The sequence below is a fragment of the Microtus oregoni genome, unplaced genomic scaffold (genome assembly GCF_018167655.1).
Source record: "Microtus oregoni isolate MIOR12 unplaced genomic scaffold, Mior012 000028F_ref0000031, whole genome shotgun sequence".
Lineage (NCBI taxonomy): Eukaryota > Metazoa > Chordata > Mammalia > Rodentia > Cricetidae > Microtus > Microtus oregoni.
The window spans coordinates 24,743,001-25,030,400 of NW_024543087.1; the positions used below are offsets into that span (position 1 = coordinate 24,743,001).

Below are 287,400 nucleotides of genomic sequence, written 5' to 3' on the forward strand. Positions count from 1 at the left end.
CAAGCAAATGTCAAGTTTAAAAAACAATGTTTGTCCTAGGTCACTTGATCTAAAAATCACACATACACACAACCCAGTAAATATAAAAATAAATTGTTTTAGAGACCCTACAAAAAGAATTTTCGGCAAAGTCCAAAAACTTAAGGAATTCTTTTCTTGAAATTTGTAAATTTTTAGAAGGTATTTGCCACCACTCCTGGCTTTAATTCTATAACTCTTTACTGTGAAATGGCTTAAGATAACAGTTCTGTTTTAAATAAAAGGGGGCCGAAGAGACGGCTCAGCAGTAAAGAACACTTGTTGCTCTTGCAGAGGACCCAGGTTCAGTCGTCAGCACCTGCATGGTGCTTCATGACCATCCATAACTCCAGTTCCAGAAGATCTCATGCCTTCTGGCCCCCAAGCACACTAAATATGCATACGGTACATGTGTATACACACAGGTGAAACAGTTATAAATAAAACATAAATAAATCTAAAAAAAACTAGAACTGATAACTGAGCAAGGAAACATTTGGATTATAAAATTCTGCTTCTGTAAAAGCTCCTTAAATAGTGGTGGGGACAGGGAAGAAGACAAGAATGAAAGTTAACCTGGACGTTATTTTTCACACAGAGAGATAAGGATTCACATATCCACGTTTTGGCTTGAACTTCAGCTTGAGGCAGTTCTCCTGCTTCAGCTGTTCAAGTACTGCTAGAATCAATGCATCCACATGCCCAATTTATGACCAGCTTTCTTTTTCTTCTTTGAAACAGAGTCTTACTATAGAAACAAGGTTGGCCCTGTGGTGTGGGAGGTCCTTCTGTCTATGTGTTACTTTTACTGGTTAATGAATAAAGCTGTTTCCGCCTGTGGTTTAGAAGAATAGGACAAGGCTGGAGTTCCAAGGAGAGAGAGAGAGAGAGGTGAAGTCAGGGAGACGCCATGTAGCTGCCAGAGGAGAAAGATGCCAGCTGCCTGCTGGAACCTTGCCAGTAGGCCATGAGCCTCATGTTAAAATATAAAACAATAAAAATGGGTTAATTTAAGATGTAAGAGCTTGCTAGAAATACACTAGAGTCATTGGCCAAGCAGTGTTGTAATTAATGTAGGCCATACCTACACATAATTAAAGAATTGTAAGATGATGGGGCTGGAGAGATGACTCAGTGCTTAAGAACACTGGCTGCTTCTTTCAGAAGACCTGGGTTCAAGTCCCAGTACCCACATGGCAGCTCACAATTGTCTATAGCTCCAGTTCCAAGTGACCCAACACCCTCATAAGGCAAGCCAACTTATATTAAATTAAAATAAATAAATCAATTTTAAAAAGAAAAAAATTGTAAGGTGACTGAGAGGATAAAGGCGCTTGCCATCAGGGCTGACCATCTCAATTGGATTCATAGAACCTACAAAACAAAAAGAAGAAAACCTGTCCTTTGACCGCCACACAAAGTGCCACAGCGCACACACACACACACACACACACACACACACACACAAAATAAGTAAATAATTGATAAATTAGACATCAGAGGAACATCGTATGTAGATGTCATCTTCATTAAATCTGTACTTTTGTGTACAATATTGCAAACAGATCATCCTTTCTGGTTATTGAAGCAAAGAGAAGATTAAGAAACCTTACTCAGATCTTTGACTGAGCAGGCATACTACAAGAAGAGTATTAATCCTGTCCCAAGGGTCCCAGATCTCCAGACTTGGAGTCATGTCATTGGAACATTACACCCGTAAAGCTTCTTCAAAGGACCAAGTGGGTGTGGAGACACAACTTAAGATGTTTGCGAAGTGAGCTCTGTACTGTGGTGGCTTGTGTTACAGCCTCAAGGTCATTTGCTTGTGTGTGTGTGTGTGTGTGTGTGTGTGTTGTCAGGTGTGTTCTCTCTCTGTTTTCTCTTCCAAATAACAGGTAACAATATTTAGAGCTGAACATACAAAAATATTTTCCAGCTGGGGATGCAGTGGCCATGCCTGTAATCTTACCACTTGGAGGCAGAGGTAAAAGGACCAGGAGTTCAAGGCCAGCTAGCTACAGTGAGTTCAAAGTCAGATGGGGTTATGTGAGATGCTTTCTCAAATGGAAAATAACTATTTTTCAGCCATGTTCAGTTAGATGTGAATCATGTGTGTGTGTTTTGTGTATGTATATATACAAATTCTTTTAGATAGACTTGCCCAGGTCAGTCCCTAAACGATGAAATTCAGTCTAATCCTCCTGCCCCCAGAGTGCTGGGATCACATGAGTACTGGGGTCACATGAGTACGGGGTCACATGAGTGCTAGAATCACATGATTCTGGCATAGGCTATCAGACCTGGTTCGCATATTACTGGAGATAGAGCCCAGGGCCTCTTAAATGCTGAGTAAGCACTCCACCAACTGAGCTACATCCCCAGACCGTTTTTTGGTTTTTTTTTTTTGTTTGTTTGTTTGTTTTTTTGAGGGACAGGAGTTCTCTTTTGAGACGGGGTCTTATTTTGGAACTTACTATGCTGCCCAGGCCCACTTTTAATTCAAAGCAATCCTGCTGCCTCAGCATTCCTACCTCTGGAATTGCAGACATAAAGGACGTTAATTATCTATTTTATCTTTTTTGTTGTTGTTGGTTTTGTTTGTTTGTTTGTTTAGACCTGGTCTCACTGCTCTGCACAGGTCCCTGTGACCTGGAACTGTCTACTCTAGGCTGGCCCTGAACTCTTGGCGGAACTCCTACCTTTTACACCCTCCCTACTTCTGGCATAACAGGCTTAACTTACCACAACCAATTTGTTTTCTTTCTTTTTTTCTTTTCTGACACAGAAAGAAGAAAGGAAGAGAAGAGTACATGGACTCCTGTCTGTGGCCCTGGAAGCTGGGGCAAGAGAATTCCAAGTTCTGGACTATCTTAGACTATGTAAAAAGCTCTTTTTTTAAAAAAAAAGTTAGATTTTTATATCAGTCCACACAACTATGAACACTCAATTTTTGACAAAGAAGCAAAAAATTATAAAATGTAAAAAAATAAAGCATATTTAACAAATGGCACTGGTATAACTGGATATCAACATGTAGAAGAATGAAAATAGATCTATATCTATCACCATGCACAAAACTCAAGCCATATGGATCCAAGACCTCAACATAAAACCAACCACACTGATCTCGGGAATTTCAGGTACATCTCTGTGGCACTTTCTTTTGCCTGGCTAATTTGGAGGATGTTTAACACAGTGGAGCAAGCAACAAGAACATCCATCCTGCGTGTAAAGAAAGTGCCACAGTAGCCGGGCGATGGTGGCGCACGCCTTTAATCCCAGTTCTTGGGAGGCAGAGGCAGGCGGATCTCTGTGAGTTCGAGACCAGCCTGGTCTACAAGAGCTAGTTCCAGGACAGGCTCCAAAACCACAGAGAAACCCTGTCTCGAAAAACCAAAAAAAAAAAAAAAAAAAAAAAAAAAAACCTCCAAATTACCACCTAGTGTCAATACTGCCTGGTAGGCATTTCACTTCCCGTGAGTTTCCCGGTACTGTACAGGATTTAAAATGCTGTGTGTGTGTGGCATCTTCTTACTTTCGGATGCTGCGATCTCACCCCGTAGGTACCACAAAGACAGCCGTCCAAGTCCCTGACTCTTCCTTAGGCCATTCAGTATCCTCAATATATTTTTTTCCTGCTTCCTTCTGGTTGGGTCATATGTTTGGTTCTCATGGAAATACACATGCCCTTGTGCATAGATAATAACTTGGCAATCATGTGTGATTCTGCCTGCCTTAACTAGTTTCTGGGCAAATGGCTTCAAAGAAATATTTGAGGGGCACACACGAAAAGATTAGGACAGTTACCATGAGGGGCTTGTCAGGGCAGGAGCCTTACCTACTTCTTAAACCTCATCCCCTTGAGCCAGCTGAAAGGGAGTAGCTGAAGAGACAGGGATCTCATCTTCAAATGATTTTATCATGTTCAAACTTCTATTTTTGTGTTTTTTATGTGGAGACAACTGAGTACCTATCAGTTAAATAAATATTTTCCCCATTTTTCTTTTTGTAAATAAGGGAATTAAGCAATCAAGCACCTGGAGATCCTATCTTGAGAATTTTATCAACAATTTCAAACATAAATGTAAAAATAAGCCCCTCGCAGGACAACTTGCATTCTGATTTTTGTTCATTGTGGTTGGAAGTGTAAATAATACGATGATGTAAGGCCTTCCTGAGGTCTCATTAGCTGGGCTGTAGCAAGTTGCTCTGTTTTCTATTAGGTTTTGAAAGTTTTCATTTTCTTTCCTAAATGTATAGTAGAGTGCTGTCTGTGTACATGTTAACTGCAGTGGGATTTGTCCAGAAAGTCTGAAATTTGTACTCTGAAATAAGTGATTTTTTTTTAAAAAAAAACAAAACACAACCACACTGAACCTCATAAAAGAGAAAGTGGGAAGTACACTTGAACGCATTAGCACTGGAGACCACTTCCTAAATATAACCCCAGTAGCACAGACACTGAGAGAAACAAATTAAATGGGACCTTCTGAAACTGAAAAGCTTCTGTAAAGCAAAGGATATGGTCAACAGACAAAAGGACAGCCTACAGAATGGGAAAAGATCTTCACTAACCCCACATCAGACAGAGGGCTGATCTCCAAAATATACAAAGAACTCAAGAAATTGGTCATCAAAAGAACAAATAATCCAATTAAAAAAATGTAGTACAGACCTAAACAGAGAACTCTCAACAGAGGAATCTAAAATGGCTGAAAGACTCTTAAGGAAATGTTCAACATCCTTAGCCATCAGAGAAATGCAAACTAAAACAACTGAGAGTCCATCTTACATCTGTAAGAATGGCCAAGATCAAAAACACTAATGACAACCCATGCAGGAGAGGATGTGGGGGGGAAAGGAAACACTCTTCCACTGCTGGTGGGACTGCAAGCTGGTATAACCCCTTTGGATATCAGTATGGCAATTTCTCACAAAGTTAGGAAACAACTCAAGACCCAGCAATACCACTTTTGGGTATATATCCAAAGGATGCTCAATTGTGCCACAAGGACATGTGCTCAACTATGTTCATAGCAGCATTGTTTGTCATAGCCAGAACCTGGAAACAGTCTAAATGCTCCTCGACCAAAGAATGGATAAGGAAAATGTGGTATATTTACACAGTGGAGTACTACACAGCAGAAAAAAATGACATCTTGAAATTTGCGGGCAAATGGGTCTAGAAAACATCATATTGAGTGAGGTAACCCAGATCCAGAAAGACAATTATCATATGTACTCACTCATAAGTGGCTTTTATACATAAAGCAAAAGAAAAGAAAAGAGCCTACAATTCACAATCCCAGAGAACCTATACAACAACAAGGACCCTAAAAGAAGCATACATGGATCTAATCTACATGGGAAGGAGAAAAAGACAAGATCACCTGAGTAAATTGGGAGCATGGGGTCCATGGGAGAGGGTAGAAGGGGAGGGGAGAGGAAGAAAAGGGAGCAGAGAAAAATATATAGTTCAATAAAAACAATGAAAAAAAAAAGAAGCAGGCTAAGCAAGCCATGAGGAGGTTGATAAGCAGCAAACCTCCATGGCCTCTGCATCAGCTCCTGCCTCCAGGTTCCTGCTCTGTCTGAATTCCTGTCCTGACTTTCTTTGACGATGGATTGTGATATGGAAGTGTAAGCCAAATCAATCATTTCCTCTCCGGGGGGTAGGGGTTAGATTTTTAGTGGTACAGTGCTTGCCTAGTATGTTCTTCCTCCCCTTTTCCCTTCCTCCTCCTTCTCCCGCTCTTCTTTCTTCCTTTAATTTGGTTGTTGTTGGGTCAAAGTCTCTGCTCAGTAGCCCAGGGTAGCCTGGAACACATCTTCTGTTTGCCTCTTACCAAGGGCTGGACTTACAGGCATGTGCCACCACACCTGGCTTCAATATATGTTTCCCGTTCACCTTTAGAAGATGTAAAATAGCTGGACAGTGGTGGCACATGCCTTTAATCCCAGCACTCGGGAGGCAGAGAAAGGCAGACTTCTGAATTTGAAGCCAGCCTGATCAACAGAGAGAGTTCCAGGACAAGTTCTAAAAAGCTACAGAAAAACCCTGTCTCGAAATCAGCAAGCAAACAAACAAACAAAAAACACCAAAATAAGTTGGGGGTTTAGCTGGGCAGTGGTGGTACACACCTGTAATCCCAGCACTTGGGAGGCAGAGGCAGGTGAATTTCAGTGAGTTTGTCTTTGATTCTGGTGCACAGAGTGAGTTCCAAGACAACCAGAACTGTTACACACAGAGAAATCCTGTCTCAAAAAAAACAAAAAACAGAAAAGAGAAAATGTGATATAAGGGCTGGTATGTGGCTGGCATGCACAGCTCAGTGATGGGATGTTTGCCTAGCATTTGAAAGGAACTTATTTGATTCTCAGCAACCAGAGGAGAGAAAGAAAGAAAGACAATGGTAACAGAGATAGAGAAGAAAAGGAAACCAAAGCAGTAAGAAGCACACACCTAGCATCCCAACACTGTTTTACATTGTCATTGTTACCTTTCGGGATTTTTTTTTTTTTTTTGAGACAAAATTTCTCTGTCTAGCTCTGGCTGTCCTGGAACTCACTTTGTAGACCAGGTTGGCCTCAAACTCACGGAGATCTGCCCGCTTTGCCTCCCCAGTGCTGGGATTAAAGGTGTGTGTGTGTGTGTGTGTGTGTGTGTGTGTGTGTGTGTGTGAAGTTCGCCGGTGTCATGGTAGAAATCAGAGGACAGTTGGAGTGGAGTCTGTCCTACCATATGGGTTCTACGGCTAGAACTCAGGTCATAAGATGGGGCAACAGGTGCCTTTCTCCACTTGTCCTTCTTAATCTCCTTTTTATTTTAATTACATGTATATGTGTAGGGAAGGGGTAAAGGGACGTGTACATAAGTGTGCAGTAGCCTGTGAAAGTCAGAGGCATCAGATCCCCGTGGAGCCGGAGTTCTAGATGCTGTGACCTGCCCTAAGGCAGTACTGAGAATCAAATCCGGTCTTCTGCAAGAATGAGTACCTGTTCTTAACTGCCCACCTCCTCTGGCCTGCTTTTGGTGTTTTGAAAGAGGAGTGTCTTACAGAGCCTGCACTGACCTCTAACTCCTTCTGTCCTTGAGGCCACCCTTGCAGTCCTGTTGCTCCAGCCTTCGCTCCCTGGGCTGGTGCTGGATTATGGGTGTTCACCCTAACAAGCTTAGAAGAGGTTGGTTTATGGACACAGATGGTCTGAGAAAAGCAGAAACAAAGAACAAAAAATCAGAGTAGGAGGCAGAACAATAGAAAAGTTAACTGATTAGTTAACCTCAGATTTCCTCGTTTGTGCAAGGATTACACGAGAGAAAATGTCATTTTCTCCTCAGTTGATAATTTAGGAAATTTGGTGTTGTTTGTGTAATCCCGATTTACTTAAGGTCAAATAATCACCTTAGTTTCAGTGTAGAGACGTCAGCCTTTAATCAAGGATTTCTTTTTAAGGTTTTTTACACTGGGTTTCACTGTGAAACAGTCCTGGCTGCCCTGGAAATCACTTCGTAGACCAGACCAGGCTGGCCTCCTACTCACAGAGATCCGCCTGCCTCGGCCTCCCGACTGCTGGGATTAAAGGCATGTGGCACCACCGCCCACCCGGACTTAATAGGTCACCCTAGATTATTTTGTTGGGGTCTGGTGGTTCTTAATTTTATGAAACAGGGTCTCATGCAACATAGCCTCAAATTTGCTATGTAGCTGAGGCTGGTCTTGAACTCCTGACTCTCCCGCTCCTGCCTCCCTAGTGCTGGGATCACAGGCATATGCCATCAAACTTGTTTTGACTTTAGCCCGTCTATGCAGGAACTTTGTGCCAAACAGTGACCTCCTGTCATTTATAGTTAACAATGGCAAATGGTCCGCACTAGAATAGTCGCTGTGGTCCTGGCAGCTCTCCAGTTAGCTCTCCTTGGTGTTGGCGAAAGCCCAGAAGGCTCTCCTTGTGGACTTTGGTGTCGGCATTCGAGAAAGAAAGGACCTAGAGAAACATACCATGATTTGCTTCTCAACACAGCACCTCACTACATGGTCCAGGCTGACCTCCTGCCTCAATCTCCTGGGTCTTGGGGTTGCAGGTGTCTACCACATACCCGCAGACACTGCACCTGAGAAGTAAGGGCTTTTTTTTTTTTAATTTCTCCCCTGAGGGGTGTGTGCTTATTTCCCTGCTCTCTTGCTTTTTGATTTTTTGTTGTTTGATGCTTTTGTAATACTAAGAGATCAAACCCAGGACTTCCATATGTGAGTGACAGCTACATCTCTAGCCCCTCCTTTGGCTTTTCTGGATTTCTCTTTTGCCCAGCTTCCTTCCTGCTATGGGTCCACAGATCTCGTCCCTAAGTTATTTTCAGTTGTGCCTTTGTTTGTTTTGAGACAGGGTCTCAAGCTGACCATACAGCTGAGGATGACCACCTGGAACTCCTGATCCTTCTGCCTCTCCCTCTCAAGGGCAGGGAGCATCCGCTTATGCTATTGCAAGGCTGCCCAAGCTGCTGTTTGTGATTGTAGTCCTTTTAACTACCTCTCTTCCTTTTGAGTCTGTACTTCCATCAGACTTAAGCTATCTGTCCCTTCCTTAGGGAAACCCTTGCTTCCCCTCTGACTAAGCCAATTCCCCTATTATTATTTGCTTTCACAACATCAGGCGCCCCGGCTTCATGTCGCTTAGATGTAATTTGCAGTTAATCATGTGATGACTTCATTTATGACTGTTTCTTCCGCTGCAGCCCCAGCTGCAGGAGTCGTGTTGTTTTGTTCATTCTTCATATCTCCACCCCTGCCTCCCAGTGCCTCTAAATGATGCTGAGTGGAAGACTAGATAGTCTTGGGGCTCCCGGAACAAATTTTCCCCTTTAAAATGTACTGCTGAAAGCTGAAAAACAATGTCTGTATGAATTTTTTCGTTAGCCTTTTCTTTTGTTTAATATCTATGAGTGTGTGTGTGTGTGCGCGCGCGCAAGCGCGCGCGTGTGCTCTGGTGTACCTACATGTGGCGTGCATTGGGTGCATGCGCCTGCATGTGCAGAGGCCACAGAGGGTATTGAGTATCCTCCATCGCTATTCCTTTGAGGTGGAGTCTCTCCCTTCACTTGCAGCTTGTTTTTTCCTTTAGCCTGAGAGCAAGTCCCATTGACGCCCCTGTCTCTTTCTACCTTGGAGCTGGAGTTACTGCTTACACCAGATGTCTGACTTGTTATGTAGGTGTTGGAATCAAAATGCTGGTTCTCAAGCTTGCACAGCAGGTGCTCTTAGCCACTGGCCTACAGCTCCAGCCTTTGCTTTGTTTTATTTTTGAGACAGGGCTTGTATCACTGTCAATAAAAAACCCAGAGACAGAAATTGGGGTTCAACTTGAAGGTCAGAAAAGCAAAACAGGCTCTCACCTCTAAGTCAGTCCGAAATGGCAATCCTGCCTCCAAATGAGAGTCTCCAGATGAGCCTGTGAGTGAGAGTTGACTCTTCCTGTCTTACATTCCTCTCTAGTGAATTAAAGGCGTGCACCACTACCTTCCGGTTTCTAGGGCAAACTAGTGTGGCTACTGGGATTAAAGGTGTGTGCCACCACTACCTGGTCTGTAAGGCTGATCAGTGAAGCTGTTTTACTCTCTGAAGTTCAGGCAAGCTTTGTTTATAAAATACAAATGAAGTATCACTACAAGGGCTGGCTTTGAAGTTGTGATGATCCTCCTGACTCTGCCTCCTAAGTGTTGGGATTGCAAGTATATACCAACAAGATTAATTTGTGGTATGGTGGTGATGTGTGTGTGCATGCTAAGGATTAAAGATGGGAGTCCTTTAGTTGCTAGTCAAAAGCTCTACTCTTATTGGCTGATATTGGGGATCAGGTGACACCTGCTTCCAGATTCTTACGTACTAGAACATAGAATTGAGCAGACATACATCACAACAAAAACAGGGACAGTTTTTAAGGAACAGATGTACTTTGGGGGGTGAAGAGGCCCGGAGCAACAAGAGAGTACAGTAGCTTAAAGTGAGATGGAATAGGAGGACAGGGAAGTTATAGGGGCACAGGGGGAAAGAACCACTATACCCAGGAGTCTGGCTAAATCCTTTTGGCAGCTGAAAATCATGAATCCCAGCATGATTAATTTTTGCTTGTGGGCTGTGCTGGCACACCCTTTAATCCAAGCACTTGAAGGGCAAAGGCAGGTAGATCTCTGTGAGTTTGATTCCAGACTGGTCTATATAGTGAGTCCCAGAACAAATATATTAAAAGTAAAAGAACGTTTTTAGGTCTTTTTGTAATATTAAAAATGTATTTGTATTTGAGTGTGAGTCCATGTGAATAAATGTGCACCATGCGCACGCAGGAGCCTTCCGAGGCCAGAAAAGGGAATCGGATCTCCTGGAACTGGAGTTACAGTGGTGGGATCCACACTGCGGATGCTGGGATCAAAACCCAGGTCCCCTGGAAGAACAGTAAGCACTATTAGCTGACATCCCTTCAGTCCTTAAAATGTCCCTCAATAAACACTGTGGTCTGATTGGTGAGCTCCAGGCCAACAGGAAGCCCTGTCTCAGAGTAGGTGGATGACATTCCTAAGGATGGCACCAAGGTTGTCTTCTGGCCTCCACCCCCGTGTATATATACACCATGTGGGTAACTGCACACACATATTCATAAGTACATCCACAGAAACGGAAAAACTGCAAAGCTTTGAGAAGCCCACACTTAAACTCTTGAGGGTGCATTCTCCTTTCCCTATGCGTTTTTCTTTCAATTAAAAAAAACTACTTTATTTTAATTTATGTATGTGGGTGGTTTGCCTGCACAGATGTCTATGTGCCTGATGTTTGAGGAGGTCAGAGGAGGACTTCAGATTCTCTGGAATTGGAGTGACAGATGGTTGAAACCCTTCATGTGGATGCTGGGAATCGAACTGGTTCCTCCGAAGAGCAATCTGTGCTCTTAACTCTCTGTCCTCCTTTCTTTCAATTTTTGTTTGTTTGTTTATTTTTTATTTTTGAAACCGGGCTTTCAACGTAAACGAGGCTGACCTTGAACTCACAGAGATCTGCCTGCCTCTGCCTCCCAAGTGCTGAAGCTAAAGATGCGCACCACCATGCAGGCCTTTCTTTCAAGTTTTAAACCTGAGTTTTGTTTTATATTGACTTCTCCTGAAATTCTTTTCAGTGGCAAAGCTAATGATCTGACTTTAGGAAGTCCCTAAAGGACTAAAGGACCTCACATGGGTTGCTGTGTGTGTGCATCTCTCCCCCCACCACTGCTGATGAGGCAGCCCCTCTGCACAAAGATCTTCGACTTTGTATGCTATGTAGTGTGGGCTTGCTTATTTGTGTAAAGCAGGCTTTCTCATACTTGCTCTGCTACCTACAAATTCATGAATAGAAAGTTACATTGGTGGGGCTGGAGAGATGGCTCAGTGGTAGAGAGCACTGGCTGCTCTTCCAGAGGTCTTGGGTTTGATTCCCAGCAACCAGATGGTGGCTCACAACCATATGGGAAATGATAGCTTCTTCTGCCTTAAAGGCATATGTGCAGATAGAGCACTTGTGTTCATAAAATAAATAGAATCTTTATATTAGCATCTTGGTTTTTTATTTGTTTTCATTTTGTTTTGTTTGTTTTGGATTTCTCAAGTCAGGTTTTTTTCATAGCCATGGCTGTCCTTGAACTGGATCAGGCTGGCCTTAAACTCACAGAGGCACACCTTTCTCTACCTTGGGAATGCTAGGATTAATGGCATGCACCACTATACCTGGCAAAAGTTACGTTAGCATCTTAAGTCTACACTCTGCGGTGCCCTTATGCCCGAGCCAGGAGCCAGATTTAGTAGATTGGGGTGGGGGTGGCAGTGTTACTGCCTTTCTCTTTGTCAGCTTTTTTGTCTGTTTGTTTGCTTGGTTTGTTGTTGTTTTTCGAGACAGGGTTTCTCTGTGTAATAGCCCTGGCTGTCCTGGATCTCACTTTGTAGACCAGGCTAGCCTGGAGCTCAGAGATCCTGTGATATGCCTCTGACTCCCAAGTGCTGGGATTAAAGACCTACGCCACTATTAGCAAGCCATTTTTTTTCCATAAGCTAAGTTTATATGGCTTTTTGGAGGTCACTTTGTCCTGTTCTCCTGCCTTGCTCCCAATGAGCTATATCCCTAAACCATCTTTTGGTAGATTTGCAGAAACACCTTTGTCAATTTTATTCTGAAAGTTTCGTCTGGATGGCCTATCTTTCATCACCGCTAGGGATTGACTCTACCTCTGAGTCACACCATAGCTTCTGTATGTGTAAAGTTTGTTGTTGTTGAGTTAAAAAATATTTTTCTTATTACGTGTGTGTGTGTGTGTGTGTGTGTGTGTGTGTGTGTCCCAGGGGTTGAACTCGGTTGTCAGGCTTGGCAGCGAGCACCTTTACCAGCTGAGCCATGCCAATGACCCCAGAGAGTGAACCTTGATCACGTAGAAGGAACAGCAATTATCTGCCCTGCGTGCGGGCGTGCGGTGTAGGGAACTGAAGATTAGGGAAGTTACTTCAATCATTTATCTTGTCCCCACCCTCTCGATCGAGCAAGGCAGGTTTTTGTTTTCGAGAGGGTTCTTGTACCTGCAAGCTTTCTCATTCATTTGCATAAGAATTTTCAAGCCTGCTGCGTCTTTCGGATTCACTTAACTAATTATCAAAAGCTTGTACAAGAATTCAAACTGCCTGTTGGGACACGTTTGCAATCTTAGGACTCTAGAGTCTAGTGAGGGGGAAGTGTCCCTAGTTCAAGGCAAGCCTGAGCTACATAGAAAGACCCTGTTTCGAAAATAAAAATGAAATCCAAACTGTCTTATAACTACTGCTTTCAATTCTATTATTATTTTAATAATTAGTTATTATTTTTTATTGTAGTATGTGGATACAGCTCCGTAGCTTCTCCCTGCTAGGCGAGTGCACTGATCCCAAACTGTCCCACCACGTTCTGACATCACCTTCTTGTTTCTTCTGTGGAACTAGAGATTAAACCAAATGCCTCCCATGCTCGACAATTGATCCACCATTGAATCAATCCCCCAGGCCTTTTTGGTTTTCAGTTTTGTTTTTGCCTTTGCTTTGTTTCGAGAAAGAATCTCACTTTGTACTCCAGGTTGTCCTGGAACTCAATATGTAGCCCAGGCTAGCTTCAAACTCATAACAATCCACTTTGCCTATGCCTCTGGAGTGCTGGGATTACTTCGAAGCACAATGCATGGCTATTTATTCATTTATTTTAGGGGCTCACTGGCTTTGGCCTCTTTGGGATATTAAAAACCCAGAAGATTAATTACATTAATATTGAAGAGCAAATTGTCGTTTAAAATTTAGCTATTGTAGGATAATCAAGATGGCTCAAATAGTGCTGGAGAGATGGCTCAGAGGTTAAGAGTGCTGGCCTCTCTACCAGAAGACCCTAGATCAATCCCCAGCATCCACATGATAACTCAGAAGATGCCATTACACAGACACACATGCGGAAAAAAAAACCAATGTACATAAAATAAAAATAAATAAATTGTTTAAAAAAAAGTGCTGTGGGGTGTTCATCAGAGAGACTGCTTAGACATGGTTTGAGCAAATAGAAAGTCCTTATTAGCCAGCTGGTGACCACATTGGGAGTTCGGGATCCCAACTTAGCCCAATAGTTTCATACTTCACTTAACATGAACAGTCAGCCAGAAGCTGAAGTACAGAAGGCAAAAAGCAACATTAGCACATTTAGAGAAGACTTTGACGGATTAGGCCTTTGTTTTAGTTTTGGCAGATGGTGCTGTCTATGTGCTGAGTTTTACACCTTGAATGGTACTTCCATCATGGAGTCAGTTATGCTAAGATCTAGGGGCCTACTAAGGTCTGGAGCCGTGTTGGCTGCTCTTCCAGACGACCCAGTTTCAATACCCATCTCTTACGTGAGGGCTCACAAATTCTGTAATTCCAAGCCAGGCGGTGGTGGCACACACCTTTCATCCCAGCACTTGGGAGGCAGAGGCAGGTGGATCTCTGTGAGTTCAGGGCCAGCCTGGTCTACAAGAGGTAGTTCCAGGACAGGCTCCAAATACAGAGAAAGAGAAATCCTGTCTCGAAACAACAACAACAACAACGAAAAAAAAAAAGAAAGGAAGGAAGGAAGGAAGGAAGGAAGGTCCAGAGAAGGTAAAGGCACTGCTGCCAAGCCTGACAATCTGAGTTTGATCCTCAGGACCCACAGAGTAACAGAGTAGAGGGGAGAACAACCAGTTCCCGCAAATTGTAGCATGCATGTGTCCCCTTCCTACAGTAAATAAAAATAAATCACTGTGATACAAAATTAAAAACAAACACCAATTTATGTAAGTCATTTATGAATAATCAGAACTCATGTGCAAATACACCTCTGGATATCTGTCTTCCCAGCCCCTTAGGTGTGCCCTTTCCCCTTCTTAATAAATGCTCTCCACTTCTGCTTCTATTCCATGTGCCCGGTCCAATTTCTTTCTCTGGGACACAAGAACCTGGAAACCAGGGGCTTTCCACACTCAGCTCAACACCTGTGATATTCTCTGGCTATTTGGTTTGTGTATGTGTATAGTTTAATTTTTTAAATTTTCCAACAAATTTTCCAAATTGCTAAATTGCCTTGCTGGCCTGTAGTCCCCACAGACCCTGAACTTTTTTCTTTTCTTTTCTTTTCTTTTCTTTTCTCCTTTCTTTCTTTCTTTCTTTCTTTCTTTCCTTCTCCTCTTTCTTTCTTTCTTTCTTTCTCTTCCCCAAGACAGGGTTTGTCTGTGTAGCTTTGGAGCCTGTCCTGGAGCTCTGTAGACCAGGCTGGCCTGGTGCTGTGATTAAAGGTGTGCCCCACCACTGCCTGGCTAGACCCTGAACTTTCAATCCTCCTGCCTCAGTCTCTTGAGTAGCTGAGATTACAGACCCAAACCACTGGAGACGGCTCTGTTTTTTGAGATAAAGATTTGAGAAACTGATTGCCTGCAATCGGAGAACTGAGGAAATGGAGACAGAGGGTCAGAAGTTCAAGATTATCCTCAACTACCTGTTGAGTTAGGAGCTCCAGGCTACAGGACAGCATGTGTCAAGACAGAGACAGATGGGGTGGGATGGAGGCGGTTCGTTTATTTTTAAAGAAAAAGGTTGTAATGAAGTCCATTAAAGCAATTCTCTTTGAGGCTATGGCTTTGTTTGTAAAGGGCCGTGTAAGCTATCTAGGAATTTTCTTAGGAGTTACCAAGGAGGAGCTATTGGAGTATCACTGGGGTTGTATGGACATTTCTGCCTAAGTCCCCTTCTTTCTTTCTCTAAGACTAGAGAGGCAGGTCTTCAACTCCAGAACTTCAGATCTCCCCCATCCCCTCCCATGCTGGAGAATGAACCCTAATCCACCTGGATATTCACTCTTCTGGTGGAGGAGCCAGCCCATCAGTCGCTCCTTTCTTCTTAAGTAGAGTGTAGGCTGTGTAAATTGTTTATTTACTTGCATTATCTTCCTTAGATAGAAAAGAAATTTAAATTGTAGTTTAGAGAGACTTGTCCACAACAACAGGGCAGTGCCTTTGTTGATAGGTAGCTCACATTCCACAAGGCAGAGTCACACTTAGGCCTCTTGGGAATCAGGACTATACTCTTTGATCCAGCTCCTTGCATACTCTGGCACAAAGTGACCTGCAAACTACCTGATTTATTATCCTTGTATTTCTGTGCACAATGATGCCACTCTAGGGCCACAGGTTTACAGATTGAGTACTGGTTATTAAAATACAGTGTGAACCGGCCCTCTCTGCAAGGCTAGTTTCCTGCTCCCTTCCCTTGGAGCTACCCCTGAGGCCACACTGTCTTCCTCACTAACCATCTGGCTTCCTGCTTTTGCTTTTCTTTCTTCAATGACAGTCATTTTCTCAATAAATTACAGTCCTCCCATGTTTTTTTTTCTTCTCTTTTGTTTTTGTTTTTTTCCAGACAGGGTTTTTCTGTGTAACAGTTCTGGCAGTCCTAAAACTCGCTTTGTAGACCTGGCTGGCCTCGAATTCACAGAGATCTGACTGTCTTCGCCTTCTAAGTGCTGGGATTAAAGGCCTTGTGCTTGATTTGAGATGAAATCTTAACTAGCCCAGGCTAGAACTCACTAAGTAGGTAGCAGAGGCTGGCCTTGAACTTCTGACCCTCCTGTTCCACCTACAACGTTCTAGGATTACAGGCTGGTGATACCACTTAGAGAGTATTTATGTTTTCTTATGCATATATATGTAAATACAAAACAGATACATTATAGTTATACTGTATGAGAAGTGGTCATAATAAAAAATGGTCGGTGGTGGCCCACATCCTTAATCCCAGCACTCTGGACACAGAGGCAGAGGTAGAGGCAGGTGGGTCTCTGAGTTTGAGGCCAATCTCGTCTACAGAAAACAAGTTCCAGGACAGTCAGAGCTGTTACACAGAGAAACCCTGTCTTGAAAAACCAAACACCAAAACAAAACAAAAGCCTTATGACCCTACCTTAACTAAGAAGGTATTTGCAATCTATAGCCTCTGTGGGAGGGAAAACTGGTCTTCTCAATGGGCTCGAGAGTAGTTAATTCACACACAATCCACTCGGTGTTATTTTATTTCAGAGAAAGAACACAAAGTTGGGTGGGTAGGGAAATGGGAGAAATCTGGAAGAATTTGGAGGAAAATAAAGAATATTACCAAAATATACTGTATAAAAATCAAATTTTAAAAAAGTCATTCATACAACAGAAAAACTTGAGTCAAGACAAACATGGTGTTTAGTGTCTGTTAACCCCTTACTATAGAAGCCGAGACAGTTGAATTGCAGAGAGCTGAAAGTCAGCCAGGATCACTTAAAAAAACTGAGACTGTCTCAAAAATTAAAAATTAAAACCAAATAGATAATAAACAAATCAATCAAACAAACCATGGGTTAGGAAAGTAGCTCAGTGGCAGAGCACTTGATAAGATGTTTGAGGCCCAGGGATCAGCCACCAGCAGTCACCTTCTCACCCTTAAAGGGCCAAGTCAACATTTCTACACTTAGAAGCCAATAATGCCAGGTAGCAAGCATTCACGGAACTATGTTTTTCTTGCCTGAGAGAAGAGATGGGTGGGGCAGCTTTCTGCTTCACCTTCTCCCTCCATAGTTCCTCCCTCTCGTATCTGTAGGTTTCACCTCTGCTCAAGTGGCTGCTGCTTAGTCTTCCCCGTCCCCTTCTTCTACACCCTATCTTCTCTCTAGATGTCTTTCTCTTTCTACCCCTTTCCTCCCAAGGTTAATGGCACTAATATAGGAGCCTGGATCTTCTGGTGTTCAAAGGGAAGAGAGAGGGGCAGCGGGGAGCAGGCCAACTAACTGTATTGGTAGCGCAGGATGAGGTTTTCTTGGCTTTCTCTAGAATGTGAGGTCATCATTTAGGCTTTCCCCACAATTCTGTGAGAGTAACTAATTTATGCCATGTGCAATTTTCCCCACTTTTTAAAAGAATAAGTTAACATTTTAAAAATTACATTCACTTATATATTTATTTAATTTCAGGAGCTGTAGCTCAGTTGGTAAATGCTTGCACAGGCCCTGGGTTCCACTCTTGGCAGTGAGTAAAATCAGACATGGTAGCACAGGACTGTAATCCCCACATCTGGAAGATAGAGGAATGAGTTCTAAGGCAGCATGGAGAATAGAGACTCTCTCAACCCCATCCCCATCCCCCGATTTTATAATGAACATGCTGTGTGGTTTGAATTTTAAACCTCAAATGTTCAAATAAATAACCAGTGAAGCCTGGATCCATGCCTATAATCTCAGCACTGGGAAGGCTAAGACAGAAAGACTGGCTTTTTTTTTAATGCCCCAGCTACGAGTATCTTTAATTTGAGGCCAGCCAGGATATGCAGCAGTCTACAAACATGGATGCTCTTTTGCCTAGTAAATCTGGTCCTCTTTTGAGATGGGCTCACAAAGCCCAGGCTGACCTTGAACTCCTAATTCTCCTGGCTTTCTAAATGCTGAGGTCACAGCCATGAGTTATGATGCTAGGTTTAGTAACTCTCTCTCTCTCTCTCTCTCTCTCAAAGTGGGGGGGCGGGGAGAGAAGGAACATGGTGGTACTTGGGAGGCAGAGGCAGGCAGATATCTGTGCATTCAAAGCCAACCTGGTCTACACATTAAGTTCCAGGAAAACCAAGGTCATATAGTGAGACCTAGGGCTTGGATCGCAGCTCTGTGGTAGAGCACTTGTCAAGTATGCACAAGGTCCTGGGTGCAGTCCCATCATTGCATAAAGACAAAGCAAACAAATGAAAAGACGGACATCATCAAGATACATAGTACACAAGTGTGACACTGTCAACGAATAAATTAAAAATATTCTTTAAAAAACACGTTTTATCTCAGTCAGGCAGTGGTGGCACACATCCAGCACTCAGGAGGCAGAGGCAGGCAGGACTCTTGAGTTTGAAGCCAGCCTGGTTTACAGAGTGAATTCCTGAACAGTCAGGCTTCCACAAAGAAACCCTTTGTCAAAAAACTAAATATAATAATTAACAATAGTAACAACAACAATAATAATAAAAATATATTTTATGTATATTGGTGTTTGCCTGTCTGTGTATCTCTGTGCCACATGTGTGTCTGGTGCTCAGAGGCATCAGGAGAGGGTGTCCTATCTAGTTCCTACCTGAACTAGAGTTACAGTTTTCAGCTACCATCTGGGTGCTGGGATCCAGTCCAGGTCCTCTGGGTAGCAGCCAGAGTTCTTAAACACCAAGCTGTCTCATAGGTCCCAGATATTCTTAAACACATAAAACAAGACCAAATGAAAGGCTTGAGAGACAGCTTAGTCCATAAACTTATCTGCTCCCAAGCCCGAGGACAGAAGTTCAATCCCTGAGACTCATATAGGGTAAAGAGAGAACAGATTCCCCCAAAGCGGTCCTTTGACTTCTGTTGCCATACTGTGCCCCCCATTAACAAAATCCCAAACCCACAATGGAAAGATTGGTGATGGGAATGGGAGCACACACCTTCAATCCCAGCACCTCAGACATCCAAGGTTGTCAAAAATTAGTAAATAAAGTAAAAACCTCTAAACAACAACAACCCAAGGTGCTGGACTGCCAATCGTGATCCCCATTTCCAGTTCTTTCTGTTGCCATGACAAGCCCTATCACAATGATCACTTGGGCTAGTCTTTTCTCTAGTTGAGGAAACGATTGCAAAATTTGTGCTTGAAAAAATCCAGAAACTTAGTTCCTCATAGTTTTAGACTCCAAAAGTGATGTCAAGATGTCTGCAAGGCTGGTTCCTTTTAAGGAATGTGAGCCTCTGGTTTATGTCCCTCCCCTAGCTTCTGTGGCTGCTGGGGACTTTAGTGTCCTTAGGTTTTAAGATGTATTGCTCCTATATCCACATTCTTCATCCCGCCTTCCTGTTTGTCCAATCAATCTTTCTTTTTACTTTATTATCATTATTTTGCTTTTCAAGGACAGGGTTTCTTTGGTAGCCTTGGCTGTTCTGGAACTCTGCCTGCCCCTACCTCCCTCTGCCTCTCTAGTCCAGGGGTTAAAGGCAAATGTCACCACGTTGGAGCCCATCTCTCTTAAGACCAACACGTCTTAGTTCTCTTTAAAGCTGGAAATATCTTCTGTTTTCAAGATGTCTCAATTTTTCCTACCATTCTCATTGCAGGAAATATGTTCACAGTCCTTTTCTGCGGGCCTGAAAGATGGTTTCTGTCCTGGGCCTGAGGCCGACCTTGTGGTGGTGGTGGTGGTGGGGTGTGTGAAAGCTTGGGATTTGGGTTGAGGGTCAAGTTGTGATGGTCCTTTACTGACATTTCTGGCTGTGAGCTCACTGAGTCTTCAGGGTAATTTTATTCATTGGACATCCGAAAGGACCCGGGTTTCACTGTTGGGTTAACCATTTTGATGGCTTCATTGGCAATGGTCTGAAGCCTCAAAGGCCAGCTCCTCTTACAATTGTTTATAAAAGCCCCACACTCCTAGGAGAATGGTGAAATAGGTTAACTTCTGTTGTTTTTTGTTTGTTTGAGGCAAGAGTCCTGCTTTGCAGCTCTGCCTAGTCTGGAACTCACGCTGTAACCCAGTTGGCCTGTCAATGTACCGGGTCCTGAACGCTGGGATTTACAAGCTTGGGCCACCAACCTTGATTTTCTGAGCTACGTTCCCAGAATCAAACTGCTTTGCCACGTTGCCTCATTTTCGTTCTACTTGTAGATCTATCCCAGACCATTCAAGTATTTGCCTGAACTGTTAAGAGTAGCATTGGGTTACAGTAGGTTTATGATATGCAAACAAAAAGACTATCGGGATCCCACGCAGGACCTCACGCATGCTGTGTGCATGCCCTACCGCTGAGGTCTATCCCCAGCCCCCAAGGTTTGGTTGACAGCAAGTGAAATTCAAGCGTTTCACTAAAGGAAGGACTATGAAATTTCCCGACAGCAGGGAGATGTGGCAAGCAAAAAGCGCTGGGCGAAGTGTAAGGGTCGGCAGCCAAACGTCAAGTGTGGTCGTGTGGGGAGACAACACAGAAGTGTTTCAAAGGCTGGCCACTTCAAACCTAAAGGATCGTTCACATCGCAGGGAATGGAAGGCCAGCTGGGCCATGGGAACAAAGGGTGTCTGCGGAGGTGCGGCTTTTCCCCGAAGGCGGCGAGCTGGGTGCTGCAGACACCGCAGTGCTCCCCAAGCCAACCCAAGCGCGCCGACAGCGCAGTAGGAACGCGGCGCAGACAGCCGCACAGGGAGAGGCTGGCCCGGACTCTCCCGAGGGGCGGGGCCAAGTCCGAGCCTTGCGCGGTAAGTGGGCGGGGCTGCCTGGAGGCGGGCGTCTGGGGATTGGCCCTAGAGGGTGGGCGGGGCCTGCCAGCGGGGAGGAGAGCCCTGGAGGCCCGCGCGCGCGCTCGCGCAGGCGCGGGCACGGCGGTGGCGCGCGCGTGCTCCGTCGGGCGGTGCAGCGGCTGCGACGGAGCCGGCCATGGTCGTGGGCGGTGGGCGGGTGTTACTCTGAGCCCCGAAGGCAGCAGGAGGCTGAGTGCTGGGCATGCAGGTGCCGGAGCCGGGCGGGCGCGGCCGCGGGAGCTGTTGATCGTGCTGCGGGATCTGGAGCCGGTGGCGGCGCGCGGGGCAGGTGAGCGCGGGAGGCGGCGGCGCGGGCTGCGGCGCTGGCGGCTCGGGCGGCGCTTCCTGCCGGGCTCGGCCGCGGCCGCGCGGGCTCTGAGGTACGCGGCGCCCAGGCCTCGGGCAGCGGACACTGAACAGCGCAGAGCGCCTGGGGAGCGATCATAAGAGGCGCGGGTGCAGAGCGGCCCGGCTGGCGTCGGTGCGGACGCCCGGCTGTTGCCGACCCTCAGGTGCCTGAGCGCCGCGTTCGCGGCGCGATTCCGGGTTCTCCGGCTTCGGACCGGTCAGAGTCCCGCTGACGCGTCCCGCGGCCTTGACTGAAATACTCCGGGGAGACGTGGAGCGGGAATTGTGAATACTCACCTCCTGGGGTTGCGGGAGGCCAAGCTTACCCTGCTGTAGGTACTCGGTGGACGGGAGCTCTTGGGAGCAGCCCGCTGCAGCATCCTTGTGGGCGCTGACTTGTTCCTTCGTGCAGGTTGGCATTGGGGATACTTTTATTTCGGAACGGCTCTAGTATTGCAATACGCTCAACTCGAGTTGCTTAATGCAGGAGCCTGTTATCTTACAGCGGCCAGAGTGGGATTCTGTAGTCTCTTCCTAGAATTCTGTAGTTTCTCAAAGGCTGATTTGGAAACCTCTCTCAGATACGAGTGAATTAGGGCAACAGAACCCATCAAAATTGCTTTGCTGTTTAACCCATCTGAAGTGGCACTTAAATTGTCACTTGTTACAGAGTATAAACACAGGAAGAGTATGGAAACATACTCCTTTTTTTTTTTCTTCATTGCTACATCCGAAGGGAGTGACAAGTGCTTTTGTAAACATCATTGTGGGCAGTGTTACTTACTGTGTGGTGAAGTCATCATAATTAAATTAGATGAGTATTTATTCCGAAGTGTTGAATGGATGTTTGGAAATATGGTTCCTAATAACATCTCCACGGAGTCTTGAGTTTCCAGGAGTTCATTATCACTTGCTGATTTTGTGCTACTTTGTGTGTGAGGATTTTTGTTTTATTTTGTTTTGGATTTTATGAGACAGAGTTTTGCAGTGTTAGCCTTCACTGGCCTAGAATTCATTCTATAGAGTAGGCTGGCCTTGGATTTGCATCTTCCCCTTTGTCTTCACAGAACTCTGTGAAGCACATCCTCTTGTAATCCCAGTGCTCTGTAGGTCCTGGGGGTTGCTGGTGGACCTGCCAGCCTGTCAGAATCCTGGCACTCTAGGTCAATGAGAGAGCCTATCAGGAAAATGAGATGGACACCTGAGGTTAGCTTTTAGCCGGCAAACACACACACACACACACACACACACACACATTTTTAAAAAAGAAAGCAAAAGCGTGTAGGAACAGTCTCTATAATATGGCGGCGATCAAATACTTTGGATTAGGATGGTGCCCAAGTTTCAGAAGGCAAAACCCTGAAAGTGTAAAACTGAAATAGTATTCACTAAAGCCAAAAGGACTGAAGAAACGTTTCTAGTTTGCCCTTGTGATTAACACACTAACTAGAACATTCCACCTTCAGGGTGTTTTTACAAAGTGGAAAAATCAGGTGGTTTTCTTATGGTGCTAAAGACAACAAGTTGGATGTTGGATGTTATTTTTTTGAACCTAGGGCTTTGTTATATTAGGCAAGTGCTGTACTTCAGAGCTTATATGTTCCCAGCCCTCTTGTGTATTTCAAACCAACAAACAAAAATCAGAATATTGCTCTGTAGCTCAGGCCGACCTGTAGCTTATTTTGTAGCTTTGGCTTCTTGTATGTGGGCAACTCTGCCTCTACTTTCCTAATTCTGGAACCACACCACACACCTGTGAACTACACCTGTTTTTATGCCGAGCTGGGGATCAAATTCAGGGCTTCCTTGCATGGTAGCTAAGTAAGCCCTTCCAGCTGAGCTACATCTCTGTAGCCACCTTGACTTCCCTTCTTTCCCTCCTTCCCTCCCCTCCCCTTCCTTTCCTTTTTCCCTGTGTGCAGGCTGAGGATTGAACCCAGGTCTTCACACATGATAAACATGCGCTTGGCTAATATCCCTAGCCCCGCTTTTCTGCTTTTATTTCATTTTTCTGCAGGTTGATCTATAAAGTCTCCTGATCAGCTTGTTTTGTGAATGTCAGCAAATTGTACAGAAAGCAAAGGCGACTCCTGTGGCTTAAGTGTTCTTTAAGGCCTCCCTTGTCCGCTTCACGGATTGCTGCTCCTGCTACCCACCATGGAAAGGCTAAGGGTCAGAAGTGGCAGCTTGCTTCGGTTCTAGACCTTGCTCTAAGTCAAAGTCAAAATAGCTGTGGCTCCAAGGGTTGGGCCCAGTTCTAAGCTTCAGATTTTTGTTGTTGTTTGTTTTTTCTTAATTTTTGTTTTTACATCCCAACCGAAGTTTTCCCTCCCTCCCCTCTTCCCAGTTCCTTCCCTCTCTTCCCCCATCCACTCTTCTACAGATTTTTAATTTGTAGAGTCTAGATAAATATGTGGCAGATAGGAAGAGGAGGCCTTGGTGGAGGTAGGAAGAGGAGGCCTTGGTGGAGGAGCTGAATGGTCTGAGAATTGTAAAATGCCAAGGACCTTTCTAGGCCTTAGAATTTTAAGGCTTTCTTCCCTCTTTCCTTTGCCTTCTTTACTCCTTGAGTTCAAAACATCCAAAATCCCTGAGGGCCTTCTGCCTGTCCCTCTGCATTTCTTTACCTGCGCTCATTCTGAGTGACGTCATTTTCTTCCTCTTTAAATATTATCACATGTTGTTGACTCAGATTTTTATCACCAGTCCTGAGCATCAAACTTCTGCTCTATTTAGACCTATATATTTTTCTCTCTTTTTTTTTGGGGGGGGGTGTTCTGGATAGTATGGGGAATCCTGGAGCTGGAATCCAGGTCCTTGTCCTTGCTACTATTGAGCTACTCTTCAGGCTCCTTGCTCTGTTTATAGGCATCCTTTATTATTATTATTATTATTTGTTTGTTTGTTTTTGGTTTCTCGAGGTAGGATTTCTCTGTGAAACAGTCCTGGCTGTCTTGGGATTCACTCTGTCAACCAAGCTGGCCTCAAACTCACAGAGATCTGCCTGCCTCTGTATTTATTTTTTATTTTCAAAGTTTATTTTATGACTGTGAGTGTTTTGCTTGCTTGTATATATGTATGCATGTATGTGTGTGAATCATGTGCGTGTCAGGCTACCAGTGGAAGCCAAGAGAGCATTGGATCCTCTGGTTCTGGATTGCAGATGGTAGATTTTGGAAGTAAGTCTGAAAGGGTTAAAGAACTGGTTGTGTGTAGAGGAGAGGGAACGGTGATTGGAGAGGTGGTTTATGGGTGCATACCTGTAATGTTGGCACTCGAAAGGTTGAGGCAGGAGAATCACCAAGAGTTCAAGGCTAGCCTGCATTACACTACCTTTACTACAGATGGAGAGAGATAAGACAATTATCTTTAAAACAAACAAACAAACAAACAAAAAAAACCCAACAACAAACCAGGAACTGAACCTAGGTTCTCTGTAAGACCCATAGGTGCTATTAACCACCGAGCCATCCCTTCAGCCCCATTTGCAGGCATTTTAATATAATACGGTCAGGACTAGATCTGGAACATATGATCTTCCTGCCTGTTCCCCCTTTTGCTGGGATTATAGGTATGTACCACCATACCAATCGGAGCATTTTTAACCATTCTATTGTTCCAAAGGCTTCTCATTAAGAGAAAACCCAAACCTTATTTTCATATCTTCTAATTATTTTGCCTACTCTGTCTGTGTCTTTTTCTTTTGAGACAGGGTTTCACTGTATAGCTCTGGCTAGCCTGGCCTTGCTATGTATCCAGGCTATACTCAAACTCACAGATATCAACCCCCTCCTCTGCCAGTGGTGTGCTGGGATCAAAGGAGTGTGCCACTAGGCCTACCTCTGCCTGGTTTCTTTTTTTTTTTTTATATTTATTTATTATGTATACAATGTTCTTTCTGTGTGTATGCCTGAAGGCCAGAAGAGGGCACCAGACCTCATTACAGATGGTTGTGAGCCACCATGTGGTTGCTGGGAATTGAACTCAGGACCTTTGGAAGAGCAGGCAATGCTCTTAACCGCTGAGCCATCTCTCCAGCCCTCTGCCTGGTTTCTTGTTCCCTCATTTACGATCTTGTTCCTCCAATATATGAGTTTTCTGATGACAGAGACATTTTCTGTCTTCCTTGAGATATTCTCAAATCAGATCATGGCCTGGAACATTAACTGGCTTACCTATCCTGCCTGCTGTTTTTTATTATTTATTTATTTTTTTGAGATAGAACCCTTCTTTGTGGCCGGGCGATGGTGGCGCACACCTTTAATCCCAGCACTTGGGAGGCAGAGGCAGGCGGATCTCTGTGAGTTCGAGACCAGCCTGGTCTACAGAGCTAGTTCCAGGACAGGCTCCAAAGCCACAGAGAAACCCTGTCTCGAAACCCCCCCCCCCCCCGCCCGCAAAAAAAAAGAACCCTTATTTGTGTTCCAGATTGGTCTCAAATTTGTGGTCCTCATACTTCTTGAATACGAGAAATGTAGGTTTGAGCCATCATGCCTACCTATAGTTTTTGTTCAATTAGACAATTTATTTTTTTAATCTTCCATTATACATATATATATGTGTGTGTGAGAATAAATATGTGTGTGTACACATGAATATGTGTGTGTAATCTTCTCAATCATTTGTTTCAATTACCACAAATTGCTCTATTTGGAGAAAAATCCCTGTCATTTGGTTTCTACTGACTACTTACTTGACAGCCATGTCATACTGTATAAAGTGCCAAATTGTTCAGGATTTCTCCCTGTGTCTGCCTGAACTGTCAGTGCTGAAAATTGCTCAGGAAGTCTGAAAGCAAAGAAAGGTTATAGAAGAATCAGAAGTGGACCGTGTCTGTAATCCCAGTGCACAAAACTGAAGTAGAGGGATGGCCCTGAGTCAAAGGCTAGACTGCACTACTAAAGTATGTGACCCCGTCTCAGAAAACACAAAAGCAAACCCAAAGTATGCACGTCTAGTAGAAATAAATATTAGGGAACGCATTGGAATTCAAAGTCTTAGAAGAATAATTTTCAATGAAGATGAAGAACAAGAAAGCTGTGTCAGATGTTACCAGTTTGCAGCATGTGTGTGACAGTTCTCCTTAGCCCTTTCCCTTCCTCTCCCCCACCTCACGTTTTACTTATGCCCTAGATTTTGACTCTCGCATTTTCTCCTCTCCTCCCCTCCCCATGTATTTCCTGGTTGGTTTGGGCTGTTTTGTGAGTAGAATTTATGCTCGGGGGCAGTTCACAATGCCTGTACACCTGTGAGAGGCATCCTTCCAGCTGAAAGGGCTCTTCCTGCTCCAATGTAATCAAAGTCTGCCTTTCAAAGTCCTGACATTGGCTCCACTCTGGCCTTTTAGAATGGTCCTAACTAGTGGATATATTCTTGCATGTATTCCATAATTGTCTTTGTGTTATCTCCAGGTTAAATAATTGAGTCCCAAGGTTGTAGTCAGTGAGGAAAAGTCTTAAAGATTAGATGCATGACTGGGATTAGATGGTCTGACTGGGGAGCCCTGGCTATTCTGAAACTTCCTATGTAGACTAGGCTGGTCTCTGCCTATCTCTATCTCCAAAGTTCTGAGATTAAAGGTATGCACTACCACTCCTGGCTGACTAAAGAGATTTTTAAATTAAAAGACGTTTCTTGTTGCTTTGATTTGCTTTGAGAATGGATCTTAATATGTATCCAAGGCTGGCCTGGAACTTAGATCCTTGTGTTTCAGTGTGCTGATATTTTAGACTTCCTGACATCGTCGTGTCTGGTCATTTGTTTGTTTTTTTAATACATTTCTTTTGTGTGTGTGTGTGTGTGTGTGTGTGTGTGTGTGTGTAGGGGTGGGGAGAGGTTGTCACAGCGCATGTGTGGAGGACAGAGAACAACTTTTCTGGAGTAATTTCTTCTGTTGTATGGGTCTTTTTGGTTTCTCAAGATAGTGTTTCCTTTGTGTAGCTTTGGAGCCTATACTGGAACTCACACTGTAGACCAGGCTGGCCTAGAACTCACAGAGATCTGCTCATCTCTGCCTGCTGAGTGCAGGATTAAAGGCGTGCACCTCCACTGCCTGGCACATTGTGTGGGTCTTGAGGACCAAACTCAGGTTGTTAGGCTTGGCAGGCAGTGCCTTTACCTGGTGAGTCATACCCTACCCACCTGTGATAAAATGGAATTCCCATATATTTATTGTTAGCATGCCAGATAGTGTGGGGATCATGTTCTGAAGTCTCAGCCTTTCTCCTCTGTCTCCTCTTGTTTTTGTTTTCTGTTTGGAGACAGGGTCTCTTTATGTAGCTCTGGATGTCGTAAAGCTCTTTATGTAGACCAGCCTGTTGATTTCAGAGTCTCCTACCTCTGCCTCCTAAGCTGGACTTAAGAGTACCAGCTGGGTGTGGTGGTATATGCCTTTAACCCTAGCACCTGAGAGGCAAGAGGCAGGTGGGTCTCTGATTTTGAGGCTAGCCTGGTCTACAGATCCTAGGACAACCAGGGCCTGAGAAAGCCTGTCTCACTCAGAAAAATCCAAAATAAATAAGTACATAAAAAAGTAAAGACATGCATCACTGTGCCTGGCTCAGCTTTTCCTCATGACCGCTCTCTTGCCTTCTGTGTACATTCTGCTAGCCTACTCATTTTATTCCAACACTTTTGTAGATGGTTTTCTGGTGACTAAGGGATGATACACCACCTTTGCCTTAGTGCATTGCAGATGCAGTTGCTCCATTACTTACTTGATTCCATCCGAACATGGCTGATTTAAGGTTCTGTTACTCCCTCAGAAAATATATAAAGCTTTGATTTGTCTTTTGTTTTTCCTTTGTTGGGGAATAGGGTCTCTGTCTCTAGCCTAGGCTAGCCTGGAACTCACAGCTATACAATGTTAGGGTTATAAATAAGTGTGTGGACTTATAAAATAGTTCTTTTAATATTGGGCAGGTGACCTGAGGTTGAGGTCCTTCATTGGGACCTCTGGAATAATACACTGCTGGAACTGAACAGTCCTGTTTTTAGTATTGTCAAGAGTCAGGTCTCCAGTTCACAGTCCTCTAGAGAAAACCTAGGAGGGGCTAAGCTTGGCATCCTTGCTTGTTCTATGGCGTGGTTGGTCTAGTGCTGCGGTCACTGGGGAGACCACCATACAAGTGACCATTTGCCTTAGAGGGAACTGTGATCCTGATTATCCGTGCCTGCACCGGAGGATTAAGTAGATTAGAAGAAATCAGTGGTAATCCAGAAGCTTTATTTTAAACTACAGTTTAGCCACATTCCTGACTGTGGTTTGTCCTGGGCATTTGTAATAACTAGCTAGGAATATTTCCTAACTGTGTAATATTTACAGATTGTGCTTTTTCTGTCATTTGAAGTAATTAATGGCCGTTGTGAAGTTGGGAAAAGATGGAAGGCCTTTAAGGAGTTAGATGATCAACCAGCATTGTCCAAATAATTTAGTGTTGACTGTGGTCAACCACAGTGATTGCTAGACTGAAGACATGAATTCCATGAATTCTTTACCTGCTGAGCCATTGGAAGGCATTTTCAGTGGCTGTCAACAAGAGGTCGAAGCTCCGTTTGGATACATTTATAGATTACTAGTTTAAAGGATTGAATCTTTCAGATCTGAATAATTGGCATTTAAGACAACCAGAATCATAATTATAATCACAGTTGGAGTTTGCTTTGTTTAAAATAATCTATGGCAGTTTTCGTAGAATTTAAATACCCAGAAGGCCTGCCTGCTAGCTGTAGTGTAAGAGACACCCCTATCCCCACCAAGGTCTCACTCTGGAGCTCAGGGTGGCCTCAAACTTGCCATCCTCCTCCCTCAGCTTCTGAGGTGAGAGGTGTTCTCTTTGAGGCCAGGTCACTCCTACCTCGTACAAATTATATATAATAACAGGATAATTTCTATCATTAGTTGACATAGAACTTAAACTTACCTTTTTTTGCAGTTTTGGGGTTGGAATCCAGGGCTTTTTTGCATTCTGGGCAAGCCCTCTGCCACTAAACCACACTCTCACTTCCAAAATCTTGTTGTTTTCCTTTGAAGCAGGGTCTTACAGTGCAGTTAAGGTTGCCTTCAGAGTCAAAGTGTTCTTTCCCCCTGCCTGGGTACCATCACACCAGACCATCATTAACTCCTGCTGTATGACTTCACCTTTGCTCTAGTATTCTAATTGTGTGCCTCTTGTAAGCACACACTAAGTAAGTGCTCTACCACTGGGTACACCTTAGCCCTCTATTAATGTTTTTTTGGTTGTTGTTGTTTGTTTGTTTTACCCCCCGAGACAAGGTTTTTCTTTGTTGTCCTGGCTGTCCTGGAACTCACTCTGTAGACCAGGCTGGCCCCAAACTCATAGAACTCCACCAGCCTCTGACTCTGTGAACCAGAACCACGCTGTCTTTTCTTGATGAGGAACTTCTGGGTGCAAGGTTCTCATGCTGCCTTTATGATGAGCCAGCTTGTCACTTGTTCTTGTTTGGGGCAGGGTAGAGGATGTAAGGAATTTGATTGAGACAGTCTTGCTATGTAGACCTGGTATGGTAGGCCTTGCTAGTACTCACTGTGTGGCTCACGCTGGTTTGGAATGTTCAGCATTTTTCCTCTCTTGGTCTCCTAAGTGCTGGCATTGCAGAAGCTCTTGTCTAGTTTATGAGTGCTGGGGACTGAACCAGGGCCTCATGAATGCTAGGCAAGCATTCTGCCAAGCGAATGACTGGCCTGTCTTTTGTGTTACGTTTCAGTTTGTGAAACAAGGTTTCGAGTAGTTTAGGCTGGCCTCAAACTCACTCTGTAGCTCAGCCTACCCTCAAAGCCCTGATCCACCTGACTCTACCTCCATAGTATGGTATTAATGATGCTTGCTTCAGTTCCTAGAACCAGCTTCCTCTTATGGCCTTTGCCTTTTAAAGCTGTGGCTGTGCATATAGCGTATTAGAAAAACTCCCAAGCGTCTCCTACTGTGTATGGAGTTAAGCAGACCAAGAATAACAAACATTGAATGCTTGCTTACATGTTGGGATGTGCTAAGTGCTTTCTCTGTAATTTTTTAACAATTTTCTAATGAAGGTACTAAAAGACATCACCCCTGTAGGAAATTTGAATTTCAGGAAATTACATGTCAAATGGAGCAAAGTTTTTTAAGTGGTAGATTCAGATGTAAGAACAAAATGTTATTTTATGTGTAAGGATGTTGTGCCTGCATGTATGTTTATGGATCACTCGTGTGCCAGCTGACCAAGGAAGCCAGGAGAGGGCATCTGATTCCCTGGGACCAGAGTTACAGACAGCTGTGAGCTGCCATGCCTTGTGGGTGCTGGGAGTCAAGCTAGGTTCTCTGAAAGGGCAGTGTTCTTAACTGTTGAACCATCTCTCAGGTTGAGAGTCAAATTAAAAAACAACACACACACACACACACACACACACACACATATATGTTGTATGAGTTTTTTGCCTGCATGTATTTTGTATCATGTACATGCCTAATGCCCATGGAGGCCGGAAGAGGACATGAGATCTCTGTAGGTGGTTTGGAGCTGCCATGAAGGTGCTAGAAGAGGAGCCAGGGCTTTTAACCACTGAGCCATCTCTCTAGCCCCACTCTAGGTCTGTCTGGTTTTCTATTCTCCTGCCCCAAGGGGCTGGGTATGCAGTCTAGGCTGGCCTGATCTTCTTCCCATATCATCCTCACTACCATCATCATCAAGGCTGATCTTGTCTTGAACCTGGGACTTCATGCATGGTAGGGAAACATTTTCCCACTGAGTTATAGCCGCAAGTCTTAACAAAAAAAATTTTTTTTTTCCTTTTAAATGAGATTTAAAGTCTCACTGTAGCCTAGGCTAACCTGGAGCTTGGAGTAATTATTTTACCTCTGCCTCCTGAATGATGGTGTTACAGATGTAAGGCACTATACCCAGCTTTCCATTCATTGTTTCATTCATTCATTCATTCATTCATTCATGGTTTTATGGTTTTTAATACAGGGTTTCACTATGTAGCCCTGGCTGGCTGGGAACGCTACATAGACTGAGCTGGTTTCAGACTCCAGGGATCTGCCTCTTGAGTGCTGAGGCTAAAGGAGTGCACCACCACATCCTGATCATCTATTTATTTTTTGTGGTATTTTCTGGTAGCTATTGTAGCTCTTTTCTTGGTCTCTTTTCAAGTGTAATTTACTCTAGAGTACTTCTGAATAGGCCCTTCAGACCCAGGGCTTTGTGCAGGGCTCTGCCACTGAGCTATACCCCTTCACCCCCCTTTTTTAAATAGCTAGGAAGTTGAATGATCCAGGTGTAGTAGTTCACACCTGCAATTCCATCTGTACTCTACGGATTGAGTTCAGGAGTTCAGGCCAGCCGGGGCCATGTAGTAAGCGACCTTGCCGCCCCCACCCCTGCAAATAAAAACTTCCTAGTCTTAAATATATCACGTTAGCATAGTTAAATATCCTTGTAAGTGTGTACAAATCAATGAAAGGTTTTTCAGGTCCGAAGGCCGTGAGTATTTTTTTTTTTTTTAATCTTGCTGGGCTGCCTGTTATGGGTGACTGGAGATTTTCCTGAGCTTAATCTTAAAGTACTGGGCAGAAAGGAAGGAAACAGATTTGCTGTTGAATACCAATACACTGCAGTAGATAAACCGTGCTATGCAATTGATAACCATTCACTTTAAAAGATGAATAGAGCAAGCATTCACACTGTTAGACCTTTTTTTCTTCCCTCGTTCATGTTTGAGAAGGGAGAGGATGTGCTAACATTACATCTGTCATCAGTAGTACCTAGACCCTAAGGGAGTTCCTTTTTCTTTGCTTTTTTAATTTGAAGCTTTATTTTTACTGTCAAATTATGTGTGGGTGTACACGTCTGTATGTGGGTATGTGCGTGTCAGTGCAGGTGCCTGTGGAAGCCAGAGACATTGGATTCCCTGGAGTTGGAGTTACAGATGGTTGTGAGCTACCTGACAGGGGCTGAGAACCAAATTCGGGTCCTTTGCTGGGTGATCTCTAGCCCCCATAAGGGGGTTTTCTTTAATTTTTTTAAACATTCATTTAAGTGTGTGTTTGTGTATGTGTGTGTAACTAGCAAGAATTGGGTCTCAACTATGTGGGTTCAGGTAATTAAAAGGCTGCCGAGAAGAGCAAACAAGCACCTTGCCCTACTGAGCCATCTTATGTATGGGCTCTTCTTTCCTTTCCTTCCCTCCTATCCACTTTCCTCTCTTCCTTTTTTTTTTTTTTTTTTTTTTTTGGGTTTTTCAAGACAGGGTTTCTCTGCAGCTTTGGAGCCTGTCCTGGAACTAGCTCTGTAGACCAGGCTGGTCTCGAACTCACAGAGATCCACCTGCCTCTGTCTCCCGAGTGCTGGGATTAAAGGCGTGTGCCACCAACTCCTGGCTCTCTTCCTTTTTTTAAAGATTCCTGTTTTATGATTGTTTGCCTGTGTGTATATAAGTGCACCATGTGTATGATTGTTTTTTGCCTGCATGCATGGCAGTGTACCATGTATGTGCTTGGCATCCTCGGAGGTCAGAAGACAGCTGTCAGAAGATGGCATCCTAAGACAACCTCACATCCCCAGGAACTGGAGTTACAGGCAGCTGTAGGTAGCCATGTGGGTGCTGGAAACTGGATCCAGGTCATTGATAAGAAAAGTAAGTGCTTTAGCTGCTGAGCCCCCTCTCCCCCTCCCTCCCTCCCTCCCTCCGTTGTGAGATGAGTTTCTGTAGCCCAGACTGGCCTCAACTCTGCATATAGACAGAGTGCAAAGTGGGGGTTACAGGTGTAAGCAATAAATTATGAAGTGATAAGTGTAAGCTGGGCTAGTAATGGAAGATATCTAGAAGCCAGACTTGAATTTTATTTATTTATCAGAGACACCGTCTAACTGTGTAGCTCAGGCTGGCCTGGAACTCACTATCCTCCCAGGTGCTGGTACTTAGCCACAGGTCCCAGATGCAGGCGCATAGGCATCACATCCAGCTAAGATACGATTTGTATGATCTGCCTTGGAATTTCTAGTTTCTCTGGCCTGCTTTATCGGGGGAGTGGTCAAGACCCAAACTGTGTGTCACACTAGAGTGATTGCATCCCAGAAATAGCTCCCAGGGGCTTGGTTTTCTGATAGCTACCGCAGCTCTTCACTTGCTGTTGGTCTCTTCTCAGCTTTCCTGAATCTCATCATCATCCAGTCCTAGCCATAACCACACTGGGACTCCATTATCCGAGTGTGGGAGAATGAATATGACAGTGATGGTCCTGTACCTTCTCTTCACAACTGGAAAAAAAATCACTGAAGATTTGTAAAAAACCAAAACAAAACAAAAACCAAAAACGCCCCCAAACATTATATTTTTAATTGTTAACATCTCTCTCTCTCAGTCTATGTAGACATTATTGGTTCTTTCAATTTAATTGATGCAGCTCTCATAATCCTGATTTTTTTTCTTTATTGTCAACATTACTATTGACACTGGGTGTCTTGTAGGCCTGTGAGACCAGGCTGGTCTCAAATTCTCTAATAGATGGGGCTGACCTTGAACTCGATCCTCCTCCCACCGTCTAAGCTTTAGGGTTACAGGTGTGCCCCACCTTCCTTGTGCTCAGATCTTCTAAAGGCAAAGACTGCCTACAGTAGACCTTGGAACATCAGTTCTCAACCTGTGGGTCTTGACCCCATGGGGCAGGGGGATGGTGCTTACCAAGCCTTTCACAGGTGTTGCATATCAGATATCCTGTTTACCAGGATATTTACATTGCGACTCATAACAGTAGCAAAATTACAGTTATGAAGTAGCAAGAAAATAATTTTATGGTTGGGGGTGGTCACTGCAACATGAGATGTACATTAAAGGGTCACAGCATTAAGAAGGTTGAGAACCACTGCTTTGGAAGAAGAAACTACAAAAATGTTTGGTTTTGTGATTTTGAGACAAAATTTCATTCTGTGGGCTGGAGAGATGGCTCAGCGGTTAAGAGCATTGCCTGCTCTTCCAAAGGTACTGAGTTCAATTCCCAGCAACCACATGGTGGCTCACAACCATCTGTAATGAGGTCTGGTGCCCTCTTCTGGCCTGCAGGCATACACGCAGACAGAATATTGTATACGTAATAAATAAAAAAATATTTTAAAAAAGATCTCATTCTGTAGCGGGGTAGTGTTAAACTTATTCTTCTGACTCTGCATCCCAAGTGTTTTATTCTTTATTTTTCAAAGATTTATTTATGTTATGTTTATGATGCTGTATCTGCATGCACACCTTTATGACAGAAGAGGGCATCAGATCCCACTATAGATGGTTGTGAGCCACCATGTGGTTGCTGGGAATTGAATTTAGGACCTCTGAAAGAGCAACCAGTGCTCTAAACTGCTGAGCCATCTCTCCAGACCCTAAAGTGTTTATTCTTAAGTATACAACAGGAAACCCAGTAGAAACTAAGCATTTAAAAAATAAAAGAGAAAGAAAGACTATTTGGTCAACCGAGGCTACACAGAAAAACCCTGACTTGAAAAGAAAGTGTTTGTTTGCCTGTGTCTGCATATGTGGATCCACACTCTGGTCCTCCTCTCACAGCGAGCGTTGCAGCCAGTCGTCTCTCCAGCCCGGACATTAAGATTCCTTCAGAGTCATCTGTCCTTCATTTACTCGAGATACCAGGCCATGTGTATAAGCAAGCGAGAAAATGTGTGTGTACGTGCAGACATTAAATAAGTAATTAGATATCATAAAGAAAATGTGCTAGCAGTATCAGCTAGTTTGTAAATGATCTAACCATAATTGGATGAGTTTCCAACATGATGTTTACCATCAGCGAGTTGACTGATGAGGATTCAAATCGTCCGGATATCGGATTTGTTCCAAGGGCTTGAGGCTTTCTGGTACCCAAGTTAAAGAGACTCTGAAAATCACAATAGCCTCTGCATTTAGGGGTTTATTTTACAGTTTGAGAGTAGAGGCACAGAGGAAGCTGTCAGCTGAGGCGGAGGCTGCAGTGGCCGTGGGGGAGGCTGAGGATTGCCTATTCACTCACTCTCTTTGGCTAGTGTGGCATCTTGTTCCAATCTCCTGGGTCCTACTGCAAATAGCTTATTTGTGGTAAACATCTGTGGTAAAGGTGTTTCTTTAGATATTTAGTGAACACATCTCAGTGTACTGATATATCACCAAGGTAGTAGGCCAGATGTATTTGTTTATTGCATTTATTTTGGGGTGTGTGTGTGTGTTAATGAGACTGGAGCAGCATGGGCTTCTACACACTCTCTGCCACTGTGGTTAATCCCTACCCCAATTTTTTCATTTTTTTAAAAAATATTTATTTATTTATTTATTTATGCAATATTCTTTCTGTGTGTATGCCTGAAGTCCAGAAGAGGGCACCATTACAGATGGTTGTGAGCCACCATGTGGTTGCTGGGAATTGAACTCAGGACCTTTGGAAGAGCAGGCAATGCTCTTAACCGCTGAGCCATCTCTCCAGCCCCCCTACCCCAATTTTTTACACTAATATTTAACTTAGTTTTGGTGGTGGTGTTTGAGCTCAGGGCCATGCCTGCCCCCTCCACTGATCTACACCCCAGCCCTATTTTATTACTACTTTTTAACAAAATTTTCAAATACACATGAATTTCACAGACTGCAGATACTTGTATTAGTCACCATTGGCTGGTTTCTCCCTACCTCCTCAGCACTGCCCCTCCCACCCTTTCAGAACAGTGGTGTGATTGTCTCCATGCCGAGGTGGATGCTTTTTCGGTCAGAGCACTGGAGCTGTGGGTGTTTGGAGTTGAGTTGCCTTTGGGATCAGCTTTCCTTGTTGCCGTAGGGCAGAACTTTGAAGGTCTGCCCTACTGTATCCACCAGGTCTGAATGTATTCTTTATTCTTCCTCTGGCATTGCTATCAATTTATCATGAGTTTTCTTTCATACATTTCTATTGGTTGTGGGAAAGTCTACTTCATCAACATAATACACTTTTAACATTAGAACATGTGAGTATTTTCCTATACTAATTTCTTCATGGAATATTTGTTGAAAGGATGTGTTCATGCTGTGTGAGACACTGAGCATGCAAAGCTGATGAAGGTTCAAGAGAGGCGCAGTGGATTTGTTGTGGTGCCCCCCCCCCTTTTTTTTTTGGTTTTTCAAGACAGGGTTTCTCTGTGGCTTTGGAGTCTGTCCTGGAACTAGCTCTGTAGACCAGGCTGGTCTCAAACTCACAGAGATCCGCCTGCCTCTGCCTCCTGAGTGCTGGGATTAAAGGCGTGCACCACCATCGCCCAGCTGTGGTGCCCCTTTAATCCCAGTACTCAGGAGGCAGAGGTAGGTGTGTCCCTAAGTTTGAGGCTAACCTGGTCTATATAATTAGTTCCAGGGCTACATAGTGAGACCCTACCTTAAAAAATATTTTAGGGGCTGGAGGGATTGTTCAGAGGTTAAGAGCACTGGTTTCTCATCCAAAGACCTGGATTTGATTCCCAGCACCCACATGGCAGCTCACTACCGCATGTAACTCCAGGTCTGGGGCAAGTCCCACACCCTCTTCTGATCTCCTCAGCATACCAGACATGTATGTGGTGCGGATACATACATGCAGGCAAAACATTCATGCACATAAATAAAAATAAAAAGTTGTAGCCAGGTATGGTGGAGTCTACCTATAACTCCAGCACTTGGGTGGTGGAGGCTGAAGAGTCAGGAGTTACCTCATCATCAACTACATAACCCTGTTGTAAAAAACACACATTTTGTTGTTGATGTAACCCTGGTTGGCCTGTAACTCGCTGTGTGTAGTAGATAGGTTGGCCTCAGACTCAGGTCTAACTGCCTCTGCCTTCTGAGTTCTGGGATTAAAGGTATTTTTATTAATTAATAATTTTAATTAAAATTATTAAAAATATTTTAATGGGGGCAGGGCCACAACCAATAGTAGAGTTTTTGATTGCCATGTTCAAGGCCTCGGTAGGACCACACAAAAAAGAGCAAGAAAAATAATTTTAGTAACTTTTTTTTTTTTTTTGCTTATTCAAGACAGGGTTTCTCTGTGGTTTTGGAGCCTGTCCTGGAACTAGCTCTTGTAGACCAGGCTGGTCTCGAACTCACAGATATCCGCCTGCCTCTGCCTCCCAAGTGCTGGGATTAAAGGCGTGCGCCACCACCGCCCGGCCTCATTTTTTCTTTTTTAAAGTCAGGCTCTCACTGTAACCTTGGCAGACCTTCTGGCTTTAAGCTGTCAGTGATCCTCTACCTCTTGAGTGGCAGGACAGCAGGCTTTCAGCACTATGATAGCAGATAAAGTAAATCTTAAAATTAATTGTAATTAAAATTCAGTAGATATCAATTGCTAGAATCTAATAATAAGCCAGCTTCTTGGGACCTAAATTTATTTCTTTAAATTTTGAAATAGGGCTTCCTGCATCTTCCAGGCTGGCCTTTGAACACACCACATGCCTGCCTCTGCCTTCTGGCCTCCACTGGGATTGCAATTGCTGCTACCACACCTGACTTCTTGCTGTTTTGATTAATGATCTCTTTTTACTCACGGTAGAGTAGGCTTCTTGTACTTTTCCCTTTGGGACTTTTCACCCAAGACACTTTTAGTTGACCCCCTAGTACATAGGCATATGAAATAGTTATACAAACCAAAGGTCTATTGATAATGATGTTTATTTTAAAATAATTATTTTGTATGCAATTACTTTTTTATATTTTAAAGATGAAAGAAAAATTTCACAACAGGTAGATATACTTGTTTATTTTTATCTTTAGCTTTTTTGAGACAGGGTTTCTCTGTGTGGCCCGGCTGTCCTGGAACTCATTCTGTAGACCAGGCTGGCCTCGAACTCAGAGATTCACCTGCCTCTGCCTCCCAAGTTCTGGGATTAAAAGTGTGTGCTGCCACCCCACTACCTCGCATGTTTATTTATTTATTTATTGGTTTTTCAAGACAGGGTTTCTCTGTAGCCTTAGAGCCTGTCCTGGAACCAGCTCTTAAAGACCAGGCTGACCTCAAACTCACAGAGATCCTCCTGCCTCTGCCTCCCGAGTGCTGGGATTAAAGGCATGCGCCACCACCATCCAGCTAAAACAGAGGATTTTTTAAAAAAATATTTATTTATTTTGTATACAGTGTTCTGTCTGCATGAATGTCTGCAGGCCAGAAGAATGTGCCAGATCTCATTACAGGTGGTGGTGAGTAACCATGTGGTTGCTGGGAATTGAACTCCGGACCTCTGGAAGAGCAGTCAGTGCTCTTAACCACTGAGCCATCTCTCCAGCCACTTATTTATTTTTAATGGCAGAAGTATGTATAAGGTCACTTCAAAAATTGTTGAAAATCATATTCTAATCCCAAGCCAAAATATATGTAGCCATTTCTCATGAAACTCTAGTCAGCAACTCAAAAAACAATTTAAAAAAAAAAGTTTTTTTTTTTCCCTTCTGTTTTCTTCTCTTTTCTTTTCTTTGACAGCTTTATACATGTGTACAATGTATTCTGGTGATAGTGACCCATATATAACTTTTGTTTGTTTTTTTGGTTTGGTTTTTTAGAAAGGGTTTCTCTGTATAGCCTCAGTTGTCCTGCAACTCTCTATGTAGATCAGACTGGCTTCAAACTCACAGAGATCCACCAGCCTCTGCCTCTCAGTGCTGGGATAAAAGGTGTGTACCACCAATGCCTGACGACAGAATAGAAGATTTTAGCACAATCTAAAGACACACTAATTTGGTACTTCGCATCCTGAGGAGTAACAGTAGGAAATAACCAAAAGTGTTGGTTTTCATAATTAAATCATTATGTTTATAAGAGCAGAAAGCCCTGTATGTACAGTGAAAGCCTTGTAATTCATAACGTGCAGTAGTCTCAGATAGGAGTCGAGCTGTTTCAGGCAGCATGATGACAGCTGGTGCCTTGCACAGCATTCTTGCTTTGTTCAGAGGCAAGGTTGCAGCAGTCTCCTGATGCAGTGCAGTGCAAGCTGCAGAAACACCTAAGATTCATTAGGTCATTTCTAATTAATATTTGGCTGTTGCATGTTCACAGACCTTTTAATATTGCCAATTTTTCTGTGATCCCCCAGAAAAAACCTACATATAGTCATTACCCATAGTTAAAGAAACTGGGTTCTAGGGACTGGAGAGATGGTTCATCATTCAAAATCACTGGCTAGCCTTCCAGAGAACCCTGGTTCAGTTTCCAGCACCCACATTGCAGCTCACACCTGTCCTTAACTCCCGTTCGAGTGCTCCTAACATCCTCACACAGACATACATGCAGACAAAACACCAATGAACATGATAAAAATAAATTGTTTATAAAAGAGAAACTGGATTCTAGAGAATTTTGTTAAACTCTTATCCCCAGCTTCCTGTGTTTGAGAATGGGTAACTTTTAGCTCATGTAGTAATCAGGCTACACCCTACACGGTAAAGTGAACAAGAGTAAGAGGGCTCAGGGGCCATTTGTGTGTGTCTCATGGGTGTGGACCTTGGCATGTTCATTCAGGTGTATATGTGTAGGGAGTTCAAAGTCATATAGGCTACATGAGACACTGCTTTTAAAAGCTGAAAAGGGGGGGCTGGAGAGATGGCTCAGAGGTTAAGAACATTGGCTGCTCTTCCAGAGGTCCTGAGTTCAATTCCCAGCAACCACATGGTGGCTCACAACCATCTGTACTGAGATCTGGCGCCCTCCTCTGGCGTGTGGGCATACATCAAGGCAGAATGTTGTATACATAATAAATAAATAAATCTTTAGAAAAAAAAATAAAAGCTGAAAAGGGTCTGGGGACTGGCTGTTCTTCCAGAGGTCCTGAGTTCAACTCCCAGCAACCACATGGTGTCTTATAACCATCTGTACTGAGATCTGGTGCCTTCTTTTGGCTTGCAGGGATACATGCAGTCAGAATACTGTATACATAATAAAGAAATAAATCTTTAAAAAAAAAGCCAAAAAATAGGAAGAGTGTGTTTGTGTGAAGAACATGAAATTAAGACTGTTAGTGCCTGCCAGGAAGCCTAGTCACTTGGGAGGTTGAGGCAGGAAGATTGTAGGTTCAAGATCTGCTTGAGGTAGAGTGAATTCAAGTTCAGTCTTGGAAATGTCTGTTTAAGACAGACACACTTACTGTCTTAAAGAATGTAAACAGGACTGGAGAGGCAGCCTATTGGTAATGGGTAGGGATTTTCCTAGCGAGGTGCTGTGGTCAACTTCCAGTCTGAGCGGAGTAGGGATGGAAAGATAAATGTGATTTGTTTGTTTGTTTGTTTTTTGGCGTAAGCTTCTGATGTAGCTCTGACTAGCTCCAAATTTACTACGTAATTGAGGATGACTTTGAAATTGTAATTCTCCTGTCTCCACCTTCTAAGTGCTGTGACACAGATACGTTCCACCATGCTGTGCAGATAATGCTGTTCACTTAATAGAGAGTCAGCATCTTTGTTTATTAATTTATTAGACAGGGTCTCCCCATGTAGACCAGGCTAGCCTCAAACTCAGAGATATTTCTGCCTCTAAGTACTAAGATTAAAAATATGTGCCACCATGCCCTGAATTAGTGTCTTGACTATGGCTGACATCGTGTATGTAATTTTGGCTCCTTACTTAAAAGGAGGAACTGTGCTGAATTTAATACTAAGCCATCCTCTGTCTTTAAATTCTTTTTTTTTTTGAACTAGTAGCTCTGTATCATCATTCATAGATTCATTCATATTTTGCTGTGAGGGTTTTTTTTTTTTTGAGACAAGGTTTCTTTGTGTAGCTTTGGCCGTCCAAGAACCAACTCTGTAGACCAAGCTGGCATTGAACTCACAAAGATCTGCCTGCCTCTGTCTCCCAAGTGCCAGGATTACAGGCATGCATCACCACTGCCTGCATTCATTCATTTTTGAGACTGGATCTCAATTCTGTAGCTTTGACTGGTCTCAGACTCACAGAGATCCATGTTCTCCTGCCTCCTGGGTTCTGGGATTGAAGGTGTGAGCCACTGTGTCTGGCTTAATTTATTCAAAAATTTTTAAAAATGTATTTTTAATTACATTTACACCAGTGTTTAGGTGTGTGTACATGAATGCACGTGCCTGTAGAGACTAGGGTTGTTTGATTTCCCCAGAGCTGGACTTCGAGGAGCTTTGTATGCTGCCTGATCAACATCAGGTACTGGTACTCAAACTTGGGTCCTCTGAAAGATCAATACTAAAAGTTTCTTTCTCCAGCACTAAGTATTCTTACATTTAGAGTTAGCTAGCTGGGCTGTGGTGATCACGACTTTGTTGACAGTGTGCAGAGAATCCTAGTCAGCAGCCAGTCGAATGGATCCTGCCCTCCTCCATTAGACTGGACCCAGGGTGTTGACCTTGGTGATGTCAGTTAACATAGCTTTCACATCCTGTTTGAGCTGGTGCTTGTTAGCCTTGACTTCTGCTGTGAGCTAAGTGTCATTGTTGTCTTCTCTCTCAGTGGTCAGGGGACACCTCGTGGTAGCATCGGGGTTAAGTTGGTTTTTCCTGTGGGAAGATTTTCCAAAGCCTCTGAAACTACAGTAGTAATTGGCTGCCAGAATGCAGACAGACCAGGTGGACTCTGCTCAGCTTGTGTTCTTATCCTCTAAGCTTTGCTTGGATTTAGACATACTTCCTTGTAGAACTATCTTAGGGTAGGAGTTTGCAATTTGTTGTTGTTTTTTATTTTTATTTTTTTAATTTTTTTTTTTGAGACAGGGCCTGGCTGGCCTGGGGATCCTGCATTTCTGTTTTGTTCTATATCCTATGGATTACTTAGACTTATCTTAAATATATAAACCTAAATATATAAGGAAAAGGTATCAGACTTTTAAACTGGTCCAGAACTGAGAACACTGGAGCATGGATCCTCAACATAAAAGTTTCTCAACCTCATTAGATCTTCAGCCTGTGGGGCTGGAGAGATGGCTCAGTGGTTAAGAGCATTGCCTGCTTTTCCAAAGGTCCTGAGTTCAATTCCCGGCAACCACATGGTGGCTCACAACCATCTGTAAAGAGGTCTGGCGCCCTCTTCTGGCCTTCAGGCATACACACAGACAGAATATTGTATACATAATAATAAAAAAAAATAAAAAGATCTTCAGCCTGTTTATTACATGTGTATACTATACACAGTCAAGTGCCGCATACATGCAGTGAACACTTAACACTATCTGGTTTTAATACTTGGCTTTCAACCTCTTATTTTTCAGTTTATCTTCTAATCTGAAAGAGTCTTCATGAATATTTCACTTTAAACCCAAGTAATGTCACACGTTCCTAAAACACCGAAATGGGGGCTGTTATTTTGAGGTAAGTGTCCAGTTTTGTAGGTTTTATTTCTTAGTCTCTTACAAAGTTGAATATAGAAGGAAAGTTTGAATATTGTTTAGCTTCTAATTTTTTTTTCTATTTCTTGAGACAGGGTTTATATGGGGGGCAGTCCTAGGCCTCTTTTTAAGGTAAACTAGGGGCCTACTGAGGGCTGCTTAGTACAGAGGAGGTTTTTGTTTGCTTATTTGCTTTTGTTGTTTGTTTGAAACTGTAGTCCAAGATGGCCTGAAATTGACCATATAGCACAGGCTAGCCTAGAGCTTGAGCTCCTTCAGTCTGAAGTCCTGGGATCACGGTAGTTAGACACTACTACTATATAAAGGTGTTTTTAGGGCTGGAAAGATGGCTCAGTGGTTAAGAGCATTGCCTGCTCTTCCAAAGGTCCTGAGTTCAATTTCCAGCAACCACATGGTGGCTCACAACCATCTGTAAAGAGGTCTGGCACCCTCTTCTGGCCTTCAGGCATACAGACAGAATATGGTATACATAATAAATAAATAAATAGTTTTTTTAAAAAAAATAAAGGTGTTTTTTATTATTCTTTTATTATTTATTTTTGTTGTTTTAAATAAAGACTTATCAGGTGTGCTGGGCAGTAGTAATGTCTGAGTTTGAGGCCAGCCTGGTCTAAAAGAGCAAGTTCCAGGACAGCTAGGGCTATACAGAGAAACCCTGTCTTGAAAAACAAACAAAAATAAAAACAACGTTTACCAGGTGGTGGAGTTACAAGAACACACATTCGTAGCATGGATAACAAAAGCAAGCATAAAACCAGGCTGCTGCTATTAACCTATGAGTTTGAACAGTTTATTTTTTGTGTGTATGAGTACTTTGTTTTTTTTTAATTTTTTATGATTTATTTATCTTTATTTTATGTGCATTGGTGTGAAGGTGTCAGATCCCCTGGAACTGGATTTTCAGACAGTTGTGAGCTGCCATATGGGTGCTGGGAATTGAACCCCAGTCCTCTAGAAGAGCAGTCAGTGCTCTTAACCACTGAGCCATTTCTCCAGCCCTGTATGAGTACTTTGAATGTATGTGTGTGCAATGCCTACAGAAGCCAGAAGAAGGCGTCATATCCTCTGGAACTGGAGTTATTGTCTGTTGTGCGCCACCATGTGGGTGGTGGGAATCAGACTTGGGTGCTCTGGAAGAGTAACAAATGCTCTTAACTTCTGAGCCATTTCTCCAGCCCCCAAGTTTGGACATTTCAGAAGCTAGATAATTTTTACTGACTTACTGCCTTTTTTGTATGTATGACAATACTGGAGATTGAACCTTAGGTGAGCCAGTGCTCTACCAAACAGCTTTAGCTTTACCTGTTGTTTTATTTTGTGGGTGTTTTGCATGCATGTTTGCCCTGTCAACACTTGTGTTCTTGACTGGAGTGACAGACAGTGGTGAGCTGCTGTGTAGATGCTGGGAATTAAGCCTGGGTCCTCTTGTAGAGTATGTAGCCGGTGCTCTTAATCACTGAGCTATCTTTCTAGCCCCATTTATTTGGGTTGTTTGTTTGATTGATTGATTTTTTTGAGGCAGAGTCTCACTATCACTATGTAGCTCTGACAGGCCTAAAACTACTAGCTCTAGACTGGCTTCAAACTCAAAGAAATCCACCTGTCTCTGCCTCCCGAGTGCTGGGATTAAAACTATGCATTGTTTATGCCCAGCTGGCCGGTTTTTGAAGTAATCAAATTAGGGAAATTCTGAAGAATGATCAGGGTGAGTCAGGAAGAGGAATAAAACACATGATGTGTAAGTGGAGAGGGGAATACCGGGAGCGGAAGGGAATAAGCAGCTGTAGGGTGGAAACAGAGGGTAGGCAGGGTGCATGTCAGGGCACCAATCCAAACTTAATACCTATGCATGAATATCCATAGGAAACTTGTTACTTTATATGCTAATTTAAAAGAATGGTCAATTTGAAATATGGGCTCACTCTGTAGCCCAGGCTGGCCTTAATTCAGGACTGTTTTCCTGCCTCAACTTCCAGAGTGCTGCGATTAGAGGCGTGCCCCACCATGTCTGCGAACAGTGTTAATGTTCTTTTCTAGGTGCTACAGCCTTAGCCCAGCATCTCACACATGCTAAGCATGTGCTCTGTCACTAAGTACACATCCAGCTGAATATAGTATTATGCTTTTCCTTGGAAAATGATGCATTTAAAATTTGGTTTGGTTTGGTTTTTGTGTGTGTGTGATTTTGTTTTTTGTTTATCGGGACAGTGTCTTGTGTAGTATAGTGTGGTCTCTAATTCTTTTCTGTATCTAAGGCTGTCTTTAAACTCCTGATCCTTCTGCCTCTGCCTCCCCAATGTTGGGGTTGGAGGCATTCACCATCATGTTTTTGGTTTTTTGAGACAGGGTCTTTAAAGCCATTATGTTGCTGAAGATAACATTGAACTCCTGAACCTCCTATCTCCCTGTTCTAAGTGCTGTGATTATAGGCAGGTGCCACCAAGTCTGCTGTTGATCTGTTTTAATTTGAAAGTTTTTTAAGTTTATAAACACTGAGTGAACAGAGTGGTCCAGTTTTAGCCTGCCTGTCAGTGTTTGGGGGAGCTGGTGTCTTACCTCCAGTTCTGTTTCATTACTCAAGGGTCCTTTTCACTAATAGCACTGTGTGTTTATACAGTGGAAAACGATGTTCATAAAGATATTATTGAGTGTCTACAGTTCTGGTCCTTTGATAGTGCAGTGGCAATGTGCATTTTGCTTTTAATCAGAACATAACTGGTCAGATTGTCATGTAGTCTTCCTTAGAAAGGACACTATGAAAGCTGTGACTGTCTGCATAGCATGACCTTTCAAAACTGTTTTTTTTATGTTGCCAGAATCTCATTTAGCCTTTTGACAGCCACACGATAGAGGAAGTAGTAGCTAAAGGACAGTATAAATGTCTGCCTTGTTCTCAGCCCAGTTTTCCAGGGGAAGAGGGTGTTGAATTGTCCGTGCATTTCATGCCTACAGCTTTATGTGAAAGCTTAGGTTAAGGCAGACTTAAAATTTTATTATTAATATTTATTATTATTAGTGTGTGTGTGTGTGTGTGTGTGTGTGAGAGAGAGAGAGAGAGAGAGAGAGAGAGAGAGAGAGAGAGAATATGTCCCACAGCACTCATGTATTCGGAGGATATGTTTGTCTAGTTGGTCCCCTCCGTCCACCTTTCTGTGGATTTTAGATATCAGACTCTGGCTGTCTTTCCCTGCTGCTGAAAACACCTCTGCCTGTTAAGTCACCTCACTAGTCCAGGTCTGTCTGTTTTAGATTATTTTGTTTGTTTGTTTTTGTTTTTTGTTTGTTTATTTGAGACAGGATTTTGCTATAGCCTTGGCTGTTCTGGAACTCACTCTGAAGACCAGGCTAGCCTTGAACTCAGATTCACCTGCTTCTGCCTCCTTAGTGCTGGGATTAAAGGCGTGCACTATCACTATCTGACAGTTTATTTTCCATGTGTATTTTGCCCCCATGTAGGTAGGTATGTCTTTGCACCACACATGTGACTGATGTCTATAGAGGGCATAAAAGAGTGTGGAAGTCTCTGAAACTGAAGTTGTGGACAGTTGTCAGCTGCCATGTAGGTGCTGGTGATCCATCCCAGGTCCTCTGTAAGAACCATCTGTCCAACCCCAAAGGGTTTCATTTCATTTTTTATATACTGTGTGTATGTCTGACTGTGTGACTATATGAATGCACATGTATGGGTGTCTGTAAGCCTGTGTGTGTACACATTCCAGCTAGAAGACTTTGGGTCTACAGCTGTCATCCTGTTCCTTTGAAGCACAGTGTCTTCCTGAACCTGGGGCTCACATTTTCACAGCTAGGCTCGAAACCATCAAACCTGGGCAGCCCTCGTCTCCATTTTCATCAGAGCTAAGGTACTGATCTGTGGTTATGCCTGGCTCGCTCCAAGGTGCTGGAATATGAACTCCAGTCCTCATGATTATGCAGGAAGTGCTCTCATCTAAGGAGCCATCTTTGCAATCCTGGAAGTTTACTGGTTTAATATATAACATATAGGATGTATGCTTTTTTGTTTTTTGGTTTTTTTTTTTTTTTTTTTTTTTGAGACAGGGTTTCTCTGTGTAGTCCCAGCTGTCCTAGATTTTTTTTTTTTTTTTTTTTTTTTTTTGGTTTTTCGAGACAGGGTTTCTCTGTAGCTTTGGTGCCTGTCCTGGAACTAGCTCTTGTAGACCAGGCTGGCCTCGAACTCCCAGAGATTCTCTGCCTCCCGAGTGCTGGGATTAAAGGCATGCGCCACCACCGCCTAGCTGTCCTAGATCTTGAACTCACAAATATCCACCTGTCTCTGCTGGGATTGAAGGTGTATGCCACCATTGCCCAGCAGGATATATTCTAAGTGAAATTTTATAAAATGGATAGTACAAATTGAGTTTCCAGTTCTGAAATGCTCCATAATCCAGACTGTGTGAATGGGGTATTGGAAATTGAGCCCAGATCCTTATCGGGTACCATTATAATGGTGTTATAAAAATCAACTATAAAAATACAAATTCTTGCTATAGTCTATGATGTATATTCTGTCTTAAACTTTCGAGAAAAGACAAAGTTGTAACCAGCAGTTGGACAGGTGCATGATAGGAACAACTTAGAGGTGGGAACCGTGCGGGATGAGTCCAGTTGCAGGGACCAGAGCAGTCTGAAGTTTGGCTTTGTTAACACCAATACTAACACCATAGGCTGAGAGGACCAGAGAAACAGTTCCCATCACACGACTCTTCATGCCAGGCCTTGCGTTTGCTGTGAAAATCTGCTTGCATAAAAAACATTCAGTGGGGCTAGGGAAGTGGCTCACTGATTAAAGTGCTTGCTATGCAAACAGCAAATGTAAAGACCCCTCCTCCCCAAACCTAGGAACTGCTGGCTGGACCACTCAGCCTGCCTATAATTCCAGCACTGGGGCCTATGTGGGCCACCATGTCTATCTCTAATGATATTCCAAATGGTATATGTAGTTAAGTAAATTGAATCTTATGGTATGTGTTCTTTTACTACCCCTCCCTCCTTTTTAAAATTGAGACAGTGTCTCACATTAATTCCAAACTGGTGTGAAACTGAGTAGCAATTCTTCTGCCTCAGCCCCCTGAGTACTGTGGATACAACAGATGTGAGTTCATGCCTGGCCCCTTTTGTTTTTGTTAACTGTGTTTGTGAGGGTCATCAGTGGTGTGTGTAGAGTTATATTTAATTATTTTTTCATATTGTAAAACATTCAGTGCAATTTCTTGTTCTATTGATGTATGTATGTTTGAGTTGAGACTTCTTTTGGTTATTATGAAATATTTTAATGGATTTTTTTTGTTTTGTTTTGTTTTTTGAGACAGGGTTTTTCTGTAGCTTTGGAACCTGTCCTGGAACTTGCTCTGTATACCAGGCTGGCCTCAAACTCACAGAGATCGCCTGTCTTTGCCTCTGGAGTGCTGATATTAAAGGTGTGCACCACCACTGCCTGGCTGAAAAATTTTAGTTTTAATGTTTTTAGGTAAGAGTATCACAGAATAAAGATCAGTGGAGTTTTTGGTGTTCTGCTTAGAGAAGAACGAGTTTGTTCACCTGCTAACAGTGATCTGTGGATATCAGTGGGTTTTGTTTCTTTGTGTTTGGTTTTTAGTTTGACACAGTGATACCATAGCTCTGCCTCACTCAGATCCACCTGCCTCTCCTACCATGCTGGGCTTGAAGGTGTGAGTCCCCACTGTCCTAATGGTGATCTTGATCTTCATCTCTTTAGTGAAGAATTACATTAAGCACTTTTATCTGTATGCTTTTGGGTTACTTGGGCTTTGGTAAATTTCTGGTTGTTTGCTTTAAGTTGGGTTCATATTCCCTTGATAGTCCTTTTCACATTGTAGCTCATCAGCTGAATAAGTTGTGTGCTTTGACTCATGTCCTGTTAAGTTTGGGTTTTGGTTGAGCTATATCCCTACCCCTAAAACACGCTTCCTCTAATCATTTTGGTCTTGCCTCTTGAGCACTTTTCACTGGATCTCCCTCTTGTTCATCTTCATCAGGAAGAACACCTAAGGTAGTCAGCCTCTTCTTCGCTCTGTGCCTGTCCTCTGGTGTCCTGATGTCCTGGCTCTCTCTGCCTAATTTCCTGGCTGCCTTAAGTCAGATTCATATTCATTGTGCCTCTGCAGCTGTTTTGGAAACGGTGGTTCTCAGAAGGTGCTAAAGGAGGAGAACTGCTGTGTTCATTTCCACGGGGGTGGGTGCTCTGAAATACAGTGCCAAGTAATGACTGGAGGAAAGCTCTGAGTGCGGGGTAGAAGCTAAGGCTTCGCTGGAGTCATGGTGGAAGTCTCTTTACTGCTACTGATAATTCTGTTTCCTGTGTGGATGGAGAAGGGAAACGCTTGATATTGGACTACCCATGACTAATGACTCTGAGTTTTAATCCTAGACTTGCCACCAGGTGTGTGGGACTAAATTAGCGAAGGACATTGTAACAGACTGAACATTAATAATGGCCAAGCTTAGCAGACTCTGTGTTGTCGCTCAAGAAGGACATTGTAACAGACTAAACATTAATAATGGCCAAGCTTAGCAGACTCTGTGTTGTCGCTCAAGAAGGACATTGTAACAGACTAAACATTAATAATGGCCAAGCTTGTCGCTCAAGAAGCAGTTGCTTCCACTCTGGTTGTCATTTGTTATCTGTGGGTGTTGTAAGGAGAATGCGATGATGCAGGCAGTAGTCATCCTGCAGATTCCTGACCTGAGGAACCTCAGTCGTTTCCACTCTGCATGCGGTGGAGAGAACTTCATAATCAGCTGCAATCTTTGCCTTACCTGGTGTTCCATCCCAGTTCCAAGTCTGTCATGGAGACATGAATGTCATTATCTTATTCCTTAGGCCCCAGTTTTAAATGTTTAAGTGTTCATACTTTTTCAGTGCCAGCATTCAGGGAGATCGAGGCAGATGGAACTCTCTTTTTTTTTAAATTTTATTGATTTTTATTGAGCTCTACATTTTTCTCTGCTCCCCTCCCTGCTTCTCCCCTCCCCTTCAACCCTCTCCCAAGGTCCCCATGCTCCCAATTTAAACAGGAGAGTTTGGTTTTCTTCTTTCCCATGTAGATTAGATCTACGTGTGTCTCTCTTAGGGTCCTAGTGTCTAGGTTCTCTGGGATTATGATTTGTAGGCTGGCTTTCTTTGCCTTATGTTTAAAAACCACTTATGAGTGAGTACATGTGATAATTGTCTTTCTGGGTCTGGGTTACCTCACTCCTCACTCAAAGTGATGTTTTCTAGCTCCATCCATTTTTCTGCAAAATTCAAGATGTTATTTTTTTCTGCTGTGTAGTACTCCATTGTGGAAATGTACCACATTTTCCTTATCCATTCTTTTTTTTTAATATTTATTTATTTATTTATTTTGTATACAATATCCTTTGTGCGTGTATGCCTGATCGCTAGAAGAGGGCACCAGACCTCATTACAGATGGTTGTGAGCCACCATGTGGTTGCTGGGAATTGAACTCAGGACCTTTGGAAGAGCAGGCAATGCTCTTAACCACTGAGCCATCTCTCCAGCCCTCCTTATCCATTCTTTTTGGTCAAGGGGCATTTAGGTTGTTTCCAGGCTCTGGCTATGACAAACAATGCTGCTATGAACATAGGTGAGCACATGTCCTTGTGGCACGATTGAGCATCCTTTGGATAAATACCCGAAAGTAGTATTACTGGGTCTTGAGGAAGGTTGTTTCCTAATTTTCTGAGCAATCACCACACTGACATCCAAAGGGGCTGTAGCAGTTTGTACTCCCACCAGTAATGCAGAAGTGTTCTCTTTACCCTACAACCTCTCCAGCATAAATTGTCATCAGTGTTTTTGATCTTGGCCATTCTTACAAATGTAAGATGGAATCTCAGGGTTGTTTTGATTTGCATTTCTCTGATGACTAAGGATGTTGAACATTTCCTTAAGTTTCTTTCAGCCATTTTAGATTCCTTTGTTGAGAGTTCTCTGTTTAGGTCTATACTACATTTTTTTAAATTGGATTATTTGTTCTTTTGATGACCAATTTCTTGAGTTCTTTGTATATTTTGGAGATCAGCCCTCTGATGTGGGGTTAGTGAAGATCTTTTCCTATTCTGTAGGCAGTCTTTTTGTCTTGTTGACCGTGTCCTTTGCTTTACAGAAGCTTTTTATTTTCAGGATGTCTCATTTATTAATTGTTTCTCTCAGTGTCTGTGCTGCTGGGGTTATATTTAGGAAGTGGTTCCCTGTGCTAATGCGTTCAAGTATACTTCCCAGTTTCTCTTCTATGAGGTTCAGTGTGGCTGGCTTTATGTTGAGGTCTTTGATCCATTTGGACTTGAATTTTGTGCATGGTGATAGATATGGATCTATTTTCATTCTTCTACATGTTGATATCCAGTTATGCCAGCACCATTTATTAAATATGCTTTCTTTTTTCCACTTGATATTTTTGCTTCTTTGTCAAAAATCAGGTGTTCGAAGGTGTGTAGGCAGATGGATCTCTTGAGGCTAGCCTGATCTTCAAAGTGGGTTCTAGGATAGTCAGGGCTGTTACACAGAGAAACTGTCTTGTCTTAGGGGGGAAAAAAAAGAACCCATACTCTAGGGCCAGCAAGATGCCTCAGTGGGTGAATGTGCTTGTCAGCAAGCCTGAGAAGCCTGAGACCAGTATGATGGAAGGAGGAGATCAACTCTCACAATGTCTCTCTGACATTCACACATATGCTATAATGTACACACATGCCCCCCATATGCTCGCACAAAATAAATATAATTTCAAAAGTAAGAATTCATACTCTTTTTGGTTTTTCAAGACAGATCTGCCTGTCTCTGCCTCCTGAGTGCTGGGATTAAAAGCGTGCTCCATCACCACCTGGCCACCATACTCTCTTTTAAAATTTATTTGTTCATTTATTTTTAATTTTGGGAGGGGGTTGGAGAGAAAATTTTTTTGTGCAGCATTGAAACCTGTCCTGGAACTAGCTCTATAGACCACGTTGGCCTTGAATTCACAGGGATCCACCTGCTTCTGCTTCCTGAGTGCTGAGATGAAAGGTGTGTGCCAACACTCTGGTTTTAAATTTATTTTTATTTTATTTACATGTATGTCTGTGTGAGGGTGTCAGATCTTAGAGTTATTGATAGTTGTTAGCTATCATGTGGGTGCTGGGAATTGAACTCAGGTCCTCTGGAAGAGTAGTCAGAGCTCTTAACCACTGAATCATCTCTCCAGCCCAAGAATCCATACTCTTAATATTTATAGCATGTGAGCATTTCCTTAGTGACTAAAGCAAAGTGTTCCCAGGCATCTCCAGTGCACAGCCCGTGTTGTAGAAATCAGGCTGTAACAGGTGGTCCTTACCAGCTTTGTTATCACCGTCAGACTTTCAAAGTTCACTAGCTTTCCCCAGATCCTGATGCAGGCTTCATCACAGGGCCAGTCATGGTAGCATATTCTGTAATCTCAGAATGGCAAATAAAAGTTATTACATGAAATATAAGATTATGCATTTGTGCAAGTTGTTGGCAGACATATTAATAACTGGCTTTAAAGTATTAAATTAAGAACGTTTAAAATAGTCTGTATCCTTTGGAAAATATGACTGTTTTATTTGTTATTTCTATTTTATTTTTTAAGACAGGGTCTCACTGTAGAACCCTGGCTTGCCTAGAATTCACTGTGTAGACAAGGCTGGTCTCCTGTCTGCCTCTGGCTTTGGGGTGTTGGGGTGCTGGATTAAGGGTGTGCACAGCACACACACACACACACACACAGAGAGAGAGAGAGAGAGAGAGAGAGAGAGAGAGATACACTAAATAGGCCCTATGAAAACGGCATTGAGTCTCTTGAAAGGGTGGTGCCTGTACTCACCTGCCATACTTGCTCCTAATGGCCCCTCCGCTACCTCCTCCCTCCTTGGGATGGTCAGACAAATACTCTCCCTGTAGGCTTCTTTCCCAGCAGTCACCCTCATTTCCTGCAGCTGCAGCTCCTCTAGACCGAGGTGGAAATCACTGCAATGAACCATTTAAGCCTTAGCTACCTTCTCATGTGTTTCCATCACGTAAGAAGGAACACCCTCCAGGCAAAGCAGATTAGGTGTGACTCCCACTTAACATCTGTGAGTGTCTATTTGCATGTCTGTGTGCCCTATGTGTGCAGTGCCCACAGAGGCCAGAAGAGGGCATTGGAGCTCAGGGACTGGAGTTAGAGATGGTTGTGAGCCGCCATGTGGGTGCAAGAGCAGCCAATGCTCTTAACTGCTGAGCCATCTCTTCAGTCCCAGTATTTTATTTTGTAAATCTTATCTTTCCTCAAATGTGTGGTGTGCCTTTAACAGAGTGAATGTTTAGTAAATATTAATTGAACCCAGGACCTTGTCTTGCTAGATAGGAATTCCACCTCTGGCTAGCCTCTCTCCTTCTCTTTGCTCAATGCTTTGCACTGAATGACACTGTCAGCTTGCCTTCTGTGGCTCACTGTATCCTCTGGAGAGAAAAGACAGTTGAAGGAGACTCCAGTGACAGACTCCTCCATACTGTTCTTAGTTCCCTACTTCCTCTTTGCATTTTGTCATTCATAGCCAGATACATTAAGAGGGAAATTGGTCACCAAGAGGAAAAAATTAAAACAAATAAATACTGTGCGAAGCAACGTTAAACCATTGTGCAAAAGAATAGTAAGCCCTGAAATGGCTGTGGAGAAAAGCCAGCATTGGTAACACACTCTTTTTTTTTTTTTTTTTGGTTTTTCGAGACAGGGTTTCTCTGTGGTTTTGGAGCCTGTCCTGGAACGGTAACACACTCTTTTAAATTGTGTGCATTATCTCTTATTTTCAAAATGATAGTAGATAAATAGTTAAAAGGTCCAGAGCCTTAGCAGTGCTTTTTCTATAGCTGAAGCTATTTAAAATTCTTCTCATGTTGCTGTTTGCCATCCAGATGGCTTTCTGGCCCCGGTTCAATTCCTAGATGTGAGGCTGTCGGTTACTCACTCGCTCCACTACACACTTGTGCAGTTTGGCTCTTGACTCATCCTCACAGCAGTTACGTGTGGGTAGCTTTGGCTACACAGTCTTTCCTGATTGCCACGGTACTTACAAGTAAGAACCAGAAGTCCTTGGAAGATTTATTAACATTCACAAAAATATGCCCAGGAGCCTGTTAGACCCAACCAGCGGAGTAAGGAACAGAAAGATGCCAGCTCTTAAACAGTGAAACTTGTGGATCATTTCCTTCTATACGTCAAGATTTTTCTAGCCTTTGGGGGTTGTTTTGCGTTTTGGGAACATGATTTTTCTGTGTAGACCAGGCTGGCCTTGAACTCACAGAGATCCACCTGTATCTTCTTCCCCAGTGTTGGGATTAAAGGTGAGCACCACCACTGCCTGGCTCTGCTTCTTAGTTAAACCATTTGGACTCTACTCATATCCTCCTTATCTTCTTCCGTCTTCGAAGACCCATGTGACCCCTTGTGCCAGGCAGGCAAAGTAGTGTCTGGCGGTTAGCTTCAGGGACCACGATGGCTAAACATTAGTAAGATGTGTTTTGTTGTTGTTGTTTTAAAGAGCTACTTAAGTAAGACTGTCATAGATGATGTTTATGTCTGGACTTGGGTCACTGTTGATTGTCTTTTACAAGCACCCCTGACCCTGCAGTGCATGCTAGCAGCTTCGTGACCAGGGCATTGGTGCTTTTGATTCTGTGCATTGGCTTAGAGATGAACAACCTAAGTAAAAAGCCCTACTCTTATTGCACGGCTTTCATTCACAAACAGAACAAAAAGCCATTGAGCATTTGTCCCTCAAATAAATGCTAAGGAAAGACCCGTGTCACAAGGCAGAATTTCTAGGATTACACAGCAGCAGGAGTGGCCCTGTGTACATGGTCACATGATATATTGCCCTTGTCATTGGAGGAAGAATTTTTGTAGTAGCCCATTCTATTTTTTTTTCTGAGTATTTTTATCACATTATCTTGAGTTTTGAAATGTAATTATATAAATTGTTTTGGTCAGGAGGAATAAAATTTTAAAGTATGCTCCTTCTTTTGATCTCCCTTTTTATAAACATTGTATATGTGCCTGGGCGCTACATGGGGCCCATGTGTAGATTCTTCCCACTTTTATGTGGATTTAGGATCAAGCTCAGGTTGCCATGCTTGCACAGCATTGCTGAGCCGTCTTGCTAGCTTGTAATTCTGAACTGATCTTGAATTGTTAATCCACTGCACTCTGCTACAGAGTGAACCCCTAGTCCTTGATCCCAGAGGACTGATTTAGCACAGTAATGAAGAGAAAAGTCAAATCAATAAAAGAAATCTCTGTGACAAATGAAGTCGAAATGTCATCGCTAAGACTCACAGCGTCCCATTAACAGTTTGACTGTTACCCAAGAGAAATTAAATAATGACAGAGTTGAGAAACACTGCTAAATGCTTCTCCACCTGGCAATCAGGGATGATGACTGGAAGCATGATCGAGAGACACCACTGCTGCTTTCATCGCAGAATGAATGGCTGGTCTTGTTAATATTAGCCCACGGGTAAACTAATATTCTTCCCAGTGCTTTTTAAATGCCAGGGGTTATTCCAGGTACCTTTGGGGGGATATTCTTAAAAAATTTGGTCCAGCTGGGTGGTGGTGGCGCACACCTTTAATCCCAGCACTCGGGAGGCAGAGACAGGAAGATCTCTGTTTGTTTGAGGCCAGCCTGGTTCCAGAATAGAATCCAAAGCTACAAAGAAAAACCCTGTCTCAAACAACAACAACAATTTAATTCAGTTAATTTTTTGTAACAGTCTGACTGCATTGCCAAGGCTGGTCTAGAACCTTCTATATAGACCAGGCTAGCCTCAATTCAAGAACTTCTGCTTCAAGCCGGGCGATGGTGGCGCACGCCTTTAATCCCAGCACTCAGGGGAGGCAGAGGCAGGCGGATCTCTGTGAGTTCGAGCCCAGCCTGGTCTACAGAGCTAGTTCCAGGACAGGATCCAAAGCCACAGAGAAACCCTGTCTCGAAAAACCAAAAAAAAAAAAAAAAAAAAAAAAAGAACTTCTGCTTCTGCCTCCTGAGTGCCAAACACCAGAGAGATTTAACTGCTTGCTTATTCAAGAATTCAAGGTCATAACAACTTAAGTATAAAACAGCTAGTTTCCAAAAAGCATGGAGATAAAACCAGATTATCCAAAAGATCCCTTGAAGGGAGGGGCTCATGCCTTACCATCTCTGAGCAGCTATTGACAGTTAATGGTTGACACACACACACACACACACACACACACACACACACACGTGTTTTCTTCACAAGTGGCTACAAGTTAGTTGCCCATGCTTCAGTCAACACCTTTCCAACCATGCTCCTGCAAACAGCACTAATTTAACTTAGTGGGTCACCAAAAAAATGTAACAAAGCTAGACAGTGGTGGTACGTGCCTTTAATCCCAGCACTCAGGAGGCAGAGGCAGGTGGATCTCTCTGGACTACAGAGGGAGTTCCAGAACAGCCACAGCTACACAGAGAAACCCTGTCTCAAAAACAACAGCAACAAAAACAAACAAAAAGCACTCCCATAACAGAAAACTATGAAGACAGTCTTGCTGGGAAGAGGGGTTCATTAGGTGAGGGTCACCTGAAGGGAGGATAGAGTGACCAAACTGTAGTATATACATGTGTGAAATTGTCAAACACACACACACACACACACACACACACACAGAAAAAAGAGCTCTTGTGTTTCAGTAAAAATTGTCTATGGATCTGGTTCAGTATTAGTTAGGTTTTAAAAAAGATTTATTTGTGTACTTTATGTATATGGGTGTTTTGTCTATTTGTAGACACTAGAAGGTATCACATTCCTTGATTATAGATATTATAATGTGTTAGATGGTTCTAAATCTAAATCACTCTATGGGTGCTGGGAATTGAACTCAAGACCTTTGGAATTGCAGCCAGTGCATTTAACTGCTGAGCCATCCCTTCAGCTCTGTATTAATAAGTTTTATACTACATTAAAAAATGATAATCAGCCAGTCATAGTGGCATGTGCCTTTAATCTTCAGAGGCAGAGGCAGATGCAGATGGCTCTCTATGAGTAAGAGGCCAGTCTGCTTTACATAGTGAGTTCCAGAACAGCCAGGGCTCTGTAGAGACTCTGTCTCAAAACAAAAGTGATAATTATAGGATTAAAAAGTCAAATATATGTTTAATGAGTTGTGTAAAATTAGACTTTGAACTTCATAATAAATTTACCTTTTGTTTTACATTTTGCATGTGTTCACATGAAAAAATTAAAAGTTATTTTAGAGAGCTCTCTTCTATAGAATTACAGTGATTCAAGTAAAATGATTTTAAAGCGAAGCCCTTAAGTCCGGTGTGGCAGTTGTTCTATGTAATCTCTGTGGTTTTGCTACAGAGGCAGGGAGATTGCAGCAAGTCTGAGGCTAGGGCAGGTTACGAAGTGAAAATTCATTGACCAAACAACAAACCTGCTAGGTTTTTACAAGGCTGATTACTGTGGTGAGCGGGGTAGACAGTGGAATGGGGGTGAGCCCTAGTTGCATGCCGTCCCATGAATTACCTCTGAAGGAAGCTGAAAGGCTGCAGTGGCAAACGTAGCCTTTGCTGCCAGTGGGTATGGTGCCTTCCAGGGTCTGGAGAGTAGGGCCCGGAGAGAAGCATCCAGATCAACAGTACAGAATGTAGTTGGCAGAGGAAGGCAGGAAACCTTGGACCACCAGGCTATGTGTAAAAAGCAGTATGCTCAAGGGCAGAGACCCAGTCTCCAGACCTGTGGAGAGCTGTGGGACCCCCACCATTTCCTTCTTGTGCTGGCCTTCTAGTGTTTCCATTCTCAGGGCTGCCTTTCTCTGTTAGAGACTGTTTCTGTTACTGTCCGTGTGCTCCTGGGCCAGCTTTTTCCCAGGACACAGAACCTGGAAGGCTGAGTGGGTGTCCTCTGTACTCGAGTCACACATGAAACAGTAGATGCTTGCCTTTCTTCTCGCTTTATCATGGAAACAGGAAACAATATTCCTTAATTTTCTTTTCATTCTCTCTCCAAGTTTGTTCCATTAGTCTTCAGAGTGTTTGCTTGTGCTTGTTCACTCATGTCAGAAGTGTGTGCTGGTTTCCTCGTCTCCTGATTTACAGACGTTAGTGACTTTCCTGGCGTGTCACTGGGAAGTGGAGGCCTTTCAACTCTTCTCTTCCTCCAGTGGACAGATGGCAGCTTGTGTGCTGTAACTACTGTCTAAAGGCCCAGTGGGGCTAGTTGTCCCTGCTGTGTTCTGCACACTTAGAGCGTCCCTGTAAAGTTGTTTTCATACTTTAAAAATGTTTCTTGTTTTCAGCGTTTGATCATATGCTTTCATAAACTGAAGACCTCGAAGACTTGGTAGCCCTGTGAGAACATTTCCTTTAAAGGAGACAAAGGAAGCATGGGCTAATTGCTTTGAAACTAAAACAATGCCCTCCTGCTCCTGCTTCTGTCTTCCTGGATAGGGATGTCTCTTGGGCGTTCATTTCTTAACTTTAAAACGAGGAGAGTCTGTCAATCCTAAGACACCTCCCAGCCCAGAGCTCATAGACTGGACTCTGCATGTGTTGCTCTCTGTGAAATAAGGATGGCAAGGAAGGCAAAGAAGAATCAAACACTTTACTTTCAATTTAAATGCAGCAATGGGAGGTACAGGGCTCGGGCTTGAACTCAGAACTTCAGGCATGCTAGGCAAGTTCTCTACCAATATACTCACTAGTAATTTTATTTTCCTGAAAGTATTTCCTTTTCCTTTTTGGAGGGCGGCGGGGTGCTCTTTTTGAGACAAGGTCTTTATCATGCAGCTATCATCCAGGAACTTGCTCTCTAGACCAGGATGGCCTCAAACTCATGGAGATCTGCCTGCCTCTGCCTCTGTGCTGGGATTAAAGGCATGGGCTGTCATGCCCTGTTTTAAAAAATCTTTATCTCCCTTCCTTCCTTCCTTCCTTCCTCCCTCCCTCCTCTCCCTCCCTCCCTCCTTCCTTAATTCTTTCTTTCTTTCTTTCTTTCTTTCGTTTTACATGGTTTCTCTGTGTAGCCCTGAGGCATATGCCTGTTTTCTGCCTCCACAGAGGTAGGAGTAAAGGTTTGTACCACCACATCCAGTTTAAAAGTGTTTCTAATAGGAACAAGCATGGTGGTGTATGCCCGTAACTCCAGGATTTGGAAGGTGTAACAAGAGATACTGACGTTCTAGGCTATTCTGGGTCACATGAGGCTCTCTCTCTTAAATAATAAGATCAGTATTTGTATTGGGGATATAGCTCAGTATGTGTAGTGCTTGCTTAGAATATTCAAAGCTCTGGGTTTCATCACCAGTATTTGGAAAAATAAAATTCTGGGCATGGTGGTAACACACTTGGGGAAGTCAAGGTAGGAGGAGTGTTGTGAGTTCAAGGGCCAGCCGAGGCTAATATAGTGCAAGATCCTGGCCTCCCCCACTAACTCCTTAAACTAAGACAAGTCTCTACAAAGCAGGAGGCGATGGCACACATTTGTTATCTAGTTATATGGTAGGCAGAACAGTCTCCAGTTTGAGGCTAGCCTGGGCTAGGAGACCCTGCTTCAAGTAAAACCCCCAAAGCCAAAAACCAAGGAAACCTCTACGGAAGCATGTTGCTCTGTTGTCGAGAGTCTGCTGGATGTGCTCAAAAACACGTACACACAGCTGAGGTCTTTAAATCTGAATCATTGGAATATCTATATGTTTGTCTGTGTAAATTCTGAATAGTGATAACTGAAAGTGAATTTCAATAGTTGATTTCTAGTGACAAGTTATAGATTGGTGGTTTTCCATTTTCTTTCCGAAAATCTTGTGCTTCACATTCAAGCCTTCTAGCTCCTGGGCCCAAATGATGTTCTTGCCTCAACATTCCAAATAGCTTATGGCTGTAAGTGTGTTCCAACATGCCTACATTGTTGTGTCTTGAGTAACAACTAGCTAACGGCTATTTTTCCATTTCCTTGATGTCAGGGCCCCGAGGTTATGAATGTGCCTCAGCTCTATAATGCCTCCTGCTATGGCAGACATCCTTGACATCTGGGCAGTGGATTCACAGATCGCATCTGATGGCGCCATATCTGTGGATTTCCTTCTGCCCACTGGGATTTATATCCAGCTGGAAGTACCTCGGGAAGCTACCATTTCTTCTATTAAACAGGTATGTTTATAGTTAGAATTTCCCAAGACATAGCCTACTTTCTGTGTAACTTAGTGGGAATCATCTGGTAAAGTTGAGAGACATTTAAATTTCAGACCATTGCATTTAAAATTTTTTTGCTATGTCCTATTTTGTTATATATAAGCATGTTTGTTCTCCCACATTTGTTTTTGATCCATATGTGATAGCTGTGTTAAGAAAGATTAACACTTGTCATGGTGAGATGCTTTGTTGGGGTAGGCGGGTGGGAGATGAAAGCAGGATGGGGCATTCCAGGCCCAAGGAATTCAAGTCCAAGTCCAAGGTCATTCTGGGCTACCTAGTACACATTGCTGTGGAAGGGCTAGAAAGTTGAATGCCTTCTGCTGTTATTCCTGATTTTTGAGCTAGTCACCTTTTTCTTCTATGTGATGTTTTGGTTGTCCCCGCCCCCCTTGCCATGAGCCTGGAGAAGAGTTTCCAGTAAAAATCAATGGATGCATGAAATCTGTTTCCCTTCCCTTTATTTATTTATTTATTTATTTATTTAGTCAGCAGAGTCTTTCTTACTCTGACCCCTTACTGGCCTAGACCTTGTAGCCGACTTCCTGCCTCAGCCTCCCAAGTGCTCATGTCAGTGGTGAGGGCACAGACACAACTCCCCACTCTGTTGCATAAGGAGTTTCCAATATTAAAAAAAAATGTGTATGACTGTATGTATGTCTGTGCACCGTGTGTGTTCATAAAGACTTTGGGAGTTGCTTTAAGACAGGGTGTCACTCACTATTGTAGCCTTGGATGGCCTGGAGCTTGCTATATAGAGTAGACTTCGAATGCCACAGAAATCTTCCGTGCTTTGGTTTCCCAAGTGCTGGGATCAAAGGCATGTGCTTGGCAAAGATGTTTTTGGACTTCTTTTTGGTTTTTCAAGACAGGATTTCTCTTTGTATCCCTGGCTATCTTGGAACTCAGTCTGTAGATCAGGCTGGCCTTGAATTTAGAGAGATCTGCCTGTCTCTGGTGGGATTAAAGGTATACACCACCACCCAGCTGCTTGTGGGCTTCTTAAAGATGAGAATACTGTTAACTGTTATTTTTAACAGCAGTCACTCATACTGTTTAGGGCTTGGAGGGCTCCTTTTATTAATGGTTGCTAATGGATCTAAATAAGATCACCAGATGGATCCTGGGGGATGTGGCAGCACTACAGTTGATAAGGGAAAGACTAGATCCTAGGGATGCAGGAAGCTAGCAAGTCTTCACTGTTAACAGAGAGGTGTGAGGCCCTGCCCAAGGTCATGCACTCTGGATCCTAAAGCCTGGTTCTTTGCCAGTCTGCAACAAAACACTTACAGCCTTTACAGCAAGCTTTGCTAAGTTTCCTGAGTTCTTTGTCAGCAGCGTTTATTGATTTATTTTTACAAGTGTTTGTGTTGTGTGTTCACATGTGTGTGGCTGTGTGTGCATGTCCCACTGTGCACACATGGAGGTCCCAGAACAGCTTGCAGGAGTTGCCTTTCGTCATGTGGGTTCTGGTGATTGAACTCAGTCATCAGAGTTAGCATCAAGGGCCTTTATCCGTTGAGCCACCTTGCCTACTTTCTACAGTGCATTTACTACAAGACCAAGCTGGAGGGAAATTCCCCAGGAACTACATCTAAAACACAGATGTTTGGAAAATAAAGTCTCATTAAATTATATGGTTCAACTTGGACTAAATTGAAAGTTGCATAATAACATCAGAAAAGCTGTGAAATATATTTTATTATAATTGATGCATGAGCATTTTCTAATGATTTTTAATTTTTTTTTTAAATATACATTGGCGTTTTGCCTGCATGTATGTCTGCATAAGGGAATCAGATCCCCTGGAAGCAGAGTTGCAGATGATTGTGAGCTGCCACATGGGTGCTGAAAATTGAATCTGGGCTCTCTGGGAGAGCAACCAGTGCTCTTAACCACTGAGCCATCTCTCCAGCCCCCGAAACATAAGAATTCTAAAACTGTCATTTCTGAAGTAAAAAGAAAATACAGAATGTAGCTACTGCATCACTGCTGAGAGTTTCTATTTATTTGTCTTTTTGTTCTGAGTCAGTGTCTTTCTTATATAGCTCTTGTCCTCAGTCTCACAGAAATACACAGCCTCCACCCCCCCCAGTACTGGCATTAAAGGTGTGTGCTACCATGCCTGACTGTTTGTCTGTTTTAGTCCCTGTAGCCCAGGCTGGGCTCTATTTACTGTGTATCTTGCCTGCATGAATGTCTATGTATGACATGTTTGAAGTGTCTGCAAAGACTCGAAGAGAGCGTCAGATCTCCTGGGCTGGAGTTTCTGATGGTTGTGAGTTGTAGTGAGGGCGCTGGTGATTGAGCCCAGATCCTAGCTGGTTCTACCACCATTTCTAACACACACATAGACACACAACCCCCTCGGGGTTTCTCTAGCACTGACTGTCCTGGAACTCACTCTGAAGACCAGGCTGGCCTGGAACTCACAGAAATCCACCTGTCTGCCTTCTAAGTGCTGGGGTTAAAGGTGTGGACCACCACCGACCTCAGGTGGTCTTTTCAGTTGCTGAGTCATCTCTAGGCCCCTGCATTTTGAATTTTGCAAACAGGTAATGGTCATCCTTGTGTATGTATCTTTGTATATGAGTGCCAGTATTCCAGATAATGTCTTACTGTTTTTTCCTGCAGATGTTATGGAAGCAAGTTCACAATTACCCAATGTTTAATCTCCTTATGGACATTGACTCCTACATGTTTGCATGTGTGAATCAAACTGCTGTATACGAGGAACTTGAAGATGAAACTCGAAGACTTTGTGATGTCAGACCTTTTCTTCCTGTTCTAAAACTAGTGACAAGAAGTTGTGACCCAGCAGAAAAATTGGACTCAAAAATTGGAGTACTTATAGGGAAAGGTAATGTAAAAGATTTCAATATGAATTCTCAGCTTTATCTTTGTTATGCTGTGGAAGTATATTCCAAGATATTATTTTTAGCATTTTGTCCATGGACTAATACTGGTATGTTCAGGGTTTGGGACTAAGGTCTGTGAGAACTGAAGTTTGAATGTTTAGACACATCTCTAGCAATGTAATATTGCTGCAGCACCCAAAGGCTTGCATTCTGTATGTCTTTTTCTTTCCTGTTGATTTATTTTTATTTTATAAAAGTATTGATCTTCAATTACTGGGAAAGATATAATTCTTTCTTTATCTCAGATAATTTGAGAAACTCTCCCGTCCATGGTCTGCTATAATGGCTCAGATTGGTTTCTGTCTCACCACGTAGACCAGGCAAGGGCTTGAAATTGTAGTCCACTGAAGTGACGATGTGCACCTTTAGTTCCAGCACTCTTTGAGGCTGGACTGGCCTACAGAGCACTGTACAGGTCAGCTAGGGATGCATAGTGAATCTCCACCTCAGGCAGGCAGGTTGAAATCGACATCCTTCTACCTCAGCCTTGCGGATGCAGATATTGGACCTTGTGTGCACTGCTCTTCTTGGTTGAGAAACTTTCCTAATAAGTGATTTTTATTTTACTTTGTTATAAACTACCTATAATCCCCTTATAATATGAATTTATTTCAGATATAATTGCTTACTAAGACCATAAAGTTGATCAATATTTCTATAAATTTTTCATGTTCGTGGCAAATTTTTGCACTTTTATTGGTTATTTTTAATTAGAAGTTATCTTTGTATCAAATAAAGATATATCCATGGTTCCTTAAATTATTTCTAGGTGCTGGAGATGTAGCTCATTTGGTAGAAGTTTGCCTAGGATTCATGAATCACTAGACCCCATTCAAACAAACAAACAATAATGGCCAGTGTGATTGTGCTGGATGGTCAGGGGTTCAGAGTCATCCTCAGCTACATGGCAAGTTGGAAGCTAGCCAAGGGTTACACAAGACCCCGTCTTAAAAAAAGAAAAATTCTGGAGAAAGTTAAGAACAGAGAGGAATCAATCCTCTCTTGCTATAGAAATCATAGCAGAGAAGATTTAATGTCTGTCAGTACTTTAAAGAAAGTACTGATCCGATTTAGGAACTACACGGGGTTACTGAGGATAGGGCCTTGAAGATTAATCCCAAATCAGAAAGTCCCTTGGAGCTTTTTGGGTTTGACTACCTGCTTTGACAAGATGTACTATAGTAGCATAGTAAGTTAGCTTTTCCTTTGGGGGGAAATAACTCTGTAAGGTACTTACCTAGCACCCCAATTTTTTAATTACATTTATTTATTCATATGGGTGATTGCTAGATACTGTATGCATGCAGCATACATGTGATTGAACTCGGGTCTTCAGCCTGGATGGTCAACATCTTTACCCACTAAGACATCCTGTAGGCCCAAACTTAGATTGCTCTTAATGGTCATTTAAATCTTAGATCTGGATTAACTAACCACCACTAACTACCTAAGCTTACCAAATTTAGCAAATAAATAGGAAATACAAATATTACATGGAATATACTTGCTAAAGCATGTCTTCAGGATTTATCTGTGATGCGATTGAGCTGAGTGCTGTCTTCTCATCTGGCAGCCTTTATCCCCCTATAGCACAGGGATCTGATATAAAGCAATCGATGCTATATTTTATTTCATGCAGTATCTTGTGGCTTATTGTCTCTGTATTTTGTGTAATGTGCTCTGCTGGTTGACCAAGATATAAACAGTGTATGGCACAAATTAAGTAGTTTGTATGCCCTTAGCTGTTTTATAAATTTTGCATTTTAGCAGATTTGGCAGTTCTTTAGGCTCTTATGCTGAAAGGTAGTTTTTATGTAGGAAGTTTGTGCTCTAGAACAAGTCTTCACTCTTAATACCTAAGGAGTCGGTGTCTGCAGTTGCTGCTTTGTCCATACTGACTGTATCCAGGGCTGGGTGAGGTCATGCCTCCTGAGAAAACAATAAACAATTACTTCAGTTTAACTTCAGGAACAAGGTTGCTGCCTCCTCTGTCCAAAGAAAACAATAGAACTTTTAGGGCAGAACTGCCCTGAGCAGGCTAAAAATACCGTTTCCTCTAGCGTGATGTGCTTGACATTTTCTTTACGGTTTATTCTAAATAATTGTTTTCGGAGCTGCTGTTTGCACTCTGACTGCCCTCTCCCGTGGAAGTGCATGTTCTCCTGCTTTGTTTTCTACAGCACCCTGTAAAATGGAGTCACAGCCAGTGGGGTTTTATCACAGCCTGAAGAGAATGTTTGAGCTGGGTCTGGTTTCAGAGGTTTGTAATCGCAGATGCCTGAGAGACCAGGGAAGGAAGAAAACAAACTCAAGCCTTAAGGCTGCCTTGCAAGTCTCAGAATAAACTATTTCAGAAGAGAGCTGTGAATGTAGCCCAATGGACCGCTGGCTTGAGATGTGACAGGCCCTGGGTTCATCACCACACAGCAACCCTCCCCTAACCAGGTTTGGGGTTTTGTTTTGTTTGAGACTGGGTTAGGTATCTTACCCAGGCTGGTCTCCAGCTCTTGACTTGATTGAGCTCCCATCTCTGCACTTCACCAGGGCTGACTGAGGCTGCTTACTTGCCAGCTTGCCTGGCAGTATGTAGGAGTTTAATCATATTTTTAGTGTGCCCAAACTGTTTTCTCATGCTTTTTGATTGTAATATTTATCTATGCATCATACACTGTTTTCTATCAGTTTTGTAGGAGAAGGTATATTGAAAATTAAGTTTAAACTTATTATTTAGCCTAAGTTATTAATGGCATTTGCTTTTCCTGTCAGTGGTAGTCTGCCAATTAAACCCAATGCCCGATGAATGCTAGGCAGGCTCATTTCTGAGGCATTCTCCAGCCCCAAACTTTTATTTATTTTTTTTAATATTTAAAGTTTTTATACATTAATTGTATTTTACTGAAAGGAGATTTTTTTCATACAATATGTTCTAATTCTCCCCCCCACTCCCAAGTTTCTCCCCACTTCCCCTCCCATCCAGAGCCACCCCCTTTCTGTCTTGTTAGAAAACAAAAGGCATCTAAAGGATGATAAAATGTACAATAAAAAACAAAGCAAAGCAATTGGAATAAGATAAAACAAACAGAAGGAAAAGAGCCAAAGAAAAAGCACAAGCAACACATATAAATGCAGAGACACATGCTTCCACCCACAGGAATCCCATAAAATACACACAAAGGGCTTGTAAGGCTTTAGAAAGAAGAAGGGCCCCTGACACAACAAAGACCCTCCAAAGATAAAGATGCCCTTGAGTTTGTTTTGTGTTGGCCTTTTACTGCCGGCCATGGGGCCTACCTTTATTTAATAGTTTGTTTTCCCCAGTAAGACTCCCTTGTGGAAAACTAACTTTTTTTTTTTTGAGACAGGATTTCTCAGTGTAGCTTTGGAGCCTGTCCTGAAACTTGCTCTGTGGACCAGGCTGGCCTTGAATTTACAAAGATGCACCTGCCTCTGCCTCCCGCGTGCTGGAAATAAAGGTGTGTGCTACCACTACCTGGTAATTATTTTTTTTTTCATTTGCAAGTAGTTAGCAGTTGGAAATAGCTCTTGGTTAGCAAAGGGGGCATGTGTCCTCTTCTTTTAGCTGTAGGTCCCCATTTGGTGTATTCCCGAGCAAGCCCTGTGCTTGCTGCCTCAGTCTCTGTGAGTTCTTATGTGCGATGGTCCTGCTGTTCTTAGAAGGCCTTGTTTCCTTGGTGTCATCCATCCCCTTTGGCTTTTACACTCTTTCTACCTCTGCTAGCTGCAGGTTTCTCTGAGCCCTGAGAGGAGGGATTTGATGGAGGGATCCTCTGTAGGGCCGAGTGTTCTAAAGTCTCTCACTATCTGCATATTGTCTCTCTGTGGGTCTCTGTATTTGTTCCCATCTGCTGCAGGAGGAAGCTTCTCTGATGACGGCTGGACAAGTCACTGATCTATGAGTAGAACAGAATTAGGAGTCAATGCTACATTCCTTTAGTAGAACAGTAGTGGGTTCCAGGAATCAAATTCAGGCCACCAGCTTTGGCGGCGAGCATCTTTACTCACTAAGCCATCTCACTGGCTCCCACATTTTATTTTTGAAAGATGTTTGTAGTGTTCTCAAAATTCATGAGGCATTACTTTCGTGAAAAGTATACATAGGCCAGGTGTGGTGGCGCACATCTTTAATCCCAGCACTGGGAGGCAGAGGCATTGGAAGGAGGAGCTCTGAGTTTGAGGTTAGCCTGGTCTACTTAGCAAGTTCCAGAACAGTCAGGACTACATAGAGAGACCCTGTCTCAACAAACAAAATAAACAGCAGCAGCAACAAAATGCTGAGCAAATGCTTGTAATCCCAGCACTCAGAAGGCAGAGGCAAGAGGATCATGGGATTTGCTGGCTACCAAGTCTAGCCTAGTTAGTGAGCTCCAGAGCAGGACAGATTCTGTCTCAAAGGAAGGTGGAGGATGTTGCTGAGAACAACATGAAATTGTCCACTGACCCCTACATGCATGTATGAACACATATATGCTAAATACACACATATATGTGGTAAAAACGACATTATTACCAGATCAGTAGTGACTTCCATTCTTCAGTGTGTGTTGAATCTTTTATACGCGGAGCTGCAGCCATGCTGTATGGAACTCACTGTAAGAAGTAATGGATCAGTAAGCAGACAAGTAGAATGCAGTAAATACCCTGCCAAGTCACAAGGTCCTGTCTACATGTACTGGGAAGTTGAGGAAGGCTGCTTGGAGGGTGTAATTCTAAACAAGCATCCATGCTGATGAGGAGTTTTGCAGGTGAAGGGGGTTGTAGGAAAGGCCAGCAAAAGGGAATGGAACCTGAAGATGGCCTTCTCGAATAATAACAAGAACTGATAATGGTCGTGAAAGAGGCCACAAAGATATGTAGCAAAGACTATGCAGGTACACAGTAGCTCAGAGCAGGGAAAATCACCCAGAAAAGTCCTGCTGCTAAGCTCTTGGGAACCCCTCCTCCTGCTACTTCCTTTTCATGTGTCATTAGAACAAAGGACTAAGCAGATGCAGCCTCGCCTTTGTGAGCAGCCCGCTGCTTTACAGCGAACTGTTTCTGTTCCTCAGAGATGCACGCTTGTCTCATGAGTTCACTTTGTGACAGACCATCACGACTACTATGTTCACAACAACAGTCCCACCATCACCTCCTCAGATCTAGTGGAATGTTTGAACTTGAAAACATGAAAGACCGAATCTGCTATGATGCCTTAAATTCCATTTGTAGTTTTAGTGGAACAAACGAACCCAGGATATTTATTGGTGTGGAAGGATTCATTTTATCTTGGTTGAGCTGGGTTTTTTTTCCCCTGATAATTCAAGAGAATGGGCAAAAGTTAAAAATTCACACAAAACCTTTCCAAAAAGGGCAATGACATTCCAGAGGTCCATAAGTTTTATTTTTATTCTTAATATGTGTTTGTGTTTGGGTGTGTGCGTGAGAGTGTGGTGCCAGTGGAGGCTAAGAGAGGGTGTCAGGTTCACTGGAGCTAGAGTTATATGTAGTTGTGAGCCCCCTAAAGTAGATGCAGTGTGCAGGCTTGGTCCTCTGCAAAACCAGCCTTTGGTAGTTGAGCCAGCCCCATTCTGGGAAATTTTTTATTGAAAGAATTTACATGGGAAGTAACATGATCAGGTTTGCATTTTAAAAAGCTTGTTCAGACTGTAAGATTGGAGAGGTTAGGCCTTCAAGTGGAAGGCGGCGAGGCTGTTTACTGAGTAAAGGCACCAGCTACTAAGCCACACAACCTGGTACCCCATGGCAGAAGGAGAAAGTGACTCCCACAGCTGTCTTCTGATGTGCACGTGTGCATCCATGTATTTGTCCGTGTGTGCATCCATGCGTGTCTTTAACCAAACACATAAATGTACGTAAGTTTTTTAAAGGCTTCAAAGTAAGGAATCTGTGTAAAAGTTGTGATAGTCACCTGAAGGAGAGATGCTGAGGGCTAGGATTAGGCTCCTGGCTGTAGAAGCTGAGACAGGTAGGCAATTTAGACATTTAAAGGTATTTTAGAGCTGGGTATAGTGGTGCATCCAGCAGTTTGAGCAGTCGGGCCAAGCCATGAGAATTGTCTGGAATTTGAATTTGTGAGCAGCCTAGCCATTTGGTAAAATCTTGTCTCAGGCATTCTCCTATGCCCCCAAACCCCACAAAAAGAGGTGGATTAGACGTAGTTCGTAGTAAAGATTTTGTTACTGGGAATTCATTTGTTTCCTTCCTGTAGTACTTATTGTTCACCCAACAGAAGAATGTTAACAGTGAACTCTAAAATTCTCATTGTAGGAGACATGATATCACCTATAGAGTTCATGAGCAAGAACCATGCAAAGGTTACCCCCTCCAATTATTCATTAATATTTTGTGTTGTGACACATTTATAACTATCCTGAGACATATGTGGTTGGTAAAATATGACTTCTGGGAGTCCAAATGTTTCTACTATAATTGCAGGTCTTTAACAGTTAATTTATAATAATGTATTTTTTGGACAGTGTATGACTATCCAGGACAATCATTTATCATGTGGTTTTCAGTTGTGTATTATGAATTTCATTTTTCACTATACATGTATATACTTTTATGAGTGTATATGTGTTTACTTTGTGACCCTGGCTGTTCTGCAACTTGTAACAGCTCTCCTGCCTCCACCTCCAAATTCTGCCAGTATTACAGGTGTGCCTCCATGTCCAGTTTTGATAGTTGTGATACTGATAAATAATCCATTTCTACATAATATTTTAATTTGTGTGTTTTAGAGATCCAATAGCATGTGTATTTTATACATGAGGCTTATTTTTCCTGTGTTTGTCATCTTTTTGTCTGCTTGGTAAAAGACAAATATCCAAGTTAGTTTGTATTGAAGATATTTGTGTTCTTTTTTAAAAAATTGTTATTAGCTGCTTAAAAATGACATCTTTACAAAATTTCTGTAGGTCTTCATGAATTTGATGCCTTGAAGGATCCTGAAGTGAATGAGTTTAGAAGAAAAATGCGCAAATTCAGTGAGGACAAGATTCAGTCTCTGGTGGGGCTGTCTTGGATTGACTGGCTGAAGCACACGTACCCACCTGAGCACGAGCCGTCCGTCCTGGAGAACTTGGAGGATAAACTTTATGGAGGGAAGCTGATTGTGGCTGTGCATTTTGAAAATAGCCAGGTAGTGTTTGGTTATTGTTATTTTGTAATGAGTCTCTGATTTTTCCTAGCTGCTACTCCGTTCTTTTTTTCTTAAATAGCTGTTTTTTTAAATTAATTAATTAAATTTTTTTTTGAAAAAAAATTGTTTCTCATTTTACATACCAGTGCCAGTTCCCACTCCCTCCTCTCCTCCCACTCTGTTGTACCTCCCACTCCACTCCTCAGAGAAGGTAAGGCTTCCCATGGAGAGTCAACAAAGTCTAGCACATTGATTTGAGGCAGGACCAAGAGGGTCCTCCCCATTATATCTAGGCTGAGCAAGTTAACCCTCCAAAGAGAACGGGCTCCAAAGAGCCAGTTCAAACAGTAGGGATAAATCCTAGTCCACTGCCAGTGACCCTACAATCTGCCCCAGCAATACAACTGTTTTTATGAATATGAATACACCCGTATTCAGAGGGCCTTCTCTGGTCCTATACTGTTTCCCGCCACTATCAGACCAGAGTCAGTGAGTTCCCACGAGCTCAGATAACTGTTTGAAGGGCTGGCCCCATCATGGTCTTGACCCCTTTGCTCATACTCTCACTCCTCCCTCTCTTCAATTGGACTGTGGGAGCTCTGCCCAGTGCTTCCGTGTGGATCTCATCAGTTGCTGGATGAAGGTTCTGATGACATCGGGAAGACCAGTTCAGGCACCCTCTCCACTATTGCTTAGGGTCTTAGCTGGGGTCATCTTAGTGGATTCCTGGGAATTTCCCTAGTGCCAGTTTTCTTGCTCACCCCATAACGACTCCTTCAATTAAGATACCTCTTTCCTTGCTCTCCCTCTCTTTCCCATCCCCTCATGTTCTCCCCACTCCCATTCTCCTCTCCTCTTCTTCTACGCTCCTTCCCCCCCATCCCCATGCTCCCAATTTTGTTAGGTGATCTTGTCTATTTCTCCTTTCCTGGGGGAATCCATGTATGTTTCTCTTAGGGTTCTCCTTGTTACCTAGCTTCTCTGAGGTCGTGGACTATAGGTTGGTTATCCTTTGTTTTCCCTTTAATATCCACTTCTGAGTGAGTACATACCATGTTTGTCTTTTTGGGTCTGGGTTACCTCACTCAGGATGGTTTTTTCTAGTTCCACCCATTTGCATGCAAATTTCAAAATACCTATTTTTTTTTTAACCACTAAGTAGTAGTACTCCATTGTGTAAATGTACCACATTTTCTTTATTCATTCTTTGGTTAATGGGCATCTAGGTTGTTTCCAGGTTCTGACTGTTACAAATAATGCTGTATTATGAACATAATTGAACAAATGTCCTTGTAGTATAATTGAGCATCCTTTGGGTATATGCACAAGAGTGGTATTGTTGGATCCTGAGGTAGGGATTCCCAGTTTTCTGAGAAACTGCCATACAGATTTCCAAAGTGGCTATACAAGTTTACACTCATACTAGCAATGGAGAAGTGTTCCTCTTTTTCCTCATCCTGTTCATAATACACTATCATCAGTGTTTTTTATCTTAGCCATTCTGACTGGTTAGAGTCGTTTTGATTTGCATTTTTCCTGAAGACTAAGGATGTAGAGCAGTTCATTAAGTGTCTTTTGGTCATTTGAGATTCTTCTGTTGAGAAATCTGTTTGGATCTGTATCCTGTTTCTTTAAATTGAATTATTTGGTATTTTGATGTCTAGTTTCTTGAATTCTTTATATATTTTGGGGACCACTCTTCTGTCTGTGGGGTTGGTGAAGATCTTTTCCCAATCAGTAGGCTGTCTTTTTGTCTTATTGACTGTGTCTTTTGCTTTATAGAAGCTTCTGTTCAGGAGGTCCCATTTATTTATTGTTGCTCCCAGTGTCTGTGCTACTGGTGTTATATTTGGAAATGGTCTTCTGTTCCCCTGTGTTGAAGGCTAAGGCTACTACTCACTTTCTCTTTTGTGAGGTTCAGTGTGACTGGATTTATATTGAGGTCTTTGATTCCTCTGGGCTTGAGAGTTGTGCGTGGGGATAGATATGGATCTACTTGCATTCTTCCACATGTTGACATCCAGTTATGCCAACACCATTGTTGAAGATGCTTTCTATTCTTAGGAGAGCTTCTTTCTTAGAAAGCACTACCACGAACAAACAAAAAATATTTAGAGTTGATGGACTTTGTTTATAATTACATAGGACTGTTAAAAAAACAAACCTTTGAACAAACTTTTTTTCGATGACTTACAATAGTTTAGAAGTGAGTTGTCAAACTGAACTATGCAATTGCTTTTTACAGTTCTAAAAGAATGGAAAGTTTTGTTGTTGTTGTTGTTGTTGTTTTTGGTTTTTCAAGACAGGGTTTCTCTGGCTTTGGAGCCTGTCCTGGAACTAGCTCTGTAGACCAGGCTGGTCTCGAACTCACAGAGATCCGCCTGCCTCTGCCTCCCAAGTGCTGGGATTAAAGGCGTGCACTGCCCGGCCAAGAATGAAAAGTTTTTTGTTTTTTGTTTTTTTTTTTTTTTTTTTGGTTTTTCGAGACGGGGTTTCTCTGTGGCTTTGGAGCCTGTCCTGGAACAAGAATGAAAAGTTTTAAAGAGATGTTTTAATTCTTTTTTTGCTTTATGCATATGAGTGCTTTGCCTACATATATATGTATGTGCACTGCATGCAGGGCTGGTGTCTAGAGGCCAGAAGAAGACATTGGATCCCTCAGAATTGAAGTTACAAACAGCTGTAAGCCACCATGTGGTGCTGGAAATTGAACCCAGGTTCTCTGGAAGAGCATCCATTGCTCTTATTTGCTGAGTCATCTCCAGCTATTTTAAACAGGAGAGAAAAAAAAAAAGCCTAGTCAATAGCTCCCCCCTTTTGTCCTACATTTCCCTCCCTCCTTCTTTCCCTCCCTCCCTCCCTTCCTTCCTTTCTTCATTTATTTTTCAGGCAGGTATCGTGAATGGCCTTTAACTTTTGACCCCGCTGTCCCCTTGTCCCCAGTGCTGGCATTACAGGTGTATATGCTAGCCTGGTTTATTCATCTCTGAGGTTTGAATCCACCTTCATGCCTGCCATACAAACACTTAAACTATAGCTCTAACCCCTGTTATTGTTTGCTTGTATAGCTCAAAAGTAGGGCATTTACCTAGTATGCACACGGCCATAGGTTCAGTCTCTGACAACACACACCCACACACCTACACACTACACATACTACACACTACACATACTACACACACACACACACACACACACACACTGTCTCTTACCCTCCCTCCCTTCTCCTTCCCTTCCTGCATGTTATAAAATTAGACAAATCATTAATTTATGGTTTAATCAGTAATAAGGTATGGCTCTTTTCTTACCAATTACCAATAAAGAGCCCTCCACACACATACTGTGTCCTGGTCATCAGAACCAAGGCCATGCCTACTGGTGCACACCTTTAATTCCAGAGGCAGAAGCAGACATATCTCTGAGTTCAGGACCTGCCTGGTCTACAGAGCTAGTTTCAGGATAGGTAGAGCTGCACAGAGAAACTCTGTGTCCAAAACTGAAAATTAAACAAAGCAAAACAAACAACAACAATAAAAATCAACCAGGCCATCATGCTAGATCAGTGGGCTGCTGCTGAGCTGCACCCCATAGCCCCAGGCATTGCAATAAGTAATAGGACACTATTCATTGGCCTATTACCTGATTGTAAACTTCAGCTGATTGTTGGGGTGGGTCTTTTTCTTTGAAACAAAACAAATGATTATGACATTTAAATAATACCTTTGTGTAAAGGATAGTAAACAGTCATATATATCATATTATTCTATTTTCATGAAGCCAGGAGGCACTTCAAGGAATGAATATATATATAGTTAATGACTACTGTATTTCTCAAAAGCACGAACTTAGTATACAAATTGAAAGTATCCAAGCTGGCCCCTAACTCCGGATCCCCTGGCTCCATCTTCCAAGTGCTGAGATTATAGAAGAATGCCACCATACAAGCAACTTTAGCTAAATATTGAATTTACCTTGGGAGTTGTGACACTCAGAATATGGGAACATGGTTTACAAATTATCTTGAAAACAATTTATATGTGTACATGTTTAGTATGGAGAACAATTTACTGGACTGTATGCACATACATTATCATTGTGCATGCTGTTGCACTCTTTGAGTATAATTGAAATTTCTAGCCAAGCATAAGATGTATTACATTTTCTGCCTTCTCTCTTTTTAGGATGTGTTTAGTTTTCAAGTGTCTCCCAATTTAACTCCTATAAAAATAAATGAATTGGCAATCCAGAAACGCTTGACTATTCATGGAAAGGAAGATGAAGTTAGCCCCTATGACTGTGTGTTACAAGTCAGCGGGAGAGTGGAGTATGTATTTGGAGAATACCCACTAATTCAGTTCCAGGTATGTATGTTGACTGACTAGAACAGTGTACATGTGCCTCTAACTTCCTCATCTTTAAGGAAGTGTCTGCAGCAGACTGAATGTTTGGATCCTACAGAAGGCTTTGCAGAAATATATATTAAACATCTATTGCTTGGCCCTACCCCTAGGAATCATTACTAAAATTTGGGCAAGTGTTTGTGTTTTTAACCTGGTATGTTTGATATGAACACAGTGATTGTCCATGTGAATGTGTGTCTATGTGTTTGCATTCTGCTTGTGGATTATTTCTGTGCTTAACATTTTCCTGTAGCATTATGAATTCCTAACACAGTTTGTTATGTATAGCTGCTTGCTATTTCTTTATGCAAACATGTTGTAGTAGGTGGCTTGTTTGTTTCCTGGCCACCCAGACTCCTGAAATAACCACACAGAAACTGTATTAATTAAATCACTGCTTGGCCCATTAGCTCTAGCTTCTTATTGGCTAACTCTTAAATATTAATTTAACCCATTTCTATTAATCTGTGCATCACCACGAGGTCATGGCTTACCAACAAAGTTTCAGCGCATCTATCTCTAGCAGTGTCTCCATGGCTTCTCTTTGACTTCACCTCCTTTCTCCCAGCGTTCAGTTTTCCCCACCTAACTCTGTTCTACCCTATCAGGCCAAGCCAGTTTTTTTTAAATTCATAAATAGTAATCACAGTATGCAGAGGGGAATCCCACATCACAAACGTATGATTTAAGTGTTATATTCTGGAGGAAGTAAAAGAACCTACTTGTTAAATAGATACTTATTTGTAAGCAATTCATAGAAAAAGTAAAAGGTTTTTTTTTTGTTTGTTTTTGTTTTAAAAAAAAGATAGTTCAGCAGGTAGAGGTGGTTTCTGAGCTATACTGAGACCCGAGTTTGGTCCCAGGAAGTCATGTAAAGGAAGAAAGAGAACCAATTTCTCAGAGTTGTCCTCTGACTTCCATATGAGAGCCATGGTATGCAAACATGCACACAGAATAATAATACATTTTAAGAAGAAAAGATTCTTTTAGTTTTTTGTTGTTGTTGTTGAGGACTGAACCCAGGGCCCTCTGAATGTTGAACATGTGCTTTGCCATTGTCTGCATTCCAGTTCATTGTTATTTTCATATTTCTTAACCCTTTGTCCTTTTTTATAACTTCCACATGTGGAAAGAATCATGCAAGCATTAGTTTCCAATTGGCCTTCCATACATATATTTCTTTCACTAAAGTTTTTGAGTATATGTTGTCTGCAGTGGCCAGCAAGATAACGGGATGGTTCTGTGGGTAAAAGGTGTTTGCTTCCAAACCTGATAACTTGAGTTTGATCCCTGGGACACACATGGTAGAAGTGGAAATTGTTCTTTGACCTCTATGTGTGTATTATATGGTGTACATCTTCCCTCTGTTCATAAGTAAATGAATAAGCAAACAAACCTGAAGTGTGATCCTAATTAGACTTATCAATAAAAAACAGGAGTCAGATATCGGGGTAAAACCTGGAAGATCAGAGAACCAGGAGCAGCTGCCAGTTGCTTCCTTCTGTCATTCCTCAGTTCAAAAGGGTGAGATCCTGTTTACACCCCACCTTATCACTTTTTGCCTCCACCTCTGTGTGCTGGGATTAAAAGGTATTAAAGGCATGAGCTACCAGTGCCTGTCTTCTATGGTTAAATAGTAACCAGCTCCATCCTCTGATCTTCAGGCAAGCTTTATTTGTCAGAACACAAACAAAATATCCCACACTTCCTTCTTTTTGTCTAAATAAACGAAGGTTTTAACTAACTTAAAAACTATATGCAATGTGTAATAACTATATATAATTATATACAGGCAATAATCACATTAACAATGTCTAAACCATATGGATTTGAAAAATTCAGAGAAAATACTCTATTATCTATCCTATCTTGGTGAACCCAGTGTTGTACTAATTCACTTTCTATCCTAACTTGTATTACCAACCCAAAGCTATCTTTTTATGTCTCTCAGCCCTATATATTTTACACCTCTTTTGTGAGTTTCTTTTCTGAATTTGTTAATAAGGAAAACTATAACTGTCTAATCTTCAACTCCATCAGAGACGCAAGAAGAAAACATTATTATTCAAGTAAGTAGGAAGTATAAATAAGCAACTTCCAAAAAATGTAAGAAATATCAGAAACATTTGGCTGCCTAGGTAGTCATGCAAGGTTCCTCTCTAATGTTGGGGCATCCTTCTGCAGCCTACAGGCCTAGAATATCTGACAGACTTACTTGTGAAGTAGGATTTTTAAAGGACTGTTCTATTTTGTCTTGGCAAAGTTTGGCAATAACTTTCTTTTCTGTCTTGCTTATCCAATTTGGATAGCACACTGTCAGCAGTTGAGGCAAGGGCAGTTTCTTGCCCAGTGGCCAACTTTTGCCGTAAAGAAAGTAAACTCCATATGGAGGTTCTTCAGTGCCCATCATCTTTTCCAAAGTAGATTGGTGCTGCCAGGAGCAGATATGTCTCAATGTCATAAAAAAAAAAAAACCTTATATAATTTGGGGCAGGGGTGAAACAAGGTTTCTCCTTAGCTTTGAAGCCTGTCCTGATATTAGCTCTTGCAGATCAGGCTGGCCTTGAACTCACAGAGATCCACCTGCCTTTGCCTCTACAGTGCTGGGATTTAAGGTGTGCGCCACCACTTCCTGGCTAAGAACCTTATATTATTAACATATCTTAAGTGCCATAGTCTGTAGATCTCTGAAATGTTTGAAGACTGCCTTTTTACCTAAAATATATCATTTTGACTTTGAAAATATATCTAACATGACTACAAGTTTGATCATAGTAGGTGACTAACTATTAACCTGCATTTCTTTATTATCCTAAATAGTTTGTAATAATAGCTTTCAAGGTTTAGAAAAATATATTACATTAAGTAGGATCAAAACCCCCTGCCATTGTCCTTGGTGTCTCATCAGCCCTCATTGTTCGCCATGTTCAGAGAGTCCGGTTTTATCCCATGCTTTTTCGGTCACAGTCGAGCTGGCCTTGGTGAGCTCCCCGTAGATCAGCTCCACTGTCTCAGTGGGTGGATGCACGCCTCGTGGTCCCGAATTCTTTGCTCATGTTCTCCCTCCTTCTGCTCCTCCTTGGGACCTTGGGAGCTCAGTCCAGTGCTCCTGTGTGGGTCTCTGTCTCTATCTCTATCCATCACCAGATGAAGATTCTATGATGATATGCAAGATATTCGTCAGTATTGCTCTAGGATAGGGTCATTTCAGGTGCTGGCTTTGTGGGAGCCTAGCCAGTTTGGATGTTCACCTTCCTAGATATGGACGGAGGGGGGAGGACCTAGGACTTAACACAGGGCAGGGAACCCAGACTGCTCTGTGGACTGGAGAGGGAGGGGGAGAGGAGTGGGGGGAGGGGGAGAAGGGTGGGAGGAGGGGGAGAAGGGTGGGAGGAGGGGGAGAAGGGTGGGAGGAGGGGAAGGGAAATGGGAGGCTGGGAGGAGGTGGAAACTTGTTTTTTGTTTATGTTTTTTTTTTCTTCTTTTCGCAAAAAAAAAAAGAAAAATATATTACATTGTTAAATTAACTGTATAGATACAATACCTTGAACAAGAGTAGATTTGTATGTACAGTGTGTTCTAACAAAAATAACCTCAAATTTTCATCAATATAAAAAATATATTAAACAAGAGTGGAAACATATCCCAGTATAACAAAGGTAACCTCAATTTTGTATCAATGTACAAAAATCCATACCAATGTAAAATATTTAAGACTAGTAGTTGCTTTTTTGGTTAAAAATAGATTCAATAATCTACCCTTTTATCCTAACACAAACCAGCTACCTCACTCTCTCATTGCAAGAATTAAGCTGCCTTAAGTTGTTTCTGGAGTCACGTGGAGTCCACCTAAGAGATGTACAGCGCTTTTAAAATTGAGTGAGACTAGCTCTCACAGTGAATACCTGGCTGTCTTGTAACTTACTTTGTAGACTGTACCTTGTAACTACCTTGTAACTTACTTTGTAGGTGGATCTCCCAGAGATCTACCTGCCTCTGCCTTCTGAGTAGTGGGACTAAGGTCTGTGCCACCATGCCTGGATCAAGACTTTTTTGGAAAGGATCCATTCTTGGCTTTGAACTTAAAGATACTTGTACTGATTTGGAAACTAAAAAGCGTTGCTAAAGGAATAGTAATTAAGCAAGGGCCAAGTTAGAGGTCAGTAGTAGTCGTTTAAAGCTGAGGTTGTTTGTTTGACGTGTGTGTGTGTGTGTGTGTGTGTGTGTGTGTGTGTGTGTTAGTGTTGTTGCTGGTGTTTTTGAGACAAAGTCCCACTCTGTAGCCCTCAGGGAAGTAATCCTGCTTCAGGCTCCCAGTTGATGGACCACACAAGTGAGGGAGCTGACGTGCCTTGCTTGTTTTATTCTGTTCTGTTTAAAGGGGTAAGGCAGGTGCCAAATATTAAGTGATATGTGTATGAAAAGAAAGATTTGAAGCCAGGTGTGGCAGTGCTGCTCATGTGCTCCCAGCAGCCGAGCGGCAGAGGCAAGAGGTTCTGTAGTCCACAACCAGCCCAGGCTGCATGATACCTTCTCTCAAGCAGACAAAAAGAAAGCAGGGCTTGGGTTTCACTTAACAGGTAACAGAATTTTATGCCCCCATCAAGGTTCTGGTGTGGCCCCTCTTCAGGAGGGAGACTAGGACACAGGCTGTGTGCACAGCTTTGGTGTAATAAGCAATTAAACTTTGGCTGATCAGGAGGAAGAAGGAAAGTGCTTGGTGAGCAACCTGGAAACTTCTCTTCCTCCTGTTCTGCTGTCTTGCAAGGCAATCTCCATCAGGCTAGCATAAAACACATTGGATCGTACACTGTATCTATAGAAGTTTAGTCTTTTGAACAATTCATGGTATTTATATATTTTTGTTTGGAATCTTTGGCAATAAGAATAGTTGCTGTCAGCCAGGCGGTGGTGATATACACCTTTAATCCCAGCACTCAGGAGGCAGAGACAGGAGGATCTCTGTGAGTTCCAAGACAGATAGGGTTGTTACACAAAGAAACCCTGTCTCAAAAAACAGAGAAGGGGGGGAGGGAGAGGGAGAAATAGTTTAGTACTGTCTAGAATTTAAGAAGAATTCTTTGTGGTGCTTGCTGGTTTTATGAAGCTAAAACAGTGCCTTAGGCTGAAATGATCAGAGGTCTTCTGAGTAAACTGCTGGCAATGCTCACCTAGAATCCTCTGCTGGGAAAGGGCATTTCAGAGATCACATATACCATTCCTGGCTGACCGACTAAAGTGTGACCTGGGCAGCAGACAGAGTGGTTTATATTTGGGTTTATATTAGAAATGCAGGTGTATGAGTTCCCCTTCTGATTCTATACGCTGTAAAGTGGAACTTGGGCTCTTGGAGACTGTTATGAAGAATAACAATAATATAGGTTCCATGGTAATTAGGTGCTCAACTAACAATAGCTGTTTTATGTGAGGTTTGTTGTTGGTTGTTTTATGCTGGCAATTGGACTGGGTAGGTGATCTCAGGTCTCTATTGCTAATACTTGGGCTAACTTGCTGTTTTCCCAGGTTTGCCTCAAACTGTGATCCCTGTCTTTAGCTTCCCAGCAGTATACCACAAGGATGCATCACCATGCCAGTCACTGTGTTGAGATTTGACTGCATTTTCATTTATTTATTTTATGTGTATGTGTGTGCACCAGGGTGTGGCTGCGGAAATAGGGAACAACCTGTCGGAGTTGTTTCTCTCCTGCCACCATGGAGGCCGGGCATAAACACAACTTTTTACCCAATGAGCCATCGCATTGGCTCCTGTGTTGTAATATTTTTTAATTATTTTTATTTTAAGTGTATAGGTGTTTTGTCCATGTGCATGGATTGCACCATTTGTATTCAGTGTCCAGAGTCCAGAAGTGGTTGCAGGGTCCTTGTACCTGGAGTTACAGTTATGAACCACTATATGTGTGCTGGGAATCCAATTCAGGTCCTCTGGACAAGCTGCCTGTAACCTGAGCCATCTCCAGACTTCCTATGTTGTGATTTCAAATGATTATAATTTTGATACTGAATTGTGTAGCATACCTATAACGTAAATTTAGTATAGTGTTGTTCAGATGATTTTGTTGTTGTTGATTTACATGTTTGCCTGAAAGCTGTGTCTCTTTTGCTACTGTAGTATATCCGGAACTGTGTGATGAATAGGACCCTGCCCCATTTCATCCTCGTGGAATGTTGCAAAATCAAGAAAATGTATGAGCAAGAAATGATTGCCATAGAGGCTGCCATCAACCGGAACTCATCTAACCTTCCTCTGCCCTTACCACCAAAGAAAACGCGAGTTATTTCTGTAAGATTCCTGTTTCAGCCTTTGGTAACCCCAAAGCCACATGATTTTCAGTCTGTGTGTTTGCTCTGTCAGACCGTTTCCTTTGCTCACTTCTCCTTCTGTGAAATCAACATCTTTCCCATAAATTCATCGGCATTCATTCAAAAAGTAGCTTTCTTCTGCGCGCCATTTGGTGCTCCCCCACCAAAATAGCAGATTAGATTGCGCTTTATCAACATGAGCATTTTTTCAGACAGTCTTCCTTATAGCTCTGTCCCCTGACTTGTGGCAAGCTTGCCTCAGCTGCCTCAGTGCAGTATATTTCATTCTATCAGCCTAACCTGTTAAAATGTTTTGGGGTGAGTCTGGGGTTGAAACAGTCTTTGACTGTGGATTCAGGCTGGCATTGAACTTATTGTCTAGTTTAGGCCCATGGCAGTCCTCCTGCCTCAGATTCTTAGTGCTGGAGTTACAGATGAAAGTCAACACATCACCTTTTCACTCCCTCCTGCCTCTCTCCCTCACTTCATTTCTTAGAAGTAACAGACATAAAAATCAAGCGCTAGTAGTTATAATGCTTAATTTGATATTTATGGTATCTTTGTGGGGGGTGGGGGGATGGGGTTCAAGACAGGGCTTCTCAGTGTAACAGCCCTGCCTGTCCTAGAATTCATCGTAGACCAGGCTGGCCTCAAACTCAGAGCTCCACCTGCCTCTGGCTCTGGAGTGATGAGATGAAAGGTGTGACCACCTCTCCCAGCAGTGTGTGGTTTTGAACTGTTAAGTCAGAGCTCTGTTTTCTTAAATTGCCCTGTGTGAGAGCTGAAAGACTTCCATGACTAGTACTTTAGGGTACCATTGCTGTAATGAAGCGCTGTCACTAAAAGCAATGCGGGAAGAAAGGGTTTATTTGTCTTACATATCTCAAGTCACACAGTTGACTGGGAGAAGCCAAGGCAGGAACTCAAACAGGGCAGGAATCTGGAGGCAGGAGCTGCTGCAGAGGCCCATGGAGGGTTGCTGCTTACTGGCGTGCTTTCGGTGGCTTGTTCAGCCTGCATTTCTCTACACTCCAGGACCACCAGCCCCGGGGGTAGCATCACCCACAATGGCCTGGGCCCTTCTCCATCCGTCTAGAAAATGCACTGCAGGTTCATATAGCCAGGTCTATGGAAGCATTTTCTCAGCTGAGGTGTCCTCCTCTCAGATGACTGTAGCTTGGGTTGACATATGACTAGCCACCACAGCTATGGTGTCATATTCATTTCTCTGACTTAACAGCCTCTGTGTGTGTTTTGTTCCTTTATAGCATGTCTGGGACAACAACAACCCTTTCCAAATTGTCTTGGTGAAAGGAAATAAGCTTAACACAGAAGAAACTGTGAAAGTGAGTACTTGTTAAGATTGCATGGCCCTGTGCCCCACTTCTAATTGGTGAGCTCTCTGGTATCATTCATACCCATCAACTGTGAAAGACAGAGTGTGGCAGCTTGTCATAAACCTATTAATAGTCTCTCCATCTTGGTTTTTAGAGATAGTCTCATACAATACAGACTGGCCTCTAACTGTGTAGCTAAGGCTGGCTTTGAACTCCTTGATCCTCCTGCCTCTGCAGGCATGAATCTCTATGCCTAATAGCCTTTTAGTTCTAAAGAATTATTTGACTAGTAAAGTTCTGCTGGAATGCCTGATGCTGTGTTTGTAGTGTATGTCCCAGGATATTCTGGCTTCAGATCCAGAACTAGGCAGAAGAAGCTTGTATTCTACCGATGGCCTCCTTAAGTTACTCGGATGTGGTAAGAGTTTGCTGTGTTTGTATGTTAGAAGTAAAGCTAAAATGTATACAACTTACAGATACTGTTTGGGCAGCTGGTGTTAAAATAAGTGCTTCCTGTTTATCTCAGCTCAGTTTTTCTTTTTAAACCGTGTGTTTCGGGCTCATTTGCAGATTGCCTGTTTTCTGTTTTAATGGTGTCTTTTTCTTCTAATTTAAAATTTCATCATTATGCTTTCTTTATTTCTCTTTCTTCCCTTTTCCCTCCCTCCCTTTCTCTCTCCCTTCCTTCTTTCAATGGTTTCTCAATATAGCCCTGTTGCCTGGCTGTCCTGCTGGAACTAGCTCCTCAGACCAGGTTGGTCACAAACTCAAAGAGATCCTCCTGCCTCTGCCTCCCCAGTGCAGGGATTAAAGGTGTGTGCCACCACTGCCCGGCTCTTTAATTGTTTTTTTTTAATTGGTGTGTATGTGTAAAGGAATGCCACATGTGTACCCGTACTCCAAGAATCCGGAACCCACTGGAGTTAGAGGAAGTTGTGAGCCACGCTATGTGGGTTCTGGTGATGTAATTCAACTCCTTTTAAAGGGATGACAGCTAGTGCTCTCAACCACTGAGCCATCACTTAAGCCCCTTCCTTCCCGCCTTGTCTATTTTCTAAATAAGGTAATAAAGTTGCTCTTTTTTCTTACTTAAATGTTTGAAAGAATTTACTTCAAAATTTCTGATCCTTGATCTTTTTTTTTTTTTTTTTTTTTTTGTGGAAAAGCTTTGATTAAGAAAGATGGCGCACATCTTTAATCCCAGCACTCAGGAAGCAGAGACAAGAGGATGTCTGTGAGTTCCAGGCCAGCTTGATCTACAGAGCAAGTTCTGGAACTGGCTCTATAGCTAATGAGGAACCCTGTCTCTAAGAAAAGAAATTTGGAGTAGCGGGTGGTGCAGGCCTTTAATCCCAGCACTCAGTTTGAAGAGGCAGGTGGATTTGTATGAGCTGGAGGTCATCCTAGTCTACATAGCGAGTTCCAGGCCAGCCAGAGAAGGAAAAGAAAATTGGATTGGGCTCGAGAGTTCAGTTCCCAGAACCACATTGAGTGGCTGACATCACCTGTCACTGCAGTTCCTAGGGATGTGACACCTTTGTCCTCCACGGGTACCTGCACTTACATGTACACAGCGTGCGCGCGCACATACACACACACACACACACACACACACACTTAAAAATAATAAAAACAAAAGAATTTAATTTGGGGTGGGCCAGATGTCTCAGCAGGTATACTCTCTTGCTGTCACACCTGATGACCCGAGCTTGACTCCAGAAGTGTGGTGGAAGGAGAGAATTGACTCCTGCAAGTTGCCCTCTGACCTGTACATTGCAACGTGGCACACACATGTGTATGTAAATGTAAAAATTTAAACCTTTAATTACATGTTCACAGTGCATTGAACACATTCATAAATTGTCACAAGTTAATTTAAAATTTTAAAGAAAAAATTTAGTGTTTCCTCTGAGGCTATATAAGAAGTAAAATTTTCAGGTTTTTTTTTTGTGTCCATTTTGGTAATTTTTATCTTTCAGAGAAGTGTACCTACTGATCTATAGGGTACTCCCCCCACCCTTATTTCTGTTTGTTTGGTTTAGAAACATGATCTCACTGTGTAGCATTGGCCATCCTGGAATTCATTATGTAGACTACAGTGGTCTCAACTCACGGAAATCCACCAACCTCTACCCCCACCCCCGAAGTGCTGGAATTAAAGGCGTGTGCCGGCACTTATTGACAGGGAAGCAGAGAAGGGGAGGGGAGGGAAGAAGAGAGGGGAGTCTGTCTGTCTCTGTGTCTTCAGGTGCATACTTGTATGAGTGTGTGTATATGCCATGTTAATATAGGTTCCCAAGGAGGCCTGAAGAGGTGGTTATAGGCTGCCCTTTTTAGGTGCTAGGAACTGAACTCAGACCCCTGGAAGAGCAGAGCTTCTAGCCTGCTGAGTCATTCCTCTGAATCCCTTTAAAGAATTGCCAAGTGGGCCAGGCTCAAGGAAGACAACCTCCTTCTGTGAAGTTGGTTCTTTCATGTAGCACATCTAATCACGTGAGCTCAGTCTATCAGAGTTACAGGACCAGAAGTCATACAAGGTTCTGTGAGATCCGGGCAGAAAACTCGACATGCTCAGTGATGATTCACTCACTACTCGTGGCTACCCTGGATTGTGTCCTAGCCATGGCAAAGAGGGTAGGATTCTGTGTCTCGATTCCTGGTCAGTCTTTGCCCAGTGCTGTTTTTTTTCATCTTTTGTGTGTACATAGTTTTGTTTGGTTTTTGTGACAGTGTTTCATGTGGTCCAGACTGGTCGCAGACCCAATGTGTAGCTAAGGATGACAGACTCTTGATTCTCCTGTCTATTTCCAAAGTGCTGTACATTTTTTATGTAGGCATGTGCTGCCACACACATGTATGTCTTACTGTTTGGCAGATGCCTCAGCTGACTGTTGCTCACAGTGTAGAAGGTCATTTTAGGCAGTCAGAGCCAGGAGCTGCCCTAGTGGGCAAACATCTTCTGACTTCAGAGGCAGCAGAGATCTTTTTGTTTGTTTGTTTGTTTTGTTTTGTTTTGTTTTGTTTTTCGAGACAGGGTTTCTCTGTGGCTTTGGAGCCTGTCCTGGAACTAGCTCTGCTGGGATTAAAGGTGTGCGCCACCATCACCCGGCGGCAGCAGAGATCTTACCCTTGTTTCAATCTCCTTTTTTTTTTTCTTTTCTATTAAATTAATTTTTTAAAATCTGTTGTATGCATGCAAGTGCAGGCATGTACAATTTGTGTGGCGTTCAGGATAACTTTGAAAATTAGGTAGATTCTCTCCTTCCTCTGTGGGTTCTGAGGACTGACCTCAGGCTGGCAGGCTTGTATGGGAAGCACTTTTACCCACTGAGCTCTGGCCAGCTCCTGTGCTGTGGTAGCAGCAGTAGCATAGACAGCTTCAAGGATGGGTAGAATCCTAAATCTCAAGAGCTGAAGTTTCTTCTCCATTAGAGGTGCTGTAATCTGAAGAATATGGTACATCAGCAGGGGCTTTTCTCCCTATTTCTTTTGAACAGAAAATGCTTAGCATGGCTTGCAGGAAATACACATGAATAAAACTCCAACCTTCTGGTTGTATAAAGAAGATACTCAGGTTACAAAAAGGAAAGTACATGGAAGATTGCAGGGAGAGAGAAGCTTGAAAAGCATGGTTAAGTTTCATATATTGTTCAGCTTATTCCTTGGCTGTGCATATAAGTGTCTGGGTCTTCAGTCTCAGACTGGCTCGTGTGTGTGTGTGTGTGTGTGTGTGTGTGTGAAGTAGCCCTACAGAAGCACTGAAGGCCTGGTGAGCATTGGAACTGTATCTGACAGCGATGGCTCTTTGCAATGCTTCAGATAAAAAGGCAGGGCTCTGCCTTGAATGTGCACACAATCCAACATTTCATTCCTGCACCTGGAATGGAAAGACCCAAGAAAATTCCAAATTGTATGGACAGTGACAGTCATCAGATGCAATGCTAAGGTGATTCAAGTATCAAAGAGACATTAGAAAGTTGTTATAAATAAGCCCCTGCAACCAAGGGCAAACACAGATTCTAAACAGAATATGTAAAAGAAGAAACAAGCTAGAGTTGTATGATGACACACTTTTGTGATCTCATTACTCGGGAAGCAGAGGCAGGGGGATATTCCAGACCAGCCTGGCCTATATAGCCTGACCTGTCTCCAAAATAAACAAAAATCTGAATCAAGAAATAGAAGCTAAGTGAGGCATGGTGGCTCTTGTCAATAATCCTAACACTTTGCAGGTAGAGGCAGGAAAATCAGGTCATTTTCTACTACATAGTAAGTTGAACTATAGACCAGCCCGGGATATAGGAAGCTCTGTCTCAAAACCCCAAAACCAAACCTAAAAAGTGCAGTATATTAGATTTTATATGAACTAAGAAAATGCTGTTGCAAAATGGTATTAAGAAAAATGTTAACGAACTTAAAGATTAATCAATAGATTTTGTACCACAGAGTAAAACAGAATGTTGGGCAGAATAGTATGTGTTTCAAGGGTTGTGAGGCAATCCCAGAAGGTCTAGCAGCCTTGTTCTCTGGATTTCAGAAGGAGAAGAAAAGGTTACAGCTCAGAAAAAAAAACATTCAAAAAAGTAATACAGGAAGCCTTTTCATATTGGCAAAGGATATAAGCATGCGGAGTCAAGAAACTGCTTGTACCCAGACATGATACAGGCATCCTCTGCATTACATATATTAGTCATTCATCGCAGCCTCCTAGCTTTTGTGATATGATTTTCATGTGGGTTTCAGCACCCCTAATAATTTGAAATATATGTAAGTAGAAAACATCGAAGCTCTATCTTTTTATCTCCCTCCTTTAGTGTCTGGGACACTAAATACCATGCATGATGACTTTGCACATTTAATACAGCCATTGCCAACATCGCCACATGCCTGGATAGTTTTCCTCTTCTAAGTCAGAACAAAGCAGCCTCTTGACAGATTGTGATGTGACAAATTGACATTTGGTCTCTGGCACAGCTTCGAAAGTCCACGTCATTTCCTGAATAATAGGAGAATCCTAACTATTGGGCAGTGTGGAGATAGGGTCTCATGTAGCACAGGCTGGCTTTGAGCTCTCTCTCTCTCTCTTCCTGCCTCCACATCCAAGTGCATCTCAAGTTTTTATTTCTACTCTTGCTCACTTTTTAAAGTAGATTTTGTTTTGGTTTGCTTTTGGTTTATTTGAAATAGGGTTTCTCTCTTTAGCCCTGGCTGTCCTGGAACTTGCTCTGTAGATCAGGCTGGCCTCAAACTCAGATCCACCTTCCTCTGCCTCCCAAGAGCTGGAATTAAAGGTGTGTGCCACCACTGCCCAGCTACGTTGGATGTTTTATTAAAGATCTGGGCTTTAGCATGAGGGTTTGGAGGAAGAGGTGCTCAGAAGAAAGGCAGGTGCCCAAATACTGAATACAGGCTCCTCAAAGGAGAGTCCAGTCTCTCTTCTGAGGTGGATCCCTGGAGCTCACTGGCCAGCCAGCCATGCTGAATTAATAAGGTCTAGCTTCTCTGAGAGAACCTGCCTTTAAAAGTCCAACGGAAAGAGAAAGAGGAAGATAATCCAATGCAGCCCTCTTCCTCTGTTTGCACACATGTGAGCATATACACGCACACACATCTACAAGTGACTGAATGAAGTTAATTCATTCTCATTTTTTTATTTCACTTTATTTTCCGTGGCATTTCCTATATGCCTTGTCAAGGTACAACTAAATGTACAGGAATGAAGGATAATTAGAGAAGATTAATTTATGTGCAGTGCTGGGAAGAGAGGCTTTGTGCATCTAGGCAAATGCTCTGCCACCTAAGCTACATCCTAGCATAACTGCATGTCCTGCATGTGAATCTTCAGAAAGGCCAGGGATGTGTGGGGTGATTAGACTGTCTGTAACTGTCTATTGACAAATAATGACAAATTCATATAATTTTTACATTTGTTTATTTTTTTCTGAGATAGGGTCTCATGTAGTCCACGCTGGTCTCAAAACTTACTATGTAGCTAAGGCTGACCTTGAAATTCTTTTCTTCTTGCTTCTGCCTCTATATGTAAAATATCTTTCTTACTGTTTTAGTTTCTCTAGCCCCATTCCTCCGTGGACACCGCTGGTGTTTTGACCAGTATTTGGTGTTGTAGCTACTCTATTTACTAACGGAACACTGGATTAACTCACCATCGTGTCTCGAGTGCTCGCCGACATCTGTATACAGGTGTCTAATGTTGCTGCTCTGCTTTTCAGGTCTTGTTGTCCTTGAGAGGGGCTCTTTGGTTGTGCAACGCTCCTGACTGTTTTTGTCTCCCTTCACAGGTTCATGTCAGAGCTGGTCTTTTTCATGGAACTGAGCTCCTGTGTAAAACTGTTGTAAGCTCGGAGATATCAGGAAAAAACGACCATATTTGGAATGAACCACTGGAATTTGATATTAATATTTGTGACTTACCAAGAATGGCTCGATTATGTTTTGCTGTTTATGCTGTTTTGGATAAAGTAAAAACGAAGAAATCAACAAAAACTATTAATCCCTCTAAATATCAGACCATCAGGAAAGCTGGGAAAATGGTAATGATATAATTTCAGAAAATTGTTTATATAATAGGATATTTTAAGGCTCTGAAATGGTTAAAAGAAGTTAAATTATTTCATGTGACTTGAACCCTAAGAACTAATTTTAAGAAGATGATAAAGTTCTGTCTTCGTGTCTTTTCTCAAATTTGAGGCAATTTCATGATAAAGTTGTCCTATATTAGAAGCAGAAAATCTAGGGGGCCCAGCACTCACCCTGTAGCTCAGCCTGCCCTGAACTCAGTGTGACACTCCTGCCTCAGCCTCTGCATGATACAGATGGGAATATAAGCACTCCCTCTGCTTATTATGATACATTCTTCTGAAAATAAATTTTAGTATCTCAAATGTCATAGAGGGGCTAGTTCCTATGTGGACTTTCCTATCTTGATAATAGAATTCTTCTCCAAGGTTTGAAAAGAAATATATGTATACACACACACACCACTAAACTAGGCTGGCCTCATGAAAGTTCTAACCGTGTACTGCCACCTTTGTTGTTCTCCAGACAGGGTCTTGTAGGTAGCTTTGCTGGGTCTAAAGGCAAACAGCAAAAACAACAAAAAAGCAGTTTCTCATTCTGTAAACCAAACTGGTCTGTAGCTTGCTTTGTAGCCCAGGGTGGCCCCACGCTAACAGGAGTCCTCCTTCCTCAGCCTCCTGAGCTGGGATTGCAGGTGTGAGTCTGACAGCAGCCTCCCTTTTAACAGTGTGAGTAATTCCTGCACTCTCCAGAGGCACAGCTTTCTCCCATGCTAAGACCTGCTGTACACCCACACTGTATTCATCATCTAAAAACTCTTTTTCACTTTCAAAATTTGAAACAAAATTTTCTGTTTTGTGGGCATATTGTTTTGTGGTGGTATATTAATTGGCCTGTAGAATTTTTCCTAATAGTTGTAAAGATAATTGAAATTGTGCTCATCTATATCTTCTTTTCATTTTGCATGAACTGGAAATTACCTAGAGCTTCAGAAATTTCATGAGCATCGTCACACCTTGAAGTCCATTCTGGTTTATTTATGTGATGATACTTTTTTTCAACAGCATTATCCTGTAGCGTGGGTAAATACGATGGTTTTTGACTTCAAAGGACAGCTGAGATCTGGAGACGTCATACTGCACAGTTGGTCGTCCTTTCCTGGTAAGGTGTGCGTTCCCAGTGCTGGAGAGCAGCTAGCGCTTCACTGTGCATGACTTGGGGTTTCTTTGATTTACTGCTGTTGTTGTATTTCAGTAAAGAAATTGTCTTTGTTATTCTTTTTTGTTTTGTTTTGTATTTGAGACAGTGTCTCTTTGTGACTGACCTGAAACTCACTCTGTAGACCAGGCTGGGCTTGAACTCACAGAGATCCATCTGCCTTCTGAATCCTTGTTTTAAAGGCACACCCATTTCCATCTGTTATTTATTCTAATTGACGTACAATGAATATTTTGCTACAGACAAGTTCATGAGTGTGTATTTTTTTATTTCGATGCATTCTTATTTTAAACATTTTATTTTTGTCTGTGTTTATGGAAACCTCCAAGGTAACAGTGTCTTCTCTAACAGCTTAATTGCTCAGAGTTGTCCTGGTGAATGAGCACCCTGCACAGTTAGCAAACAGTGAAAGGATGTGTTTCTCAGGTAAATTTAGCTTGATGGCCAAGGTAAATGAAGTCCTTCAAATATGCCTAAAGGCCTCCTGATTCAATTTGCTCACCTTTCTTAGGTGACACAACATTTAGGACATTTTCGTGAAAGAAAATCAGTTCTAGACTTTCATTATTGTTTTTTGTTTGTTTAATAACTGTATTTTATTTTAGTTTTATTATTTTGTTTTTTTCGAGACAGGTTTTTTCTGTGTAGTCCTGACTGTTTTGGAACTCACTCAGTAGATCAGGCTGGCCTCGACCTGACAGATTCACCTACCTCTGTCTCTCGAATGTTGGGATTAAAGGTGTATGCCTCCACTACCCGACCAGACTTTTGTTTTTTAAAGTTTCAAAATTTTTTTTCTTACAAATTCAAATTATTTGCATGTTTTAGATGAGCTGGAAGAGATGCTAAATCCCATGGGCACTGTGCAGACGAACCCATATGCTGAAAATGCAACTGCCTTGCATATTAAGTTCCCAGATAATAAAAAGCAGCCTTATTATTACCCTCCCTTCGATAAGGTAAGCTAACTGAAAGTCCACCATGGATGAAGGAATTGATTATTCCTGGATATAAATGTTCGGTCCAACCTCAGTGTGTCCAGTTCTTTCAAAACTCTCCATACGTTGACACTGATCCAGTTGAAGGCTGTGCAGTACAGCAGTTGGTTCTGGCTTATCTCTGACCACCTGAAACGCGGTGTCTCTGGAGTTCAGGGGCTGTGTTTATAAAGAGGGGTTGAATTGTTCTGAGTTCTTTTCTGATTTAAAGAGCCTCTTAGGTGTATTCACATAGAACTCTATGTAACGTGTTCTGTGAAACACACCTGGCATATTGATTCAGAGAGAAAAGATACAATGAAAGAAAGATGGTTCGTGCTGGATGTTAATGTCATCAGGACTTTGAGAACAGTGTCTCACTCTAACCAGCATGAGATCGAACTCACTGTGTAGTCCACACTTGGCCCTGAATTCACCACAGTCTTCTTGTCTCCACCTTCAAAGAGCCAGGACTACAGGTATAAGGTGCCATGCCTGGGAATGACTTCAGGAGACGCTGTAGAAGGGTTTCTATTTCAAATTATGTCCTTAGTATACTGTTTCTGAAAGGAGACTGTTTATTGGTGGCTGAAAATAGAACTGAAACATAAAAAAACAAAAAACTGAGCTCTCCTGCACTTTCTCTCTCCCACCCCCTACTAGAAGTTGAACCCAGGTCTTTGAGGCAAGTCCTTAACCACTGAGTAGCACCCCCAGCCCTCCAGCCCTCTGTAATGTTCTTTTGATTTTATTTGTTTTTTATTTTATGTGTATGAGTATTTTGCTTTTACATATGAATGTACATTTTGTGTGTGTTTGATACTCAAGGAAGTCAGAAGAGGACATCAGATCCCCTGAAACTGGCATACAGACTGTTGTGAGCCACCATATGGGTGCTGGGAACTGAACTTGGGTCCTCTGGAAGAGCAACAAATGCTCCTAACCACTGAGCCACCTCTCCAACCCCCTCTAATATGTTTTGATTATCAGGTTTGAAATTACTCTTTTAAGTATGATTAGTATTGATTTTAATATAGAAATCTTTGGCAAATCTCCAAAACATACACCAGAAATTTCTTGATCCAAATGAGGAAAAGCTACATTTAAAGTACGAAATAGAATCTACAGAAATCCACTTACAAACTCCATTTTAATACAGAGCACTACCAGAAGTGTATAGGAGACCTGTATGTGTTGGAACTGTTGGGGAGGTACTGATGATACTGGACCTTAGCGCCTCACACATGCTAGGCTTAACTCAGACTATATACTTCGAGCTGTATACTCAATCCCAGAGATGGATTTTAGAGTATTATGCAAATTTAGTTATGTAATTCAATGTTGCTTTCTTCATTTGTACTTTAAGTGAATTGTATCCACCCAAGAGCCAGGTTATCATTACAAGGTCTTTGGTTTTCTGCCCAGCATGGTGCCTCATGCCTATAATCCAGCAGTGGTGACACTGAGGCAGGGGGATTGCAAATCAACCTGAGTTACATATAAAGTGACTTTTTCTCTAAAACATGAGCAAAAAAAAAGCTGTGGACACAGCTCAGTGGTAGAGTTGCTTGCAAGCATGTGCAGAGAGTCCCAGGTTCAAGGGCCAGCATTGTAAAGTAAATGAATTTAAAAATAAGATTAAAATACTGTTCTGATTGGTAATTTAAAGCGAAATTAAAAGTTGTGCTTCTTAAAACAACCGCTGAGTATGTTAAGAACTTTTCATTTTAATACATACTGAGTAGGGGAAAAACTGCATTTTGATTCATCTTACATTTCTGTGGTATCTGTAGATTTCCTTAGATAGGAAGTCGTGGTCCATAAGCCACTGCTCCGTGTGCTGTATCCCATAATCTCATCTGGTGACTGTTACCGGCTACGGTGTATGTTCATTGACCTGTTGCAGTCTATTGGGCATCAACTTAGATGCTTCTTAAGGCATTTTTCAAGTCTAGCATGCTATGCAAATATTTTTGCATTTATCTAATTTTAGAGAAGTCAAATTTCTTTAAATGAGTAGTTTCACTATTGCTACTTTCATTCTTAAGTAATCATCTCAGTTCCCATGCCTCAGCCTGCTAAGTATATGGAGAGGTTTTGTTTTGTGTTGGTTTTTTGGTTCTTTTTCCCTGGGATAAGGGGTAGATCCTTGGGCCTCCTGTGTGCTGGGCAAGTCCTGCACTGCAGAGTCCGGGCCACGCCAGGTATTTCTGCCTGGCCTCCATTTAAAATTTCTTTTGTACCAAGGTCTTGCAAAGTTGCCTCGCAGACCTTGATCTGCCCTTCTGCCTCAGTGAATTGTTTATGATGCTCACTAAATAGTTAACGGATGTAAAAGACAAATCTCCCGGCGCTGTGTTGTTACTTAGTCTGCCACTGGCATCACCTGTCTCTTGTACAAGTCAGTTTATGACTCTTGCTTAATTTTAGTGACTGTACTCTTACCTGATCTTAGAAAACACCATTTGGAACAGACAGGCAAGTCACCACACTTAACACATGATATCATAGGTCACCTACTTAGGACTGTAGAGCTCAGTAACAACATGGAACTTCTGATTCTCTCCTCCTTTCCTGGAGTCAGTCAGTTCCAATCTTTTCGAGAATATGCACCCTCTGTGTAAACTGAGGGAACTGAGGAATACTTCTCGATTTCTACTATGACATTACTACTACATTATTTTTTATTGTTTTTATTGAGCTATTCATTTTTTCCTACTCCTCTTCCTTCCTCTCCTCTCCCCTTCCACCCTCCCAGCTGCCCTCCACATTCCCAATTTAGTCAGGTGATTTTGTCTTTTTCTCCTTCTTAAGCAGATCCATGTCTGTTTCTCTTAGGGTCCTCTGGGCTTGCAGTCTGTAGGCTGTCTGTCCTTTACTGCTGCATTATTTGCAATGGCAGTGCTGGGGACCAAACCCAGACGTTAGGAAACACTCTACCACTGAGCTATACCTCCAGCAAGCCTAGCCTTTCTCTTTAGTGCCTGTGTTTTGTTTATTTCCATCCCCTTTTCATCCCAGCACATCCCTACTGTGTATCCTGGGACCGGGCTCAGACTTGCTATCCCCCTGCCTCAGCATCTGATGCAGAGCAGAGGCATGCACCACCACTCCTCAGTGGATTGTGAGATTTTTGCTGTTGTTTGGGACCTTACACATGACTCTTGACCTACATACACCTCACCCCTTGATAGCTATTGATTTTGAAAATATAATGATAAGGCTTACCTATTCTACCTTAGTAATTGTTTTAGATTGTTTTATTGTATGTGTAGAGTGTTTGCCTACGCACATATTTTTGTGTACCGTAGGCCTGCAGTCCCCAGGGAAGCCAAAAGAGAAACTGTGGTTACAGAGGACTGTGAGCCACCATGTGCTGGGAACCAAATCCAAGTTAATAGCAAGTACTAAAAAAATAAATAAATAAATAAATAAAAAAAATAGCAAGTACTCTTAGCCACCGAGCCATCTCTGCAGCTGCTACCTTAGTAACTCTTGTTTACAGTCTGAGAGGGCCAGAGTCTGTCTCTTCAGTGACACCGTTCTTTCTCATTATCAAGGGTTTGAAGCACTTCGGGAAACACTGGGTTTCTGTTGTCTTATTTTTAAAATTTGTTCCCATTTATAGAGGCTAGAAGTGTCAAGTGTGTGCAGTCTCTAGTCATCCACATGCAGAATAGTTATTAATATTGAAAAATTTTATAAATATCAGAGCCAAAATTTAACTTTTATTATTATTATTTTAAAACAGATCATTGAGAAGGCAGCTGAGATTGCCAGTGGCGACAGTGCTAACGTGTCAGTAAGTATCAAGCTTCACTGGTCCTTTCTACAGACTGTGCAGTGTGAGGGACTGGCCTCATCCACCGCGATGAATGTATGGGGACATAACTCCACAGCAGTCTCACGTCCAGTGCCGGCAAAATGTAGCTCAGTTTTTGCTGACTTGCATGTGAATGGTAAACCCTATTCTGCACAAGTTCAGGGTTAGTGGCCCACAGTGGATGCTGTACTGTCCCCTCCTCATACCTTCCTTCTCTCACTGAAGTGTTCTTGTGAGATTCATATTGACACGCCATCCCCAATTTTAGACACATTGGTGTCAGACTCAGTGTGTAGCTGAAGATGCCTTGAATCTCCTGCCTCTGCCTCCTAAGTGCTGGGATTGCAGCTGTGCAATCCACGTGTGGCAGGTGTTTGTTGTTGTTGCTGTCTGATCAGGATCAGCCTATGTTGACTTGCACTTTGAATCCTTCTGCCAAGACCTCCTCAATGCTGAGTTTACACCATCACTGTGAAATTCAACTTCATTTTTGTTGTGTCGGATCAGAGGCCTGTGCACGCTGGGCAGGGCTCTAGCACTGAGTTGGCATTCTAAGACACAGAGTTTTCTCTGTTGTTTTGTTTTATGATCACAGGGTTCCTGCTATATAGTAATTTTTATGCCTCTAAGCCAAGGCACAAGCAAGAAGTTCTCTATTTAGTACTTTTATTTCACTCCTTATATGTTTGGGGTAGGTTAGGGAAGAGGGTTGGTAGAAATCACAAATGGTGAAATGTCTCAGTAGATAAAAGTCTAACAATCTAAGTTAGATCCCCAGGACCCATACTGTGGCCCCTGAGTGTGTGCGCGCTCATGCACAGGGGAGGAGGGCTTAAAGAAGAAATTCCACTCAAATAATAGTAAATTTATACGATAAGCTATATTAAATAAGATGAATTTAACCTAAAAGCAATAGTGCCATCTAGTGTTTGCCCTTGGTTTTAAAAACAAAAAAGGAGAACCTTTTTTATAATGTGGCTCATAAAGTTAATATTGAGCAATGCAAACTTTTTAAAAGGATCCACTTTAATCTCTGTATAGAATTTCAGTTTTTGTTTCAGTTGGTAAAGCTCAAAATTATAAACTCATTGCATATAAATTTGCTGAATGGTTGCCTGTGGTTTGCATAGTTAAATAATGACTATTTTTCTTCCTTAAGAGTCGTGGTGGAAAAAAATTCCTTGCTGTACTGAAAGAAATCTTGGACAGGGACCCCCTGTCTCAGCTATGTGAGAACGAAATGGATCTTATTTGGACTCTACGGCAAGATTGCCGAGAAAATTTCCCACAGTCACTGCCAAAACTACTCCTGTCAATCAAGTGGAATAAACTTGAAGATGTTGCTCAGGTAACAGAAAATCCTTCCCTCCCTCCCTCCACTTTTTTTCCCTCTGCATCTCTTCCTCTCCATGCTCCCCCCACTTACCTTCCCCCATAGAACAACAATGACAACAACAAAAAACCCCTTCAGCTCTCTGTGTGTGTTTGTGTGTACATTCATATACTCGTTGATTTTGTGTGGAGTGTCTTTCCACAGGAGATTTCCATTTGTTGGATAAATTTTCTATTTTCTTTACTTTTTGTTTTGCTTCATTTGTCTTTTCGTTTGTTTGTGTTTTTTTTGTTTGTTTGTTTGTTTTGCTTTGCTTTTTTGAGACAGGTTTTTGTGTGTAGCCCTGGCTGTCCTGGAACTCACTCTGTCACCAGGCTGACCTCAAACTCTGAGTCTACGTTCCTATGCCTCTTGAGTGCTGGAATTAAAGGCATGCACCACTGCCTCCCAGCTTTTTAAAGATAGATTCTCATTTTGTAACTGTAGCCGCTCTCAAACTTTCAATCCTCCTGTCTCAGCCCTTAAGTGCTGGGATTGTAAATGTGCACCATAATGCCGAGCTTGTTGGGTGAGTCCCTGCAGGAGCTATTTTTGAGGTTTTAAATGCTTACTTATTCTATGTACCATCCAGAAACTTTGAAGACTTCAGGGATCCTGGAATCTGGTGGGATGACCATGCCCAATATTAATAACAATTACAATAGTAGTTTAAGAGCCATCTACCAAAGGGGTGTAGTCAGCCCTGGGTACCTTCTACCAGTTTCATCATAGGACCTCAAGTGGTTTTATTGTCTTACTATGTAGCCCTGGCTGGCCTAGAACGTCCACACCCTGGCCTCAAACTCACTGATCCCACCTGTCTGTGCCTCTGAGTGTTGGGTAAGGCCATGCACCACAATGCCTGGCTGAGTTGCTTTTGAGATAAGCAGCCATCTCAAGGGCATCCTTTCACCACTGCAGTTTAAGAGACAAAGCTCTCTAGTACTGATCTTACCCAGTAAATTGCTGTCAGTGCTGTAGGATACTCAAGAACACCCAGCGAGAGATAGCGAATACCAAAGAGAAAGACTTGCTAAGCACTGAGCTTTGCAAGGGCCGGAAATCAAGCTCTTTTCCCTACTCTCCCTCTGAATCAGCTTTCTTCCCAGATGTCTGTCCCCATGAGACTGTGCCCTGTAAAAGTATCATATCCACTGGAGGAAGGCTCTGCATTCCACAGAGAGATGGCAGAGGCAGCTCAGAGTCCTCTCCAGAAGACCCAGGTGTAGCCACAATTATATCTTCCACGTGTGGGTCCAGCTCTTGCCCAGAAGTCTTGGTTGTCTGATGTCCAGTTAGCATTTGTGAATAAGATTTATTATCCATTAAAAAGAAAGTAGCCATTATTTAATTCTCATGAATTACTTATATTTATTCTGATTTGAAGAACTCAAATGTGTTCTGATTAATAAAAGATTCTATAAAGTAATAGGTTTCTTTAAAATTCATTTAAAACTTGCAGGGCTTGATAGTGTATGTGTATGCCTTTAATTCCAGCACTTGGGAGTCAGAGATAGACTGTCTCTGAGTTCTAGGCTAGTCTGGTCTACAGGGGAAATTCCAGGACAGCCAGGACTACAAACCTGAAACCCTGCCTCAAACAATCAAACAATCAAACAAGGAAGGAAGGAAGGAAGGAAGGAAGGAAGGAATTGATTAAAAGTAACATTTGTAATTTTATTTTAGCTGTTAACCTCCTCCTTAGTCTAAGTCTCAGCTAGATTGAGCCCTGGCTTAGGTTTATACGTGAGCTTTACCTTTACAGGCTTCCTGATTCTGTCTTCTTCTTTGTCCTTAAATTATGTCATGGCTAATGGTTGTAGAATCTACATCCGAAGTGTCCTACTCTGTTCATTAAGCACATAGGAACCTTTTAAACATATGGATATAGAATGTTTCAGAAACAAAACCAACTTTGTTAGTCTGCCTCTGCCACAACGTTTGAGGCATCAGTAGTTAAGTTTTCCTTCTTTTGACTCACTGTCTCCCATATGCCAGGAAGATACAGTACTTTTGTCCTTCAAACTTCTGACCCAGTTTTAACTTTAAACAGCTTCAGGCACTCCTGCAGATTTGGCCCAAACTGCCCCCCAGGGAAGCACTGGAGCTCCTGGATTTCAACTATCCAGATCAGTACGTCCGGGAATATGCTGTGGGCTGCCTGCGACAGATGAGGTATCTCTTTATGGGACCATCCTGGGGCACGGAATTACCTGTGTGGGTAAGAAAGAGGGTGGCTCTTTGAATGTTGCACAGGAGAGGTAAGGGCCAAAGGAAGCTTGTTTGAGCTATGGTGGCCAGGTCGTGTGAGCGCTTACCGTGGTGCCCTCTGCTGGCCCTGCACAAACAGTTTAGGTACAGTAAGCCTTGCTTCCCATTTACTAGAGAAGAGAGTTCTGAAACCTTCCTTAGTTTACTAATGTCTGCCCCGGGCCAACCCCAGAGGCCAGCTTTTCCACAGTGAGCAGCCATAACAGTGTTGCCTCTTTCCTTCACGGTAGTCCACTACTCACGCCATATAAAAAGGGTTAGTGTTTTGCATTGGAGGAGTATTTGTTTATTTTCAGAAAGGATGACACTGGCTGCCCTTGGACTCACTGTAGCCCAGGCTAGTGTTCTCAATCTCAGACTGATCCCCCTGTCCCCAGTCCTTTCAGTGGTTCCTCCTCGCTTTGATCTGTTTTAAATAGTTTGGTGGGCAGAAGGACCTATGTAAACTCTCTAAAGTGGTCTGAGAAGCAAAACCAGATATATAAGGGAAGCAGCCTTCCATCTTTATGCTAATGTTTGTGGGATTTTTTCTTCTTCTTTTTCTTTCTTTATAGTTTCTTTGGGGATTTCTGAGACGCTGTGTAGCCCTGGCTGTCCCAGAACTCTCTCTGTAGCCCAGACTGACCTTGAACTCAGAGTTCTGCCCGTCTCTGCCTCCTGACTGCTGAAATTAATGGCATGCATGACCACCACCTGGCTTATACTTCTGTTTTTAATACTAGCTATTAGTTTTTATGAGTGGACATGGATCATCTTAATTAATTAATTGATCAATTAAGATTGATGTTTAGGAAGTTTTAAAAATGAAGCCCCAGTTGCTTTGTCTCCCTGTGTTTGCACTGGAGGCCTGACGAAAATACTTTGTGCTCCAGGTTAAGTGTTCAGTTTTGGAGGGAGATACTGAAATAATTATGTTGCCCCATGTGGCCAGTTCTGACCCCTCCCTCTGGTGAATGCTACTGCTCTGAGTTCTGTTTCTCATTTAATGCTGTGGTTTGGCCCCAGTTTCATCTCAGCTACCCATAGTTGTTGGGAAGCACAGTGAGAGGGCTGGGTATTCTGATCCCCAGAATGGCTGGGCTTGCCTGTGATGGCAGAGGCCACTGACCAGAGTATATTCAGTCCTTTAATGTTATGAGTGCAGTCGTTATAATCCTTGCCTAAAGGTACATTCATTTCCTTGTCCTCCAGTCTGTTTGATATTAAGGTTTTAGTTTACTGATATAGAGGAATGAATTACTTAAAACAACATGATAGCAAAGAAAAAATAAATCATTAAGGCTTTCATTTTAAAAATACTTGTTTGACTAAATACAAAATGTGTTAGGGAAGATCAGAGTTGTTCTCAGGGACCTGTGGGTTAGTAGCTCAGGAAGTGAAACTGGTAGAAGCCTGATGTCCTAAATAACCATGTAGAAGGAGAACCAGAGAATTTGCTCCACCATGTTGTCCTCTGACCCCCACATGAATGCTGGCACACACACCACACATACATGTCTCACATGCAATAGAAATAAAGAATTATGTTCAAATAGCCATTTGAGGGCAGGGGTGTTACTCCTGGCTGGTGATACTTGTAAATCATCAGTTGTAACAACTTATGAGGTTTGATAAGAATGTTCCATGTGCCAGACGGTGATGCCCACATCTTTAATCCCAGCACCTGGAAGGCAAAGATAGGCAGATCTCTGTGAGTTCGAGGCCAGCCTGGTCTACAGAGCGAGTTCCAGGACTGGCTCCATAGCTGCTGTACATATATATGTATGTATATGTACATATTCCGTGCATCTGTTCTTTGATGCTGCTCACCCCCTCCCCGCATCTGAAATCTGCATCTTTTGGTCAGCATCCAGTACAGCGAGTGTAAACATAGGGACTAGCCTGGCCCCGAAGTCCCAAGTGTTGTTACCAGTTAGCATATGGGTTTGGTAGGGTCTTTTTCTGTCACCGGCGGCTGAGTTTCTCTCCCCTTTGTTTCTTTCAGTGATGAAGAGCTCTCTCAGTATCTTCTACAGTTGGTGCAAGTTTTGAAATATGAGCCTTTTCTTGATTGTGCCCTCTCTAGATTCCTGCTAGAAAGAGCACTTGATAATCGAAGGATTGGGCAGTTCCTGTTTTGGCATCTTAGGTGAGTCTTTCATATTTCAGCCTGAGACCCCAGTATGCTTTAATACCTGATCCAGTGTGATGTAAGGCATTCAGTGGGACCACCAGAGGCTTCGTGGTCTCCACTCCACCTGTAACTTTGCTCTGCTTTGGTGTCTTCTTTCATACCCAGACTCTACTTTTGTCATTTGGGAAAGTCATTCAGGAAACTATCCCATGATCCTTTCTGGATTTTAACTAAGACCAATAACTGATATATTGTAATATTTTCTAGCAAACTAATTTTCTGTTTAAAGTATTTAATACTTATACTTGCATATATGTTTTGATCTAATCCACTCCATCCCTCCCCCCATTCCTTCTCTGTCCCTCAGTTACTTTTCCCTTCCAACTTCATGAGCTCTTTCTTAAAAATGAACCAATTGTTTTAATATGTGTTAGCTATGTGCTGTTCTATTTATTCCTTTCAGAAATTTGTGGATAATATATACTTTTAAATTTTATTTTATGTGTATGGGTGCTTTGCCTACATGTATAGACATAGTTGTATGACTGGTACTTGTAGTAGTCAGAAGAGGGCATTTGTAGATGGAAGATTCTGCAGCCTTTCAGTCTCCACACCAAAAAAACCCACAGAAGCTTATGTTAATTATAAACTGTTTGGTCTGTTACTCAGGCTTACTATTAACTAGCTCTTACACTTAAATGTTTAGTCATGTGGTGTGGTACCTTTTCTCAGTGAGGCATTCTCATCTTGCTTCAGTCTGGCTGGCGACTGACTCTGCCTTACCTCTCCCAGAATTCTCCTAGTCTGGTCACCCCACATATACTTCCTGCTAGGCTTTTGGCCAATCAGCATTTTATTAGACCAATATGAGTGACTAATCTTTACAGTGCACAAGAGCATTATCCCATAGCATTTTCCCTTTTCATAATAAAAGTCCAGAATCTAATCTCCTTTGTGTAGCTTTTTCCCTGACCATTATCCATAACTACTTGTAGCCAATACTCTAAACAAAAACAAACATCCATAATCCTTTTTTTGGGGTGGGGGGATGTAGGCATAGTTTTCTAGGCTACTTCCTACTGATTGGGGGGTGCTGATGATCTTCTGGAGACCCAAAGAAAATTTAGGATTATGGTCAAATCCTGACTGGAGTACCCAGTGAGGCTTGATCATCTCAGCCAGCAGTGTTGAAGCTTTTCTGGATGCAGAACTCAGAGGAAACTACAGCAGAGGTCCTCTGAAATGTTGAATCATCTGGGCCATCTTCTCCTATCAGAGTTTTTTTTTTTTTTTTTTAGGGAATCTTCCTTGATCAAACCTTATTTTTCTTAACCCAGAATGAATCCACAATATCCCATTTTCTGTGGAAACAAAAGCAAAACCTCCAAAGACTTATTATTGATTATCTCTTACTACTTAAATTAGCTTATAATTCTTATCTATGTTTGGCTGGCTACGTGCTTGGTACCTTTGCTCAGTGAGACATTCTTATCTTGCTTCCTCTGTGTCTGGCTGGTAACTGCATCTCTGCCTTTCCTCTTCCCAGAATTCTCTTAGTCTGGTTTCCCCACCTATACTTCCTGCCTGGCTTCTAGCCAATCAGTGCTTTGTTTAACCAATACAAGTAACAAATCTTTATAGTGTATGAAAGCATTATCCCACAGCAGGCATTGGGTACCCTGGAAATGGAGTTATAGGCAATAGTGAGCTTCCATGTAGAGTGCTGGGAATGCCCCTGTGTCCTCTGGAAGAGTAAGCCAGTGCTCTGAACTACAAGTCATTTCTCCAGCTCCAGTTTGCGACTTGTTTTATTATAACTGCTGTTACTAAGTAAAGCCAAAGTTTTACTAAAGCAATAATAATTTTATTTACATATTTTTACACTGTGTTTGTTTACATGTCTTTTTACATGGTGATTTTATTTATGTATTTTTACACTGTGTTTGTTTACATGTCTTTTTACATGTGAGTACAGATGGCTATAGGGGCCAGAGGCCTAGGATCCACCTGAAGCTAGAGTTAGAGGCTTCTGTTAGCCATCACTATGCGTCTTGGATTGAACTTGGGTCCTCTGCAAGAGCACTACAGGTGCTTAACCTCTGAGCCATCTCTCCAGCCCATATTTGTGTATCTGTTTAACTTTGCAGTTCTGGGACTTGAACACAGGGTCTGGCAAATGTTTAGCCAGTGTTCTACCATTGAGCTACATCCCTAGTCAGTGACTTTATTATATTGGCTATGTCATTTTCAGATGCACATGAGCCTGTCTCACTAATCAAGTAGCAATAAAATCAGGAATAAAAGGTAAAGTTGCTCCTTTGATTGACCATGGGAGTCGTGGATTCTCCTTTTTTTCCTCCTCATTTGTACTTCACCATTGAAACTTAAATTTATCAGAAAAAAAAATGGCTTCCTCTTTGGCTAAGCTTTCCTAAGAAAGTATGAGCTCTATAATACTTTGGTATTAATTTTAATGTATTTTCCCTGAAGTGGCTTCCTTGTTGGTAGATTTCTTTTCTTATTTATAATTTGTCTTCTCATCCAAGTCAGTACTATTTTGAACCCCTCAGAGAATGACAAAATAATTATTCCTTCTTTTTTTATTTTTATAAATTTTCAGCATTCTTTTGTTATTGCTTTGTTTTATTTTGTTTTTAAGATGGGGTTTCTCTGTATAACTCTGGCTGTCCTGGAACTAGCTCTGTAGACTAGGCTGGCCTCAAACTCATAGAGATCTGCCTGCCTCCGCCTCCCTAGTGCTGGGATTAAAGGCGTGTGCCACCACCCAGCTTTATACCATTCTTTAAGTGAGAAGAGAAAACTAGAGCCAGCAAAATGAACTTGATTTTTGCTGGGCAAGCTTGGCGGCCTGAGTTCAATCCCTAGAACCCATGTAAAGGAGGAAGACCAACTCTCCACAATTGCCCTCTGACCTCTGCATGCCCTCTGTGGCTGTGCCCCACTGATGTCATCATGGTTGTCCTCTGAACTCCACGTGCCCCCGTGGCTGTGCCCCACTGATGTCATCATGGTTGTCCTCTGACCTCCATGTGTCCCCCCCCATGTCTTGAACCCCTGTCATGCACACTCAGCAACAACAGGAAGAGAGGAGAGAACTGGCTAAGGGCTAATCGCGGCATCCGTCTTACTCCAGCCAAATAGACTTCTTTTTCTGCCCAATTCTCTCTAAATTCCTAAGTTACATTTCTTTTTCCTTTCATAAGGCAGATCAAGTAAAACATGGAAATGTTGGTTTTTAGAATTAACAGAATTTTGGAATTACAGAATTAACTACTAAACACTCATAACATCTAAGTCCTAACCCTTAATACATCAGGGTGTGACATCTTACTATTGATTGCTTGGGAGCAGCTCCCTACCTGCTTTGGATGAGTATCTCATGGTAGAATGAAGAAGGCAGTGTTCCCTTCCCATGGTCTAACGTGTTTGATAAATAAACCAACTGAATATTGCCTTTTTGCAGGTCAGAAGTACATATTCCCGCCGTGTCTGTCCAGTTTGGGGTCATCCTGGAAGCGTATTGTCGAGGAAGCGTAGGGCACATGAAAGTGCTTTCCAAGCAGGTATGAGCTTCTGTTTATTCAGTTTTGTGCACAGTGATCAATTGAGTTTATCAAATGCCTTTTCTCTGACCGCATATTTCATTGCCTGTTCAGTCAGTTAACCTGACCGATATTTTATGGGAAAGGATTGAGTCTCATGAAGCCCAGCTGGCCTCACTATCTAGTTGAGGAAGACCATGGCCAGGAGGTCCCCCTGCCCTAGACTTTTGAGTGCTGGAATTCCTGCCATCGCATGGTGCTGTGTCTTAATTTATGCTCTGCTAGGGACTGGGCTCAAGGCCTTGTGCTTGATAGACAGGCAGTCTACCACTGAGCTACTTCCCAGCCTTCAGCACGTGTTTTAGAAAAACCTGTCAAGAAAGGAATTTTCAACAAGCTTAGAATTAAAGCATAAATAAATAACAAATGGAACACAATTATCTCATATTTTCTATATTAATAGGATGCCTAAAATTTTAATGGTCTATACATATTTCATGATGAACATGAGGGAGCCGGTCTTTGACTGGTTTTTCAGACTGAGATTACTGAGGTGTAAGCCCACAGGTATCATGATTTCTGTAATTCAGAATCCTTGTTACCGTTTTGAGCTATATGTTCACGCCTAAAATTGTGATATGCTCTTGCAGTCAGGGGGTATTGTTGATATTACTCTAAGTTACCAAGAATTATACTGTTTATACTGCTTTAAGTATGCTGTCTTTTTATGCTTCTGATAATTCAGAATGTATGTATGTAAAACCCAGGCTGCCCTTGAACTCATGATCCTTCTGCCTCGTTCCCCTGCCCCAAATGCTGAGATTACAAGAATGTGCCACCATTCCTAGCTCTTTTGCCTTGCTAAACAAGCTTCCATAGGCTTTTAGGAGGTGGCTATACCTTTTGGAAAACCCACTGGGTGTGTTAATAATAGCTAGCATTTATTCACAACATGGGATGGTATCATTAATCCCTGCAATTCAGATCCCAGGGTTCATGGTGACCATCCTTGTGTGATCACCTTTTCCCCTTCCTCCGTTCACCCTTAATTCCCACCCTGCTCTTTGCACCTCCCCTCCCCTGCAAGCCTCTGATAAGTGATCTTTATTTCCAATCATTATTTTCCTCTTTAAATCCCTACAGTAATTTTTCATAACACTGAAAATCCAAGGTTTCTCCCAAGGTCCCACTTGGTTCCTACCTATTTGACCTTACCTGACCACTCTCTTCCCTCACTCATTGATTTCGATCACACTGCATATTATCTTCATTCTCTGGAACATTTAGTGCAACTTCTAACAAGGCACATGTAATCAGCCCCCTTCCCTCTCTTTCCTGATCCCAAGTCCTCTTGTGTCATAGGCATATACTCTATTGCTAAGTTGTAGCCTCATCCCTCTTTTTCCCTTTTTAGAGAGAGTGTGTGTGGCTGGAAGGTGGCATCAGATCCTCTAGAGCTGGAGTTAAAGGTGGTTGTAAGCCATCCGCTATGAGTTATAAAAATTAAACTCCAGTTCTCTGTAAGCACACTTAAACACCGAGCCATCTCTTCAGGCCTAGTCTCCACCTTGACACCCACCCTGTTTTTCTATTTAAAAACAAAAATTCTATTTTGAGACAGTCTCACTTTTTAGCCTCCTGAGTGAAAGTGATTACAGACTTGTGTCACCAGGCCCAGTCATTACTGTTTCCGTGACTGATGAATTCTAAGAGACAGACTCTGTGCCCTTTCCATGGTGGGTGGGGTGCAGGCTTGCCACACGGCATATGGAAATCAGGGGATAGCTTGTTGAAGTTGTTTTCTCCTTCAGGCAGTCCTGGGAATTGAACTCAGATCTCCCGACTTGGCAGCAAGCACTCTTACCCTCTAAACTATTGTGCCAGCCCACCATCACTATAAAATTGTTAAATGACAATTGTTGAAATACTTAAAAGTATTTTTGACTTACGATATTTTAGGATACTATTCCAAGAAGTGAATATCAACACAATTATCAATGGGGCATAGCAGTTACCAACTGTACAACATGGAAGAAATCCTAATTTGAACTAGTTCGGAAAGTTCTGGTTTCATAGACCACTTTTCATCTGGTTTCCTTGTCACCAGTGTTTGTAGAGCCCCCGAGTCTGCTGAAAAATGGAGTGTCTGTGGTTTTGACAGATGGCTAACTTGGCAAGCACCAGCCATCTTGATTTTATCATCAAGTTACATAAACCCATCTTAATTTTCTATGAGCAAGGCCTCGGCTTCTCTATTGGGAAACTACATGCTATTTTCCTACATGTAGGAAGCTACATCCACATCCTTTCCTAGTCTTAATGGTTTTCTTTCATGGAAACAAAGCTCAAAGTTTTAAAATGAAAACATGATGCAAAATGAATTCTCTGATAATGGGATTTCAAACCAGTGTGTATTGTGTTTGCCTTGTATATTTTGTTTGCTATTATTTGTTGTTTCTAGATTTAATAACATATGAAATGTTTCTTCTGGTTTATGATTGGCTATGATTGTTGTGTCTCAATTGTTTTATATAATACAATGTGAATGGAACTTACTGTGTTCTCATGAGTTATATATAATATAATATGAATGGACCCTCAGTTATTAAGTAATAACAGGAACCTCTGTGGGGATAGTGGAGTCTCTATAATTGCCCTGCCTGGCTAGGAACTTTGCCATGTAAACCAGATTAGCTGTTCTCCTGCCTCTGCTTCCCGAGTATTGGGGTCATAGGTGTTCATGGACAGAAATGGCTACACTGGGTGTTTGGGTTTTTTGTTTGTTTGATTAGTTGAGACAGGGTCTCACTGTGTCCTTGGCTGACTTGAAACACACTAAGTAGACCAGGCTGGCCTTGAACTCACAGAGGTCCCTCTGCCTTAACCATTTCCCCACCCCCTCACCACCACCACACATACACAGTAATTAAAGGCATGAACTGTCATGCTTGGCTGAAAGTGACTTTTATGAATAATGTTTTTGATCTAGTTGGCTATTGCTATACTATGAGTACAATGTTGTTTGTTTTGGCTTAAGTTTTGTTAGCCAGAGTTATCCCAGATTCTAGGGCTAGTTGATGACTCAGTGGTTAAAAGCACTTGTTTTTATAGAGGACCCAGGTTCAGTTCCCAGCACCCATGTCAGGCGGTTCACAACCACCTATAATTCCAGTTCCAGGGGATCTGGCATCCTCTTCTGGCCTCAGTGGGCACCCTCCATATAATATACATGGTACATATACTCAGGTACATGCACGTATACACACTCAATAAAAATAAAACAAATCTTAAAAATAAAAGTAATTTGTAGGGGCTGGAGATATGGCTCAGTGGTTAAGGGCACTGACTGCTCTTCCAGAGGACCCGGGTTCAATTCCCAGCACCCACATGGCAGCTCACAACTGTCTGAAGATCCAGTTGCAGGGGAATCTGACACATTCACACCAATGCACATAAAATAAAGTTGAATAAACCATTAAAAAAAAAAAAAACAAAAAAAAAAAACAAAAAAAAAAAAAAAGTAATTTGTAGGGGGAGGCAGAGACAGAGTTACTCTGTATAGACCTGACTGTCATGGAACTCCCTTTGTAGACCAGGATAGCCTCAAACTCAGAGATCAACCAGCCTGTCTTTGTCCCCAGCTTCAACCCCCAAGTGCTGGAATTAAAGGTATGCACCACTGCACCCAACTTAAAAGCAAGTAATTTCATCTTGGGTAACAAATACCTTGAATCATGATCTGTTCTTGTTGTCCTGGCAGTAGAAAGACAACAGGCAGAGATTCCAGACACATGACGATAGGTTTTGCCAGGCACGGTAGCACATATCTTTAATTCCATCCCTAGACAGGCTGAGTAGCCTGAGCCACATAAAAAGTTATGTCTAAAACAACAACAGAAAAACAAGGACATGGGAGTAGGCAGAAAAGTTTCAGTACCAGGACCAGCAGGTTACATCTGTACATAGCCCCCACCCCCACCCCATGCCATTGGGTAGACCAGCTGGAGTGGTTCAGATTGAGAGATATTTCAGGTTCCCTTACTCGGTAAACTGTAACGTTGAATGCAGCTTCACACCTGTCTGAAAGTACCCAGTCTATGCCTGCTCACTGTCTCAAATTTATAAGATACCATTTAATAAAGGACTTAAAAGTGATATCTTGACCGGTAAATGATAGTAACTTACTGTGTGTAAAATTCTTCTTATATGAAGGATTGTGTGTGTGTGTTTGGTTAGAGCTACTGATAAATGTGAGTGTATAATATATTATTTTTAACCATATATGAATTTTCGGGGTGGGGAACCTTATTTTTCAGGTTGAAGCACTCAATAAGTTAAAAACTTTAAATAGCTTAATCAAATTGAATGCCGTGAAGCTCAACAGAGCTAAAGGAAAGGAGGCTATGCACACCTGTTTAAAGCAGAACGCTTACCGGGAGGCCCTCTCTGACCTTCAGTCGCCTCTGAACCCGTGTGTCATTCTCTCGGAACTCTAGTAAGTGGCCGTCTCTGCTTTGCACAGTGAGGAGCCTACGAACATAGCAATGCAGAAGATTTCTGAGTCGCTCTGTGGGGAACTGGTGGGACTGGCTGTTAGCCCGAGGGCGCCCAGTGTAACTAGGGAAGGAAAATCTCAAGAGTCTTCAGAGGCTGTGTTTATATTCACGAGGCTGTAGAACTACTAGCTAGATTTATCTGTGGGATTAATAATATTGTAAATTAATTTCTTTCTATTATACATAATTTCAGTTGTGTATAGGACATACATAGGCCAACTTTAAAAAACGATTTAATTATTTTTAATTGTGGGGGTGAATTCAGTGTTCACAGTGGCCAGAGGCATTGAATCCCCTGGAGCTTGAGTTACAGGCTGTTATAAGCTGCCTGCCTGACTTGGGTGCTAGGAACTGAACTTGGGTCCCCTCCAAGAGCAGTATATGCTCTTAACCACTGAGCCATCTCTCCAGCCTAAGTTAGTGTTGATACAGGGTCTTACAAAGTTAGCCCAGGCTAACTTTAAACTCTTTGTAGCCCAGGCTGACTTTGAACACATAATCCTCTTGCCTGCTGAGTGTAGGTAACACAGGCATGTGCCACCATTCCTGGACATATTATCCATTTTTAAGAACTGAAAATCATGTATGAGCAAAATATTGAAAATCATGACACATTATTTACTGACTTCCTATTTTAAAACAAGATTTAAATGAATCTCTAAACTATTTCCCATTTTTTCATTCATATAGAAGTGGAAAGTTATAATTTGTGTCAACAGCAGTATTCAGAATTGAATCCTCATTGTGAAATAAAAAAATCCAGGCTTGAGATATGGCTCAACATTTAAGAGCCCTTGCTGCTCTTGCAGAGGACCAGGGTTTGGTTCCTATCAGTCATGTCAGATGGCTTACAAGTAACTCCAGCCCCAGGGGACCTGACACCCTCTTCTAGCCCTATACTGAGCACATACATGTACATATACACACATAAGTAAGATTCTAGCCTCTGTACTATGCACATATACACACATAATAAGAAATGTCTTATAAAATGAAGAGTTTTTTATAATCCTAATTTTAATGCAGTAGTGTATTCTAATCTTTTCCTCACTAAACATAAAAAGTTAAGAAAGTATAAGAAAACAAAGAGAAATTTCATTTGGAGGTAATCAAAGGTCAGGTGCCAGGTTTCCAAGTCATCCATTGGCATCAGTATATGCCAGCCAGAACTGACCTCAGGGTTCCTTTTCTACCCAGAGAAAGTTCTCTGACTGTGACTTGTGTAGACTCTGAAAGAAATAGGTGAGGGGTTTGCATGCCTGATGCACACATTTTCGTACTGAAGTGGTTGATTCCCCCTTGCTGATTTCAGTGTTGAAAAGTGCAAATACATGGATTCCAAGATGAAGCCCTTGTGGCTGGTCTACAGCAGCAGAGGTTTTGGAGAGGACTCGGTTGGAGTGATCTTTAAAAATGGTGATGGTAAGTTCTGGAATTTTCACAGCATATTGGAAAGGTGTGTGTGTGTGTGTGTGTGTGTGTGTGTGTGTGTGTGTGTGTGTTGGTGTGATAGCAGCCAAGAGGCCACTGCCAGTGCTCACGACATTAGCTCCTTTCTTTCTGAGAAATCACTTCTACAGTTTAATTAGTTAACTAATAAGCCTTCCTATTTTGTCATATAAAATAAAAATACTAAATCTTTTGATGAAGAACTTATAAAGGAAAGGCTATCTGTGCATTCATGCGTCCTGTTACATATCATTGCCAGAGTCTCATGTTTGGATTAAGCTGATGACCCAGACTGATAAGGAAACACCAAAGGCTGTCATGGCTTGTAAGCTCCATGGCCACAAGGAAGCCCTACAACTGATTGGCTCTAAGGTCTTCATCTCATGAGGGTATAACATCTCTGTACTAGAGTCCTTAAAGGATTCACAGCAAATAACTTATTTATACATGCTTTCAACTTCTTAGTAGAACTTCTAAAAAAAGTGGTTCATGTTGCTTGAGATAGTGTTTCACTCTGTAGCAAAGACTGACCTCAAACCTGTGATCCTGACTCGGCCTTCCCAGAGTGGAATCACATGAATGTGCCCGCATATCCAGCCCTCATGATGTATTGCTAAATATTGTACTCCAGTAGATTGCACAAATAGTATAACTTGTTATTACTTTGGTGTTATTTTGTCCAAAAGTACTCTTTGGGAAGCAGGAAGAGAGGAGAGACAACTTTATGTAACCCAGGTTGGACTTGAACTCATTATGTAGCCAAGAATGGCCTTGAACTCTGCTACATTCCCCACCTCCAAGTACTGGGATTACAGGGTGTACCGTCATGTCCGGCTGAAAGTACTCTTTAACTTTTATTATTTGTTATTGTTTTGGCCCAAAATCTCACTATATAGTGGCGGCTGGCTTCAAATTTTCAATCTCACGAGTGCTGAGACTAGAAGCACTCATGGACATGGGAAATGCTGATCACTGAGCCTGTTTGATACAGTGAATATGGGCAAGATTAAAATTGGAGGGAAAAGTTCAGTGCTTGGTAATGGGTTTAGCGAATCTGACTAAATGCCTAATGTTGAGTTAACGAGTGGGGGCACAAGATGGCAAGTGCATCTAACTGAGAGGCATTTCCCTTAGATTTGCGGCAGGACATGCTGACGCTGCAGATGCTACGCCTGATGGATCTACTCTGGAAAGAGGCTGGTTTGGACCTTCGGTGAGCACTCCAGTGCATCTGCTTATTTCATGGTGTTTTCCTCCTGTTGAGGCCTTCCCTTCCCTTTTGATTATTGTTCATAATAATAGTACGGCCTTTTACAGTGTGCTGCCCAATCATTGCTCTGTTTGAGTCTCATCACACTTAAAACTGCACGTGCTTGAGATTCCAGAGAAGGGATTTGGACTTTAATATGATTGAGAATCAAGGGCCAGGTTATAATTTCAAGATTTGTGGCTTTCATTTTGAGACAGGGTCCATTATATAGCTCAGGGTGGTATTGAACTTGCTATACAGGCAAGATGGACTTGAATTCATTATCCTACCTCAGTGTTCCAAGTGCTGGGATTCCATGTGTCTTTGCATCCTGCAGAACTCTTTTGTAAAAAGATTTGAGGTCATTGCTGTGTATTGACTAACAAAGTCACTTTGTTAGCTTCATATAAATCATTTCTTGCAAACCTCACAGCTCCATAAGGTTGTGTTTCTCTTTTTAACATTGAGAAAAATCAGGACGGTAATGATTTTAAAACACAGGGTAAAAAGATATTAAGTAGTGCCCATTTCAAATCCAGGACTGTCAAGACTCTGCATTGATGTCTTTCTATTCGTTTACTGCCCTATCAGAGTGAGAAAGCAGTATGGGAAGACATGTCCAATAACCCTTTGTTTGCCAAAATATGATGGTACTCAAAATACCTAATTACCCTCTTTGTGTTTTATGTTTTTAAACATTTGTGTGTATGCACGTATGCACATATGTACACCATGGGGACACATGTGGAAGTCAGAAGACAGCTTTTGAGAGTTGAGATTTTGGCTTCTATGGATCCTGGGGATCAAACTCGGGTTTTACAGCAAGCACTTACATCTACTGAGTAATCTTATCTGCCACCTTGTTTGTATTTTAAAGGAAGAGTCTGTGTTTCTAGATCCTCCTGGAATATACTTTTCCAGTTCTATTAAGTAAGAACAATCTAGTGTGATGTTTTTTTTTTCCTTTCATGGTACTGTAGCTGTGTGATGTCTGTGTTTTGCCCTTTTATTGAAAATATCTTTGTCCTCTCACAAAATATATCCTGATTGCAGTTTCTCCTCCCTCTACTCCTCCTAGTTCCTCTTCACCTCACCTCCGATCTAGATCCAGCCCCTTTTATTTATCATTAGAAAAGAAACAGGTTTCTAAGGGATAATAGTAAAATAAAATATAGTAAGTAGAATAAAACAAAAACTTAACACATCAGAATTGGGCAAAACAGGCAAACTGAAGGAAAAGACCCACAAGAGAAGGCCACTTGTTCTCACACTCGGGACTCCCATGAAAACTCTGAACTGGAACCATAATATACATAAAGGACGTGAAGGATAAAAAGAAAATAAAAAACATAAAATTAAATCCAGGCAGTGGTGGCCTATACCTTTAATCTCAGCACTCAGGAGGTAGAGGCAGGTGGTTCTCTGTGAGTTTGAGGATAGCAGAGCAAGTTCCAGGACAGCCAGGGCTACACATATGTTGCAATTTATAATAAAATAGTTCCACACTAGCCCAGAATGGAGTATAATATAGGTTTATTTAATAGGGGTTAAACTCATAGAAAGGGTAGCAATCCACTTTACACACAGAGGAAACCCTGCCTCAAAATAAATAAATAAATAAATAAATAAATAAATAAAGGAAAAGCCCTGACATGACATTATGATTCTGTTGAGTTCATTTTTCTGTTGGCCATCTACTTCTGGGCAAGCAGTCTACCCTTAAGAGTAGTTTGCTTCTCCAGTGAGACTCCCTTGGAGGAAACTAAATTTTTATTTGCAAGTGGTCATCAATTGGACATAGCTTCTGGATTAGGGATGGGAGCATCTGTCCACTTCTTTCAGCTCTAGGATGCCATCTCAACAATCTCCCAGAAAGGATCAAACAGTCACTATATGTGGTATATTTTCCTTTACCTTAATGAGTTTCTGATTACTTAAAAACACTACCATGTGTGAATGGTTATTCCCTCCTTAGCCACTCATAAGGAATATATCACAGACAAAGAGTAGAGAATGTTGTTTTTGTTATTGTTGAGACCAAATTTCTACGAAGAAGTAACATTGGGGCCAGGGAGATATCTCAGTGGGTAAAAGAGCTTGCAGCACAAGCACACTTGGCTCAGTTCAGTCCCCAAATGCCATGTTGGAAGGAGAGACTCCGAAGCACAATCCTATAGACGCAGGAATATAGCAACATGAAGCAGCTTGAGGGAAGAAAGGTTTATCTGGGGCTAATGGTTCAGAGGATATCATTCCACGATTGTGGAGAACTCAGCGGGGCAAGACCAGCTCCTAGCCTTAGACAGCAGGGGCTGCTGGGCGATCTTCACAGGTTGCAGGTTTGGCCATAGGAAGGGCCTTCATCAGTTGCAAAGACTGAGCTGAAGACTGGCTGCTTAGTGCTGCTCCGTAGTCCCGTCAACCTCGTTGAAAACCCCAGCCCAGTTGTCTCTGCTTTGGTTTTGTCCATTCCATCCAAAGTTGGCATACATTTAGTGTCATGGGCGTCATTGTAACCTCAGATAAGGGAGACAGCCATGTGTGGGAGTGCTGGATGTGTTCTCAGCTGCTGTGCTGTAGGAAACATCAAGGGCCAGTGGGATATTACTGGCACTTTGTCCTCTGACCCCATATTTTTAAAGTGTAGGGCTTTGAGTTCTTTCAAACGCCTATCTCTTTCTCACGAAACCTTCTTTACTGTTTCTATAAATATCTGTGCTCCAGTGTGCCTTTTGTGTTTGTTTTCTTTTGAGCAGCTGTTCAGGTTGAACTGGGTCATGCAGCATGCACTCCCAGTCACTCCCAAGTGTTCGAGTACCTCCTATATGTTACTATTTTAGTAACAATGCCAAGCTTCCGTTAACGAAAATACTTTTGCTCATTTAAATTTTCTCTGTTATCTCATGATACTCTGGTGTCTTTCATGTCAAAAGCAGACCATTCATAAGGCATAAATACGTTGACACCATGTCTTTTGCTTAACAATTAGTTGTCAGTTAGCTTTTCCTGTCAACTGAAAAGTTGTCAACCTCAAATCTGCCTGACATTCAGTAGACTTGACAGTCCTCTGCATCCTGTGTCCCTCTTACATGTCAAATAAAAAAATGAGTATTTGTCTTCACTTACACATCTGAGTTTTGCTGATAGAATTTTTTGAGGCAGGCAAGGGGGGCAGGAACTCTCCAATATGTAACTGGCTGTCCTGTAACTCGTTCTGTAGACCAGGTTGGCCTCAAACTCACAGAGATCCATCTGCCTCTGCCTCATGAGTGCTGGGGTTAGAGGGGTGTGCCACCATGTCTGACTCTACTGATAGAATTTTCTCACTTACAAGAGACTGTGCAAAAGTTGTATGTAAGATATTCGATGCTATTGGTGTTGGCAGGATCAGGAAAGGAAGCACGTGCAAGCAAGGGAGCGTTTACACTCTGACCTTCTCCACCTGACTGTGTGGCAAAGGAGGGATAAAGGGCTGCTACTACCTTCCTCCCTCAGCGCAGTGTGTCCCGTGCTATTTTCCCATGAAGGTAACATTGTCCTTAGGTCAGAGAGTGCAAGAAAGAAAGGTAAATGGCAGAAATGTTGCCATGCGCTTTATAAAAAACTGTAGACATTCAGGGCCAAGGAGGCTCCAATGAGATGATTAGGGAGGGTTCCAAGAGTTTGCCCCCAGCATGACTTCTGTCAAACTGTCTTTCAGATGAGGGTGTTTTTTCCTTCCCATTGTGAATGTTCCATCCTTAAGTCACTGATTGCTTTCATCATTGCTTGCTTTTGAAAAGGAAGTTGTTGGACTTGTGCCTAGTTTGGGCTGTAAGTGGGTTGCAAGGGGGTGCAGGAAGCAAGAAAGTGCACTTTAACCCAGCCGTGTTTGCTTTACATGGGTTGTGTCACAATAGGCTGCCAGGCACTAGTGAAAAATTTAATGTTTTTCCTTAGTTGTCTTTTTAAGAAGAGAAGTAAGTTAATAATATAGGCTTAGTATTTCAGTCTGCCAGAACGCAGTTCGCCAGTGGTGCTCTCACTTACAGGAATATACAATGACTGAATTGTTTTTTAGAAGTAATGCTAGAAACCAGCACCGTCTATCCTCTTATCTCTGCAATACACACTAATGCACTCATTGCCCACACACAGTTTTCTCTTGTCTCTCAATCCTTGCATGACCTGTAGGACCCCCATGCCATCTTTCCAGCAAGTCATATCTTCTCCTCACTTTGCTCGTGTATTCTCCCTAGCCCTGTCCTCTAGCCTAGCCTTCCTGTCCTCCCTCCTATACTGTTTAAGTATAGGGCTTTGCATAGCTCCTCGGGTTGGCCTTGATCTTACTGTGTAGCTCAGACAGCCTTCAAGTGTGTGGAAAGGGCGATGTGGGAGGAGCATGCCCAGCGCCAGAGGAAGAAGTCAGGTGTCCACCTTAATCACTCTCTCTCACTGAACCTGGAGTAGGTTGTTGGCCAGCAAACCGCACCAGCACCCCCAGCCTGGTCTCCACACCACACCCCGCTTTCTATGTAGATGTTAGGAGGACTGAACTGAGAGCTCACAGTTGCATAGCAGACATTTGCACCCACTGAGTTATTTCTTTATCTTACAGAGATCTTTTAAAAATATTTTTAAATTTCTAAGTATGTCTATTTGTGTATGTCTGTGCGTGTGAGGGCAGGTGTCCTTAGAGACCAGAAGACACCAGACTCTGGCGCTGGAGTTACAGGCTGTTGTGAACTGCGTGATGTGGGTGCTGGGAATTGAACTTCCATCCTCTGTAAGAGTAGCAGGTGCTTTTAACAACTAAGCCTTCTCCCTGCCCCATCCACAGAGGTGTGCCTGGACTTCTGCCAAGACCTCTCTTCATTGTGACCACACTCCCATTGTGCCTCGTTGCTCAGGGAGGATAGGGACTGCTTATTTCTGAATCATGTCTGACATCTGGTAGAACGTGTGCCACCCAACCGCTTCCTGAGCCCATGCATCCTGTCCTTCGGTTGGTTGTGCTAGGGCGCCATAGAGACCTTTCACCAGAGGAGTGGCCTAGCCACATTTTAAGCAGGTCTTGCTGCCGTGGAAAGCAAGAAGCCCAGCTTAGAAACTGTTTAGAATTCTGAGGTGAAGGTTGACAGAGACTTGGACTGGGGTGTGAGCAGGTAGGGTGCAAAAGCACTAAGATTCTGGGTTTGTGTTTTCTATTTCCTCCACTTCCTTATTTCCTTCCCATTTTCTTCCTCCGAATCCCTCCCCCTTCCTCCTCTTTCTCCTTCTCCCACATCTCATAGCCCAAACAACTTTGAACTTCCAAACCTGTCTCACTTTCAAGTTCTAGGGTTACCATTCCTAGGTCTGAATCAATTTTAAATCTGGTAAACTAAATGTTGGTTATGAGGAGAGTGAAGGAAGGCCATAAGGTGTGGACGGGAGTACTGGAGCGTGAAGTTACCTTAATAAAGATGCCATTACATGTTTCATAAAAAATGATTCTGGTTCCAGAGATTTAGAGTAAAAGGCGATGACTCCTTGTTTATCTAATGTGCTTCTGTCCATCAGTTCAGGCAAATTGAATATTTCACAAGCATAATTATGTAGCAGACAATGCATTAGTTGCAGCATTCTGGTAAATCATCCCATCCGCTGGCCCAAGATTATTCTCTAGCAGAAGATAGAGCTTCTATTTTCCATGTGGTATTACCGAGCGATGACAAGTCTGACCATGATAAAACTCTTTTCTTCTATGTCAAAGGAAAAACTTAGAAAATTAATGTTTCCCCCATGGAAAACATAGTCCCTTGTGTCTATTTTTTTCTTCCAGGATGCTTCCCTATGGCTGTTTAGCAACAGGAGATCGCTCTGGCCTCATTGAGGTTGTGAGCACCTCTGAGACAATCGCTGACATTCAGCTGAACAGTAGCAATGTGGCTGCCACAGCAGCCTTCAACAAAGACGCACTCCTGAACTGGCTTAAGGAGTACAACTCTGGGTGAGTTGTGTCACCATCGTTTCTTTACACGAACACAGCACAGATAGTAGTGACCAGACAGAAGTGTTTGCATTGCTTATTGCCTCAGTCAAGACAAAATGCCTCGTGAGCCTTATTAAAACTTAAAGCATCTACTTTATCTCAATGTTTAGAAGCTTTTCACTATGGTAGAGTGTGTTTTTAAGATAGCGGGTTGAAGCTGTTGTTTACAGCATCAACTTATATGTGACTATATGGACTTAGGTTTCTAATAGGTTAATTCTTTTTAAAGGATTTGTTTATTTTTGTTTGGTATTTTGGTTTTTTTGGGGGTAGAAGTTGAATGTCTCAAGTCCTGGCTGTCATTGAGCTCACCGTGTAGACCACAGAGATCCTCCTGCCTCTGCCTCTAAAGTGCTGGGATCAAAGGTGTGTGCTGTTACCCCCAGCCTTATTGTTATTTCTAATTAAGTGTACATGTGTGTGGGTATGTGCACATGGGTGCAGGTGCCCACAGAGTCCAGAAGGTTCAGATGCCCCAGAACTGGCGCTACAGGTGGTGTGACCAAACTCAGATGCTCTAGGGGCCAGCAAAGCTCTTACCCGAGAAGCCATCTTTCTAACCCTAATATGTTAATTTTATGATTTAAGTAAATGAGTTTGTATAGTTTGTGATATTTCCAAACTAAAAGAAAAATAATTAAAATTTTGTCCTTGGCTGAGGAGATAGATCAGTTGGTAGCTTTCCTAATATTGGCAAAGCCCTGGGTTTGATCCCTAGGACCACAGGTACTTGCTTAGTTACACATGCCTGTAACCTCAGCATTTAGGAGGTAGAGGCAGAAGAATCAAAAAGCCTAGGGTCATCCTGAGCTATAAAACCATGAGACCCTGCTTCAATAATAATATAAAAAGAATAAGTTTATTTATGGTAAGGGTGATGAACAATATCACTATTCTAGGAAATATTTTGCTGTGTAGGAAAGTGTTTTACAAGTACTTTTGGCTAACCACTTAAATCAGATTTAAATTTTATCATTCACATTGTTCAGGGACTTTCATGTGAGAATTGAATCAATTTCAGTCTAACAGCCTTCCCCAAAGGAGCCGTATCCTAACTTCTGATTGAGGTCACTGACCAGCATGGTGAGAATGAGTGTTTGACTCTAAAACCTGGATGCTAATCTGAGACCACCCTGACCGAAGTGGCTTCCTTCAGTAACCCCAGCATTTCAGAGTCTAAGGGAGGAGGGAATTGCAATGGATTCAAGGGCAGGCAAGTTTCTTGGTGAATTTTGTGCCCGACTAGGTTATAGAGTAAGACCTTGTAAACTAAAAACTGAAACAAAAGCTAGTTTTAAAAAATATATATATTCCTAGGCCCCAGGATGGTATAGCAAAGCCATGGTGGCCTCTCACAGTACCATGCTTGTAAGCGTACGTCCCACTGACACAGGACTCCTAGGACATAGGGACTTTACCGGCTGAGGCTCAGCGAGGTGATGTCCTGAAAGCGGCCTGACTCTCCTGCCTTTCAGGCACCATGTGGTCATTCGGCTTTGGTTTGTTGGTACGAGTTCTCTGCATGGTTGAGAGCATCAACATATGGAGGCCTGATCAACTGCTTCTCTGTCTGTCTTCAGGGATGACCTGGACCGAGCAATTGAGGAGTTCACCCTGTCCTGTGCTGGCTACTGTGTAGCTTCTTATGTCCTTGGCATTGGTGACAGGCATAGTGACAACATCATGGTGAAAAAAACGGGCCAGGTAAGTTGCACTGCAGAAGCCATGGGCTCGGCTGGCACTGAGTTGTGTTCTTGTCTTTCACCTTTCTCCCAGCCCCATCTCACATACCATTTGCTTTACATGATCAATGGTTCGCAATTAGGCGGTGAGCATTTATTTAAATGTTCAACATTTGCTCTTGCTATTATTTAAAAGTAACCTGTTCTCTCATTACAAAAATTTGTATTTGGCTCTGTGAGTTCACGGCCAGCCTGCTCTACAGAGCTAGTTCCAGGACAGCTAGGGCTGTTACACAGAGAAACCCTGTCTTGAAATAAACTTTTAAAAAAAATTTAAATTTTAAAAAAATTAAAAAAAGAATTTGTATTTGGTGCTGGTATGGTGGTATGGACCTATAATTAGAGCACTCAGGAGACTGAGGCAGGAGAGTTGCTTGTTTGAGACCCTGTCTCAACCTATGTAAGTGAAATGGAAGAAAATAACAAGGTGGGGGTTTGAGAGATGGCTCATTGGTTAAGAGCACTGACTGCTCTTCCAGAGGACCCAGGTTTGGTTCCCAGCTCACAACTGTCGCAATTCTAGTTTCAGGAGATCTGATACCTTTTCTGTTTCTTTATGCACCAAACACATGTGTAGGCAAAGCACCCAATACAAATAAAATAAAAATAAATAAAGTCTTGTAAGAAAACAATGCTTTGAAAAAAGAGTAGAATCAAAATGTACTACCTTGTCTTTTTCTTTTCTTTTTTAAATTTACTTTCTGTATACTTATTTGCCTGTATGTATGTTTGTGTGCCATGTGCATGCCCAGTGCATGTAGAAGCCAGAAACAGGTGTCAGCTCCCCTAAGACTGGAGTCACGGAGAGTATTAAGCTGCCATGTGGGTGCTGGGAACCCAGACTGGGTCATCTCCTGAAAGAGCAGCCAGTGTTCTTAATCACTGGTCACTGAGCCATCTCTCCAGTCCCGAGTTTTTTGTTTTAATTTTGGAATATCAGACTTGCTCACTGTAGGAGCTGGGAGAAATGCAGGTGGTGTCTTTCTAAGGTAGCTAGGGAAGCCAGATGAGGTGATTTAATTTCAGTCTTTTCTCAATTATTTACAACAACTAGGTTTTATCCATAAAGGGTTTTATATTGTACACAGGCATAAAGAGTAAGATGGTCCAGTGGCTCAGCAGAACTGAGAGAATGAAAGCCTGAGAGTCTTGGAGAGCCATAGCCGGCTCTCAGAAAACCGGGGAACTAGAGCAGGGCTCTCAACTTGTGGGCCGTGACCCCTTTGGGGGTTGCCCGAGACCATCAGAAAACACAGATGTTTTCAGATGCATTATAATCCCTAACAACAAGATAACAGTTAAGAAGTAGCAATGAAAATAATTTTATGACTAAGGTCATCTCAACATGAGGATCAGGGGAATGGCTCAAGTACGTAAGGTGGGTGCTGTGTAGACTGCTGGGGGAATCTCTCAGGTAGAATGATATATTAAATTGGGGTCTAATATTAAATTGGTATGACAGAAGTCATACCAAATAGAAATATTGAAGAGTCGCCGGGAAAATAAGATCCCATTTATTTTACAGCTCTTCCACATAGATTTTGGACATATTCTTGGAAATTTCAAATCTAAATTTGGCATTAAAAGAGAGCGAGTACCTTTTATCCTTACTTATGACTTCATTCATGTCATTCAGCAAGGAAAAACAGGAAATACAGAAAAATTTGGCAGGTGAGTATTACCCTTGTGTCAAGGAGAAGTATCTACCACTTCTCTGACCAGGTCGCTCACATTTTCTAATTCTTCCTGTGTTACTTCTTGTGTTTGTGATAAAATGCTCCCACAAGAGCAACCTGAAGCAGACAGGACTTATTTTGGCTCGAGTTTCAGGGTCTTGCGGTGGGGGAGTCACAATGGCAGGAGCATTGGTCCGCAGAGAGCAGCACGCTGCTGCTCAGTTTCCGTTCTCCAGCACCTCAGCCAGAGAGCAGCAGCACCCAGTCCTCCCGCTGGTTAGCCACACAGGCCTGCGCAGAGGCCAGTCTCCAGCTGACTCTAGACTTTGTCCAGCAGGCAGCATCAGGCATCACACTAACAGGGTCGTTTTGGTCTGGGAGATTCTTGGACTGGTAACAGAAAATTCGGATTCTTCTCCAGTTCAGAAGTGACCAGGAGTGAGACAGAGAAAATCCTAACATGTGATAAGCTACTGCGTTTTATTGCACCTTCTACCTGTTTCGGAAAATTATATCCCCAAACTACAACGCTGTTTGACAGTAAGATGCTGGGAGAACAAGCATCTTACTGTCACTCTTTGTAAGGGAGCCTGGGCTTGAAGCGGACGTTACTGGCAGTGTGTTCTCTAGCATTTATCTTCTTGCCTCTGTTTTTTTAATTTTAAAATGTGGACAAAAGGGATTGAAGAGATGGCTCAGTAGGTAATGGTGCTTGTCAACAAATTTGGGTGGTGGCGCATACCTTTAATCCCAGCACTCGGGAGGCAGAGGCAGGTGGATCTCTGTGAGTTCGAGGCCAGCCTGGTCTTCAACAGCTAGTTCCAAGATAGGCTCCAAAGCTACAGAGAAACCCTGTCTCAAAAAAAAAAAAAATGTGGACAGAAGGGGTTGAAGAGATGGCTCAGTAGCTTGGACTTTGAGTTTGATCAAATCCCATGTGTGAAGAGTGAACCAATTCCCTCAAGTTATCCTCCGACCCCTACCTACACACACACACACACACACACACATACACACACACACGATAGATAGATAGATAGATAGATAGATAGATAGATAGATAGATAGATGGATGGATGTAAACAAAAGTTCTAATGAGAACAAAAGTAATGGGTGAAGTAGAGGGATGTATCATGTGGACACTCTACTGCATGCTCAGTAGAGGCTGAGACGAACATTTCTTTTCTGTGGGAATTTGTTGGATGACTCTTGGCCATTATCGTCTTAAAAGGGGAGAAAGAGCAAAACAACTAGGAGTGCACAGCATCAACTCTGTTTTTAGGGACGGAAGAGATTAAAAGGCAGAGCCCAGGCGGGCATTCAGAAATGCCCAGGCATTATAACAATCGCTTGTTTAATGTTTCCATGTTTTGTGGTAAGTCAAAGCCCAGGTTGTTGCATTGCTATTCCTGTAGAAGATTAAATATTTCTGATTTGAAGAGAGAGCCATATGGTTTTAGAGAGTTTGATTTCTTTATGTAAACTGTAGTCTGGGGCTGTTTTCAAAGCATCACACATGAGCTGAAGCTTCTGCTCATGGGGATGCCCTAGCTCTAAAGATATCTGCTTTTCTTTCTTTCCTTTGCAAATGCCCACCTCCCTCGGACACCACACATGGGTATTACATCAACTCAAGGTTTCGCCAGTGCTGTGAAGATGCCTATCTGATTTTACGGCGGCATGGGAACCTCTTCATCACTCTCTTCGCACTGATGTTGACTGCAGGGCTTCCTGAGCTTACGTCAGTCAAAGATATACAGTATCTTAAGGTAAAAACCCCCTTCTCTGTGTGTTTGTTGGCGTTTGTGAGCACAAAGCTCAGTTAGAGCTCCATTCAAAATGTCCACAGGGAACTGACAAAATGGCTCAGACGGGAAGGCTGCCGGCTGCCAAGTCTGAGGATCTGAGTTCAGTTCCTGGAGAAAACTGACTTAAAGATTCCCACTAACCTCTGTGTGCATGTGCCCGTGCATGGGCACACACGCGCGCGCGCGCACGCACACACACACGGGCATGTACACGCACACAAAATAAATGTAATTATTATCATCATCATTAGTATTATTTTACAAAGAAGACTTAAGAAATATCAACCTCCAGTCATTTTTTTAAAAATAAAATATCCAAAGGAGTGAAACAAAGTTGTTTCCTCTGGCTTTTAGCCAAAGGGTGGAAGCGGGTAATCTGTGAAGTTCACATGAAGGAGAAGTTTCTAAAGGAGCTGTTAACTTAGAAAATTTCTCCACGAGAGAAGGGGCGTGCAGAGGAGGGTTCTAGGCGGGGACTTGTTGCCCACACGCTGGGTCAGCAGCTGCCCGACACTGGTTTCCACCGGTTTGCCCTTTGACTTGCTGTGGGTCCTCAGTCATCTGACCAGAACAGCATCTCAGTGTCTTACATTAATTAAAAATTAATTCCATCCTCAAGAACCCTTTGCTAAGGCCGCCTGTCATTCTCCTGGGTATTTATCTTGCTCTGCAGGTGACATTTATATGGGAACTTGAAAGTGTGGGTGGGGAGGCTGGCCACATCTCCCATAGACTATGTTTGCATGTCTCTGTCAAGGGTGGATGAAGTCAGACATTTTTCTCTTCATCTTTAGGACTCTCTTGCCTTAGGAAAGAGTGAAGAAGAAGCACTCAAACAGTTTAAGCAGAAATTTGATGAGGCCCTCAGGGAAAGCTGGACTACCAAGGTGAACTGGATGGCTCACACAGTTCGCAAAGACTACAGGTCTTAGCATCGGCCTTGGCTCCCAGTGAACTTGTCAGTCTGTTTCCTTTCTAGTTTGCTCTTGCACTAAACATGGCCCTGCCAGAAATGCAAAGGGATGGAATCCTGAACCTCAGTGAAATCAAGAACGAGGCCTCCCACAGGGCCTGATCTGAACCATCCCGATGCCCACCGTGTTTCTCATCCTCAACATTGCCAACAGACAGCATGGAGGACCCTTTCCTGCTGACCTTGCACGCCGAGGAATGCTACTAAGGACTCTTGGGGATTTTTTTCCCTTCAGTATTTGGTACTTTACCAGAGGTGTAAATACTTCTTTTCAGTGTTGTGACCAAGTGCTGCCACTCAGCCAACAACTCACCATAACATTTGGGGGCTGAAGCTGTTCTGACTGTCCAAATGAGGCTTCAAAGAAAGGTATCTCCCTTCCCTTTTTAAATTATGTAAGCTACAAATTACATTGATTATGTTGAATTTAATTATTTTTTAAAGGAAATATTTTAAATCTGTGAAAACTCACTAATTTTGTTAATATTTATCTATCATGATAGCATCATTCCAGCCAGACTTGCTGAGAATCTATTGGTGGAGCAAATATAATATATATATATATATCTATATATATATGCTGCATATATATTTATAAAATTTCTAGTGGGAGTTCTATATAAAAAGATGTTTCTTTGGTATCCTTCAGCCTGTGTTTTAAAGTTTTACAAAAGCAGAGCTTTTCCTAAGTTACTTTTCAGTTGACCGTGGATCCAGGTCTTCCATCCGCTTCAGTCCTGAGGCACATATGAATGCAGTTTCTCTGCGTAGCTCTGAGAGTTCATCTCATAAAACACAATACTTGAGCAGATGTATCCAAGGAAGCAAGCAGACAAAAAGGAATCTATTTATGGAATAAACTCCAAACCCAAATTTCAGTATTTTAGTAATACGCCAGCTGTTCTTACTATATTTATTGAAATGTATAATAATGTGATTTTTTTTCAATGGTATTTGTTGAAATTGAAGTGGATTCATGCCACATGGGAATCTTAATTTATTTGTTGAGGTACCATACAGTTAGGGTGCTAGGTGGCAAGTGATGCTAACATGTGCAATAGGAACTACTGGTTGGTGTGTACATGGATGTTCTTCCTGAGTAATGGTGGAGTGCTCGCCTTAGCAGCACACATACTGAGTACTGTCAACATCCAGCAAAACTCCTGCTTCTTCTCCAGAGAAATGGGGAGCCCTCAATCCTCAGTGACACGGGAAAGACAACTGAGTACTTGCCCTGTGACTTCAGTTTTCTATAGGAATTTTATTAAAGATTGTTTAATTTTGTTGTCCTTCTTAATGTTCTCTGTCAAATAAATGGGTGGTTTCGGCTGTTTGGGGACATGTGGGCCTTTCTCTGTGAGAAACACAGAGTCTTCGGAACCTGCTGCTATTGGGACGCTCCCAAAATGGCCATGTCAGTAGAGAAACCTACTGAGAGTGGGCTGAGGTTCAGGACCTCTGCCCAGCTTCCCCTTGCTCCACCATGGACAGTCTTGAAGGTCTCTTGGACTGATGGAAGCCTAAGGGGCGGGGGTGTTTTCGTCAGTCTGCTGTTGTAACCTCAGCTTGCTGCCTCTACTGCATTCATGTGCACATATGTGTGGGAAAGCCAGCCAGGGTGGTGTGGTTCAGTAGTTAGATACAGACACTCCATCCATGCTGGCTGGGTTGCTTGTCTGAGAAGAGAAGGCGGAAGGCAGAAAGCTAGCCACCCTCTAGATTGAATTAGCACTCTAGGCTGTACAGATACCTGCTTGAACAAGGACTGGCTAACCCACGTTTCTCTACATCCTTAAATGCCTCACTTGTTACATAACACATTTTCTCTCTCTGACTCTGAGCCAAAGGCCCAGACTTTTTCCAGGTTGGCTTTGAGAACTTGGTAGTAGTATCGGGGGATGTCAGGCTAGAGTTAGGTTGCCAGGAAGCATGGCCCTACAGATAGTCAAGAAGCCACTTTGTCAACAGTGATTATTCTCTGTCCCAGGGTTTATGTTACTATGTCTCATAATTTATTCAGGTTAATCAATCCAAGTTCGAGTGTTAGGTATTTGTAACCCTGGCACTTGGGAGAAGCAGGGGCTCAAGACCATTCTGAGATGCAGTGAGTTTGAGGACACTCTGAGCTACACCAGACCCCGACTCAAAACAACTATCAAGTAGAAATGGTTTCTAGTATTTTCTAATTCAGTTTTCAGAAGTATTGATATTACTGCCACTGTAAGATTGGGACTTCTGCCCACAAGCTAATTCCTGTTTCCTTCAGTGACTGAGACACCCTAACAATGCCGCTTAATCTCCCTTAGTTCAGCAGGTCCTCTTAAGTCTTAGAGTGGTTGATACATCTACCTTAACCAGCTCCTGTCTTGGTCCCATAGGATGTACTTAAACCCAGGCTCTGTGTCTCAGCCTCTGCCTGTGGGTTACTTGGCATTCTTGGAAATACCTCTATATGATTGGGCTGTAACTAGTGATTGTTGTGGAGGGGTCAAACCATGTGGGTGGTACCACCCCTGGGACAGTGGTCCTGGGTGTTATAAAAAGTAGACTGAGCAAGCCAGGGAGCAGCACGCCTCCATGGCTTCGCTTCAGTTCCTGCCTCTGGGTTCCTGCCCTGCCTGAGTTTCTGCCCTGACTTCCTTCAGCAGTGGACTGTGACGTGGACTGTAAGCTGAAATAAACTCTTTCTCCTCCAAGTTACTTTTTGGTGATGGTGTTTTATCAGAGCAGTAGAAACCATGAGGAGAAAAATACACCCTCCTATAGCAACTGAGGTTGGAATAATTGTCATCTTATTACCCACTTAGTAAATAAGCTGGAATAGACAGTTGCTCATTCCTGAGGGAGTTTAGATTTGAGTTCAGAAGGCTCCTGATGTGGAAAGCAGGACTTTCCCCTCTCTAGTTTTCTCTGCAGCAGTGTCTGCTCTGTGGCTGTGTCTTAGAGCACCTACCTCAAGGTCGCCGGGCTGATCTCCACTTCCCCGCGTCCTCCTCATGTTACCTTCTGCTCTCTAAATCTTCATTAGACAGTATGACAGAAGTGAATGGCCTCGATGCTTGGTCCTTTACTTCATAAAATATGATGAGGTAAAGATTTAAATCCTGAATACTGTGTACCTGTATTGATAACTGGTAGGCTCTCGTTTCCTGGGCTAAGAGTGGGTTCCCAAGGCCCATCAGACCATCTTCCAGCTGTATTCAGACTCATCTTTAGTCAGCAGGATTCTACACATGTCAGATTAGAATGTCCTGGAGTGTGGCTCTGCCACTGGTTTAAATAAAGTGTTCTCCACATAATCTTACTGTACAGCCAGTATTGCAACTAAATTATTTATCTTCCTGATTAATTTCCCCTGTACTTTCTGGCCCAATACAAAGGACTTAATTACTTACTCTGTGCCAGGCAGGAATATCTCTCTATCTCTATCTCTTTCTCCATCTGTGTGTATGTGTGTGTAATTTTCATAGCAACTGTGACCTGTAGGGGCCTCCTCTAAATGCCACCCAGATCCCAGATGGTGACCACTCCTGTCCCAGGTCTTACTCCTACTGCATCTCAGCTACTGCTTTTTTGGTGCGCCCTGAGTTTCTCTGCAGTCCAGTGGGCATTATCCAGGAAGAACAACCCAGAATGAATAACAGAATGACAGAAGAAGCTCTGAGGGACCTATCGCACTGCAAGCTCTCTGAGTACCCGCACCTCCCACCCTGCACCCTGTCTGGTACCTTCGCCCAACCCTGCCTAGTCCCACTTTTAAATCACTACTTCATGTTGACCAACTTCACTGGTAGAATAATCTTTAAAACAAATCTCCAAATCCCCGAGTCCCAGCTGCAAGTTTGGGAGCTTTATGAAAGGAAAATCATCTCATGCCATCTTCTTCCGCTCACTTGCCTTAGTAAGAAAACTGCTAATGCCGCTGCCCAATCCTGTCACTTCCTAGAACCCCAGGCCAGGCTCTGCAGTGAGCAGCAGAAGGTGGCACAGATGACCAGAGATGTCTACCAGGTTGACTCAGTGGGGCAAATAGTATGGGTGTAGCCGCGTGGATTATGTTTGGTTTCTGGAGGGAAGTCAGGGGCCAGGAGAGGATGAGGGGCACAACTTCTAGACAACTGAACAGGTTAGGTCAAGGGTCCAGCTCAAAAGAAGCCCTGGGAACTTCCTCTTAACCCGGAGCTGTGCCAGATTGCCCTGGTAACCTCACGTTGGGGCGGAGCTGGCACAGGGGCCAGATGCACCTGCCCTATTGGATGGCATAATCCTAGTGCCCGTTGATAGATAACTAGATGCAAGGGAAGCTGGGGACCCACAGCAACTGCTGAGTTCCTGTCACTGCCACCCATTGGACGGCCACCATGGTGCTTCTGCTGGGCTTCCTGCTCCTGTTGGGAGTCACAGGTGAGTAAGGGCCATTAGGTCCCCAGCATCTGTTCAGAGTCTCCTTGGGGTTAACAGAGAAGGTATGGAAAGGACAGGAGCGGGGAGCTGGGAGGGTAGGGAGCCTCTGCAGAGAGCCCCTTGGGTGCAGGGTGGAAGAGCTGGGATGGGAACTCAGGGGTGGGTGGGGGAGCCTGCAGGTATATAAGTGAGCCTTCTGCTTTTTCCCAGAGCACTGTCGCCCAGAGTGCAGAATGTGATTTATTCATGCTTCTCGTCATGTCAGACTCGGTCTCTCCTTAGTGCCGTCCAGCCATTTCAAATGCTTGGCCATGCGTGGACTGACTGACAGGAGTCTTATCCACTAGACAGCCAGCTGCCTGAGCCTTGGATGGTCCAGGCTGCCCCAAGAGAGGGGCACTGAATGGACACATCCTTAGGTTTAGAGGACAGCCACAGTCAGGATTGCTAACTAAAAGGCAAAAGGAAGCTAAGAAGTAGTGCTGCTTCTTAGAGACCCAGAGCAGAATGCAAAGGGAACTCTGCCCTCTGCTTCAAGTCCGTAATGCATTGGCTGATTATATTTTTCTTTTTAATACACCAGATGCATTGTGTTCCTGTGTCCTCTTTTGTCGGTGGGAAGGCAGTGACGGGGAGGGGGAGATTATAACAATGCAGAGACCAGTCACGAGTATGGTATAACCTGTAATCTCAGCATTTAAACTGAGGCAGGAGGTTGGTGAATCTCTGGACAACCTAGGTTACATGGAGAGCCCCTATTGTTAAATGTTCTGAGTTCTGATAGCCTTTCTGCCGAATGGTTCTGCTTCCGTTAAAATCTTTATTACACTCTTGGATGCCACAGGTGTGAACATTACCCATGAGCCAGTGCTCTATTGCCAAGCCTCTTCCTTATCTGAGTCTACATGGCTGCCCACACCTTCTGGATACATTAAGCTTAGCTGAAATTTCTGGTAATGCTTCCTGAAAAGATGAGGGACAGTTGCCATTTTCCCTGGTCCATGCCCAGTGGAGCTGGGGTAGAAAAACACTGTCGCTGGGAAAATATAGTTTAGAGCTATCAAAAGCAGAAATGTAGGAGGAAGGAAGTCATTTATAATAATATCTGCCCTGAAATTGTTTTTTTTTTTTCTGGAAAGTTCCAGTTCGATTGGCCCAGTAAGGGCATTCTGATACTGAACACTGATTCTTCCACCCCCTCCACTCCTGTGAAGCCGCAGTGTCCACTGTGGTCACATTCAATGAATCACACTTGTCACACTGAATCACGCCGTCAGCTTGAATGACTCTGAACAACGTGGACCTTTCCTTTCCCGGCCTTCAGCATTCTGTCATTTCTCTGAACCCTTGACGGTCAACTACAGGATGGCATGGGAGCAGGGTTCTCCTCCAGTCATTTTCTGCTAGGGGTCTAAATACCTTAGATACCGTGATGTCTCTATCTCTCTCAAGATTTGGGGAATTTCCCTCGTCCCTCCCTTCCTTCCTGGGGACCGAATCAAGGGCCCTGAACATGCTATGAAACGCTCAGCTGCATTTCCAGCCCAGTTTTTCTGTTAACTGCATTCAATAAATACATATTTACAGAGTAACTACTGAGTCCAAGGAATCACATGAAGTGAATTGGAGGACAAAAAAAGAAGAAAGAAAAGCTTGTTTCCAGGGTTTTATTTCCCGTCACATGCATGCATGTCCTTTTAAAGATTTAGTTAAGATATAATTGCCTCATTCCCCCAACCTCCTCCTTCCCCCCTTCCCTCCCATGTCCCCCGCTCTGTCCCAGTCCATGGACCTCCTCCTCTTTGATCATTTACATATAGAGGTAAACAAACATAAATGCAGCCTGATTGGTCCGTTCAGTACTACCTGCAAGTTTGTATTTCAGGGATGACCATTTGGTATTGGATGGGGAGCTCATTCCTTGGGAATTCCTATTCTCCCTCTCTCAGTTGTTAGTAGATTGAAACTCTTCATCTCACAGAGGGGGGGCCCTGTGAGATTTCCCCCGTCTGTGTTGGGATGTCAGCTGGAGTTGAAATTGTTCAGGTCTTACTTAGGCAGCCATGTTGTTGTTACAGGGCTGTAACTTCCCTGTCATAGCTAGAAGGCACAATCTCACAGCAGACTTCCCAAGTGTCTTCCTCTCATGGTCTTTCTGCCCCATCTCCCTCGATGTTCACTCAGTCTCTGTCTCACTCAGCAGCAAACTGGCCTTGAACTTGATCCTCCTGCTTCAGCCTCCCAGACACCAGCTTACTAGTGCTTAGTAGAGTGATTTGAATTATTTTCTAAAGTTAATGAAAATGCAGACAGTTCCACTTGTTCTGCCTGAGGATTTTCAAATTGGCACCTGCATATCGAGTTCCTGGGAATGGGTAGAAATCAATTTTATTGAGAAGGATAAGTATTTTTAATTGTTATTATATATATATGTGTGTGTGTGTGTGTATGTGTGTGTGTGCGTGTGCGCTTTGCCTGCACATATGTCTATGTACTATGTGTATGCCTGGTGCCCACTGAAGCCAGAAGAGGTCATCAGATCCCCTGGAACCATAATTTCAGAAGGTTTTGAGCCTTCATGTAGATGCTGGGAACTAAACCCAGGTCCTCTGGAAGACCAGCCAACGACTTTAAATCCGGAACCATCTCTCCAGGCCCAAGACAAAAATAACTTTAATTGGGATTGAAGTTTAGTGGTTCTCCAGGAAGAGTGAGTCTGTGTGTGTGTGGTGTGGGGGGAAGCTGGGTCATGATCCAATTCAGAAAAATTCTTATGCAAGATCTACATGCACATCTAAAAAAAAAATCTCTTAACTGTTTTTCATTGTAATTTACATTTCCCTGGTCCTAGTGTATGAATTATATATTTAAAATTTTTATAAGCAACCCCAGTCCTAAGGAAGGAACTCCGGGGGTAAAAGAAAATGATACATATTTGTGACCAGATGTGGTGATGCTGCTTGGGCAGCTCTTTGCAGCACTTGTGGGCAAGGCTTCAGAGAGAGGAGTCGGTTACTCTCCCAGCCGTGCTACCAGACAGGGCAAGGCAGAGTGCCACGCAGGAAGACTTGCTCCTTTCTGCTTATTCTCCTGGGCCTTATACTGGCTTTAAAGGTGTGGTTACTGCAGATCCAAACGTAAGTCCTCATGCCTGCATGGCAGCCACTTTACCTGCTAAGCCATCTCCCATTTCCCCTTCAGCTTTTAAGAGTCTACCTGTATGTAGAATGTGGTAGAACACTTGCCCAGCATGTGTGAGGGTCAGGTTCACTCTCCAGCACCACAAAAATAAATACATGAAATTAAAAAATACATGGTTAAATAACCTTAGTTGGGTTTGGTGACATATACCCATAATTTCAACACTGGGGAAGCTGAGGCAAGAGGATCATAAATTTGGAGCCAGCTTGGGCTCTATAATGAGACCCTGTTTCAAGAAAAACAAAATAGCAACAAAAAGTGCTCACACCTTTGAGTTGAAATACAGCAGTCATACACAGAACAGTACATAGTTCGGAGAAGTCTTGGGGACAATAGAAGCTAGCGCTCTGTTGACACATTCCAAAGGTTCAGTGTATCACCAAGGAGATGTTGGCTCAGACACAGGTGGGCAATGAATGGCTATGAAGGGCATTACCCTAAGACATCTTTTTGTTTTGTTTTTAGGAGACAGGGTTTCTTTGTAACTTTGGAGCCTGTCTTGGAACTAGCTCCTGTAGACCAGGCTGACCTCAAACTCACAGAGATCCGCCTGCCTCTGCCTCCCCAGTGCTGGGATTAAAGGCGTGTGCCACCACCACCAGCACCCTAAAACATTTTAAAATAACAAATGGAGGAGGTGGAGCAAGGAGAAAAGGGACATTCCAACTTGCTGTAATCATGGAAATTCTAATCCATGCCTAGACTCTTAAAGACTCTTTCAGTCTTGGAAGGGTGGTGTACACCTTTAATCAGCACTCACAGGAGTATCTCTGTGAGTTCAAGTCAGCCTGGTCTACAGAGCAAGTTCCAGGATAGCCAGGGATAGACAGAGAAACCCTTTCTCAAATCTGCCCTCCCCCCCAAAAAAAGACTTCCACGTGGGTGTGGCTTTTTCCTGGGGACTTCAGTTGACACTGGAATGAGTGAAAAGGTGTGGCAGAACTTCTCCTCGAGTGACATTAGCACATGTCTACTCACCCAAAATAACCCATGACAGACTAGGGTGAAATCTAAGTTTTACTGGGGTTACTCTGAAATGACTCAAAGACAACCAAAGCCCGCCCCAGCATGGGTGACAGCTCACAAAGGTTGGGAACCTGGAGCACACTGCACAGCTTGCAGGCAGCTCAGTCCTTTCCAAGAGACTCTTGTCTGAATCTTTCAGGCAGCTCAGCCAGCTTCTGTTTCTTTCAGGCCACTGGTCAGGTGTCAGAGTCTTCTTTGCAGCTTGGCTTGTCTGACTCCCAGCAACCTTATCACTTACTCTGAAAGGGAGGAGACTACCAAATCTGCTCAGTTTCAGGGACTTCCTGGAGCTATTTTGAGGGTTTTTTTTCTTCCTGGTTAAGGAACTTCCCTGTAGAATGGAATGTTTCCATCGCAGAGGAAACTATTACACAACAATGTTGTGAACCATCCCTTTTGCTTTGTTTTCTTGGAACAAGGAAAACTTCATCCATTCAGCAAACAGTCATTGGTTTAGGCGCTCAAGAGTTTAAGATTATCTTCAACTACACTGGAGTTTGAGGCCGTCCTACATGAGATTCTGTTTAAAAAAAAAAAAAACAAGAAGAAAATCTAAATAGATAAATAACAGTTTAAAAAAGCAGTCAAAATAAAAGTATAGTTAAAAGCATAAAATAGAGGGAAAAGGGGGGAAAGATTCCCCAATAATGTAAAAATTGCTAAACGATATTAGATTGTTAGATGAAGAATAATAGAAGATAAAGGCATAAAAGATTTTCTAATGCGGTAAAGTGAAAATACTACTAAAAATGTAGTTAAAAACGAAGGAGTGGGAGGGCTGGAGACACGGCTCAGTGGCTTGGTTTGAGTCCTAGCTCCCACCTGGTGGCTCACAACTGTCTGCAACTCCAGTCCCAGGAGAATCTAATCAGATACTCTCTTCTAGCCTCTCTGGGCATTGTATGCACAAAGTACACAGACAGACATGCACGCGAAATACCCATACGTGTAAAATAAAAAAAAAAAAGAATTAAATCTTAAAAACCAAAACAAAATACAAAAATGAGAAGCACAGAGGCACTGGAGGAGCTCCCTTCAGATCCCGGCAGATTACAGACTGCCAGCTCTCTGCATGGGAGTGGTGTGGCTCGGGACGTGTGGACTATGAACAAACATCCACTGCCTGCCACAGTTGTCTCCTCTTTAAGTGCTTCCCCTCTTCATACCCCAGGGGCCTCCACGTGGTACTGCTCCACCGTACCAGCAGGAGGCCCATCTCTGTTGTCATTTTCGACCCCCTAGATGTTGCTTTTCCTGCTGAGGGCTGCCCCTGTGATGTCAAGTCACGTACTGGAACCTCGCAGTTCTCAGGCTCTGCAGAGACTGCTCCATCTGTTGACTCCACGCTTGAGACCATCGAACTCGAAAGTCATTGCCAATTGATGAAGTCTGCTCCTGGCTACCAAGGGCAGGGCAGCCTCTCTCCCTACACAAATCACAGCCTGATCTGAGACTCTTACCACCATGTCTGATCCTTCCACTTTTCACTCCTGACACCCAGAGATGTCTCTCACACTAGGCAATGCTAAACTAATTTCAGGAAGGTCACTGGCTATATACAGTAGGCTCTGGATCAAGATGATGTCCGTCCATTGCTCTCCAAACCATACAGAGTAGCAAGATAGGAATCCTTTTCACAGCTGACCCATCTGCCAGAGGAACTACTGTGACCCCGAACTGGAGACTTCATTTGAGATGTCTGAGGCTTGTGGGCCGGCCTGGAGGGCAGGATCGCCAGTCTTTTCTCCCCAGGGCACCTGGCCTTTCAGATGAGGCTTCTGCTTTCCCTTCCTGGACCAGGCAACTGAGCGGCAGCTCAGCTCAGCTTCTCTATGGTTCTTTTCCCAAGTACTCTTCAGCGGATGAGTCTGCCTTTGTGAGACTCAGAAACTCTTCCTCTTTAAAATAGGCTCTGCTCTTTCTTTTCTTTATCAGGGTCACACAGAGGCAGCATCAGGCTCCCCCCCCCCCCCACTTTAGGATACCTACTTTTTTTTATAGTAGTCTTAGCTTGACAGCAAAATTGAGCACAAAGTATAGCATGCTCCTTTGTAACCTCTGCCCCCACTCACGCACAGCATCCCCAGAGGAGTACTGCACTGTCCTCAATGCTGAATTCCGCCCCAAGTCCACATATTGCATAGGGTTCCCTCTCGGTGGTTTGGGTCCATCTGTCATAACAGGTAGTCACCATTTATATAAAGGCTTTCCTGCCCTGCTCCTGCTCCCCTCTCAGCCTGTCCCTGACAGCCACTGGTCTTTCGCTGTCTTTCTAGTCCTGCCGTTTGCAGGCTGTCTTAGAATTGAATGCGTGGTGTGCAGCCTCTTCAGACTACCATCTTGTACCTAAGTGCGTTCATGATTCCTCCGTTTCTCCAGCTGGACTTTGCACTTGGGCGACAGTGGGGAAGCTCCACATTCTGGGGCCACTTGCGCTGATGCGGGTGGTTTTGATCCTCCGACTTAGATGCTGTCTGCCAGAACTCTCCAGTGGGAAGTCACTGGCTCTCCCTCTGTGATTAGTAGGTGCACACTTATAATTATCTGTAGAACATGCACCATGACTGATCTCTGTCATTTTGTGCTTGCCAGTTTCCAGCAGCTTCCTGAAATGAGTATCACTGTGGTTTTGCCAAATGGTACCAAGAGATGACTTTCTAACTTAAACGATTAAGTGAGATTTTGTTTGCTCTTCACTAATTTTGTGCTTCTTTTCTACTTTTCTCTAAGATTTTCCTCACTATAAAAAAAAATTGGAATTCTATATAAAGCTTTGTGGGCTCTAATTTTCTATAATCTAAGGCTCACAGAAGGAAGGAGGTCACCAAAGACTCTTTAGATCAACCAACAGCTTAAACTTGCAAAACCTAATTAAAGAAATGAGGTCATATCCCGGCTGCCAAACCTTTTCTCTCTCGCTCTTTCTCATCTCCAGTACTGCTTCCAAGGCAGAAACAGGCTTTCTCGGGTCTCAGTGGGAAGTGGCATCGAGGGCCCAAATCTACTCCTGGGCGACCTCTTGTCACTTTGATGACAAATGCAAAACAGGCTGGGTGGGGAAAAAGTTCTTTAGGTCCAAGTGACTTGAAGAGGGAGATAAAAGGAAGCAGAAATCAGGGACTGTCATTTCAGTCACTGCTAGGGAAGTGGCTGTTTGTGGTTTACATAATCTCAGTGCTGAGCACTTAACTGCATCCCACAAATACTTGAGGCGTAATCACTGCTACACACTCCAGCACACTCTGAGTACAAGCTGGAACAGAACGGTAGGAAGATTGATGTTTCGTTTGTATTTGAACCCACGAGCCATTTGTGAGTTAAAATAGCTCTAAAGTGAGGCTGGAGAGGTGGCTCTCCAGTTAGGAGCACTGACTGCTTTTCCAGAGGCTCACGGTTCAATTCCCAGCACCTACATAATGATCGTCTGTAACTCCAGTTTCAGGGACTCCACCATCCTCTTCTCACCCCAATAGTCAATGTTTTCAGGTGGTTTATAGATATAATCTTATAGTGATATTTTTGTTTGTATTTAATAAATAAAACTTGCCTGAAGATCAGAGTGCAAAGGTAAGCCACTGGGGCTAGGGAGTGGTGGCACACAGCTTTAATCCCAGGATTTGGGAGAGAGAGGCAGTTGGATCTCTGTGAGTTCAAGGCTACCCTGAGCTACACAGGATCAATCCAGAAGCAGATACAGGTGGTGGTGGCTCACACCTTTAATTCCAGTGTTTCGGAGTCACACACCCTTAATCCCAGCGCTAGGAAGGTAGAGACAGGAGCGTTATGGCTGAGCAGAGAGAGGAATATAAAGAGGAAGAAACAGGAGCTCACTGGAGTGTGGAGTCTGAGATTTGGTGAAGACACAATGCTGTCTCAGTGTGAGGATTCCTGGAGGCAGGATTGCACATTTCGGTCTGAGGTAGCGGTAAGAGCCAGTGGCTGACCACTTTGCTTCTCTGATCTTCAGCTTGAATCCCAATATCCATCTCTAGATTTTTATTATTCGTGCTACATAATGCAGGCAAAACATCCTTAAATATAAACTAAAAATAAATAAATCTTTAAAATATCACTCTACTTTGCTGCAAGAATTGCATTGCATAGTATTAGAATTCTCACAGCTGTTACACAGGGAACCAAGTACCTGTCTTTTGTCCTGTACAGTTGTTGCTATTGCCTATGTCAGCACCTCTGAGAAAAGAAACCCTGGGGGGTTTGAAAGAAAATGGCCCCCAAGGGAATTTGGCACTATTAGCAGGTGTGGGCTTGTAGAAGTAGGTGTGGTCTTGTTGGAGGAAGTATGTCACTGTGGAGGCGGGCTTTGAGGTCCCATATATACTCAAGATACCACCCAATGTCTCAGGTCCTGTTGCCTTTGGATCAAGATGTACTGTGTCCATCCCCCTGCCTGCCGTAATCCCAGCTGCTATGCTCTCCACCATGATGAGAATGGACTGAACCTCTGACACTGTAAGACACCGCCTCATGCCGGGCAGTGGTGGCGCACGCCTTTAATCCCAGCACTCGGGAGGCAGAGGCAGGCGGATCTCTGTGAGTTCGAGGCCAGCCTGGTCTACAAGAGCTAGTGCCAGGACAGGCTCCAAAGCTACAGAGAAACCCTGTCTCGAAAAACCAAAAAAAAAAAAAAAAAAAAAAAGACATGGCCTCAGTTAAATATTCTCCTTTATAAGGGTTGCCATACTCATGGTATTCCTTCACAGCAATAGAAACCTGAATAAGACAGACCCTGTACTGTTGCTAGGAGACCCAATATGGAAATGTCCTATATTGTCTTGAGACTTGAATTCACTTTGGCTCAACCCAGTGAAACACAACTGAGTGTTTAAACCTTTTGTATTTGTTTGTTTTGCAAGAGCAATCCTGAAACCCATTGAAAATTTCTTAAGCGCTGTACGCACAAGAACATGGGAAGCCATCCTTCTTAAAGTCTCATCTCTCAATAATAACTGCTGTAAACAGCCTGGCACCCATCCTTCCAGATGATTCCACATAGCATGTGCTCTTCTTGAGGCAGTATTAAGTTAAATTAAATAATTAATTGATTTGATTTTGAAACAGGGTCTTATGTATCCCAGGTCTGTCTCAAGCATGCTATGTAAGCTGAGGATGACCTTAAAGTTGTGATCCTCCAGCCTCTGTTTCCTGAGTGCTGGGTGAATCACCACACCTAGTTTTACTCAGTGTAAGATACAAAACCCAGCTGTGTGCTGAGCAGACTTTCTCCCAGGTAAGTTACACATCCAGCCTGGCAGGCAGTCTTTCAAAACAACAGCATTTCTGTGTAGCAAATAAGAAGGGGTGAAAGATAGATTTTGCAAACTAAGTTGTATTTTCTTCTGATGACTGTCGAAGTGGGGTAAGAATTGAGCATAAAATAGGAAGGTTTGGACTTTTACATGCTTAATGTTTAACGGAGATAATTACATTTTTGTTTAAGTCTATAAAATAAAAATTGTGGTGACATATAGAAGCCAGGACATTTTCCTTGCTAGTTAGAAAATATCGGTTCTCGTATACATGTACGTGTTTTTAATATTTACATGTTACTTATTTGTGTGTGTGTATTGATGTGTGTGTTGTGCATGTGTGTGCTACAGCTCACATATGTAAGTCGGAGGACATCTTGCAAGAGTTCGTTCTTTTCTTCCACCACATGGCTGTCAAGATTGGTGGGAGGCGCCTTTACCATTGAGCCACCTCCGCAGCCCTCGTTTATACATTTGTATCTCCATATTTGGAGGCTATATCTGTGCCCGCTTTAGGCGACATTTTCATACTGATGTATACTTAGAAACTTAATCTTCTCTAGAAACATAAAATACTCATGATTAGAGAAGTTCAGTACTGGCAATAAACTGGAATTTATCAGAAAGCTGCTGAAATTTAAGGGGTCTCTTCTGGCACATTAATGATTCTTCAGAATCCTTCTCCCAGGAGTTGAACTTAGGGGAACCTCATTCAGTATTTTTATGTCACCAAATGTTCCTTGAGGTACCAGCACTCTTCAGTATGAAAGCAGCTAAACAGGAGGTAGAGGAACCTACAATTCCTCCTGTCCCAATGGGGCTAATGGTTTAGTGCTTCAGCAGGATAAGCATTTTTAAAAGTCCCAAGGGTATGAGATAGTTTGGGGAAATGACATGACCGTCATGAGCAGTGATGAAACTCTGCCCATGAGCGTCACCATAGCAATTATTAAGGTAAAGAAAATCCAAGCCAGCATATGCCAAGTACCATATGGGTAATACAGGCAGAGGCAATAAACGGTTACAGGCAGTGGGGATAGGTGGGGTAATTGCCCTAGTACAGGATGTAGAGATAAAACTGAGCTACTAGAAATAACAGAAAATATTTACCTAGTAAAAGCACCTGCGATTAAGTGGACTCAACAGCCGTCCATTCTGGCTGCATTCCAGAGCTTGCATCAGAAAAAAGCATTGCCGTGTCTTTCCACATCAGGAGGCACAAGATAGCTTCTAAAGGCTGTCTTTTTAGGGAAAGGGTGAGAGTGGAGGGTGTTGAAAGAGCCTCAGCAGGCCTGGAACTCACTCTGTAGACTAGGCTGGCCTCAGATTCACAGAGATCCACCTGCCTCTGCCTCCTGAGTTCTGGGATTAAAGGCGTGAGCCACCAGGCCCAGATCTAAATTTGCATTTTTAAAATTCTATTTTGTCTATTTTTACTGTATGTGTTGCTTAAATGAAAATGGCCCCAATAGGTTCATGTCCTTGAATCCTTGGTCCCTGGTTGGTAGAACTGTTTGGGAAGGGTTAGAAGGTCCGTGGCATTGTTGGAAGAGGTGCATCACTGTGGGCAGGCTTTGAGGTATCAAAAGATTTGTACATTTCCAGTGTGCTCTCCACCTCCTGGTTGTGGATCAAGGTATGAGCTCTCGGGTCCAGAGAGATGCCTCAGTGGTTAAGACCCTAGTTCTTTCAGAGGACTTGGGTTTGATTCCTAGCATCCACATGAAGCCTCACAACTCTCTGTAATGCTTAAATCCCAACGAATCTGACACCTTCTCTGGTTTATGAGGGCACTGCATGCTTGTGGTGGTCCATACTTTTAATCCCAGAACTCAGGAGGGAGAGGCAGGTGGAACTCTATGAGTTCAAGGCCAGCCTGGTCTACAGAGCAAGTTCCAGGAGAGCCAAGGCTACATAGAGGAAAACCTGTCTCAAAAAACATCAACAACAAATTATAGAATCAGATTTCATAAAACTGATAATTAAAGACTGTTTGGCAGAAAATGCATCAAAATTTACCCAAGTGTGCCCTGCCCACAGAGTCCCCAGGAGCCTGTGGCACTGTGGCTAGTATGAATCAATTCGACCTTACATTATAGACAAAACTGACCCCCAGAAGCTCTGTCTAAATCTCCTTATCTACATCTGCTGGGAAGAGCGAGCACTCACTAGTAGAAGCTTGTGTCAGTACAACTCTGGGAAGTGGGTTGGTGCTCTAAGGGAATCATATAGGATGACGTAATGTCCACATCCACTTTCATGAAGACACAAACTAAAACCTGGGCATCCGGGGGCAGGGAACTGCATCCTTCTAGGTCCAGGTCTCACCCACCTCTCCTTCTCCTGTCTCCTGATTGGCTTCAGCCTGGAGCCAGCCAGTGAGTGACAGCAGATGCTCAGTGTCATGTCCATGTTTCTCTCTCCAGATTTCACTGGGAGTATGAGCATCAACACTCCAGAGCAGACAGTTCAGGAAGCCCAAGGGGAAACTGCGCACCTGCCCTGCATGTTCACCCTTAGCCCCGAGGACCAAGGACCACTGGACGTTGAGTGGCTTTGGCTTTCAGGACCTAATAACGAAGTGGTGGACCATGTGGTGAGTGTGCCCTGTGCCTGCTCAGTCTCACTAGGCAGGCGTGGTATCGTGGCTGGAAGGCCCACTGCCCAGCTTGAAACATAGAATGACCGGAGATTTCAGAAGAGGAGAGGCCCATCAGATTTCATGAAGGTTTCATGAGACAAAGGATGTTGTGGAAGTTCTGAGAATCTGGATTTGAAAGTGTATAACAGGAAACAAAGAACAAGAGAGGTGTGCTGAGTGAACTAGGCAGCAAGGGGATGCGTGTGTGGAATGTGCGTGTGCCACAGTCACTAGACTCTGGCAGAAGTCAGAATCAATGTCCTCTGTCTTTGTCACTTTTGTCTCCTCTCATTTCACTGTGTTGCCCCAGCTTGGTCTCAAAGTCCAGGACCCAGTCAGACTGCTACGTTAACCTCCCCTCCTCAGTTCTGGTCTACAAGTGTACCTCACTGCACCTGGCTCCTATAACCAGTAAAGGGCTCACGAGATGTACACAGTACGGTGAGCGTCCACATTCCCGCAGTCTGTTCTCCTCATTTCAAGTTCACTCTCCCACACAGTGAATTAGGAAAAGCTGAACATGGCAGCACATGCATGCAATCCTTCTCTATGTAGGTAGGCTGAGGCAGGGGGATTGAGAGTTTGAGGCCAGCTTGGGTTACATAACAAATTCCAGGTCAGCCTGAGCAGCCTGGTAAGGCTGAGTAACAAATAAAACAACAAACAAAAAGAATTTTAAAGCCTGTAAAATATCAGCATTAAACTATAGAAATTACAAAATACTGATGCAGAGGTTTTTCTAATCAAAGTGATCAGAGCCAAATGAAGAACACTGGAAAGTCAAAGACAGCTCCGAGGTGGAGCACAGCCAGTGATCCCATCCGCATCCAAGCACTGGCTCTCACTTGCCTTTTGAATGGTTCTTTAGTATTTATTTTATTTAAACTGTTTTCTATCACCTTCTTCTGACACATTGACTTTAAAAACGAATCAGTGTTGGACTGGCCCCTGTGGTGGCTGAGTGTGTAAGAGGGCTTGCTGTGCAAACGTGAGAACCTGAACTCAAATCCCAGCGTTCATGGAGAAAGCGGTGTGTGGGAATGCGTGCCTGTCATGGCAGCACTGGGGTGGAGGGAGTGGGGAGACGACAAGAGGACCGTGGAGGCCTGCTGGCTTCTATCTCAGCTGGCTCAATGAGAGACCTTGTTGGGCTGGCTAGTTTCATGTCAACTTGATACAACTGGAGTCATTCAGTGGAGAGGAGGGAACCTCAATTAAGAAAATGTCTCCATAAGATCAGGCTGGGGGCAAGCCTGCGAAGCACTTTCTTAATTAGCTATTAATGGGGGAGGGCCCAGCCCATCCTCAGTGGGACCATCCCTGAGCTGCTGGCCCCGGGTTTTATCAGAAAGCAGGCTGAGCAAACCATGAGGAACAAACCAGTAAGCAGCATCTCTCCATGACTCTCCATCGGTTCCTGCCTCCAGGTCCCTGCCCTGTTTGTGTTCCTGCCCTGACTTCCTTCAGTGATGAACAGAGACGATGAAGCATAAGCCAAGTAAACCCTTTCCTCTCCAGCTTGCTTTGGCCACGGTGTTTATCACAGCAATAGAAACCCTGACTAAGGCGAAGTCTCAAGGGATGAAGGTGGAGGCTGATCGTGATGGACACCCACCCATTACTATTTACTTGCCTGACAGACCCATAGGCCCATGAACACACACACACACACACACACACTCCCCAAACAATAAGCAAAAATCAAGTATTTAGGACAAAAAGTGATGTTAATAAATTATATTAGCCCAGGGAAAGGAAGCACATGAAAATATAGTAATACATATTGGATATACATTTTGGAGTGTGTGTGTGTGTACCCCATGGAAGGGTTTCCAACAGAGGCCAGATAAAGAGTCAGGATCTACTAGAGCAGGAGTTACAAGCTGTTGGGAGCCTCCAGCATGGCCACTCAGCATGGAACTTGGGTCCTCTGGATGACTAGCAAATACTCTTAAGGACTGAGTCACCTCATAAATATTTTATTTTTATTTGTGGCTCACAGAGAAGTCGTCATTTAAACTCTGAAAGTAGCATTCTTCTGGTTAGCGGTTAATCAGGGCAATCGGGCCACTGCTTATCTTTAGCAATTTCCTCAGTTTGCCCAAGTCATCGTGACAATCATTGAGGGATTTCCTGGGTTGTGAATGGCTTGTCTTCCCCTCCCAGGATGCACTTCTTCTATGTCCTCTGCTTCCCAAACTCCCTGCTTTCCCCTATTCATGAGAACTAGGACCCAGCTCGCTCTGGGCACTTGGCCACCCTCATTGCCTTGCTCTCCCCACCCCTCCTTCCCTGTGTTCTGTGCATCCTCAGTATCAGCTTCCACCCCAGGTCCTGCTACTCCTCTTCTCCCTTGGCAGGGCCATGACATTTAACCTCATCCAAGACTCTCGTGTGGTTGCCGTGTGAGTAAATGCTGGGTGGACAGACATCTTCAGTGCTACCGGCTGACACTTAGGGGTTGAGTGAAGAGGGTGTGATGAGAAGATGGACAGAGGAGACAACAGCTCCTCGGGGGGAGCCAGCTGTGGAGCCAGCTGTGGACCCCTAACTGTGCTCAGCTTCCAAGGTGCTGAGGAAGATAGGAAAGGAGAGCTCCAGGGGGCTGGGAGAGCATCAGCAAGTAGGGGGCAGAAAACACAGAAAAGGACTGCTGCCCCTCCCCTCAATAGGTTCCCACAGAGCCCACCTGGAAAACCATCTTCCGAGATGCCCATTTTGCTGCCCTTCACCAGAGTTAAACACTTCTACTTTGTCATTTTGTGCTTTGAATAGCATAGGTTTTTCTCACCCTGCCTGTTCCTACCTCTCTTTCTCACTCTTCTCCTCCTGTGTCTTTCCCTCCTTCCTTCCTTCCTTCCTTCCTTCCTTCCTCCCTTCCTCTGTCCCTCCCTCCCTTCCTCTGTCCCTCTTTTCCTCCCTCCCTCTGTTGTAATAGGAGTGGCAGGCTACGTTCCTGGCACCCGGCTGCCTGCACAGCTAGCTTTATCCGAAATAATTACACGGAAATTGTATTCTTTTAAACACTGCTTGGCTCATTAGTTTTAACCTCTTATTGGCTAGCTCTTACATATTGATCTAACCCATTTCTAATATTCTGTGTAGCACCACGAGCTGGCTTACCAGGAAAGATCTTAACCTGCGTCTGTCAGAAGTGGGAGAATCATGGCGACTCCTGACTCAGCTTCTTTCTCCCAGCATTCTGTTCTGTCTACTCTGCCTACCTAATTTTGTGTCCTATCAGGGCCAAGCAGTTTTCTTTATTAATTAACCAATGAAACAACAGATAAAAAGATGACCCACCTCCATCATCCCTCCCTCCCTTCTTTCCCCTTTCCCTCCCCTTTCCTCCCTCCCTCCTCCTCCCTCCCTCCCTCCCTTTCTCCTTTCTTTCCTTCCCTCCCTCCCTCCCTTCTTCCTTTCCTATCTTTTATTTTTTGATTCTATGGCAGCATGGTATGAAAAGGGCTTTAATGAAATAAATTTTGTGTATTTTGTTTTCTGGTTTGGCTAATTTTTCCCTTCTCTTTGGACTTTCTTTTAGATTATTTTGTATACTGTTGATAAAATTTATTCTGACTACTACTACGACCTGAAAGGACGAGTCCATTTTACAACTAATGATGTCGCGTCTGGTGATGCATCCATAAAAATAAGAACCGTTCGGCCTTCGGACAGTGGCACCTATCAGTGCAGAGTCAAGAAAGCCCCTGGTGTTGGCATGACAACCATTCGGCTGACAGTCGTTGGTAAGTCACTGCTGTTGCTAGAGAGGAGCTTCTCAGGCATGGGGTAAAAGGTCACAGTAATAAGTCACAGCATCTGTGTAAGACAAACATGGCTTTTACGGTAATAATTGTATTTATTTATTTTTGATATGCTGGGGATGAAACATGCTTACAAGGAAAGGGCTCTGCCACCGAGCCGCACCCCTAGCCTAGAGGAATAATGTTAAACTTTTGAAGTATCCCTAAATTCCTCACATAACACGGAATCAAAAACTACCACATTTTACATAAGAAAAATAAGAAGTCAGGTGGTGGTGGCACATGCCTTTAATTCCAGCACTCAGGAAGCAGAGACAGGCAGATCTCTGTGAGTTTGAGGTCAGCCTAGTGTACAGAGTGAGTGCCAGGATAATTAGGGCTGTTACACAGAGAAACCCTGTCTCAAACCCCCCCTCAAAAAAAAAAAGAAGGAAAGAAAGATGATGTGAGATTCCCCTCTGTATGCTATGAATATGTTTTATTATCAATGCTTAAGAGAGACGCTGCTTTGGCTTATGGCAGGATAGCTGCTGAAGGAGACAGACGCTGGAAACTTACTGGTAGGCCATAGGCTTGTGGTGATACACAGATTAATAGAAACCTGTAGTAATAAGAGCGGTGGCGGGGCTCCCAGCACCCCGGCCGCCTGTTCGGCTAGCTTATGCCCCGAAATAACTATACGGACACTGTATTCTTTTAAACACTGCTTGGCTCATTCTCTTCTAGGCTAATTCTCACATATTAATTTAGCCCATTTCTAATCATCTGTGTATGGCACCCCAAGGTGCGCTTACCAGGAAGATTCTAGTCTATGTCCATCCTGGGTCGGAGCTTCATCCTGGGAGCAGGGCATGGCGTCTCTCTCAGGCGTCTGCTCCCGAGAGGAGAGTGTCGAGACTCTGACCTCACTTCCTCTTCCTCCCAGCATTCTGTTCTGTCTACTCCTCCCACCTATCCTCTAACCAATAAAATGGGCCAAGGCAATTCCTTTATTAGCCAATGACCTTCCTCCATCAGAAAACAGTTAATTCAAGATGTTAGAAATATGCCTGAGTCATTGGCCAAGCAGTGTTGTAATTAATATTGTTTCTGTGATTATTTGCACCTGGGTGGCCAGGAAACGAATGCGCAGTCTCCGTTTACAGAAAGATAAGAAGTCCCTACTTTCTTTGCAAAATTCTTCACAATTTCCAAAATAAATGAAATTTTGTTGTTTGAGAAAAAACCCTGAGCCTGGACTCAGGAGAGCTGCTTCATTGTCTGTTGGGTCCAGTCTTCTGAGTTTGCCCTGAGAATGAAATCCATTGCACTTCCTTGGTCTTCAGTCTACGTGAGTTGACACATGGTGTATAAAAAGCTGTAGTCGTCACTGTACCTTCCAGCGTCACCCTTCAGAGCTGCGTGGGAGCTTCTGCTTTCAGTGCGCAAAGACAAATGAAGTTTCTATGGTGCAGAGCTGGATGTTTAGGACGCTGGGGATGGAATAGTGTGAGTGTGTGTGCCTGAATGTGTGTGTGTGTGGGGGGGGCTTGCATGGAAGCTGCTCCTTTGCCTGCCTTAAATGCACGTGTTACAGAATACAAACCTTAGAATAAGTGGTGAAAGTTTAAAATGCCTTCTCAAAACTACTAAAATAATTATGATTGACCCTTTTTGAAAGGAACTAGGAAAGACGATGAAATAAGGAATGTCTTAGCCGGGCGATGGTGGCACACACCTTTAATCCCAGCACTCGGGAGGCAGAGGCAGGTGGATCTCTGTGAGTTCGAGACCAGCCTGGTCTACAGAGTTAGTTCCAGGACAGGCTCCAAAGCCACAGAGAAACCCTGTCTCGAAAAACAAAACAAAACAAAAAAAAAGTCTTCAACATAACACGTAGGCCAGTTACTCAGTGGCTTTATGTGTGTGCAGTGTTGCAATGAGACGGCCCGCCGCAGGCTCAGTCTGGCTCCCAGGTGCTGGCACTATTTGGGTGGGTTTAGGAGGAAGTGTGCCACTGAAGGAAGGTTTGAGAATTCAGAAGCGACACACTGTTCATAGTGCACTCTCTGCTTCCTACCCAAGATGGGAGTGCTCAGATTGCTGTGCCAGCTGCCAGTGCAAGTTGCCATGACAGCCATTCCCCTGAGATGGTGATGAACCCTTATCCTTCCAGAACTGTAAACCCAAATGAGCACTTCCTTCTGCAGGTGTCCTTAGTCGTGGAGTCTTAATGAAAGCAGGAGAAAAGAACCTAATACTGTATATGTGAAACTTGGCAGTGTTTCTTTATAAATTTTCCTCATTAAAATTTTTTGCTCAGAAATCATTTTAACCATTCTGGGCTAAGAATGTAGCCCATTGTAGACTGCTTGCCTAATATAAATAGGCCTTGGTTTCCATCCTCAGTACCACTGCCACCAGAAAAAAAGTATCAATAAAAATTATCAACTTTCATTAAAAAAAACTTAGAATTAAAGACAATTGACAGAAAATGTATCCAAATTTACCCAAGTGTGCCCTGCCCACAGAGTCCCCAGGAGCCTGTGGCACTGTGGCTAGTATGAATCAATCCAACCTTACATTTATAGACAAAACTGACCCCCAGAAACTCTGTCTAAATCTCCTTGTCTACATCTGCTGGGAAGAGCGAGCACTCGCTAGCAGAAGCTTGTGTCAGTACAACTCTGGGAAGTGGGTTGGTGCTCTAAGGGAATCATATAGGATGACATAATGTCCACAGTCATTCCACTTTCATGAAGGTACAAACTAAAACCTGGGCATCCAGGGGCAGGGAACTGCATCCTTCTAGGTCCAGGTCTCACCCACCTCTCCTTCTCCCGTCTCCTGATTGGCTTCAGCCAGTGAGTGACAGCAGATGCTCAGTGTCATGTCCATGTTTCTCTCCCCAGGTTTCACTGGAGGTGTGAGCATCACTACTCCAGAGCAGACAGTTCAGGAAGCCCAAGGGGAAACTGCGCACCTGCCCTGCATGTTCACCCTTAGCCCCGAGGACCAAGGACCACTGGACGTTGAGTGGCTTCGGCTTTCAGGACCTAATAACGAAGTGGTGGACCATGTGGTGAGTGTGCCCTGTGCCTGCTCAGTCTCACTAGGCAGGCGTGGTATCATGGCTGGAAGGCCCACTTTCCAGGCTTGAGAACATAGAATGACCGGAGATTTCAGAAGAGAAGGAATCCAGGACCCAGTCAGACTCCCATTTTAACCTCCCCTCCTCAGTTCTGGTCTGCAAGTGTACCTCACTGCACCTGGCCCTGGCAGGGTTTTAAGATTTACATGAGGCTCCTATACCCAGCAAAGGGCTCATGAGATGTACACAGTACAGTGAGCATCCACATTCCCACAGTCTGTTCTCCTCATTTCAAGTTCACTCTTCCACACAGTGAACTTCTTACAAAGCAAAGAAAAAGCCGAGCATGGCAGCACATGCATGCAATCCTTCTCCGTGTAGGTAGGCTGAGGCAGGGGGATTGAGAGTTTGAGGCCAGCTTGGGCTGCGTAGCCTTACATGCAGCCTGAACTGCACAGTAAGGCCCTGTAGCAAATAAAACAACAAACAAGCACAATTTTAAAGCCTATAAAATATCAGTGTTAATTTATGGAAATCATATATAATATATAAAATATTGCTGTAGTTTTCTCTTTCCTCGTTCTTTGTTTGTTTGTTTGTTTGTTTTTGAGACAAACAGGGTTTCTCTGTAACTTTGGAGCCTGTCCTGGAACTCGCTCTTGTTGACCAGGCTGGTCTTGAACTCACAGAGATCCACCGCTTCTGTCTCCCTAGTGCTGGGATTAAAGGCATGCGCCACCACTGCCCGACTTGCACAAGTTTTCTTTAATCAAAGTGATCAGAGCCAAATGGAAAGGCAAAGAAAGCTCTGAGGAGGAGGCACATCCAAGGATCCTGGCTCCGAGTCCCTGCATCACATTAGTCTTTTAGTCGGTTCTTTAATATTTTGTTTTATCTCAAATGCTGCATATTAGCTTCATCGGACACATTTTATCTAAGAGATCGACACTGGGTTGGAGTGTTGGCTCAGTGAGTGAGAAGAGTGTATGCACAAGGAACTGTGATGGAATCCCTAGACTGGACGCGAGAAGCCATGCGTGGTAACGCATGCGAAGGGCAGAGGCGGGACGATGGCTGGGACTTTCTGGCTGCGCGCCTACATCCAGGTTCAATTTGAGACCCTTTCGCAGGAATAAGATAGCAAATACAAAACACAGCACCCAGTGCCTTCCTCGGTCCTCAGTGGCGTCATCCGCAGGTGACCACGCGCATGCGCACAAGTACGCTCGGTTTGGTTCGGTTTTTAGTCAGTTTATTATTTTTTTCCTTCTGTTTTCATTTTCTTTCAGGTTATTTTATATTCTTCAGACAAAATTTGTGATGACTTCTATCCAGATCTGAAAGGACGAGTGCGTTTTACCAGTAATGACATCGGGTCTGGGGACGCATCCATAAATATAACAAGTACCCAGCTGTCGGATGCTGGCACCTATCAGTGCCGAGTGAAACAAAGCCCTGGCGTTGTCAACAGGAACATCCAGCTGGCTGTCACTGGTAAATGTCTGTGGCTAGTCACGGGTGTCTTAGAAACAGGGTGGGTTCTCACAGCACTGAAGTCACAGCGATCTATAAGACAAAGCTTCGATTCTAGAGTAAGAATTAGACTCATTTTTGCTATGTTAGGAGTGAAACCCAGGACTCGGGCTTGCTAGGAAAGGGCTCTGGCACTGGGCCACACCCCTAGCTCTAGAGTGATAATTTTATTTCTAGTGTCTTCACGTTGTATGAGACATAAAGTGAACACATTTTTTTTCTTCTGCAAAAGAAAAGGAGTTACTTCTTTTGTTGTTACTTCATTTTGTTTGTGTGTCTTCATTTTATCTTGTGCATATGAGTGTTTTGCCTGCATGTATGCCTGGAAGCCAGGAAAGGGTGATGGGTCCCCTGCAACTGGAATCACAGAGAGTTATGAGCTGCCGTGTGGGTGCTGCAAATTGAACCTGGGGCCTCCCGAAGAACGGCCAGTGCTCTTAACCACTGAGCCATCTTTCCAGCCACTTGTTTTCTGTTTTGTTTTGTTTATTTATTTATTTTTTTGTGAGGCAGGGTCCCACTATGCATTCCTGGATAGCCTGGATCTGTGTAGAACGCATGGCCTCAAACTAACAGAGATATGTATGCCTACATTGCCTCTCAAGTGCTGGATTTAAAAGCATATGGCAACCTCCCCAGCCTATTTCAAACTTTGTAAAATTCATTGACAATTTAAAAAATAAGTGTAGATTGAGGTTTATTTTTTTTTGCTTAAGAATTTCATCCATGCATATAATCTATTTTTATAAAATCTACCCCAGTTGGTACCTCCAATTACTCCCCTATCCCTCCCATCCTCCCTGTTTTCCTTTTCAACTTCTTGCTGTCTCTTTCCTTCTCCCTCGGTTTGCCCCTCCCTCTTCCTCAGTTTGCCTCTCCCTCCCCCCCCCCCGTTTGCCCCTCCCTCAGTTTGCCCCTCCCCCATTTGCCCCTCCCTCTCCCCCTAACATGTCACTCAGTGTGGCCTTTTGTTTGTGGGTTGTAGATCAACTACAGACACATGAGCAGCCTCTCACTTCTCCATGAGCAACCATCAATTCCCATGCTCCTCAGAGGTGCGCTTTATAAGTTCCCTGCCCTGTCCATACTAGGATTCCGACTGGCTTTATTGTGCAGGTTTCTGCGAAGGGTCCTCTTTAAGTTGCTTAAACATAATTATAACCATTCTTTAGAATGCTTTGTCTGCAAGATCTTATAGGTTGTTCTGATTGACGTTCTTATAATGGGATTAATAATTGGGGTGGGGGACATGTTGTTTTTCGAGTTACTTTTGGTTCTGAACTGCGGCGTAGAGTAGTTTGTTAGTTGTATCCCTCCCTCCCTCCCTCCCTCTCTCAAATCACCCTTCCTTGTTCAGTAAAGGAATGTGCACTGTTCAGGAGAGAATTAAGATGTAAAAAGGTTGAAACCTTGTTTTCTTTTGTGGAACTTGTGCCGAGGACTACAGCTTCTGTCTCTATTCTTTTCAGACCTACTACTGTCTGTGTGAGCTGACACTGAAGGACCACACCCCACTGTTGCTCCTGCCTGTGTGAGCTAACATTGACCAATGCTCACACCCCCAGGGCTGCTCCTCCTCTCTGCTACCTTCTTCATGTCTTTCCAGGTCTAGTTCCAACTTCAGTAAGCTCTGGTCAGCAGAAGGTTGGGATGGGAGGTCCTGAGAGGCCAGGAGGTCCATGGGTGATATATGGTTCTCCACATTTCTGATAGCTAGGACGGACAAGAGTTTTGTTGCAAGTGTGCCGGGCGATGGTGGCGCACGCCTTTAATCCCAGTACTTGGGAGGCAGAGGCAGGCGGATCTCTGTGAGTTCGAGGCCAGCCTGGTCTACAGAGCTAGTTCCAGGACAGGCTCCAAAGCTACAGAGAAAGAAAGAGAAAGAACCCTGAGCCTGGACTCAGGAGAGCTGTGTTGTTGTTGCTTCGAACTTTGTCTTCTGAGTTTGCCCTGAGAATTAAATAAATTTCTGCATTTCCTTGGGCCTCGGTCTACTCTATGTGTACTGACACATGGTGTATAAAAAGCTGTAGTTGTCACTGTACCTGCCAGCGTCACCCTTCAGAGCTGCGTGGGAGCACTCTGAGCTCTGAGTTTTTGCTTTCGCTGCACAAAGGACAAATGAGTTTCTATGGTGCAGAGCTGGGTGTTTAGGATGCTGGGGATGTAACTGTGTGTGTGTGTGTGTGTGTGTGTGTCAGAGAGAGAAGAGAAAGAAGAGAGGAGAAGAGAGAGAGGAGAGAGAGAAGAGAGAGAGAAAGACAGAGAGAGAGGGAGAGAGAAGAGAAAGACACACACAGAGAGAGAGAGAGAGAGAGAGAGAGAGAGAGAGAGAGAGAGCGCACATGTGAGTATCTGTGTGGATACACAGGCACCATAGCATTCGGGGAGATGTTAGAGGACGACTTTCAGGAGCTGACATTCTTTTTCCACGGTGGCTTTCAGGGATCAAACTCAAGTCATCGACTAGCCTGACAAGCATTTTACCCACAGAGCTTCATCCCAACTTTGTTGAAATTGCTATTTGTTTAGCACTCAGATTATTGAACATCAAACAGAACAAAACAGAATTTGCAGCATCATCTTTAAGTGTGATATAACTGGAAGGTTTTTAAAATATTATGTGTGGCTAGCGCTATGGATCAGAGGTTAAGAGCACTGGTTGCTCTACCAGAGGACCAGAATTTGATTTCCGGCACCCAGTTGGCAGCTCACAGCTCTCTGTGACTTCAGTCTCAGATTCTATGCCTTCTTCTGGCCTCTGGGGGGCAACGCACACAGAGTCCCCAGGGAGCCTGTGGCACTGTGGCTAGCATGGATCATTTTGACCTTCCATTTATAGATAAAACTGATCTCCCTGTTGTCTGGGTTTCTGTCCTGCCTGGTTTCTATCCTCCCACCAGGTCCCACAGCCATTTAGCCCCAAAGAAATCACACAGAGGTCTATATTAATGATAAACTGGCCCATTAGCTCAGGCTTCTTATTAACTCTTATAACTTATATTAACCAACTATTCGTCTCTATGTTAGCCACATGGCTCGGTACCTTTTTCAGCGGGGTAATCACATCTTCCTTCTTCTGTGGTTGGGACAGGACTGGGGAGGAATGGGCTTCCTCCTTCCCAGAATTCTCCTGTTCTCATTGACCCGCCTTTACTTTCTGTCTGGTTGTCCCATCTATACTTCCTGCCTGGCTACAGGCCAGTCAGCATTTATTTAAAACATAATTGGCAGACAATAGACAATTGTCCCACACCATCTCCCAAAAACTCTGGCTAAATACTCTTGTCTACATCTGCTGGGAAGAGCGAGCACTCACTAGCAGAAGCTTGTGACTCTGGGAAGTGGGTGGTGCTCTAAGGGAATCATATAGGATGACATAATGTCCACAGTCATTGTACTTTCATGAAGACACAAACTAAAACCTGGGCATCGGGGGGGGGGGGGGGGGAGGGAACTGCATCCTGCTAGGTCCAGGTCTCACCCACCTCTCCTTTTCCTGTCTCCTGATTGGCTTCAGCCAGTGAGTGACAGCAGATGTTCAGTGTCATGCCCATGTTTCTCTCCCCAGGTTTCACTGGAGGTGTGAACATCACTACTCCAGAGCAGACAGTTCAGGAAGTCCAAGGGGAAACTGCACACCTGCCCTGCATGTTCACCCTTAGCCCCGAGGACCAAGGACCACTGTTCATTGACTGGATGCTGCTCACTGGACCTGAAAATGAGGTGGTGAATCGTATGGTGAGTGTGCCCTGTGCCTGCTCAGTCTCACTAGGCAGGCGTGGTATCGTGGCTAGAAGGCCCACTGCCCAGACTTGTGAACATGGATAGAATGACCGGAGATTTCAGAAGAGGAGAGGGCCATCAGATTCCTTGAACACATCAGGGACAAGATGTGGAAGTTCTGAGAATGTGGACTTGAACGTTGGTGACAGGAGGCAAAGAAAAAGAGGAGTGTGCCGAGCAGGCTGGGCAGCAAGGGTGTGTGTGTGTGTGTGTGTGTGTGTGTGTGTGCGCAGAGTGTGTGTGACAGAGTCACTAGGCTCTGTCAGATGTCAGAGTCTATGTCTGTTATTTTTGTCGTCCTCAAGCTTTAGTGCCCCTAGTCACCGGAACTACAAGTATGGCCCATCATGCCTGGTTTCTAAATCGCAATAAGACAAAAAGCAATTTGTCTTTTTTAGTTACATTTCATAGGCAAATTATGATGGCTTTCTTGGGTGGGGGGACAAAGGGTGACCTGTTCTTGATTTTTCTTGGTTTTTTTACTACACCCCCAGAGGCAGCTGGGAAATAAGGGCATACCAGAAAGAACAAGTGTATGGTCCTGTCCAGTGTCACCAAACCCTCATCTAGTGCTGGGCTGTGTTATTCAATCATAATGAATGTTATTTAACCAAACCCTTATCTAGTACTGGGCTGTGTTATTCAATCATAATGAATGTTACTTAACCACATTGGTTTCCATTTATAATGGGAATATAGAAGCCAAAGATTTGGCTCAGTACTTAGGAGCACCGGCTACTCTTCTAGAGGACCTGGTCTCAGTTCCCAGCATCAACATGGCAGCTCACGCCTGTCTGTTACTTCAGTTCAGGTGACCCAGAACTCTCTTCTGGCCTCTGAGTGCTGATGGTATAGAATATTATTTTAGCTTGGCAAAGATGTGTTACATTTGTTTATGCTGCAGAATATTACCTTAGATATTGCTTTCGTTTATGCTGCATTTGTTTAACAATGTGAAGCTGTGTGTGTTTAACAATGTGAGGATGTGTGTGTTTAACAATGTGAAGCTGTGTGTGTTTAACAATGTGAGGATGTGTGTGTTTAACAATGTGAAGCTGTGTGTGTTTAACAATGTGAAGCTGTGTGTGTTTAACAATGTGAAGCTGTGTGTGTTTAACAATGTGAGGATGTGTGTGTTTAACAATGTGAAGCTGTGTGTTTAACAATGTGAGGATGTGTGTGTTTAACAATGTGAAGCTGTGTGTGTTTAACAATGTGAAGCTGTGTGTGTTTAACAATGTGAGGATGTGTGTGTTTAACAATGTGAAGCTGTGTGTTTAACAATGTGAGGATGTGTGTGTTTAACAATGTGAGGATGTGTGTGTTTAACAATGTGAAGCTGTGTGTGTTTAACAATGTGAGGATGTGTGTGTTTAACAATGTGAGGATGTGTGTGTTTAACAATGTGAGGATGTGTGTGTTTAACAATGTGAGGATGTGTGTGTTTAACAGTGTGAGGATGTGTGTGTTTAACAATGTGAGGATGTGTGTGTTTAACAGTGTGAGGATGTGTGTGTTTAACAATGTGAGGATGTGTGTGTTTAACAGTGTGAGGATGTGTGTGTTTAACAGTGTGAGGATGTGTGTGTTTAACAGTGTGAGGATGTGTGTGTTTAACAATGTGAGGATGTGTGTGTTTAACAATGTGAGAATGTGTGTGTTTAACAATGTGAGGATGTGTGTGTTTAACAATGTGAAGCTGTGTGTGTTTAACAATGTGAAGCTGTGTGTGTTTAACAATGTGAAGCTGTGTGTGTTTAACAATGTGAAGCTGTGTGTGTTTAACAATGTGAAGCTGTGTGTGTTTAACAATGTGAGGATGTGTGTGTTTAACAATGTGAAGCTGTGTGTGTTTAACAATGTGAAGCTGTGTGTGTTTAACAATGTGAAGCCGTGTGTTTAATGATGTAAAGAGGTGTTGCATTTGTTTCGCTTTGCCTGCCTAAGGCACCTGATTGGTCTAGTAAAGAACTGAAAGGCCAATAGCAAAACAGGAAAAAGGATAGGTGGGGCTGGCAGGCAGAGAGAATAAATAGGTGAAATCTAGGCTTGGAAGGAGAAGAGGTAGAACAAGAGAAGAAGAGAATGAGGAACAAGCCAGGGGCACAAAACCAGCCAGACACAGAGAAGCAGTGAAGTAGAATATACAGAAGTAAGAAAGGTAATAAGCCCCAAGGCAAAAAGTATACAAAAAAAAGGTTAATTTAATTTAAAAGAGCTGGCCAGAAACAAGCCTAAGCTAGGCTGAGCATTCAAAACTAAAAATAAGTCTCTGCACCATGATTTGGGAGCTGGTTGGTGGCCCAAAAGAAAAAATCCCAGTACATGCTGGGATTATAGGTGAGTGCTACCACACATGGCTCGACCTAAATATGATTCAAATTAATAAAAAAGCTTAAAATAGTAATAAAAAATAGGGTTGTGGAGCTACACCCCAGGCCACACTGGCCAATTTTTACTTCCTCGTTCTGTTTTTAAGTAGTGTAGGTTTCCTTGTAATGTGTTCCTTTCTCTTCTCCTTCCTTCTTTCCTTTCTTCCTTCCTTTCTCTTCTTCCTGTGTATGTAATGTAGTACATGTGTGTACAGATGCATGTATACATGTGTGAGCATGCATGTGGAAGCCAGAGGTGGAGGTCAGGTGTCATCTGCTCTCTGTCCATCACATGTTTGAGATATGATCTCTCACTGAAACTGGAACTCACCGACGGCTAGACTGACTAGCCACAAGGGCCTAGGCTTTGCCCCCAACCCTGCCTCTAGGGGCAGGAATCATGTCTGGTTCTTACACTAGCTCTGGATTCCTAACTCAGGTTCTTGTGTTTGTCCATCACTTTATTTACTGAGCCTCCTCTCTGGTTCTCTTTACTTTCTCTCTCTCTTCTTCCGTATCTCTTTTATCTCTCATTTCTATTTCATTTTTAAATTCTGTGATAACATGGTATAGACAGGCTTTAACAAAAGATTTTTTTAAGATTTATTTTTTATTTCATGTGAGTCTTTTTGTTTTTATGTTCATCTGTGTACCGTGTGCATGCCCAATGCCAGTGGAGGCCAGAGTGGCTGCTTAATCCCAGGGATATGAAGTTACAGGCCACTGGGACCTGCCATGTGGGTGCTAAGCCCCAATCCTGGGTCCTCTGGAAGAGAACTACATGCGTCTAACCCCTGAGCCATTTCCTCAGCCTATGTTTGTTTTTTCTTATGTTTTGGTTTTCTTTTAGTTTATTGTAAGTTTAGCAGACAAAATTTATGATGGCTTCTATCAAGATATGAAAGGGCGTGTGAAGTTTACCAGTAATGATCTCCGGTCTGGTGATGCGTCTATAAATATAACCAATGTTCAGCTCTCTGACGCTGGCACCTACCAGTGTGAAGTGTTCCATGGCACTGGTGCTGCTAAGAGGGCCATTCAGCTGACAGTTGTCGGTAAGTTCCTGTTGTCGGTAGAATGATGGCTCACTACCGGGGTGAAAGGTCACGGTACTAAAATCAAACATTCATGTAAGACAAACTTATCTTTTCCCATAATTGTATTTACTCATTTTTGACAGGATAGGAGTGGAACATGCCTCATGCTTCCTATGAAAGAGCTCCATGACTGTACCACAGCCCTGGCCCTAGAATTGTAAGTAAACTTTTGAAGTATTTCTAATGTCCTCACATATCTTAAAACATAATGCTACCACATTTATAGATAAGAAAAATAAGAATCAATTAACTCCTTTACTGTTAAGAATATTTCCTAACGTGAGCTCTCTGCCGACACCAAAAAATCCCCATCAAGTCAAATCACAACAAGCTGAATTAAAGGATATCCAGGTTTAATGGGATTTCTGTGCTCTTGGGTGCCCCCCACCCACGAGGAGAAACCACCAATATGACCACAGGGCTGGGGGGAGGGAAGACAGGGGTCGGACATGGGACCGCGAAGGGACTCTCTGGGGAGCAGTTTAAATAGACTGGGGGGGGGAGGCTTGGCAGGCTGCCTGGACACTCCTCTGAGGAGGGGTCAAGGTTCGGTGGGCACAAGGGCGGGGCCTCCAAAGATGGAGGTCAGAGACGGGGACTTCCATTTATGATTTCCAAAACTGTTGTTTGAGAAAGAACCCTGAGCCTGGACTCAGGAAAGCTGCATTGTTGTCTGTTGTTGTTTGTTTGTTTTACTCTTTGGAGGTCCGCCACCCAGCTCCCAGATAAATCACACACGGACGCTTATTCTTACTTATGAATCATTGGCCTTCGCTTGACTTAAATCTTGCCAGCTTTTCTTAAATTATCCCATCTACCTTTGGCCTCTGGACTTTTTTTCTTTTCTTACTTCTGTATGTCTCTCGTTCTCTCTTACTCATGGCTGCCCCCTAATGTCCTCTTCTTGTTCTCTTGCTCCCTGATATCTTGTCCCAGATTCCCCTTCATATTTATTTTCTCTTCCTGCCAGCCCTGCCTACCCATTCTCCTGTCTTGCTATTGGCCTTTTAGCTCTTTATTAAACCAGTCGGGTGTTTTAGGCAGGCAAAGTAACACAGCTTCACAGAGTTAAACAAATGCAACATAAAAGAATGCAACACATCTGTGCATCATCAAACAAACGTTTCACAGCATAAAGAAATGTAACACTTCTTAAATTTTCCGCAGCAGATGTCATGGTGACTGTCGTTTTGGATCTAGTCCTCTAAGTTTGCTCTGAGAATTAAATACATTTCTACATTTCCTTGGGCCTCAGTCTACACACTATGCGTATTGGAACATGGTGTTGAACATAAAAAGCTTCAATCATCACTGTAGGGTGATGGAGGAAGGTCATTGGCTAATAAAGGAACTGCCCTGGCCCATTTTATTGGTTAGAAGATAGGTGGGAGGAGAAAACAGAACAGGATACTGGGAGGAAGAGGAAGTGAGGTCAGAGACTCCACAGCTCTCTCGGGAGCAGACGCCAGAGAGAGACGCCTCAGAGAGAGACGCCATGCTCCTGGCTCCTGGGCAGACGCATGCTATGAAGCTCCGACCCAGGATGGACTAGGCTAAAATCTTCCCGGTAAGACCGGTTCTCACAGATTATTAGAGATGGGTTGATCGGGATAACAGGATTAGCCAGTAAGGGCTAGGGCTAAAGGGCCAAGCAGTGATTAAAAGAATACAGTGTCTGTGTAATTATTTTGGGCATAAGCTAGCCGGGCAGGCGGCCTGGGGTGCTGAGAACGCAGCCCTGCCGCCCCTATTACTACAGTTGGCGCCCAGACGTCGAACAACTAAACCCATTTAAAAAACCTGAGAAGGCTTAAAAATAAGGGAAAGAGAGTTTAACACAGATTTTTGCTGTTTGTTGGTGGCGTGCTGTAGAGAGATTTCCTGATTCGGCAACAGTAGCAGAAAAAAAACGCTGTGTCATTTTAAAGCGCGACTTCCTGGGGCTGTGCCGCCATTGCGATCTCTGTCTGGCTCCTGCGGGAGACAGAGCTTTTGAATAGAGCATTTGGAGTAAAGTGCTACGATTTGTTTGATGGCAACTAGACTCGCTGTGTTCTCGGGTCTGCTCTTCTTGTTAGAGGCAAGCATGCGCTTTCATCTAAGAGAGGCTTCCTGACTCAGCTTTAGCTGCAAAGCCTGCAGCTCATTAAGAGGTCCTGCCATGAAACACTTAAACGGTGTTGACGAAAAGCTGAACGCATGCTTTTCGGTTTTCAGCCATAGCAGGAAAAAAGCTGCGCCATTTAAAAATGCGGGCTTTCTGGGTTGTCCTGCCAGGGCAAACTCTGACTCTTTTACACAGGCGGTTTGTGCTGTTTGCAAGCACAGGCTGCTGAAGCTCGCTTGCTGGTAGGGACCTTGAAATGCCGTAGAGTTGTCACAGTAAACATGGCTACAGCCAGTACCTCAGCCATGAGGCTGGAAAGCTAAGGAATGGACTGGATCTAGTTGGCAAAGCCACGCCTTTAGTCCTACTGAGATTGCTTGGTAAATTAAAGATTCATGTGGTCAGAAAAAGAGAGATATACAGTAAAGAGAGATTCAAAGACAGAGAAAATTTCTGAATGGTTTAAACTGTGTTAAAAATATATGCAGACTAAAAGTTGAAGTTCTTAAACTAAAAAACAAAAAAAGGAAGAGAGTTGTTGTGTGTGGTAGCACACGCCTTTAATCCCAGTGCCTAGAAGGCAGAGACAAACAGATCTCTGTGAGTTCAAGGTGTAGTAGTGTACACCTTTAATCCCAATGCCTGGGAGGCAGAGACAGGCGGATCTCTGAGAATTCAAAGACAGCCTGGTCTACAGAGTTACTTCAGGTCAAAGATACAGAGAACCTGTCTCAAAAAGCAAAAAGTTAAAAGTAAAAAATAAACGAAATAGAGGTTAAAACAAAGCTGTACAAAGATGGAAAATACACAGAGAATTTTGAGACTGTATGCTATTATGCTCTCTTTGATTTGTTTGCATGCTGAGGAAAGAGCAAAAGCTACTAAAAGATATTTATTTATAAATACTGCTGAACTAATCCAACATAGATATTATGAATTTGGATCTAAGGATATGATACTTTGGAAAGGAGTTTCTTATTTTGTTTTCACAGAGGATGAGACCCTGTTCATTTCTTCTATTCCGATTTGGTATGATGGACCACGCCCTCCTGAAGGGTTGGTGTGAACGCCTTCAAAAAATTGCTTCGCTCAACTGCCAACTGAGATGAAACTAGCACACAGGTTATACCATGAAAGACCAAATTAACGACGCCCCCATTCAGCAGGAAGCAGTTTGGAGAGAAATAATTGCGCCCAAATTCCCAAAAACTGTTTATAAATGTTCTTTTACATTTAAAGGGGGATATGATACAGATATGAATAATTTGCATTAGTATAGATTTTGCTTTATTGATAGAGATTTAAGGTCAATTTTGTTATATGTATAAGTGTTTCTGATTTTGATTAAGGTATTGTGATTGTGTAGTTCATTTAAATATGTACTGTATAATTAAGAAATATAGGTTGTTAATGGATAATCATCGATAATAGTAAAGCTTGTAGTCATGTTAGTTAGATTTTCTAGATATATAGAGATATATTTTAGATAGACATTCTTCATGTCTTTCAAAGATTACAGAATAGGACATTTAATGTTTTAATAACTGAGGACTTTTCATGACAATGAGACACTCTGCTCCTGGCAGCACCAATCTACTTCGAGAGGAAGATGGGCATCGAAGAGGATCATTATGGAGTTTGATAGCCATTTGGGCAAGAAACTGCTCTTGCCTGGACTACTGCATAAACTGGACACAGAGAACCCGCAGAGAGAGGACTACTGAACTTGCCTAAGGTGAGATGGTCTTTCGGGGTTCCTGATTCATGAAAGAGTCTGCGAGACATTCTGCAGGACACAACAGATAGTGACTGAACTGACTTTGAATTTTCCTGCTTTATGGAAATGTCTGCTGGATACCATGGGCCTGAAGGCTGAAGATGGATGCCCCAACGATACAGAGGAACTTTGGGTGACTGTCCAGGCAGCGAGATGTCTCTGTCATTTCTAGAGTTTTAAAAGTTGCTTTTTTCTTGTTTGCTTAGGTAGTAGTGTATCTTTCTGGAGTCTTTGATGGAGTTAAGAATAGTTAGTTATAGTTATAGTTTTCCTTAGTTATGATAAAGATTGTTGTAACTTTTACTTGATAACTGTTTTGTTATATGTAATTTTGCTATGTTAAAGCCTTTTTTTTTTTTTTGTTTAAACCGAAAAAGGGGAAATGATGGAGGAAGGTCATTGGCTAATAAAGGAACTGCCCTGGCCCATTTTATTGGTTAGAAGATAGGTGGGAGGAGAAAACAGAACAGGATACTGGGAGGAAGAGGAAGTGAGGTCAGAGACTCCACAGCTCTCTCGGGAGCAGACGCCAGAGAGAGACGCCTCAGAGAGAGACGCCATGCTCCTGGCTCCTGGGCAGACGCATGCTATGAAGCTCCGACCCAGGATGGACTAGGCTAAAATCTTCCCGGTAAGACCGGTTCTCACAGATTATTAGAGATGGGTTGATCGGGATAACAGGATTAGCCAGTAAGGGCTAGGGCTAAAGGGCCAAGCAGTGATTAAAAGAATACAGTGTCTGTGTAATTATTTTGGGCATAAGCTAGCCGGGCAGGCGGCCTGGGGTGCTGAGAACGCAGCCCTGCCGCCCCTATTACTACAGTAGGGTGTCAGAGTCGCCCTTCAGAGCTGCACGGGAGCGCTCTGAGCTCTTGCTTTCGTTGCATAAAGACAGATGAGATTTCTATGGTGCAGAGCTGGGTGTTTAGATGCTGGGGATGGAACAGAGGAGAAAGCTGATGGAGAAGCCAGACCACATCAGGCAGTGATGTCACATTCCTGGTATCACTGTTTTCATCCTTAAAGTGGGAGACGAGACAGGCTGGGAGGTGGTGAAGTTCTCTCGCTGATGGTCAAGAGGACAAAGGGGAACTCTATGATTGTCGGGCTGCGAGGTTTCTTTTCTTTCTGTGGATCATGGGGTAATGTGCCAATATCGATCCCCTCACGTTCAGAAATCAGAAAGGTGATAGCTGCATTACACGTGAGCACCTTACTGTATAGGCTTCATACAGGTGGGTGGTGGCTAGTCCTCCATCAGAGCAGCAAGCTCTTGTTCTGCGACCTAAGGTCTCTTGTTTTAGAAGATGCTTGAGCACATATTTTGTAGGTATTTCTGATTGTCTGGCACAACCCTAGAAGTAAACAGTCAGGGCCCCTCCTCGCATACACACACCCCAACTGTTCCTTGTTCCTTCTATCTGATGGACTCATCCAAGGGACAGGTGAAGAAGGGTCGTATGTGGGAGTCGGAGTCGTATGAACACTCCTGTCCTCTAGAGCAGGAATATCAGCGCAGAGACCTGTTTGTGCTTTCTAATAAGGACAGCAGATTCTTTAAAAATACTTTGATTTCTTTGTTTTATGTGTTTTCCCTGCATGTAGGTATGTCTGCACCACAGACACGCCTTGTTCCCTCAGAGGTCAGAAGAGGGTGTCGGATCCCCTGCACCTAGAGTTATGGTTATGAGCCACTATATGGGTCCTGAACTCAAACTGGGTCCTTCCTCGGGCAACAAATGCTCTTAACCACTGAGCCACTTCTTACACTTCAAGGATAGCATGTACTCTTAACTGTACCATTGGTTTCTTTTTTTTTTTGTTAAATATTTATTTATTTATTATGTATACAATATTCTGTCTGTGTGTATGCCTGCATGCCAGAAGAGGGCACCAGACCTCATTACAGGTGGTTGTGAGCCACCATGTGGTTGCTGGGAATTGAACTCAGGACCTTTGGAAGAGCAGGCAATGCTCTAAACCTCTGAGCCATCTCTCCAGCCCCATTGGTTTCTTTTTTAAGGGTCCCCTGGCTGACCTTGAAGTTGAGCTCCTTTTGGCTCACCTCCCAAGTCTTTGAATTGCATATTTGTATCTGTAAATGGTTTGCATTGTTGAGGTTTTTAAAATATTTCTAATTTTTACTGCATATGTAAATCATACCTATTATGTAAGTTGCTTTTCCCTAAGCAAATGCCTTTCTTTTCAGGCTAATCATCTTCCCCAGAGATCACATCAATTGAACTTCTAATTAAGTTTTGCCAAGTATTTGATCCTGTGAATCTCATGAAATGTGCCGTGTGCTCCTGCACTCCTTCAACCTCGAAAGAACCCTTTGTGACAATAAACCAGTGTCTCGTAATTCTGTTTGACTCTCTGTCTTCAGTTCACCCTGTATTCTAATGTTAGAGAACCCGGCACCAATATCTTGGAGATAAGAGGTTTAATTTTTCTGGATATCAGTTGATAAAAACAAATATGACTTGAATTCTGAGCTTTGGAAAAAGAATGTAAGTCCTTCAAATAAACAATATTGCTTTAGCTCCATTCCGTGCTCTCTGGAGGACAGGTGTAAACACCGACAGTTTGCTTACTGTCCTGCTCCGTCCTTTATTACAGCTGTGGCTCTCCAGTGCTGGTACTGGGCTCCTGTAATTCAGCTCTGGAAGCGCCTCCCCCAGGGTGCGGAAGGTTTCGCACTAATGTGTATATTTTGCTTTATTGGTGTGAGTCTGCACGCGTGTTGCATGTGGTGCACATGCATGCATGTTCTTCAGTCACGCTCCACCCAATTTTGTTGAGTTGGGGTCTCTGACCTGAACCCGGAGATCACAGATTTGCTGGTCTTTCCCAGGCTGGGGTTCAGCTCATAGCCCCCCACTTTGGCTGGCTCACAACTGCCTGCAGTGCTGGCTCTGGGGCATCCAGGGTCCTTTTCTGGCTTCCGAAGGGGGCCCATATAGAAGTACACATACACATACACACACACAAACACACATACATTTCTTGGAGACAGTAAAAAAAAAAATGAATCTTGCTTTTCTAATCCAATCTGCTAGTCTGTGTCTCGTTATTGGGTAGGTAATTGAGATGGTAAATTAAAGACATGCATTAATTTCTATCACTTACATTTTCTTAAATCTTTTGACTGATTGTTCTTAAACTGTTTATATATTCCGGTGTTCTCTTGCTGGTTTTCATCCTTTTCTTCGATCAAAGTGTTTGTCCCAGTGTCCTCTTCAGAGGTGGCTCAGTGCTCACACATTCCTTTCGTCGGTTGTTGTGGCGACTGTTCTCTCCTTCTAGTACAGCTGATAGTGTTGTGGGGTCCAGGAGTCTCGGTTGACATCTGAGGTCATCAGTCCAAGCCCTTCTGGCTTTTAAAATCTCCACTGAGAAGTCGGTTGTTCTCACGGGCTTGCTTTTATAGGTGGCTTGTTTCTCTCTTGAAGCTTTCAGTGTCCTGTCTTGTTCTGTACGTCAGAGTTCTACTATATGGCATGGGGGATTTCTTTTCTGGCCCTGTCTAACTGGTGTTATGCACATACACGGCACCCTGATAGCCATTTCTCTTTTCTTATATTTGGGGGGCTTTCTTCTATGATTTTGTTGAAAACATTTTTGTGCCTTTGACTTGGGTTTCTTCTTCTCTGTGATTCAGTTTCTGTTATCTTACACTGTCTGGGAGTTCCTGCATGTTCTGTTCATGGGTTTGGTTTTATTTATTTTTTAGATTTAACATTTTCTTTGACTTAGTTATCCAGAAACACCTCTACCTTGTCTTTAAGCCATGATATTCTCTTTCCCATGCCATCTATTTGATTTACTGAATTTTTGATTCTGAGTTTTATTTCATTTGGACTTTTCTTCAGAAATTCTCTTCAATTCAATTTTCATATGTTGAATTGCTTCCTTTATTTCATTCAACTATTTTCCGTCTTCATTCTGGCATTCATTCATATCCTTTCTGAGTTCCTTCAAAAATATTTATACAGCTATTTTGAAATTGTTTTTTTTGTCATTAATTTGCTTTTCTCAGGGAATATGAGAATACACACTTTTGGAGATGTTTTATCTTGGTCATTCATATTGTTTGTGTTTTGTGGTAGTACCTTAATCTGGAGATTTGGTTTTTGGTTGCGTTTGATACATTATCTGTTCCGTCCTTGTTGAGTGGGCACTTGAATTGGTTTTGCTCTCACCTAACTTGTCAGGTTGTTATGGGCCATCAGAATAGTGCTTGGGGTTCCGACTGGGGGCCGCTCAGTGTTTATGTATAAATGGAGTGCAAATTTAGGGTCCATCCTATTCCTGCACCTAGGTCTCCAAATGCCTGTCCAACATCAAACAAGAGACTGGTCTCAAACCAAGTGGAAGTGAGTGAGAGGCCCAGGTCCCCAGATTCAGTAAGTCCATAGCCCTAGCACAACCCCCAAGCAGCTTGGCTCCAGGTCCAGAGCCAGGGAAAGAAACACACCCTGAAAACGGGACCAGAGCCGGGGAAGAGACAGTTTGTCCCCAAACCTAGAGCCAGAGAAAAGTCCCCGGACCCTGAAACTAGGACCAAAAGAACTCACTAAGTCCCTAGATTCAGGACATACCAAAGATAGTTGCCTTGGCCCCCAAATTAAGGCTAAAAAGGTAGAAAGAACCAGAAAAAGAAACACAGTTTGGCCTCAAAAAGGGAGCCATCTCTGCCCCTGACTTGAAACCACCAATCCCTGAACAGGGAAAACAGACCAATCAAAGCCTAAGGCAGTTACTGACAGTTGGGAATTACCCTTACATCATTGGACAGCGGTCAATCAGAAGCTTGGAAGTCTGGAATTCCCCTCACCACTAGGGGGCAGCCAATCACAAGCCCCAGGGCTTGGAATTCCCCAAGCCTCTGCCCCTATATAAACCTGTTTTCTTCCAAAACCACAGAGAAACCCTGTCTCGAAAAACCAAAAAAAAAAACAACAACAAAAAAAAAAAAACAAAAAAAAAACCTGTTTTCTGCTCTGGGTCTCTCCTGTGCTGCTTCAGATGGGCGTAGGGACCCGAGTTAACGAGTGAATAAAGACTCTGTTTCTACATCGGAGTCGGTCTTGTGGTGTAACAGTGGGGACCACACCTGAGGTTGTCTTCTGACCTTCAGATGTGGGCACAGTGGGTGCCAGGCACGAAAGACTTACAAAGGGCAGGGAGGCAAACCACGGGAGAGCAGTCTAGCCGTGGACAGGAGCAGTGCCTGCCTTGGTCGCAGAGGCGCCTGCGTGGTGCTGTGGATAGGAGCAGTACTCTCTTCTGATTGACACAGTCCATGTAAGTGAGATTTCTTTTTCTCTTTATTTCCTCCCATATACAAATGAAAATAAAGCAACCTCTTCATAAACCCACATTCTAAATTCAGTTTTTAAAAAATTAACTTTGTGGGTATGGATTTGGGCACACGTGCCAGAGCACACATCCAAGCACAACTTCGAGGAATCAGTTCTCCCTTCTGCCATGGTCCTGGGGACTGGACACAGATCACTGGGCTGGTGGCAGGCACCTTCCTATTTAACCATCTCTTTTCTTCCTTTCTTTTTTGAGACAAGGTTTTCACAACGCAGCCCTGGCTGGCCTGGAATTTGCTATCTTACAAGCTGACCCGCAAAATATAGAAACCAGCCTGCCTCTGCCTCCCAAGTACAGGAATTAAAAACATATACCACCACACCCAGATAAATGGAAATCTTTTCATTTTTGAGGGATTTATTTTTATTTTATGTATATAAGTGTTTTGTCTGAAGGTATGTATGTTCACCAGATGCATATCTGATAATCCTTGGAGGCCAAAATAGGGTGTTAGATCACCAAGGACTGGAATTTACAGATGGTTGTGAGCTACCGTGTGGATACTGGGAATGGAACCCAGGTCCTCCGCAAGAGGGCACCATGAACTCCTAACTGCTAAACCATCTCTCTAGCACCTAAATTAAATTCTTATATGACATTATCGGATTTTTTTTCATGTTTTCAGACAGAAAATGCTTTTTGTTTTCTCTGGTTACACAAATTGCATGATTATAAACCAGCTGCTTCAAATACAGGCCAACCTACCTGCGCATGTGAGACATGAAAACAAACCCACTGTAGGCCACAGCCAGCAGCACCATTTTATTTTACAGTGTTTACTGTAGTCAAGGTTACTGTGGTGAGATGTTAGTGGTTTGGGTCCATATTTTATTTTCCATTTGAATTAGAAACACATTAGTTAAAAAATAAATTTTTATGATTCCATTTTCTTGACCATTAGAATATTACAGTTTCAAGTAACAAAAGATAAAAATAAAAACATCGCAGATTAAATCTACAGATATGTACAGCATGAACACATTTAATTACCACAGTCATTAGCAAGTCCTGACGTCACCTCTTCAGCCTGGAACTCATTCAGAAGCAGTCACTGAGAGACCTCTGGGATCTCCCTGTTATCCACAATGAGTGTGTGGATGATCCCTTCTCTTCTCTTCCCGCTGCTCACGGCTTTTATGTAACAATCATGGTTCCCAATTCTGAAGTGTGTTTCAGTCCCATCGTCTACAAACTCGCCCTAGGACAGCAACGGAGGAAGCATCAGTGTCCAGAAATACTTGTCAGAGCACTGACATCATCTAAAAAGTACCGGTCGTAATGTCAAACTTTGAAATCAGAGCCCAAAGATTATGTTTAGAGCCCTGTGATTTGCTGTAATTTTCAAAATCTAGAGAGATTTTAAGTTTCAGGAGAAGAAAGTTCTGTGTCTGCAGTGTGGACAATGTTTACAAAACTAAATGGTGAGTGTGTCAAAAACATTCTCAGTTACGTGCACTATCCTAGCATAGGGGCATCGTGTCACAAGAGCTGCCATAAGTGATATTATTATCCTCATTTTATAGATACAGAAACTGAAGAGCAGCAAATTTAATAACTTGCTGAAAGCCTGTCCTGTAAGACAGAAGAGTTCCCACCAGAGCTCAGGAGACAGGCAGAGACAGGTGACTTCTCCAGGCGTATGGTTAGCACACACTCAGTGTAACCAACAGCTCTGATCATGTACTGTAAGAGGGTACGTACTGTAAGCCCACCCAGGCATGCCCTGGGGCACTTTGAAGGAGCCTGTGGAAGGCCACACAAAGGTTGCTAACACAGTCTCTCTAAGTTCCTTCTTGGCAATTTCACCCATTAGTGACGATACTGGGGTGAAAACAGCACATGCTACATGGGAGTGGGACAGTCTGGGCATGCTGCACAGGGCAGGCTGAGATAGGGAAGCTGCCTGGAAGCTTCTGCCGTTGTAGCTCCAAGCAGGCAGTGAGTGGGGTTACAGAGGGCTGTCTTCACACTGGCTTCCTGCCAGTTACTAACAACAAGCGGATCATAGATTTTACTTTATTTAAAGTCACATGTACTTACTGAAAACCATTATTCTGTACAAATGACATACATTAATACTTTCTAGAAGCCCGCCTTACTGTTAGTTTTTCAGAGGTGAGGACAGAACTGAGGGTCTCACACGTGTTAGCTAGATGAGTGCCCTACTACTGAGCTACAACCCTAGCCTTGATTTACTGTGTTAAGATTCATTTTAATAACAGCAACAACAACAAAAACACTTTGAGAAGCAGGTGTTGTGGTGCACACCTTTGATACCACAGGCAGGTGGATCTCTGAGTCCAAGGCCAACCTGGTCCACAGAGTGAGTTCCAGGACAGCAGAACAGCCAGGGCTACACAGAGAAACCTTGTCTCAAAAGAAAAAAACAACACCAAAAAACACCCCAAGTTTTATTTTTATGTATTTTTAAATTTTATGTGTCTGCACACTTTGCCTGCATGTATGTCTGTGCACCACATGTGTGGTTGGTGTCAGCAGAGGTCAGAAGAAGGCACTGGACCCCTTGGAACTGGAGTTACAGATGTTCTGTGCATGTGTATGAATATGCCTTTTACATGGCACTGGGAATCCTAATCCTAACTCAGGCCCTTGTGTATGCCTGGCAGTTTAACTGACCCCAACCACAGCTCTCATCCTCCCCAGAGCCAAACCCCTTGTCTAGAATGAGGAACTGTTAGTCACACACACTAGGAATATGTAAATGGTAACTTACTGCTGTCTCCATTTTTTGGCCATTGCACCATACATCCATAGTATCTTTCTCTGTAAAAGCAACATAAATTCCAAAAGTTATAGTTCTATATCGAAGGTTAACCTCTTTTTTTAAAAGCTGAATTAACTATATTTCTAAACTGCAATCGCTGTTCTAAAACTCAATACTTTCAACATCTTTGAAACTCAAAATTTGAAGAAACTTTGTTCATACATGAAACCAGGTTTTTAAAAATCTTTTCTTTTGTTGAGATTTGAGAAAGGATTTCTCTGTGTAGCTCTGGCTGTCCTAAAATCGGAAGACCAGGCTGGCCTCAAACTCACAGAGGGCTGGGATTAAGGTGTGTACCACCATGCCTGACTTAGAAATCTTTTAAGAGAAAGTCAGTCTCATCACAGCGTGATAAAAATCTTGTTAAAAGAGATTCTAAAGGACAGTCTTTTTAAAGGGGTTACAGACAAACGAATGAGGGAATGAGGAGGACCTGGTTCCTAGGAAACTGACTAACAAATAAAACCAACATCGGAAATGTGATTTAGCCTCACTGACTAGATGACTTCTGCCTCCCGCACTGACAGAGCTACCTGGATGATGGCGTAAAGACCATAGGCCTTGGGTTTGCAGAAGGCAGAGTGTAGGAACTCAGCTTTTAGTTGCTTGCTGGACAGGACAATAATCCTATTTTATAGTGGTTTTACTTTGGAAAAAACTATTAGATTGTAAGAAAAAATAGATTAAGCATGTGCACTCTACAGTGTGGAGACACAGGGAACACAGGGCTGCTGCGGCAACCTCATGCCGCAGTTTGCTACCATAGTTGACTGCCAGGTGGGAGTCCCCAACACTGCCGGTCAACATTAGTGTTCCAAGATTTAGCTGGAAGAAGACTGTGATCTCCAAGGAGCCTGATGAGGAAGCACAGCGAGAGCCTGTGTTTGTGACCTGCACGGGCACCAGGCTCCAAGGACAAGGCTGTCCCTGGGTCATGTGTGAAGGTCCAGCCAAGGGTGTGACTGGCAGGCCACCTGCGGCAGGGGCACAAGCCAAAGGGGCCTCTCTTCTCAATACTTCCTCAGTCAGATGGCGCTTCATTTAAACTACAGGGAGTCTTTGAGGTGGGCTAAATGTGACAAGGGGAAGGCAGTGGTGACCTCAAGGTATGTGCAGGGTTGGTCACCCCAAAGGCAGTCTGAATGTGATTCCCTCATGGTCAGATGCAGGGAAACCCAGCAGATTTCAATACATGGCTGAGCATCCAGTGTTGAGACCAACGACAGTGGCAGTGAGAACTGGCCATTAGTCTATTTACTGAACGTGCACACATATTCAGATTATCCAAATTATCTACAAGGGTTCTCTGATGTGCCCATGAGGAACATGGCTAATCCAAAACCATAAACGAAAAATACATTTGAAAGACCATGGACATACATAAGCAATGTCATATAATAATGAGCCAGCATTGGATTTTGAGGCCATTTCAACATTCAGAACAAAAAACATTCAACTGCATTGACTCTCTAGCTCAGTGGGTCTCAGCCTTCCTAATGATGTGACCCTTTAGCACAGTTCCTCAGGTTGTAGCGACCCCCAACCATAAAATTATTTTGTTGCTATTTCATAACTATAATTCTGCTACTGTTATAAACAAGGATTCAGGGACCACTCGAACAAGGAGTCCCTCAGTGGTTCAAAACCGTACATTTTTATGGCTCAAACCTGTTAACCAAGCATTTGGGAGGCAGAGGCAGGAGTATTAACAAAAGTTTCAAATCAGCCTGGGTGACAGTGAGCACCAGGTCAGCAGAGACAGAGCAAAACCCAGTCTCAGAATAAACACACACGTACACAAATTCCCCTCTCCCAAAAAGGGACATTTTAATGATTAAAGAACATGGTAACTGCAACGTACTAAAGTGAAGTAAATTGTTTTATTTCTGTGTTAACAATGATTTAAAACTGGAAACAATTCAGTAGTTTGAAGGCTGGAGACTGCAGGGAGTAGCAAAGCTACACTGCACTTCTACAACAGGAAATGCAGGTCTGTGCAACGGGCTTGTGACTGGGAGTTTCTAGTTAGACAAACGTCTAGATAGGAAGCAAAGAATGAAGGAATCCAAGAACCACAGCTGGCAACAACTGATGGATGAATGGTCTAGGCATTAAGTATTACGTTTAATCCTAGTGTCAACTTATCTGGATCTGGAACTAACCAGAAGGTAAGCCACTGGGCATGTCATAACGTTCCTGATCAGGTAATTGGGAAGATCCAAGCTGAATGTGGGCGGCACATCCCAGTGGCAACCCCTAGTGCAAAGGGTTAAAGGAAGCTCTGCCTTCGCTCTACATAAGTGTATCCACCCTGATGCTGCTGCATCATCCTTCACTGATATCAGGGCCCAGCTTCAGCAGGCTTCCACTGTGGACTGAGACCAGTGGGGTCTCAAAGAGTTCTCCAGACCTTCAGTGGCGTACTGCTAAGGCATCAGATTCACAGAATGAACCAGAACTTCAGCCTGGCCAGTGTGGGACCGACATTAGTGGAATACCCAGATCATAGCAGATAAGCCAATCTGATAAATCTCTCTCATACACACACACACACACACACACACACACACACACACACACACACGTTCACTCTATTAGATTCTGTTCCTCCAGAATCTACTAATAGAGAAGAGAAAGAGAATGATAAACTGTATGCTTCAAGATACCAGCAATCTGTAAGTTGGTTTTGCCAGAAAGAAAATCCAATAAAAACTCAATCTGACAATTCTTCAGTTAGGTATCACTTTACAGAAAATATGGGAGAGTTTTACAATCCACAGGCATTCAATCAGCAAAACCCAGGTCACACTACAAGCTAAGCTGACTTTTTATAGTAAGTAATTAATTTAGGTTCTTTTATTTTCTTCCCCCCCATTTTAAGGATAGTTTTACTCTGTAGCCCAGTTAGCCTCAACCTTCTGGTTCTCCTGTCTTAAGTCTCTGGAGGGTTGGTATTTCAGGTATGAGCCACCATGCCTGGCTTTTAGTTTTTTTATGTGATTTATCAGATAATAAACATTTTCTCATCTAAAAAAAAATTCAAACAAAAACCCTATTTGCTAGCACCCAACTAGAATGTGGACCATTACGACACAGTCAAAGTTCCTTCTGTCTGTGCATCCTCAATCCTTGGTAGACAGACTACCTTCCTTTTCAGAGGCAGTTAATAAATAGGATCTAAATAAATGAATTAAGATGGTTTATTAGACCATTTTAATTTCATAATATGGGGATACCAGAATAGTGAAAAGGTTACTTCTTAAAAGCCTACTTTTAGCTGGACTTGGATGGCTCTGATCTAATGGAACCCTAGACCTACTATTACCTGCTGAAGATGCTTGCCCTAGTGATGAATCTTAAATTTCTAACTGCTTTTTATTTATAAAGAGAAAAACCAAACAATCAGTGCCTGCATTAGTATCACTTCTTAAGCCCAGAGTTATAGTCATCAAAGCCAACCTTATCAAACCTGGAATTACGACACTATATACAAAACCCAGTGGGTTAAATGACTCCCCATTCCTGCAGGAAGGGAGAAGTACAGTGGGGCTTACATTTCCTCTCAAGTGAAAGTGCCCAGAGCAGTCTGTGGGGCAGGACATCATCAAGGCCAAAGGGTTCTGTAGAAGCAGCCCCGACTCACCCAGAACCACTCTGCAGTCCTCGCCGTCCAAGTGCAGCACCCAGGTGTTGGTGGTCTTTGATCTGTTCTCCATGTACTTCTTAAGGCTTTTCCCATCGATCTCCAGAGTGTACTCATATGCAAAACCACTGACAGCATCTATGTTTATGGTGGCTTTGGTTTTTGCAGCTCCAACACAGAAGGTTTCTTTGCCCACCAATTTGAACATCCATTCTTTTCTTATTTCTTCCTAGATAATAATGTATAAAAGTTTCATAAACGCAAACAGAAAATTTAGTATTTAATTTTTTAAATAATGTAAAAATTAAGACTGTCCAAATGGCAATACTATTTATATTTTTATTATTTCATGTCAAGGTTCCACAAAGTGGTCATTCTAAGTTTAAATGTTAGATGTTATAGTCTGCGTATTCTGTAACGACCATATAAATGAAAAACAACCACAGTCAGAAAAAAAATCCTTACTTTTTAAGAAGCTACACTGACAAAACCAAGCTTCATTGTCACATTGTACAAAGTCACACGTTTTCCTACCTTCCCATCCACGTACACAACTCGTTTGCCGGATGTGGTCCCATGCTCAAATTCAATCTTGTGGATTCCATCACTTAATGCAACGTCCCACACAGCTACAAGGTCTGTCATTTTTTCCAGGCTATAAAGAGGGCTAAAGGAACAAAACAAAGCCATTAAAATGAGCAAAAACAGTAAGAGAATGACTAAATTCTCCCACCATGACAATACCAGATTTTCAAAGGTCCTAAAATTATAAAATAATAAAATGATATTTCTTGATATCCCACTCACAGTACATGTAACTGTTTTCTCTCTCTCTCACTGGCTCATTCCTCAAGAGACAACTATGCACAGGTATAGTCTAATAATCCCAAAGTCACCTTAATGCTAATAAGATTAAGACTGAATCCCCGCCAGCACTCTGGGCTAGGCTGGGCTAGTACAGGGAAAGGTCAGTAAAAGCCTCCACTTGATGACCATCTTCACAAAAAAACTTGTTTTTCCTTTTTCAGATCAGATCAATCCCAAACAAAAACTCTTCAAACTTTTCAGAACCAATGCCTTGGGATTTGTTTTAACATCAACAAAAACAACAAAAAAAGCTGTTCCAATTTGGTATTCAAAAGCTGTAATGGAAAAATTTGATACTGATACAGATTTATTAGTTTTGAGAAGTAACATGTTCTGCAATAATGGGGTCACAGCTGGCTGCAAATCCAGGACTCCGACTCCAACACTGCTCTCTCTGTGTTTCCTTCTTGGCTCGTTTTAATCTTTGCATGCTCTAAATAATGTTCAAGTGATTGCATGACTTCTGTGCCAAGAATTGATGGAAGACGATGCCACATATACGGTGGCAACATCCTTGTGTAAGTCAGAAAGCAGACTCTGCCTTCTGCAATGACACAGACCACGCCTCCAACAGACACAGAACTCTCTGGACCTATCCTAACAATCCCGGGACTGTCAAAGGCTAGTTTTATTGCAAAACAAAGCATTTACCTTTCATCATCTTCAAAGATAGGACTGTCATCTCCAGATGCCATGGTTAGCAACAGTCTGCAATCCAATTAGCAGCCAGGAAAGAGAAAAGCAGAAAGCAGCAGAGAGAGGTTGGGAGCAACAAAGACAGCTACAAAGGGCTTTTTAAACTTTGCAATCCTTTCAGAAGTTGCCTGTATGCTCCAATGAAGCTACAGTTAAGTACAGCAGAGAGGCAGGCTTTGTTTTCAGAAAGAGTTTGAACACACAAATTAGCCAATTCCACTTTTCTATCTTAAGCATTTATAATTTCTTAAAAATAAGTTTATTAAAACAGGGTAATAAACTCGAGTTTATCTGGAATATTACATCATCTTCGAGTTGCACATTAGAGGCTAAAGCCAGTCCCACTCCCGGGTGTCTCAGCCTGGAACACAGAAGCCCCGTGGGTCTGCGGCAGTGCTTCAGGGAGCATATCAATGTTAGACAAACAGCTTGGTCCAGTGAATATGGAAACCTCCAAAGCAAACACGATGGCAGCATCAATACTCAGGGTGAAATTTAAAACCCAATTTTATAGTTAGATTTTAGAAAGCGAAAACATAATTTAAACCAGTTTCCTCCAAAGGAATTGTGAATGTGTGTGACGTAGCTAGGGATATGCTGGCCTGCTGTGTGGGAGCAAAGTTTATTTACTCGTTTACACAAGCTAGTAGGTCCACAGTCTGAAGACTCATTCAGTTTATCAGAGAGTCTCACCTAGAAGCAGAGACCAGGACCGGGCAACGAGGGCACTGCTTGGGTGTTGGTTTCACAAGGCAGAAGTGCGTCTACACTTAGGTGCGCAGTAAACACAGCATGGAGGAGGCTGCAGCACTAAGGAACTACTCAGAAGCGTGCAGACGCTAACAGGCACAGGAGGCGCATATGAGAGAGCTACAGCGAGCAGCCTGCTCCTGCAAAGCTATTAGGAATTTGGCTGTGTTTTGCTCCCCAGGCCTAGCCCAGTTTTAACACTCTCCTCAACAAGTGCCTTCGCCCCTTGGATGACCAAAGGCGCTCAACAGTGAGAGACTGTCAACCCCTTTTGGAAAAAGTCAGGAGTCACAGATTGCTTTTCCAAGATGTTAGAGAAGAAAGGTTTCTATGCATGGCAATGGAATACAGTCAGGGGTGTGAAAGAACTGCTGGAGGCAATCTCCGAAAATCAGAGAGAAGGAAGGGATGGCACTCAAATTTTGCTATTATACAACTTTTAGATTGTTCGCCACTCAAACCTAAAACTGTTGGTGTATTATGGATTATAAAGAACTCCAAGTACTACTAAGATGCACTAAATAAGGCATGGAGGCTAGGGAGACGGCTCAGGGGTTAAGAACACATACTGCTCTTCCAGAGAACGCTAGTTCTGTTCCTACCACCCAGGTCGGGCAGCTCACAACCACCTGTAACTCTAGCACTAGGAGGGCCTGCTGTCTTCTTCAAGACTCTTTGAGGGCACCTGCACTCGAGTGTATGCGGGTACCCCCCACAGACATACGCACATAATTTAAAAGTAAGATTTTAAAAAGATGACTCACGGAATCACCTTGATTATAACACCTTTTCTAATCCAAGCATAAAAGACACCGAGTCACTGGTGTGATGGAGCATGCTTTTGATCCCAGTACTTGGGAGGCAGAGGCAGGCAGATCTCTGTGAGTTTGGGGCCAGCCTGGTGTACAGGTTGAGTTCTGGGACAGTAAGGGCTATGTAGAGAGATCCTATCTAAGAAAGAAAGAAAGAAAGAAAGAAAGAAAGAAAGAAAGAAAGAAAGAAAGAAAGAAAGAAGGAAAGAAGGAAAGCAGGCAGTGAGTCTTCCACAGTGAGTTCAAAGGGAAGTTAAAAACCAAGATTATGTTTTATCTAAAACATTCTAAGCTATTAACAGATATTCATACATGTAACAATTATTCATAGATATTTAGAGATTAGTGATTTTAAGCCTGCCAGGGTGGCGCAAACCTTTAATTCCAGCACTCAGGAGGCAGAGGCAGGTGGATCTCGGTGAGTCTGAGGCCAGCCTGGTCTACAAAGTGAGTTCTAGGACAGCCAAGGCTACACAGAAAAAAACCTGTCTGGAAAAAAACATACACACAAAAAAAATGTGATTTTTTTTTCACTCTCTAATAATTTAGAGTGCACATCTTAGGATTTATATGTGACCATTTATATAAAATGATCAGAGTAAGCAACTACCTGAAAAATTATATTTGTGTATATCAAATTGGCAAAACACAAATTCACAAATCAATACAAAACTAATTTCTATGTGTTTTTTCTATAGATATGGTCAAATAAGAAAAAGGCTGCCTTAATGAAAGTCAGCAGCACTTCAGTTTTTCTATGTTATCTGCTGTTTTTAAGCAAAAGTTTTAATTTTTTGTTTTTATTATTTTTAAATGTGTATGTGTGTGTGCACATAACTACGAATCCCATGGAGGCCGTAAGAGGATGGCAGGGCCCCTGAACCTGGAGTTACATACAGGTGGATGTGCACCTCTGAACTCTGGTCTTCTGCCACAGCAGTAGGCCCTCTTAACCACTTGTCATTGCTCCTGAAGGCTTAAAAGTCCTCTTTTAAAAGCTGCAGAACCTTTATTAGCATTTGTGGCTTCTGAAAGGCTGTGAAGCTTCGATTCCTGAGACATTTTCAAGAAGCGAGAAACCATAAGGTGTTTTCTACAGAAGGATTAGACCTTGCCACAACCCAGCCATACAATTTCTAAAATAAAAGTCACAGTGAAACCCAATGGGCTCACCCCTCTCCCTCACTGTGGGGAAATCACAGGAAGGAGACACCCCTGTAAGGGACACTCACTGCTTTTCCTAGGTTCTTACTTTAACCTGCTCAACTTTCCCACATGGCCAAGAGGGCCCTGGGTGTAAAGAAGCTTCTTCCACAGCATCCCATCTCTAAATAATCCTCAACAACAAATCTCATACAATGTAGAGAACACGTTCAGAACAACTCAAGAGTCCTGCCTTTGGGTCACTACAAGTTTCACCAGAACTTCCACTATTCTTATGACCTTACACATTTCATCCCAAGTTCAGCACTTTAAAAGTTCGCTGGAGTTGCTCTCTTGGCCCAATAGTTGTGGGTTTTTGTTTGTTTGTTTTTATCACTCTGGCTGTGGGCAGTACTGTGCATAGGAAACCTTTCAGTTTCCCCTTTGTTCCATGCCTGCATTCAGATCTAAAGTCTAATGCTACCACTCTGTCATGCGCCACCATCAATACCTGCACAGGTCTGCTTTTAACATAAAACCTTACAAAGCAGCCAACAACTCCCAAATGACTAACGACCTGCTAAGCACTCGGACTCCGTGGAGATGATTTTACTAGAAACTGTATTTCCAAATATCCATTCAGTTAATTATGATGACTTCACCAGGCAGTAACTAACACCGCCCACAATGATATTTGCTTGAGCATTGGTTGCAATGTAGAGGATTTTATATTCGTGTTTACATGCTGTTGCAGGTGACAGATTAAATGCCACGTTAGATCGGTTAAACAGCAAAACAACTCACATTGCCTGTCCCACCGGTGATCTTCCACCTTGAGTAGAGTGAATTGGCTGAGTTTCATTAAACTAATTCATTCCATACCTGAGACAGGTTTCCAAGTCAGCCTTCGCAAGGGGGAGACTACAGAATTCTAGGAAGAGACTACAGAATCCCACTCTGGCCGCTGTAAAATAACAGGCTCCTGCATTAAGCAACTCCAGTTGATCGTATTACAACATTAGAAAGCTTCAGAAATAAAAAGTATCCCCAATGCCAACCTGCACGAAAGAACTAGCCAGAGCCAGCAAGAATGCTGCAGCGGGCTGCTCCCAAGAGCTCCCGTCCGCGGAGTAACTACAGCAGGGTTAGCTCGGCCTCGCGCGCAACCACCGGGAGAAGAGGCGTGTGTTTGGTTCACACCTCCCCCGGGTATTTCGGTCAAGGCCACACGGGACGCGTGTGCTATTGCAACCAGATTCTAACCGATCCGAAGCCGGAGAACCTCGGATCGCACCGCGAATGCTGCACCTGAGGGTCGGCAGATGCGGGGCTTCCACACTGACCGGCCCGGCCGCCCCTCACCCACGCCCTCTGGGGCCTCCTACCCTGAGCCCAACGCGGATCGTAATCTGCCGCCCGAGGCCTGAGCGCCGCGCACCTCGGAGCCAGCCCGCCCGAACCTCCAGTGCCACCTCCCGCGCTCACTTGCCCGGCGCCAGGCCACGGGCTCCCGATCCCGCTGTGCAGTCAGCCGCTAGCTCCCGCGGACGCGCCCGCCCGGCTCCCGCATCCGCAAGCCGGGGTCCCAGCCTCCTATTGCCTTCCGGGCTCACCGAGACACCCACCCACTGCTCGACTGAGCCTGCGCAAGTACGAGACCCCACCACACACACCCCCTCCAGAGGCCCCACCCATCAACCGCGCGAGAGCCAATACCCGATGTCCGCCTCCCGAGGCCCCGCCTATTCTCCGAACTGGAGCCAATCCCGCTTCTCCTGTGCGCCCCGTTGTGTGCCCCGCAGCCGCTAGGACTTACGGGTGGTAGTGTCTTGGTACTGCCCTCTGCTTGTAGCCTTAGGGATAACCCGCACCTCCTGGTTGGGCAGCTCCTCTGCAGACACCCTTTGTTTTCACAGCCCAGCTGGCCTTCCATTCCTTGCAATACGAGCGATCATTTTAGGTGGAAAAGTCCAGCCTCTGGAACACGTCTGTGTTCATCTCTGCGCAACCGCAGATGATGTCTTAGCCCAGAGATTTTTTGCTTGTCTCCTCTCCCTGTTGTAGGGAAATTTCATAGCCTTTCCTTTAAGTGAGATGCTTGAATTTCTCTTCCTGACAGTCAGACCTTGGGGATAGTGCTCAATGATGGGGCACGTAGCTATCCTGGGTGAGGTCCTGGGTAACCTGTGTAGCCCTCTCTGGCTGTCCTGGAACTTGGAATCTGTAGACCAGGCTGGCCTTGAATTTCCAGAGATCTGCCTGCCTCTGCCTCTCAAGTGTTGGGATTAAAAGAATGTGCCACTATCGCCCTGCTACTTAACTTATTTCTTTTATTTTAAAGATATATATAATTCGTGTACACACACAAACACTATATTGCCTCGATTGCAATCCAGGGCTATTGTAAAAGCTCAGGCAAACAATTGCATAGTCTGGGGGGAAAATCTACAAATAAATCTACAAATAAATATTATAAAGTAAAGAAAACAAATCAATTCAGAGATTAAAAAAAAAGTTTGACCAAGCATGGTGGTGCATGCCTTTAAGTCCAGCACTTGGGAGGCAGAGGCAGGAGGATCTCTGTGAGTTCAAGGCCAACCTGAACTCTCCAAAGTGAGTTTGGTCTACAAAGTGAGTTCCGGAACAGCTAGAACTCTTACACAGAGAAACTCTGTCTAGAAAAACAAAACAAAACAAAACAAAACAGGTTGATAAAGATCTTGGTTTGGGAGGGTTTTGTGTTTGTTTGGCTGATATTTAAGAGAGTCCCACTGTATAATCAGTAATAGCCTCACATTTGGCTTCCACTGCTTGGATCTAGTTAGTACTCAGGAGGTTGAGAAGGCCGATTGCAAGTTCCAGGCTATCCTGAGCTCTATAACTGAACTGTGTTTCAAAAACTAAAGTAGTATGACTTCTGCTTTAGTGAAGCAGAAGTATTAGGCAAGATACCCGCATTAAAAACCATTAAAGAGCATTATTAGTCTATCTAATATTTTGAAAATTCTGCCTGACATGGCAATACATTTTTAAAGAAAAGAATACAAATGGAAGAAAACTGGAGAAAACAGATGACGGACACATTGCACCCTTGACATAGAAGAGTTTCTGTGAACATGTTTTTTTAATTTATTTATTTATAATGTATATAATGTTCTGTCTGCATGTATGCCTGCCAGCCAGAAGAGGGCACCAGGTCTCATAGATGGTTGTGAGCCACCATGTGGTTGCTGGGAATTGAACTTAGGACCTCTGGAAGAGGAGCCAGTGCTCTTTACCTCTGAGCCATCTCGCCAGCCCCTGTGAATATGTTTTTAAATACCAAATGATGCTTTAAAATTTTTGGTGAAATATACAAATAGGATATTAAGAGGACAGGAAATATAAATGGTGAATTCAAAAAGAGATTACTATTTCTGATCCCCAGAACTGAAAAAAATTTAATCTTACCACAAACTCAACCAGTTGCAAGTCAAAAATATTTTGTAAGATCTGAGCAGTTGCTAGCATGAGTGAAACCATTGGTCTAATACTCGACACTACAAAGCATACATACAGACTCAGTATGCATACGTGTATACACACATATTTTAATTGGACTGAATATATGCAGATTCGTTATTCCTGTCTTTCTAGTCTACAAATAGAATATGACTATTTATTTATATAGCAATTATATTAGTTATTTTAAATAATCTAGCAGTGATTACGTACATGCATGGGATTGGACATATAGGCTCTGTGCAAATGCAGGGACATTATATATGGAATATTAGTGTTTCTGGATTTTTTTAAGTGCTGGGGATTAAACCCAATGCATCACACATGCTAGGCATATGTGCTACCACTGAGTTAAACCTTCAGCCCTCATCCTTAGATTTCGGTACCTACTGGGAATGGCTGGAACTGATTCTCTGCAGACAGCAAAGGGATGATGACTGTCTATAAACTGAGTGACTTAAATAAGAGAAATATATTCCCTCACAGTTTGGGATGCAACAAGTCCCAAGTCAGGGTGTTGGCAGAGTTGGTTGTTTTGGCTGAGAGGGAAGCCCTTCTTGCTGGTTTTACATCTTTGACAGTCCTTAGTTAATAAAGGTATACCTTCGTCTCTGGCTTCATCTGTGTACGTGTGTGCGTGTGTGCATGCTCACATGCACATGTGTGTGTGTTTGTTGCACACATATGTGAACCATTTTCTTTTTTATAACAGGCAAGTTGAATAGAGTTAGAGACCATTTAGACCAGTTAGCGTCTTCATTTTAACTTTGTAAAAACACTCAGGCAACAAAGTCATATTCTGAGGTTCTGTAAATTAGCACTTCAACATATGAATTTGGAGGAGGGAGTAATTTAGCCCATAACATACAGATACAGAGGAAAACTGAAGGCAGAGGCAGAGTTTGGAGTGATACAGTCACAAGTCAAAGAACAACCAAGGACTGTTGGTGATCATCAAAATAGGCAAAACAGGGAGGAGTTCAGAAGCTTCAGAGGGAGCAGGGCTCGCCAGTGCATCATGTCAGGCCAACAGCCTCTGGAACTGTAAGAGAATGCTTTTCTCCTCCTTCTCCCTTCCTCCTCCTCCCCTCCTCTTCTTCTTCCTCCTCCTCTCCTCCTCACCTTCTTCCTCCTTATCCCTTCCTCCTCCTCCCCTCATCTTCTTCCTCCTCCTCTTCTCCTCCTCACCTTCTTCCTCCTTATCCCTTCCTCCTCCTCCTCTCCTCTTCTTTCTCCTCCTCTCCTCCTCATCTTCTTCCTCCTTCTCCCTTCCTCCTCCTCCCCTCCTCTTCCTTCTCCTCCTCCTCCTTTCTTACTTGTTTTAAGCCACCACTAAGCCTGTGGCGTTCTGTTACAGTAGCAGTAGGAAACTAGTCCAGCAGGCACCTTGAACTTAAGGGGAGCATGTTGAGCGAATGACTACACAGCGCATACAACTACAGGCAGAGGAACAGCTGGAGTTGGGGAAGGAAAGGATCCACATCACAAAGAAACCATTTTTCCTATGAACCATATAGCATCACGTGTTACAGATACTAGTCCCACTCTCACTGACTGACTAGAAATCAAAAGTGGGACAAGGCATCCTTCTTGTTCAAACTTGTTTTGTAACTTTTCCTGGAGTAATATGAACAAATATCCTCTCAGTTCAGGTAGTGGACCAAGCCTTGGCCAAAGAACCTAGTCTAACCATGACTAGCTTGGTGGGCAGATTCGTATATTTTATGGCTTGTGAGGAATTCCACAGAGGCATAAGAGGCGAATCTTATGATTTTCTTCTGAGTTCTTCAAATTTTCCTGAGAGTCTCCTGAGCAACCTCCTATTCTCCCCCCCCCCCCCTTCCCTCCATGAGGAATGTTTAAATATGGAGGAGACAACGTCACACCAGGAAAACTGGCCAGACTTCCTGGTGTGTGCCTAAGGCTGTGCCCAGCCATGCAGAGAATAACATGCTGTGAAAACATGCCCATGACTGCCAGGGACCTTTTATCCTTCCCGTGGGGCCAAGCCACAGCTGCTGCTGTAAGAGATACTCAGCTAAGCCTCCTGATTAAAAGCATTTGCTTCTCTTTGCCATTGGCCCTTCAGGAGTCCCTACATTTTGTTTATACAAGGAAGCATATAGATTTCAAAGTGTGAAGGCATCTAGACAGCCTTGGTACAGTCTCCCCTGACATTCTCACTTCATCCTGCCATGCCCATTGGGATTTTTTTTTTTTTGAGAGGTGGTTCGAGACAGGGTTTCTCTGTGGCTTTGGAGCCTATCCTGGAACTTGCTCTGTAGACCAGGCTGGCCTTGAACTCATAGATATCCACCTGCCTCCGCCCCCTCCACCAATGCTGGGATTAAAGGCGTGCGCCACCATCACCCGGACCATTGGGATTCTTTAAAACAGTCCAAGGTGCCAATAGTTTTTCCTTTGAGCTGCTCTCATCATTCCCCCACCCTCCAGACCCACGCCTTAGGGCAACAGAAAAGTGGCAACTAGAGCAGAAAAGCTATACGGTAAAGAAAATCAAAGTTGTTAAGATGAATAACTACACAAAAGGCTACGGCACTAAGTGCTGATGTCACAAGACGGTAGCCCAAGGTGTGAGAGGCTAAAATAGAAGGATGATGAGTTCCAGATCAGAGCTGGATCCCTTTCTCAGGACATCTGTCTGGAGTTATGTTTGTCTTAAAATGCAGGTTGTTCTCACCTCTGCTTTGGAGCTGAAGATGCCTTTAAACTCCTGGTCCTACTGCCTCAACCACCCTCTTGCTGGGACTGCAAGGGAGCACCACCCTACTGGGCATCAATATTCCTGTTGAAGAATTAATGATTCAACTGATAACATCTACTGTGTATGATGTTTTTTTATTTGTTTGTTTTTTTATTTTTTAAAAAAAAAACTTCTTTTGCATTGGTGTTTTGCCTACATGTATCTCTGTGTGAGGATGCTGGATCCCCTGTAACTGGATTTGCAGACAGCTGTGAGCTGCCATGTGGGTGCTGGGAACTGAACCTAGATCCCCTGGAAAAGCAGCCAGTGCTTAACCACTGAGCTGTCTCCCCTGCCATGCAAGATGTTTTTTGAGATGAGATCCAATTATGGAGCCAAGGTTGGCATCCAACTCAAGAGCTTCCTGTTTAACTTCCCAAGTGGAGATAGCAAGTCTGCACTACCACAATTGGTTTATACAATTGGTTTTTAGAATATTTTGGCAATAAAGAATTTATTGACAAAGCACAGTGGCACACACTTACAGTAATGGAAGCACACACTTTTATCCCAGCACACAGAAAGCAGAGGCAGGAAGACCTCAAGTTGGAAGCCGGGTCAACTATCCTGTGCTACATGACCATACCATATTTCACAAGGGTAAGGACTGCTATTGGTATATTGTTTGGCATGAAAAAGAATAACTTGTGTGTACCCCTTAATTTTAAAATGGGATACACAAAAGTGCATCCATCACCTCAGAGGGAACAGGAGATAGTTTATTATAGAGCCAAAGTGATTGTGGCCCTAGAACATAAATTTAGATTTTCCCAAATTCTATGTTCCAATGTGATACCAGTTCCATGAAAATTTTATAATAGCATAACAGAGAAAGTCATAAATGCAGACACTTTTCAAATACACTGGTGGCAGCCCCAGGAAGGCATGTTATAGCAAAACTGGAAAATCGTCTTAGGCCAGAGGTCCTCAATGATGACATTCTTGGCCTTTGTGCTGGAGGAAGGAAGATGATGCTCATGATATCCAAAAGAATTTACCTACTACTCACAGGGATGCTAAGACGTACAGAGGTAGTCAATAAACAGCTATTTAGGGAGCTAAGATAGCTCAAGATAGTTTAGCTCTGGACCTGCAACATCCCCCGGTGTTTCTGAATCTTGAAGGGGTTGGCAAGCTGTCCCATGCAGAGCTGAGCACTCAGAAATCCCCTATTCAGCACTGTGAGCAGTTGGAGTCCCAGCATTAACTGTTGTCACGAAGGGAAGCACCAATCTGTAGGTCTAAACATACATATTGAGAAGGCAGTTTGACCCCTTGTTCTTCTAGCAAAGCAATAGTAGGCTCCTCCCTAGGGTCATGAGGTTTTGACCAAGTTTATGGTACCAGGCACAAAATTCCCTGCTGTGGATTGGCCTCCAATCCAGTCAGAAATTGGTTGGTTACCCTCCTAACTCTGTTGCGTAGCAATTTCCTCTTAGGTTAAAACCTTCCATCCTGGAGAAAAGGGGTAAACTTGTTAAGTCCCAGGATGTAACAAGGGAGCTGAAACATTCCATTCTACACGGAAGCTCATAAAACTTGGGAAGTAACCAACTCAAAGGCTTCAGGAAGTCACTGAAACTGAGCAAGGTACTCGGAGCCTTCTCTCCTCCTAAGCATATATAAGCAGGAAAGCCTGCTGAGACACAATCTCTCAGACCAGGTGAGCTGCCTAGGAGAGGCAGAGGCCAGTTCTGCTTCCGAGAAGTGGCTCACATGGCTACAGTGCCTGGAAGAGACACTCTTCAACCTACTGAGCTGCCTGTAAGTGGTGCCATAAACATCGGACTTCTGGCTTTCATGAACTGTCACCCATGCTGGGGTGGCTTTGGTGATGCGCTGTCTGAGTCATTTCTGCTTCTGTAAGTGTTCCTTACTGGACCCATAGTCCTGCAAGTAACCCCAGTCAAACCCATTGGTTCGCCAAGTTAGGTGTTGGTGGTGTCCTTCCTTGGTCTATTTTCAGTAGAGTGGTTGCTTGCTAATGTCTATGCAGGAATAATGTCACACAGCCAACCTTCCTGACACACTCGTGCCAGTGGATACATCTTACCTGGCAAGTCACCTTTTAGCTTTGGCTTAATTTTACAGGAATGAAAGCTGAGACCCAGAGGTAAATAGCTTCCCCAAGGTCTAGGGCTGATAACTGATAAGACTGGCTCTAAAACCTAGTCAGCTTGATCCAGACAGCAGCCCCAGACACCATCTGAAATGCTCAGCCTGACTGAGCCTTCTGTGAATGGTCTCCTCACCTGTCAGTCTCCAGAATGCTCTGTGGCTCCACCATAGTAGGAATGAGGCTATTTTACTTTTACTTTATTTTTTAAAATATTTATTTATTTATTATGTATACAATATTATGTCTGTGTGTATGTCTGCAGGCCAGAAGAGGGCACCAGACCCCATTACAGATGGCTGTGAGCCACCATGTAGTTGCTGGGAATTGAACTCAGGACCTTTGGAAGAGCAGGCAATGCTCTTAACCTCTGAGCCATCTCTCCAGCCCCTACTTTATTTTATTTAATTGTTGCTTGAAACATGATTTTACTAGATAGCCTAGGCTGGTCTATGTTGTGGAATATTATTTTAATTATGTAAAGATGTGTTAGATTTATTTATGTTGTGGAATATTATTTTAACTATGTAAAGATGTGTTGCTGTTTTACCTTGCCTGCTGAGGTACCAGACTGGTCTAATAAAAAGCTGAACAGCCAATAGTTAGGCAGGAGAGGGCTAGGCAGGACTGGTGGGCAGAGAGAATAAGTAGGAGGAATTTAGGCTCAAGAGAAAAGAGCGAACAAGGGAGAAAAAGAAGAGCTACTTGTGGCCGGCCAGCCAGGCAGCCACTAGCTAGCCAGATGTGGAGTAGGACATACAGGATGAAAGAAAGGTAAAGAGCCCCAAGGCAAAATGTAGATGAAAAGAACAGGTTAAATTAAGATATAAGAGCAAGTGGGGCAAGCATAAGATAAGACCGAGCATTCATAACTGATAATAAGTCTCTGCGTCTTGATTTGAGAACTGATTGACAGCCCAAAGAACAAGCCTGCTACAAGTCTAGAACCTCCTGCTCATTCTCCCCAGGGCTAGGATTACATGCGTGTATACCACACCCTGAGGCCCCCTTTCTAAGAACCCTTTTATTTCTGTGTCTGTGTAGAGGATATAGAGCTGAAATACACCCAGGATAAAGACCTGCCTGGATGGGACCACACCGTGGCCAAGACCACTTATGCATACCTCTTACACACTTAAGCCTAAACCTCATGTCAGTGCCCCAAAGCCAGACATCTGTTCCTCCTCCCAGTGGGACCACATTGATTAAACCTCTTCTCAAAATCCTGCCTGGAGTAAGCAAGGGCTGACTAAAGGGACAGCGTTATGGATGAATAGTTGGAAGGGGAGCGGACAGATGTGGAGGGCAGTATAAACCAGAACAGAGAGGCATCTAAAGTTCGCTATCTGGACTTCGGAACTCACTCATTGGCTCATAATGGGACAAATGCTAAGCGGAGGTGACTGTTAGATGATCAGCCATAAGTGGGGCATCTATAGGACACCCCTCAGTGACACAGGAGCATTGCAGAAGAGAGGGCGGAACGCACGCCAGAGTCGAGGGTGATGTGTAAGCAATATGGGACTTGCCTTCCACACCTGCCAAGCCACAGCTCTCCTGCACTCCCCAGCTATTATTACTTAAGACCCATGCAAGATTCTGCCTGTCAGTACCCTGTCATGGGGGGATCAGAAGCCCCCCAGCTACCATGGGAATTTATAGGCAGCTGTGGTTACTGAGGGAGGGAGAGAGTAATTCAGTAATGTCGCTATTGGTGAGATGCCCCGGCTTCTGTAATTAATGTCTTCCTCATGCGTCTGTAAGGAACGTCAGTGAAATTCGCTGGGACACACACACATACAGACACACGTTATCTGTGCAAACGCACACACATAAGCACACACACGCATGCGCACATGCACACACATAAACAGGAAAGGAAAGGGATCATTGGAAATGGCAAGGGGACAGAGAGAGTAATAAGAGTTAAATATCATCAAAATGCACAATTCATTCATGAAAATGTCATAAAGAAACACATTGTGTGTATTAGTAAGTCTAATAAAAACATCCGTTTAAAGCTCACTCATAAACTGGGTAGTGATGGCGCACACCTTTAATCCCAGCACTCAGGAGGTAGAGGTGGGTGAATCTCTGAGTTCGAGGCCAGCGTGGTCTACAGAGTTCCAGGACAGTCAGAGCTACAAAAAGAAACCCTGTCTGGAAAAACAAAAAAACAAAACATAAACAAAAGCTCACTCATTTGAGGGCTGATGAGATGGCTCAGTGAGTAAAGGCTTTGTTTGGGTTTGTTCCCTGGGATCCATAGTGGTAGGGAAAACCCATCTCCACAAGATGCCCACCGAGCCCTCGCTGGGGCAGACATGTGCACCCCGCCCCCCAAACAAATAATAAAATGTTGTAAGTTTTAAAGTTTACTAAATTTAACATATATACAGCCCTCCCACCCCATACGCTTACGTCCAGCGGCTGCTTGGCTGACCTCTCCCTTCCTGTGTCTGCTATCCCCTGTGTCATCAGAGGACCTCAAGTACAGACAGAGGCTGTCCGCTTACAGAGCTCTCCGGGTTACCTTCTTCCCCGCCCCGCTTCGTTGTTCTTGGTGGCATCCGAGCGCGTTTGACATGCGTTTACTATGTCTATTTAACACTGCCTCCCCTGAAGTCGAATAGACGCTTCACAAAGGCAAGGGACTGGGCTTTATTTTGTTGTTCGCTGACATCCCCTGCCTCACAGCCAGCCAGGCATTTTATAGCCACCCAACTGGTTGCCGCCTGGCAGCGCCCTCTAGCGGGCACCCCTGAACCGCTCAGGTTGCTCCTCTTTGCAGTCGCTGAACGCCGAAGGCATTCCTTTTATTTCATAGGGACTTTCAGAGGCTTTTGCTTTCCGTGAGATGCGAAGAGGATGAAGGATTGGGGAGGGCCGGATCCAAGGAGAGACCGGTGGGGGCCGGAGAAGGAGGTGGGGTTCTTGCGCCTTCTCCCTCTGCATCACTTGGAAGACTTTCTTTTTTCAAGGGCAAAGACCGCTTATTTTTGGAGAGTTTTAGTTTTTCCCAGACGCCCACTTCAATGACATCTTCCCTTCCTCTTCTCAGGCACTTTGTGACCCGGTGTCTCCTGACCGGATGCTTGGACTTTGAAGCCACATAGAGCAGCTAGGACCTGGGTCGAGAATCTCTTGATTGCAGGCACTAGGGGATGCTCTCCCGCGGTGCGGTGCGTGGCAAGGCCCCTGGGAATGGATGCCAGCGAATTACCTGGCCTTGGTTGGAAGCCCCAACGATTTATCCTGGTGTGTACAGCTGGCTCCAGATCTGCCCTTGCTGCCCCAAGATTCCAAGTCCTTGTCAGTTAGAGATACTGGTCGCTGGCTTTCTACAGTGCTGAAGTGGGACTGGGGTTTGAGGAATTGAAGAAGGAACAAACCACTTGTCAGGTAGCTTCTGTTGCCTCAAAGTGGTCGGCCTCTCTGCTCCCTCCAGTCTCTGTCTTTCCCTGTCTACCACCTATTGATCTACATTTAGATTTTGTTTTGATTAAACACAGGGGCGTGGTTGTAAGTGGTAAGTAGTGATTCTAAACCAATGTGGGAAGTTCCCCTTGGAAGGGTTCCCCATCTCATCCAAGAAGGATCTGGCTTCCGGGAGGTAATGGGTTGACCCTAGCAGAGCCAGGTTCACCTTCTGAATGTCGACAGGGTTGTCCCTTACTCCAGGGTCCTTGTTTTTTTTAAAATATTTTTTATGGTTTATTTAACTTAATTTTATGTGCATTGGTGTGAAGGTGTCAGATCCCCTGCAATTGGATCTTCAGACAGTTGTGAGCTGCCATGTGGGTGCTGGGAATTGAACCTGGGTCCTCTGGAAGAGCAATCAGTGCTCTTAGCCACTGAGCCATCTCTCCAGCCCCAGTCCTTGGTTTTGTCTTCTGTAAAATGGAGAGCATGATGCCTACCACATGCAGTGGGCTTCCTTCCTTCCTTCCTTCCTTCCTTCCTTTCTTTCTTTTTTTCAAGACAGGGTTTCTCTGTAGTTTTAGAGCCTGTCCTGGAACTAGCTCTTGTAGACCAGGCTGGCCTCGAACTCACAGAGATCTGCCTGCCTCTGCTTTCCGAGTGCTGGGATTAAAGGCATGCACCACTACCGCCCAGCTCATGCAGTGCTTTTTGAGATTATTGGTGTGCCTAGCACAAAGTGTGTGCTTCTGATAGAGGACCGGTGCTTTGTTTTGCATTGTTTTTTGAGACGGTTTCTCTTCTAATCCAGGCTGGTCTGGAGCTCACTATGTAGCCAGAATAACCTTAACCTACTGATCTTCCTGTCTCTGATTTCTGAATGCTGGGATTACAGGCCTGGTTTATGTGGTGCTGGTGGCTTACCCAAGGGCTCCACACAGTAGGCAAGCACTCATTCAAGTGAGGAACATTCCTAGCCTTGTTTTTGGTTGTTCGGGGTAGGATCTACTGCCCTCCGATCTCAGCTTCTAGCTCCAATCCTAGTTGCTACTCAGTCTGGGGAAATTTGTACACACACACACACACACACACACACACACACACACACACGACTTTTGTCACTGTGTGTTGATTGCTAAGGTTGAATGAGGCCTGAGGAGAGGGGCACTGACATCTAGTGGCAAAGACTAGAAATGCTGCTGTATTATATTGGACAGCTCTTCACAACCCAAATGTCCATAGTGGTCTGGAGAGCATGGAGCCCTGGAGCACACTCATGCAGCATTGTCCAAGCACAGATAGATACTGAAGGAGTATGTGTGTGTGGCTATGGGTCACAGGTATCCTGGCTAGAGAGTGCACAACCAAGGAATCATATAGCCCCAGATGCTCTGGGCTGGAAAGAAATTTAAAGGCCCAAACAAAGGCTATCTTCAGCTGTTGCTGACAGGAATGATGGGATTCAAGAAGCTGGACAGTAACACCAATGGGCTTGTTAGATAAGCAAGAGATATAGCCCCAAAGAGGCTTATTTGCCTGGAGTTTGTACCTAAGAACTTTTATGAGGTGAGCTGGGAATGTTACTCAGTGGTAGACTACTTGCCTGGAAACCTCCAGGCCCTGAGTCTGATACTAGATAAAGTCAGACCATTTGGGTGTGGTAAATTATGTCTGCAATCCAAGCATTCAGAAGGTAGAGGAAGGAGGATCTTGAGTTCCAAGCCAGCCTGATTTATATATAACTAATTCTACTTAGTGAGAAATGATCTCACCCACCCTCACACCCCCACTTGAACAATGAAGAAAGAAAGAAAGAAAGTTAGAAGTTGACCATAATGTGGTGGTACAAGTCAGCTATGTGGGAAGCTGAGGCAGGAGGATTGCTTGTCCAGGCATCAAGGCCAGACTGGGTAACAAAGCAAGGACCCACCCCACCCCCAAAATTCAGAGAGGCTGTCAATTTGCCGAGGGGGTGGAGACTGGAGGGTTACTTGAGGCCACGTGTTCACCAGCTCCAAGAGAGAGCAAGAAGTTGATCCAGCTGACTATGGAGAATCTAAGAGAAGCAGCAAACTGCCCAGGAGGGAGGGCCAGCCAGACCATAGGGACACCCCTGGTACCACTGGTATCCAGTATTAAGACCACACATTGAAATCCCTTTTCTTTTCTCAGAGAAACTTCATGGTCCAAACCATGCTAATGTGAAAATCTGCATTTAATTGATTTACTTCCAACAATTAACAAGTTAAAGCATGTTTATAAATATTCCAAGTGGGAGAAAGAAAATTTCAAATTGTTTAATTTACAGCTCACATATATGAGCTATTTTCTGAGACAGGGTCTCAAAGTCCAGACTGGCCTAGAACTTCCTCTGTACACAACTACTCTGGACTGTAGTCCTCCTGCCTCAGCCTTCCAAACTCCAGGCTTCTGGCATGCCTAGTTTGTTAATCTTGGGGAATATATTTCCCTTCAAGATTAGAGTGGTATCTGCCTTCTTCTTTGGAGGACCTTGACTTTGTTTGGGGATTTAAATAACTCAATGCTATGGCTCTGGTGTCCACCCTAACACACTTCAATGAGCATGCTCAGTCAGCACTTGAGGTGAACGTAGCAATCATCAAGGACTTCTGGGAATGTGGTTCAGATTCCTAAGAGGAATCACATGAGAGCTGGTTCCTCCTGCCCTGCCTTGGCTATTTTAAATAGGAATGTGAGGCTTGCTGCAGTTTCAGGTGGTGAGAGGAAGCTAAGTAGCATGTTCTTCTAGCTCCTGTACCTGTTCTAGAGGCACCGATCTCCGAGACGTGTGTGTGTGTCACACACACACACACACACACACACACACACACACACACACACAGAGAGAGAGAGAGAGAGAGAGAGAGAGAGAATCATCTTCATCATTTAAGTAATGGATGCAAAGATATGGCAGGCTATTAATCACAACTTAATCAGTGTATCCTGAATCAATGGAAGGAGACTTAGAGGTCCTGCGTACAATGTGACTCTGCTCTGGATTCTGTAGAGGAAAGCACATGCATGTGGAATCGGTTTCTGCCCGGTGTTGCTATTTCCAAACTGGGCATCCTGACAAGTTGTTTCATTTTTTATCAATCTTACTTTCTTTATAAGTCGAAAGAAATGAAAATATAGTTTTGGGGAATTAAGCAAGATAAAGTACTGTGGCTGTAACACACCAGGGACACAATACAAACTAGCCATGATGGTTCTAATCCACATGAAAGAAACACAGACTCCACTTTAGTCCTATTACAGTTATGGAGCACAAAAAGGCAGCCGTGAAATACAAAGCAAAACGAGGCACATACACAGCCGAAGGACAGGAGTCATGGGAACATACAGAGTTGAGGCAAGCAAATCATAAGGATCAAAAGAAGAATTGTAATCCCAGCTAGTTTTTTACATTTTTATAATATTTTAAATTTTTAAAAATTACCTACCAAAAATTACTTCCTGCACAATCACATAAAACTCATAAAAATGCACTGTGAACTTCTTTACAGACGATTTAAGGAAAAGAAACAATCAAAATTCCCACTGCCACATTTTCTTTTTACATGAGAAAACTTGGTAGCCTCCTTAGTGGGGGAGCTAAATAAATTAGGTTGCATTTGCATAGTTGAACAATCTACAACTGTTAAATGGTTAAGAACGGCGTAGCAGCATGGAAAAATGGATACATTAATGACTTTATTAGTGGTCAGACTTTAGAAGATTGTCGCTTTCCCATCCTATTTATAAATTGCCATGATTTACTACAATATTGTTTTGTAATAAAAAGTTAATGAAATCAAAGAAAATAAGTGTAAAATTCGATCAGAACATGTGTGACTTTGGGGCTCTGGTCTTTTCTCTTGTGGTTGTAGCTGTAGAATTAGCTGTCTCTCCCATCCCAGGCAGGTCTCCAAGGCAGACCCGTTGGCTCTCTGGGAGCCAGACTGTGGAAATCACAGCTCTTTGGTTTGCCCAAACCAAGTGGCAATTCATTGGCTTCACGGTGGGTTCTGGGGCTGTCCCCAAGCCTGCCAGGGATGTTAAGGCAGGGAACTGGGTGTGGCTTTTCTCTCTCTTCACTGGTGTTGGACGCGATTCGTGAACCGGATGCCACTCAAGAAGATTGCCACTACAGAGTCTGTGTGGGAGCTCCAACTTTTGTGCACAGGTGAAAGAGAGGCACTTTTCTCTCCCAATTTAGGGGCCCCTGCTATCCCTTCCTCCTTAAGTGCCACGTTGGCCAGGCTCAGACCTAAAGCCAGGAGGCCTGTGAACTCGCTTCCACACTAGGGACAGGTGTCTCTGATGCCCTTTGGGGAGCGGACAGCGTCTGGTCGGAAGGGAGCCCCTTCGAACTGTCCTAGCAGTCACACATTTCCTCTCCCCTGTGGGGCCTTCTGTAACCTGGAGGGGAGGGGCGGGTCCTGGGTGTCGCCGCGCAGAGGCGGGTCAGCTGCGTCCAGTTAGCAGGGACAGGCTCCGCACGGAGTCGGGCCCATAATGGGGACCATGCTGGGCCTAATGGGAAGCAGCCGGCGCGCAGCGGCCAAGCCCCTTCCCACGGGGCCCGAGAGCGGCCGAGATAAAACGCACGAACCGCGAGAGGAGCTTTGATTCCAATACGAAACAAATTATTCCTCCTGGAATGGAACAAAATCAGTCAGGGCGGAATCTCACGGCCGTCATTCCTCCCCGCCAGTCTCCGCCGGCGGCCCAGGGGCCTGACGACCTGCGATTCTGAACAGGCGCGCTGCTCTCTGAGCTGGAGCAGACCAGAGCGACCCCAAGTCATCTTCAGACCAGTGGTCTTCAAGTTTTGTGCAAAGGCTCCTCAGAGGGGCCAGGTGAAGTTTGAAGGGGGGGGGGCATCACCCCTAGAATTTCTGGTTCTATAGGTGTGGTGAGGTTGGAGCCCCCAATGTGTGCTTTCCAGGTAATTTGGGCTGTGATACCACTTTGAGAGCCATTTGTCAGGTGGGAACAGGTGAGCAACTTGGCTTTTGGGTCTGTCCCCTAACCAACCCATTCTCTCTGTGTGTGTGTCTTTGTCTGTCTGTCTCTCTCTCTCTCTCTCTCTCTCTCTCTCTCTCTCTCTCTCTCACACACACACACACACACACACACACACACACACACACCAGCGGCTGAACACACTTTATATCATTGGTTCCTGATGAACCCAGTGAGACTCGTCCCTGCACCCATGCTGGTGTGCAGTTACCAAACCCCTTTGAAAACAGGAATAAACCGGGTAAGATCTCCCGGCAACCTCTCCTGATGAGGGTTTTTTTTGCTCCAGTGGCAAAAGGTCTAGGAATGTTCCAGGCTCTATGTTACCTTGCCTGGGCCACAGTAACTCCAGGCAGAAACAGTTTGGGGACAAGGTTGGGGGTGTAGGGGGGGCTGGCAGCAAGCTGAAAGAGCAGCGATTCTTGGTGACAAACTGGAGCTATGCCTGGCTCCTTAGAACCTGCTTGGGGTTTCCAAAAGCTTGGCAACGTCTGAGTTGTGGGGTCTCTGGGGTGGCTCCCCTTTCTGCGTTCCCCATAACTCTTCTCCTCTGCTCTCCTTTGCTCTCTGGGGGTTGAGAAAAGGACATCCCTTTCATGTGCTCTAGAGTGGTAGCTCAGGCGTCTCTGCCAGGGACACGTCTCTGAGATGCTACTTCTCTTTTATATTGGACCCATGCGTCTAGACATGTTTAACATATCTGCTGGTTGATTGAATGCGTTGGGAAAACTACCAGAGTGGAAACAAAACGAACAAGGCAGAGTGAAGTTCATCCAGCGCACTTGAATGGGGTCTAGTCTCTCCTATGGCCTGAAGGCAGGGAGATAGATGGGTTAGAGACTCTTTTGTGAGCATCCTAAAGTTTGGGACTGGGGATGGAGGCAAGTGAGGTCAATACTGTCCAATTTGGAGAGCTTTGAGATTGCCCTGACAAAAGATCCCAGAAAAGGACAATGGAATATTATGCCTGAGATCTACAGAAAAGCAAGTTTCTTTAGGAATTTAACACAACATTTAAGAGATTTAGAAAATGTCAAAGGTTAATTATCACCGCATTTGAAATTTAGATAAAGAAGCTAGTCTCTAGGTGAAAATAAGCTATATACGAACCAATTTAAAATATATTTTTCATTTTATGTCTATGTTTTGCCTGCTTTTATGCCTGTGCACTATTGTGTATGCCTGGTACCCGAGGAGGCCAGAGAGGGCATCAGACCCCCTGAAACTGGAGTTACAGACGGTTGTGAACTGCCGTGTGGGCTCTGAGACTCAAAACTGGATCCTCTGGAAGAGCAATCAGTGCTCTTACTCTCTGATCCATCTCTCCATCTCCCAAACACCATCTTTTAATAACTTTCCTCTTAATTTTGGTTACTTTGAGTCCATGTTATTAGGGAAGACTAAATTGACTTATTTGTCTACATCGGATTTTTGCCACAGGACTCAGCCTCAGCTCTGTATCGGAACCAGCATGATTACTTAAAAAATCCCAAGTGTCCTGGCCACACCCTACATGTGGAGCCTGGAAAAAGTCATTTTTAAAGCCACCTAGATACTTTTAGGTACCAGTTAGGATCAGAAACTCTTGAGCAGGTGTGTTGGTTTCTTTTTATTGGTGTGATAAGGCGCCATGATCAAGGCAACCTACAAAATGAAAGTGTTTAATTGAGCTTATGGTTTCAGAGGGCTAGAGTCTGTGATGGTGGAGTGAAGGCCTGGAGACTGGAGGTTGGAAGCAGCAGCGGATCTACAACTGGAGGCAGAGGAGATACACTGGGAATGGTATGGACTTTTGAAACCTCAAAGCTCCTCCCCAGTGACACACCTCCTCCAATAAGACCACACCTCCTAATCCTTCCTCAACAGTTCCACCAACTGGGGACCCAGTATTCAAACATACGAACTTAGGAGAGCCACTCTCGTTCAGACCACCACAGCACGTAAATGATTGGATTGGCTCCAGACTAACCATAATAATAGGCTAGGGAGTGTCTGCTTGCCTGCTTCCTAATGAATGCTAACTGATCTTCACCTTCTGGAAGGGCTCATCATCAGACCCTTTTCCTCAACAACAGTTGCAGTTGACAGGACCAGGATAGCTCCTGACCTTGCTCAGCCAGTTGGGTAGGGTGGCTCATGCCTCTCATAACAATACTCAGGAGACTAAGGTGCAAAAATGCCATGCGTTTAAGGCTAGAATGGTCATGTAGCGTGTTTCAGGCCAGTCTGGGTTACAAAGTGAGACTTCCTCTCCAACATTATCTATCTATTATCTATCTATCTATCTATCTATCTATCTATCTATCTATCTATCTACTTAACCACCCCCTCTGTGTGTGTGTGTGTGTCTGTGTGTGTCTGTGTGTGAATTTGAGATTACAGGATTAGATTGTTTGGGTTAAAATGGGTTTTGCTGTTTGTTTTGAAGACAAGGTCTTGCCAAGGGAGACTGCTCTGCCTTGATGTAGCCCAGACTGGCCTCAAATATATGGATCCTTCTGCTTGAGTTTGTTGCATGCTGAGATTATAATAGATCACTAAACCTGGGTCTAAGCTAAGGTTTTAAAATGAGGCACAATGTGGTAGCACATGCCTTTAATCCTTTAATCCAAGGTTTGGGGAGGCAGAGGCAGGCCTCTGAGTTTGAGAGTGTTGGGAGGCAGAGGCAGGCCTCTGAGTTTGAGAGTGGCCTCATCCGCACAATGAATTCCAGACCAACCAAGGCTACATAGTAGAATCCTGTCTCAAAACAATAACAACAACAAAAAGTAATAATACAATTCTTGTTGAGTTTCTTTCCTAGAAGGAAGTGGCTTTCTAATCATCCCATCCCCTCTGGTGGATAGATTTTGGAAGGCATTTTGTTTGGCAGACCAATGAAGGCTTACTTTTAACGCGGAGACAAAACCAGAACCCAACGAAGCTCAGTCCTCTTGGAGTACATAAGATATAAATTCAAGCCAAATGGGTCTTTCTAGCCTGGCTACTTGAGCTGGTGAAATGAATCAAATCAGGTGCCTTCTGAGCTCTAGAGATGAAAGCAAAGTGTGTGTGTGTGTGTAGCCGCAAATGTACTTTTTATTTTAGAAACAAAAATATCATTTCTAACCCAACAATAGCCGGATCCCTGTGAATAAAGGGTTTGCATATTTTCCTGTTTTAACAACCCAAGCCCAGGCCTGATTGTCAGTAGGTCATGAGCAGCCCAACCAGAGCATTGGAAACAACCGCCTGAGCCCTGAGAACCTGTGCCCGGCTTTGTGCCAGAATTTGGGCTTGTATTTAACAGTAGTGATGAGGTCAGGAGTTGAGGGAGAGGGCAATGGCCGTGATCCCAAAGCCCATAGCTACTGCCAGAAGCAACAGCCATAGCTGGTATGGAGACAGAGGCAGACAAGTGGTACCTACCACACGTTGCAGCTTTCTTTGCATGGGGACCAGACTGAGGGTGTAATTATTGACTCTATTATTGAAATTTGTAGTCAGCAGTTCAGAGAACTTAAGCAGTTTTTCTGAGGGTCAATTGAATGCATGTTTGACCCCCTACCCTTAAAAGGCTTTGCGGAAACTCAGGTCACAAATACTGTTTTGCTTTCAGTTTGCCTGGCTTTGGTCCTAAGAGTGGTATAGGATGACTGTTCAACTCAATACCCATTCCTGATGGTTTTCAAGCCACACTTCCCAGCAGTTTGGCTCCCTGGGTCTCCAGCAGAGGGAAGTAGCTGTCAGAGGGTTTAGAACGTTCTCTTCTAATCTGGAGCAAGATGGTCATAAATATTTGGGTGGATTCTTTGTGTCCTGAGAATGGAATTCCAGCTCTCCTTATTCGATTATTAAAAGAGTTAATATTTACTGATTAAATACTAATTGTGCACTGAATGACCCAAAGAGTGTGGCTAAGGAAATACTCTTGGTCAGGAAATAGAATTGGTGGTTCATTCATTGGATGGGTTATTAAGCAATCATTGCATAATTTTTTTTTCCAACAAGATCTGGAGAAATCCGTTTAAACAAAGTTTAAGACAAGCAGGGTACAAAACTGAAAATTCTCATTTGGGAGCCGAGGCAGCAGGAAGCCAACCGGGGCTACATATATACCAAGACCCTGTAAATTCTATGGAAATTACAGTCTGTTAACTAGGGAATTGGACTTATTTGTATTACAACATATGAATAAACGACAAGAGAAACGTTACCAAGATTACCAAGATATTAGCTGCGGTTACCTTTATCAGAGGATGGCTGGGGTTACTGTAATTTTGGTGGGATGCGAGGGTGGTGGACTGAGAGAGGGGGGGGTGTTGGGGGAGGAGGAGGAGAGAAGGGAAGGAGGGAGGGAGGGGGAGAATCTTAATACTCTACTATTTTCAATTTGAGTTATTTTTGTAACTAGAGGAAAAGCGAAAATGTGCGGAATTCTACTGGAAACGTACAGGTGTGGTTACTGATTCCACCGCAGCGTGGATTCGTGGATTGCAGTCGGTGGAACGTTCTCCGCCTCACTGCCAAAGCCCTTCCAGAACCAGGATGAGACGTCAGAAATCGGTTCTGTCAGCAAACCCGGAGGAGGGCCTGTGGTGTAGGGCAGAGAGAGAAGCCCTTCTTTGTCATGGCAGCGCTGCTCATTTGTTGGGGGAGACAAATTCTTTGCAGTAATTAGGAGGCGCCTAGAACCGAGGCAACGTCCAAGTGGCATTAGGAGTACGCCAGAGGCAGGCTTTTGGGGGCACGGGTTAGGATGCCCGAGCTTCATCAGATCGGTGCTCCGGTGGCTGAAAGGCCTGAGCACAGCCTGAGGCTCTCCCTGGGGTCCCTTGAGTTCGCCAGTGGCTTGCAGCTAAGGGTTTGGCGAGTGCTGCCGGGTTGCCTTGGGGAGGGCTGAGCGTCCCCTGATACCGCGGAAGCCAGCCGTAAAGCAACAGAGTTGCCAGCTTGACTTCGAAACTCCTATTTTGGCCACCTAGAGCCCCCGGCAACCGTGGCTGGTGAATATGGAGGGCTCGGTAATTGAAGGTGCGACATTCACGTTGGAGTTCTGAGTGAGAATAGGGACGCCTTTTTCTGCGCTCTTTTATGGCTGTTGTTCCCGAGTGGCAAAGGAGGTGGCTGGCGGTGATGTCGTTTGGTGCCAGCAGAGGGCAGCCTGTAGGCAGTGAAGCCGAACAACGACCTTGCCGAATCTCGGGCTGGGTTCCAATGACCCGACCCAGCAGAGAAAAAGTGGCCTTGGAGCACCAAGAGCAGCAACCTTTGTCGTAGGAGTCAGACGCTGAGGCCCAAGGGCACCCTGCGAGATGCTGTTCAGTTACAGTCCTCGGGCAGCCTCACTCTGCGACAATGGGGGCTTGCGGGGAAGGGGACTGGGAGGGAGGACTAATTGCCTTAGGAAGGAAAGCAAAGGTTCTTCAACCAAGAATGTTTTCCCCGCAGTAGAGTATAAGCGTGTAGAAACTTAACGATGTTAGTGAACGCTAGGGAAAACTTCGCGTCCTTGGCAAGGGAAGTCAGAGGCTAATAGCGGGATAGCGCCAACGTGGAGTCACCTAGTTATCAGTAACCAAGTGATCCTCTCTGGGAGCAGAGGGACCTGGGTTAGGGGGCCAGACAAACCTAACTGGGGATTCTAGCCTTTCCCTGGCCATTTTCTGGGTATTGAGCTGAAGGAACTCACTGTTCTCCTAATAATCCCTGCTGCGAAATGGGCACGGTCGGCTCTGGATCTTAAGTTAGGGATTCCAGACAGCAGGAGCTAAACGGATTCAGGTTTCTTCGCTGCACTGGCTTTGGCTCTATGCAGAGCTGCTCAGTTTGACTCTGGGGGAAACGATCCTTTCTCCGTGCCTGAGTTGCTGCCTTAGAAACCCAGCTTTTGGACCAGCCTGGAACTCTTCTGTGGAGAGCACTTGGGTCACCCAGACCTGGAAAGGGGCATTTGCAAAGGAACGGGGAAAAAAAAATTTATGCTTGCTGTGGTGGCAAGGAAGACTGTCAGAGGGCCCACCTAGCTGGGATCCCTGGAAAATACTAAGCAAACTCACTTGGGAGAGCTTTGGGCAGCCAGCCAGGATCCCAAGAGCTTTGGCTAATTTCCGTCTCTCACAGATTGGTTGTAAACGGGCTCTATTTGATTACTCGTGGCTCTTTTCTCCTTCTGTAAAATTGGAAAGGAGATTTTCCCAGGGTTGTTGTGAAAGTTATGTTTGAAAATTGGAAAAGCCTAAGTGTAAGTCTTCGTTGTGACTCAAGAGTAGCCAGGCCTGTCTACTACCCGCGTTTTGCCCACTAGACAACAGGAAGGATGCTGGAATCGTTCATTCGTGTGCACACGCATCTGCATCGTTCCTACTTTAAATGTGCGCGTTTGTCTCTATGCAGACATGACAAACACATTGGCAAGGATGCTTGAACAAGGACACAGATACAGGACATCCTCCTACTGTGAAGAGCAGGCACATTAAACATAGCAGGCCAACCGAAGATCTATGTTTGCAGGCAGGGTGTCTACATTGTTCAGCCGACCTATTTCTCCCTAGCTAGGTCAATGGCTCCGGGGAAGCAGGGTCTCCTGTGCTGCACTGGGGTGCGGAAAAGGCCAGATCCGGGTCTGTAGGTCATCACTACTCAGGCGCCACCAGGTTCCTTTATCTCTCATCTGCTGGCGGTGGGCAGCTCCAGTTTCACTGGGGACAGAGACCCCAGAGCTAGTTAATGGGGGCAGGGAGCCCGAGAAGGAGGTGGTAGAGGGTGCCCAGGGCCGCCTTCTTGTGTCTGTCCACCTCTCCAAGCACAGCTATCCTGGGGATCAAGTATTCAGCTGAGGGCTGCTTGCCTTGCATGGAGCCTCCACCCCACATGTCTCCTTCTCCTTGGAAGAAGCAGAACTGACTTGGTGACTTGGGAGAGTATATGGCTCAGTCCTTTGGAGCTGAGGAAGCTCAGGACACTGCAAGGCTTGAATGAACAATGCTCTCAGCGAGGTGGCAGGATAACTCTCTATTTCCATACCAGTCCGTTGCTTGGCTCTGCTCCTTCCTCTGTTCCTTCAAAGGGGATCGGAGCAGAGGGCTCTTGGGTGTGTCTAGGGTACCCTGGGGAGCCTATGGTCATTGTTACAAAAATTACTCAGACAGGTTTGAGTTCTGTGGAGACTCAGCTTTCTAAATCCCAGCAGTAGATAGCCTAGGCTCATAGCCTCTCTCGTGCCTTCTCTGTAGAGTGTTTGGGAGGACGGGAGACACTGTACAGACAATTTGAAATTCAGCAGGAGGGGACAAAGAACAGCAAGCACTTAGTTATGGCAGCACAGACACCAGACAGAATCGGATAGGGACAACCAAGCCTAGCAAAGGTTTAACACTATTCTCTCCTATGAGAAGCAGGTCCACAGGGAGCGCAGCTCTTGCCCGTCCCAGTCTCTAAATAGAAAATAAAAGTGCTGGGAGAATGGAGACAGGCAGAAATCTCTCAGGGCAAATGCAATTTGGGAACCGAGGCAGGCTGTGGCCCCTGTTTGGTAGACCCACGAGGTCAGCGGGGTGGAATTGTCAGCTCTCCAAGCGGAGTTGAAAGGGGCCATCGGGACGACCCGCTGCCCCTTCCCCAGGGATTCTACAGGGCCCTGACCCGGCCTTTATCTCAGCACGGTCAGCAGTCGCGGGGGCTTCAGGAAAGAGGACAAAGGCCCCGTGTCACCGCGGGCGGCAGCCCGGTTTCCTGACTCTCTGCTCGCTCTAACAGTCGTTAGTGGTAGTTGGGAAAATTTTTTCAAAAATACGTGGAGAATTTCCTTTTTTTTTTTCTCTTCTAGAAGCAAACAACAAGAAAGAAAATGGCCAAAGTTTCTTCCCCCTAGTCCACAGGGATGAACGTTTCCTGGGATCCTGCTTTTCCCATTTGTTTGCCCGCCCAAAGTTCCTTTTACACAGGGGAGAATCCAGGAAAAGGCACGCATCGTTTGATGTGCTAGTGGTATTACCAAAGATAGCTAGGCAGGCTGTGGTCTCAGTTTGGTCTCTTTTCGTGCCTGGGGTCGGATTGCTGCAGCCCCGCTAAGGACGGACTTTCCAGCCTTCCCAAGATTCCTACCCTTACAGTGAAAACTACTTTAGGCTCAGACCTGCCTGTCAAATCATTTCATTCCCCATCCCCAAAGTAAGTGCAGAGCGGCTAGCTGGAGAGAGTTTCAGTCCAAGCCTGCGGGTCTTAGCTTCCAGGCTGCCCACAAGAGGGTGCCCACGTTCTTGGAGGCCCAGGACCCATTCCCCGCCCCCCGCCCAGCAGTTGGTCCCTCACTACCTTGGTTCCTCCGCAGCCCGCATCTTCCACTGACTCTCAGTACAGCCCGCATTCTGCCTTTGTCCGCTCCTTTCCGTTTCTACCCAAAGGCCCAGGGAGCTTTACCCACAGGCTAACACCCCCACCCCATATCTTCCACAGTGGGTGGCCACCTTCTGCTCTTCTGAAAAGGGTAAAGAAACCCCAAACATTCCTGCATCAGTGAGGAGTGTGACCTCTGATGGGAAAAGCATCTTTCTCAGGGAAAACCTCAAATATCAGAGACAATGGCCTTGAAGGAAACCATAGGAAGATTTCCAGGGTTAGTCTAAGAGTTCATCATTTGTGCCCTCAGGGGTCAAGTGTTCAATGCCACTGGTGCCTCATTCCTGATGTCGAAGGACTGGGCAAGGCAGACACCATCATCTGTGCCTGGACCCTGGTAGGTGCTGACTTGTTTGAGTTCCTGGGGTACCCAGTGGTGGCCTGGCAGTGACAGCTGGGATTCCACGGAGTCATTATTAAAGGCTTGACCCTTCTTCCCTTCTTGGTCAACAACAAATTAGGTATTTTGAATCAGAATATTTAACTGTTGTAATCACTCTGGTAGATCTCTGTTCTATAGACGAGAAAGCTGAAGTCTGGAATCAAACATCTGCCAAGGTTATAGTTATTAAAGCAGGCTAGCCGGCTTCCACACCAGTTCTTCCCAGCATACGGACTCCTACCTGTATCTCACCCTGCAAGAGCCACCTCTCTGGGGTAACATGGGCTGGGAACAAGGAGTCACAGCTTCATCTCAAGTCAGAACCTGGGTCACAATTCACAGTTCCTGCTGAATGGTCTGCCTCAATTCACACCCAGGGCTGCAGAGTGACTCACAGAGCCAGGGGGCAGCCAGTCCCACCTGCTCTCCAGTCTCCTCTGAGGGTTTCTGAGGCTACTGACCCGCCCCTGGCCACTCCAGATCTTCAAGTACTCAATTGTCTGAGTTTGGTTCCTGGGACCCAGGCACTCCTTTGGGACTGTCCGGAATCCTCTCTGTCCAGAAAGCACACGGCCACTGACCCTCTTGGTTTGAAGAATCATCGGGGCAGACGGCAGGGCAAAAATACTGCTCCTGTCAGCTCATTGCCCCTGGTCCCTATTCTGTCCTATGACGGAGATCTGGCTCCTGGTTTCAACCCTTCCTACAGGTTCCATGGGCAGCTCTAGAGGGGTTGCCATCCAGTGATTACACAGTCAACAGGACACAGTTAATAACTGCTATTTAAATAAAGTGGGTGACCCTTTGGGAATCTTAAGTTTGATCAAATCACTTGCTGGCCTTGGGGCCCTCTTTTGGGGGCAAAGATTTTTAGCCAGCAGTAGGAAAGCTCTAAGCCTTCACCAAAGAACTTTCCAGCGAAGCCTGGATTTGCCCCCGGTTTCTACTCAACACCAGGGGGCTCTGCAAGGCTGATTGTTCAGGCTTGGCTTGTAGAAGATGATGAAAGGTTAACTGCCCCTAACTTCAGGTGAACGACTCTGGGCATCTTGCCCATCAAGTGGGGGTATAGAGCTGAGAACTCTCTATGGATGCCCAAGAAAAAATAGCCCTCCAAGCCCTAGCGAGGAGTGTGGAACTATACTGATGACTATTTAGGTTCCCATCGCATGCACAATTCCTCAGTATATCTTTTGCATTGGTGAAAATGTTTCCCTAGTCCCATTAGAGAGTTGTATCTCTCTCCTCCAACCCACTTTAGGCTTTTAGGAAAAGCAAAGGTAACTGTAAGAATCTGGAAGTAAAAGTGACAAAACACTGTATTCTGACGGGGTTTGGAGTTGTTTATATGCTCCCTGTCAACACACACACACACACACACACACACACACACACACACATCGTTCGCCATGTTTAACAACTCATTACCCAAAACCTTCAAAATTTGGCAGGATATTTGCATCAAACTCTATTTATGTCACATTTATAGAGCACACTACAAACATATATGCACATACCTACATGGGCTGCTAGCTATTCAAGTCAGACTGTGTATGGGAAGGCATAATCGTGCTGTGTCAGGAACTCTTTTAAATACCTTTGCTTTCATTTAGGAAGTTATCTGAATCAGATTCTCTAACAAATTCAAAAGTCCAAAGAGGGAGAGGAGAGAAAGGAAATCTGAGCCAAACAAGATCTATCATTGTCCCCAACTAGGGAAACTGACCAAACTTTAGCGCTTTGGAGAAACCCTTAGGGCTGGAATTAGAGACAGATGTCTTTCAGGAGGCATTCAGCCGAAGGCGCTCCCTTCTCTTACCTCCTCCAACCATGGTGTAGACTCTCCTCCAGGAAGCCCCAGTAATTCCTTCATCTAATTTTCTTTACTTGGCAAAGCCTCCCCGCTGTAGATGCCTCTTGCTGGTTAGTTCTTGGGTGCAGAGAGATGTTCCCCAGCTCTGCTCAACTTCTCCGTTTCATTGGAGGTGGGCAGTGACCTGTCCACCAAGAGCACTGCCTCGGAAGCTGTCCCCGTTTTCTGCTCTGGATAGCAGTTTGAAGGGGTGCTGACAACTAGTCCCAGATCAGGGAGCCTCTGCCAGATGAAGTGAAGGGTGTACATACTTTGTTATCGTTCAGCAAGCCAGAAATACACACCCAGAGCACAACTGCTTACATAAGCATGAGGTGTGCATGCAGCACACACTACGGTCTAGTAAGCACTCTCTAATGTTGGTCATTCGGTTATTACAGTGTCCTAAGTATGCCATTCTCCCTCTTTGCAGGTGAATGATATATAAACACACACCTCCTACCCTATCACTGTTAAATAACAGACACTATAAACACATTTACATCAGGCACAGACTACACAACTATCCGTAGGACACACACTCGATACAGAAATTGTGGAGAAGCACACAGCATGCTGTCTTAGTCTGGGACACCCCCCCCCCCATCAGACAGCTACAGAGCAGCCTCAGGCCCCATCGAACTTTGCAGCTTCCCTCTGCAACAATGGAGTTTCTCCTTTCAGTCTGCCCCCAATGGTTGGACAGGCTTTAGTCTCTACCTTTGAGAATCCACAGAACCTTCTCTACCACCCTGGATCCTTCTTCTGAGACATTTGGGGGAGGAGAGGGCATTTGGAGTGGGAATGACTTCCCCTTGATCCCAGAAACATACCATCCAGATACTACCCTGACATTCCCAAGGTTAGATCTTCAGTTAGGGGACGTGGGTTCCTGTAAACTCATCCCCCAAGCTCACTGCTGCTCCCAGCTTATTTCTCCGGACCGGTCTCTTATGAAAGGAGGGAGAAACGGAGGTGTAAGATGCTTGGCTGAGCATGGGATCTAGTCCTTGCTGTATCAGCTCCCAGCCTCTGTAAGAGATCCAATAACTGCCACCCCATCTGAAAACTGAAAGCCAGCTACCTCTAATCAGCCAGAGAGATTTAGACTGCCACCAGGTCAAACACCTTTTGTATCTTAATGAAAACATGGATCTTAATTCGTTATTTCATGAGCTCAGTAAAGAAAAAAAAAACAAACAAAAGTTCATCTCTGTAGTATACAGTGCACTCAACTTCCGGAAAAGTACCAAACTTTCTACTCTTATTTCATGACAAATGAATGTCGATTGTTAAAAACAACAGTACAGCAAATCAGTTAGTATATTGTAGAAAAGTTTGAAGCTTGCAACGTGTTTCTGAAGTCGGGATTTTATATGAAAAAACTCCTACAAAATGTTATATATTTGACTAAAAAAACCTTAGTAATATGAGGATAGTAATAAGAACACCATGTATACACCTAGTACAATTATATAAGAGGCAAAATATAAACTTACACGGGCACAAAAAAATAGAACAAGCCATGCCTACAGTAGCCTCTAGTGAAGGGCCGGTAATTTCGCCGGTGTTAAACAGCCGCAACACAGAAAACCAATCTCCAGAAAACAAAGCAGTAGCACAGTAGTGATAGTCCTAAGCGACTGCCATGCTGGTTGCTCTCAACCCTTGTTTGTGTCATTTTTTGAAAGGCCACAGTTTGGCTGAAGAGCTTGCTCTTTGAGCTAGCTAGCTGCTGAACTACGGCGGAAAAGAAACAGTGCAAGTCCGTGTTAAAAGAAAAAACAAAAAATTTATTTGGGAATTGACAAGGGACGCGCGCACACACATACAAATACAGCAAAAGTGCTCTAGTTCCCTCTAGAAAATTTGGTCCCCGAAAGACATTACTCAACCACCAGGTCTCGAAATTTCGGGCTAGCTGGCTGGGGTCACAAGCCCGTGTGGGCCGGCCTTGGCCGGTTTCACATTTCTCCTTCCAAAGGTGGAAGAAGCAAGGAGTTTGAAAAACAAAAACTAGGGAGGGAAGTGTCATCCCCGAAGTGTGGCCCAGCCAGGCAGCAAGAGATCTTCTGGCATCACGGGCTAGAATCGGAAGATCCGGGAAAATTTGTTTTGAATTTATTTTTAAAAATAGAGAGAAAACTCCCGATTTGTAGTGGAACCCTTCTTTTTGCTAGTTATTTTCTCCTGGCTCTCAGCGCAGCCTTCTGAAGTGACTACAGGAATTCTACACAAATCTCCCAGCAGGGACGATGAAAAAACTAAAGCTTTTGATTTTGTTGTTTGGTTTCAGCAAAGGCCATAACACTTCACTGTTTTTTCCCGATGAAAGTTTTATTCTCTCTCTCTTTTTTCCCCTTAAAAAGTATTTTTTTTAAATATATTTTAAAAACCTCACCGATCTTTTTAGCAAGACGTTAGCCAGCCACCCTGGCAAGGAGGTACCCGAAGCAGTGCCCTGAAGAGCGGAGGCACGGCGGCCTCTCTAGGCGAGGGGATGTGAACCGGATCACAGGCCGCGGAACGAGGCAGTCCCTGCTCCAGCCTGGGGCTCAACCTCCGCCCCGCCCAGAGGGCCCCTCTGCAAGCGGCTTCTGATCAGTTCCAGGAGGGATCGCGGAGCGACGAGGCACGTTCTTTCCTTTCTCCGGCAGCGTGGGTCCTGCTACCCCAGCAGCCCAGCGCTTCTAGCCACAGACAGCGCGGCGGTTGTGGGGTGGAGAAAGTCGAGCGCAGGTCCACCGACCTGGAAAGAGAAGGCCAAGAGGTCAGCGCGGCCGCAGCTAGGCCAGAGACACACTCCCTGCGGTGACTCCGGGACTCCGGGAGGAGCGGAGGCCTGCGGAAAGCGCGGAGAGGACGGCCTCCGGCCAGGAGGGCACGAAGGCAGAGGCCCGGAGGGGAAGAACACCGGAGGAACAGCGGAGGCGACAAAGCGGAGTCGCAGGAGCGGGACGGAACGAGGACGCGCAGAAGGCTCGAGGGCTCTGGCTCAAAAGGCTGTCCCGGAGTGTGTGCTGTCCGGCTGGCTGCTGCGGCTGCGACCCGAGCTCGGCTTCTCCACTCCGGGGCCGATCCCGCACACGGTGACACTCAGAGATCCAGGCGCGAGTGCAGCGCTCCCGTCTTGCTGTCGTGGTCCCAGTAAGAGCAATGCATCATGGCGAGCTCGGGTTGCCGGGCGCAGGCGAACTGCAGGCCCGGCGCGCTGGTGGGCGCGGGGGCCGGGGGTGCAGCGGTGGCCGGACTGGCGGGGCTGAGCTGACCCGGGGGTGGCGCGGCAGCCCCGTGGTGTGGCGGAGCTGGCGGGGGTGCGGAGGCGGCGTGCAGATGGTGTGCGTGAGGGTGCGGGTGGGAGTGCGGTGGCGGCGGTGGGGGCGCGGCGGGAGGGCCTCCCAGACCGTTGTAGGAGTTCACGACGCCGGGCGGCAGCGCCATGCTCTGCACACGCGAGTACGGCCCGTAGGAAGCGGCGGGGCCAGCCAGCCCCTTGACCACAGCGGCTGCACCGGGGCTGCCCGGGCCGGCTGCTGCAGCGGCTGCCGCAGCTGCTGCAGCGGCCGCAGCCATCTGGCAGGAGGCATAGGGCATGGGCGAGGGCGGCTGCGGCAGGGGCCAGGAGTTGTTGAGGAAACCCGATTGCAGGTACTTGGGCGGCGCCAGGTAGCCATAGCCATCCGCCCCCGCTCCCGCTACGCCGCAGCCACCCGCCGCTCCTCCGGACCCGAAGAGCCCCTTTCCCGACTGGAAGTGCGCTGGTGGCGGCCGGAAGGGCCTCTTCATACGGCGGCGGCGCCGGTAGTTGCCCTTCTCGAACATGTCCTCGCAAGCCGGGTCGAGCGTCCAGTAGTTGCCCTTGCGCTCGCCGCCGCCCTCGCGCGGCACCTTGATGAAGCACTCGTTGAGGCTGAGGTTGTGGCGGATGCTATTCTGCCAACCCTTCTTGTTCTTCTCGTAGAACGGGAACTTGGCGATGATGTACTGGTAGATGCCCGACAGGGTGAGCCTCTTCTCGGCGCTCTCGCGGATCGCCATGGCGATGAGAGCCACGTACGAATACGGGGGCTTCTGCGCGGGGTCCGGCTTCTCGGGTGCTGTCCCGCCGCCTTTACCCGGACTCGGCGGCGGCGCCTCGGGCTCTTTGACTGTGCGCCCGTTCTCCGGGGCCAGCAGGGCCCCCGTGGCGTCCTCGGGCTCGGGGTAGCTGGCCATCATGACAAAAGCCGGAGCTCCTCGGCCGGGCCGTCCCGGGGCTGTGCTCTCCGGGCGCAGGCTCGCCTTGCAGGCGGGCGCAGGAGTGAGCGCTCGCGGCTGAGCTTCCAACTTCTGCAGGCTGCGGGAACCGGAGGCCTCGTGCTGCTATCGCTCTCTCCCTCCTCTTTCCCCCCCGGGGAGCGGTCGGCGGGAGTGGAAGTCAGCCTCTGGCCATCGGGAGTCTGCCCAACAGCGAGGGGCTCCGGCCCCGCCGCCCCTCCCCGCCCAGGCCAGTCCCCGCCTCGGTGGGTTTTCTTGGTGGAGCTTTCCCCTCCCCCACCACCCGGTTTCCCGAGGCGCGACCCGCGTCTCTGGCGCAGCTGCCTCCTGGAGTCCCTAGTGCGCCAGGAGCCTTGCTCCGTTCTGATTCGTATGGGCTCCGCAGAGTTCCGCTTGCGTCAGGGGCCTTCGCCCCTATAGTGGGGCAGCCAGCAGCGCACGGGCGAGCTCATCTCCAAGTCTCTCTCTCTCTCTTTTTTTTTTAAACGGCCGGCACAACTTGGACCGGCCTGTCCCGGGCCTTGGGAGTTTAGGAGACCCCGCCGGACTCACGCACTCATGAGTCCTTGAAATTTGCGCGTGTTTGCTTCACGGAAGGTCCGGACGAGGGCTCGCTGCACCCTGCCAGTGTCCCGGGAACATAGTCCCCAGAGAGGAGGAGTGATCCAAGCCTCCTGGCAGCGTTCAGGTGACAGAAAACAACTCCCTTGCTCTCTGCTTGGGGCTGTGCTGGGGCTAGACTTTTCGCTTGAGGCTTAGGGAGGGGCGAGATGGCGAGGGGCCGGACCGGGGTGGAGTGGTAGAACTTTGCGGCTGCTGGAGGTAAACCAGCCCAAAGCTCGTGTCACGAAAGGCAGAAGTTTTGGCCTGCTCTGTCCCTCGAGCTCTCTGGGTCGGACTGGGGATGGGGAGAGGATCGCTGGGAAGAGGTACCCAGGAGTACCGCTTGCATCGATTCTTTGCTTTTCTCCCTGTGCTGCGGGTGGATGTAGGCACCAGGTTTCTCCTCGGAATTCTCCTTGCAATCCCACGAGTTGGATGTGTGTTTTAAAGACCAACTAGCGTTCCCTGTACTCCGGCTTGGACACCGACTATGAGGATGTTGCTGAGGGACTGACTTTGAGGACTGTTGTGTGCACAGGTGTCACACGGGGGGGGGGCGGTCTGTGATGTAAGAAATACTGCAAACGAGCTGTTCGGAAACACAGGTATGCTTATGTGCAAGGTTTGAGAGTTGTATCTGCTCGTTAGTGAGGTGTGGGAATCAAGTACCAGATTAAACATGGCTCGTGGATGTAACATCTTCTTTCCTTTCTTCCCCACCCCCACAATCTTTACCTGCCTCCTCCCCTCCCAGCTTCGGTAATTCTGTTTCTACTGACTCAAAAGAAAAGCAACAGGCTGGGGAGGCACTTGCTTACATCTCAGTCATGGTGGGCAGTAGTTTTGATGTTCTTTGTCTAAAGGTTTTGTCAAGATAACAGAAGTCTGGTGGGTAACCAGTTACACCTGCAAGAATAGAAAAGAACTCAGATGAAATCTGTGCCGGCCCAAAATCAGGTGTGCTGTTTAACTCAGCATTAACACACGTCCACAGTCTTGAAATTTAAGAGAGGCTGGTGTTTGAAATCTTCAAACTCCTGGGTGCTCCACGCAGAGTGCCCAGACACTTTGTGAAGGGTCGTGGTCTGAATGAACGCCCTGAAGGTGTATCGGTGATTGGCATGTCTAGGTGGCTAGCTCAGTGTCTGTTTTTACTTCTTTCTCTCAGGCTGCTTGGTCTTCAAGAATTCTCCAGAATCCTGAGAGCCTGCAGTGGCCAGTGGCTCCAGAATCCGCAGATGCCTGTCTACATTGTACGCTCTCTACTTTGAAATGAAGGGAAAGGAGGACAGGGTGTGTGTCTCTCTGTGTGTGGTTGGGTAGGTGCACGCCTCTGGAATCCAGCATCTTGAAGATGTCTCCAGATAGGTCAACAGGGCAAACCTGGCCTAACCGCTGGGGTGAGCGGGAGCTGGAGTCCTCTTGATTTCCCTGGGAGATACCTACTTCCAGCCCTTACTGAAAATATCCCCAAATGGCTTGGATGTTTTTCTAGGCTATCTCTCGCAGTCCAGTCCGGAGTACACAAGGGGCAAACAGCACTTCTTCAAAATCCGACTGCTATCTGAGCAGGCCTGCAGGTGTTTGTCTTCTTCCTCAACATCAGGCGCGTCCAGCTAGGGTAGGCGTGATGAGTCTGGTTGGTTTGGGCAGGGGCAAAACATCTGGCTCTGGTCCCGTTCTGGAGGTGGTAACTTCACCCCCCCCCCCATTTCTTTTTCTTCTTTCTTTTCTTTTTTCTCTTTTTGACCACCCAAGCTGACCCTGGGTCCTTCTCTCCCCACCCCCTCAAACGGCTCCATTTCCGCTGCTCAGCTCCTCAGCAGCCAGGTGTGACAGCATTGTTGTGTGTGTCATCACTTCCCCAAATTCCTCTGTCGGCTCCCTTTTCAGACTTTAGGGAGCGTGTGTGTGTGTGTGTGTGTGTGTGTGTGTGTGTGTGTTGCGAGTGTAGGACAGAGTCTCTATGGGCCTTTTTCTTTCTTTTTCTCTTTCTTTCTTTCTTTCTTTCTTTTTTTTTTTTTTGAGTGGAAATAGGAGCCATGCATTCCTGGGAATTGATTTCTTGCTGTCCTTTGCAGGATCAGCACCCTAATCCCAGGTGGAGAAAGGGTGCCTCGTGTGTGTACAAGGCTGGGAAACAGAACTGCAGGCGCCGTGGGGATCACCTCCCAGGCCGTGTCTGGCGGGCGGTAAGGAGCCAGAGCTAAGGACCGGAGACTGGGGAGAAGGTGCTTGTCTGCACTGCGGTTCAGCGGTTCAGCGAGAGGGGGGTGCAGCAGGCGCACCAGGAAGCGGTGGGGTGAGCTTTGAGTTACTTAGACAGGCTGGGTAGGGAGGGCCCTACGTTCTGGCAAGAGAGGGATTCTGCTCCTCTGGGCCCGCTCGCAGAGGTTGTGTGGGCCACCGCGTTTCGCCCCGTTCATTCTGACAAAGCTGGGCGTCTGCTTAGTGACCTCGGGCCTGCACCCACCTCCAGCGGTTACGGTCCTGAGCCAGATGGAGCTCCGTGTTTCTCTGGCTGGGGTTTCCAGGAGCCATCAGCGTCTCCAGCTCCTTGTGCTGCTAGAGAAATTCCTGCAAATGCCGAGCTAGGAAGTGGCCGACGCAACAGCCTCTCAGCTAGTCGGGCCCGGAGCTCCGACGTCTAGACGGTCAGACTTGAGCAAGTCACTGGTCCCTGATGAAGACTTTCTCTCCCGGGCTGGGGCTTCCGGCAGCTGTCGCAGAAGGCACTGCCGCCCGCTGTGCGGGAACAAGCTGCGCTTCCCCAGAATGGTTCAGGTTGAACACACAGCCACCGGGCCGGCTGCTTGTCTCTCAGGTTCCCTTTCTTATGGGTCGTTTAACAGTTCCAGTTTCCGGTTCCCTCGCCAGGAGAGAAGAATCCAGGAGGCTGAAGCCTTCTTCTGCGCAAGCCGACTCTTGAAAAGGGGGCTTCGGTGGGGCTTAGCCCTCCTTACCCAACTCCACAGGCAATAACTACCGACTTTCAGCTTCACATTCAGACCTCAGGCATCCACATCACTCTGACACACTTAACGTTGATCTCTGTCCATCTCTCTTCATCAACTCCAAATCCTCTCCACCGCGCCACTCTGAGCTCACCTGTTGCACATACGAGGTCAGATCCTACCCATTTTAGTTAAAAGCATGTTAAATTGACTTTTAGACTCTAACCAAGCCTCTTTACACACCACCAAGCCCTCCCATCTCATGGCTTCCCAGCCCTTTGCTCCACGTGATGGGGATTCCATTTTTGTGAAAACCCGCCAGACTGTGGGTTTGGAGACCTAATGGTGTTCTCAGGACATTTGCAGAGTAGGCCAGTGCCCCTTTGTTTCTGGATACCACAAAGAAGATTCCAGATTCCCTCTCAAGGCCCTGCCTGGGCATCTCTCCACAGTGTTTGTCCAGGGATGGTCACGTGCTGTAGAACCAGGCGATGGCTTGAAGATGCTGCACCTTAACCTGGAAAAGTGGGAGGTGGGGAGAATTTGCAGGCAGCGAGAGAACAGAAAACGGATTTCTGGAGAGGGTCTTGGGGTGTGTGCATGTGCTTGCTCAGGACCCCTTGTTACCAGGTCTCCGCAGAGGTCATATGTGGGCTTTACACTCTGGGTAGCCCACCCTTTCTTAGGTCCCTTTGCAGAGTAATTGAGGCCTTGCTGGGCTCTGGGTTTGTGATTGGGCGTAATTACTGGCAGACTGCTGTGGTGGTACAAGCAGGCTTTTGTTGGGGAGGTAATAGTCTGAATTTGGGGTCTCTGGGAGTGGATAATTGAGGATCCTGGTGTGCCCTGTCCTGGGTACTTTTTGACTTTGGCATTTTACTTGGTGGAGTGGAGGATCAGTAACACGTCTGAGACAGGAAGTCCCTGTTGTACGGAAGATGGAAACTCAAGTCTAGAAACACGCAGGGTCCGGTTAGCCCACAGAGGTACCTGGCGCCGACAGAATGAGGGTCCTTATGTTTGGCTCTTGTCTTTTTGCTTTAAGACAGGGTCTCATTGTGTAGTCCTGGCAGGCCTGGAGCTCTCTTTGTTGTCCGGGTTGGTCTTTGACTGAGATCTACCTGCCTCTGCCTGTTGAGTGCTGGGACTAAAGGTATACGCCACCACGCTGGGCATGCTGGCTCTGTTACCTGTGCATACCATTGACAGGCTGGAAGACACCACAGTGGAGCAGATGACAAGGGCCCCTTTAATCATCAGCAATATCAGCCTGGGAAGTTAAGGGATCTTGTCTTGCTTTAGAGTTTTGCATTTTTTTAATCAGTTTTTGAGTAGCAGTATGTTCACCCACACCAAAATAAACTAAGACAGCTTGCAGAACAAAGTCTCTGTTACCAAGCTGCCCATCTCACAGGTGGTCAGAACCTATGACCCTGTGACCGCTTTATACGTATTTTATGCGTATAGAAGCATAAACCATTTTCTCCCGCACATGGTAGCAACTAGTGCCCTGCATTCTTCACCTGAGAAATCTTTGTGTATCATCACATACCCCCTCCCCCCCCGGCAGGGTCTTTCTCTTAGCCCAGGCTGCCCTGGAACTTGAGATACTCTTCCTTTAGGCGCTCACTTCTTCAGCTTCAGATATGCATCATGGCACGTCATCTTACTGCATTTTTTTTTAAAATAAAACGAAGTGCCTGAGCTGGTTCATCTTCACTGTCACCATGACTGGATTTAGAATTACCTAGGAAATACAACTGTCAGCCCCCTCACCTCTCTCTCTCTCTCTCTGCATATGTGTGTGTGTGTGTAGTGAATGCCAAGTGTGTGAGGGTGCCTGAGGACTCCAGAAGAGGGTGTTAGAGTCCCTGGGGCTGGAGTTACAGGCAGTTGTGAACTGCCCAGTGTGGGTGTTGGAACTGAATGAGGGTCCCCTGGAGGAACAACAAATCATCTTGCCTGCGGAGCCATCTCTCTAGCCTCTTCTGTCAGATATTTTATCGTAGCGACAGAAAATTTAATTAACTCAGTGGCATCTAGGCTGTTTCCAAGCCTTTGTTTTCACAAGCAATACTTTAGTGTACCATCTGTGTACTTAACTTTGTAGACATATCCATATATTTGAAAGCAAAATTTCTAGCAGATGGGGTCAAATGACACATTTGTAAGTTTGGTTGGTTGTGCAAAACTGTCTTTCTAGGAAGAGCCATATGGGCTCCCACCAACAGTGAATCCCTGTTTCTTCATCCTTTCAGTATACATTTTAGGGGCCAAAGAGGGGTTCACCAAGTAGCCCAGGCTAACTTCACAAAGTGCTGGGATTGCAGGTGTGGGCTACTACAACCCACTACACCATTTCTTCTCAAGATAGAAAACCTTTTTGTTTTTAATTTGTTTTTATTTTATGTGCATTGGTGTTTTGCCTGCATGTATATCTGTGTGAGGGTGTCAGATTTTGAAGTTACAGACAGTTGTTAGCTGCTATGTGTGTGCTGCGAATTGAACTCAGAACCTCTGGAAGAGCAGTCAGTGCTCTTAACTGCTGAGCCATGTCTCCAGCCCCTCAAGATAGAAATCTTACAAATTAGTCGAGGACTCATCTGCATCTTTCTTTGGTTCCTTTCTGTGTGTTTCTCTCCTGGAGTGAACATCCTGGTAAACTTGGTGTTTAATATTCCTGTACCTGTTGTGACATGTGTGTGACATGTGTATGTGCTTCTAGGCAATAAATTAAGTTCTGGGTTTTTGTAGCTTTATATAACTGGCGTCCGGCTGTTCTGAAAGACACGCGCTTGCTTTTTTGATTCAACCAGATGTTTGTGAAAAAGTTCCTGGTCGACACACAAAGACAAGCGCTGTTCATTCCCCCTGTGTGGCACCGTTCCATTGTACGAACACGCTGTGGTTTATTTATCCACGTTCCTGTTGAGAGGCATTGGATCATTTCCTAGTCTTTACTGCTACCCATAGCTCTGCTTTGGGTTTTCTTCTACATGGGTGCTACTATGCCTGGGCTGCAGTTTGCCAAGGGTGGGAGTGCTGGGTCAAAGGTGACAGGCATCTGTAAGTTGCCTGGTTGCCAGCAAGGAGAGCCTCCATCTTGTCAGAGCCAGCAGACACGATGGAACAGTGGGAGAAAGTGTGAGCTTGGGTTTCAGCCATATCAATCAAAGCTGGCTTGCGATGTATTTGCTGGGTGGCTTTAGAATGGCTGCACAGCTTCTCCAAGACTTGCTTCTCTCAGATGCAAATGGTGTTGGTAGCATCCGGTGGGTTTCCCAAGTAGACAAATCGAGGTACCATTTGTAAACATTTAATGTAGAGCCTGGTATGGAAGAAGCGCAGAAAAATATCAGCAATTATTATTCATAAGATAAACATATTATGTTATGAATATACCAACAGCATTGCTAATTGTTGTGGTATATTTAACTATGTAAAGGTGTGTCACCTTTGTTTATGCTGCAGGATATTACTTTAACTCTGTTGCCTTTGTTAACAATGTAAACATGTGTTACATTTGTTTGTGCTGCATTTGTTTAACTATGTAAAGATGTGCTGCTGTTTCCCCCTTGCCTGCTTAAGGCACCTGATTGGTCTAATAAAAAGCTGAACGGCCAATAGTGAGGCAGGAGAGGGATAGGTGGGACTGGTGGGCAGAGAGAATAAATAGGAGGAGAACTCTTGGCTCAAGAGAGCTGAGAACAAGGGAGAGAGGGAGCCACCTGGGGCCAGCCAGCCAGCCAGCCAGCCTATGAGGAGTAGGACAAACAGAAAGAAAAGGTAAAACGCCCCGAGGCAAAACATAGATGAAGGCAAACAGGTTAATTTAAGTTAAAGAAAAAAAAAAAGCTACCCCAAAAGTGAGCACAAGCTAAGGCCAAGCATTCATAACTAATCAGAGCGTCTTCATGTCTTTATTTGGGAGCTGACTGATGGCCCAAAAGAAAGCCTGGTACAAATAATGATTATTATTGGCAGGCTATGTTCTGCCTGTGTTTCTCTCTGTTTCTCCAGGGTCGCACTTTGTAGCACAGCAGACCTGGAACTCATTACATAGCAGAGGCTGGCCTTAAACTCTTGATCCTCCTGTCTCAGCCTCTGAAATGCTGGGGTTATGGTTGTCTGTCACCATGTTATGTCTGCTTTGCAGGACACTACTTGGATCCAAACACATATATGTTGCAGCAGGCCGCTTGTTTCCGGCTGCTCAGCCCTAAAACAATCACATAGAAACTGTGTTATTTAAATCACTGCTTGGCCCATTCGCTCTAGCTTCTTATTGGCTAACTCTTATATCTTAATTTAACCCATCTCCATTGATCTGTGCGTCACCACGAAGTCGTGGCCTACCAGCAATGTTTCAGTGCATCTGTCTCTGGTGGCTCCATGGTTTCTCTCTGACTCTGCCTCCTTTCTCCCAGCATTCAGTTTAGCGCCCGCCCCCCCCTGCCGCCTAGCTCTGCTCTGTGCAGGCCCAAGACAGTTTTCTTTATTTTTTTTTAAAGATTTATTTATTTATTATGTATACAACATTCCTTCCATGTATGTTTGTGTGCCAGAAGAGGGCACCAGATCTCATTACAGGTGGTTGTGAGCCACCATGTGGTTGCTGGGAATTGAACTCAGGACCTCTGGAAGAGCAATCAGTGCTCTTAACCTCTGAGCCATCTCTTCAGCCCGACAGTTTTCTTTATTAACCAATAAAAGCAACACATAGACAGAAGGACCTCCCACAACACAGATACATCTATTACTCCATTTACAAGAATTTCAAATTATAGTTCTAAATTATAAGCACTTAAGAAAACAGCTATCACACCACGAATGCACCTAAAAAGCTGAGATGGCTGTTTTGGTATAATGCATACCTATCCAGTGTTCATATTTTCTCAGTTCAGTCAAGCAATTTTATAGCTGATTTGAGTTAGTGAATTCAAACAAGGGCTATACATTGTACTTGAATTCTGACTCATCCTTTTAGCTGTTGAAAACACTCATCTCTTCCTCTCTTTTTTAAAAAACCAACTCTCTCTCTCTCTCTCTCTCTCTCTCTCTCTCTCTCTCTCTCTCTCTCTGTGTGTGTGTGTATGTGTGTAGGCTGGAGATCAGTCTTGGGTGGTGTTCTTCAAGAACTACTTACTTTGTGTTTAGAGACATGGTATCTCACTGGGACCTGGGACATATCACTGGCTGGCTAGTGAGTCCCATGGAATCACTGGTCTCTGCCTCCCCATCAGTGAATTACAAGCATGTGCCACTGTGCCCAGCCTTTAAAATACAGATTCTGAAAGTCAAACTAAGGCTCTTATGCTTGCGCAGCATGCACTCCACCAACCAGCCCTCACTATCACCCCCCTTTCTTCTTGCACTATATCTGTTAAAGATAGTGGCCAATTGCTCTCTAGTTCAGCACAGCTAGCTCTTGCTGGTTGTACCCTGTGGCATCTCCTCTGACCTTGGTAGTTCCTGTACATTGGTAGATGCTACAGTTTGGGCCTCCCAAACTCCAGAAGCATCTCCCCAAAGGCCCAGCCTGTGGTCCTACTGGGTGATAGCACAACTTTTAGTAGGAGAAAATGCCTTAATGGAGGAAAACTAGATCAGAGTGGGGAAGAGTGGGTGTTGCCTGAGAAATGTCTTGCATAAGCTCATGTATTTGAATATTTGGTTCAAACACCCTCCCCTTTAGGAGGTTATGGAACATTTAGGAGGCAGAGACTTGCTGGAGGAAGTACCTCATCAATGGGGGCTAGGCTTTGATGGCTTATAATCTTGTCCCACTTCCTTTTCTTTCTCTCTTCCTCTCCTCCTTCCCCCTCCCTCTCTTTCCTCTCCCTCTCCCCCTCTGTCTCTCCTCTCCCTCCCCCCACCCGCCCCATCCTTCCTGTGTGTGGATGCTTTTTGATCTTGCTACCATGATGGATTCTATCCCTCTGGAGTCATGAGCTGAAAGCCAAAACAAACTCTTTCTTCCTTAACTTGCTTTTATGACAGCAACAGAAAATAGGTGTCGCAGTGAGAAGGGGATGTCAGACCCGGTCCTTTCTAGAGGTTGAGACCTTCTCTACCGTAAACCCCTGCCACGAGGCACTGTGCTACCATACTCCCACAGCAACAGGGCTCTAAAGATCATGGGTGGAAACCTTCAGATAAACCCTGCCTCCTTTAAAGGTGATTTGTCTAGGGTATTTGCTGGAATACCTACGTGTACAGTGAGGGAAGGCCAATATAGCAGGGCCAGAGGCTCACTCAGATTAACCGAGAGATTATGCATCGTATGAAGTTCCACAGGGGAAGGGACAGACAACACCAGCGTCTGAATTATTTTTCTTTTATATTTTAACAAACACTGGTGATCACTGCCTAGAGACATTATTCATTAGCGATTGCAAAAACAGTGGTAATTTAATTTTATCGTTCTCCAGGAATTAACTAAGTCATTTCATAGAGAGAAACTTAAAAAAGAAAAGAAAAGGGGAAAAAAAACCCAGTAACCACCATTTGGGGCTGTGGATGACAGGCAGGCAAGGGGGGAGTGTTTCGTGTGTTTATAACAATGACAATGGGATTTCAAGTAGTCACTTGGGAAATTGCTGATTTCATGGGTTCTGAAAGGTTCAGCATAGTCTTCTGCCCAAGAAAAAAAAAAAGGAAAGAAAAAGAATATTAAACACACTAACTTCCCATCACATTGCTGGTTTCTTTGCCAAAATGTCCTGCGTGGCCTTTAAGGGACAGCTGCCCAGCAGAGTTCCAGGGCACAGGGCCTACCCCCTTGCAGCTCCCCAAGCCCCTGTTCTAGGGCTGAAGGCAGGGAGATAAAAAAGGGGGGACACTTGAAACTGGGCCATCTGAGATGGTCTCACAGGTAAGGATCAGAACACGGCAGAGCTTTCATCACCCCCAGCATCTTGCAGGTGCTAGCGTCCAGGTCCAGGGGTTCTAGCAACCACACACCAACAGGTGCCAATGTAGGTACTGTGTGCTCTGGGAGGTGTAAACATTGCCATTGTGCCCATGATACCCACGTGTTCAGTACAGTTGAACAAGGTGCCCATGTGTCAGGAGGATGGGTGGGTGTGGCCTCTTGGCTGTCTCAGGGTATTCATATTCTGGATGTTCTGCCTGTCTACCTCCTGCCGTCTGAAATAGAGGTGCGTTCTTCTGGCTGCCCTCCATGGACATGACAAAGCTGAATTGCTCTCAGGGTCTTTCCACATGTTCAAAGCATTATTAGCGCATGTGTGAGCATGATGTGTGTGGTACATGTGCCATTGGGCATGTGTGGAGGTCAGATGACAACCTTGCCCTTTTTTTTTTCTTTGAGACTAGGTTTCTCTGTATCTTTGGAGCCTGTCCTGGAACTAGCTCTTGTAGACCAGACTTGGTCTCGAACTCCCAGAGATCTACTTAACCTCTGCCTCCCGAGTGCTGAGATTAAAGGCATGTGCCACCACCGCCCGGCTTCTCCTTGCATTCTTATGTGGGTTCCAGGCATTGCCTGGCAAATCCCTTTAGCTGCTGCACCATCTGACCAGCCAGCTTCCCACCCGTGCTCAGTCTTGCAACCTCTTGGAGGTCTCTTGAATGGCAGGAGACTGGGCCCTCTTTGGGCTCCTAGGCGCCTTGCCTGTGCCTACTCCTGCCTGAGCAGTTGCTATTCTATGCTGCCATTTACTTGTTAATTTGTCTGCCTCCTTCCACTAGATTGGGGACTCCCAGAAGGCAGGGCTGGCTGGCTCTCTCCCATCTCTGCATCCCCATTTCTGCCTTCCCTTGCTGGGTTGCTCATACTGTCCTGAAACTTTTGCATTCCAGGGACCTTCCTGCCTCACTTTACAGAAGCTGGGACTATAGACTCCTGTCACACATGGCCTCTTGCTCATCTTTATATTTTTTTATAAGGTTCATGTATATGCATAACTTTGCCTGTGTGTGTATATATATGTATAGCTCCTGTGTGCCTATGAATGCTTGTGAGCCACCTTTAGGGTACTGGGAACCAAAGCACAGTCCTTGGCAAGAACACCCAGAGCTCTTAGTGGGTGCGCCATCTTTCCAGCACCATACTTATATTCTTTTATTGTTTTTATTTTTGTTTTTATTTTTGGTTTTTAAAAAAAGAGTTTCCTTGTGTAGCTTTGGCAGTCTTGGAACTAGCTTTGTAGACTAGACTGGCCTTGAACTCACAGAGATCCGTCAGCTTCTGCCTTCCAAGTGCTGGGATTAAAGGCGTGCGCCACCACCCAACCACTGATGTTTTTAAGTACTTGATGTATAGAATCTGACAGAAAATGTTTATTGAATAAATGTTTATAACTCCATATTTAGAGTTTTTATGTTTATTTGTGTTTTGCCTGCATGTGTTTCTGTGCACACTGTACATGCTAGGTTCCCGAGGAGACCAGAAGAGGGTTTCAGATCCCCTGGGGATTGGAATAACAGACAGCTGTGAGCTGCCATGTGGGTGCTGGGAATCAAACCTGGGTCCTCTGAAAGAGAAGTCAGTGCTCTTAACCACAGACCATCTCTGTAGTCTGAGCCATTCTTATTTTAATTATAGGTAGACGAGAGGTAGAAACCGAGGGGATCTGGCACAGCATTGTGGCTCTCATTAGGCTCTCATTGGTGTCCTCATGGTGTTCACACGAGGAAGCAGCAGAATGGAAATGGGGAGGGCACTCTGAGACAGGGTGCCAGGCTCTTGGGTGGAGGACCGAGGACAAGGGCACCACCTCTCTGTGTGCCAAGCCTGTGGTGCAGTGATGCATGCAGGCATCCCTCTTGGCCAGCAGCAGGGCTTCCAGAGTGGGAGCTTCCTCACTTTGGAGCACCCGCTGTCACTTTGCCTCATCCAGGCAGGCCTGCAGGCCAGGAAGGCCTCGGGCAGCTCTACCCAGGCAGGGACAATCTTAAGGACCAGCTGACGTCCCTGTGGAGGCTTGTGCACAGTCATTAAAGGTAGTTGTGACTGCCTGGTTTAACTTGTTATGGACGGGGTTTCAAGGCCCCGCTTCTTCAACTGTGGGTTGCCATATCAGACCGTCAAGCCTAGGAAAAAAAAATGGCAACACTAAAAAATTTCTGAAAGTCAAGATAAAAAAAAAGTTAAAAAACCAAACACATAATTCAGGTGTTTCTGGCAGGACTTTCTTGTAGCACACGGGCGACTACACAGGCTGCCTCAATGCTGACCTCCCAGGTGTGCTTGCCAGAGTCCATGAACTCAGGCTGGAGGCTACTGTATTATAAAGGAGTGTTTTTACTCTACAAGGGAAGTTTTCTCCTCTTAAGGAAACACAGCTTTAACTACGGGAAATAGAGACTTCATGAATGTTTTCCCGGAGCTGGATGGAACGCTCAGTGGTTAGGAGCACTTGTAACTCTTTTAGAGGGCAGGGCTGGATTTCCAGTATCCTCACAGTGACTCCTGACCGTCTCTCTCCAGGTCCAGGGGAGTTGATGTTCTCTTCTGGTCTCTGCAGGCAACAGGCACAGAGAGATGTGGCACCCAGACATACATGCAGGCAAATCAACCACACACACGCTGTAAAGATAATTTTAAAATGTTTTTCATCCCCATCATGTAAGCATCAGATTAGTCTGTTCTCAGACGGTATTTTGTTAGATGAGTTGGTCTTTAAAATTGTTGTTTGAGCCGGGCGATGGTGGTGCACGCCTTTAATCCCAGCACTTGGGAGGCAGAGGCAGGTGGATCTCTGTGAGTTCGAGACCAGCCTGGTCTACAAGAGCTAGTTCCAGGACAGGCTCCAAAACCACAGAGAAACCCTGTCTCGAAAAACCAAAAAAAAAAAAAAATTGTTGTTTGAGTTGGTGATTCCAGTTACGTAAGAAATGATTCTACAAGCCAGCCATGGTGGCATACTCCTTTAATCTCCACACTTGGAGCAGAGGCAGGGGGATCGTTGTGAATTTGAGGCCAGAATGGTCCACATAAGAGAGTAGCAGATCAGCCAGAAGTACATAGTGAGACCCTGTTCAAAAGAGGGGAGAGTTGAGATGGGAGAGATGGTTCAGTGGTTAAGAGCACTGTCTGCTTTTCTGGAGGACCACAGCACCTGATTGATGGCTTACAACTGTCTTCAATCCAGTTTCAAGGGTTCCTTTGTCTGTCCTCTTCTGTACTCTAAAGGTGATAGGCACATATATGGTGGTACACAGGCAAACATGCTGGCAAAACACCATACACAATAAAAACACACTCTCCCATAACTTTTGGCTTGAGATTAGGACAGAATTTCCAATTCTGCAATTTGAATGACCTCCTGAAAAGATTCTAAACATGCTTCTTCCATATTGCACTGCTTGCGTGATCTAGTGTTCTCGGCATTCGTGATCGTGAAGGTATGTACCAACCTGGAAACATGTTGAGGATGCTGTATGTCCTGCAGTATGTGCTGTGCACATGAGTATGCATGCACACACCAAGAATGCACACATAGTTGTGCACACAAACATTCCTTCTCCCTGGGTTTCAGAGAAAGCACCAACCCAGAACCCCTCTTAGATGTGGTTCAGTGGTCAGGTTCTTGTATTCTATGTACTCATGTTTCTGTTCATACAACATTTGGGGCCTGTCGCTTTATGTATGTTAACTTGTTTTATCCTCAAGCAAGGATAGACTGGTTTTCCTGACTTTACAAATGAGGAAATGGTGACTCTGGGAAGGTAAGTGTCTCGCCTTAATCACAAAACTATTCAGAATTGGGCTGGGATTACAGTTGGGTCTTCTTGGGTCTTCTTGCAGGTTCTCTCTCTCTCTCTCTCTCTCTCTCTCTCTCTCTCTCTGCCTCGTGTGTGTGTGTGTGTGTGTGTGTGTGTGTGTGTGTGTGTGTGTGTGGTTTCTTTAGTGAACATTCAGCAGGGGCTGCCTCCCTGATTGGCATCTGGGCCTGACCTGCCTTGCCCACCCCCACCCCCAGGCCACAGGGACTTCACAAGAGGCCTGTCTCCCAGATTAGCCCAAAAGACAACAGGCTACTGAAGAAGAAAGCTGAGGCCCAGGGAGGCCTGGGATGGGAAGGGCTTCCCGAGAAGCAGTGGGGAACTTCCTCCTGGGAAAGCCAGGAGCAGGCCAGTTCCTCTCCAGGGCCAGGCAGCAGAGAACTGGGCCCCAGCTGTTCCTGCCTGGTCCCTTATAGTCCTCATCACCCACCGGAGACTGGAAGCCCTGCCTGCTCACTGCCCATTGTCCCCGCACCACAGTCCTGCTTCCCATGAACCTCCTGTTTACACAGGAAGCCCGCTCCTTGCTCCTGGGTACCACCTCCCTCTCTTGATGGCTGACTCTAAACTTGTATCTTCACAGGCTGGTCCAATGAGGGTGACTAAAGCCAGTTATTTCTGTTTGAAAGCAGAGTAAAAGGGTGGCCTTCCTCGGTATGATGGCACAAACCTGTAACCCCAGCACACCAGAGGCTGCTGCATGAAGAACATGAGTTCAAGGCCGGCCAGCCTTACAAAGAGACCTGGTTTCTAAGCAACAGCCAAGTGTCACACATCTCCCAGTGTCACTGCACACAGTCCTTTTCTGTGATGTCAAGATGGACGGTGGACAGAGCACTGTCTGCAGCAGTAATAGACCTTACACCTTGTCTCCCACTGCGAAGCACACCTAATTTCAGGTGGGCGGCAGTTTAAAACTGTGGCTTCCAAATCCCGTGCATTCTTCTCTTCGAGGTGGGGTGTCTGTCTTCTGCCTTGAATCTTGGTGGGCTTGTGGCTGTCTGGAGCACCGTGCTACAGTGGAAGTCCTGCTGTGTGGCTTCCCAGGCTTTGTTTGTGTTGCCTGGACCCTTAACCTTCAGTCACTGTCACCGCCTAAGAATTTGGCAGACAGGAATGGTTCTTTTTGGAAAGATAATAATTTATTTATTTTGTGTGCTCGTGTACAGGCGTGTGCATGTATATATGTGTTTACATGATGTATGTGTGTCTGATGCATGTTTATGTGTATGTGTGCGTGTGTGGAGGTCAGAGGGCAACTTTTGGGAGCTGGTCCTCTCCTTCCACAAAGTGGATCCTAGAGATCCAATTCACATTGCCCACCAGGCTTCGCGGCAGGCACCTTTACCTTCTCGGCCATCTCGCCCCCCCTCATTATTCTTGAAGCACCATCAAAGGAATGTAAATAAAATTTCCCAGTTGAATAAAAATATTACTCTGTGGAGTTTCTGAATAGCATGCAGAACTAGGATTCTCCTCCCTTACCAACTAAAGATGGTAAGAATGAAAAAAGGATAGTGTGGAATTGCCCTTAAACTAGGAAGGGATATTCTCATTCAACCAGAAATAGCGAACTATTCCAGAAATGAAGAGCTCAATGTGATCTGACAGCCATACTAAGCAGAAGGGCTTCTGAGCTGCATGCCCCAAACACATGGAGAACCGTGTCTCAGAGGAGGCGCATAGCATCCAAAGTGACCAAACAGTGAGTGTTTGCCCAGCGGGTAGATGCTAAGTCTGCGTAGCTGCTGTAGGTGCTTTTTTTCTTTTTCTTCAGTTTCTGCTTCCTTGGGTTAGTCACACATCTGCCTGCTCTTTGCTCCTCCCTTCCTCTCTTCTAAATCCGATGTCTTCTTCCAGCAGTGCGGGCTTCCACGAAGGTCGTAACCTTTTGACTGAAAACTCAAGTGGTAATACGGCTGGGCACAGCACACAGAAAGAGCAGTGGTCTTTCCTCGGCGCGTAGAGGATGCACACAGTCTTGCATTATTCTGGCATCTGGCATCTGTGGTTGCTGTCAAGACGCCTAATCATTCCTTTGTAGGAGACATGTTTCTCCTCTGACGCTTTTAGGATTTTTTTTTTTAAATGTTTGCTCTGATGTGTCCAGGCATGAGGGTGTTTGCATTTAATTTGCTTGGGGATTGAAATGTTTTGTCCTTATGAAGATTCATCTCTTTCACTGCTACCGAAGGCTCACGATGACTGGAACTTTTACGACGGCCTCTCTCCAGTTCTCACATTTTCTTACCCCAGATTCACTGGATCTTTTCCTTTCTAGCGTCTCCTCCTTTAACTGTGTTCCTTGCTTTCCATTGTTCCAGCATGCTGCTCAGCCCTCTGGGTAATCCCCACAGTTATTTTCTAGTTTACACGTCTCTTCAGCTTCATTTGACCTACAAATTTACCCCACTTTCACAAATCTTAATATTGATGATTTTTTTTTTGAAACAGGGTTTTGCTGTATTGTCCAGGTTGGTCTTAAACTTGTGATTCTCCTGCCTCAGCCTCCCGAGTGCTGGGATTATGGGTATTTGCCACCACATCCAATTGATGACTGACTTCTCGTGGAGTATGTGTATGAGAGAGAGAGAGAGAGAGAGAGAGAGAGAGAGAGAGAGAGAGAGGAGAGAGAGATCTGCATACAGCATTTTAAAAATACTTGTTTATTTTTATTTGCATTAGTGTTTTGCCTGTGTGTCTGCCTGTGTGAGAGTGTCAGGTGCCCTGGAACTGTAGTTACAGACAGTTGTAAGCTGTTATGTGGGTGCTGGGAATTGAATCCAGGTCCTCTTAACCACTGAGCCATCTCTCCAGCCCCTGTGTACAAAGTTTTAATCTCATATTTTTTTAAATAGGCTAGTATGAGCATAAAATGGGGAATCTGAATAGGAGATTTATAAATACCACTGTAATCCCACTCCAGAGGCAAAAGCACAGGATGCTCGAGGATCTCTGCTGTCCTTGTGCATCGGAGATGCAAATCTCTGTCATCCAAGCTTTAGTGTTTGTGCTGGCAAAGTGACTGTGGCGACCTGATGGAGGAAGGTCATTGGCTAATAAAGACACTGCCCTGGCCCATTTTATTGGTTAGAGGATAGGTGGGAGGAGTAAACAGAACAAAATGCTGGGAGGAAGAGGAAGTGAGCTCAGAGACTCCACAGCTCTCTCGGGAGCAGACGCCTCAGAGAGAGACGCCATGCCCTGCTCCCGGGATGAAGCTCCGACCCAGGATGGACTAGGCTAGAATCTCCCCGGTAAGCGCACCTTGGGGTGCCATACACAGATGATTAGAAATGGGTTAAATTAATATGTGAGAATTAGCCTAGAAGAGAATGGGCCAAGCAGTGATTAAAAGAATACAGTGTCTGTGTAATTATTTTGGGTAAAGCTAGCCGTAGGGGCGGCCGGGTGCTGGGGATGCAGCCCCGCTGTCCTTATTACTACAGCGACCATGGGTTTTTAATTTCCAGAAGCTTTATTTGGTTCTTTAAGAAAATTCCTGGCATGCATGTGTATGAGTATTTTGTCTTCTTGTATGTCTATGAACCATGTGTGTGCCTGGTGCCCACAGAGGTCAGGAGAGTGTTGGATCCCCTGGGACTAAAGTTACAGACAGTGTGAACCACCATGTGGGAGCTGGGAATCGAACTCAGGTCCTCTGGAAAGAGTAGCTCTTATCCCCTGAGTCAGATCTCCAGACTCTCACTGGTGATTTCTTCATCTGAAAGAATGCTGTATTGTCTGGACTGTTGGTCTCACACAATTTTATTCTGGTTTGTTGAGGTGTCCTTTTTGTTTCTTTGCTGATATTTTGGAATTGGATCAGTGCACAGGATGTTGTAAGTTCAGCTCCGAACCCCACTTTTTCCGCTTAGTGCTTTGATTTCTCCTGGGAGGCCTGGAGAAGCAAGCTTTGGCCTTTATCTCTGGTCTCATCAGTGGGAGGGGTGGGTGGGATTTGCATGCAGTGCCTCTGGCGGCCAGAAGAGGGCGTCAGATTTCCTGGAGCAGGAGTTATAGGTGGCTGTGAACTGCCATACCTGGATGTTGAAAAACGGAACTCTGGAACCAGGTGGATGGTGGCACACCTTTAATCCCAGCGCTCAGGAGGCAGAGACAGGCAGATCTTTGAGTTAGAGGCCAGCCTGGTCTACAGAACCAGTTCCAGGACAGTCAGGGCTGTTAAACAGAGAAAAGAAACCCTGTCTTGAAAGTCAAAACAAAAACAAACATACAAAAAACCAAATAAGAAACCAGAACTTTGGTCTTCTGTAAGAGCAGTATGTGTGCTCTTAATCACTGAGTCAGCTCTCTAGACCCAATCCTGTTTTTGTTTTAAGTAAATTAATTACTTTTTAATGGTTCAGATTTAATACATAACACTGTGCATGCTATGCTCGGAGCTCCCAAAAATAAAATGTGTTTTATTTTTGATTGACACGTAGTAATTAGGTGCATTTATGGGACACCACGGCACTGCAATACACGAATAGAAGGTAATTGTGTTAGGTAACTGGCATATTTCCACATTAGATATTTACCATCCATTTGCATTGGACACAGTCAAAATCCTGTTTACTAGGTGTTTTCAAACATTCTTTTGTGAAATGCTATCTATTGTAGTATTTAATATTATAAATCTTGGTTTGTTTTTTTTCTTCTTTTTGAGCTAAGGAGATGTCTCGGTGGGTAAAAATGCTTGCTGCACAAGCATGTCTATGTGTGTTCAGATTTGTAGCGTGTGTGTAAAAACTGGGGTCTGGAACCTCAGCACTAGGGCCGGGGCAAGGAGATAGGTGGATCCCAGAGGACATGCTGGCCGTCCAGCCCATTTGAAACAGCAAGCTCCAGGTCCAGTGAGAGAAATAAGATGCTTTCCTGACTCCCCTGAATGTAGCATTTAGGGAGTCCTTGAATGGTGATAGCTCCAGATGTTCATCATGGAAATCTCCAAACACAGTCCGCCACACATCAAACACACATCAATCCTCCAATTGTCATTTTGCTAATTTTTAAAAAAAAATTATTGATTTTTACTGAGCTCCACATTTTTCTCTGCTCCCCTTCCTGCCTCTCCATTTTGCTAAATTTACTTTATCATCGATGTATTCTTTGCCTAGTCTTCTGTTAATCTATCCCCACCCCGCGTGTGTGTGTGTGTGTGTGTGCACGTGTGTGTGCGCGCATGTGTGTTCACATGCACCATGGCAAACATGGAGGTCAGGGATAATTTCGAGAGTTGGTTCTCTCCTTCCATCTTGCTTGAGTTGGATCTTTCTTGTTCCTCTTGATGCGCTGAGCACGGCTAGGTAGCTGCTGGCCTGTGAGCATCAGGGCCGTTTTGTTGCCACCTCCCATCTCAAGGCAGGAGTGTTGATGTCACAGCTGCTCACCACCACATAGAGCTTCCTAGCTGGCTGCTCGGGACCCAAATGTAAGTTGTCAGGCCTGTGGAGTGAGACCCTTCACCCCCCCAGGCCGATCCCTCTGCCCCTCACGATACATTCCATTGTAAGCTTTAGGCACCGTACTCCTAAAGAGTTCATCGTGAATACGGCTGGCTGGAGTTAATGTCTGTTTAATGGTTCCCTAGGCACAAATGAATCGGTCTTGACTCTGCCACGCTGTGAGTTGAGATGAATGCAAATACTTATGAAGGATATGTCCCCATTTCTTTCATGGGGACATGGGAGTGCCACTGTGTTTGTAGACAAGTCTCTGTACCATCCTGGAGAGAATCACTCTTGATATCTTCCCGCGGATTAGTTTTCCCTGACTTCCTGTACTAGAATGTCACAAGAACAGATTCTCACCAGCCACTCCCTGAGGCAAGGTTTCTTGCCTTCAGCTGGGTTTTGAAGAATGATGATTAAGACATACTGTGTGAATGCCAGCCAGGAGTTGTTTTTATTGTTGTGTAGTGCTCCAGCGCTTGGCTACGATGCACCTAGCTTACTCCTTTTCCTGTTGCTGGACCCCTGAGCTGTGTTTTTGTGTGCGTATTACCCTAAAGCTGATATGAACATTTCTCACTGTTCTTGACGTTGGGTTAAGGGGAGAGGTGTAACAGCTACACTGCAGCTAATTGGGCAGGATGAGGAGATGCACGGAACACATTTATTTAAAAGGCTAAGTTGGGAGTTGCTTCTCTTCCACCTTTAGGTGGGTTTTGGAAGTCAGCAGGCTTGTGCAGCGAGTGCCTTTACCTGTTGAGCCATTACTGCCCCCTACCATTTCTTTTTTGAGACAGGGTCTCTCTCTGACCTGGAGCTTGTCAAGCAGGCTTTTTTTTTTTTTAAATTAAAACAATTAAAAAAATCTGTAAGTTCTAGCACATGAGGCTTCTTTTGCTAGCAAAAGCGTGCAGTTTACAGTAGATCAAGAGTAGATTCCGTTTATGTCTCTGCACCTCAGCTTCCCCGCCTAAAAGGCAGGAATGAAAACATCATCTCCTGGAGTTTCTGGACGATCTTGGAAAGTGCTGGGGGAAGAGCAGGTGCCTGAACCTTGGCACTAATCGCTTTGTATTTTATGTGAAGCCAACAAACACACTTGATCACACGCAGTTTGTGGTCCTGGTGACCAGGACACCTGGCTTCACTGTCCGAGGTCAGACTGGACCGCAGGTGGGGCTCAGTGTCCTCCTGCCCTGGGAGGTGAGGGTGACGCTGGACCTTTGGTTTGAAGAGGTCATTGTGCCATTTGGCAGCTGCCACCGGGCCCTTGGAGGGAGGATGGCATCTCCAACCACTGGCCTTGGCTAGCCACTCTGTGTGGGGAGGCTGTAGGGAGCCATGGGAACAGGGAGGGCAGGGAGGCCAGGTGGTCTTAGGAGGCTGCAGGCACAGGCTCGGCTGATGTGAGAATGTCAGGGCTCTGGAGGGGATAGGATTTCTGCCGCCTCCAGCTGCCCTAAGCCGCTTCTGCTGTTTTCCAGAGGGACCCAATTACCATCCCTTTGCAGAGCCAGGGCCGTGGGAGATCCCAAGGAGATAGGAGGCAGCTCCCAGCAGGGCAGCAGGGGCCTTTTAAGCTCCCCTTGCCGCCATACACCTGTTCATGATCATCTGAGATTTGGGGGCTGGTTTGGGAAAACGTCAGAACTTCTGAGTACAGTCCCCCAGGTCTCTGCGGAGCCCCCGGCTCCTAAGAGCTGATGTGTTTGATCTTCATCAGAGCCTGCCAGCTGCCTGGACGGACTTGCTGGCCTCTGTTGACAGTGCCCCTGCGGTGCAGAGAAGGGGAGCCAGCTGATTGTGGTGACCCATTGAGAAAGTGACCCAGGGCTTCTGTCTCTGCAGTGCCTTTCCTTTGCCACTCAACAAGCTGACGGATGCACACCTTGGCTCTCCAGTTGGCCTTAGGTGGTACCATCTTCTATTACATGAACAAGCCTCTTGGCCTCATTCATATTACCTGTTGGGCCCCTGAAGGTATTTGAGCAGTGGCTTCCAGTGGAGTGCCTAGTTTACCTTACGTGCAAAGGATGTGCAGGGCAAGGTGACCTGTTCTGTCCCCAAGAGTGGATGGCTAGGCATGCCTTCCAGGAGTGCAGCCTGCAGTACTGGAAATAGCACCCAGCTGTGTGATGGCAGGTATAAGGATCTCTAAAAGGACTTTGGTTAAGCCAGAGGTCATCCCTATGGGGCGTCTATCCCCGCAAGTGTAAGGAGGGAGGAAGACAATTAGGGTTTCATCAGATGGAGAGATGGCCCTTCTGTGAAAAATGGCTCTAAAGTCACTGAGAGCTGTGTATCAGGTACCCAGACACCTTGTCTTACCCCATCCTCACCACAGTCACGGAAATGAGTGGTTTCCTATTTACACCAATATGGAAAGCTTGCTTGCGCTCTCTCTGGCTCTTAAGCCATTTTCCCACTGGGAGGGTTCTTTGGGGAAGGTGGGTGGCTGGGTAAGCGTGGGGGCAGAAGATAGGTAGCCCTTAGCCAGCCCTGGAAATAGTAGGGACTGAATAGATGAGAACAAGGATTCAGACCCCGCAGGCTATGAATGGAGTCAATGAGGAAGGAGTTCGATGCAGTTTCTTGTTCAGCTTTGGTACCGGGGACCCTGTTGGGTCCTCCTGATGGCTATGCAGCTGTTTGTCTTGCCCGTCTTCCCACCATGATATATTCTTCCCCAGATCGCCCTGTCTTCAGACTCTATGGTCACTCTCCAGATCCCTCTTTCTATCCATTGGAATTTTAGTGCCTCCTGGAAGTCTTCCTTGAACATTACAGTCGCATTTGTTTTTAGTTGGAAGAACCTGGGCCTCCTCCCACAGTCTTCTCACCTCTGTAGCTGATAAGTCTCTCTAGCTCAAGTGGGGCCCGGGCCCTCCCCACTCTTGGCCACCCCTACAAGCATCATGGGCCATGCACACAGCAAGGGGTCAAGTCCTTCCCATGTAGTTCCTGATCCAGTCTTCATAGCAACTCACATGAGGCAACAGCTCTTCCCATGTAAAGACGAGGCAGTTAGAGACTCAGAGAGGCTGGGCAGTATGCCCAGAGGATTCCACTCTTGAGTAGGTCTCCCTTCAGGCCTGTCATGCTTTTGCTCATGTGCCTTGCTTTTAGCATCTGGAAAGCTGGAGCAAACATTAGGTAAACATTATCCTTGGCATACTTGTGATTAGAGCTAGGTCCTCGCTCCCATGTATTTGAGTAAGACCTGTGTGTGCAGGACATTGTACCTGCTGCAATGGGAGCTGTGTGCAGGACATCATACCTGCAATGGGAGGTGTGTGTGCAGGACATCATACCTGCAATGGGAGCTGTGTGTGCAGGACATCGTACCTGCTGCAATGAGAGGTGTGTGTGCAGGACATCGTACCTGCAATGGGAGCTGTGTGTGCAGGACATCGTACCTGCAATGGGAGCTGTGTGTGCAGGACATCGTACCTGCTGCAATGGGAGGTGTGTGTGCAGGACATCATTCATACCTGCAGTGAGAGCTGTGTGTGCAGGATATCATACCTGCAATGGGAGCTGTGTGACATCATACCTGCAATGGGAGCTGTGTGTGCAGGACATCGTACCTGCAGTGGGAGCTGTGTGTGCAGGACATCGTACCTGCAATGGGAGCTGTGTGTGCAGGACATCATACCTGCAATGGGAGGTGTGTGTGCAGGACATCGTACCTGCTGCAATGGGAGCTGTGTGTGCAGGACATCATACCTGCAGTGAGAGCTGTGTGTGCAGGACATCATACCTGCTGCAATGGGAGGTGTGTGTGCAGGACATCGTACCTGCTGCAATGGGAGGTGTGTGTGCAGGACATCGTACCTGCTGCAATGGGAGGTGTGTGTGCAGGACATCGTACCTGCTGCAATGGGAGGTGTGTGTGCAGGACATCGTACCTGCAGTGAGAGCTGTGTGTGCAGGAAATTGTACCTGCTGCAATGAGAGCTGTGTGTGCAGAACGTTGTTCCTTCCTGACATGGCTAGCCACTAACAAGGCACCTTACCGTATGCCCATTTCTGCCTTTTCTGTTCTATCTTTTGCATGTGTTCTATCTTTGTGGGGCATGTGGAGTCATGGCTGCAGACAGGCCCCTGTGAATCCAGCTCCGTCTTTGCTAGCTTTCATTAGGAGCATGAAGCAGAGTGGCTACAGCTTGCACCTTCTGGGATCTAAGAAAAGCTCAGTGGGGTGATGAAAAGATTTGGGGTTCCTTCGGTAACTCTGGCTGCAGTTCAGGGTTCCTGGCCTCATGGAAGCCCTGAGATCAGAGTCCTCCCGCCTAGGCTGGATTCACCAGCCTGGAGGCCAGCAGTGGGAGAGGAATGCAGTCTTTAGTCTGCTCCTGACAGGGCTCTGGAGGCTCCACCTCCCCAGCTCCACCGGATCAGGGCTAGGGAAGCTGGGGATTAGAGGCCTAATTCCTCCAAGAATCCTGTTTTTCTTAGCCTCATGTGGATTGCTTTTTAGGAAAAGCCCCTCATCTAATCAGCCTGAGTCAACAGCTTCATTTATTTGGACACGTGATGATATGAAACGGGAAACTGCTGTGTTTTTATATCACATATCTGGCTGCCCCTCCAGGATGGCATCAGGAGGGAGATGCTGTAGGCTACGGTCTGGGAGGGGCTCCTGCAGAACAGGAAGCTAGGCCTCAGAGCAGCACTCCCTTGTATTTCATAACGTGAGAATGACCTGAGCGTTCACATACCCAGCTTTCTCTCCTCTTGCTGCTTTTGAGTCAAAAGAAAGGATTACGTCTGTGGATAGTAGGGATGGTTAAAGGAGAATGATAGATGTGGTGGCACAACTAACTCCAGCATTGGGGAGGGGGAGGCAAGGGGATCACGAGTTTGAAACCAGCCGGAGCTACATAGTAAGACTCTCAAGAAGAAATGATACTGGTTATTAATCAACAGCTCACACTTACAACGTGGTGAGTTATATTCTTTTCCGTCTCCTTTCTGTCTCTGCCTTTTCCTAGTCCGTCACCCTTACATGCTCGGGGATAGTGAACATGCCTCTCCTATGTCCCAACCCTTTCTCTTCACCCCACACTGACTTCGGTGTTGACCAAATTACCCAGATTTTCTTCCAGGCATTGATGCATGCAACCCATACTATTTTAACCATAAGATCAAGGGAAAGCACTAACAAGAAAAGCATTTCCGTTTTCCAGACAGGGAAACTGAGGTTCTATAACGTCCCCCCAGTCAGAGCCTGGAAGGAATCGAATGGGTATGCAATGCAAGCCTGTGTGACTGCAGAGTGTCATGGGCAGAGTGGGCCAGACTCTTGTCTTTCTGGCACTTTCCTAACCCCAGCCAGGTTCAGACTTTGGTCTTAGTGAACAAGAGCTTCTTACTGTCTTCTCATCTATCTCCAAGTGCAGGTATTTCTATCAAATGTGTCAGTTGAGATGGACACTCAGTACATTTGGACCAAATGGATGTCACCATGACTAAAGGGGCCAGAGCGGTGCTGGCTGCCTCTGCCCTTCCCTGACCACAATCACAGCCAGCTGAACTGGTTTCCTTACACTGTGTTCTGCCTTGGGCACCCCAGAGCCAGATGGGAATGAGTCAGCACAGTTGCCACCCTTTCCCCGGAGTACAGTTGGTCACTGTTTTCATTCCCTAGACTGTGAGCACTGCGGGCTGTGTTATCATCCTTATTTTTTTTTCCAAATAGGATATTATGAACAACAGCAGATATTAAGGGACAACTATCTTAAGTGGAGAGTCTGAAGAGACAGTTATTGTGCGCTCTTTCTCTCTCTCTCTCTCTCTCTCTCTCTCTCTCTCTCTCTCTCTCTCTCTCATCTTGCTGGCCTTAGACTCACAGTCTTCTATCCCAGTCTACCGTGTGCTGAACTTACAGGCACGCCCGTCCGATTCTTGTCATCTCCTTTATAACGAGGGTCCCAGTAACTTTAGTCCTGCTACACCAGGAACTGCTGTGCATATGTGTGTAAGACCCAGATTTGCTAAGAGTCTGGACAAGAAAGGAATAGGAGAACAGGAAGCAAATGCATTGCTGGGTGCACTAAGAAAACAAATCTCAGTGCTGGGTCTGGAAGTTTCTGAAAAAGGTAATGTTAACCCCTCAAACCATCTCACCCTGCGATTTTTTTTTTTTTTTTTTTTTTTTTTTTTTTGCTTTGGGGGTTTATCAGAGACACCGGGGCCAGGCATGTAGCAGGACTAAAGTTACTGGGACAAAGCTGCAGGCAGGTCAGTGCTCCACAGGGGATTCCCAAGGGCCTGCAGGCAGCCACTGCCACCAAGAACTTCTAAGGCCAAGAAAGGGAAGCCTCGAAGCCAAACATCCCTGCGCGGTCCCAGGCAAATGTGTTCCTCATCAAGGCAGATACAAACAAAGTTTATTAAAAAGCCTCCTAAAAGGACATTCCAAATCACCAGCAGGCCTCCTCGAGGTGACTGCCCGTTCTCTTACGTACTCTTGTTCCAGCCACGCTGGAGTTTTTCAAACACCAAGTCACCCATGTGTCTCGGAAGGAAAATAAACACGCAGCTTGGGGTGACCTGGCTCTCAGTGTGGGCATGCACTCTGTGACACTGCGGCTAGTCGGGGCGATAAGGATGACCCAGGAACGGAGGACACACAGGACACTGAGACCTCTTAGTCTGTGGGGTTTGAACCTCCTCTTTGTACCCTAATAGTGGCCCACCAGGCAGAGGAAGCACCCCCTTGGCTGCAGAAATGGTGGTTTGCTGTAGTGGAGTAATGTCTGAATCGGAAAGGCCTCGGGTCTTTCTGCATTCTGGGCGGGGGGTGGGGGGTGGTTACCTCCAACTAATTGGGATTTTTTTCATCTGTGCAACTGGTGGGTTTTTTTTTTTCTTCAGTAGATTGGAGCGAGAGTTCTCTAGCTGGAGTTAGATTTGGGATTCTTAGAGGTTGGCCCAAAGCGTGTTTTGGGTACTGTGTTAGTTACTTTTCTCAACCAGGGGAGGAACAATTTATTTTAGTTCATGGTGTCAGAGAATTTAGTCCTTGGTTGCCTATCTATGTGCACTTGAGAAGAACATCATGGGGGCAGGAGCGTGTGGTTGAGGAGAGCTCTTCATGGCTGGGCTAACCAGGAAGCAGGAAGGAAGACAGGAAGTGACCAGGAACCCCAAGGGCCTTCTCCCTGTGATTTGCTTTTTTCATCAGAGTTCCATTTTCAAAGTTTCCAGAACCTTCCAAAATGGTGTCTCCATTGGGAACTAGGGATACTTCATACACAGACTAAAACAAGTTCCCTGTGGATCCTGGGGTCTTTGGAGCATAATACAACTTTCTCTTATGAGTGAACCATAGTCTGAGTACACAAGAGGGCTGGTAAGTTAGCAACGGGGAGAAAAGAGTCTATCTCAAGTATCTTTGGTTGCCACTGCCCCTTGTGGCATTTTGGGCATCTCCCCTTCCTAAAATTCCTTCACTTCATGAACAGGATGGCATAACTACTGCCTCCTGCCTTTGGTGTGAATGTCTGTACCAGGATCTAAACTGTTAGCAAAGACTGTGATACATGAGCATAATTATTGTTACCTTTTTACCCACTAAAAATATTTATTACTTTGTGTGTGTGTAAAGGTGTCTGTGACATAGCGTATATGTGGAGGTCAGAGGACAGACAGTTTGAAGAGGTTGATTCTCTCTCCAATGAGGGATCGAACGCTAGGCAGTTTGGGTTGTCAGGCTTGGCACCTTTTCCTGCTGAGCCATGTTGCTTACCCCATTGCTACTTTTTTTTTTTTTCGAGACAGGGTTTCTCTGTAGCTTTTTGGTTCCTGTCCTGGAACTAGCTCTTGTAGACCAGGCTGGCCTCGAACTCACAGAGATCTGCCTGCCTCTGCCTCCCGAGTGCTGGGATTAAAGGACCCCATGGCTACTTTTACTGTTGATCATTCCTATTACATTTGCTTATTCAACATTTTGGGGAGATAAGGAGTGTCCAGAAAGGAAAGGAAGAGTGGAAGAAGAAAGAGGGAGCCCAGAGCAAGAAGGGAAAACTTGATACTGCTGCAAATTCGACTGGCGGGCCCAGAGAGATAGCTCAGCAGTTAAGAGCACGTGCTGCTCTTGCTGAGAATCAGGGTTCAAGTTCCCAGCACTCACACAGTGGCTAACAAGCATCTGCAAGTCCCATTCTAGGTCATCTGATGCCCTCTTCTGGCCTCTGTGGGCACTGCATGCATGTGATACACAGACATGCAGAGGAAACATCCATATACACACACACACAAAAAATAAACCTTAAAAAGGTCTACTTGTAACAATTTATTGATAGTTTCCTATGAACAGATGTTGCACATAGAGACTGGAGCAAGCATCCCTTGTGACAGTTCCGCACTACACATCACAAAGATGGGGAGTGAATCTCAGGGGTTTTCAGGGATGGTCCAAACCCAAGGCAAGGCCAGGAGGAATGAAGACAGGTAGCTTGATGCCACAGCCTGACTCCCAGCCTCTCACATATCTCCAGCTCGGAGGCAAGGGATGCCCTTCCACTAAGGTTTTGGAACACTCACTTCTTTTTGGGAAGAGTCCCACTGGAGCTGCTGACGGCACTCTGGAGAGGTTTGTCCTGTCACAGAGTGGTGTACACAGTCAGGGAAACACGTGGCAAATTTTGGTGATTCTAGTTTCCCTGACTCTAAGCTTGTGATTTTGAACCCTGTTGCCCAAGCTTGCTCCAGGAGAACTTTGCGAAATCCCTGCCTTGTAGGCTGCCCAGAGGGTTCCATCAGCATCTCTAGGAAGGTCAGAGCACCCACATTTCTTAAACACCGGCTGGTCCAAAGAGCATCATCTGGGCCCGAGAACCCCTCATAAGACAACCAGTTGGTACTGAAACTCTGCTCCTATTCACAGAGCAGGTGAGGGTGCTGTGGACTGGAAGTGGAGGATATGTTGAAGCAAGGGATATGCATGGGTGGGAAGGTGGTTAAAAAGGGGAGAGATCAAACACTGCAAAAGGACACATGAGATCAAAGCACAGAGAGCCTGAGTGTCTGGGTGCAGACGCGCCCAAGGTGATGGAAGAGCTGGAATCACAGCAACAGTTGATGGCAAATGACTGAGATATTTTGTTACTGAGGAGATGCCATCAGCATCTCCATGAAGTTTTCTAAGGCTCAGTTCTGTACCCAATTCTTTGCTTAACCCAGTGGATTTCAACCTTCCCAGTGCTGTGACCCCTTAATACAGTTCCTCTTGTTTAGGGTGACTCCCAGACATAAAATTATTTTGTTGCTACTTCAAAACTGTAATTTTGCTACAGTTAGGAATCGCAATGTAAATATCTGGTATGCAAGATATCTGATTTACAACCCCTGTGAAAGGGTCATTTGATTCCCACCAAAGGGGTCGTGACCCACAAGTTGAGGACCACTGGCTTAATCCATCCTTTCTCTAACTAGACTCACCCATGCCAAGGATTTCACTCACCACCTGATTCCCAGGTTCCCATTTCTAGTTCATGTGATTCCTTGGAAACTCAACCCACTCATGATGTGACTCACCTGATATCTTCATTTGGATGGCACCCGGTGTCCTTCAAGACTATCTCCAGCCCATGCTGGCCCTAGTGAATGACATCAGGACTCAGGCTGGACCCTCCCTTCTCCCTCACGGCCTCATCTGTCACCAGTGACTCTCGGTACCTGTTTCCTTGGCACCGTTAAAGACATATCTACCTCTGTCCTCTTTTCAACCATCTAAATTGCCATGCCTCTAGCTAAGCCACCAAATATATATACTTGGCAGTCCATTTATGTTTACGTGATGACTTATGTCTGTCACCCACTTGTTTCTATCTTGTATAAGGGCAGCGACTGAAATCATATGTTCTCTGCACCTTACCCCACACTTAGTAAACACGTGCTGGGTTCCTGAATAAATAACCTTATTTTTCTCTTTCAGCTGCTGTGAGGGTTATTGATATGGTATTTTCTCCAACGTGGGCTGCAGTTCTTCAAGCTGAAACTGGAGGCAATGCGTTCACATGATGACTGACTATGCGTTTCACATGGTCTAGGGGTGTAGGCCTTTGTCTATGAAAGTTGAACGAGGGGATTTGAGGGAACCCAATGCTCCGAGATGAGAGCCAGTCTCACATTAGGTCATGCATATGCGCGCACACACTTGTTTGTGTCCCTGGCAAGCTCTTGTGCACTTACTTGGTAGGCATCTTTATTTGGGGAATTAATTGTAAAACCAACTCCGCACTATTTCTGTGATTATAGAGCAAACAAACAAGAAAACTAATTTGATGCTGCCTGGCTTTCTGGCAAAGGGAAAACTGAAAATAGCATTTTCATGAGCTGCCCTTTGAAAGTGCTTCTCTTGGTCAGAACAGTTCACTGGGGGAAACATGATAACTCCAAACCTACTCCATATTGGTTCCCGCTGGAGGTGACAGATTCTGCTAACTCTGGACCGTGACATTCTGGGTCATCAAGGTTACACCATGCTGCCTCTGCCATCAGAACAGCCCAGTGCTAGCATATCCCTTCTTTCAGGGAAAGGTCATGAGAAGTCTTCTGTGGCATTCTAGTAGAATGGGTGATGGGAAAGACTTGAAGGGAAGTGCTTTCGAGGCCAGGCCCTCTTTCAGATCCTCCTAGTCTAAGATGCGTCTCCAAGGAAACCCCCAGCTTCAGGATGACAACTGATTGCTTTTCTTGCTGTCAAGGGGAAGCCGAGTTTCCCTAAGGCAGAAATCACAGGAATTCACTCAACTTATCTGCTGACTTGTGAGGGTGCTCAGGATTTGCATGGTGAGGGCAGAGGTATAGCCAAGAAGTTGTTAGGAACCAAGTCTGGGATTAGAGAAACTGAGTTTACTTCTTGGATCTGCCACTTCTCCTGGATGAGAATTTGGGGGCAATTTTCTAAATAATATTTAGGAAAATATTTTTTCTCACCCATGAAAAGGAATGATGATACTAGTTATGTTACTATATAAGATTTTATGAGTTGTATCGATTCAGTGGTTCAGCACCTAGCAGCAGGAGATATACCGGAAATTCCTGTTTGTGGATTCCACTACAAGAAAGTTCTCAGGCCTTCAAGTTCACTGCTCATTTGAATAAAAGAAAAATAGAAGCTAGAGGCTACTTCCCTTTGCTGCTGTCTGATGAAAGAAGTCCTCAATTTAGAACCCACATATCTGGCCGACGAAATATCATCAGGAGACATGAGCTGGAACTCAGCATCCCCAGCCAGCAGCCCCTTCTTTGTATATGTATTATAGATCACAGTGCTTAATGCTAATTGTTGTCTCCTTTACTAACTCTTGTTAGGTTGATCTAAGCATATATTTTTTTTTAAACTGGTGGTCAAACCCAGAACCTTTTGCAAGCTAGGTGTATTCTCTTATCGCTGTCCCACGGTCCAGTTCCCCATCTTTTGTTTCTCCTGAGGCAGGGAATTGTTAAATTGCCTAAGATAGTTTGGAACTCAAGATCTTCCTGTCTTAGTGTCCTGAGTATCGAGATTTTGTTTGCCATCGTACCTTCTTTCTTTGGGACTCTTTCTCCTTCAAAGAGGCACATAAGAGAGACTTGTCAGTTGTTCTTGGCCATCAGAGAGTACAGAGCAGGAAGTCCCGCTTATTTTGGGGCTAAAACTCCAACCACCCCATACAGATGACCCCTAATGAGGTCAATACAGCAGAGGCAGCATCCACTCTGAACTGTGCAAGGCCAGGCCCGTGCCTGGTGTGAGCCTGACTGGGGAGACTGAGGAGGCCAGCTGACTCGTACTGACTCCTTAGGCTGCCATCTTGTGGCAACTGCCCTTAGTCCAGTTCTGCCTGCCAGTTCTAATGTCTTCAAAGATGCCCCTCCTTGGTGTCTTACACAATATTCGCCTGTTTTGACATGTGGGGCTCCGAGTCTTAACCTCTTCTAGAGGAGAAAAGCAGAATGGGCAAGACAACTCCAGAATGGGACTTCTCCGCGTAGGTCATTCAGGCCAGCGGTAGCTGCAGGGTGACCAGGCAATGTGTCTGGGGCAGCATGGCACTGGCACAAGGGCTGAGCACTTATTATATATGAGTCTATTTATTCCTAACAACAGCCTACTGAGCTATACCCTGCTTTCCATCCCCACCCGCAACGGGCTCTCACCACGTAGCCCCATCTAGCTTAGAATCTGATATGTAGGCCAGGCTGGCCTTGAACTCACAGAGACCTGCCTGTTCCTGCCTTCTCAAGGCCTGGATTAAAGGTGTGTGCACTGCACCTGGCCTGTTTCCCCCATTTACGGATAAAGAAACCAAGGCACGGAGACATTGAAGCTCAAAATTTTGAAGTAAATTTGTGTTAGAGTTGGAATTCAAAAATAAGGTTTTTCTAACTTTAAAGCCCATGTTCTACCATCTCCTATTGGCCTCCTGCACAGCCCTGGAGGATAGGCTGTGAAGCTGCATACCTGGGAGCCCGCCCTGGCTTAGCCACACTCACTCACTTCACCTCAAAGTGGTGCGTCCTCACAGGGTGGCAGAAAGGACCAAATGAGCATGTCGGTACACTTAGTACAGTGACCAGGACAGGTGAGGCCTCAGAATGGAGGTCTTCCCTTTGGTTTGGAAGGAAAGAAGTGGGGGCTCTTATCTTTCTGCTTGGACCCTCTCTACCTTTGAAGCCTCTTCCTCCTCCTTTCAGCTCCAAAACACTTTTTGTATTAACATCAGGAGTTCCTTGACCCCCGGGTTCATTTCTTCATCGAGTTAGCTAGCTGGGCCTCACAGAAAAGTGGAAAGGCCTTTGAACTTGAACTGAGGAGGTCTTGCTGCTAGTACAGCCTCTCTGAGCCTCAGTTTCCCCATCAGGGAGACAGGAGAGCTGTCCATACCCTGGGCTGATGGGCATGTGTGGTGCATATGCAGCCACTTCCTGATTCCCCATCCACCGTAGACCATGATTAATCAATTGCAGCATCTTCGTTCGTGATCCTGAATGTGGCACAGAGTCCTCCCTCACACATGGAGGCAATCACTGTCAACTGCTTAGAGTTGAAATGACAGTTGGAGCCTCTGGGATATTTCTGGAGCCATTTGCTAAGGACCCTTTTAGCTCTGCCACTGTGGCTCTAGCAACCGTACCCTGTGGTGATGAGAGAGGGAAAGGAGCCTAGGTCTGACCCCTATGACGAGTGTATCTAGCAGCTTTGTCATTTTGGACAAGTAACTTACACTCCCTAAGCTCTGTTTCCTAATTTGTAATTTGGGGGTTTTAACACATGCTCTCTTTCTTGGCATTACCGTGAGACTGAAACCACTGTAGCTTTTTGTCGGTGGGGCCTACACATTACAGCCACACCCTTTGTGTTTAGGACAGGGCCTGGTCCAGAGCAGCACGGTAGAATGTTAAATCTGTAGAAAGAGAAGGAGCCACAAACACATGCAGAATGTCTAGAGAAGCGGTACTCAGTCTTTACGGAATATAAGGGTAGTGACCGGAGCCCTCGCAGCATGTACATTCCAAGGAGCCAAAGGAGATCATCCAGATGGCTGAGGTGGGGCCTGGGTAGCCTGTTTTCAACCGGCCATCCTAGGAATCCTGCTGTAGGCTTCTGTAGTAATAGGAGTGGCGGGGCTGCGTCCCCAGCACCCCGGCCGCCTCGCTAGCTTATGCCCCAAAATAACAACACACAAATTGTATTCATTTAAACACTACTTGGCCCATTAGCTCTAGCCCTTACTGGCTAATTCTGATATCCCGATCAACCCATCTCTAAAACTGTGTTGCACCGGTCTTACCGGGAAAGGTTCAGCATGTCTGACCTGGAGGCTTGCTTCATCACGTGCATCTGCCCGGGAGAGGGGAGCATGGTGTCTCTGAGCTCACTTCCTCTTCCTCCCAGCATTCTGTTCTGTTTACTCCACCCACCTATGTTCTAACCTATCAGGGCAAGCAGTTTCTTTATTTAATTAACCAATGACCTTCCTCCATCAGTAGGCAGTCTGTGGGAAGCCTGGGCTCAGGATGAGGGTGGCAGTTAACACCATTAAGTCGGCCTGCCTTTGTTTTCCAGGAGTGCCTCGCACCAGGGAGGGAGGTACAGGGAAGGATAACTGTGCCTGCTTCTCACACCCTGTTGGCTACCTGAGACACAGGTCCCCAGCTGACAGATGCTCTTAGCTATTACACTCTGGCCTGAGAGGCATGCTCAGAAAGGTCACAAGTAAAACGAGAGCACCAGGGTCTGAGGCCATTCTCAGCTGTCTTGTGAGGATCCTACATAACTCTCCTCAACTTCAGCTACAAGCCCAGATCATGCTCTTTGTGAAGAAACAAGAACAGACTGGCTGGTGAGTGTGTGTGTGTGTGTGTGTGTGTGTGTGTGTGTGTGTGTGTGCTCCCATGCTGATTTAACTGTCTACATGGATCCAAAAACAAGAAGTAGAAAGTAAAAAGCAAATTAACGTCTGGGCCTTTTATTCTTCTTCTCTGCATTCAACAAACAGAGAGCTTTGCAAAGCCCTATTCTGTAGTTGGTTGTTTTTTTACTCTTACTCTTTGGACTCTTTTGCTCTTTATTCTTTTGGGGGACCTGCCACCCAGCTCCCAAATAAATACACGGAGGCTTATTCTTACTTGTAAATGCCCGGTATTAGCTTGGCTTGTTTCTAGCCAGCTTTTCTTAAATTATCCTGTCTACCTTTTGCCTCTGTGTTTTACCTTTTCTGTTTCTGTATATCCTTCTTTATTTCTTATTCTGTGGCTGGCTGTGTAGCTGAGTGGCTGGCTCCTGATTTCCTCCCAGATTTCTCCTTCTGTTTATTATCTCTGCCTGCCAACCCCCACTTATCTTTCCTCCTGCCTCACTATTGGCTATTCAACTCTTTCTTAGCCCAGTCAGGTGTTCTAGGCAGGCAAAGTAACACAGCTTCACAGAGTTAAACAAATGCAACATAAAAGAATGCAACACATCTTTGTATCATTAAACAAATGTTCCATAGCATACACAAATGTACCACATCTTAAAATAATATTCCATGACATCATTCATTAGGTAGAAATGGAAGTCTCTCAACCTGTGCTTCAGCGTGTGCTAAGGCAGCCTATATGGAGATAGCTCTCATCACAGGAACCCCTGCCAGCTCTCTGCTTTCAAAACCAGGACTCAGTGGGCACAGGCTGAAATTCTTCTGGTCTCTTGGTACTGAATTTGGAACACTAACTGATGGTTCTCAACTGACGGCCCCGCATCCCTAGTGATAGTGTCTTGGGTTCTTTGTCTCCCTGAGTTCTGCTGTGGTCTCCTGCCCCGATTCAGATACTCCACTGTGTCTGTTTCTGTAACTCTTCAAACCCTACTAACTCATGACAAATTCACCAGGACCTAGGATAAGCAAGACACCATCAAAATTGGGTTAAAGGAAGCCTAGCCTTAGCCACATGCCTGCTTTTGCTTGGTCTTAGATGGTTAGGAATTTTTTGGAGAATGTTCTTGCTGAAGTAAAGTGTGACACCTGAATGTCCCACTCAATACCCAGACTCCTTTAGGGCTCCCTGCTGCCCTAGCCAGTTCTTCCTTTCTCCCAAATGAAACCAGATGACTGGGGTGGGCAGCAAGGGTAGTTTGAAGGGACCCAGGGAAAGTTGAGCTTCTGATCCACCAACTGCCCCAACCTGCTTCTGAATGGGTTTATCCATGAACAAACACCCAAATTTCTTTTATCTCCCAATCACCCAGAATCTGACCCCTTATTTAGTCCTGAAACTCAGAAGCTAATCTTTTATTTATCTCTACTGTAATCCCACTTCAGGCTCTGTATGGAACATTCCACTTGGGAACAAACTCTAGGATTTCAGAAAGACCCCCAGTTGGGAAAGTATAAGGGTTTAGGAAGGAAAGTAAAACCAGGCTGAGGATGTTTTGGCTCCATGTGTGAGCTGGGGGAAGAATGAAGATCATTTGGGTTCCTGGGGTAGGTAATGAACTTTTTGGGTAAGCTCCCTGATCACTTAGCCACAGAGGATGGGGGAAGAGCAGGGCTGCCTTGCTGAGATATCTCACAGCCTTTTCTTTTTTCTTTTTTTTTCTTTTTCTTTTTGGGGTTTTGAGCAGGGTTTCTATGTAATTTTGGAGCCTGTCCTGGAACTAGCTCTTGTAGCCCAGGCTAGCCTCGAACTCACAGAGATCTGCCTACCTCTGCCTCCTGAATGCTGGAACTAAAGGCGTGCACCACCACTGCCTGGCTTCACAGTCTTTTCTTAATGGCATCTTGGCCCTAAAGCCAGAAAAAAAGATCACTGAAAGTTACTGCTGCTCAGAGTGTAAGTTTTACTCCTGGTGGATCAGGAGCCAAACTGCAGAATCAACGTGGAAGATAGGGACAATGTGGTAGGTAGAGAGAAGGCCCGCCCCTTCTCCCCAACTGCCCAATCTCAGCCAGTTGACAAAAGGAACACGTGGCCTCTGACCGGCTTCTAGAATATCCTTTCTGTTCATTTCCACCTTCATCTCCCATTCATCCCCTCTGCTCTGGTCTGTCACTGGTGTTTCTGAGATTCAGCTTCAAAAGATAGAGATGGGTGGGTCTTTGAGGTCTAGTCTAACACCTTCCCATTTAACAGATGTGAGGTAATAAGAGCCTGAGAAGAGGTGGGGCTTTCCCCACAGAGTCTCATCACTCAAGACAACATAATGGTTAGTTTCTTCCATTGTTCAGATCTGTGTACCTAGGGCTGACTCATTCTCAAGAGGCAAATATGTTCTTGTGACCAACGTTAGCATCTCTTCTGAGTGAGGCCCTATGGCTCTGCCTCTACCCTGGTCTACTTCATTTTTCCTGCCTCTTCATTTAGGATTATCTGATGGTCTCCAGAGAAAGATTTGCAAGCACTGTTGGTGTCTTTCAGTGACCCTAGCTAGGATGTGCTGTATATTAGGAGCCGCAGGAAACTCTTCAGAAGGACGCCTCTGTCCTTTGGGATCTCACTAGAGACCTTCTGTTAGTTCATGTATGGTGTTACACCAGGATTCCTGAGGCATGGTGGCTTCTCAATAACAGGACTTTCTTCATCACTGTTCTGGAATCTGGGAAATCTGTCATCAAGGTACCATGAGAATCTACATCTGATGAGGGCCAGCTTCCTGCTTCATGCATGGTGTTAGGGTTCTCTACTATTCCAATAATGGCTGTCTTCCAATGGGAGGTCTAAGAGTCCAATAGCTGTTCAATCCCATGATGCTGGGTGTCTCCACTGGTCTTCTGTAGATGCCAGAATCCTGAAGAACTAGGCCCTAATGCCGGTGAAGGAATGAACTTGCCAGCGAGAGTGAGGGCAAACAGGCAAGATGCAATCCTTTCCTTTCGTGTTCTTTACATAGGCTGACAAGAGAAGGTGTGGGCCAGATTTCAGGTAGATCTTTTCACCTTCAAAGATCCAGACATAGGGTAGGTCTTCCCATTCCAAACAATTCAATCAAGAAAAGCCTCTCCCAACTAAGGGTCTTAGTTAATCCTAGATGTAGTTGAGTTGACAATCAGAATAGCCAGATCACAGAGTATCTTCTGGAGTGTGGTTACATGGTGGAGAGGCAAGACAGCTCTTTGGGTCTCTAATCTCATACACGAGGGATCCATCTCCAAGACCTAATTACCCCCAGAAGCTCCTTCCTCTTGCTACCAGCATATTGATCACCAGGTGTTCAGCATACAAATTTATGGGGATTATAAGCATTTGGATTACATCAGAAAGAAAGAAAATTGTTAAGATCTGTAAGACCCAGGGCACCTGCCTTAGTCAGTGTTCTATCTTTGTGAAGAGACGCCATGACCATGGCAACTCTGATAAAGAACATTTATTCGGGGCTGGCTTACAGAAGTTTGCTCCATTGTCATCATGGTGGGAGCATGGTGGCATACAGGCAGACATGGTTCTGAAGTAGCTGAGAGTTCTACATCTGGATACAAAGGCAGCAGGGAGAGAGGGTGAGAGAGAGAGAGAGAGAGAGAGAGAGAGAGAGAGAGAGAGAGAGAGAGAGAGAGGGACAGGGAAGGGAGAGAGAGAGACAGAGAGAGACAGAGAGAGAGAGAGAGAGAGAGAGAGAGAGAGAGAGAGAGAGAGAGAGAAATGGGCCTGGTTTGAACTTTGGAGACCTCAATGCCTACCCACAAGGACACCAACAAGGCCAAACCCACTGTAACTCTGGTACACAGGGTATCTGATATTTGACCCTTGAGAACCACTGGTTTAGGGGGGTCATCTTTGAAGTGGACCAACTCTCTGCTCCCAGCAGCCATTACTTTAAAAAAAAATTCTTCTTTCATACAAAACACTCTGACTCAAGTTTCTCTTCTCCCCACTTCCCCTAGATGTCCCATCTCCCCGCTCACATCCCCTCCCCCCAGATCCACTTCTCTTCTTCTGTCCCCTTTCAGAAAAGAACAAGCTGCCCAGGAATCCCAGCACTTTGAAGGAAGAGGCAGGAGGATCTCTGAGTTTGAAGTCAACTTGGTTTACACACAAAGGCTCTGTCTCAAAAAAGGTAAAATTAATTAACTAATCAGTAGAATATAGTATATTCTATTATGGAATTCAAATCTTTATTAGAAATAAATCCTGTCATCTTTTTTAAAAATACAGTTTAGTAAAAAAAGCCAAGCAAAGAATATGGTATCCGGTATGAAACCTAATTGTTTGCAAAACAACATAAATGTTACTTTTTTTTTTTTTGGTTTTTCGAGACAGGGTTTCTCTGTGGTTTTTGGAGCCTGTCCTGGAACTAGCTTTTGTAGACCAGGCTGGTCTCGAACTCACAGAGATCCGCCTGCCTCTGCCTCCCGAGTGCTGGGATTAAAGGCGTGCACCACCACCGCCCGGCTCCCCTAACTCTTATCTTAACAATAATCATAATAAAAATCCACGAAAGATCTAGTGCATTACATTTGTGTGTTATTTATTTATTTAACTATATATTTACTTTGATTGGCCTGGTTCTGACAAAGGTGTTAAAGAGAAACAGGGAGATGAAGTTGAAGAATGATATTGGTAATATTGTAAGTTCATTATTACAAAGAGAAGGGAAAACCCAGAGGCAAAAGGTGGACAGAATAATTTAAGAAAAGCTGGCAAGACAAAAATCAAGCTAAGGCTGGCCATTCATAAATAGAAAGGAGAGAAGACAGAGGAGCACGGGAAGCAGTGAATCACGGGGTAAACTGAAAAAAAAAATACCTTAGGGTTCTATTGCTGTGACAAAATACCATGACCCAAAAGCAACTTGGGGAGAAAAGGATTATTTGGCTTACACTTTAGCATTGCTCTTTGTTCATCACTGAAGGAAGTCAGGACAGGAACTCAAGCAGGGCAGGATCCTGGAAGCAGGAGCCGATGCAGAGGTCATGGATGAAGGCTGCTTACTGACTTTTATCCCATGATTTGCTCAACCCACCTTCATATAGAACCCAGGACCAGCAGCCCAGGGATGGAACCACCCCACCATGGGTTGGGCCCTCCCCTATTGGTCACTAAATGAGAAAATGCCTTAAAGCTGGATCTCATTGAGGCGTTTCCTCAGCTGAGGCTCCTTCCTCTGATGACTCTAGCTTGTATCAAGTTGATACACAAAACCAGCCAGTACAAGAATCAGTTGAGTTTTATTTAATCGGAAATTGGGATGAAACAGTTTGACAAGACTCAGCAGAAGGGGATGGAGGTGGAAGTAATAGCACAGGCTGTTGAGGTGATGCAGGCTGATGCCTGCCTATCTGTGTTTCCATTGCTACCACACAGGTACCACCCAAACCTGATTTCTCTTTTGATGACTCCACCTGTTACTGATCAAGGAATTTAATTTTTTTTTTAAAGACAGGGTAATAGTGTAATAGCCCTAGCAGTCCTGAAACTCACTCTGTAGATTAGGTTGGCCTTGAACTTGGAGTTCTACCTCCCTCTGCTTCCTGAGTGCTGGAATTGAAGGCAAGTACCACCATGCCTAGCTTGATTGTTTTTAAGATGATAAACGATGGGGCAAACAATCTCAAATCTGAAACTGACCACAAGAGAAGAACATGGTTCCCTACTGACTGCCGAGGAATAAAGGCACTGCCCTGCTGGTGGTTTGGTGCCTTCAAATGTGCTGTGGTGGCCCTAAAGTGATTCAGCGGACGGGAAGGATTTAAGGACAAGCTATCCCTTCTGCATTTCACAATCAGTCACAGATCCAACATTCCAGGAGGCCGCCTCCATTCAAGTCAAGAATCTGTCACAACTGTGCAGGTTGTACAAAACAAAGCAGCATGACCATGCTTAGCCCCTCCCTTCCAAGGTAGCAAAGAGCTGTAGAGTCACTGTGGGAAAATCTGTCTGTCTGTTTACCCACCTACATACACATTCAGCTAGAAGAAAACCAGGGCTAGACTGAGCGAGTTCAAGAACAAAAGGATGGTTTATCTAATAAGGGATAAGCAGTGAATTTGAAGAGTTACTATTTTAAGAAATGATCTCAACCCTCATTGTGTGACTTACCGCTCCTCTTAGCTGTTGGGAATGGTAACTGGGGATCTGGCGTCTGCTTCTGTCACCCTCGCCCTCTAACTCATAGCTACCATGCAAGAGGACACTTTCATGACATTGGTTAGGCTGCTGTCCAGATCTGCAACGCCTGCTGGGAGATCTACTGCCTGGAACATGACATCCAAGCTGATGGCCAGATGCCAAGTGACAAGACCATTGGGGGAAGACGACTCCTTTAAAGCCTTCTTCCGTGAGACAGGCATTGGCAAGCATGTGCCCTGGGCAGTATTCATAGATCTGGAACTCAGAGTTGGTGATGAAGTTCACACTGGTTCCTACTGCCAACTCTTCATCCCCGAGAAGCTCATCACAGGAAGGAAGATGTTGCCAATAACTATGCAAGTGGACACTACACCATTGACAAGGAGATTGCTGACTTTGTTTTGGACCAAATTTGAACACTGGCTGACCAGTGCATAGGTCTTTATGGCTTCTTGGTTTTCCGCAACTTTGATGGGAAACTGGCTCTGGGTTCACCTCCCTGCTAATGGAGCATCTCTCTGTTGATTATGGAAAGAACTCCAAGCTGGAACTCTCTGTTCACTTAGGACCCAGGTTTCCATTGATGTGGTTGAGACCTACAGTTCCTTTCTCACCACCCACACCACTCTGGAGCATTCAGATTATGCCTTCATAGTAGACAATGAGGCCATATATGACACCTGTTGTAGAAACCTTGATATTGAGCATCCAACCTACACTGCCTTATTACCCAGATTGTATCTGCCATCACTGCTTCCCTCAGATTTGATGGGGCCCTAAATGCTGACCTGACAGAACTCCAGATCAACCTGGTACCCTCTCCCCATATAGGGAAGTGCCCCTTTGGCCACATATGCCCGTCATCTCTGCTAAAAAAACAAGCCTACTATGAGCAGCTTTCTGTAGCAGAGATCACCAAAGCTTGCTTTGAGACAGCCAACCAGATGGTGAAATGTGATCTTTGCCATGGTAAATACATGACTTGTTGCCTGCTGTACCATGGTGATGTGGTTTCCAAAGATGTCAATGCTGCTATTGCCACCATCAAGACCAAGTGCAGCATCTGGTTCGTGGATTGGTGGCCCACTGGCTTCAAGGTTGGTATTAATTACCAGCCTTTCCCTGTGTTACCTGGTGGAAACCTGGCCAAAGTTTAGAGAGTTGTGTGCATGCTGAGCAACACCACAGCCATTGCTGAGGCTTGGGCTCTCCTAGATCACAAGTTTAATCTGATGTGTGCCAAGTGTGCCAAGTGTGCCTTTGTGCTTGGTATGTGGGTGAGGACCTGGAAGAGGGGGAGTTCTCTCAGGCCCACGAGGACATGGTTGCCCTAGAGAGGGATTGTGAGGTTGGTGTGGTGAGGAGAGGGTGAGAAAGAAGGAGAGAAGTATCTGTCTGTTCTTTTGTTTGTTTATTTGTTTTTGGTTGTTGGTTTTTTTAAGACAGGGTTTCTTTGTGTATAGCCCTAGCTGACCACGCTGGCCTTGAGCTCAAAGAGATCCTCCCGCCTCTGCCTCCCAAGGGGTTAAAGGTGTGCCTCACCACTGTCTGGTCCAATCCATTCTTTCAGCTCCTGTATCATGCCAAATTCCCAAAACTTCAGCTTCAATATTAGCTGGCAGACACCAATGGTTCTAATCATGTTATTTTCCTTCTTCATGTGTATCTGTAAGGTTTTCCCATGATGTCTCAAAGAGAAAGCTTTAAGAAGAGGCTGCCTGGGATAGGTGGCAGAAGTCAGCCAGGCCTCAAGGTGGGGGCTGCTATGATGGACAAATATGCGATGGAGAGGTGGGAAAGAGAAAAATGAAGCTGTCTGTGTGCTGTGGAGAGGCGGAAATGGGGACGAATTGACAGCAACGGGCTTGAGAGAGGGCTGTGGTCGACAGCGGGACACATTGCTGAGTAGGGTTGAGCAGGGTGGTGTGCAGCAGGATCTTCCTGACTGAGCAATGATGGAGGCCTGAGATGAGGAATGGTTCCCTTTCGGCATTGTGCTTCCTCGAAGGACCACCTTGGTCCATGATGCCGCCAGAGGCCATGTTGGTGTCTGCTGCCCCAGGCTGTGATGAAGCCTGAGTTCCATGTGGACATTCATGGACGGTACTGCTGACTGAGGCCATGTCAATATCAATGGGTCTTGCTGCTGCTGGGAGCCACACTGATGTGAACGGCCTGCATTGACCCCAGGGGACATGGTGATGTTCAGGTCTGTGCTGCCACGGGGGGCATGTCTGGGTCTGAGGTTCTACTGCAGCCCGAGTCTGTGGTGGTCCACGTTACCATCAAAGGCCATGCCATGTCCACGATCTGTGCTACAGCCTGAAGCTGCATTGATGTCTGTAGCTTATGCTGACACACAAAGCCATGCTGATGTCTATGGTCTGGGCTGCCTCCAAGGGCCTCTTTTGGGTTAGTAATTCTACAACAGTTGGAGCCTGTGTTCGTGATCTACAGAAACCATGTGGAAGCCCAGAATCCATGCCCCAGCTGACCGTACACAGCAAGCAAACTTTTTTTGAGGAGTTTTCCACTAAATATTCCATTTAAATACTCAGATAGAATGAAGTCTTTATGGTGAAGCATATTAATCTTACTCCCATAGATAACTCTTTTTAATTTATTTATTAGATTAAAAAAAAATACCAATCCAAGTTCCCACTCCGTCTTGTCCTCCCATCTCCTCCACATACCCTCCCACCCCACCCCCAGAGAGAGTGAGGCGCATTGCCTTGTGGAAGGTCCAAGACCCTCCCTACTATATCGAGGCTGAACAAGGTATCCATCCAAAGAGATTAGAATCCCAAAAAGCCAGAATATGTAGTAGGAATAAATACTGGTGCCACTACCAATGGCCCCTCAGGAAACCATGTTTACTCTTTATGACTGTCTTCCTCTCACTCCATTCTTCTTAACTCTCTCCTCTTCAAGCATATTCTCACACATGCTTGAGAAGCGCTATAGTTCATGGTGACATTCCCGCCCCTTCTTAGAATAATGTCTGTGTTTGTGCATGTATGTATGTATTTAAACCTAATGTGGGTCAGCTGACTCATTCTGTGTGCGGTGTTCCTGCTGTGTGGCCCTCAGTTGATGGGAGAGGTTGCAACATTTTCTCAGTTGCATCTTCATTGAAATTTCCTCACCACTGAAATGATATGTCTCTGTATTGACTCCATAGATATATTGATATCCAAGTAAAAAATATGTTAAAAGACAGGAGGATGGTTGTGTGATCACTCTGTCTGCCATGGCAAGTAACCTGTTTGGAAAAAATCTCCTAAAAGTTTTTCCTACCTTTGTTCTTTTCTTCTCCTACAAAATAGTGGGTATCAATACCACATTCTTAGACCTGTGATAGATAGATTTTGATTTCCTGATGCCCCACCTCGCTCCCCTCTTGCAGGTTCTGTTCTTCTTCTGAAGGATTGCTCAGTGGGCCCTAAGGACTTTAAAGTCCCTCTAGCACTTCTTTTCCCAAGTCCTGCAACTTCCCATTGGGAGTCAAACATTCAATGGATGAAGATAACCTGGTCTTGGGATTGAGTGTGTTGTCCTCCTCCCAAAGGCTGGAATGCATGGAGTGCCTTCACTTGCTCTGCTGGTGTATTTCCACCGCCCTAGGACTGGACTGAGGGTGGGGCTCCCCACTTCAAATTACTCAATCCAGACAAATAACCCAGCATTAACCCGGTTCCTGAAACAGGTGTTTTAGTTTATTTGATTTCTGATCGAGGTGAGAACCCAGAATACACACCACACATGCTCTGTCTACGAAGGTCCTCTTCCCCTCTGATTTTATTCTGTATTTTGTTCAACTCTAATGTATTTATTATTTTTTATTTATTTGCTTGTGTGTGTGTGTGTGTGTGTGTGTGTGTGTGTGTTTGTGTGTGTCCTGTTCTGGCTTTATGTACTGCAGACATGAAAAACCCTGGGGTGGAGTGATTGTCCATCCTGTGGTATCATCAAGGGTCTTCTTCATGTGGATGCTGCAAGGGCACTAAGTCCTTTGATGTCAGTGGTTCTCAAGCTTCCTAAATTTCGACCCTTTAATACATGTTCGTATGTTGTGGTGACCCCAAATCATAGAATTGTTTCTGTTGCTTCTGATTAAATGTTATTTTGCCCAGGTAAGAAATTGTTATGTAAATATGCAGGATCTCTTATTTGGGACCATTGGGAAAGGCTCGTTTGACCCCTCAAAGTGTTCTCTACCCATAGGTTGAAAGAGAACCTTTATTCTAAGTGCTGAGCCATCTCTCGGGCCACGCTGATCTTCTGATATCTTTCACATTGCCCGATGTAGCCCAGCTTACACTTTCTCTGTTGCTGAGTGTGGGCTCCAACTCCTACGTCATCTGCCTTTACCTGGAGGACAGGCGTGCCCCACCGCCCACCCACATTGTGCCCACCCCTCATTCTCTCTCTCTCATTCACACACACACACGCACACACACACACACACACACACACACACACACAGAGAGAGAGAGAGAGAGAGAGAGAGAGAGAAAGAGAAAGAGAGAAAGAGAGGGAGAGAGAGAAATCTCTCATAAAGCCATTTATCCATACCATATAGTTTGGTCTATATATTTTATTAATAACAAGTGATGTTGGAAGTAGAAACATTGCTTTGAAAACAAAAGCATTTTACAATAAGAAATGAGTTTGACTTTCTTGGATAGTAAGCTAGGCTTCACAGAAATCTGGTATGTTCGGCTTCTCAAAGGCAGCGAACTAAAGGGCCATAAATGCGGCTTTCTTCAGTAGCTGTCCTGTCTGTCTGTCTTTCAAATCAGGGTTTTTCCATGTAGCCCTGATTGTCAGGAAGAGTCTGTGAAGAAAAACCACTCCAGCAGGTGAAGGGATGGCTGCTAAGAAGCCAAGAATCATTGTCCATCAGGGCAAGGAAGCATCTTCTTCGACTGGGGCATTTGTCAGTTTCCCAGAGAGTAGCTTGTACTGTCCAGGAGGACCAATGCAGGCACAGTTCTCCTTCTAGTCTGGCGCACACAGAAAGGAGACTGGCTGCCTAGCAACGCAGGTGCTGCCTTGGTTTCTGAGATCCATGCTTGGGTCACTGAGGGTTCTTAGAGGGAACCACCCGTGCAGAGGAGTTGGCAGGGAAGGTTTTGAGATGAATCCCAGAACTGGAAGAGAACTTTCTGTCTCTGCAAGGCAGCTTTTGAGCTTGAGGGGTGAGATCCAGTGTCTGCACCCTTTTGCAAGTCCATCTCTTCTCCCCTCCATAATGTGCAGCGAAAAGTATTCGCTGTTCGCCCAGTCTCAATGGCAGGTACTGGGTGACTCGGGGAACCCTGGGAATCCCCTAGGCGGCCAGATAAATGTCCAAGGTGTTGTTTGTTAGGGTGCAGTCGTCGTCCCTTTCCTAGAAGAGGCGCCTCCTGGCCTTGCACGGTGGCCTTGGAGGCTTCTGAGGACTCTCAGAGGTTTGTTCTTGATGACTCGGAGGAGGAGATGGAGGGAGAGGCTGCAGTTGTGAGCTGGGCAGAGGCCAGCGCGTGCTGCTTTTGAGGCTCCAGATGGAGCAAGGAGCATACCTCTCGGCACCATTGAATCCCTGGTCGAGGGCAAAGACATGGTGGTCCTGGAGCATGTCCGGGACTGGGGCCTCCTTTGTGCCGGCGGGCCAGAACACAGCCTGCCCAGGTTGGGAGGAGGCTTGGAGGCCCTCGGGGACCAGTATGATGGTATGTCCAGGTAGCGACACTCGCCTTACCGAATTCGGTTCAGGCTCCAGCAGCAGGTCGACGCCTTCCACGCGTAGTTGCATGGCACATCCGGTGGGAATGACCACCGTGGACGTGAGCTCTTTGCTGGCAGGCCTGGCGGATGCTTCCAGGTCTGGCTGTGCCAGCGAGGCGAGGCAGGCAGGCTCCTGGAGGCGGCGGCGCTTGGCAGGGTTGGCCTCTTCTGGCTGCGGGTCCCAGCAGGGCACAGGATAGACCCTGGGGCTTCGCGGAGGCATTTTCAGCATGTTGGTGGCAATGCGCTCTTGCCCCTCGTTTGCGGTTGCCGGTACACAACAAGGTCCGAGGCAGCTTATGGGCCTGGGCTCCACACTTCTTTGTTCAGGAACAGCTGTCGTCTGGTTTCTGCAAGACACTCTGTGGACTCTCTGGGACAGAGTGGATGCTACCAGGTTGACAGGCTGCTGATCAAGAGCAGTGGTGGGAGGACCCGTCTTCCTTATATAAGCCTGGCTGCCAAGGAAGCCCCGCCCAGGCATGGGAGGGGCCTAGGGAGTGGCAGACACACCCCAGCCCCGCTGTCTCTCAGTTGCCCTTGCAGTTGCACAACAGGTCCAAGGCAGGTTATGGACAAAACCTCAACGATAGAGTGTTTACCTAGCTTGCTGGAGGCCAATGGGCTTGAGCCCTTAATGAAATCCAATGTTTATTAATGTAAGGACTTTAGAAAACCCATAGTCCCAGGATGCGGGAGAAAAGGACAGGGTGATTAGCAGTTTGAGGCCAGCCTGCTACTGGGCGTGTCCATGGCCAATTTGCATTCACGATGATTTCAAGGCTAGACTGAGAGCCTGAAATTAAGTCTCCAGGATTTAGTTCGCAGATCCTCCCAGTTCACACAGGTGGGAAAGGAAACTTTCCAAGTGGATAAGTTGTTGGTTTTGAAAACGAAAATTAAGCACAGACCTGCTTTTTATATAAGTGGGACCTTTGATATTATCCCTTCCATTTGTATCATCTTGTTGTATTCTACATGTGTTCGACAATTGTTTACTCTTTAAGACTGTCTTCTTCTCTCTCTCTCTCTCTCTCTCTCTCTCTCTTTCTTTACTCTCTCCTCTTCGAGCATATTCTCACACATGCTTGAGAAGCGCTATAGTTCATGGTGCCACCCTGGCCCCTTCTTAGGATCATGTATGTGTTTGTGCATGTATGTATGTATGTATGTATGTATACCTAATGGGGGCCAGCAGACCCAGGCTTGTGTGTGGTGTTCCTGCTGTGTGGCTGTCAGTTGATGGAAGAGGTCGTCACACCTTCTCAGTTGCATCTTCATTGAAATTTCCTCACCACTTAAATGATATGTCTCTGTATTGACTCCATGGATATATTGATATCCTATTGGAAAATACATTAAAAGACAGGATGACGTTTGAGTGATCATTCTGTCTGCCATGGCGAGTAACCTGTTTGGAAAAAATCTCCTAAAAGTTTTTCCTACCTTTGTTCTTTTCTTCTCCTAACATTTTTTGGAAATACTGGGTATCATTATGACAATCTTAGACCCGTGATAGATAGATTTTGATTTCCCTGATGCATCACCTCGCTATCCTCTTGCAGGTTCTGTTCTTCTTCTGAAGGATTCTCAGTGGGCCCTAAGGACTTTGAAGTCCCTCTAGCACTTCTTTTCCCAAGTCCTGCAACTTCCCATTGGGAGTCAAACATTCAATGGATGAGGATAACCTGGTCTTGGGATGGAGTGTGTCCTCCTCCCAAAGGCTGGAATGCATGGAGTGCCTTCACTTGCTCTGCTGGTGTCTTTCCACCGCCCAAGGACTGGACTGAGGGTGGGGCTCCCCACTTCAAATTACTCAATCCAGAAAAATAGCCCAGCATTAACCTGGTTCCTGACACAGGTGTTTTAGTTTATTTGAGATCTGATCGAGTTGAGAACCAAGAATACTCACCACACATGCTCTGTCTACGAAGGTCCTCTTCCCCTCTGATTTTATTCTGGATTTTGTTCAACTCTAATTTATTTATTACTTTTTGTTTATGTGTGTGTGTTTGTGTGTGTGTGTGTGTGTGTGTGTGTGTACCTCTTCTGGATTTATGTACTGCAGACATGAAAAACCCTGGGGTGGAGTGGTTGTCCATCCTGTGGTATCATCAAGGGTCTTCTTCATGTGGATGCTGCAAGGGCACTAAGTCCTTTGATGTCAGTGGTTCTCAAGCTTCCTAAATTTCGACCCCTTAATACATGTTCGTATGTTGTGGTGAACCGCAAATCATAAAATTTCTTCTGTTTCTTCTGATTAACTGTAGTTTTGCACAGGTAAAAATTTAGTGTAAATGTTCAAGACTCCTTATTTCAGACCCATTGGAAAGGGTCGTTTGACCCCTCAAAGGATTCTCCACCATATAGGTTGAGAGAGAACCTTTATTGTAAGTGACAATCCATCTCTCTTACTACGCAGATCTTCAGATATCTTTCACATGTCCCGATGTAGCCTAGCTTACCCTTGAACTTTCTCTGATTCTGAGTGTTGCCTCCAACTCCTGGGTCATCTGCCTTTCCCTAGATGACAGGAATGCCCTACCACCCACCACATTGTGCCCACCCCTCATTCTCTCTCTCTCATTAACACACACACACACACACACACACACACACACACACACAGAGAGAGAGAGAGAGAGAGAGAGAGAGAGAGAGAGAGAGACAAATCTCTCTCATAAAGCCATTTATCCACACCAAATTGCATGGTCTATATATTTTATTAATAATAAGTGATGTTGGAATGAGAAACATTGCTTTAATAAAAAGCATTTTGCATTAAGAATTGAGTTTGAGTTTGTTGGATAGTAAGCTGGACTTCACAGAGATCTGGTATTTTCGGCTTCTCAAGAGCAGTGAATTAAATGGCCATAAACAGGGCTTTCTTCAATAGCTGTCCTGTCTGTCTCTCTCTGTCTGTCTGTCTGTCTGTCTCTTTGTTTGATTATTTTTCAAGTAAGAGTTTCTCTGTGTATCCCTGATTGTCAGGAAGAGTCTGTGAAGAGAAACCACCCCAGCTGGTGAAGGGATGGCTGCGAAAGAGCCAAGAATCATCGTCCACTCAGGGCAAGGAAGCATCTTCTTCGACTGGGGTATTTGTCAGTTCCCCAGAGAGCAGCTTGACCTGTCCAGGGGGATCAAGGTAGGCACAGTTTTCCTTCAGGTCAGGCGCACACAGAAAGGAGACTGGCTGACAAGCAACGCCAGTGCTGCCTTGGTTTCTGAGAATCATGCTTGGGTCACTGAGGGTTCTTAGAGGGAACCACCCCTGCAGAGGAGTTGGCAGGGAAGGTTTTGAGATGAATCCCAGAAGTGGAAGAGAACTTTCTGTCTCTGCAAGGCAGCTTTTGAGCTTGAGGGGTGAGATCCAGTGTCTGCACCCTTCTGCAAGTCCTTCTCTTCTCCCCTCCATAATGTGCAGTGAAAAGTACTCACTGTTCGCCCAGTCTCAATGGTAGGTTACTGGGTATCTAGAGCACCCTGGGAATCCCCTAGGCGGCCAGATAAATGTTCCAGTTGCTGTTTGTTGGGGTGCATTCATCGTCTCTTTCCTAGACGAGGCGCCTCTTGGTTTTGCACGATGGCCATGGAGGCTTCTGACGAGTGCACGTGGGTATGAGGGTGCTGGCCTGCCTGCTTTTGTGTGTGTGTGTGTGTGTGTTTTTTTTAGTGTGAAGTTGTTGTTTTCGTTGTTGGTAGCAGATCAAAGAAGGAATCAACCCATAGATGTCCTACAGTTTGTATTGCCTTTATTTGTCAACGTACATACAGAAACACATGAAAACTCTTTTCCCACCACCTACCACAGTTAAGTGAACTCCTTGTCCCACCCACACCTAAGAAGTCCTAGATATTTTCTTAATTTGTAAATGCAAATTGAAACGGAAATTAACAAGGTGACACTTCAGTTTTTCATTGGAGGTGAAGCTTGGTAATATAAGTCGATTTTTTTTTTTTTTTGGCTATGGCTTTTTGGAATTGAAAACCGACAAAGTTTCACTGAGTGTAATAACTGATCTAGGCCAATACCTCAACGATAGAGTGTCTGCCTAGCATGCTGGAGGCCAATGAGCTTGAGCCCCTAATGAAATCCAAAATGGAGTAATAAGAGGACTTTAGGACACCCATAATGCCAGGATGGGGGAGAAAAGGACTGGATGATTAGCAGTTCTAGGCCAGCCTGCTACTGGGCGTGTCCATGGCCAATTTGCATTCTCAGGATTTCAAGGCCAGCCTGCTAGTCAGCTTGAATTCAAGTCTCCAGGATTTAGTTAGCAGATGCTCTCTGTTCACACAGGTGCGAAAGAAAATTTTCCAAGTGGATACGTTGTTGGTTTTGAAAACAAAAATTAAGCAAAGACAGGCTTCCTGTATAAGAGGAACATTTGATATTATCCCTCCCATTCCTATCATCCTGTTGTATTCTATCTGTGTTTGACACTTGACACCATGTTTACTTTTTCTGACTGTCTTCCTCTCCCTCTCTGTTCTCTCTCTCTCTCTCTCTCTCTCTCTTTCTTTACTCTTCCTCTTCGAGCATATTCTCACACATGCTTGAGAAGCGCTATAGTCCATGGTGACATTCCCGCCCCTTCTTAGAATAATGTCTGTGTTTGTGCATGTATGTATGTATTTAAACCTAATGTGGGTCAGCTTGACTCATTCTGTGTGCGGTGTTCCTGCTGTGTAGCCCTCAGTTGATGGGAGAGGTTGCAACACTGTCTCAGTTGCATCTTCATTGAAATTTCCTCACCACTGAAATGATATGTCTCTGTATTGACTCCATTGATATATTGATATCCAAGTAAAAAATACATTAAAAGACAGGAGGACGGTTGTGTGATCACTCTGTCTGCCATGGCAAGTAACCTCTTTGGAAAAAATCTCCTAAAAGTTTTTCCTACTTTTGTTCTTTTCTTCTCCTACAAAATAGTGGGTATCAATACCACATTCTTAGACCTGTGATAGATAGATTTTGATTTCCTGATGCCCCACCTCGCTCCCCTCTTGCAGGTTCTGTTCTTCTTCTGAAGGATTCTCAGTGGGCCCTAAGGACTTTGAAGTCCCTATAGCACTTCTTATCCTAAGTCCTGCAACTTCCCATTGGGAGTCAAACATTCAATGGATGAGGATAACCTGGTCTTGGGATGGAGTGTGTCGTCCTCCTCCCAAAGGCTGGAATGCATGGAGTGCCTTCACTTGCTCTGCTGGTGTCTTTCCACCGCCCAAGGACTGGACTGAGGGTGGGGCTCCCCACTTCAAATTACTCAATCCAGACAAATAACCCAGCATTAACCCGGTTCCTGAAACAGGTGTTTTAGTTTATTCGAGGTCTGATCGAGGTGAGAACCCAGAATACAACACACATGCTCTGTCTATGAAGGTCCTCTTCCCCTCTGATTTTATTCTGTATTTTGTTCAACTCTAATGTATTTATTATTTTTTATTTATTTGCTTGTGTGTGTGTGTGTGTGTGTGTGTGTGTACCTGTTCTAGCTTTTGTGTACTCCAGGCATTAAAAAGCGTGGGGTTGGAGTGGTTGCCCATCCTGTGGTATCATCAAGGGTCTTCTTCATGTGGATGCTGCAAGGGCACTAAGTCCTTTGATGTCAGTGGTTCTCAAGCTTCCTAAATTTCGACCCTTTAATACATGTTCGTATGTTGTGGTGACCCCAAATCATAGAATTGTTTCTGTTGCTTCTGATTAAATGTAATTTTTCCCAGGCAAGAAATTGTCATGTAAATGTGCAGGATCTCTTATTTGGGACCTTAGGGAAAGGCTCGTTTGACCCCTCAAAGTGTTCCCTACCCATAGGTTGAAAGAGAACCTTTATTCTAAGTGCTGAGCCATCTCTCGGGCCATGCTGATCTTCTGATATCTTTCACATTGCCCGATGTAGCCCAGCTTACACTTTCTCTGTTTCTGAGTGTGGGCTCCAACTCCTACGTCATCTGCCTTTACCTGGAGGACAGGCGTGCCCCACCGCCCACCCACATTGTGCCCACCCCTCATTCTCTCTCTCTCATTCACACACACACACACACACACACACACACACACACACACACACACAGAGAGAGAGAGAGAGAGAGAGAGAGAGAGAGAGAGAGAGAGAGAGAGAGAAATCTCTCATAAAGGCATTTATCCACACCATATAGTTTGGTCTATGTATTTTATTAATAACAAGTGATGTTAGAAGTAGAAACATTGCTTTGAAAACAAGACCATTTTGCAGTAAGAAATGAGTTTGTGTTTCTTGGATAGCAAGCAAGACTTCACAGAAATCTGACATCTTGGGCAGCGAACTAAAGGGATTTCTTCTGTAGCTTTCCCGTCTGTCTGTCTGTCTGTCTGTCTGTCTGTCTGTCAAGACAGGGTTTCTGTGTAGTCCTGATTGTCAGGAAGAGTTGTGAAGAGAAACCATTCCAGCAGGTGAAGGGATGGCTGCTAAGAAGCCAAGAATCCTTGTTCATCAGGGCAACGAAGCATCTTCTTCGACTTGGCAATTTGTCAGTTCCCTAGTGAGTAGCTTGTACTGTCCAGGAGGACCAATGCAGGCACAGTTCTCTTTCTAGTCTGGAGCACATAGAAAGGAGACTGGCTGCCTAGCAACGCCAGTGCTGCCTTGGTTCCTGAGATCCATGCTTGGGTAGCAGAGAGTTCTTAGAGGGAACTACCTGTGCAGAGGAGGTGGCAGGCAAGGTTTTGAGATGAATCCCAGAAGTGGAAGAGAACTTTCTGTCTCTGCAAGGCAGCTTTTGAGCTTGAAGGGTGAGATCCAGTGTCTGCACCCTTCTGCAAGTCCTTCTCTTCTCCCCTCCATAATGTGCAGTGAAAAGTACTCGCTGTTCGCCCAGTCTCAATGGCAGGTACTGGGTGTCTCGTGGATTCCTGGGAATCCCCCAGGGCGGCCAGATAAATGTCCGAGGTGCAGTTTGTTGGGGTTCAGTTGTCGTCTCTTTCTTAGAAGAGGCGCCTCTTGGCCCTGCATGGTGGCCGTGTAGGCTTCTGACGTGTGCAAGTGCACCTGAGTGTGACTGCCTTCCTGCTTTTGTGTGTGTGTGTGTGTGTGTGTGTGTGTGTTTTAGTGTGAGGTTGTTGTTCGTTGTTGGTAGTGGTTCAGAGAAGGAATCAGTCCGTAGATGTCCTTTGGGTTTTATTGCCTTTATTTGTCAACTTACATACAGAACCCCACGAAAACTCTTTGCCCTCCCCGAACCATAGTCAAGTGAACTCCTTGTCCCACCTACACCTCAGAGTTCCTAGAGATAATCTTAATTTGTAAATGCATATTGAAATGGAAATTAACAACCTGACACTTCAGCTTTTCATTGAAGGTCAAGCTTGGTAATACAAGTGGATTTTTTTTTTTTTTGGACTATGGCTTTTTGGAATTTAAAACCGACAAGGACGTATTTGTCACTTAGTGTAAATAACTGATCTAGGACAATACCTCAATGATAGAGTGTTTGCCTAGCATGCTGGATGCCAATGGGCTTGAGCCCTTAATGAAATCGAAAATGGAGTAATGTGAGGACTTTAGGACACCCATATTCCCAGGATGGGGGAGAAAAGGATGGGAATATTAGCAGTTCAAGGCCAGCCTGCTACTGGGCGTGTCCATGGCCAATTCGTGCAGGAGGATTTCAAGGCTATCCTGGGGGCTTGAAATCAAGTCTCCAGGATTTAGTTTGCAGATCCTCCCAGTTCACACAGGTGGCAAGGAAACTCTGAACGTGGATAAGTTGTTGGTTTCAAAAACAATAATTAAGCACAGACCTGCTTTTTATATAAGTGGGACCTTTGATATTATCCCTCCCATTTGTATCATCTTGTATTCTGTCTGTGTTTGACACTTGAAACCATGTTTACTCTTTCTAACTGTCTTCCTCCCCCTCTCCTTTCTCTCTCTTTCTCTATATTTACTCTCTCCTCTTCGAGCATATTCTCACACATGCTTGAGAAGGGCTATAGTTCATGGCGACATTCCGGCTGCTTCAGAGCCCCTGGAGCTTCAACCAGTTGTATGGGCGCTAAGAATTGAACTAGGGCTGTTTGGAAGAGCAGTCAAAAAATGCTTTTAGCCACTGAGCCATCTCTCCAGCCCGGAGAAATCAATTTTCTAGTGGATTCTTTCTCCTTTTTAGTTATCTATCTGCTTTTTCTGCAAATCTTTCTTTTAATGTTTTTTTTCCTAATTGAGATCAAATGTACTTTATCTGTACATTTTTATTTTTTAAAAAATTTAATTTTTCTTTATTCTTTTTTAAAAAGTTTTATATGCATTTGTGTTTTGCCTGCATGTATGTCTGTGTGAGGCTGTCAGATCCTCTGGAACTGGAGTTACAGTCATGAGCTGCCACATGGTGCTGGGGTCCTGTGGAAGAGCAATCAGTGCTCTTAATCTCTGAGCCACCTCTTTCTGGCCCCCTGTATATGTCTTCTTTTACCCTTAGCATTTGGTGTTTTGTTGACTTACAGTAATGTCTGCCTAAATATCCTTTTCAGAGCTGTTTCTTCATTTAGGACACTCTAATCAGAATGATATACATTCTTTGTATGGCACTGTAGGATGTTACTTACATCTGTCTTCAGAAGTGTCCTGAGCACTGATCTCATCATGTCTTTTATCCTTAATCCAGGTAGGAATGTGGTCATTCCTCTTTTGCTAGACTAAAAATTTCAGACTTTCTGTAAATAGCTTTTCCCCCTCCCCCAGTAGTTCTCTGTCCACCTCTGATACTGTCTTTCATTTCTGGAGTCATAGCAACTGGAAAGTCCAGGCATCTTCAACCTCTTCACAGTGTTCTTCCTACTCTCATGGAATCTGCCTCCTCTGTGTGCCTTCCTTTCCCTGCAGGTGTTCACACTGGGGCTCTTCCGTGGCCCTGTTCCTTCCAGGTGTTCTACTGTCCACTGCTCTTTCCTGGTGTAGCCCCCTCTACCCTCTTCCAGCTCCAGGACCCCTCCTGCCAGTTGCCTGATTGCTTGTGGTTCTTGTTCTTTGATTATTATCTTCTACATTGTCATTACTACAGATGATTTTAAAATATGATTATTATTAAAATAGGTATTTATCTCCATCTTGTACCATTTTCCTTCAACCAAAATCTCACTTATTTGTCATATTTTGGTCAATATCCACATTTGGTATGGAACAGGCACCTCCAATTACACGTGTGCTCAACTGAACTCATTATCTTTTAAATAAAAAAATTCTCTCAAAGTCTTTCCATTCCTTTTAAATAAATAAATAAATAACGTTCTCAGTGCCTGCTCTCTCACTGCCAATGAGCATCTGCTAGAACAGCTCCCACTGTCCACTGCCCCAGCTCAGTTTCATATTTTATATTTCTCACTTATCTCATGGTTTACTTTCCCCTAATTTGTTGTTTGACTCCTTCCTTACGGTTGTCTTTCAATGTTTATGCAGGATGCGCTTCACAGAGGTTTATTTGCCATTGTTATAGTCATATTTTTCTCTTTTATGGCCTCCATCAAATCACGTTAGAGATATTTACAAAGGATAATTTCTTTAACACTTGAAGGTCTGCTTCTCCTTTCCCTTATTTTTCTAGTGTTTTGTTTCCTTATGTGATCTTTGACTTTTGATTTGCAGAACTTTAAAATAACTCTAAAGCCATTTCTGACAACTCTGAGCCCTCTCGGCAGTAGTGCTGCCCCCCCCCCCCCACTTCCCTGGGAACCAGGAATCTAACAGTTAGTCTTTGTGAATGTTCTCCAGAAATTGGGGTAAGATAACCTTTAAGATGTTGACTCAGTTCCTGATGTATGTGCCAGGTGGGAGGCCTCCTGGAGACTTGATTTGACTCAGTCCCTGGGAAAGGGGTCAAAGTGACCCTCAGATGTTTCCCCTTACCTCATCTGACCTGGCAACTGCTCTCCAGCCAATTATTGGTAATAGCCCTTTTTAAATAAGCCAATCATAATAGTCAAAGAACAACCCCAGACACCCGCCTTGCTTCTATGGCTTTTTCCTTTAAAAGTAGCCTGTACCAGCAATTTGGGGTCCTTCTGGCCTCTCTAATGCTGAAAGACCCTGTCATGACAGAATTAAGAAAATCCTCATGCTTTTACATCAGCTGTGGTGTGAGAGATGGTCTCTTGGGGCAACTCCTCCTTGGTGATTGGACTCTAGGGTCCAACAGATTCAGGGCTTAGAGTTCCTGGACTATTGTCCCTAGCAAGAAAGTTAGTCCTGGGTACTAGTGTATTCTCCCCAGAGAAGGTTAGTTTGCCTTTTGCCAGGCCTCCCATTGACTTGCCCTGTAGTCAGACTGATGAATATCTTAAATACCACCATAGAACTTTCATTCAGCAACTGGTGAAAACAGAGGCAGACCCACATTGAAGCGCTGGACTGAGCTCCCAAAGTCCAGTTGAAGAGTGGGAGGAATGAGAATATGAGCAAAGAGGTCAACACCATGATGAGTACACCCACCGAAACAGTCTACCTGAGCTAATGGGAGCTCATAAACTCCAGCCAGACTGGGAAGGAATAAGCATAGGACCAAACTAGTCCCTCTGATTGTAGTTGACAGTTGCATGACTGGGGCAGACTGAGGGGCCACTGGCAATGGCACCAGGATTTATCCCTACTGCATGTACTGGTTTTTTGGGAACATATTCTCTTTGGATGGATATCTTGGTCAGTGTAGATATAGTAGGGAGGGCCTTGGACCTTCCACAAAGCAATGCACCTTACCCTCTCTGAGAAATGGAGGGGGGTGGGGTGGGAGGACGTGTGGAGGGGGGAGAGTGGAAACTTGTATTGGTATGTATAATGAAAAAAAGACAGTTTTTTTAAGTTAAAACCTTTCTTTTTATTTAGACAGAAAAGGAGAGATGATATATATGTGTTGCTTTTATTTGGTTAAAGAATAAAGAAGCTGCTTTGGTCTGTGACAGGGCAGAATAGAGCTAGGTGGAAAAATTAAACTGAATGCTGGGAGAAAGTGGGTGGAGTCAGTGAGACGCCATGTAGCCTCATGTAGCTGCTGGAGGAGACAAATGCTGGAATGTTTCCTGGTAAGCCACAGTTTGTGGCGATACACAGATTAATAGAAACGGGTTAATTTAAGATATAAGAACTAGCTAGCAATACACTTAAGTGATTGATCAAGCAGTGATTTAATATAGTTTCTGAGTGATTATTTTGGGTCTGGGCAGCTGGGAAACAAATGAGCAGCCTCCAACAACAGGTGGTGGTAGTGCACGCCTTTAATCCACGAACTCAAGAGGCCGAGACAGGTAGCTCTCTGTGAGTTCGAGGCCAGCCCGGTCTACAGAGTGCATTCCAGGACAGGTTCCAAAGCTACAGGGAAACCTTTTCTTGAAAATACAAAAACAAAACAAAAGTGATGCATTGGGTATCAAATTTCCAAGGGAGGAGATCTGTGATGGTTGATACTGGTTGCCACCTTATGGGATTTAGAATCCCCATGGAAATTAATCCACAGTAAGTTCTGTGAGGGGGTTCTCTCCTGGATTAATTAAGGTGAGAAATTAATCCTAGGTGCAGGCAGCACTGTTCCATGGGCTGGGGTCCTAGATGGAACGCAAAGGTATAAGGGAGCTGAGTGGCATCATCGTCCCTCACTTCAGCGACAATGATGGAACCTGATGCTTCAAGCTCCTGCTATTCCCCACCATGATGGACTATATATCTGAACTGTGAGCCAAAACAAAAGAACACAACAACCAAAACCAAAACCCTGCCTTCTTAAAACTGCTTTTGCTGGATGATTTGTTAGAGCACAGAGTGGAAACTAATTAGCTTGTTGGAGGCGTGACTCTCAAAAAGACTAATGCAGCTCTAGCAGGAACCCGGTTTTGTAAGAGTGGGCTGCTATAAAAGGATAGAAGCAGGTCACTGTGTTTCTCTGGCTCCCTGCATCACCACATGCTCTCCTGGTTATGCTATCTGTCATGTTTCATGTAGCCAGAAAAAAAAAGTATCCCACAAGACATGTCAGCCTCCATTTTGTTTTTCAATTTTTAACAGTGTCTTTTAGGTATTCTTTGACAATTTCATACATGTAAATAATGTATCTTGTTCACATGCATTTCCAACTCCTCCTAGGCACCTTTAACATGTCCCCCTTCCTACTTCACGTCTTCTCATCCCCTCCTCCTCTTCTGAGCTCAATTGATACTGCCTGTTGTAATGTTGTACTGACCTCATGTGCTTAATCCCGTGCATGTTTTGTGCAGATAACAACAGCTACGTGAGCTGCAGTGGCCACATCGTGTCCGTAAGTCAGCATTGCACAGCCCCTCCTCAGCTCCAGTTTTCAGTTTTCCCACCTCCTTTTCTGTGATGCTGTCATGGTGCCCCTGGGGGTGTGGCTGACACAGATGTCCCACTAGGGCTGAACACAAGATACTTATTCTTAGCATTTTAAGAGTTGTGGGTTTCTGTATTAGCTGTTAACCACTGCAGAGAGAAGCTTCCCTGGTCAAGGCTGAAAGTAGCAGCAATCTATATGTATAAATATAAATATTTAGAAGGCAGTTTGGCGACAAACCTATTTATTAATACAACAACATTATGTTCTACTCTAGGACCTATGACTTCCAAGCCATGGATCTTTAATCAAACTTACTTGTATTCAAGGTATTAATTTCTACCTGTGGAACAAGTCTCAAAGTCAATACAAAATCAGTTGTTTACCCCTATGGCTTTCCAACCAATATTGCATCAATGGGCATATCTTGCCTGGCAGCTTAGCGCTGCAGCATGTAAAGTTTCCTACTGGCTAATAACGGGAATATCTTTTATACCCAACATCTATTTTAAAAGAAAGGTTCCGCTATCACCTCCACCCCAAAGGGGAACCAGAAAGTGGGTAGTAAATCCAGCTGTTGGCTAACTAGTTGACCTTTTAATGTATTCATTGAACTGACAATACAAGTTGTGGTAATTAAAGATTTCCATTCTTACGAGGAGCTGAATGCCTGCCCATCGTTAAACAAACTGTGAAAAGCAACTGTGGAACCGCTTCAGCTTTAGAGACACGCTGCAGACCTTCCGAGGGGGAGTGAGCCACCAGAGTGCAGGCAGGCGAATGGAAAAGGCAGGACAGCCCATCCCGACAACCACATCGCTCGTGAAGGCGGTGAACGTACAGATCCAAACAGCAGGCTCTCAATGGCACAGAACAGCAACAGGATTTTCATGAGGAGCCCCAGGGAGAGCCTGGAAAACAGAGGCCTTGAGCCAGACCAATGACTGTGGCAATGAACACTTGCAAGCAGACATGAATGGACTAAGGGGTAAACTGTATCAACGGGCCACATGACAGCTTCCACGACAAGATTCTCCTTCCTGTTTTGTTTTTGTTTTCTTTCTTTTGTTTGGGTTTTTCTTTTAAATTTGGTTTTGATTGGGGGAGGCTGCGAGGGGCTGGGGAGATAAGTGGGATCAGAATGCAGAATGTACGATGTGAAATCCACAAAGAACCGACAAAAGTTAAAAAAAATGCAGATGAAAAAAAATAAACTCCCACTCACACTGTGTCCACCAAAGAAAACTGCTGAGTATTGAGATAATCCAACATGATGAAGAATAAATATATTTACAAAAAAGATAAAATGTATTATTAAAGTAATATCCACAGAACAAACCTATGACTTTAAGGGGAAGTTTTAAAATAAGGAAATAAATACCTTGGAAAATTAATGTAATCTTGAAATGAGAATTTTCTTAGATATATTATTAATAGAATTCTAGAAGGAACTAATGAATAGTAATTATGTTATAATCACATAATGTTAAGAATTACGAGTATCGTGACCTGAATGAGAAATGTCTCCTTATGGGTTCACAGGTTTGCACACTTAGTCACAGTCAGAGGTACTATTTTGGGAGATCTGGAATCTTTAAGAAGTGGAACTTTGCTAGGGGGAAGTAGGTCACAGAGGAGGCTGTACTGGCTGTGTTTTGTGTCAAGTTGACACAAGCTAGAGTCATCAGAGATGAAGGAGCCTCAGTTGAGAAAATGTCTTCATGAGACCCAGCTTAAGGCATTTTCTCAATTAGTGATCAATACGCGAGGGCCCAGCCCATTTTGAGTGCCATCATCTCTGGGCTGGTGGAAAGCAGGCCGAGCAGAGAAGCAAGCCAGTCAGCAGCACCCCTTCGTGGTCTCTGCATCAGTTCCTGCCTCCAGGTCCCTGTCCTGATGTCCTTTGGCGATGAACAGCAACGTGGAAGCATCAGGTGAATGAACCCTGTCCTCCCCAACTGGCTTTTTAGTCATAGTGATTTGTTTGGGGCAATATAAACCCTGACTAAGACAAGCTGATAACAGCATGGTGGGGTATTACTGCAACAGACCCGGCCACGCTTTGGAGAAGATTGTTAAAGGACTTTAAAACCTTGGGCTAGAAAAGCCATTAAGCATCGAGACCTCAATGGGATATTCTTTGGGTGCTGGGAAGAAAGAATGTAGAGAGCAGTGCAGAAAAAGGAGGCCTGGCTTGTGAAGTTTCAGAGGGAAAATTAAAGACTCTGTGTGTAATGATTGTTCTGTCTCTTTAAGAGATAAGCCACGCCCACTCCCTCCCCCATCTGCTGAGATAGGCAGATCTTCAGCTTCCAGCCTGAGTTCTCTCTGTTTTCCTTCTCTCCCCTCCCCTCCCTTCCATAACCACTAAATAAATAAATAACCTCCCTCTGCATGGTCTGTCTCTCAGCTGCCACTGCCACATGGCTCGCCACCGGAGAACTGCCGCGTGGGGCACGCGCGGGCACCTGCGCGGTCTCGTGCGCTGACCCTGCCTGGGACTGGCTGCTCTGGGGACCCTCTGCCCCCTGCCAGCCACCCCATCGCTTGGAGACCTGCATCATTTCTGCTGCCTGCCAACACCGGGGATCCTGCAGCTTTTTTAATTTTCCCATTACACTGTGGCCTTAATTTAAAGACAGTGGCTTTGAGTTTCCAGCCTTACCCTACTTTCTGCCCTCTCTCTGTGTGTAGAGTGTAGAAAACGTGATAAGGCAGCCCATCGCTCTGGTAGCCATGCCATGCCTTCCCTGCCGTTCCGAATTCCTGCCCTCGGAAGCCGGAAGCTAAAATAAACTCCCCTGTGTTGCCTTTGATCATATTTTCATCACAGCAGCAGAAAAGTTACTGAAACAATGAGTCCTAAAAGATAGACTGAGTGCTGCCATCATACATTTGACTGAATTTTCAACCCGAGGATGGGTGGGTGGGACACTCCAAGACAGAGTCTTTGGTGGGATTTCAGGTTAAAAGATAATTTTCAATACCACCGTCAACTACATTCAGTCACGCCACATAGAAGTAGCTCCTTGCGGACACATTACAATCACACTGTGACACGAAGAAACCAAACAGTATTTTAAGTATGGTAAAAGGAAGCCAGATGGGGTAGCACACACCTGTAATCCTGAGACTTGGAAAGCTAAAGCAAGATCAGGGCTTCAGGACAAGCCTGGGCTACTCAGCGCCTGTTATGAAGAAAAAAAAAAAAGTCAAGAACAAAATACTTCAAACCTCCCAAACTGAAATGTACAAAACCAAAAAACCCCCCCACACAGTATTTTATTCAGCAGATGACCATTTATTTAAGCCAAAAATAAAAAATAAAAAGAAACTCAAAAAACAAAAAAACGGTGAGACACTAAATTAGTTTATTTAATGTACTCAAGAGTCACGCTAGAATTAAGAGTAACTATGTGTAGAATCAAGGGCTGGGGAAGAGACCACAGACACCACATCCTCCACAAAGGTGGCTAGAAGCCTGAGCCAGCCCATGAACATGCTAGTGAGACAGAGAAGGAAGTTCAAAGTTTCAGGCAGAGACGGACAAAAAGAGCAGAAGAAACTCCAGGAGCTAAATGAGAAGCCTGCAGGGAGGGGGCCTTGGTCATAGGCAGAACAAAGATGAGTGGTTTTGATTTATTTCTTATGTTTGACCTGAGATGCTGGTGCCCCTGGATTCTTTCCACTTCTACGGAAACTTCCGGGTGCCCTACCAGTTGTTTCTCCCACCAATGTCTAGAGTGCAGCATTGTGTTGGTGTCTATTGTGCATTTAAGAATAAACTTTACTAAAAAAAATCATATAGTGATTGATAGTCTATTGATTTTTACTCTGTCATTTCTGTTTCAGGTTAAATAAATTTTAGAATCCTGAAAAAATAGTGAGGATGTAATCAGGACAGTTTTCAAGCATACAATTCTAAGAATTTATCACGCAAACTCATGGTTACAGAACCAAGACAGGATGGATTCAGGGGAGATAACTTTGAAAGCGTAGTTTTTGTGCAACTAAGATAGGATCGATGGGGAAAAGTATCCACTATACAAGTCTGATGACCTGAATTGATCTGATGAACTCATGTTAAGGCAGAGAACTGAATTCAGATCGGGCCTCTGACTTCCACAGTGTGCTGTGGTACAGACACACGCTGGCACACATGGTCCTGAACTCACACACAAATCACACACATTCACCCAAATATACATCAATCATAAACTAAACAGTTAAAAAAAAAAAGCTGTGTGTAAGAGCTAGGCTCTGGCCCATAATCTCAGCTCCTCTGGTGGCTGATGGCAGAGAATTTCATATTCAAGATAGGTCTAGGTTGAAGAATGAATTCAGTGCTAGCCTGGCAACTTAGTGAGACCCAGTCACAAATACAAAGGAGAGAACTAGAGACACAACTGTATTAGACTCCTTGCCTTACGTTAAATATGCATTAATGCAAAAAGAAATTAAAAGCATACACACACATTTATACACATACATTACATACAACTACATACATTACATACAACTACATACATTACATACAACTATATATATATATATATATATATATATAGTGGTTAGCTGGGGAACAGAGAGGAAAGATTTGGTTCAGTAAGCTGGGAATTCTGAACAGCTGTGATTTTAGTAAGGATCTTGTACACTTCACCTTTACCAGTAACTTTTTAAAAATAAAAAATAAAATAAAAAAAATAAAAATAAAAAATAAAACAAGGCAAATATGGTAATTGCATACAAAACATTACAACTTAGGTTTACTGGAGAAAATTATTTGAGAGTTTAAAACATAAAATAACATGGGATAATAATAACAAAAACATTTTCCATCAGCTTACTGTGAAATTTTGATGTGAACATACTATAAAAAGGAATGCATGCACAGGTCTTTGATCCTAGCACTTGGGAGGCAGAGGCAGGTGGATCTCTGTGAGTTCAAGGCCACATTGGTCTACAGAGTGAGTTCTAAGATTGCCAGAGATACGTAGTAATATCTTGCCTAAAAAAAAAGCATATAAATAAAACAACAAACAAAACAAAAGAAAAAGAAAGCAAATGCATATCCCAGTGCGTGCTGAAAACAGCCTGTAAAATTCACCATAAGTCTCATCTATAAAGAAGAGACAGAAAAGGAAGATTCTACCAGTAGCTTCGGAGATTGCTGAGAACACTGCACATTCAAGTAAGTAAATATCATAGCATGTCACAGTACTGGGCCATTTCTCAAGAGAGCAGCCCGAAACACCAAGGAGTTGAGTGTTGCCCAAATCTTCAAAAACTCATGTGGAAAACAACAAAGGCCACCGAAAGAATAAGAAATCTACTTATTTCTTGGTTAGAGAATTAACAGGTAAACAGAGGGTGTTGATAATTTACCACTAGAACTTCTAGTAATCTGTTAAGGCCGTCGGCAAGAATCTGTGGTACTTTAGGTCATCGAGAGTGGCACTTTTATTCCTAAAAAAAGGTGACTAAGTGTCCTACATCTAGGGGCAGAGAAAACTCTCACTTGAGGGGCATCAGGATTTGTGCATCACAGTACGGGGCCTGTGGAGAGGATGGAGGACGCTGCTCTTGGGGATTTGAAGGAGATGGAGGCAGAGGCTGCAGGGGTGAGCTGGGGAAGGGTCCCAGCAGGTAGCTGTCCTGGTCCCAGACAGACCTTGGAGAATATGGCTCTGCACTAGGGGAATGCCCTGAAGGATATGGTTCTGGGATGTGGCCCTGAGGCCAAGGACTGGGCATCCTGTTGGTGGAGGAAAAGTGCTCACTTGCCTGACCAGCTGGAGGATCCATCCAGGGTGACGGGGGGCCAGAGTCCTCATCCTCATCCTCATCAAAGAATTCCTCTTGGTAGGAATTTTCTAGAATGAACTGACAGGAGGATCCCGGCTGGAGGACTAGCAGGTCGTCCTCTGGCATTTCCAGGCCAGCGCCCCCCTGTGGGCTGGCGGACAAGGACCCAGGCTGTCCAAGATGGTCTGGAGCCTGAAGGCCCTCGGGCACCAGGATGATGGTCTGTTCGGGGAGCTCCACTTCCAGGACCGAGGTGAGATTTGGCTCCAGCAGTAGGTCGATGTCATCCACCTGCAGTTGCACGGCAGAGCCGGCGGCCAGGTACACCACGGAAGTGGGCACATCGCTGGCGGACCCTGCGGGCTCTTCCAGGCCGGGTGACGCCGGGGGCTCTTCGAGGTCGCGTCGCTGGTCAGGGCTGGGTTCTTGTGGCTGCGGTGTCGAGCAGGGTTCGGCGTCGTCGGCGCCTGGGCTGAGGGGCCGCACTCTCCGCATGTTGGTGGTGATGCGGGGTTAGAGAGGCGCGGAGTGCAGCGCGGATAGGTGCGACGGGGCGGCTGAAGTCTGGCGCTCTGGGCACCTGGGCTCCGCCTAGCGCAGGGAAATCTCGGAGCTCGGGCACGCAAAGCCGGATACTACTCGACGTCAATCAGTTTTCAAAGGGTGAACCGGAACCCAGGTCAAGACGGAAAAGGTCAGGTTAGGCTGCGCCTTCGGGAGCCTGCGTCCTGGAGGCTCCGCCCAGGAGTGTCGGACTGACCAATAGTCTTGGCTGTACTTGGGAAATATTTTTTTTTTTTTTTTGGCCTATAGGAAGCAAAACAGGTTTCACCGCTTGACCCACCAGGAATAGAATTTCAAGATGGCTCGTGACTAGAACGCTGGTGGTTTCGGGTGTTCAAAAGAGCACTGAAAAACTTGCGCTCCTTAACCCTACCCCCACCTCAGTTAAATGCCATTTAAAATTGCTTTAGCATTTCCTACCCTGTGTTTAGAGAATGGGTTTACGAGGTAGTTGGGCCTGATGTGAGACGTGAAGTACTCAAGGCTGAGATCATACATGTCTTCGCGCAGCTGGTAAATCTCTCATTCCGGAGACTGAGGTAAAGAGAATATTGTGTCTGAGGCCGAGACGAGCGGCAGGGTGACACATGGTCTCACAAACAATAAAACAAAACAAATCTGGCTCTCTTTTCCTAGCTCCTGATGACGTGCGTTCGCTCTTGGTCCTACATGATGGTATGCTGTGGAACATACGTATACATGGCAAATAAATGTAATAAAAATTCAAAAAGAAGCCGGGAGATGGTGGCGCACGCCTTTAATCCCAGCACTCGGGAGGCAGAGGCAGGGGGATCTCTGTGAATTTGAGGCCAGCCTGATCTACAAGAGCTAGTTCCTGGACAGGCTCCAAAGCTCCAGGGCAACCCTGTCTCAAAAAAAGTAAAAAATGAAAAAAATAGAAAAGTGAAAATGAAAACTTTTTTCCCCCCCTTCTGTGAAAGGGTGTCTTATATGTTACGCTTCCTGGACTTGCTTGTGTAATGGAGTGCTTCCAACTTCCAAGTACTGGAATCAAAAGTTGTGTACCAGAAGTGGCTTTATGCCACGCCTAGAGCTGAATTCAGCGGATTTTCTGCTTGCTCTCGGCCTCTAAACCTGTGGTTCTAAACACGTGGGGCGCAACCTTGGGGGTCCAATGACCCTTTCACAGGGTTCACATAACAGACATCCTACATGGCAGATATTTGCATTATGATTTGCAACAGCAAAAACTTCTAGTTATGAAGTAGCAATGAAATAATTTTATGATTGGGCAGTCACCACAACATGAGAACTGTATTAAAGGGTCTCAGCATTAGGAAGGTTGAGAACCACTGCCTAAACTAAACAGGAAATTCCTTTCTCCAGCTTTAGAAAAAGTGTTTTTTTTTTCTTCCTGATTTTAGTTTTTAATTTTTTGATTCTTTGAGACAGGGTTTCTCTGTGTAGCCCTGGAACTTGCTCTGTAGACCAGGCAGACTCAGGAGATCTGTCTGCTTCTGACTCACAAGTGCTGGAATTAAAGGTGAGTGCTAGCTACCACTGCTGGACCAAAAAAATACTTTAAAAACGGGGAGGAGGCAGAAATCTTTAATAAATAAATATTAACAAAACTGATAGTGATACTGGGATTTGCCTCTAACTGCATGTACTGGCTTCTTGGGATCCTATTCTCTTTGGATGTATACCTTGCTCAACCTAGATGTAGTAGGGAGGATGGCTTTGGACTTTCCACAGAGTGGGGTGTATTGCTCTCTCTTAGGATTGGAGGGGGGTGAGGTGGAAGGGTGTGTGGAGGGGAGTGGGAGGAGAGTTGGAGGAGGGGAGGGAGTGGAAATTTGAATCGGTATTTTTCTATTTTATTTATTTATTCATTTATTTTGGATTTTTTGAGACAGGGTTTCTCCATAGCTTTTTGGTTCCTGTCCTGGAACTAGCTCTTGTAGACCAGGCTGGCCTCGAACTCACAGAGATCTGCCTGCCTCTGCCTCCCGAGTGCTGGGATTAAAGGCATGCGCCACCACCGCCCGGCTATTTTTTTTTAAAGTAATAAAAAAAAACAGTAAAGTGGAACAATTGTGTACATGCTTCCTGAATAGCAAGGACTGCACTATGATCTATTAAATTTATAATTATTTTGTATGTATGGTCTTTTTTCTGCATGTATGTCTGTGTACCACATGCATGTACTGTTTTAAGAACTCCAGAAGAGAGCAGTGCATATCCTGAGGATGAGCCATGGTGTGGGTGTTGGGAATCAAACCTGAGTCTTCTGGAAGAGCAGCAAGTACAGCCAGAGGCGTCTCTCCAGCCCCCTTTCTTTTTAACTTATTTTTTGTGTATGAATTCATACATGAGTACTATTTTTGCATCATTTCTACCCCTCCCTCTCTCCCTCTAACTCCTCTTGTGTCTGCCCCAAATTTCTGACCTCCTCTTTAATTGTTACATGTGTATCTTTACATGTACACAGAAATCCAGTCTGCTGACTCCATTTAGCCCTGCTTCCATGTTTATTTATGTAGGGCTGATGTCTGGGGTTTGGATGAACTACTTGTGGGGCTTATCCCGGAAGAAGACTGACTCACTCTTTCAGCAGCCAGTTGTCGCCTACAGTTCTTCATCTAGGGGTGGGGCCTTGTGAGATTTCCCTCATCCTCATTGGTGTATCAACTGGTGTTGTCACTGTGCAGGTCTTCTTAAGGTGACCGTAATTTGGAGATTGCATGGGTGTAGCTTTTTTTTTTTGTCATATGGAACATAATATCTCACAGCAGATGTCCCAGTTCTCTGACTCTTCTTTTCTTTTCTTTTTTCTTTTTTTTTTAGAGAGAGTGTTTCACCATATATCTCCGGTTGGCCTGGAACTCATTATGCGATTATGTCACAGAGATCCGTCTCCCTCCGAATCCTGAGTGCTGGGATGAAAGGCATGGACCACCATGTTCACCTGGTTCTCAGTATCTTTCTGCTCCCTCTTCCATGATGTTCCCGGAGCTTTTGTTGTAGAAGTTGTATTGTAGATCAATACAACTTGTATCAATTGGAGTTGAACACTCTCTGTTGCAAAAGAAGCTTCATTGATATGGAGTAAGAGCTGCATTTATCCATGGGTATAAGGGTAAATATTGAGAAAGCAGCCACAAGTCATACTGTTAGGAAAGTGACTGTCCTTAGGGTCCACCAGCCATGGTTAGTTGTCTGTGTTTACAGTGCTGTGTACGAATGGCCTCATACTGAGCAGGCTTTAAGTGCAATTGCACAGTTGTTGCTTGCTGCCCCGATGCAAATGTGATGATTGTACCCTTTGGGGATATCTCGCCATATTGGTCTCTGTTGTGGTTCATAGGCTTCCTTACATCTCATTAGAACTATTGATGGCTTTTCTCCAGTGGTAGGTTGCAAGGCATTGCTGGAGTCTATGAGCGCTAGTCATTAAACAGGAGGCGTCCAGGTCAGTTCCTGTTCGATTCCTGTGTCTAAAGTGTGGGTCAGTTTTAGCAACTGCATTTAACCTTTGAGTTCTGGGAGGCAATCAAGGACAGTGGCAATAACCTATGTTAGTGGAGTCTCTTGAATTCCCTCACCAAAAACTTAGAGAGAGGTTTCTTATTCTTGTGCTTGGCACTGGGAGGGGGGTTATTGTTAGGTAGTCTATGCCTATCTATAAGTATTTTCCTGGGATAGTTTATTTAAATTTTGATATCAAGGATTTAGGATATTGTGATCATATTGTGTATGAGATTGATCATTTTTACCCAAAGAAATGTAAGTTCTTAGATAACTATGGTAGTACACACCTATAATATGAATATTGGAAGGCTGGGCACATGCTAATAATTCTTAGAATGTCATCTTCATTCTAAGGTCAGCTTAGGGCCAAGTCAATTCTACGAATATTAATTGGTCTTGTCTGTGGTTAGGGAAAAATCAGGTTTTGATTTAGCTTACATCAAAAGCTTAAATTCCACATTTTCCTTAATACCTAAACCCAATGGCCTCAGGGAATCTTCAGAGACAATTGGTGCATGAGCTGACACACATATATGTATACACATACATATAATGTATAATGTTTTAACTGTCAGTGTTACTGTACCACATGAGTGACTTGTGCCCAAGGAGGCCAGAAGAAAGCTTTGGATCCCTTGAAATTACAGTTAGAGATAGTGAGATGTTATGTGGGTGCTGTGAATTGGACCTGGGTCCTCTGGAAGAGCAGCCAGTGCTCTTAATCCCTAACTCATCTCTCCAGTCCCAGAGCAAGTTGAGTTTAAAGAACATTTAGTTAGATGTTCGGAAATGAACAAGGCACCAGTAAAAGGAATACTGTCTTCTAAGAAAAACAAGCAGAATTTTGAAAAGGATGAGGCATCAGCTAACTGTAAGAGAGAAACACATTACAATCAAGGCTGTGGAAACATAGACAGAGACATGGGGGGAACACGTCATGGAACAGGACACCGTTTCCCTCTTGGAGAGATTGGAGAGAGGATAAAAGGCCTAAAACAGCAATTTCTATTCTTCTCTTTTGTATAGAGACTCGGGATTCATATTCCTGAGCTACATCCCCAGCCCAGTGAGACATTTCATATATTGAGACTTGAAGCAGGAATTAACGCAAAGGTGTAGTTCACTGAGTCCCAAATGACAGATTTCTATGATGAACCTCATCCGTGTAGAACTAAAGTGAGCAGATTAATTACAAAGCCACAGCAGTATGAACACAGAGACTTTATTCAAGATGATAAAATTCATATTTTATTTGTATAATTTTAAACTTTTACTTACTTTATATACCACTCACAGTTTCCCTTTCTTCTCTCCTCCCTGTGCCCACCGCACCCACTACTCTGAAATGGTAAGGCCTCCTATGGGGGAATCAACAAGGCCTGCCATATCAGATGGAGGAAGGCCCAAGCTCTTCCCCACTGCTTCAAGGCTGAGTAAGGCACCCACCATAGGGAATGGGTTCCAAAAAGACTGCTAATGAACCGGGGACAGATTGCTTGGGACCCCACAAAAAGAAACTACACAACTGTGACCCACATGCAGAGAACCTAGATAAGTCCCGTGCAGGCACCCTAGTTGTCATTCTAGAGTCCATGAGCTCCCAAAGGCTCGGATCATCTGTCTCTGTGGGGTTGCCCATCATGATCTTGACTCTGCTTCCCTATATCATCATCCTCTTCTTTCTGTTCGGCTCAAGCTGTGCTGTAGATCTTTGCATCTGCTTCCATTGGTTACTGGATGAAAGCTCTATGGTTGCAATTAGGGTAGTTATCAATCTGATTACGGAAGAAGGCCAGTTCAGGCACCATCTCCACTGTTGCTAGGAGTATTAACTGAAGTCATCTTTGTGGGTTCCTGGAGGTTTTTGTGGCACAGGTTTCTCCCTCACCCCATAATGGAACCTTCTACCAGGATATGTTTTCATTGCTCTCCCTCTCTGTCGTTCCCATAAGCGGACCATCCCCATCCCAATCTTTGCATCCTCAATTACCTCCCGTTTACGCCCTTCCCTCTTTACCCAGGAGACTTCTTACATACATCAAAGAACAGCAGGAAAGAACAGTATCTTGAAGGAATGAGAGAAAATAGATGTGATTTTAGAATCCCAAACCCAGCGAAAATAGCACAAGTTAGTAGGTGTCAATGAAACATTTCCAGACATAAGCTAACTAAGACTTACCACATAGGCCATGGAAGAAAGAATTCCTGAGGCTGTTCTGTAGGCTGCTCAGAGGTGCTGGCTCACGCCAATCATCTTAGCCCTTGTGAAGCTGCAGCAGAAGAATTTCAAGTCTGAGGCAAGCCTGGGCTACACAAGGAAACCCTAGGTATATAAAACTGAACAGGGGCTGGAGAGATGGCTCAGTGGTTAAGAGCACTGGCTCCTCTTTCAGAGGATCCGGGTTTAATTCCCAGCACCTACATGACAGCTCACAAGTGTCTGTAACTCCAGTCCCAGGGAATCTGACACCTATACACCAACTTACATGAAATAAAGTTAAATAAAATTATTAAAAACCTGAACATTGCAGCCTAGAAAGAAGACAAACGAGGGGCCAGTGGGATGGATCAATGGGTAAAGGTGATCGTGGCCAGACCTGACATCCTGAGTTCAAGTGTTGGAACCCACAGGATAGATGAAGAGAACAGAGTCCTGTTAGCCTCTGACGTCCACATGGTGCCAGGACTCTAACGTAGACACACAAGCAAAGCAAATACATGAGTGTGTGTTTTTTAAAATTAAAATTAACTAAGGAAGATAGAAAAAAGGAGTGAGGGGCAAGAATAGAAAAATGAGTATAAAGAAACTGGCAATGAGCTTGGAATATTTAAAATCTAATTGTTGATGCTCCCAAAGTAACTTTATGTATATATGTTACCATTAGCTTTATGTTGATATCTACTTTATGAGTATTGACTTATTTCATCATATTATATGGATCAGTTTTGGAATGGGCCAGTGGTTAGGACACTGGTTGCTATTATAGAGGATCCTCGTTTTATTCCCCGCACCCAGATGGCAGCTCAAACGGTTTTTAACTCTGATTGCAGGAAATCCAATGCCCTCTTCTGACAAAAGAGGCATTCATGTGATATGTGTGCATTTATGTACATATATATAATATATTGCTTTGTATATATATGCATACAAAATACATAAATATGTACATGTATATGTATGTCATTTTCTTATGTACATCTTAATATTAGTTAAGAGTGGTTTGAATAATAAGCAAACAGCAAGCTAGGTAGTGGTAAAGGCACACACATTTAATCCCAGTACTCCGGATGAAGAAGTGGGCCAGGCTATTTTAAAAAAACGAGTTCCAAGGAGAGCTAGAGTTAATAAACCCTGTATCAAAAATAAAAAAAAATTAAAATTAGGGCATTGGTGGCTCAAACCTTAAATTCCAGCAATCACGAGGCAGGAAGATCTCTGTGAGCTTGAGGTCAGCCTAGTCTTCAGAGTGACTTCCAGGACAGCCAGAGATACACAGAGAAACCCCTTCTCGAAAAAAGATTACACTAAATACATTCACAAAAGTATAAAATGAGGCCAGATTTGGTGGCATATACCTGTAATCCAATCACTTGAAAAGCAGAGGCAGGTAGATTCCTGTTGGTTCCAGCCTGGGCTGATCTCCTACATGGTGAGTTTAAAGACACTCTGGAATATATAGGGAGATCCTTTCCCAAAAACCCCAACCCTACCAATCAGCCATTCAAACACTCTCTAACCTCCCAAAGAAAAACTTCCCAGAGTATAGTGAGAGTCAGAGAAAATCCTATGGACTAGCAGGGGTGCAGAGAGCCTTCCTTAGTCGTCGTGGAAAAGACACCATGGAACACTATGCTCAAAACAAAAACTTCTTAAATGTTTCCATGTGACACCTTAAGGCAACTCGTCAATCATTTCTGCTTCTAACCATCTCTGCTCAAGTATCACAAAGAGGACCTAGTTTTACAATATCCTTAGCCCCAATCCTGGTCTCATATGTTCTCTTACGGTGTTGCTGAGTGTTTGAAAAAGACTCAAGGCTCAACATAGCTCATACTAGAAGACACTCTAATACTCATGTTTTTAAAATACAATTTTATTAAATTATTAAATCCAACATTTTGACAAAGTCTTAGTACTTAAACAAAACCAGAACAAAAGAATCTCACTTTTTTATGATCAAAACCATTATAAAGTAACATCTTCAGCAGGACAAAGAATATCTAAGAACTATTTACAGAAAAGCTAATATTCTATTATAAAATTGAAGTAATTGCATTCTATATAATAGGAAAGTCCCTAGCAAATACACTTCAATTGAACTTAACTATTTCATAGTAAGTGTTAAGGAAAAAAATGTTTTAGATATGTCAAGGTCACTAATTTCTCAGTAGAGATATTGTTTTTATCAAACACCAAAATTAGGTACATATGATTACAGGCGAGTGTCAACCAGCATGTGATATGGTGGCGAAGATCTTCCTTCCAGACATTCTAGCCACCCAACAATTCAATATTCTGCCCAATTCAGAAACAAGAGTGTCCTTCTAACTTTGCAGGCTGTGCAAAGGCAGTCCTGTTGGCATTGGGAAGCCAGTCTCTCATTTAAGGGGCATCAGGATTGGTGCAGGGCAGTTCATTCACAGAACAGTCTCTTCCTGGCCTTGCATGGGGACCTCGAGGAGGATGGAGGGCTCTGCTCTTTGGGACTTCCAGGAGGAGATGGAGGCAGAGGCAGCAGGGGTGAGCTGGGAAAGGGACCCAGCAGGTAACTGTCCTGGTCCCAGACAGACCTTGGAGAATATGGCTCTGCACTAGGGGAGTGCCCTGAAGGATATGATTCTGGGATGTAGCCCTGAGGCCAAGGACTGGGCATCCTGTTGGTGGAGGAAAAGTGCTCACTTGCCTGACCAGCTGGAGGATCCATCCAGGGTGACAGGGAGCCAGAGTCCTCATCCTCATCGTAGGATTCCTCTTGGTAGGAACTTTCTAGAATGAATTGACAGGAGGATCCCGGCTGGAGGACTAGCAGGTCGCCCACTGGCATTTCCAGGACAGCGCCCCCCCGCGGGCTGGCGGAGAAGATCCCAGGCTGTCCAAGATGGTCTGAAGCCTGGAGGCCCTCGGGCACCAGGATGATGGTGTTTTCAGGGAGCTCCACTTCCAGGACCGAGGTGGCATCCGGCTCCAGCAGCAGTTCGACGCCATCCAGCTGCAGCTGCACGGCACAGTCAGCGACCAGGATCACCATAGAGGTCGATACATCGCTGGCGGACGCTGTTGACTCTTCCAGGCTGAGTGGCCCCTGGGGCTCGTGGAGGCGGCTGTGCCTGGCAGGGCTGGGTCCTTGTGGCTGTGGTGTCCCGTAGGGCGCGGGGTCGGTGTCAGAGCTGCTAGGCTGCATGTTCAGCATGTGGACGGCTCTGTCGGGCTGTGGAGACACGGGGTGCAGCGAGGGCAGTGGCGCTGGTGCTGGCGAAGCAACTGCAGTCACTGGCCCTGGAGTCCTGAGCTTTATTCACGTCACACCGGATACACCCAGGACGTCAATTAAATCCCCAGTGTTGGACCGGAAAGTCAAGTCGTGAAAAGTCACGCTAGGCTCCGCCCCTCGAGCCTCCAGTTCAGAGGCTCTGCCCAGGCGTATGGGATGGACTTTCCAGTAGCCTAGGCTGTACTGGAGAAATGGTTTTGCTCTAGTATTTCCAGAATATCGTTCATGTCTTTTATTTATTTATTTATTTATTTATTTATTTATTTATTTATTTTTGAGACAGGTTTTCTGTCTGTCCCAGCCGTAGCCTACCTCAACCTATCTCAGTATACCAGGCTGGACTAAGACTCATCAATATCTGCCTGCTTCTGCCTCCCGAGTGCTGAGAATAAAGGCATGTACCAACACCGCTTGGTTTTTATTTTTAATTTTTTTTTGGTTTTTCGAGAATGGTTTTGTCTGTAGCTTTGGAGCCCATCCAGGAGCTAGCTCTTGTAGACCAGGCTGGCCTCAAACTCACAGAGAACAGCCTACCTCTGCTTTTCGAGTGCTGGGATTAAAGAGGTCTGCCACCAGCACATGGCCGCCTTTTTTTTTTTTTGACATTTTCGTATTAATACTTTAATATGGGTGATCTTTAGAATTCTGTGTTCGAGTGTTTCCTAAATTTGAAAGACCACATAGAATTTACCAGGCTGGTCTACAAAGCTCTAGGACATCTGAGACTCTAAAGAGTGGTCCTGTCTCTTCCCTCTTAAAAAATAATCACTGGAAAGAATGCTTCCTCTACTTCCCCAATATTCAGTTTTCTTAACTTCAGTGCTCATCAAATTATTTATTTTGTCTTCATTTTTCGGAGAAAATGTCACTGTGTCCGTGAGTCCTGGGGTTGATAGAATGTGATTTCAGCATCATGAGAGGGAGAATCTCAAGTTTGAGTCCAGCTTGGGTCACATATTGGGACACCATTTTCAAAACCAAACAAGCAGCCGGCTGGTGCTGGCACACACCTTTAATCCCAGCACTTGGGAGGCAGAGACAGGTGGATCTCAGTGAGTTTGATGCCTGCCTGGTCTCAAAAGGGAATTCTAGGAAACCAGTTCTGCTACACAGAGAAACCCTGTTTGGAGAAACCTGCCTCAAAATCAATCCAAGCCCAAAATAAATCAATAAAGCCAAAAAGCAAAAAAAAAAAAAAAACAAAAGAAAACAAGAACAAAACCCACCAAACATGGGTTAGAATGCTGGCTCAGTGGTTAAGAGCATGTGCTATTCTTCCTGAAAATCTGGGTTCAGTTCCAAGCACCCAAATGGCCGCTAACAGACATGTTTCATTCCAATTCCAGGGTTCTGATACCTCTTCTGCCTTCATTTTTATTTTGAGACAAGGTCCACGTAAATTACCCTACCCGGCTTGAAATTCCTCTGTATAACAGGTTGGCCTTGCACCCATGATTCTTTGGCCTCAGCCTTCCTCGTAGCTGGTCAGAGGTGCTCACAGGACTCAGCCTAAGGCTTGGCTCCTCTCATCAATTCAGTGCTCCCTCCTACTTCATAGCTGTTGACTCTGTTATTGTCCCTACTTGGAATTCTTCCTTAATCACAATTTCAGACAGCTTATTCTCAGAGCACCCTCTTCTAAATGCCCAACTCAGTCTCTTAAATATAAAAGTTCTATCACAGCTGGGCGGTGGTGGCACCCACATTTATTCCCACCACTCAGAAGACAGAGAGGCCAATCTCTGAAAGTTTAAAGACAGCCTGTTCTACAGAGTGAGCTCCAGGCAGGCTCCAAAACTACAGAGAAACCCTGTCATGAAAAAGAAAAGCAAACAATCAATAACAGGCTTTATGAAGCCTGTGTTTTTGGATATATTTCATTAACAATATCATTGGGCCCTCTCCCCTCTTCCTTGAGGGTGAGTAGTCATTGCAATCACATGCATCCACGTGGCCACTTGGTTTTTTGTAGAAAGAATCCCAGTTAATTTGAGTGAGGACTTCATTCAGAAAAAGGCATTTTGACTGCAGAAAAAGATTTGCCTCCATTGTCTACACTATCCAGCTACTTTCTATTATCTTTAGCAAGGAGTCTTGATTATTTAAGAGTGGCTCTCGTGTTAGAGAGCAGAACGCATTTTCTGTGGCAATGTAGGCCATACTCAAAATACCCAAAATATACAAAAGAAAGATACAGCAAATACCAGCGCAAAAATATACCAACAAGTCAGACTTGTGGGTATATGCCCCTTATCTCAACACTAGAGAGGCAGAGGCAGATGATCTCTGTGGGTTTAGGCTAGGCTGTTCTCCCTACATTTTCAGGACAGTTACGACTATATAGGGACACCCTGTCTCAAAAAACCCAATCCTACCAATCAGCGAATCAAACACTCTCTAACCTCCCAAAGCAAAAAAATCCCAGAGTATAATGACAATCAGAAGGAAATCCTATGGACTAGCAGGGGTGCAGAGGGCCTTCCTTAGTTGTCGTGTGTTCTGTCAACATGGACTGATGGCAAAGACACCATGGAACACCATGCTCAAAGCAAAAACTTCTTAAATGTTACCACGTGACACCATAATGCAATTGTTCCATCATTTCTCCTTCTAACCATCTCTATTCAAGTATCTGAAAGAGGACCTAAGTTTTACAATCTCCTGAGCCCCAACCCCGGTCTCATGTGTTCTCTAACTGTGTTTTTGTGTGTTTGCCAAAGACTCAGGGCTTAACATAGCTCATACGTGAAGCTACTCTAATACTCAAGATTTTAAAATACAATTTTATTAAATTATTAAATCCAACATTTTGACAAAGTCTTAGTACTTAAACAAAACCAGAACAAAAGAATCTCAATTTTTTATGTTCAGAAACATTGTAAAGTAACATCTTCAGCAGGAGAAAGAATATCTAAGAACTATTTACAGAAAAGCTAATATTCTATTATAAAATTGAAGTAATTGCATTCTATATAATAGGAAAGTCCCTAGCAAATACACTTCAACTGAATTTAACTATTTCATAGTAAGTGTTAAGGAAAAAAATGTTTTAGATATGTCAAGGTCACTAATTTCTCAGTAGAGATATTGTTTTTATCAAACACCAAAATTAGGGACATATGATTACAGGTGAGTGTCAACCAGCATGTGATATGGTGGCGAAGATCTTCCTTCCAGACATTCTAGCCAACCAACAATTCAATATTCTGCCCAATTCAGAAACAAGAGTGTCCTTCTAACCTTGCAGGCTGTGCAAAGGCAGTCCTGTTGGCATTGGTAAGCCAGTCTCTCATTTAAGGGGCATCAGGATTGGTGCAGGGCAGTTCATTCACAGAACAGTCTCTTCCTGGCCTTGCATGGAGACCTCGGAGAGGATGGAGGGCTCTGCTCTTTGGGACTTCCAGGAGGAGATTGAGGCAGAGGCAGCAGGGGTGAGCTGGGAAAGGGACCCAGCAGGTAACTGTCCTGGTCCCAGACAGACCTTGGAGAATATGGCTCTGCACTAGGGGAATGCCCTGAAGGATATGATTCTGGGATGTAGCCCTGAGGCCAAGGACTGGGCATCCTGTTGGTGGAGGAAAAGTGCTCACTTGCCTGACCAGCTGGAGGATCCATCCAGGGTGACAGGGAGCCAGAGTCCTCATCCTCATCGTAGGATTCCTCTTGGTAGGAACTTTCTAGAATGAATTGACAGGAGGATCCCGGCTGGAGGACTAGCAGGTCGCCCACTGGCATTTCCAGGACAGCGCCCCCCCGCGGGCTGGCGGAGAAGATCCCAGGCTGTCCAAGATGGTCTGAAGCCTGGAGGCCCTCGGGCACCAGGATGATGGTGTTTTCAGGGAGCTCCACTTCCAGGACCGAGGTGGCATCCGGCTCCAGCAGCAGTTCGACGCCATCCAGCTGCAGCTGCACGGCACAGTCAGCGACCAGGATCACCATAGAGGTCGATACATCGCTGGCGGACGCTGTTGACTCTTCCAGGCTGAGTGGCCCCTGGGGCTCGTGGAGGCGGCTGTGCCTGGCAGGGCTGGGTCCTTGTGGCTGTGGTGTCCCGTAGGGCGCGGGGTCGGTGTCAGAGCTGCTAGGCTGCATGTTCAGCATGTGGACGGCTCTGTCGGGCTGTGGAGACACGGGGTGCAGCGAGGGCAGTGGCGCTGGTGCTGGCGAAGCAACTGCAGTCACTGGCCCTGGAGTCCTGAGCTTTATTCACGTCACACCGGATACACCCAGGACGTCAATTAAATCCCCAGTGTTGGACCGGAAAGTCAAGTCGTGAAAAGTCACGCTAGGCTCCGCCCCTCGAGCCTCCAGTTCAGAGGCTCTGCCCAGGCGTATGGGATGGACTTTCCAGTAGCCTAGGCTGTACTGGAGAAATGGTTTTGCTCTAGTATTTCCAGAATATCGTTCATGTCTTTTATTTATTTATTTATTTATTTATTTATTTATTTATTTATTTATTTTTGAGACAGGTTTTCTGTCTGTCCCAGCCGTAGCCTACCTCAACCTATCTCAGTATACCAGGCTGGACTAAGACTCATCAATATCTGCCTGCTTCTGCCTCCCGAGTGCTGAGAATAAAGGCATGTACCAACACCGCTTGGTTTTTATTTTTAATTTTTTTTTGGTTTTTCGAGAATGGTTTTGTCTGTAGCTTTGGAGCCCATCCAGGAGCTAGCTCTTGTAGACCAGGCTGGCCTCAAACTCACAGAGAACAGCCTACCTCTGCTTTTCGAGTGCTGGGATTAAAGAGGTCTGCCACCAGCACATGGCCGCCTTTTTTTTTTTTTGACATTTTCGTATTAATACTTTAATATGGGTGATCTTTAGAATTCTGTGTTCGAGTGTTTCCTAAATTTGAAAGACCACATAGAATTTACCAGGCTGGTCTACAAAGCTCTAGGACATCTGAGACTCTAAAGAGTGGTCCTGTCTCTTCCCTCTTAAAAAATAATCACTGGAAAGAATGCTTCCTCTACTTCCCCAATATTCAGTTTTCTTAACTTCAGTGCTCATCAAATTATTTATTTTGTCTTCATTTTTCGGAGAAAATGTCACTGTGTCCGTGAGTCCTGGGGTTGATAGAATGTGATTTCAGCATCATGAGAGGGAGAATCTCAAGTTTGAGTCCAGCTTGGGTCACATATTGGGACACCATTTTCAAAACCAAACAAGCAGCCGGCTGGTGCTGGCACACACCTTTAATCCCAGCACTTGGGAGGCAGAGACAGGTGGATCTCAGTGAGTTTGATGCCTGCCTGGTCTCAAAAGGGAATTCTAGGAAACCAGTTCTGCTACACAGAGAAACCCTGTTTGGAGAAACCTGCCTCAAAATCAATCCAAGCCCAAAATAAATCAATAAAGCCAAAAAGCAAAAAAAAAAAAAAACAAAAGACAACAAGAACAAAACCCACCAAACATGGGTTAGAATGCTGGCTCAGTGGTTAAGAGCATGTGCTATTCTTCCTGAAAATCTGGGTTCAGTTCCAAGCACCCAAATGGCCGCTAACAGACATGTTTCATTCCAATTCCAGGGTTCTGATACCTCTTCTGCCTTCATTTTTATTTTGAGACAAGGTCCACGTAAATTACCCTACCCGGCTTGAAATTCCTCTGTATAACAGGTTGGCCTTGCACCCATGATTCTTTGGCCTCAGCCTTCCTCGTAGCTGGTCAGAGGTGCTCACAGGACTCAGCCTAAGGCTTGGCTCCTCTCATCAATTCAGTGCTCCCTCCTACTTCATAGCTGTTGACTCTGTTATTGTCCCTACTTGGAATTCTTCCTTAATCACAATTTCAGACAGCTTATTCTCAGAGCACCCTCTTCTAAATGCCCAACTCAGTCTCTTAAATATAAAAGTTCTATCACAGCTGGGCGGTGGTGGCACCCACATTTATTCCCACCACTCAGAAGACAGAGAGGCCAATCTCTGAAAGTTTAAAGACAGCCTGTTCTACAGAGTGAGCTCCAGGCAGGCTCCAAAACTACAGAGAAACCCTGTCATGAAAAAGAAAAGCAAACAATCAATAACAGGCTTTATGAAGCCTGTGTTTTTGGATATATTTCATTAACAATATCATTGGGCCCTCTCCCCTCTTCCTTGAGGGTGAGTAGTCATTGCAATCACATGCATCCACGTGGCCACTTGGTTTTTTGTAGAAAGAATCCCAGTTAATTTGAGTGAGGACTTCATTCAGAAAAAGGCATTTTGACTGCAGAAAAAGATTTGCCTCCATTGTCTACACTATCCAGCTACTTTCTATTATCTTTAGCAAGGAGTCTTGATTATTTAAGAGTGGCTCTCGTGTTAGAGAGCAGAACGCATTTTCTGTGGCAATGTAGGCCATACTCAAAATACCCAAAATATACAAAAGAAAGATACAGCAAATACCAGCGCAAAAATATACCAACAAGTCAGACTTGTGGGTATATGCCCCTTATCTCAACACTAGAGAGGCAGAGGCAGATGATCTCTGTGGGTTTAGGCTAGGCTGTTCTCCCTACATTTTCAGGACAGTTACGACTATATAGGGACACCCTGTCTCAAAAAACCCAATCCTACCAATCAGCGAATCAAACACTCTC

At 44.5% G+C, this 287,400-nt stretch overlaps 6 protein-coding genes and 1 pseudogene across 15 annotated transcripts; 3 read left to right on the forward strand and 4 right to left on the reverse strand.

Moving 5' to 3' along the window:
* The first annotated feature begins 20,962 nt into the window (after positions 1–20,962).
* On the forward strand, positions 20,963–124,544 carry Pik3cb (phosphatidylinositol-4,5-bisphosphate 3-kinase catalytic subunit beta). 3 transcript variants are annotated; one of them, XM_041677211.1, is made up of 24 exons: positions 20,963–21,158; positions 42,410–42,509; positions 59,549–59,735; positions 62,412–62,637; positions 69,631–69,854; positions 74,036–74,215; positions 80,385–80,555; positions 81,844–81,921; positions 88,212–88,463; positions 89,514–89,610; positions 90,496–90,626; positions 94,396–94,446; positions 95,627–95,815; positions 97,893–98,014; positions 100,095–100,238; positions 103,708–103,807; positions 108,103–108,281; positions 109,655–109,764; positions 110,926–111,004; positions 116,844–117,011; positions 118,634–118,757; positions 120,321–120,466; positions 122,108–122,240; positions 123,074–124,544. In XM_041677211.1, exons 3-24 carry the CDS (start codon positions 59,565–59,567, stop codon positions 123,209–123,211), a joined length of 3,213 nt encoding a protein of 1,070 aa, XP_041533145.1. In that variant the 5' UTR covers positions 20,963–21,158; positions 42,410–42,509; positions 59,549–59,564; the 3' UTR covers positions 123,212–124,544. The 3 variants fall into 3 exon arrangements, with proteins under 3 accessions (XP_041533145.1, XP_041533146.1, XP_041533147.1); XM_041677212.1 differs by lacking the exon at positions 42,410–42,509; XM_041677213.1 differs by lacking the exons at positions 42,410–42,509; positions 59,549–59,735; positions 62,412–62,637.
* Positions 124,545–138,053: 13,509 nt separating this feature from the next.
* LOC121464543 (coxsackievirus and adenovirus receptor homolog) lies at positions 138,054–161,632 on the forward strand. Its single transcript, XM_041677574.1, has 10 exons — positions 138,054–138,104; positions 138,756–138,786; positions 139,577–139,746; positions 143,336–143,540; positions 146,450–146,619; positions 147,918–148,122; positions 151,733–151,902; positions 155,170–155,374; positions 155,505–155,573; positions 161,510–161,632. The coding sequence occupies exons 1-9, from the start codon at positions 138,054–138,056 to the stop codon at positions 155,531–155,533; spliced, it is 1,236 nt and encodes a 411-aa protein (XP_041533508.1). The 3' UTR covers positions 155,534–155,573; positions 161,510–161,632.
* Positions 161,633–164,643: 3,011 nt separating this feature from the next.
* Positions 164,644–177,007, reverse strand: LOC121464553 (fas apoptotic inhibitory molecule 1). 8 transcript variants are annotated; one of them, XM_041677588.1, is made up of 7 exons: positions 176,864–177,007; positions 174,196–174,370; positions 172,629–172,685; positions 171,645–171,777; positions 171,111–171,339; positions 167,417–167,466; positions 164,644–165,880 (listed from the first exon to the last, which is right to left on the reverse strand). In XM_041677588.1, exons 3-7 carry the CDS (start codon positions 172,670–172,672, stop codon positions 165,731–165,733), a joined length of 606 nt encoding a protein of 201 aa, XP_041533522.1. In that variant the 5' UTR covers positions 172,673–172,685; positions 174,196–174,370; positions 176,864–177,007; the 3' UTR covers positions 164,644–165,730. The 8 variants fall into 8 exon arrangements, with proteins under 8 accessions (XP_041533522.1, XP_041533519.1, XP_041533520.1 ...); XM_041677585.1 differs by lacking the exon at positions 174,196–174,370; XM_041677586.1 differs by lacking the exon at positions 174,196–174,370 and having other exon boundaries at positions 176,817–177,007.
* Positions 177,008–204,983: 27,976 nt separating this feature from the next.
* On the reverse strand, positions 204,984–207,173 carry Foxl2 (forkhead box L2). Its single transcript, XM_041677522.1, has one exon. The coding sequence runs from the start codon at positions 207,036–207,038 to the stop codon at positions 205,917–205,919; it is 1,122 nt and encodes a 373-aa protein (XP_041533456.1). The 5' UTR covers positions 207,039–207,173; the 3' UTR covers positions 204,984–205,916.
* A 39,329-nt stretch (positions 207,174–246,502) lies between these two features.
* On the forward strand, positions 246,503–249,709 carry LOC121464544 (annotated as a pseudogene).
* Positions 249,710–252,775: 3,066 nt separating this feature from the next.
* Positions 252,776–253,384, reverse strand: LOC121464545 (proline-rich protein 23A3-like). Its single transcript, XM_041677575.1, has one exon. It carries the CDS (start codon positions 253,382–253,384, stop codon positions 252,776–252,778), a length of 609 nt encoding a protein of 202 aa, XP_041533509.1.
* Positions 253,385–270,978: 17,594 nt separating this feature from the next.
* Positions 270,979–271,764, reverse strand: LOC121464546 (proline-rich protein 23A3-like). The gene has a single exon (XM_041677577.1). The coding sequence runs from the start codon at positions 271,762–271,764 to the stop codon at positions 270,979–270,981; it is 786 nt and encodes a 261-aa protein (XP_041533511.1).
* Positions 271,765–287,400: the final 15,636 nt, after the last annotated feature.

Excerpts from the sequence above, each read along its gene's own strand:
- LOC121464543 (XM_041677574.1), top strand. The coding sequence starts at position 138,054 with ATGAGCAGTGATGAAACTCTGCCCATGAGCGTCACCATAGCAATTATT. Across the intron at positions 138,787-139,576 it reads CCTCCTGGTTGTGGATCAAG|ATTTCACTGGGAGTATGAGC; the intron begins GTATGAGCTCTC and ends TTCTCTCTCCAG. Across the intron at positions 139,747-143,335 it reads ACGAAGTGGTGGACCATGTG|ATTATTTTGTATACTGTTGA; the intron begins GTGAGTGTGCCC and ends ACTTTCTTTTAG.
- LOC121464545 (XM_041677575.1), bottom strand. The coding sequence starts at position 253,384 with ATGCTGAAAATGCCTCCGCGAAGCCCCAGGGTCTATCCTGTGCCCTGC.
- Pik3cb (XM_041677211.1), top strand. The coding sequence starts at position 59,565 with ATGTGCCTCAGCTCTATAATGCCTCCTGCTATGGCAGACATCCTTGAC. Across the intron at positions 62,638-69,630 it reads TGGAGTACTTATAGGGAAAG|GTCTTCATGAATTTGATGCC; the intron begins GTAATGTAAAAG and ends AAATTTCTGTAG. Across the intron at positions 69,855-74,035 it reads TGCATTTTGAAAATAGCCAG|GATGTGTTTAGTTTTCAAGT; the intron begins GTAGTGTTTGGT and ends CTCTCTTTTTAG.
- LOC121464553 (XM_041677585.1), bottom strand. The coding sequence starts at position 172,672 with ATGGCATCTGGAGATGACAGTCCTATCTTTGAAGATGATGAAAG. Across the intron at positions 171,340-171,644 it reads TTGTGTACGTGGATGGGAAG|GAAGAAATAAGAAAAGAATG; the intron begins GTAGGAAAACGT and ends ATTATTATCTAG. Across the intron at positions 165,881-167,416 it reads GCCAAAAAATGGAGACAGCA|GGCGAGTTTGTAGACGATGG; the intron begins GTAAGTTACCAT and ends TTGCTGTCCTAG.
- Foxl2 (XM_041677522.1), bottom strand. The coding sequence starts at position 207,038 with ATGATGGCCAGCTACCCCGAGCCCGAGGACGCCACGGGGGCCCTGCTG.
- LOC121464546 (XM_041677577.1), bottom strand. The coding sequence starts at position 271,764 with ATGCGGAGAGTGCGGCCCCTCAGCCCAGGCGCCGACGACGCCGAACCC.